At 44.5% G+C, this 288,358-nt stretch overlaps 2 protein-coding genes across 2 annotated transcripts in view; both read right to left on the reverse strand.

Moving 5' to 3' along the window:
- Positions 1 to 16,046: 16,046 nt before the first annotated feature.
- LOC136581748 (mucin-2-like) lies at positions 16,047 to 192,313 on the reverse strand. The gene is made up of 33 exons (XM_066582371.1): positions 192,047 to 192,313; positions 176,732 to 176,830; positions 173,948 to 174,036; positions 158,924 to 159,038; positions 156,605 to 156,692; positions 124,144 to 124,261; positions 121,850 to 121,988; positions 120,401 to 120,511; positions 118,890 to 118,959; positions 110,627 to 110,764; positions 109,853 to 110,088; positions 109,720 to 109,790; positions 94,538 to 94,676; positions 94,332 to 94,445; positions 92,782 to 92,961; positions 90,155 to 90,394; positions 89,290 to 89,446; positions 82,315 to 82,443; positions 78,397 to 78,541; positions 71,814 to 71,863; positions 67,386 to 67,532; positions 65,389 to 66,137; positions 56,327 to 56,501; positions 54,878 to 54,909; positions 43,471 to 43,666; positions 37,883 to 37,987; positions 35,788 to 35,828; positions 35,565 to 35,693; positions 24,006 to 24,104; positions 23,203 to 23,331; positions 21,186 to 21,231; positions 18,672 to 18,780; positions 16,047 to 16,472 (listed from the first exon to the last, which is right to left on the reverse strand). The coding sequence occupies exons 1-33, from the start codon at positions 192,311 to 192,313 to the stop codon at positions 16,310 to 16,312; spliced, it is 4,815 nt and encodes a 1,604-aa protein (XP_066438468.1). The 3' UTR covers positions 16,047 to 16,309.
- Positions 192,314 to 276,054: 83,741 nt separating this feature from the next.
- LOC136582199 (intestinal mucin-like protein) overlaps positions 276,055 to 288,358 on the reverse strand; it is a 13,169-nt gene continuing 865 nt past the window's right edge. The window contains exons 3-10 of the mRNA XM_066583048.1: positions 287,087 to 287,215; positions 286,905 to 287,003; positions 285,390 to 285,518; positions 284,400 to 284,498; positions 281,398 to 281,526; positions 279,125 to 279,170; positions 277,742 to 277,850; positions 276,055 to 276,635 (exon numbers count right to left, since the gene is read on the reverse strand). Of these exons, the coding sequence (XP_066439145.1) occupies positions 276,467 to 276,635; positions 277,742 to 277,850; positions 279,125 to 279,170; positions 281,398 to 281,526; positions 284,400 to 284,498; positions 285,390 to 285,518; positions 286,905 to 287,003; positions 287,087 to 287,215 (909 nt within the window). The 3' untranslated portion in view covers positions 276,055 to 276,466. The remainder of the gene's footprint in view (positions 276,636 to 277,741; positions 277,851 to 279,124; positions 279,171 to 281,397; positions 281,527 to 284,399; positions 284,499 to 285,389; positions 285,519 to 286,904; positions 287,004 to 287,086; positions 287,216 to 288,358) is intronic.

Here is a 288,358-nt window from a genome sequence, read left to right on the forward strand (position 1 = left end):
ATTGTGTAGGCAGGGCCAGAAGACATACATTATTCATTGAATACACGCAGTGTGGGTGTTCCTTGTAAAAAGCAGGGGAAAAATTCTATTTGGCCTGCCTCTGACAGTACTCAGGGCTCTGTGTACGTGTGTGCTGTGCGCTGAACGTTCAGAAAAAATCAGACGCAGTCAGCAACGTTTTACCGCAGGCGTGCGGCAATTTTTTTCCTGCATGGGAAATCCCTGATCTGCTGTAGGTAGCGAATTACTTTGCATCACTGCAGTTCTGGGACAAATTGGCAGGGCCACAACACAGTTATTAAACTTAGTATTCATTGAATACACGCAGTGTGGGTGTTCCTTGTAAAAAGCAGGGAAAAAATTCTATTTGGCCTGCCTCTGACAGTACTCAGGGCTCTGTGTACGTGTGTGCTGTGCGCTGAACGTTCAGAAAAAATCAGACGCTACCAGCTACGGTTGAGTGCAGCCTTGCGCCAATTTCTTTCCTGCCTGGGAAATACCTGCTCTGCCACAGTTAGTAACTCTGCAACAGTAAAGTTCTGTGACAGTTTTGCAGGGCCGCAACACAGTTATTAAAATTATTATTCAGTGAATAGACGCAGTGGGCCTATCCTTTTAAACAAAAGGGAAAAAGTATATTTGCCCTGCCTCTGACAGCCGTCAGGGCTCTGGGTACGTGTACGCTGCATGGAGAACGTAAAAAAATCTGACGCAACCAGCTACGGTTGAGTGCAGCCTTGCGCCAATTTCTTTCCTGCCTGGGAAATACCTGCTCTGCCACAGTTAGTAACTCTGCAACAGTAAAGTTCTGTGACAGTTTTGCAGGGCCGCAACACAGTTATTAAACTTAGTAGTATTCATTGAATACACGCAGTGTGGCTTGTCCTTTGAAAAACAAGGGAAAAAATTGTATTTTGGCTGCAGGCTTGCGCCACTTTCCTGCCTGGGAAATCAAATCACTGGTAATACACCATGCTGAGGGGTAGGGGTAGGCCTATAGGACGTGGACGCGGGCGAGGACGCGGAGGCCCAAGTCAGGGTGTGGGCACAGGCCGAGCCAGTGTGGTGGCCAGGGGTAGAGGCAGGGCCAGACCGAATAATCCACCAACTGTTTCCCAAAGCGCCCCCTCGCGCCATGCCACCCTGCACAGGTCAAGGTGCTCTACGGTGTGGCAGTTTTTCACAGAGACGCCTGAAGACCGACGAACAGTGGTGTGCAACCTTTGTTGCGCCAAGATCAGCTGGGGAGGCACCACCAACAGCATGCGCAGGCATATGATGGCCAAGCACCCCACAAGGTGGGACGATGCCCGTTCACCGCCTCCGGTTTGCACCACTGCCTCTCCCCCTGTGCCCCAACCTGCCACTGAGATCCAACCCCCCTCTGAGGACACAGGCACTACCGTCTCCTGGCCTGCACCCACACCCTCACCTCCGCTGTCCTCGGCCCCATCCAGCAATGTCTCTCAGCGTAGCGTCCAGACGTCGCTAGCGCCACAGTTTGAGCGCATGCGCAAGTACGACGCCACGCACCCGCACGCTCAAGCGTTAAACGTGCACATTGCAAAATTGATCAGCCTAGAGATGCTGCCGTATAGGCTTGTGGAAACGGAGGCTTTCAAAAGCATGATGGCGGCGGCGGCCCCGCGCTACTCGGTTTCCAGTCGCCACTACTTTTCCCGATGTGCCGTCCCAGGCCTGCACGACCACGTCTCCTGCAACATTGTACTCGCCCTCACCAACGCGGTTAATGCCAAGGTCCACTTAACAACAGACACGTGGACAAGCACAGGCGGGCAGGGCCACTATATCTCCCTGACGGCACATTGGGTGAATTTAGTGGAGGCTGGGACAGAGTCAGAGCCTGGGACCGCTCACGTCCTACCCACCCCCAGAGTTGCGGGCCACAGCTCGGTGGTGGTATCTGCGGCGGTGTATGCTTCCTCCACTAAAGCACCTTCCTCCTCCTCCTCCTCCAACGCAACCTCTGTCTCGCAATCAAGATGTGTCAGCAGCACGTCGCCAGCAGTCGGTGTAACGCGGCGTGGCAGCACAGCGGTGGGCAAGCGTCAGCAGGCCGTGCTGAAACTACTCAGCTTAGGAGAGAAGAGGCACACGGCCCACGAACTGCTGCAGGGTCTGACAGAGCAGACCGACCGCTGGCTTGCGCCGCTGAGCCTCCAACCGGGCATGGTCGTGTGTGACAACGGCCGTAAGCTGGTGGCGGCTCTGCAGCTCGGCAGCCTCACGCACGTGCCATGCCTGGCCCATGTGTTTAATTTGGTGGTTCAGCGCTTTCTGAAAAGCTACCCCCACTTGTCATACCTGCTCGGAAAGGTGCGCCAGCTCTGCGCACATTTCCGCAAATCCCACACGCACGCTGCCACCCTGCGGACACTGCAACATCGGTTTAATCTGCCAGTGCACCGACTGCTGTGCGACGTGCCCACACAGTGGAACTCTACGCTCCACATGTTGGCCAGACTCTATGAGCAGCGTAGAGCTATAGTGGAATACCAACTCCAACTTGCACGGCGCAGTGTGAGTCAGCCTCCTCAATTATTTACAGAAGAGTGGCCCTGGTTGGCAGCCATCTGCCAGGTCCTTGGAAAATTTGAGGAGTCTACCCAGGTGGTGAGCGGCGATGCTGCAATCATTAGCGTCACCATTCCTCTGCTATGCATCTTGAGAAGTTCCCTGCAAAGCATAAAGGCAGACGCTTTGCGCTCGGAAACAGAGCCGGGGGAAGACAGTATGTCGCTGGATAGTCAGAGCACCCTCCTGTCTATATCTCAGCGCGTTCAGGAGGAGGAGGAGGAGCATGAGGAGGATGAGGAGGAGGGGGAAGAGACAGCTTGGCCCACTGCTGACGGTACCCATGCTGCTTGCATGTCATCATTTCAGCGTGTATGGCCTGAGGAGGAGGAGGAGGAGGATCCTGAAAGTGATCTTCCTAGTGAGGACAGCCATGTGTTGCGTACAGGTACCCTGGCACACATGGCTGACTTCATGTTAGGATGCCTTTCTCGTGACCCTCGCGTTACACGCATTCTGGCCACTATGGATTACTGGGTGTACACACTGCTCGACCCACGGTATAAGGAGAGCCTTTGCACTCTCATTCCCGAAGAGGAAAGGGGTTCGAGAATGATGGAGTACGTAGCCGATCGCACGACCGTCCTCTGTGACGCCTCTGCCCCCTACAACTACTGGGTGTCGAAGCTGGACACGTGGCCTGAACTCGCGCTGTATGCCCTGGAGGTGCTTGCTTGTCCTGCGGCTAGCATCTTGTCAGAGAGTGTGTTTAGTGTGGCTGGGGGAATCATCACGGATAAGCGTACCCACCTGTCAACCGACAGTGCCGACAGGCTTACACTCATCAAGATGAACAAAGCCTGGATTTCCCCAGACTTCTCTTCTGCACCAGCGGACAGCAGCGATACCTAAGCAATACGTAGGCTGCACCCGCGGATGGAAGCATCGTTCTCTCTCACCATCCAAAACGGGGACATTTCTGCTTCATCAATCTGTGTATAATATTCCTCCTCCTCCTCCTGCTCCTCCTCCTGAAACCTCACGTAATCACGCCGAACGGGCAATTTTTCTTAGGGCCACAAGGCTCACTCATATAATTTTTCTAAACAATTTTTATACGTTTCAATGCTCTTAAAAGCGTTGAAACTTTAACTTGAACCAATTTTTCGTTAAACTGGGCTGCCTCCAGGCCTAGTTACCACTTAAGCCACATTAACCAAAGCGATTAATAGGTTTCACCTGCCATCTTGGTTGGGCATGGGCAATTTTTCTGAGGTACATTAGTACTGTTGGTACACCAATTTTTGTGGGCCCTCGCCTACAGTGTAATCCAATTAATTTTTTGCCCACCTGCATTACAGCTGACGTTACATCAGCTGTGTTGGGCACTGCAATGGGATATATTTATGTACCGCCGGTGGGTTCCAGGGAGCCACCCATGCCGTGGGTCCACACGGAGTTGTAACTACATGGGTCCACTTCTAAAGAGCCCCAGTCTGACTGGGGCATGCAGTGTGGGCCGAAGCCCACTTGCATTAAACATGACATTACCTCAGCTGTGATGGGCACTGCAATGGGATATATTTATGTACCGCCGGTCGGTTCCAGAGTCACCCATGCTGTGGGTCCACAGGGAATTATAAATGCATCTGTTTCCACTTGTAAAGAACCCCAGTCTGACTGGGGCAGGCAGTGTGGGCCGAAGCCCACCTGCATTAAGCACGACATTACTACCTCAGCTGTGTTGGGCACTGCAATGGGATATTTCTATGTACCGCCGGTGGTTTCCTGGCACCCACCCATGCTGTGGGTCCACAGGGAATTATAAATGCATCTGTTTCCACTTGTAAAGAACCCCAGTCTGACTGGGGCATGCAGTGTGGGCCGAAGCCCACCTGCATTAAGCACGACATTACTACCTCAGCTGTGTTGGGCAATGCAATGGGATATTTTTGTGTATCGCTGGTGGGTTCCAGGGAGCCACCCATGCTGTCGGTCGACAGGGACTTCACAATAGGGAGTTGTACCTGCCTGTGTCTATGAATTAAAAAGCCCGGTCTGACTGGGGCATGCAGAGAGACCTTGACAGAATGAATAGTGTGTGGCACATAGGTTCCCCATTGCTATGCCCACGTGTGCAGCTCCTGATGGCGGTGGCACAGGATTGGATTTCTCATTGCTTCTGTACAGCATTGTGGGCTATCGCCCCGCCCCTTTTAAAGAGGGTCGCTGCCTAGCCGTGCCAACCTCTGCAGTGTGTGCCTGCGGTTCCTCCTCATGGCAGACGCACTTCTAAATAGACATGAGGGTGGTGTGGCATTAGGGCAGCTGAAGGCTGCGCAGGGACAGTTTGGTGTGCGCTGTGGACGCAGGGTCGTGCAGGGGGGGGGTTGGGCAGCATGTAACCCAGGAGAAGTGGCAGTGGAGTGTCATGCAGGCAGTGATTGTGCTTTGTTGGAGGTAGTGTGGTGCTTAGCTAAGGTATGCCAAGCTAATGAGGGCTTTTCAGAAGTAAAAGTTTTTGGGAGGGGGGGGGGCCCACTCTTGCCGCTATTGTGGCTTAATAGTGGGACCTGTGAACTTGAGATGCAGCCCAACATGTAGCCCCTCGCCTGCCCTATCTGTTGCTGTGTCGTTCCCATCACTTTCTTGAATTGCCCAGATTTTCACACAAGGAAACCTTAGCGAGCATCGGCGAAATACAAAAATGCTCGGGTCGCCCATTGACTTCAATGGGGTTCGTTACTCGAAACGAACCCTCGAGCATCGCGAAAAGTTCGTCCCGAGTAACGAGCACCCGAGCATTTTGGTGCTCGCTCATCTCTATTATTTAATCATAGTTTTTTTTTATCTATTCTTACAGCGTTCACCATGTGGTATGAATATTATATTAACTTTATTCTATGGGTCATTATGATTATGACAGCACCTCATTTATTACTACATGAGTATGTTTTACTACTGTTGCACAATATAGACAATTTTTTTTTGGGACAAAAAAATTTTTATCTATTTTTTCAATATAATTCAGGCTGGGCTCACAAAAGGGTGTTGTTAAACGATGCGTGTATGAGGGCGAGCACCCACTGGCGTTTGCGTTTCCCGCGTTTTTTCCGCGCGTTTTTCGCGGCGTTTTCGCGGCATTTCCATTAATTTCCATGGAGAAAAATAAGGACACATATGCAACTGACAGTTCCTATGTTAAAAACGCAAACGCAACGCAAAAAAAACGCCAGTGGACAGGAACACATGTTATCTCTATGCCTGTGCAGGAAAAACGCAAAACGCAGGTAAAAAAACGCCAGTGGGTGCTCGCCCTAACGGAGTGTTTCTCTGTAGTGTGAGCCCGGCCTATTGCTGTGCATAGCAGGGATTTTTCACTACACTTCACAGCGTATCTCACTCATGCAATAGTGCGCAGTCTTGTTTCCATTTTTAAAAAATGTCCAACTCTGTCGCTTGGTAGTGTTGCATATAAACGCCAGACATACGCAATATAATTGCGCATGTACAGCGTTTATTACATGCCCACAAAGAGCAATAGGGCTCTATCGCATGTAATACGTGATAAAATAGAACATGCTGTGTTCTTTTTTACGTGCTTATTATACACAATCTATATATATATAAATGTCTGTCTGTCTGTCTGTCTGTCCTTTATGCACTACTACACCATTCATCCGATCGCCATGAAACTTTGGGAAGTTGTTGAGTACACTCCTGGGAAGATTATAGGCATAGTACATTTATCCTACGACAGGTGGCATGCGTGCGAGCGTCGTCGACAGTTATGCCCCCCAGACAAAGATCGTTTGATTTCCATCTCAAGCACGAAAGCAAAAGGCATTACGAGTAACGGGATGCGTGTTCAACTACAAAATGATGCATCCGCCGAACGTTTCGCAAGACAATTGCTGGATATCGAGAATGCTGAGGTAAAATGAAAGCTGCGATGTGATTGGTTGCTATTTCTTATACTGCTGAGGTAAAATGAAAGCTGCGCTGTGATTGGTTGCTATTTCTTATACTGCTGAGGTAAAATGAAAGCTGCGATGTGATTGGTTGCTATTTCTTATACTGCTGAGGTAAAATGAAAGCTGCGCTGTGATTGGTTGCTATTTCTTATACCGCTGAGGTAACATTAAAGCTGCGTTGTGATTGCTTGTTATTTATTATACTTCTGAGGTTAAATGAGAGCTGCGCTGTGATTGGTTGCTATTTCTTATACTGCTGAGGTAACATGAAAGCTGCGCTGTGATTGGTTGCTATTTCTTATACTGCTGAGGGAACATTAAAGCTGCGCTGTGATTGGTTGCTGTTTTTTATACTGCTGAGGTAACATGAAAGCTGCACTGTGATTGGTTGCTATTTCTTATACTGCTGAGGTTAAATGAGAGCTGCGCTGTGATTGGTTGCTATTCCTTAAACTGCTGAGGTTAAATGAAAGCTGCGCTGTGATTGGTTGCTATTCCTTAAACTGCTGAGGGAACATAAAAGCTACGCCGTGATTTTTTGCTATTTCTTATACTGCTGAGGTAACATGAAAGCTGCGCTGTGATTGGTTGCTATTTCTTATACTGCTGAGGTAACATGAAAGTTGCGCTGTGATTGGTTGTTATTTCTTATACTGCTGAGGTAACATTAAAGCTGCGCTGTGATTGGTTGCTATTTCCTATACTGCTGAGGTAACATTAAAGCTGTGCTGTGATTGGTTGCTATTCCTTATACTGCTGAGGTAACATAAAAGCTGCGCTGTGATTGGTTGCTATTTCTTATACCGCTGAGGTAACAGGAAACCTGCGCCGTGATTTTTTGCTATTTCTTATACTGCTGAGGTAAAATGAAAGCTGTGCTGTGATTGGTTGCTGTTTTTTATACTGCTGAGGTAACATGAAAGCTGCACTGTGATTGGTTGCTATTTCTTATACAGCTGAGGTTAAATGAAAGCTGCGCTGTGATTGGTTGCTATTCCTTAAACTGCTGAGGTTAAATGAAAGCTGCGCTGTGATTGGTTGCTATTCCTTAAACTGCTGAGGTTAAATGAAAGCTGCGCTGTGATTGGTTGCTAATTCTTATACCGCTGAGGTAACATGAAACCTGCGCCGTGATTTTTTGCTATTTCTTATACTGCTGAGGTAAAATGAAAGCTGCGCTGTGATTGGTTGCTATTTCTTATACTGCTGAGGTAACATGAAAGCTGCGCTGTGATTGGTTGCTAATTCTTATACCGCTGAGGTAACATGAAACCTGCGCCGTGATTTTTTGCTATTTCTTATACTGCTGAGGTAAAATGAAAGTTGCGCTGTGATTGGTTGCTATTTCTTACACCGCTGAGGTAACATGAAAGCTGCGCTGTGATTGGTTGCTATTTCTTAAACTGCTGAGGGAACATAAAAGCTGCACTGTGATTGGTTGCTATTTCTTATACTGCTGAGGTTAAATGAAAGCTGCGCTGTGATTGGTTGCTATTTCGTAAACTGCTGAGGGAACATTAAAGCTGCGCTGTGATTGGTTGCTATTTCTTACACCGCTGAGGTAACATGAAAGCTGCACTGTGATTGGTTGCTATTTCTTATACTGCTGATGTTAAACGAAAGCTGCGTTGTGATTGGTTGCTATTCCTTATACTGCTAAGGTAACATGAAAGCTGCGCTGTGATTGGTTGTTAATTCTTATACTGCTAAGATAACATGAAAGCTGCGCTGTGATTGGTTGTTATTTCTTATACTGCTAAGGTAACATGAAAGCTGCGCTGGGATTGGTTGTTATTTCTTATACCTCTGAGGTAACATTAAAGCTGCACTGTGATCGGTTGTTTTTTCTTATACTGCTGAGGTTAAATGAGAGCTACGCTGTGATTGGTTGCTATTCCTTATACCGCTGAGGTAACAGTAAAGCTGCGCTGTGATTGGTTGCTATTTCTTATACTGCTGAGGTAACATGAAAGCTGTGCTGTGATTGGTTGTTTTTCCTTATACTGCTGAGGTAACATTAAAGCTGTGCTGTCATTGGTTGCTATTTCTTATACTGCTGAGGTAACATGAAAGTTGCGCTGTGATTGGTTGCTATTCCTTATACTGCTAAGGTAACATAAAAGCTGCACTGTGATTGGTTGCTATTTCTTATACCGCTGAGGTAACAGGAAACCTGCGCCGTGATTTTTTGCTATTTCTTATACTGCTGAGGTAAAATGAAAGCTGCTCTGTGATTGGTTGCTATTTCTTAAACTGCTGAGGGAACATTAAAGCTATGCTGTGATTGTTTGCTATATTTTATACTGCTGAGGTAACATGAAAGCTGCACTGTGATTGGTTGCTATTTCTTATACTGCTGAGGTTAAATGAAAGTTGCGCTGTGATTGGTTGCTTTTTCTTATACTGCTGAGGTAAAATGAAAGCTGCGCTGTGATTGGTTGCTTTTTCTTATACTGCTGAGGTAAAATGAAAGCTGCTCTGTGATTGGTTGCTATTTCTTATACTGCTGAGGGAACATTAAAGCTGTGCTGTGATTGGTTGCTATATTTTATACTGCTGAGGTAACATGAAAGCTGCACTATGATTGGTTGCTATTTCTTATACTGCTGAGGTTAAATGAAAGTTGCGCTGTGATTGGTTGCTTTTTCTTATACTGCTGAGGTAAAATGAAAGCTGCGCTGTGATTGGTTGCTATTTCTTATAACGCTGAGGTAAAATGAAAGCTGCACTGTGATTGGTTGCTATTTCTTATACTGCTGAGGTTAAATGAAAGCTGCGCTGTGATTGGTTGCAATTCCTTAAACTGCTGAGGGAACATAAGAGCTGTGCCGTGATTAGTTGCTCTTTCTTATACCGCTCAGGTAACATGAAACCTGCGCTGTGATTGGTTGCTATTTCTTATACTGCTGAGGTAAAATAAAAGTTGCACTGTGATTGGTTGCTCTTTCTTATACTGCTGAGTTAACATAAAAGCTGTGCTGTGATTGGGTCCTATTTCCTTTATTGCTGATGTAAAATGAAAGCTGCACTGTGATTGGTTGTTATTTCTTATACTGCTGAGGTACCATGAAAGCTGTGCTGTGATTGGTTGCTATATATTATACCACTGAAGTAAAATGAATGCTGCTCTGTTATTGGTTACTATTTCTTATATTGCTGAGGCAGAATAAAATCTGCACTGTGATTGGTTGCTATTTCTTAGGCCTCATGTCCACGGGGAAAATCGGGCCCGCTACGGATTCTACATGTAGAATCTGCAGCGGGTCCCTCCTGCCCCGCGGACATGAGCGCTGAAAATAAGAATAAATGACAATAAACTCACCTCCCATCCGCTCCGTTTCTTCTCTTCGCGGCGGCGTCATCTTCTCCCGTTGCGGCCGGATCTTCATTCTTCGGCTCGGCGGATGTGCACGATGACGTCGGTGACGTGCCCCGCGCATGCGCCGGGCCGAAGCAAAATGATCCGGCCGCGGCTGAGAGAGGATGGCGCGGCGCCGAAGAGAAGAACCGGAGCGGGTAAGTAAAATGTGATTTTTGTGTCCCGCGGATCCGGACGGCTTCCATAGGCTTCAATAGAAGCCCGCGGGAGCCGTCCCCGCGGGAGACCCGCATGAAAATGGAGCATGGTCCAGATTTTTTCATGCTCCATTTTTTTTAAAATCACTTTTATTGACGATCCGCGGGTATTTATCTACCCGCGGGTGGTCAATGCATCCCTATGGGGTGCGGATCCGCGCGCGGGAGAAGAGTTAAAATCCGCAGCGGATTTTAATTCTTCTTTTCCCCGTGGACATGAGCCCTTATACTGCTGAGGAAACAGGAAAGCTGCGCTGTAATTAGTTGTTATATATTATACTGCTGAGGTAAAATTAACGCTGTGCTGTGATTGGTTGTTGTATATCATACTGCTGAGGTAAAATTAAAGCTGCGCTGTGATTGGTTGTTGTATATCATATCGCTGATTTAACATGAAAGCTGTGCTGTGATTGTTTTTTTATGTATTATGCTGCTGAGGTAACATGAAAGTTGCGCTGGGACTGGTTGTTATCTATCTATCTATCTTTCTATCTATATATATATATATATATATATATATATATATATATATATACGTATGCCTGTCTTCGCAGCAATACACGACGGGTGAGCTAATATATATATATATATATGCAGGGCAACCCGACGAATTATCATGGCATCATTAATAGGTTGCTTGTCTGCATGGTGAACTACATATATCAGAATGGTCTGGCACCCTGTATCCACTATGTGTGGGAGTGAACACCAAGCATCCACCCCCCTCATTATCAGGAGGCAGTGTGAGTGGGTGTTTTATCGGTGCCCTCACAGGTGTTATTGGCTCCTCCATTTGGTAGTCAGCTACCTGCATGGTGAGAGGAGGATGCATCTATATGCACTCCTCAGTCAGTAAGTAACGGCCATTTTCTGTGATTGTTTTTAATTCTTGATTTCCCCTTCTGTGATGCATTGTTCCATTATTGCATCTATGCAGTAAGCTTCATTAAAACTTTAGGTTAAGGGATTCACAGAGAGGATCTAAAACGTAACTTTTATATAATCACACAAAACTATGGATGGCATCAACTAATGTGATGGTATGCCACCATAGAGGGCTCGATGGCTTGGATCCTAAAAACCAGGAGGCAACCTTAGGTTCCTACCAAAACCTAGTGTAGATGGGCGTATCTGAAAAAATGGGGACCAGTGGGAGGTACACTGTCGCTGTCACCCCTCTCACTGAATATCCACCCGTTTTCCAAGGCAGTACCCCCACCCTACACAACATCTGCAACTGTGAAATTGGTCCTTGGATGCACACCATGCAAACAGAGAGCTGCAGATCTCCCCCCCCCCCTTCCCCCAGCAATGTTGTGGGACCAGCAGACATGCGGGAGGTACACAATAAAGGCGGTAAGTGCCTCCTCCCTACCACGCAGCATATGCTGTAAAACAGCCACGGTGACCCGAGGTTACTAAGCGGCATTTTGGGGGGGTCTAGGCTGGCAGCACCAAGGTAACTGACCCAAAAATAACCTGGTTATCCTGAACCCCATAAATTAAAAACAGTATTGCAAATCTGGGGTAGTGCAAATAAATAGGAAAATTAGTGTTCAAAGTAATTAGCACTCAGACTCAACACGTTTCTGATAGATATGTATCTGTCTCATCCTCAGGAGCCTAAAAGCCACAGAATACTTGCGAGTAAAATAATAAACCAGATGATCGGTGCCATCCCACCCAAATGGTATGTGGATGGTCTGAAGGATAATGCCAGTGCTCAGGGTTGAAGCCCGCTTTAAATATTCAAAGCTCCTCCCCTCATTCCTGAGGGCTCGGCTGTGACCACCAATCAGGCGCTAGAAACATGCCACATTGCCTCCTGCTGTCACCGGTTGATGACAGATCCCTGTGTGCAGAAAGTGAGGAGATCTGCCCAAACCTGACCTCACTTCCTCCGTGTCACAGAAAGTGATCATAGCCGCTTTACCCCTGTGACCATGGCAACACCAGGTCCTATTGCACCATGCATGTCAAACTATCCTGCATTTACCTATATGCCCACTTTACCATGGTAATGATGCACAATAACATTAAGGCCATAGTGGATTGACGGTTTCCCTAAAATCCACCATGGAGTAGTCCTTAGTTCTACATTCGTGTGATCGAGGCAATGCCAGGTCCTATTGCATGTTATTTACACTATTGCCTGGCTATATGTCAAACCCCTTGCATTGTCAAGTAAGTTAGGCGCAATGTTCATGGGCAGATTTGAATTGCCGCAATTCAAGCCACACATAGGAAAACATGGGCATCCACACTGGAATTAAAGCATGCAGATTTGTTTTGGGGACCTTTTGGTTTAAAAAACAAATCACAGCATGCTCTATTTAAGTGCGTTCCCACACAGACGGCTTCCATTGAGGCCAATGGAAGCCATCTGATCTGCGACCCACCCACAGCTGACATTGCAGACAGGCCGCGGATCCTGCGGGAAAGCAAATTTTAAAAAAAATCTGTACTGCGCATGTCTAACGGCACGCCATACGGACCATCCTCAGTGCAGATCTCCCGGAAGAAGACAGATCTGCGCGGATGGGTCGCAGGGTCCTCGGCTGTGGCCAGGGTTGGATTCTGCTACGGGCTCCCACACGCGGACATGAGGCCTTATAGACAAAGGCCAACGAGCGTAGCAGTACAAGCGATCGTGGAACACCCCACTAAGCAATTATAGGAAGCGCTGTTTTATAATATAATAGCTGTCCATCTGTAAATCTCCGGGGGAACTAGCTAGTATGTTTAACCATGGAGTGAGAGAAACTTCGCTTTAAAGGGCATATTTAAGGAAGCAAACAGGTAAGTATCCTAAGTGAGAGTATCAGATAAGAGTACACAAGTACTAGCCATCCCCTCTCCTGCAAACTAAACTATAAGATCCAATGACTGAAATAAATGCAGAGAGACGGCAACTCATTGAGACCATGAGGGTGACAGCAAAATAACCATTCCGCTTCTTTCTGAAGTACTCTCTTATTGAGGTCCCCTCCTCTACCGTCAGATTTTAATAGGTCCAACCCCTGGAATGAGATTACGGACGGGTCGCTGTGATGAACCTCCCGAACATGTTTGGCAATGGGGGTATCAGCCTCTCGTTTATCATTGCTCACTTGTTCCAAAATTTGTCTCCACTGTTCCCTAATGGTCTTCCCTACATAGTTGTATGGGCAGGTGCATGTACCCATATAAACCACAAAGACGCTACGACAGTTAATGAAGTCGTGATTAGTGTAGATGTTGCCCATTTTTGCGCTCCTGAATTCCGTACTTTTATTAATGAATTTTAATGCTTTACACCCCCCACACTTGTAGGTGTCTGGTTTAAGTGATATATCTAACCAAGTACGTGACCTACTGATGGTCCCGAGTGTTGCGTCCTCTCCTGAAGATAATTTGAGGTTGCAATGTAAGGCAATCACACAGATCTTTATCTGTCAACAACAGTAAGCTTGGTTCTGGTGTTGTATCTATGTTTTGATCTTGGTTCTGGTACTTATTTATTGGTAAAACTTTAGACTGGTGTGAGACCCACTATCTTCATACGGTGTTTATGGTAGCCTTATTCAGTCCTTGTTAGGAAGCATGTGATGTGGAAATCATATTAGGAGTCTGAGGAGGACACTGTTCCGCTGTGCCAGGGTGGGAGAAGCCACAGGAGCTGTCTGCCTGCTGTCTATTGAATTTGCAGGTACTTGCAGAGCAGCACAGGCTGGTATGGAGACTAGGATTTGGTAATTTTTTAAACTCAGTCTAGTTTGGCGTGGAGGCTGAGAACTGGGAAAAAACACGATGATATTTGTTTCAACTGTGCCAAGTAGACTGAACATGACTACTACACTATTTTGGAATTTGGGGTTCCACATTTATTTTTTTCCCAGGGCCAAACTTTGTCTAAAACTGTCATTGGCAAAAGCAAAGATTTTACGTTACCCTTAAAGGGATATTCCAATAATGAGGCATTTGTTTTCAGTTTTCACCCATCTACTGGATGATAACTGATAGATCAGTGGGATTCCAACTACTGGGACACCCACTGATCCCAATAATTGGAGACCTGTGTCCTCCTTATTTCCCAGTTTGAGATTAATGTTCCCATTTTTGTAGTGTAATGGGGAATGTAACCACTGGACATGCATGCGCAGCAGTGGCTCCATTCCTCTCAATAATGTGGACAGATAGCTGATGCGGTGCTCAAATATTTTTGTTAGTCGACTGAAATCAATGCAGTGGTGCCATTCCATTCATTTCAATGGGCTAACAGAAATAGTCAAGCACAGTGATCGACTATCTCTGTCTGCCCCATTGAAATTAATAGAGGTGCTGCATTATACCCCCTATCCTCTTCGGTCCCAGAACAGAATTTTGTCCTGAAACTGGAGAGTTGCTTTAACAAATTTGTTTTGCTCCAGAAAGCATTTGCCTGGTAACTACTTATTAGCTGCAAACTTGTATATTATTTGATGATTTAACCTTAAAAAATGGCTATTCAAATGGTTTTTGTGCTAATGTTTAAGTTAAAAACTATTCAATTATATAGATATGCTTGAATAAGTGGATGTTTTACACAAATAACTAAAAGTGTTCCTCTTTGAAAACCATAAAAGTTGTGAACTATGTAATTCTGCATTGCTCCTTATTTCTGTTTTAGTCTTCTCCAGAGGTGCAACAATCACAGTCGCAAGTGGAGAGCTTACAAACAGGCCCAGAAGAAAAATGGCCCCATTTGGATCCATGGGAGAGCATGGCTTTTAACTGGATCTGCATACTGAGGAAGAAGACTCAAATTAAGGCAGTGGGCAGCGCTATTGATTCCCTACCCCGCCACGTACTTTGGTCATGACTCAGGAGCACAAGAGATGCCTAGCTCCTGGGTGGCTTGAGCAGTGTGATCGCTGCATTGGGCCACCTGCACTGGGCAACAGGCAGTAAGAAGAGAATCCAGATGTTTATAAATTACTGTATGGGTGCACTGTTGGTTTACGGGGGCAAAAAAGGGGCACCATTACTGTGTGGGAGCATATTGGGGATTGGGGACAGTATTACTGTATGTAGGCAATAAGGAGGCATTATTACTGTATTGGAGCAGAAAATGGGAACTATTACTGTATGTGGGTACAAAGTGGGCAGTATTATTATGTGGGCGTACAAAGAAGGCACTATAACTGTATGCGGGATCAAGGAGGGCACTATTACTCTATGGGGACTCAAAGACGGCACTACGACCCTGAAGGGGCAAATAGAGACACTTACTGTGTGGGCCCATAAAGAGGGCACTATTAATGAGCGGAGGCACAAAGGACACTGTTATTATGTGGGAATACAAAAGGAGCACTCTTGCTGAGTAGAGGCATATAATATAATTTGACTATAGTTACTATTTTATAAAGATCGTTAAATGGCTAGCCAACCCATCTGGGTGGAGCTAGCATCTGGGAAGAAGGGGAATGACAGCAGCATGCATAGGCAAGTTGTGAAGCAGGCCAGGGAGTACAACACAGAGACAGTGAAGGACATAGCTGTAGAGAGCTGATATGAATGGCTGGGGTATTGTTACTGTGTTTTTACTGTTCTCCGTTTGAGTAATAAAAGGATATGGTTCTGTCCAGGTTTCTATCTGGCTGCTATTAGCAGTGAGCTAGAAGGAACTCTGTGGACCTGAGGATAGAGGCCTGAATGTAGTGTGAACAGACCCTTAGAATTCTAAATTTATAGACACAATTTTTGGCTGATGAACTCTCCCACATTGTTTACCTCCTTGTTTACAAGTGTCACTATAAAACTATGCTCTTGCAAAATAAGTGTACATTCTAAAATATTCACTCTTGAAGTACATTGTATCCCATAAATAATAGTGAAAACACACGATGTTCGAGGAGATGTTACGTTTTATTTCATGCAATAATTCAGATGGCATCCTTGAATATTATATTCTATGTCTTCAAGAATAATTTAAGATGCTCACATATACCTTATATTGTTAGCAGGAAGAAACATGTAATAGGTGTGCATAATTGAACAAACAGGAAGTGCAAGAACCATTTCACTTAATCTTTTCTATCTGAAATATATCAGTACAATAGAAAAACAAAGACAGGAGGAGTTACTGATAACTTTTGTAATAATGAACTACAAATAGTTCTATAGGAAGGTCGATATTTTAGAAAGCCATATATCTTGGTGACAAGGAGATTGTCTGAAAGTGTAAAAGGTTGAGGAAAAACCTATCATACGCAAGTTACGGGTGAGCAAGCACAGCTGGTGGGAGAATATACATCAATTAGAATGCTTTTGCCCCAGGGACACAACAATGTAACTTGTAATTTTGCAAGTTTTGTTTCCATACAACATTCACATTTTCCTGCCATTTGAAGTGACGTCTCAGAGAATCTGTACAGAAAAAAAACACAATTAGCATTTAACAAAAAGGGGAGTTTTGTCAACAAATTTACAGAACGTAGTGTATCGAGACATTTTTCTGCAGTCCATAACTTAGATACCAAACGTTTACGAGCCACTCAAACGCAACAAATACCAGTCTACACTCCAAATAGACCCTCGTGTGCCGCAGAGTGTTAAAGCAGCAGAATACAATCCTAAACTCTCGCTCACAGCCTGAAGGTTGCGGGTTCACCCCCTGCTGGTAGCTGGCTTGAATTAGGTAGCTGGCTCAAGCCTTCCATCCTTCCAAGCTCAGTAAAATGAGTACCCAGCTTTCTGGGGGGTAAAGATGACTGGAGAAGGCAACGGCAAACCACCCCGCAAAAAAACAGTGTGCAAAGAAAACATCACAAAGTGCAAGCACTGAGTCATGACCTAGGAGTCGGTCATGACTCAGTGCTTGCACCAGGGTACTTTACCTTATACTCCAAATAGATTCCGTAAATTACAGCAAAGGAAATTCTCTTGGATTAATAAAAGGAATGCACGGTTTCCTATTGGGCTAGATGAATTGGTTGAAACACTTTAGTCGTCATTTTTTTTAAACATTTTTTTCTTTTCTTTTTGTATCTATTTGGTCATTCTAGTGCTTTTATTCATTTTTGCATCTTATCTGTTTATCACTGTTTGATTAATAATTATTATTGAATTTATCTGTCCATTTTACCAGTTTATTTCATTATTTTAACTTATTTACTTTTTCATTAATTTATTTTACTTCTCTGCTATAATATCACTTTTTTCACTTTAGGAAAGTTTCTTTGTATTAATTAACATTTTTGTTCAGGGCTTGGCGGCTGCTACCATGACATAGGATTCCGGCTATCTCCTGCCTATATTTAAATGTCTTTGATTAGTTTGTATTTGTTAGTGGCCTGACGAAGAAGCCATTGTGGCTTCATAACGTGTATCCCAACAACAGTTATCCTGTATCCAGGTTACCAGCATCCCTTTTCCAGCAGTAGAAATAGGAGAGGGGAGAAAACCACTGCCAGAAACCTCTGTCAGTGGCTTATCTTCCTGGAGAAGTAATGGATCGGGCATGCTGAAACTCAATATGCCTGATAATTGTTTTCCCTGATACCTGCCATCACAGAAAATTCTGGACACCCTCATTCACATTAAATAGTCTGTACAATAACTTTGTATTGCTTTTCAGTACTGCCAGATCTGCCTGCTTTGCATCTCACTCTTAGGGCTCCCACCCACTAGTGTTTTTTTTCACTGCGAAATTCGCACGTTTTTTTTTTTCTACAGGGGGTCTATGGGACTTGTAAAGCTAAAATCGCGATTTTGCGCAATCGCGATTTTAGCTTTACAACTCCCATAGCCCAAAGACCCCTGCAGAAAAAAAAAAACGCTGCGAATTTCGCAGTAAAATAATGCTAGTGGGTGGGAGCCCTTAGATTTAAACTTCTTGTGAAATCTAAAAATGCCATTAGTTTTGTAATGTAACAGCTGTGGCAGAGAAGAATGATGTTTGCCCATTGAACTCAATGGAGCCGGCAATACAGCCGGCTCCATTGAAAGCAATGGGCTGCGGGCGATCTCACGATGAATTTTCAGGAAGGGCTTAAAAATATATGAATTCATGAATGGGTGAGTGAGTGCTGCCTCTGATTGGTGAGGGCTGTGACCAATCAGAGGCAGCTCATTCAGCAGGCGGGGATTTTAAATCCCCGGCTGCTGAATACTACTAAGAGCAGTTCAGGAGAACTGCCGGCCGGCCGCGGCTGAACTTCGTCTGCCGGGACAAGGTGAGTATATATTTTTTTTACTTTTTACACATTTCTGGATGATTTTCAGGGAAGGGCTTATATTTTTAAGCCCTTCCCAAAAATTCATCATGAGATCGCCCGCAGCCCATTGCTTTCAATGGAGCCGACTGTATTGCCGGCTCCATTGAATTCAATGCACTGGACAGCGCTGCACTGCTCCGGCCCATTTCTAATGAAACGCGGCTAGGAGCAGATTTTTCGGGCGATTTTTCGGCCACGGTCACGCGATTTGCGGATGCGCATCCGTCATGCGATCCGCAAATCGCGGGAAAAAACGCCCGTGTGACCGAGGCCTTATAGTGTAAATGACAATATTATACAGTGAAGAAAAATCTTTTACTTTCTATGAAACTTCTAAATTACTACTTACCTTCTGTAACTTAGACACCATCCTTCACAGTATGCTAAAGTGACCTTAGCTGAACAGCCTTTCTGAGAAATCTGAGTTGTAACTTTCTGTAACATACATTTTTTTGGAGCTGAAATATAGAAAGAAAATTGTGAATTTAACAATAACAAAATTCATATGACTTTGTGCACTGCAGAATAAATTTAAATAACTAAAGAGCTAAAACATGAATTATGTAAATTAAATTTGTCAATCAATGTATGTAGCAGTAAAGGCCATTTTACACACAACAATTATTACTCAAAATTTGTTAAAACAATGGCTTTTGAGTGATAATCGGTGTGTGTAAGTGCTACCATTGTGCCCTTTTCGTTTGAATGATGATTTTTAGTTCAGCATAAAAACCATTATTCAGACCGCACGCTGGGAGCATAAGATAACATTGTATCCTCTGTGCAGTTCATGGCTGAAAACAGCCCGCAGGCTGTTATCTACACCAGAGCCAGAGATTACATTGCTTTCTCTTAGCAGCCCATGGCTGAACAATAGAGATAATTACAGAGCTCAGACCTCCTGCTGACTTCTGCGACAGCTCTGGAGGCTCATTTGCATATGGAGCTGATAAAGTACTAATTGGCATTGTTGCCCATTAGTACTTTATGCAAAATGATTGCTTAAAACTGTCATTCTCCTTATCTTTTGAACAAATTTTGAGCGATCATCTTTGCGTGTAAATGGTGCTTAGCTCTAGAATGGAAAACATACTATATCTTGATTTAATATGAGACATTTAGCTATGAATTAAAAGGATAAAGTCATACACTTGAGACAACTGTTGGGTGGTAGTAGCTGTCATTACAAACATGAGACAATGGCATTGGTTGTAAAATCAAGCATGGCTGATCTAATTGCCCCCTGTAAGTTGATTCAAGCTGGAAACTTTGGTATTCATTGATGCACTCTCTTATGTATAGATTAATATATCCAATTTCTTTAGAGGTCTATTTACTTGTCATTGACCCATGCACAAGCCCTGTACTGTAGCATATGGAGTCCCTACAGGCATTGTCCTGCAAGTGCCTTGTATGTTGCCTGTTGCTTCTGCCTGATTTCATAGAAAATTGGAGGCATGCATAAGTATGTATGTGTGAGGACTCAAACCAGGGAACTCGTGTGCACGCGACGATGTCTCTCCCCAATGAGCTTTCAGTCCTATGGATAGCTCCCATGCTAAACCTTGCCCTAGTTCCATGCTCCTGTGTTTCCCTAACTGGCTCCACCCTGTTTTTTCCCTAATTAGTCTGCCTATAAAAGTCTGCCCCCCCACTCCATCCTTGCGTGTTTATTGTGCTCTAAGCCCTCAGCCTTTAAACTACCGTAGCTACTTCCTCTACGTCCTCTACCTAATCTTCTGTACTGCATTGCCCTTTCTGTGTACAGGACGCTGGCTTATTCCTGACTACGTCTCTGCTGAATTCTCTGTACTACATCACCCTCTCTGTGTACCGGACGCTGGCTTGTTCCTGACTACATCTCTGTAGAATCTTCTGTACTGCATTGCCCTCTCTGTGTACCGGACGCTGGCTTATTCCTGACTACGTCTCTGCTGAATTCTCTGTACTACATCACCCTCTCTGTGTACCGGACGCTGGCTTATTCCTGACTACGTCTCTGCTGAATTCTCTGTACTACATCGCCCTCTCTGTGTACCAACTGCTGGCTTGCCTGATCACATTGCCTGCTCTTGCAGGCTGCCACCCGAGACTCCAATCGTGTCACAGTATGATTACATAAGAGGCTATGGCAAATGTATTACAGATCTGTACCACATGGGTCCATAATAGGCTGCGTTCATAAATTGCAGTGGTAATAAACCTAACAAAAAGGGTACCTAGAGTTCTAATGCCACAGCAGCAGTGGTAAACATGAATGTTCTTTATGATTGCTCAGAAGATCATGGGCACAAAAAGATCATAAATACTGACATTGTTTTAAATGCAATGTAACATGCTGCATAGAGATTAGTTGGGGCATATCAAGTGATAAAGTTTGCTCTTTGTTCTACTAGTACACAGGGCTTAGGGTGCTTTTAGATAGAACTATTATGATTCAAAAACATTGTTCAAATGAGCAAAAGTGAATGATCGTTCAGTTGTTGGCTCGTGTTTAGACTGAATGATGAAGGAGAATCACTCGCCTTTCATTTTATGCAGGCATAAGAACCATTGTTGGCTTATTCACTTATCGTTCAGTTTAAACATCATTCAGTTTCTCACATTCACTTACACAGCAAATTTGAACGATTGAATGATATAAAACGATGCTCCTTTGAATGAGCCAACAATGTGTTTGGCTGTTTAAACAGGCTACACGAGAGCCAACGAGCTAGCGGTGACGCCACTTGTTCTTGAAACAAGAATCAGCCAGTCTAAAAGGACTAATAGACTAGCTTTCAGATATTTTTCCAGTGTGTTTGTTTAATTGATACCAATGTTTATTGAGCTTTGCAGTCGAGTAAACCTGGCAAATTCTTACCTGTACAGACAGTACAGCAACCATCAGGCGTTGTCTGAAGCAAATCCTGTAAAACATAACTTTTATATTAAGACTACATTCACATGCTTCCCGTTGAGCCATCCAATATGGAGATTCCATCTGACATGCCGAAAACCGCATGAAGACAAAACCCTGGAAGACTTTATAGGCAGTCATTGCTAAAAAGGTCCCTGTTTCATCAGGTTTCTGTTCATTTACAGCTTTTTGGCTGGACCGAATAGTTTAGTTGGCTATGCTCTTTTGTCCAGTCATAATGTCGGAAACGAAAGGAAACCTGATGAAACGGAGGCTAAAGCTTGAAGCCTTGATCTATAAAACCTTCCAGGATTCCATCTGAATGCTGTTTTTGGAGTCCCCAGATGGGAAAGCTGGACAGAGCCGAATGGCATATGAATGTAGCCTACTATTGGGACTTAGAATGTCTGATTGGAAAAGAACATTAAATGTCAAATATAACTTTATTTCTGTATTGTTAGGTAAATTATTTTATCTTTTTATTTCAGTTTTCAGACTCTTTAGGTATTTTGATAAGCATGCAGCAGATTTGTTTTTATTGCTGAATCTGCACAAAAATTTGCAAAAAAGCAAGGTACAATGAAAGTGAATGTTGTTTTAAACAACGTCAATTACTTTTAGCATGAGAAATCCACAGCGAATCCTATACATGCTGTGGATTTTCAACTTAACAGCATATCTTATAGGTTGCAGAAATTATGTGGATTTTTGCTACTGACCACATTTATCCCAACACAATGGATGAGATCTGTGACTAAATCTGCACCAAAATCCACAAGAAAATCTACATATAAGGGTCACTGCAGACTGGAACGTGCGCCAATACCCTTGCCGCTACGGAGTGTATTTGTGCATGAGCCAGCATTTTTTTGGGGGGGGGGGTTGACTATTCAAACGCTACCAGAGATGAGCGAGCATACTCGCTAAGCAAACTACTCAAGCGAGTAGTGCCTTATGCGAGTACCTGCCCGCTCGTCTCTAAAGATTCGGCTGCCGATGCGGGTGAGTTGCGGCGGTGAGCAGGGGGGAGCGGGGGAAAGAGAGGGAGAGAGAGATCTCCCCGCCGTTCCTCCCCGCTCTCCCCCGCCGCTCCCTGCCCCCCGCCGACAGCCGAAAGACTTCTTTCTTTGTTCCAGAAGTTGAGAAGGGGGTGGGCAGGAGAGACACCCAATGTGTAATTTCCACTTAAATGTAATTTAACTCTACAGAGACTGCATTCTCAACACATACGGAATCTACTGAACTCATGTTGGACTGATAATGTAGCACACATTCTTTCATCATGCCATTGTCTAGCAATTATCATATTGAATGATGCTGCTACCAGTCTCTGCAGAGTTAAATCACTATAGCTGTGTAATACATCTAGTTTATACAAATTAATAGACATTTTAGGCTAATTAATCATCATTTTCTACTACATTGTATATTGTAATATTTCGCTATGTGTGCACCTGGCTAAGTATAACACATGAGTTGTTTGATTGATTCTACCCCAAACGCTCTACCCCAAAACATCTGGACAGTCCTGGACGCACAGAACTTCAGACGTGCCTTAAAGACACACCTCTTCAAAGAAGCATACCAAGCCTCCTGATCTAGTCCCACACCCCCACAATATGCCCCCTGCCCCTCCCTGCAGTTTTCCAGTTTTGCCTAGTTTTCCAATTTCCAGCCCCGCACTTCCTGTTCTACCCACACTCCATTTATGTCCTAAAAACTGTATATCACATGTTATCGTCGCATTGCTGTGTTCCCCCTTGCTCCCCCGCCTGTCCCTGTACCTTCTGTATCACCCCCACCTGCTTTGTTTCCAAACAATTGAATACCACATGTAACTTTACTAATTTCACTAGTTTTTGTACTATTTGTGTTCCCTATATGCCTTGAAAGTGCTGCTAAATAAGTTGGCGTTATACAAATAAAGATTATTATATTCTCATTATCCTATATATAGAGATAAATTATAGACACAACTCACAGACGTACAGTCCTCCTCAGTTCTCGCAGGGCAAACTTTTTTTTGTGATGAAGTTATAAAGTTTTCTCCAATGCATTCACAAGTATACTGTGTACAGTTATCATTCGGTAGGAATTTCGACTGATTAGCCTGAAATTAGGAATGCAAATAATTATAAAGTAAAGCTTTTATAGGACACCAAACAGCAATGTTGGGGTAAGTTGAGTAGAATGAGCTGCGAAATATGTCCTCCTGCAGAATATTCGGCCCCATAATTTGCACTGCTAATTTGCAGAATTTGGTGCAGAATTGAAAACAACAGTATCCTGTCAGCAATTCTACATCACAATCCGCAGTTGGCAGTGCCAATTTTGCTGCGGAATTCAGGAGCGGCATATTCCACAACACTGTTACAGAATATTCTGTCCCATGTGAAAGGTCCCTCAGACGATAGCGCAGATAGCAATATAAGTTGCAAATGTTTATGCAAATTCCCACTTTCATAAAAATGTGCAACTTTTTTATGTTAGAAACTGGTGTAAAATATTTTATGAATGTCCCCAAATGTTCCATAAGTGATTGAGTCAAATGTGGAACTCTTCGAACAACACAGGTTGCAGGGTGCTAAATAATTAATCATTCAATGTAAAACTATCATGCAAACATCGAAGTGGTTGGAGGATAATGTAGGGATTGTCCAGAGTCTACGAAAATTTTCTCAGGTACAAATTCCTATTTGAGTAGAATTCTACTATAAAAAGTATTTAACCAGGAAAGCAGAAACAGTATTAATCAGTGTTTATTTATCTTTGATAACTTAATACCTTTAATAAAAGAGTGGATCCATCAGGAGCTGTAATGACACAAGCCACCTGAACACACTTTCCACAGCAGTCCTCTGTAGATTTTTTATAGATAAAGCCCTACAGGAGAAAGTACAACTTGGTTACACAGACGTGGAGTTTACAAATAAATAAATTATTGACGTTGCTGATACCTATGAGAAATACTGTAAGTGAGCATACAAGAAAATCAGACTTATGGCTAATATTCTGCAATAGAATCAGGAAAAATCCGAAGACTGGAACTGCATTAGCTAGAAATAAAATTAAAAAAAATGTGCATAAAATACATACATAATAGACATTAAATATAGAGCCTCGTTAAGGCAGCGGAAATGCAGTCCTAAGCTCTCACTCACGACCTGAAGGTTGCTCAAGGCTAACTCAACCTTCCATCCTTCTGAGGTTGGTAAAATGAGTACCCAGCTTGGTGGTGGTAATAAAATAAATTACCTGAAAGCGCTAAGGAATAAGTTGGCGCTATACAAATAGCAATATTTATTTATTTATATTGTGAAACGTATTTGGGCTGCATGTGGTTCATTCACAGACGTGTATTTTGTGTGCGCATTTCAGCTGCACAAAAAAAGAGAGAACCTGCTCTATCTCTCTGTGTATTTCAGCACTGAAGGTCCCCATAGAAGTCAATAGGGGTTCGCAAATAAACATGGAATACGCAAGGAAATGCGTTAAACACTGCGTAATTCAGCTAGAAGAAGAACGCATTTAGAACTAATTAGCGATTTCAATCAGTGCGTTCGTTTGCCGCTCACAAACGAACATGCACTGCAGGCAGAAAAAGTATAGGTAAAATACACTGATGCATGCACAAAAAGGCCTCATTCATAACGCAAAAAAGGGTGTGCTAAGACATGCGCAATTGCGCTAGCGCCAATGTGAAGCCACCGTTAATGATGACACAAATCCAAAATAGAATATGCTGCATTTTTTTCACGCGCGTCTGAAACTCCAATTCAAATCAATGAGGAGTTAGTACTCCGTATTACACTTGTAAAAACATATGCACATAATACGGAACGTAAATACACCCATGTGAATGGGCCTCAAATACAACTACATTACTCTTTAATTTATATGAGTTAAAAAACTCTGCGTTTGCATTTGCAAAATATGTGCACGCGTTCCGTAGAGAATAGAATCTATTGTTTTCAAAGCACAGGAAAACGGAGTAAGTCCAACATCCGGTAAAAAAACTTTCTCTTTATTGAAAAATCCAGACAGACATAGAGGAACAAGAAGCATGAGCCCTTAGGACTTCTTCACATGGGCGTGATTTCGTCTCATTGTAACTAGAGATGAGCGAACGTACTCGTCCGAGCTTGATATTCGTGCGAATATTAGGGTGTTCGGGATGCTCGTTACTCGTAACGAGTACCACGCGGTGTTCCGGTTACTTTCAGTTTCCTCTCTGAGACGTTAGCGCGCTTTTCTGGCCAATTGAAAGACAGGGAAGGCATTACAACTTCCCCCTGTGACGTTCAAGCCCTATACCACCCCCCTGCTGTGAGTGGCTGGGGCGATCAGATGTCACCCGAGTATAAAAGTCGGCCCCTCCCGCGGCTCGCCACACATGCCTTGTGAGTTAGCTGAGGGAAAGTACTATCGTGCTGGTGCTGCTGTAGGGAGAGCGTTAGGAGTCAGTGTAGGCTTCAAGAACCCCAAAGGTCCTTCTTAGGGCCACATCTACCTGTGTGCAGGCTGCTGCTAGCAGTGTTTTTTTTTTTTTTTTCTCAAAATCGGCAGTGCAGAGCATTGCACCCGGCATTAGGGACAGAAGTGGTGTATAGGCAGGGAGAGTGTTAGGAGTGAGTGTAGCCTTCAAGAACCTCAACGGTCCTTTCTAGGGCCAAATTTAACCGTGTGCAGTACTGTGCTGGCTGCTGTTAGCAGTGTTGCATTTTTTTTTTTCTAAAAATCGTCTGTGCAGAGCATTGCACCCTCCATTGATACTACAGGGACAGAATTATGTAGGCAGGGCCACAACACAGTTATTGTTCATTGAATATACGCAGTGGGTCCTTCCCTTTGCTAAAAAGGACCAAAAATTATATTTGGCCAGCCTGTGTCAGTCCTAAGGTCTCCGTGTACGTGTGTGCTGCGTGGACAACGTACAAAAATCAGACGCAACCAGCTACGGTTTACTGCAGGCTTGCGCCATTGTCTTTCCTGACTGGCAAATACCTGCTCTGTTAGAGTTAATAACTCTGCTACACTAAAGTTGTGTGTCACTTTTTCAGGGCCACACTACAGTTCTAAAAGTTATTGTTCATTGAATATACGCAGTGGGTCCTTCCCTTTGCTAAAAAGGACAAAAAATTATATTTGGCCTGCCTGTGTCAGTCCTAAGGTCTCCGTGTACATGTGTGCTGCGTGGACAACGTACAAAAATCAGACGCAACCAGCTACGGTTTACTGCAGGCTTGCGCCATTGTCTTTCCTGACTGGCAAATACCTGCTCTGCTAGAGTTAATAACTCTGCTACACTATAGTTGTGTGACACTTTTTGAGGGCCACACCACAGATATTAAACTTCTTGTTCATTGAATATACGCAGTGGGGTCTTCCCTTTGCTAAAAAGGAAAAGAAATTATATTTGGCCTACAGGCTTGCGCCAATTTATTTCCTGCCTGGGAAATCAAATCACTGGTAATACAGCATGCTGAGGGGTAGGGGTAAGCCTAGAGGACGTGGACGTGGACGTGGCTGAGGACGCGTAGGCCCAAGTGAGGGTGTGGGCACAGGCCGAGCTCCTGATCCAGGTGTGTCGCAGCCGACTGCTGCGCGATTAGGAGAGAGGCACGTTTCTGGCGTCCCCACATTCATCGCCCAATTAATGGGTCCACGCGGGAGACCTTTATTAGAAAATGAGCAGTGTGAGCAGGTCCTGTCCTGGATGGCAGAAAGTGCTTCGAGCAACCTATCGTCCAGCCACAGTTCTGCGCCGTCCACTGCTGCAAATCCGAATCCTCTGTCTGCTGCTCCTCCTTCCTCCCAGCCTCCTCACTCCACTACAATGACACATGCTCAGGAGCGGGAACACTCCCAGGAACTGTTCTCGGGCCCCTGCTTAGATTGGGCAGGAGTGGTTCCTCTCCCACCAGAGGAGTTTATCGTCACTGATGCCCAACCATTCGAAAGTTCCCGGGGTCCGGGGGATGAGGCTGGGGACTTCCGCCAACTGTCTCAAGAACTTTCTGTGGGTGAGGAGGACGATGACGATGAGACACAGTTGTCTTGCAGTGAGGTAGTAGTAAGGGCAGTAAGTCCGAGGGAGCAGCGCACAGAGGATTCGGAGGAAGAGCAGCAGGACGATGAGGTGACTGACCCCACCTGGTGTGCAACGCCTACTCAGGACAGGTCTTCAGAGGGGGAGGCAAGGGCATCAGCAGGGCAGGTTGCAAGAGGCAGTGCGGTGGCCAGGGGTAGAGGCAGGGCCAGACCGAATAATCCACCAAGTGTTTCCCAAAGCACACCCTCGCGCCATGCCACCCTGCAGAGGCCGAGGTGCTCTAAGGTCTGGCAGTTTTTCACAGAGACGCCTGACGACCGACGAACAGTGGTGTGCAACCTTTGTCGCGCCAAGATCAGCCGGGGGGCCACCACCAACAGCCTCACCACCACCAGCATGCGCAGACATATGATGGCCAAGCACCCCACAAGGTGGGACGAAGGCCGTTCACCGCCTCCAATTTGCACCCCTGCCTCTCCCCCTGTGCCCCAACCTGCCACTGAGATCCAACCTCCCTCTCTGGACACAGGCACAACCGTCTCATGGCCTGCACCCACACCCTCACCTCCGCTGTCCTCGGCCCCATCCAGCAATGTCTCGCACCGCACAGTCCAGCCGTCGCTAGCGCAAGTGTTGGAGCGCAAGCGCAAGTACGCCACCACGCACCCGCACGCTCAATCGTTAACCGTCCACATAGCCAAATTTATCAGCCTTGAGATGCTGCCGTATAGGGTTGTGGAAACGGAGTCCTTCAAAGCTATGATGGCGGCGGCGGCCCCGCGCTACTCAGTTCCCAGTCGCCACTACTTTTCCCGATGTGCCGTCCCAGCCCTGCACGACCACGTCTCCCGCAACATTGTACGCGCCCTCACCAATGCAGTTAGTGGCAAGGTCCACTTAACTACGGACACGTGGACAAGCACAGGCGGGCAGGGCCACTACATCTCCCTGACGGCACATTGGGTGAATTTAGTGGAGGCTGGGACAGAGTCAGAGCCTGGGACCGCTCACGTCCTACCCACCCCCAGAATTGCGGGCCACAGCTCGGTGGTGGTATCTGCGGCGGTGTATGCTTCTTCCACTAAAGCACCCTCCTCCTCCTCCTCCTCCTCCTCCTCAACCTCTGTCTCGCAATCTAGATGTGTCAGCAGCAGCAGGACGTCGCCAGCAGTCGGTGTCGCTCGGCGTGGCAGCACAGCGGTGGGCAAGCGTCAGCAGGCCGTGCTGAAACTACTCAGCTTAGGAGATAGGAGGCACACGGCCCACGAATTGGTGCAGGGTCTGACAGAGCAGACGGACCGTTGGCTTGCGCCGCTGAGCCTCCAACCGGGCATGGTCGTGTGTGACAACGGCCGTAACCTGGTGGCGGCTCTGCAGCTCGGCAGCCTCACGCACGTGCCATGCCTGGCCCACGTCTTTAATTTGGTGGTTCAGCGCTTTCTGAAAAGCTACCCACGCTTGTCAGACCTGCTCGTAAAGGTGCGTCGGCTCTGCGCACATTTCCGCAAGTCCCACACGGACGCTGCCACCCTGCGCACCCTGCAACATCGCTTTAATCTGCCAGTGCACCGACTGCTGTACGACGTGCCCACACGGTGGAACTCTACGCTCCACATGTTGGCTAGGCTCTATGAGCAGCGTAGAGCTATAGTGGAATACCAACTCCAACATGGGCGGCGCAGTGGGAGTCAGCCTCCTCAATTCTTTTCAGAAGAGTGGCCCTGGTTGGCAGACATCTGCCAGGTCCTTCGAAATTTTGATCAGTCTACCCAGGTGGTGAGCGGCGATGCTGCAATCATTAGCGTCACCATTCCTCTGCTATGCATCTTGAGAACTTCCCTGCAAACCATAAAGGCAGCCGCTTTGCGCTCGGAAACAGAGCCGGGGGAAGACAGTATGTCGCTGGATAGTCAGAGCACCCTCCTGTCTATATCTCAGCGCGTTCAGGAGGAGGAGGAGGAGGATGAGGAGGAGGGGGAAGAGACAGCTTGGCCCACTGCTGACGGTACCCATGCTGCTTGCCTGTCATCATTTCAGCGTGTATGGCCTGAGGAGGAGGAGGAGGAGGAGGAGGATCCTGAAAGTGATCTTCCTAGTGCGGACAGCCATGTGTTGCGTACAGGTACCCTGGCACACATGGCTGACTTCATGTTAGGATGCCTTTCTCGTGACCCTCGCATTCAACGCATTCTGGCCACTACGGATTACTGGGTGTACACACTGCTCGACCCACGCTATAAGGAGAACCTTCCCAATCTCATTCCCGAAGAGGAAAGGGGTTCGAGAGTGTTGTACACCCAGCGTTGAAACTTTAACTTGAACCAATTTTTCGTTAAACTGGGCTGCCTCCAGGCCTAGTTACCACTTAAGCCACATTAACCAAAGCGATTAATGGGTTTCACCTGCCATCTTGGTTGGGCATGGCCAATTTTTACTGAGGTACATTAGTACTGTTGGTACACCAATTTTTTGGGGCCCTCACCTACAGTGTAATCATAGCAATTTGTATGTTCTTCACCTGCACTCATGGTACAGAAGTGTGTGTGGGGTTGGCCTACACTTTAGCTGCATAAATGTAACTTGGGCCTTGGCTATACTGCAGCTACTGAAATGGAATGAAGACTGCGTTCCCACTATACTGCTGCTTCGGAATTGTTACTGGGGCCTGTCTTGAGTGCTACTATTGCTGACATGGAACGAAGACTGCGCTCCCGCTATAATGCTGCTAGTGATATGTTAGTGGGGCCTGTCCTAATGCTACGGCTGAAATGTTACGAATTCTGGGCTCTGCCTATACCGCTGCTAATGGTATGTCTCTGGGGTGTGGAAACAGAGGCTTCCCAAAGACATGATGGCGGCGAGGCCATTTCCCACCAACGCGGTTACTGTAAAGGTGCATATAACCATGGACACGTGTAGAGGACACGTAGTGCCTCAAAAACATCCCCCTCCTCCTCCAACAGGGAAAACAAACATTCTTGGCAAATGCCTTTGCATTGGTTCGTCTGGTGGCAGTCCAAGAATTTCACCTTTACCGACACTACAAGAGAGACCCCCCACCATCCCCCCGCCACGGCCCACTTAATCCTGGCCACATTCCGAAAACCAACAAAATAAAACCGCGCTACTAGGTCCGCAGTCACCACCACATTACCACCAACGCGGTTACTGTTAAGGTGCGTATAACCACTGACACATGTAGAGGACACGTAGTGCCTCAAAAACATCCCCCTCCTCCTCCAACAGGGAAAACAAACATTCTTGGCAAATGCCTTTGCATTGGTTCGTCTGGTGGCAGTCCAAGAATTTCACCTTTACCGACACTACAAGAGAGACCCCCCACCATCCCCCCGCCACGGCCCACTTAATCCTGGCCACATTCCGAAAACCAACAAAATAAAACCGCGCTACTAGGTCCGCAGTCACCACCACATTACCACCAACGCGGTTACTGTTAAGGTACATATTACCAGTCTGACTGGGGCATGCAGAGACACCTTGACAGAATGAATAGTGTGTGACACATAGGTTCCCCATTGCTATGCCCACGTGTGCAGCTCCTGATGGCGGTGGCACAGGATTCTATTTCTCATTGCTTCTGTACAGCATTGTGGGCTATCGCCCCGCCACTTTTAAAGAGGGTCGCTGCCTAGCCGTGCCAACCTCTGCAGTGTGTGCCTGCGGTTCCTCCTCATGGCAGACGCACTTCTAAATAGACATGAGGGTGGTGAGGCATTAGGGCAGCTGAAGGCTGCGCAGGGACACTTTGGTGTGCGCTGTGGGGGGGAGGGGGGACGGTTGGGCAGCATGTAACCCAGGAGAAGTGGCAGTGGAGTGTCATGCAGGCAGTGATTGTGCTTTGTTGGAGGTAGTGTGGTGCTTAGCAAAGGTATACCATGCTAATGAGGGCTTTTCAGAAGTAAAAGTTTTTGGGAGGGGGGGGGGCCCACTCTTGCCGCTATTGTGGCTTAATAGTGGGACCTGTGAACTTGAGATGCAGCCCAACATGTAGCCCCTCGCCTGCCCTATCCGTTGCTGTGTCGTTCCCATCACTTTCTTGAATTGCCCAGATTTTCACACAAGGAAACCTTAGCGAGCATCGGCGAAATACAAAAATGCTCGGGTCGCCCATTGACTTCAATGGGGTTCGTTACTCGAAACGAACCCTCGAGCATCGCGAAAAGTTCGTCCCGAGTAACGAGCACCCGAGCATTTTGGTGCTCGCTCATCTCTAATTGTAACAGGATGAAACTAAACTATTTCAATGGTTTCATTTTCATTAGCAGTATTCTTGCCAGGTAATACTATGTGCGGGTAAGATAGGCCACAACCTATCTTCCTGCTCTTTTGTACAAACTCATGCACTATAGCGCAGAGTTGAATACTCCAAGAAGAAAAGGGGAAAAAAACCCTTCATGAGCAACTTGCTCTGAAGTTGCGCATACGGCCGTCAATTTTTGCCCTTAGAGAGTTAATAATGCTAGTAGTGGTGAGTCACTTAGGCCAGATTCACACGAGCTTAAGGCTGGGTTAACACAGGGCGGATTTGCTTCGGTTTTGCCGTGGTTTTTCCGTTGTGGTTCTGCGGCAAAACCGATTCAAAGGTTAATTTTGGCCAGTGGATTTTCTTGCGGAAAAATCCGCAAGCTTTTTTTCCGCAGCGGTTTTTACTTTTTGACGCGTATTTTGTTGCGGATGTTGCTGCATCCATAGAGGTCTATGGACAAAAAAGTGCTGCAGAAAAGACAGCTGCATTTCTGCACTGCAGCTGTGCGGAAAAAATCCGCCCTTTGAGAACAGCTTTTTTGCAAAACTCATTTGTGCTGCATTGCACTGCAAACTCAGCGGTTTTGCCGCAGTGCGGATATGCAACGGCAATCCGAGGCAAAACTGCAGCAAATCCGCCCTGTGTGAACCCAGGCTTAGGCCTCGGTCAGACGGGCGTTTTTTGCCGCGATTTGCCGATCGCATGACGGATGTGCATCCGCAAATCGCGTGACCGGGGCCGAAAAATCACCAGAAAAATCTGCTCCTAGCCGCGTTTCCTTTGAAATGGGCCCGATCGCAGGAGCGCTGTCCAGCCCATTGAATTCAATGGAGCTGGCAATACAGCCGTCTCCATTGAAAGCAATGGGCTGCCGGCGAGCGCAGGATGAATTTTCGGGAAGGGCTTAAAAATATAAGCCCTTCCTTGAAAATCATCCAAAAATGTGTAAAAAGAAAAAAATATATATACTCACCTTGTCCGTGCAGCAGGAGTTCAGCCGCGGCCGGCCGGCAGTTCTCCTGAACTGCTCTGAGTAGTATTCAGCAAAGCTGCCTCTGATTGGTCACAGCCCTCACCAATCAGAGGCAGCTCTCATTCACACCCATTCATGAATTCATGAATGGGTGAGTGAGTGCTGCCTCTGATTGGCTCAGCGCAGGGACCAATCAGGGGCAGCTCTCAGCTGTCATTCAATAGCTGAGGGGCTTATTTACATCACAGCTAAGGTGAGGTAATACAATTATCTTGCTAAATGCAAACATCCAGCAGGGGCCTGAAAAATTACCAATGCTATATCTACCTGCACACAAGATGAATGACATACAGCCAGGCCTGAATGGGCTGATATAAAAGGCCTGCAAGTCTCTATAACACACCATTGAATTCAACTGTGCTGAGGAAAGGGCTTGTGAGAAAGAGACTGAAGTGCTCACCTGGACACATATGAAACTGGTTTTAAAAGAAGAGGCTATGTTTCAAGGGCTCACCAAGAAATTGAGCAAAAAGATGGAACACTGGGTGTCGATTAGTTGTGTTACTGAAAGGAAGGTTCAGAGACTAGAAAGGTCTAGGACCCTGTTCAGACAGCAAATAAAAGACAAAAAACCTTGTTGAAGAATCTTAAAAATGAGTTACAAGCAGCAAAGTCTGCCACGTTGTGCTTAGAAGGTAGGAAATCGCCTCTGTAGACCAGTGATTCCCAAACGGGGTGCCGCGGCTCTCTGGCTGGAAATCACATTGGTAGTGGGGAAATGCAAGGGCCTTCTAGAGGAGCTGGAGGTGCAGCCAATCAGGAGCTAGGGGTGTGTCAGGGGCGTTCCTACATCTCTGCACTGTCACACCCCTAGCTTTGTGGTGGCGTCAAGATACACCAGTACGAGGAGGAGGTAAGTATATGGGTTGGGGGGGGTTAATGTTGTTACTGGGGAGGGGGTTAATGTTATTACTGGGGGGGGGGTAATGTTGTTACTGGGTGGGTGAAATGTTATTACTGGGGGGGTTAATGTTTTTACTGGGGGAGGGTTAATGTTACTTGGGGGGTTAATGTTATTACTGGGGAGGGGGGTTAATGTTACTGAGGGGGTTAATGTTATTACTGGGGCAGGGGGGTTAATGTTACTACTGAAGGGGGGGTTAATGTTATTACTGGGGGGGGTAATGTTATTACAGGGGGGGGTTAATGTTACTGGGGGGTGGGGGGGTTAATGTTTTTACTGGGGGAGGGTTAGTGTTATTACTGGGGGGAGGGTTAATGTTATTACTGGGGGGAGGGTTAAAGTTATTACTGGGTTGGTTACTGTTGTTACGGGGGGTTAATGTTATTACGGGGGGGGGGGTAAATGTTACTGGGGGGATGGGGGGTGTTAATGTTTTTACTGTGGGAGGGGTAATGTTACTGGGGGGGGTTAATGTTATTACCGGGGGGTGGGGGGGGTGGAGGATGTTACTGGGGGGGTTAATATTTTTGTTGGGTCTACTGTGGGGTTAATATTACTACTTGGACAACAATAGGGGTCGCTGTTACTGCCAGGGCCGCAATAGGGGTCGCCTGTTACTGCCGGGGCCGCAGTAGGGGTTGCCTGTTACTGCCAGAGCCGCAATAGGGGTCGCTTGCTACTGCCAGGGCTGCAATGGGGGTCGCTTGCTACTGCCAGGGCTGCAATGGGGGTCGCTTGTTACTGCCGGGGCCACTGTGGGGGTCACCATTACTACCGGGGCCACAAATTTTGGGGGTTGCCATTACTACCGGGGCCACCAATATAGGGGGTTGCCATTACTAGTGGGGCCACTGACATGGGTGGGACACAATTACTACAGAGGGCGGATTAGTTGTGGAATTTATAGTAGCTGTAGCAGCAAAGTGGATGAGATATTGAAAATCATCCACACGGTGTGGAAATAATCTGTACAAAACCCATGCGGACACATACATGAGGTGCTGGATTTAATTCTGCAGCATGTTAATTTTAAATATAATGTATATCAATAGCCCATCCAGCGCTCTTCCCTGTGTGTTTTTAAAAAACAGCCCTGTCCTTTTTATAATGATGGAGGTAAAAATCATATGTCATAATAGGCCACACTCTAGCCATGCCCCTGAACACACCCCTAACCACACCCCTTTTGGTAGGGGTGCCGCGTCGTAAAAATTTTTTCCCAGGGGTGCCCCAAGGCTGAAAAGCGAAAAGGATGTGAAAAGAACTGGTATGGAGGCGCAACACTCTAAGCTACTAGAAGATGTAGATCAAAGTCCAATGTGTGATGGTGAAAGCACTTCTTTTTTATTATTTTTTCAGAAATTAAAAACCAGCAATGGAATACGCGTTTCGGGGAAGAACCCCTTCGTCAGTTCGGCTGGATAGGACAACAGGATGCCTAGGGGTGACACGATTCCAAAGATGTATAGAATGTGTCGGAGGTCCTGTGTGCAGGAGGACAGGGGAGAAAAAAAATGCTTTAACAACCTTGTTGTTGTTAAAGCATTTTTTTTCTCCCCTGTCCTCCTGCACACAGGACCTCCGACACATTCTATACATCTTTGGAATCGTGTCACCCCTAGGCATCCTGTTGTCCTATCCAGCCGAACTGACGAAGGGGTTCTTCCCCGAAACGCGTATTCCATTGCTGGTTTTTAATTTCTGAAAAAATAATAAAAAAGAAGTGCTTTCACCATCACACATTGGACTTTGATCTACATCTTCTAGTAGCTTAGAGTGTTGCGCCTCCATACCAGTTCTTTTCACATCCTTTTCGCTACACTTACGCCCACACTGGTGGAGCGTCATCTGGTTGGCAGCACCTCCACCATTCAAAATACTCAATCATTGAAAACTCTTTGTACTCCATAAATATTCCACTACCCTCACTGGGTCTTGCTCCACCCTCCTTTTTCATTTCTTTTACTCACCAAGGCTGAAAAGGTTGGGAAACACTGCTGTAGACAGTAGTGGAAAAAAAGACTGCATAGTTCTTAAAACATTTATTTTGGAAGCTTGAAAATGTATTTATCATATTTCTGACTCACCTGTGGGCAATGCTTCATGCACAGAATAGATTTACAGGAAATTGTATTAAAACCATTCGTGGCGTTCTTGACTCTTGAACATATACATGTCTTGCAGAGTGACTTGTTTACAGAAATCTCTTGTCCTATCTGTAATCATTTAATATAGACAGTGGTAACAAGTACAGTCATCCCCTTCATCTTCCATGATTGGCAGATATTAATTAACCATTATTTGTTTTACCTGGTATATTGCCCCATCTGCTATGCAAACATTCATGGGTCCTGTCACAGAGGCAAAATAAAAATTGTTATTTCCTTTTCTTACAACTTTTCTCAATGTAAATGTCATGTTCCTATTTTTCACATTCATTTATTACTATTAATCTGTTGTGGTATAGTTATAATTCCCAACTCAATGGATATATAGCTTGGTCTTCTGAGTAATGGTATTCATTGCTCCAACAACAAAACATTTTAACAAGAATGTCTTAAGGTAAGCTCGTCTGAGATATATCTGAGATGTGGCCTCAATGGAGCCGCTGTGTAGGGCGTAGGACCCTACTCCATACAGCACTCCTTATTTACGGTCCCTTCTCTACCAAAGCCTTCCCTTCCTCTCTTATAGCATATGATTTATCTTACATCTTGAGTAGATATCTAACCTTGAACATTAAAGGGGTTCTGTCACTAAAAAAGAAAAGTTCTATACTTATCTATTCCTCCCCCATCAGTCTACTTACCAGATCTTCACCTCCCCTATCTTCTTCTGTCTCCTGCAGTCCAGGGGGTCACTTCATCTCCAGCTGCCTGATTCTTCTCCTTCCTGTGAGGTTACGTAGATTTGGTTGGCAGTCTTCTGGCTGCCAACCAATGAACGTTACGTCACAGCTCACAGGTCAGCAGGGGGACTGCCTATCTTCTTCAGAGATTGTTCAAGAGAGCTATCTCTGAAATAGATTACAATTCCTTCCTAGGCAGTGAAGCTACAGCACAGGGATGTGACCTTCACTGACCCAGCAGGAAAGAATTTGAGATATTCTGCCCTCATAACAAGCTGGGCCCAGCCTGCAGTGAGCTGACCTGGGGCACTGGAGAAGCTCAACCAGGAGAAGATGTGATAAGGAGACAGACAGGGAAGGAATAGGTAAGTTTAGATATTTTTTTTTTTTTTATGACAAAGCCCCTTTAACTCAAAGACAAAAGGAATAGTTTCGAGTTCTGGAATCCTGAAATGGGATCTCAGTTTTGATTATATTCTTCAGTGTTTTAGGGTATCGGCTCTATTTGCCAACCACTACAGGTATTTCCCACAAAAGCTGATTCATGTTGTCATAGCTAGCACATGCACAGAGCTACGGCATAGAAGATGCTAACAGAGGATCTCTGAAACAGCATAATTTAGGTAAATGAAACTTTATATGTTCCCTAAATCTGTCCAAAAGTTGAATTTTTCGTTTTTGGCTGCAGCTACTTTTTAAGGTGTGTGCCCAATATACAGTCATCTTTGCTTCAAACCCAGCTTCCAGATTTAGCTTTCGGTACCATCTCTATGCCGATAACACCCAATGTGATTGTTTTCAGTAAGAGAAACCAAGTAATTCCGTAGATATGATACCTTTAAATGGCTAACAAAAATACATGATGTTATTGCCAGCTTTCGGACCTCAGATGGAGAAACCTTAAGCAGTTAAAGGCGTTGTGCCACAAAAATAAGTTATCTCTTATCCACAGGATAGCGAATAGCTATTTGATTGGTGTAGGTCCAACCATTGGGACCTCAGCCAACAATGGAAACATGGGTTCTGAGCCTTTCCAAATAAAAGGGGGGAGTGGTCACATGTTCGCACTTCTGCTCCATTTATTTCAATGGAACTGACATACATGGCCAATTCCAAGTGCTTGGCAATCTCCGTCAGTCACACTAAAATGAATGGAGTGGCACTGCACATGCTCGAAAGCTGCTTCATTCATTTAGGGAACTTCAAGAACTTTGTGAGCAGTAGGGTCTAAGTGGTCAGACCTCCACTGATTAGATAGTTATCCAGTATCCTGTGGATAGGGGATGACTTATTTTCATTGGACATCCCCTTTAAATCCGAATTCCCTGGGTATTTGGAGAATATATATATAGACTGTAGAGTGTAAAGGTAAGTCAAATGTAATTTAACTGTGATTATTTTAACCAGTATAAAATAAAACTTTTAGAAGACTGCAGCTTTTTTTTATTTGCTATGAAAATGTCAATCTATTCCACTCTCCACTCATACCCTGTCATTGAAGAAAAAATTTAATTTAGTTGATTGATGTTTTTGCAATATTTAATAGTTGGTACTTACTACAATAAAGTATGGCACAGCATTCTCCCTCCACAGCTTCAGCAACAGCCTCAAAGCCCAATGGGCAAGGTAGTTCTTCATACGTGCATTTGGATGGATCACATTCTGGAAAAGGATAAACAATGGATTTAGAAAAAATATACCGTATATACTCGAGTATTAGCCGACCCGAGTATAAGCCGAAACAATAAGTTTCACCACAAAAAAAATGGGAAAACTTATTAACTCGAGTATAAGTCAAGCTATACTCGAGTATATACTAGGTTAAAAAAAAAACCCTCCATACTCACCTCCCAGCCGGCATCTGTGCGACAAGCTGCTTGAATTCTTCCTGCTGTCATCCCCCCCCCCCCCCTGCTGTCCTCTCTGATTGGCTCTGTCAGTGCTGTGTAAGTAAGCGCTGGGATTGGATTGAGTGCCAGCCAATCACAGCTGGCGCTCGATCCAATCACAGCGCTTACTCACACAGCACTGGCGGCAGGAGATTTGAAAGTCGAGCAGGGAGATGACAGCGAGGAGAAATCTAAAGCAGCTTGATTGGCTGTGAATGATCGAGCAATGGTTGTGATTGGCTGACGCTTGATCCAATCACAGCTCTTACTTACACAGCGCTGACGGCAGGGGATGACAGCGCCGAGCAAAGAGGATGGCAGGGGATGACAACGGAGAGAATTCAAGCAGCCTACCGCACCGCCGCCGGGGACACAGACGCCGGCTGGGAGGTATGAAGGTTTTTTTAAGCCTTTCCTGACTCGAATATAAAACAATGTACTGAAAAACTAGGCTTATACTCGAGTATATACAGTAAGTCAAAATACAATGACCTACATGGGAAAAATTTGAATTTTCATATTAGGCTTTTTATATTATATCCAGAAAACATCTCCTGTTCATAAAGAGATTTAGCCTGTCTGAAAACTATATATTTTACGCTTTGTATTAACACATTGATTGAGGCCGAATGCAATCGGACGGGTCAGATTCCGCATGCGGGACCCTGCAGCTGAATCTGGTCTAGTGGCCCTGCGGACCCGTCCATATCTGTCTTTTGGATGTGCCGGCCGGGCCAGCTGGCACATGCGCAGTACAGGTGACGCCGTGCTGTCACTAGGCGACAACGCAAATTCCACAGCTCGTCCAGTGACAGCTGCAGACGGGCCGTGGATCAGATGGCTTCCATTTACTTCAATGGAAGCCGTCCACGCAGAATCTGCACCAAAATAGAACATGCTGCGATTTTGCCTCCGCGTGCTGCAATTGTTTTCTGCTCATAAACAGCAAAAAGCGATTTTCTATAGCTTGTCTATGGACAGTATTTGCTGCGGAATCCGGACATGGATATCCAGATAGCCTTTGGCATGGCTGGATAGAATGCCTGCCAGATCATGGTATAATGTAATGCTATAGCATTACATCATGCTCCAGGAGCGATCCAATGGGGACTAAAAAATAAGGTAAAAATAAGTTTCAAAAAGTTTTACTAATTATTTAAAAAAATAAAAGGCAATAAAAATTAAAAAGTCTGATCTATCAAAATAATGAGTTATTTACTTTGTCCGATGAACGTTGTCAGAAAAACAAAAAAACAACGCAAGAATTGCGTTCTTTTGGTCACCTCATTTCCCAGAAAAAATGTAATAAAAAGTGATCAAAAACATCTATATACTCCAGAATGTAAACTACGGGATGTCCTTCACAAAATGAGCCCTTGCACAGCTATGTCGAGGGAAAAAAATTAAAAGTTACAGCTGTCAGAAGATGGCGACAGAAAATAAATAAAAAAATATATTTTTGAAAAAAATAAAAGTAGTACAGCAACCCCCTCCCCCCACAAAACTATCGTAATTGTACTGAATCATAGAATAAAGTTATCAGGTCATTTTTCTTGCAGTGTGTGCGCCATAGAAACAAGATGCATCCAAAGATGACGGAATTTCATTTTTTTTCCATTTCACTCCACTTAGAATTTTTGAAAAATCTTTTAGTACATTATGTGGTACATTAAATAGTACCATTGTAAAATACAACTTGCCTTGCAAAAGTCAAGCCCCCATACAGCTACATCAATGTATAAATAAAAAAGTTACAATTTTTTAAAAGGGGGGAGAAAACCCCAAAAATGGAAAAAAAAGGGCAGCGTCCTTAGGGCGAAGTCAGATGAAAGTTTTTGTGTGCAGCTATGTGGTATTGGTTCCCTATGATGTGTTCACACGCCCGTCTTTTACAAGCGCAAAATCTTTGCACCTGCAAAAGATAGGACATGCGTGCAGTGGCAGGGTCCTTGCTGCGCGTATTGAATCCCCACGGGGAGTCCTCTCATCACTGAACACTCTGTAACAGCACTGTCACAGTGTTCAGTGATGATGGGACTACCTGCGATGACGAAAGAATCCCCTGCCACAGCTATGGCAAAGGATTACGATCTTCTCCCAATGGGGCTGGGTTGCAGCCAGCCCCATTGAAAGCAATGGGCTGCAGGCAACCCCTGCAGTGATTTTCGGGGAAGTTCTTGAAATATAAGCCCTTCCCTGAAAATCATCCTTAGCATGTGTAAAAAATAAAAAATATATATACGTACCTCTCTGCCAATGTTGAAGCTCCAGCGCGTCTTGTCACTTGGTTTCCTGGCAGTGTTCTATGGCAGCTCTCAGACATTCATTGAATTCAATGAATGGCAGAATTTCAGTGAATGGCTGAGCGCTGCCTCTAATTGGCTGAGTGCTGTGACCAAATCGGGTAGAGCTCAGTTCTCAGTCAATGAATGGCTGAGCGCTCAGCCAATCAGAAACAGCCCTTTCAGGAGGTGGGGTTTTTAAATCCCCGTCTGCTGAAAGAGCTTCAGAACACTGCTGGGATTGCAGAGACAAGTCGCGACGGAGCCCCAACAGCAGCAGACAGTTGATGTATATATTTTTATTATTTTTTACACCAGCTAGGGATAATTATCAGGGATGGGCTTATTTTTCAAACCCTTCCCCAAAAATCACAGCGGGGTCGCCTGCCCCCCATTGCTTTCAATGGGGCCGGCGGGTGTAGCACTGGGCCCATTGAAAGCAATGGTCACGCGCATTTTGCCAATGTGCAGAGCATTTTTTTTTTACGCACATAGGTGCACAAAAAAATAATGCTCATCTGATTGAGCCTTTAGGGGTAAATTGTCAGCATGTCAATTTTTTGCTGCAGAGTTCACTGCTTGCAATGCAAAGGGTGCAACTGTAACACATCCACACCATTTGGTGCAGATTTGACCAAAGTGTTTAGCTCCATATTTGCTGCAGAAAATATTCTAAGGGCCCTCAGCTCACATAACACACACAGTACATCTTACAAATGCACAAAGTTACACTTAGGGCTTCTTCACATAGGTGCGATTTTGTCATGGCCACATAACGATACAAAATGAAACCATTAGTTTCGTTCTTATTCTTGCTCGTTAATAATACAGCCAAAAAGGATAGGAATTGCCCTATCTTTCCCACACATAGTTAATGGACTCACTTCCCTGAGCCACCAATGGGCATGACACTCTGTGCAGAAACCAGTGCTGCACAGCCTATTCAGTGTGGCAAGGAGGAACTGTGGGTCCCCCTAGCTTAGGAGCCGGGTCGCAACAACGACCCCTGCGACCCCTATAAGATACACCACTGGGTTCCACAGTGTAGAATCAGATTTATCTTGGAACAATGTAGCCTTGCAGAATACTGTCATGGCTAAAAGTTTTGAGACTGACACAAATTTTGGGTTTCAAAAAGTTTGCTGCTTCAGTTTTTATAATGACAATTTACATTAACTCTAGAAGGTTATAAAGAGTGCTCAGACATTGCTGCTTGTAAGATTGCCCCTAAATCAACCATTTATAGGTTCATCTTCAAAGAGAGAAGTTTGATTGCTGTATAGAAAGCCTCAGAGCACCCAAGAAAGGCCATCAAGTGCGAGGACCGTCTCCTAAAGAAGATTCAGCTACAGGATAGGTGCAGTGCTTGCTCAGGAATGGTAACAGGTAGGTGTTAGTGTAACTGCATGTACAGTGAAGGTTTTTGAAGGCTGACTTGGTGTCGAGAAGGGCAGCAAAGAAGCCACTTCTCTGTAAGAAGAAAATCAAGGATAGACTGCCATTCTACAGTTAGTACAGGGATTAGACTACAGAGTCATAGTGTAAACTTATTTTCTTTGATGAAGTCCCCTTCATACTGTTTGGGACATCTAGAAGAATAAATGTCTGGACAAGAAAAAGTGAATGTTGCCATGAGTCCTGTGTCATGTCAACAGTAAAGCATCCCAAGACCATTCATGTGTGGGGTTGCTTTTCATCTAAGGGAGTGGGGTCACTAATAATTTTGCCTACAAACATTGTGATGAATAAAGAATGGTATCTAAACATCTACCAAGAGCAACTTTCCACAATGATCCAGAAGTAATTTGGTGATAAATTGTGCTTTTTTCAGGATGATGGAGTACAATTTCACAATAAAAAAGTGTTAACCAAGTGTTTTGGTGAACAAAACATTGAAATTTCCGGTTCTTGGCTGGACAACTCCCAAGATCTCAATCCCATTGAGAACCTGTGGTCAATCCTCAAAAAGGAAGTGGATAAACAAAAACACAGAAATTGTTGTAAACACCAAGTATTGATTATGCAAGAATGGGTTGCCATTAATCATAATTTCACCCAGAAGCTGATATCTAGCATGCAAGGGCAAAATTGTAGAAGTTTAAAAAAAAAAGGGTTAACACTGTTAAACTCTGTTGCTACTGTGGTCTCTAATTGGCTATTTAAACTTTGGAACTTCATTCAGGCCTTGTCTGAGTATCAGTGCAGTTTGGTACTAATTTTATTCCTTTAAACTGCCAAATCAGATAAACCTTGTTATACTTACCCTTGTCAAGCCAAAGCTTGTCCTGCTACATCATCGCCAGTACCTATTCTGATTGCGGGTGCTGTCAAGCTACCTCATGATTGCCAGTCAGGATCCGGCTTTAAAAGGGTTCTGTCTTTAAAAAAAAAAAATTCTATACTTACCTATTACTCCCCCGTCAGTCTACTTACAAGATATTCCGCTCACTGATCTTCTCCTGTCTCCTACAGTCCGGGGGAGTCACTTCACCTCCAGATGGCTGATTCCTGAGGTTACGTACATTGGCTGGCAGTCTTCTTCCTGCCAGCTAATATACATTACGTCAAAGTTCACAGGCCAGCAGGGGGATAAACTTCAGAGACTGCTCTTGTGAACTGTCTCAGCATCAGATCAGAATTCCTTCCTAGGCAGTAAACAGTATAGCACAGAGATGTGACCTTCAATGACCCGGCCGTAAGAGAATGCAAGTAATACAGCCTTCATAACAAGCTGGCCAGGATGTGGTGAAGTGACCAAGGGCACTGGAGAAGCTCAGCATGGAGAAGATGTAGTAAGTAGACTGATGGGGAAGAAATAGGTGAGTATAGTATTTCTTTTTTTATCACAAAACCGCTTTAAGGATTCACTCAGCAGCAGCTATGGTAGGTGCCTTCACACATAACATAGTAGATCAGTTTTCCCTTGAGTATTTCTTTTAAATATTTTGTGTTAGATAAATAAATGTGTACATACGACATTCAACCTTCGGGCAGCACCGATTCACATTCGTAAATGTAATGAAGAGCTTCTGAGTTCCTTCGTCACATGCTTTGAAATCTATGGGTGGACATCTGACAGGCTGGCAGGAAATTTTACTTGTGATGAATTGTTTCTCAAAATATGTTTCACATTTGCAGGAGCTACATTCGTCTATCCAGGTATCACCAGGCTGAAAGTCAAATAGGGAAATAGCACATTGTAATAAAGTAGTTAATAATTTATTTCTATCACACTAGTATGAACATATATCTGCTTTTTAGATTACAATTGCTTTTTAATTCTATAGGTAGGAACAAAAATAGGGGTGGAGCTACCTGAAAGAGTGAGTGATTTGGATAAATATAGGTAGAGGAACATGCAGAAGATGTGATTCTTCTCTCATTAAGATGGCGGGCCTCTCTTTGCCCTTTTACCTACTTTTAATGCACTATAATTACTATATTTTGGAATGTTTCCTTAACTTCATGAGTCAAATCTTACGAATTTGGGGGTGAGAAAAACAAATATGACAAAGAAAATTTTTTATTAGTTCTAGTTTCTGTGATATACAATAGGTGGAAGTATGTTATTTTAACGGATTAAGAGAAAATTATGCATTTTAATTACATATGTTAACATTAACAACATTGAAAGTGCATTTGAATTTTTTTTTACTGACATTTACATTCTAGGAGTTCTAAATTGATGGAAGAATTCCTGGCATGTGGTTCGGTGTGAAGAGAATCATGTGGTGACTTCATGAGATCGTTTTCTTTTGGCTTGCCTCTTGTAAGTGACTTCCGAAGCATCCCTACATACAGACTAGCAGTAATCCATAAGCATTGCTTCATTCCAACGGCCCTGATATCTTTGTTCTGTTACAGAAATATCCTGGTGGAATCTTTCTCCGTTTTCATCGCTGACAGCTTCACAACTAGGAGGGAAAAAGTCTAGGTGGGAGTGGAGAAAATGGATTTTAAGGAACATGTTGCATCCAAGTTGATGGTATTTTTCTAGAAGTACTGTCACCAACTGAGTGTAGTTATCATCTCTTTTGTAGCTTAAGAATCCATGAATAACTCCCTTTAAGGCTTGTCAAGCTTCCTTTTCCTTTCCCTTCAAAACTTGGTCAAACGCAGGATCCTTTACAAGTTGTCGAATTTGTGGCCAACAAAAATACCTTCCCTAACCTTTGCATCACTCAGTCTAGGAAATTTGTCTCTTAAGTACTTAAATGCCCATGCTTCCTGGTTCATTCCTTTGACAAAATTTTTCATTAAACCCAACTTTATATGAAGGGGTGGGAGAAGAACATATTTTGGGTCCACGAGAGGCTCGGCAACAACATTTTTCTCAGTAGAGTCAAGATTTCTTGCAGGCCAGTCCGCTTGATTTCCTATCCCTACTGTTTCACATACATTAAAAGCAACAGTATTTACTGTACGTCAGTGACATTCCTAAGAGTACATAGATGACTTTTAGATCGCCACAGATTTTCCACTTGTGTTCAGCATATTTGATTGAGTCGAGGAGGGCTGTCATGTTTGCATAAGTCTCCTTCATGTGAACTGCATGACCAACAGGAATAGAAGGAAGACGGTTGCCGTTGTGAAGTAATACAGCTTTCAAACTAAGCTTGGAGGAGTCTATGAATAGCCTCCTTTCAGTTGGATCATGGTTCAAATTCAAACATTTCATCAAGCCATTAACGTTGTAGCAAACAACCAGATTGTTTTTCTTCTCAAAAAAAGAAAGTAGATCCCTCTGAAGTTCTCTGTACTGTGAGACCCTGAAATCACGTTGGAGAAGATTCCATTGCTGTAGTCTTGACCCTAGAAGTTCTGCCTTCTCCTTTGACACGTCAAGGTCTCCAATGAGATCCCTCAATTCTGCTTGACTTAGTCTGTTCGGTGTATCATCTTTTACCTCAAAGTCAGGGTCATGGGATGTAGAAGGCTTGTTGGGTTCTTCTTTTTCCACACTTTCTTCATTTTCTACTTCAAGCTCATAATGGTGGGGTGGAGTAGGAAGTGGTAAACTATCTGAATGTGGAGTAGATCGAATAGCAGATAGAAGATTCGGGTATTGAACTGTTCCTGTTTTCTTCATTGACAATAGTCATCTGTATGGTTTGTAGGCTCCCACCAAACCATAGGCACAGCAAAAGCCATAGATAGTTTTTTTTATTTTTCAGCCATTCTTGTAGTGCAACTGAACAAGAGTTGCAACATACATGTGGAGCCCATGACTTATCCTGGTCCCCTACCTTCATACCAAAATAATGATGATAGACAGTCTTCACAAGAGGCATCAGATTGCGTTTCTATGGCGAAAATGTTATTTCACCACAAATGTAACAAAAATTATTCACTGAATTTACACATTTTGGGGCATTTTGATATAGCAAATTTTACACTTCAAAAGCCCTCCAAAACCAAAAAATTCTGAAAAAAAGAAAAAACAGAAACAATATGAAACTCAATCATAGCAACATTTATTATGTTTAGAACCTACAAACATATGGCGAACGTTGTGTTATGTCAGTTGAGAGGTGTGTCAAAATAAAAATGTAAACTCTAAAAAATGACATGTCAATGTATCTCCAAAGCAAGAGCTAATCGGTCATTTTTATGGTGATTTTTGAATGCAGCAGATGGAAGTGCATAAGAATACGCTAATTTTGAGTCCGAAACAAAATCATTGTTGGGCAGTGTTATTGTACACACGTCTTTCCTTTTTGAATCTGTTACCTGTAATAGTGTATCCCCAGCTATAACCGAGGAAGGGGCGTTGTCCTAAAACGCATCTTTTTATGCTGTTATATAGTAAAAAGCAGAAGCTGAGCTTATTTCTTGTATTGTTATTGAACTTTATATTTCGGTCAGTTGCGCCTTTACCCATCACATTTTCTCTTCACTTTTTAATTCTATGAACACTTGATTTGATAAGTGTATTTTTCTTATTTGTTTCTAACTGGCAGTTATTACTGATTTATGACCAGATGTTGTCTGTTGTCATTTCACAAACTAATTATGAATAGCAGACGTATATGATGTAGCATATTTCTAATTAGGGGAATTTACAGTTATACATTACTTTCTTCACATGAAATCAAACTACTAATGACCACTTGACCAAGTAGCAGCTTGGAAGAGAGTAGCAGAACGTGTACAATTTAAGATAGCATTAGAGGACAAGAAGAGAAAGTAAGAAGTACAGCTCAGAACATCATATCAGACTAAGATCGTTGGCCAGTGACAAGACAGAAACAGCTGAGCATGGACTCTGAGGTATCCACATCCCTACCAAGATAAAAACCCTTGTTAAGTTCGTCCTGGACTGCCAACAGGAACCTCGTACGAGGGCAGTCAGAACGAATGTGTAAACTAGTGTAGTGGCCCAGAGTTAGTGGTGCCCCTCCATAGTGTAGAATGTGTTTGTCTTGTGCAATTGTATTGTCAGTGTCTTCTGTGTATATGCATTTGATGTGTATTGCACCTTTGCAGCACTGAATGGGTTAATATCTGGGTTATGTCTGAAAAATGTATGGTGCTGTATGTCATGTGACCTTGTGATCTTGTGATATATATATATATATATATATATATATATATATATATACTGTATATATATATATATATATATATATATATTTATATGTATGTGTGTGTGTGTGTTTGCAAGGGGAATGCAAGTGGAATGTGTGCTCTCTGTGTGTCTGGAGGCAAGTCATCCTGCACACAGACACTGTCACAGTCTGTGTGTGGAAGCATGGAAGAGGCCAAGTGATACCCTGTTGTGCGACCCGGGATTACTCCACCTGGGATGTACCTGTGCTACCACTAAGTACCGAGTGAGGTGAGGGGTCGTTGTCTGGCCAGGAAGCTTGAGCGTGGTAGAGAGTTGGAGAGTGAGAGAGTAAGAGTCGCTGGGAGTGGGGTCTCACAGATAACTTGCCTGTGGATTGTCCGGATCACCCCGAGAAGTCCTCCATGTCGCACCACCTTCTAGAAGGGTATTTGTGTCAGTAACCTAGTGCTTGTTGGAACAGTTCTGAAGTTAAAGTAAACGGACACTACCAGAAACGGAACCCTGGCGTCATGAGTGATAAGAGAGACTCAAGGTATTATCCAGTTGCCTTTTATCCTGTGACCTACCCCAGCAGTAACTTGGACGGGTCCCGAGCTACCCCCAGGAAAGGAGACGGTAGAGCCCTATGACAAGGCCTTGATCTACCCAGCTATCTTCTTGGCTGTGGGCCTCTTCCTCGGATGCTGCACTAGCTATACGGGTATTAACCTAAGCTAGTAAACAAAGGAGATGTTAACCCTAACTAGTCAGGATAGAGCCCACAGAAACAAAGGTGTGCTGTCAAACACTTGACTGTGCTGACTATAATGTGACAACCCTACAATATTACTGGAAGTGCAGACAGGGATACGATGGCTGGTCAATGGACCGACAATATGACATATGTAAAGATACTAGACTAGGTATGAGGAAAAGTCGTGAGACTATGCAGAGAGTAGCAGCAGAGGCCTCTGCTCCACCTTCTGAATACTCAGAGGCAGATACTTCAATATTAATTTGTACCCTGTCCTTAGTCAGACCTGATGTATACCACAGGCAGATGGACCAGACCAACTTGACGTGACTGCCAGATGTCCAAGACCAGTCTATGTTTTTCCCTAGATATTTGAAAAGACTTCAGCAAGTTCATGGCATGATCTGGTTAGATTTGGAGGATGTGACTAAAGGCCCATTTACACCAGCAGATGATCGCTCAAATATCACTCAAACGACAGTTTGAGTGGCAGCTTTGAGCGATCATTTTGCATAAACTATTATGTAGCTACTTAAGTACCAATAAAGTGTGCAAATGAAGCCTTAGCAGAATGCAGTTAATAGCCCAAGGGCTATTATCTGTGCTCAGATCCTTTATTCTCCATGGGGAAACAATGCTATCAGCACTCCCCCTGGAGAACTTCTAATAAGACTGACCTATGATTTTTAGGTTGGACTGAATTTAACGATCAGCTAGCAGCGCTCGGAAAGTGCAAGATGGGCGCACATTAAGATGCTCCGATTATAGCTAAAACAATCGACGATTAGCGATTTTTAGCTATTATCAGCTAGTGTAAATGGGCCTTAAGACAGCCAGTGGTATAACTATACAGTGGGAAGTTACAAATACGAATATCCAGGACAACAACATCAACATATCAACAGAATGTGAGGCCCATAAGACACAGGCTTCAGGAGAACAGTGGATAAGATGATGTGAGGCATTTTGTCAGAACTTAGTAGCAAGCTCCCTAGCTAACAAGGAAAGAAAACAAGAGCCAGATGAGTCAGTGTAGACCCAGTATGACAATATTATTAGACAACACTTTGACCAAGGGTCTAATCTGACAGATGATAGCGGCAAGAGGCTTTGTAGAGTTACTTTTTTGAATAGAGTAGATTCTAACCTAAAGGACAAATTGCATAAGTCAGTAATTAGCAATGAAGTAGCAGCATCAATGGTGTAGTAAAATAGAAAAAAGATTTATTGCTCCATAAAAATGGTGACGTTTCGACTAGGTGAGTCTTTATCAAGCCATTAAAAATTGCAAAAGCATTATCCCGAAGCAGGCACCCTGACTTCAAAAAACTATACTTCCGATATTACGAGTCATAGCGCAAGAAAGAGAAAAAAATCCTATCTCAGGCAGATCTGCAAATGATTAGAGTCATAGCATGATTAGATGAATGTTCTTGCCACCTAAAGGCCCATTTACATTGGACGAGTGTCAGGCAAACGACTCTCATCCCTTCATATACTCGCTCCTAGGCTGTTACACAGCAGCGAGTATCGCTGGATCACTCACAGAGCGGCCAGCAGGGAAGTGGCTGGAGGAGATTTCTCTCCTCGCTCACCCCTCCCCTCTCCATTCACTGTAAGCAGTGGCTGTTCAGTACTGAACAGCTGCTATTTACAGTGAACAATCATCGTTCAGGATTTTAAGTAGCTTAAAATCCTGAATGATGATCGTCCGGTGTAAACAGCAGCTGCTCAATACTGAATGGCCGCTGCTTACAGTGAATGGAGAGGGGCGGGGGAAAGAGCGGGGAGAGAACTCTCCTCCAGCTGCCCGGCTTTCCTGCTGGCTGTTTGGTGAGCGATCCAGCAATACTCGCTCCTATGTGACAGCACAGGAGCGAGTATATGCAGGGACGAGCGTTGGGCATCATTTCCCTGACACTCGTCCAGTGTAAATGGGCCTTAAGACCCTAAAAGTTGTTGCACCCTACCACCAGTAGAAAGAATCATATGATCGTCCAACAGTTACGAGCAACTCTAACTGTTTTGTTGTCTGCCATCCAGAGCCAGATGACACTGTTGTTATGTCTGTCAAAGCTATTTCCAGGTGCTTTAATGAGGGACATTTGGTCCTCAGGTATCCATTACGTGTATTATCTTTGACACTCAACCACCATCACCTCCGTTTGCAGTGGTGTTGTGAACAATGAAACTGGACTGCTATAGAGTGTATCCTGGTTGTCTTCAGTGACAAATCCAGGTTTAATTTTGGCACTGATGACTACTGTATTCGTGTCTGGAGATGTATGGATGAATGCTTCAATCCTGCCTTTGATGTGGAGTGGTACATTGCCCTAACTGCTATGTGGTGGTCTGGGGGGACTTTGCATACGACTGTTGGTCAACCCTAGTAGTGGTGCAAGGGAGAATGACAGCTCAGCGATATGTTCAGGAAATCCTGCAGCCACATGTGTCACTTCTCATGGCAGGGTTTCCAAGAGGCGTTTTCCAGCAGGATAGTGCTCGGCTACACTTAGCAAGACTGTCACAGAAATGCCTCTAAAAAATTGACACACTTTCATGGCCCATCTGCTCGCCAGATTTATCACCAATAGAACATGTATGGGACCATCTGGAACGTCAACTTCAACAGCCTATGAGTTTGCAAGATCTAGAGGCTCAGTTGCAGCAAATGTGGACTGATATGCCTCAGGATATCATATGGAACCTGCATGCATCCATGCCCGCACATATCACATCTTGCATCCAAGGGAGAGGCGGCTCAACAAGTCAGTAGAGCCTCCCTTCAACTGTTCAGTTTTCTGCAATAAATTATTGTTTTGCTCTGATATTGTAATCACTTAGTTATTTCAATATTACAATCACACACACAAAGTTTCATTCCGTTCCGACAACATTTTTGAAAATTAGTATATTAAGATGGCCCACATGCCCATCCTAGTAGGCAGAAATGCATAGCAAGTCTAGGGGCCTTTATAAAGCCATCGACTGCCATGGCAGCCAAACGACACCTCGCGATTTAACCGCAGAATTGATAGCAACATTTAAAGAGTTAACAGCCGCAATCAGCGTTGCCAGCGGGTGTCAGCTGTCAGAAACAGCTGACACTCGCTCCATACAAATCCCAGCAGCGAAGGGCCTACATATAAGCCCAAAAGTGTCAAGGGATTAATAGTATTTTGTCCTTGAGATTTAAATGTACTTTTAAACAATTCCAGAGATGGGTCTGCAGTTAATGATGTTATGTGCACCTGATTTGATAAATGCATTCTTATTTGTTTCTGGCAATTGTTTCTGATTTATGACCCATTGTTGTCTGTTATTCCACGAACTAATTAAGACTAGCATATGTGTATGATGTAGTATATGTCTAATTAAAGGAATTTCCAGTTGTATATTACTTTTTTCACATGTAGTACTGTTTAGTAGTAAAGTAGCAACTGATAAGAAAGACATCCTATATAAAGTACCACTCAATAATAGAAACTTCTAGCTTGTTGGGTTAATTTGCATGTCCGCATGATTTACTCAGCTCTCCGGCAATCAACCAAGCCTCCATGGTGGACCCTCCTTGAACTAAGAACTCTAACGTTTGATGCTTTGAGTTTGTGAATTCAGAATAATACATGTAGAGTTAGGTCATTTTCACACAACAATAATATAGACTCATATCATGACTGCATGTCCTATCTCAATCACAGATCGCAACTGACGGCATCATAGATGTCCATGATGCCATCAGTTCAGGGCATTAGCTTGATGGCCAAGCCAGGTGTCTATATTTTATTCATATGAAACGGACCGTAAGTGGGTGCTTTTGGCCTTTTTTGTTACAACAGAACATTAAAGCACAAGTTCAAATATAGACAAAAAACAAGACAATATACAACTTGGTAATATTTTGATTCCTTAGTACTCTTTCACTCCAAGAAGTATTATCTATTGGTTGAAAGGATTTTATACCTTACTAAAATAGTAGAATTCAACTACAAGAAGCGGCCATTAGCACACAGACTACTCTATTGAACAACTGATAATGCAAGCTGCGTCCTCTCATAGAAATTACACAGTAGACTGCAGCGACTGAGAGGAACTATCTCTGCAGCATAGAGAAATGATGGGAATGAAATGCCACTAGCAATCAAGGAGCAAGAAGCATTGTTTCTGAAATCACTTTAAGAGGTGATTTCTATATTCATTCTCCCTATTAATGAACATTGTTCCCGTACACGCTCTCTTTGAGCTGTTTGAGATGATCATTCTCATCCCCACTTTCATCTGATTCTGTCTCCTTCTTCATACCTTCTCCTAGTTCCCAGATCCAGTCCTTCATCCTTCTCCTCTATGTCATTAGTGCCACTGGCAACCATCACACATTCACATAAAGGGAACCGTTGTAAACCTTTCCTTTATTTAAAAAACGTGCAATCACCACATCTTCCTCTACAACCCTTAGGCCTCATGCCCACGGGCGGGCTTGAATTCCGAGATTCGCGTGGGGCACCTACACGAATGATCCGGAGTTCAAGCTCCCCATAGGCAATTCATGCAGGTTTGTTTTCCATACCATTCGGTCCGTAAAACAAATCGCAGCATTTGCATTTTGTTGCGGGACCCGCATGGATGGCTTCCATTGAAGTCAATGGAAGACATCTGATCTGCGGCACACCCGGAACTGTCGCTCTGGGAGTGCTGTAGGTCCTGCAGGAAAGCAAGAGATTTAAAAAAAAAATCTCCACTGCACATTAGCGGGGGGCGTGCCGGCCGGCAGGCCTTCCCTCGTTCAGGCGCACCCGCCCACATACACAGAGGAGACACTGGACGACCAGCACGCATCCAGAATGTCCTTATGCCATGGGCAGGGTGGGATCCCGTGGCAGGGCTCCCACCCACAGAACCCAACCCGCCCGTGGACATGGTGGTCATGCACAGTAGATAGAAGTAGGTTGATGGCTGAGTGATCATTTGCAGATGCATTTGACACTGGACAATGGATGGACGTTCTTCGCGGAAACATTCAGTATCAGATGAAAATTTCAAACTCAGCTGACCTCTTTACAGGCAATGAGAGTGTAGCAGCTAAAATGCTCATTCATTTTAACAATTTTACGCAGTTGTTTTAGTTAAAAATGTCAATTTTCATCTATTTTTGTTTAATTTGTATGGGCACCACTGCTGCTGTCAACTATCTTTGTTGTAGCAGTCTCACTCGTACCTTACCCCTTTCGGTCCTTTTATCCTCCTTATCGTCATATTGAGATCTCTTTTTGTGAAAAATGCTACCTTCCATGTATAGGAAGTACCATGGGTAGCAAAATGAGGACACCGGTACTATAAAATGCATGAAGTGTTGGCTGGACCTTGGTTAAGATTTTGCATCAAGACCCAGGAAATTACAGTTACACCTTTTGAACGTAACCCATTTTGACTATATAATTTAGTAGCATCATACATGATGTCCTACTTGGATGGAAAACATATCTACCAAACTAGATTTTATGTCTTTCTTTTACCTTCAATTACAGTATATGAAAACATAGTGTCTACCAGAATAATTACCCCCTCATATAAAATTCCCTTCTTGTGGCTTAATCGAGTTATCATAAGTAGTGCCTAAAATCCTAATATGCGTAGAGTCGAATGGAAATGTACTGAAAGTGCATTCCTTTGTACGGAGAGTTCAGTACATACACTAGATTATCTAATGAGGATAACATAAATGGTTTTAAGACTTATTATAATTGTTTTATCACAATAAGGGTCAATTAATGAATATTTAGACCACAAACTTGCAAAGTTAAACATACTATAATTAAAAGATACCAAAGTTTTTTAATCCTACTAAGTCTGAATAGGAACTTGGTATGCTCTTACAACTGCAAACTGCAATCTGTCCTCTAGACTTCTACCTTCAGTTTCTGACCTTATCTAGCAGTCATCTGGCCCCTCATCTGCTGTCTATAAACTACCAAAAAGAGAAGGCAGATAGTAGGGCATAACCTACCTATCAAAAATCAACCTACCTGTAAAAATAGTTGTGAAAGCGAATACATCTTTTAATGCAAAAAACAATGCAATAGGCATAGATTGTGACTAAACAATGGCAAAAAGTCAAAACTGTGTAATTTGTAAGACTTTATAGTATTTCAACTTTTTTAAAAATTGAATTACAAAAATTTCTTTAAAATTTCAAATTTCTTTAGTCACATTTTCAATGTTCTGTTTACAGCAATAAAATTAGAATGTATTGAAATTTTGAAGTTTTTTTCTTCTTAATAACCACAATTCTAATTTCCCTTCACCTAAAGAAAACCTTTTATTTCTCGCTGTAAACATGACTGACAAATTTCCTATTATAGAGCTGTATTAGCCTTCTATAAGGCAGTGTTAGGTTGAAATAAAAGTCCCTATTCCAGCCTCTATAGAAGGGGAATACAGCTTCTTAAGGGGGTTGTACCAGAATTCACTTCTATGATCTATCCATGGGATAGGTGATAAAAGTCTGATCGGTGGAGGTCTCACTGCTGAGATCCCCACTGATCCAGATAACGGGGTCTCATGTTCCCCTTTCCTCCTCACTGTAGGCTTACTACCCCTTTCCCCTGCATTGAGGAGGAGATTTAATGGAGAGATAGTCACGCATGTTTGGTGCCTCTTCATTCATTTTCAGAGTTACTGCTGTAGATACTCAAGCGCTTGTACTCAACTACATCGATCAGTCCCTTTCCAGTTAATGGAGCAGTGGCCACGCATGCATGACCACCGCTCCATTCAATCTGACATCACTGCAGTTGGGTGCAGTGAGCCCACAGTGATGAGTAGAGGGAGATACAGGACCCTATGGATTGCTGAGGGTCTCAGCGGTGAGAATCAAATCGACTAGACTATTTTTATCTATCCTATGGATAGGTTTTAAAAGTGTATTCTGGTACAACCCCTTCAATAGGCCATTTGCCTATAAGTAAAAGAATGTTGATACAAATATTACAAATTTCAGAGTATGAGTTTTCAATATATCGAAAAGCATAGAAAAGCTAAGTCATGTCTCCTGATGCCTCACCACCTAAGAATACTCACATTTTTTAATACTCCTAGTGGCCCAATACAATCTGAAAACACAAAGGAAGACATATGAATATTTAATATCTCTGATTCAATGAAGTCCCTTTAAAGATAGGGCTACACGGTGACTTCTGTCTGCAACAGGGGTTCTGCAACTAAATATTCCTTTGTAGACTTGTGAACTCGCACTGTCATTGAGATCAATGGGGTTACTCTGCAGTTTGCAAGTTGTCGCTACTGCAACACGCAGCCCGAGAAAAGTCCAACCTCGGTGGATTTTCTGCAACGTGCATGTTGCAGCTATGGCAACTTTGGACTGCAACCCCACTAACCTCAATGATAGTGTGAGGTCACAGAGCTACATACTGATCTTTCGTTGTGCAACCCCTGCACAGCCAGACGTTGCCTTGAAGCCCTAGCTTTATAGTTAACATGCAGTATATTATTAATCTATAATTAAAAAGATATGTAACTTTGTAAACTCACTGCATTACTTATCGTATCCAGAGGTACAACATATATTAATGCTCACATCTAGATTCACAGTTCTGTAGGCTGCAGACCTGAAGTGTCCCAATGCCCCCTCATTGCCCATAAAAGATCTATGCTGATTATTTGCATTTTGAGCCGGTTTAGCTTTATACTAGGGGCCACAAAGCAAAATAGTGTTCATGGGTGAAGAGTTACTTGAACATAGATTAAAAATGAAATCTACTAATTGAATGGGAATGTGCTATTGTGGAAAACTAGGTCTGTCCATTAGTATAAAATATATGAAATTGGTTAAAGTTTGGCATACTTAATAAAACAAAGACTAGCTAACCTTCTGAAGAAAAAACATATAGTTGTCTGCAAAGTTTAAAACATGCCACCCTGAATGTGGGTGGGACTTCTGTACTGTGAATGCCAGAGCAAGACATTCAGGTTGACTCTGTGACTAGTATACAAAAGTTTCCCCACACTTTTCCAACCAAACATTTCTACACGCTCCGCCAGGTAAATCTGTCATAGTTCAGTAGCTGTGATGCAACTCTCAGTTTCTTGATTGGGATGCTTTAAACACATACTGGGATATTCTGTGCAGAACACATCCAACATGCATATTTAACATGTGGACTTTAAGCGGGATTTGTGGTGGAATCACTGCAAGTCCACATCAAAATCCACGTTAGACATATAGATTTTGATGCAGATATGTTCCGAATGCAATCTCCCAATGAGTGTGAAAGCACCCATACACATGCTGACATCAGATTGTGCCATAGGACAGGATGGCAAATACTGTCAAAGCTGATACTGGCACAACTGAAAGAAGCAGTGCAAAACAAAAAAACATGGAGGGAGCTCGACTCTAGGGTCCCCGAGGGTCGTGAACGACTAAATGGCCAACAACTACAACATAAGAAATCTATTAGTTTAACATTAAAGCTATGGAAGAACAGATAGTTATATATGGGTACTCACGTGGACAGTCATAGTAAAAGCAGCATCCTTCTTGGTCGTAAATCTTCCAAGGTGGATTTCCACCCTTACATGTAATATTCTCAAGATCTGGACAATCCAATCCTGACTCATCAATGGTCCCGTTTTCAGTACATGTGAAATTACAATTATGGTAATGAACTGGCCGTACCACAACCTGAAAGAAATCCTTATAATTAATAATGGGTCATTATTACTGTTCCTGTGATTTCACATAATTCATTACGGTATATTTCTACATGCATTTGACAGAAATCTAAACCGAATAATAACTTTACATGTCATCCAGACATAATTCATTTTTTCGATACTAATAAAGTACCGGTTGTCTTTTGCAAATAAATTGCTAATTCCTAAAGTAACAATTGCAGACAGCTTCAAGCACCTAGGCCTTATGCTCCAGTCAAACGAGACATACTGCATGACTTTATAGACCCACACTGTATTCCTCGCGCCACCTTCTAATGCCTTCATGATACATTGTATTCTTCCATAGAATCCTTATCCTAAAACAGCAAAGTTTAGACAAAATACTGAAAACATCACTCAACCATATTTGGCAAGGCAGAACCTTAGTCTCCAAGTGGTTGTCATATGTACAGATGTAGCATTTGACTAGTGTATTGTGGTAATTCAATTTACAGGATATTGCAGCTGAGTTATCCTAAAGCGCTAAATATCAAATCAACATTTGCTACATCTGTACGTCATTGAATGTGATATACATCTACTTACAGTAGCCCATACTAATGCCCTTGTAGAATGACCTTTACCAATGTGATGGAGACCTCTAGCCACCACAAAACAGAAAACCAGAATTACTCATATAAAGCGATCCTCTGGTTTTTGGACAAAATTCTGTCCCAGGGAAGGAGGGGGGTATATTGACTGCAGTTCTTTTCAAACATCCCTCTTATCGGCTTCTGGTTTTCAGTTGTCCAAGATGACTGCAAGAATCTTCTAGCTACCTGTACAATGTTCTCTGATTGGCCAACGCTGATCACATGAGCAACTCTAGCCAATAAGATAGCAGGTATAGTCCATTAGTAGTTTAACACTAACAATGCACTGTGCGTATTAGGTAACCTGAAGACTATGTTAGATGGCCTAAAACACAGCCCGGAACTGGTAGATCGAAGGGACGGAAGAGAACAACGACTGAAAATATTATATACCCCTCCTTCTCTGGCCCTGAGACAGAATTTTGTCTCATAACTGGAGGGTAGTTTTCATTGAATTCAGTCCACAGCATTGAACTAATCTTAAAAGGTTTCAATCTATGGGAAACCGTGTAGATACACAAATTTCTTTATGACATTTCCTACTGCTGCTTCACCGAACATGGATAAAGAGGGAATATGCTACTTATTATACAAGTCATAACCTCACCTACTTCAGCACCCCACATCAAACATGAAAGTTGATGCTGGTTGGGGCTCTCTGCTGACACTGTTAATAGGGGACTGCCCTGGTAGAACTGGTTGCCTACTAGTTCCTTAGATAAATCTCTACTGCACTCTTAAGAAATCACAGACGCAGGGAAGTAGAGAAAGATTTATAAAGTTTTCAGTCTAAACTCCTCAAAACATAACTTTTAATAATAGATTACTAAAATCTGACAATGTGCGGCTTATAACAACAGACAACATACTGGTCTACACTGGCAGGCCTAGGTAAACTGAATGGATAAATCGTTAAGATGAGTCTTTATTATGTCAAGACCATCATTCATGTGTGTTGATGAAAAAAACCTAGATAAAAACACACAGGACACAATAGTTCACGGAGGGACAAATGGGTGCAATTAAGGGCACCAATGTTTTCCAATTTTGTAAGAACCAATAGAAATAGTGCCTGCCCACTCGTATCCTAAATCATATAGGCTTGAGGAAGACCATGGGGTCGTCCTTATTGGGATGAGTGCTCCACTTATAAGCAGAGGTCTCTCTCTCCTTGTTATCAGTTCAGGGCAAGATACCTTCCCTAGTTTCAATCCATATACGGGGCTGTTCATCTGGTATCTTACCTCCCAAGCTGGGGTTGGCCGTCAGCCGTGCTGGATCAGATCTTCACCTACCCAGTAGGTTGACACTGTGGATCCCTATCCACAGTCCCTACATATGCTAACTTTATTCTATGAGGTACAATTATGATGTGGATTAAAATAGACAGAATAGCCATTAATTATATCACCGAGGACATACAGATGTATCAGTACCATCTTTGATAAATGACACACTACATTTCCTGCATAAACTGGCCAGCATTACTGCCATTAAGTTTAAACGGTGTCTGTGCTATGCTAATATCATAGTCACACCAACACATCATGGCGCCATGCTAACTGTATTTGTAAAATACTAAAATATAACTTAATAATTAAAAATATGTAATACTAGGCCAAAAATGTCCCAAAACCTACAGCATATGGTGAATATCGTATAGAACACAGAGTGGTGTAAAAAGGGGTCTCAGAATGGGTGAAAAAATGAAGAACAGCAAAGATATTTGCGATAAACTATGCCTAATATTGTTTCTACCAGTCCTATATTGTCAGAGAGACCCGTTTTGATAAGCAGTAGTACTTAAATAGGGGAATAATACAAATGTGATAATAGGGCAGCTCACTGCATCCACAGTTGGACAAAACAGGCACACAACCCAGCAACTGGGTTTTTCATTGCTCCATGGTCACAATGAGTCACCCTATTATGGACACAAGTAGTATTCCCCTTTTAACCCCTTCATGACATGGTCTATTTTGGCGTTGAGGACCAAGCGATTTTTTGGTATTTTTCCATCTCCATTTTTCAAAAGACATAACTTTTTAATTTTTCCGTGGACGCGGCCGTATAAGGGCTTGTTTTTTGCGTGGCGAACTGTAGTTTTTATCGATGCCAATTTTGGGTACATAGACTATATTGTAAAATTTTATTTTTTTTTTAATGATAGCAGAGAGAGAAAACGCATCAATTCTGCCATAGATTTTGTTGTTTTTTTTTTACACCGTATATCATGCAGCATAAATGAGACTTTCCATTTTTTCTGCAGAACGGTACGGTTACAACGATACCAAAATTCTAACATTTTTTTTAGGTTTTCCCACTTTTCTGCAATAAAAACCCTTTTTTTTGGAAATCTTTTTTCATTTCTAAATTGCTGCATTCAAAGTCATGTAACTTTTTTAATTTTTGATGTACAGAGCTCTATGAGGGCTTATTTTTTGCGAGACGAGCTGTAGATTTTATTGGTACCATTTTGGCGTACATACGACTTTTTTGATCACTTTTATTGCGTTTTTAGTGAGGCAAAATGCTAAAAATGAGCATTTTGCCTCAGTTTTTTAGCTTTTTTTTTAGCGTTTTTTTCGGTGCACAGTCAAAAGCATGTGCAACTTATTGTACGCATTGTTACGGACGCGACAATACCAAATATGTGGGGTTTTATATTTTTTTAACCTTTTTTTATGCTAATCTGAGAAAAAGCATAAAAAATGGTTTTTTTACTCTTTTTTTTTACATTTTTTTATTCATTTTTTAAATCTTTCTTTTTTTTTACACTGTTTGTGTCCCTCTGAGGGACTTTAACCACTGCCCTGATGATCGCTGTCATAAGGCGTGGCAGAGCTACTGCTCTCCCATGCCTTATCGCTCATACAGCGATATCAGGCATAGGCAATACAGGACGCCAGTGTCTGGCGTCCTGTTGCCATGGTGACAGGCCGGGCTCTCGCGATGACATCGCGAGTTCCGGCCCGGAGACACAGAGGGAGCCGCGCTCCCGCTGTGAACTCTTTCCCTGCCGCGATCTACTTAGATCGCGGCAGGGAAGGGGTTAACAGTGGCGGGCGCATCTCTGATGTCCCCCCGCTGCTGCAGCGAGACGCCGGCTGTGACTGACAGCCGGCTCCCGCTGCGGGATAGTGCTGGATCACATATGATCCAGCGCTATCTCCAGGACGTAAGTTTACGCCCTGTTGCGGGAAGTACCCCGCTCCCAGGACGTAAACTTACGCCCTGCAGCGGGAATGGGTTAAAGGGGTTGTCCCGAGAAAGCAAGTGGGGGTAAGCACTTCTGTATGGCCATATTAATGCACTTTGTAATGTACATCGTGCATTAAATATGAGCCATACAGAAGTTATTCACTTACCTGCTCCGTTGCTGGCGTCCCCGTCTCCATGGTGCAGTCTAATTTCAGCATCTAATCTCCCGATTAGACGCGCTTGCGCAGTAGGGTCTTCTCCCTTCTCTTGGGTCTCGGCACGAGCGGAGTTCTGGCTCCGCCCCTTCTACGTGTCATCGCGTAGCTCCGCCCCATCACGTGTGCCGATTCCAGCCAATCAGGAGGCTGGAATCGGCAATGGACCGCACAGAGCCCACGGTGCACCATGGGAGAAGATCCCGGCGGCCATCTTAGTAAGGTAAGTAAGAAGTCGCCGCAGGGATTCGGGTAAGTACTAAACTTTTTTTTTTTTAACACATGCATCGGGTTTGTCTCGCGCCGAACGAGGGGCCTATTGAATAAAAAAAAAAACGTTTCGGCGCGGGACAACCCCTTTAAGTTTTATTTCTCATGGACACCTTTGGATTTTGCATCAGTTTTTTTGTGCCATGAATTTTTAAATTTGTTTCTTGTGATGCCTACCTATTTATTATTGTTCATTATGTCACATTGATTTTGCATCCATTTTATTAATTTGGTCCCTTGATGAACCAATATCTAAGGGCAGGTGCTCTGTCTCAATCTAGAACCTGTAGGTACACCTTAGGAATAGTTTATCTTAAATATTCATGTTGCCCCTAATTATTCCAGCACCCAGGTACCCCTATCTGCACCACTGTATGTTCTATAGAATGTCTACCATATAGGTGTTTGGGCCATTTTTTGCATCTTATAATATATGTATTGTTAATATTAAAAGTTATATTTCAGGCTTTTACATGATCAGTGATATAATTTTGTGCATAACATAAGCCCTTTACATCATTTCATCTTTTCTAAATAAGTGATAGTTGTCTTAAGATGGAATTGTCATTAAAACCTCAGTTTTCTGAATGACAAGAATCATTATTTCCTTGAAAAAGCTTCAGTATATGTGATTGATTATTCTTACATATTTACAACCCAGAATACCATAGCATCTTTAAAAAAAAAAAGGTAAAAAACACTTAGCTGGACTTTTCAAAGGTTTGTCTATCCTTCCTGCAAGCTTAACTTTCAATGGGGTCTTCTGCATAAGAATTGCTAAGATATAATATCACTTCCTGATTGGTGGGCATTAATTGTTGGGACCTGCATCGATTCTTAGTATAAAAGAGCAGCAGCACTAGTATTTCACTGTGCAGCACTGTTCTGGTGAAGCAGTAAAAGGCAATGCTTCCATTAACTTCAATTGGTGCAAAGCCTTTCTATTGCACTGCTGGCTCAGACCACTGGCATGGACATCCAGCTCCGCTGCACTGACAGTGGGCCAGAAGATCAACTGATCAGTGAGGATCCTTATCAGCGAACTGTCACCGATCAACCTTTGATAACCTATCCTGAAGATAGGTCATCAACAGTAAATTCCTGGAATACCCCTTTAAATTAAGTATCCAAATACATGACTGCACCAGACTTCAGATGACAGTTGTCCTTACAAAAGCAGCCTTATTCTAGGTCTAGTAAAATGCATATAGTGGAGGTGAGGTTTTGACAATAGTGCAGTCTTTCTCAAACTTACTGAGGATATCATGTAGTCCAATACATATATATATACATCCGCAAATCCATGCAAATAGATGCTAGACACACCCCTTTGATATTATTTAGAAAACCATTAGATATTTTCTGATTATAAGATCACACAATACAAATCACTTTAAAAACATTAAAATTCATTGTGATTGAATAATGAACACATACATAAGAACAATACAAGAAAAAACAAAAATGGGCAGGTTTCAAGATCAGGGGGTGGGGAGCAACTTACACAAATCTCAGAAACTGTATGTACTAGGGTGTCGTCTCTCCTTGAGGAGAGCACCCAAAAAGTGAGTGGAGACACGTTGGGGGTGAGTGGGTCGAAGGGGGCCCCATCTCTCCTCAAGGAGAGCACTAAGAAGGGGTGTCAAAAGACAACTGAGGGGTGAGTGAGGAGACTTATAAGACCATGCATGCTTCTCTGGGTACTTTATGCAAATAAGGAAGATGGAACAATACCTCTGCAGCGCCACCTATTGGATGGCAGCATTTCTTCAAATCAATAATCAATGCCTGACTCTTTAACAAGTCTGTAAAACAATGATTGGGAATAGGAAACCAAGCCAGAATCCATACACAGACAGCTGTTTCGGGGTGTTTGCCCCTCATCAGTGCGCAATAGGTTTCTGGCTTGGCTGGTGAGAGGCCTGTGATGTGGGTCAAGAGGGGTATCCTCTCTCCTTAAAAAGAGCACCAAAAAGTTTGTGGATATACTCAGGAGGTGAGTGGGTCAGGGGGTTGTGTAATTGTCTCTCCCCAAGGAGAGCACCGAGAAGGGGTATGAGAAGACACTAGAGATGAACGAGCATGCCCGAATAAGGCCTTATCCGAGCGTGCTCGCTCATCTCTAGAAGACACCTGAGGGGTAAGTGAGGAGACTTAGGCCTCATGTCCACTAGCAAAATTGAATTGCGGATTCCGCATTCAATTTCGCCCATAGGGAATCATTGGCTGTCCACGGTCAATTAAATTGAATTTTGCACCCGCGGATGGCATTTTAATAGATTTGCGTTTTTTCACGCGCAGGAGAAAAAATGCTGCATGCTCTATTTTACTGTGGATTCCACGCGGATCTGCCACATTGCTAGCAATGGGTGAGGATATCTGCATGAAAAAAAATACCATTTAAAGCAAATCCGCACGGAATCTGCTGCGGAAATCTGCAGCAGATTCTGCGCGGATTGTATTTTTCTAGTGGACATGAGGCCTTATAAGGCCTAAAGAGAGAGTTTTCCCTCACTTTAAAAAAACATAATTTTTATTTATCTATCAACGCAGCTGTCTGACGGATTGTTTTTAGTGGGACGAGTTCTATTTTTCAATGGTACTCTTTAATGCAGCATATTATATACTGAAAAACTTCAAAAAAAAGTTAGAAGTGGAATAAAATGGGTAAAAAACAATTCTGCCATCTTTTGCAGGGTCTTGTTTCTAGGCTTAAGTAGATAAAAACATATTTCTTTTTTTCATCCTTACGCACTATGTTTCTATGTCCCCCTTTGTTTCTTTCTTCTAAGCATCCTACTTGCTTTCTTTGCTGCCTGATACACACTGTTGACTCATTTTGAGTCTGTTAGAAATCAGAACTAGAGTTGAGCGAACATACTCTGCCGAGGTTGATGCTCGTTCAAGTATTAGCGTACTCGATGGTGCTCGTTACTCGAGCGAGCATCAAGGAGAGAGAGAGAGAATAGAGAGAGAAGAGAGAAAGAGAGAGAGAGAGAACCTAGGGGAAAAAAAAAAGCTCTGCACCCAGCGTCCCACATACAAAAATTCTTGAGTCTCCCATTGTAGTCAATGGGGTTCGTTACTTGAGTAGAGCTCTCGAATTTTACGAAATGCTCGACTCGAATAACGCGGACTCCAGCATTTGGGTGCTCGCTCATCTCTAATCAGAACCCCTAAATCCTTCTCTTTTAAAAATCCTGAATAACACAGAACAGCAATATTCAGACAGGATTCCTACTTCTCTAGTGCATTATTTTACATTTTGAAACGTTGAACTGTAGTTTCCAAGATTTTGACCATTTTGCCAGTGAAGTTAGATATTACAGACACGACTGTCAACCCTATTACACACTCACTGGCAAACAGATATACCTTACCTACCAAACTTTCTCCTATGTCATGGACCACCAACTATAATCAGCAGCGTCTCCTCTCACCTTCCGCTGGTCATAGTCACTGATGTCCCAATATATTACGTGGCCAGCATCCCCTCATCCCTCCTGTCACTACCTGGACCTGTAAAGCATGCTTGTTCAGTTCATCTCTTAAATAGCAAGCGCGCACCTATCTTTCCTGTCCACAGCCAATCTCAGCCAGAGTTATTTAAATCCTTAAGGACCCAGTAAATTTATGGCCCTTAGTCCTGGGCTTTAATTCCAACCAATGGTAAAAATATGGCGCAACATTAAAGCTCCTGCAATGTAAGTAAAACTAAAAAATGGAAAAAAAATTCAGTGAAAAAATATATAAGAAAATAGCCTTATATGTCACGGGGGGAAAAAAAACTACAAAAATAACTTTAGTAGCTGAAGAAAAAAAAATAGGGCAATAAAACCACCACATGGGTAAAATCCCTTAAAAGTGTCTGGTCCTTTACGACCAAAACACTCTAGTACCCACTGGAGGGTACAAGACCAAAGTGTTCCTGGTGTTACAAGTGAAGGTGTTCCAGTACTCTGCCTTCTTATTTTGACCCTTGCCTATATACCCTGCTTTCCTGAATTCTTACTGTCCCAACTTCAGTTTGTTTCTGACTATGTGCTGCCTGATTGCTGCCTGCCTTGACCTCCAACCTGATTTACTGTCTTACATGACTTCACCTATCGTGATCTTGACCTATTATTCTGACTCCGTAATTGCCTATCTTTTTATTAGAACTCTCTGGCGCCTTTTGACCTGTCTAGATCAGCTGTTACTGCACTGAGACTAATCTTCTGGAAACAACCTGGGGGTTCCGTGCAGCATAGATCAGATCCCTCAAAATGGGGTTACAGAGTGAAAACCAGGGGAACCTATAGAGCAGCCCTCATGCATAGTCCAAAGCCAAATCAAACATTGACACAATGGGTCCACACCCGCAGCGTACATTCTATATAATATTTTTTCCTTGTCAAAGGTGCACATAGCCTTTTAACATGATTGTACTGAGTGCATATTCTTTGAAGAAAGGTAGTTGTAGTATAACAAAATTACAAGACAACAAATAGTTAAGACTGAATTGTTATACAAATATATACTTAGTCTATGATTTTAAAGACACGATTTATATTTAATACATAAATAGACTACATACCTGCTTTTGAGTAGTTTTAAAAACTGGTAGTGAGATATTGAATTTTTCTGTACTTTGAATTATTACATCATTCTCTGTTTGCCGTGAAAAACCTGAGGATGCTGGATGTGTTGTGGACGGTATAATTAATGCTGTGGACGGTGTAGTTAATGTGATTGGTGGGGGTAATGTTAGGGACTGTGTAGTTAATGTTGTAGATGGTGTAGTTAATATTGTGGATGATGTAGTTAATGTTGTGGACTGTGTAGTTAATGTTGTAGACGGTGTAGTTAATGTTGTAGACGGTGTAGTTAATGTTCTAGACGGTGTAGTTAATATTGTGGATGATGTAGTTAATGTTGTGGATGGTGTAGTTAATGTTGTGGACTGTGTAGATAATGTTGTGGATGGTGTAGTTAATGTTGTGGACGGTGTAGATAATATTGTGGATGATGTAGTTAATGTTGTGGACGGTGTAGATAATGTTGTGGATGGTGTAGATAATGTTGTGGACGGTGTAGTTAATGTTGTGGACTGTGTAGCTAATGTTGTGGACTGTGTAGTTAATGTTGTGGACTGTGTAGATAATGTTGTGGACGGTGTAGTCAAGGTTGTAGACGGTGTAGTCAAGGTTGTGGATGGTGTAGTTAAGGTTGTGGACGGTCTGGATAATGTTGTGGATGGTGTAGATAATGTTGTGGATGGTGTAGATAATGTTGTAGATGGTGTGGATTCTGTTGACATTTGCGTGGTGGAGGATTCTAGGCTTCCTGTTGAAATAAAATGATAATGTTATTATAATCTTTCTTAAGAGCCTGGGTTAAAGGGACACTCCAGTGATTTTTTTTCATTCATTATGTTCCTAATCCTCCAGTATATAGAAATCAGCTAGTATTAGCTTCTTTAGTTATTACTTACTGTGATCTCATGGTAACCTGCCCCTGGAAATCACATGTATTTCTGTTCTCTCAAAAGTCACTATAAGGGCTCTTTTACATGGGCGCTGTGGGCACGCATGAGAGTTGCTCACAGAAAGCGCCTCTAGAGGAACCAAGGGGGTTAGTATAGAAGCAGTCACATGGACAATTGTTAGACGTGCAGAATCCGCGCATCTAAGGGCTCAGTCAGACCAGCGAATTTTGCTCGAATTAATAGGCCCCTTTAAAAAACGGATATATTAGAACCAATGCTTTCCAATAAAAGCAGTCACATGTCCGTTTTTTTAGAAGCGCTTAAAATTCGCAACTGCAAAAGATAGAACAGTGTTTTTTAAAGCAGAGCCTTTCTCTCTGTTGCATTGCTTCGCACGAAAACACGGTTTTCATGGGATGCGATGCAACTTTGACAGTAGGAAATCCTACTGTGAAAGCCCTCAAATAAGCCCTAGCTGCAGGAAAAGAAAAAAAAAAAAACAATGCAATACAAATCCTCATAAAATGAAGTGAGATATAACAACTAGGAAATCCAGTGTTTATATAGTCAATAGCGTGTACACATGATAGCGTAATGGTTTTAAGCAGAAGCACTTTTTAAATGCCCTGCTGTAAGCAGTGGGGGAAGCTATTGCCAGCACAGGAGTTTACATAGACTCCTGCTCCCATAGGAGTCAATGGAAACTCTTGCCGGCGCGCACCACAGATAGCCAATGTTCTATCTTTTTTAGGTGCGGGCCATTTTGCGCTGCAAATTCCTCGCATATGAACGCTTCTATAGTAACCCATTGGTTCTTTTAGAAGCGTTCATTTGCCACGGACCTAAAACACGCTCGTCTGACTGCGCCTTGACTTGTATAGTGATGTGCTACATAAAAATTATTAGTATTAGACTGGATCTGATTTTCAATCAAAATAGTTTGTCCAACAAATTTGCTACATGTGATTGATTATCCCTATAATACTACAAAAAATGAAAATGTGCCTATTGCACTGTACCGTAACCTAAAAGATTAGAAGTGTGTGACCACAAATGAAGTTAAATCAAAATAATCTAAAGTTTTAGTAGTTAGGTTAAAGTGTTACCTGTGGTTGTTTCTATGGTTGTATAACATGGGAATTCAACGGTGCCATCTATTCCACAGTACACTTGTTTGCAGCCACCAAAGCCATTATCCACTTGGATTATTTCATCAATTTGCATCAACTGTCCTTCATACTCACAATTACAATCTTGCAACAACAAAAAAAAAAACAGGAAAAGTCATACGTCAAAGAAATCTGTTCAGTTGTTTGCAATTAAGTCATACAGTTGAAATTAATTACAGACAGGACATAAAGGGAGAGTACGATACTGTATAGTTTACCATTTTATGCAGCTCCCTGACATGTTTCCTACATAATTGATTCTGGGATATTCCTCTTAGAGGCAGATGGTGTGGTTGGAGACAACCTCATTGGAACTTCTAGACGTAGCAAAACCGTAGCTGCCTCTGATTAGTCACAGTGCGCAGCCAATCAGAGGCAGCGCTCAACCATTCATTGAATGACAGCTGAGCGCTACCTCTGATTGGTCACAGCGCTCAGCCAATCGGGCAGCACTTTTTGGAGGCTGGGATTTTTCAATACCCGGCCACCAGAATACAGATGAAGACTGATGGGGATGAAGAGAAAAGCAGGACAGCGCTTCTTGGTGAGTTAAGTTTTTTATTTATTTTTTTTAATAGCTAGGGATGATTTTCGGGGTAGGGCTTATATTTCAAGCCACCCCCGAAAAGCATCGCTGCAGGGGTTGCCTTTATCCCCCTGCTTTCAATGGGGCAGCAGCAGTGCCAGCCCAATTAAAAGCAATGGGATAGCATCATGGTCCTCTGCCACAGGTGTGACAGGGGAATTTTTTATGACCATGGGGAAACCCATCACCACTGAACTCTGTGACAGTGCTGTCACAGTGTTCAGTGATGAAGGGACCTTCGTGGAACCGCTGCGCTTCTACAAGCACAGCTGCTCCAGTGATCGGGCATCTGAAACTTTGCCTGTTGAAGGCCTGCACACACTATTTTGGGCACATATAAAATAAAGCACGGAGCTTCAGTCACGCACATTTTGCAGATCCGTGGAGCGCATTTTTTTGCACACGTAGGCGTGCAAAAAACCGCTTGTCTGACCGAGCCGTAAGGGAGGAAGTGCTGGGATTTTTTGTATAGTTTATCAGTTTGCTAAGTTTAATGTTTCTTGTTCAATATGATCCTAGCGTGGTCTACATTTAAACTGTGTATATTTGCTTCTATTGCACAGCTGGTAACATTGATTTGATGCTTGCTATATGATTAGGGATGGAAGAACATGTTGACTTTAGCAGTCAGAATATTATACACTTTTAATTTACTTGTATATATTGAAAGGGTTATTTCAAAACCTTAACGTTTTTGGTAGTTCTTTTGTATGCATTTAAGGGGCCACAGTTTATTTTTCCAGCAAATATTGCATTATTACTGCAATGTAATTGACACGTCCACCCAGGACGTGCTGGATCAGTAACCCGCAGATCTCGCACAATAAACACGCATGCTGCGTCAAGACAATAATAAACAAAAACAGGGGAACTTTTTCGCTATCTAAATAACCTCAGGGACAGGGACTTGCCTAAACACAGGCAATTAGCCCTGAAAAGGACGTACCTGACCTCATGCCTCAGTCCTTAGTTAACCCTATGTGGGACAGGGAAATAACATAAGAAACACAAAAGAAAAGAAACACAAACTTAGCTTAGATGCAGCAGGCAAATGAACAATCCAGAAGCGAGCTCTGACTGAGACCACAGTCAGAGTTAGACTGAAGATTTAACGGCAACGCTGTCCAGCATCAGCCAGACTAAATAGAGATGTCTCTCTTCTCCCATTCTACCAGAGGATTATTCAAACACAACCACAGTATAGGCCTAAGACTACCTGTGCTGGAAGGGATTCCATGACATATAGAGTGATGATCTCGGTATGGAAAAATCCGATCTTTAAACATATATCCGAAACACAAAACTTCTGTGATAATGGAGAGGTGTAAATGGTGGTCACAGGAATGAGTATATAAAAAGATTTTACCTCCAACCCCTAGTGTTTGACCGACTCATGATGGATTAGGTTAATACCTGCTCCACAATTAAGAAAAACTTAGGTTTGATCACTATCATCCCCAAGAAGGATCTCAGCGGGTAGAACCAGCCTGGAGGATGCCATCCAAGGAATCAGTGGCCCTTGATGGACTTTCCCTCCATCTTCAGGCCCCCTAATTCCTCCATCCAAGGCTGACGATGAGGACAATTCTGAAACAAACGGCCAGTATGATAGCATGCAAAGCACCACCCTTTAGACCGCCACTTCTCTCCCCTCCTGATGTTGCCAACTAATGAACCCAATTGCATGGGTTCCTTCCCACCAGTAGGCATGAAAGATGAAATAGCGGACGGCTCGCTTTGCCTTTCTCTAATCCGACAGTCAACTCTGATGGCAAAGGACATAGTATCATCAAGGCTGCGGGGCATTGGATAGACAACCAATAGATCTTTAATATTATTAGACAGGCCATAGTAAAACTGACTTCACAAAGCAGGGTCATTTCACAGAGTCTCTGTCGCCCAGCGGAAGAATTCAGTACAGAAATCCTCAACAGGAGAGTCTCCCTGATGTAAACGTCTGATCTTTCCCTCTGCCAGTGATACCCTCTCGGGATTGTCATAGATCGGTGATTGGCAAACTTTTCAGCTTGGTGTGTCAGCTTCCTGCTCCGCCGACCGGAAGTGAGGTCAGCAGCCTAACCGGAAGTCCCAGAACTAGACGCTCTGTTCCGGAGTTCTGTTGTTTTGGCCTACAGACCTCCGGCACAGAGTGTCTACAGCAATGCTTTATCGGCATGCGGCCCCATACTTCTCTGTATGGGGCCGCATGTCAGCGAAAATGGCTACGCGTGTCCTAGGTTCGCCATCACAGTCATAGATTAAACCTAGGGCACAGAAAAAACTATCCACAGAGGATAAGGCTTCAGAGGAAGTTGGCAAGGAAAAAGCCCACGACTGAAGAGCCCTCTGCAACCTGGAAATAATGATGTCTACCTTCTGTGACTCATCACCCAAGGAAACAGGACAAAACCTAAAAAAAAGCCTGCAAGAATCTCTAAAGGAAATAAATTCTGGCCTGTTTCCAGAGAGTCTGTCAGGTAAATCAATTTTAGGCTCCTTTCCTGGAGCTGCCAAAGTCAGATGCCGCTGTTTAAACTCAACAACTTCAATCGTCAGCGAGTTTAGCTGAGCTGACATTCCCCAATGGGATCCATCTCACATGTAAACAAAGATCCCACCAAGTAAGTATGGGCCGTTGAATATATCATGTTCATACACCTAGGAGGTGCTGGATCTGTAACCCGCAGATCTCGCACAATAGACAAACATGCTGCATCAAAACAATAATAAGCAAAAACCTAGAAACTCTTTCCCTATCTAAATAACCTAAGGGACAGGGACCTGCCTTAACGCAGGCAATTTGCCCTGACAAGGACGTACCTGACCTCGTACCTCGATCCTTAGTTAACCCTACATGGGACAGGGGAATAACATAAGAAACACAAAAGAAAAGAAACACAAACTTAGCTTAGATGCAGCAGGCAAGTGATGGGTCCAGAAGTGAACTCTGACTGCGATCACAGTCAGAGCTAGACTGAAGATTCAACGGCAATTCTATCCAGCATCAGACACACTGAATAGCTATGACAATTGCCCACAGGTGCGGCTTAAGGATGTCTCACCTAATACCACAGCCACCAGGGCTAGAAGACGCAGAACCACCTACAAAACCTGCCCCAGACTATCAGCCGAGCAGCAATCCCAAAATCGCTGCAACAGCAATTTTTTCTGTTTATTGTATGTGGATTATAATGTTATCGTTATATGCTAGATATAATGGTTTAGAACATAGATTTTTTTCATTTACTGTTATTTTATTTTATTGACAGATGTTTGAGAAAGGTTCAGGATTGCACCAAAACCTCACATTATATGGACTAAGAAATATATTTACCGTAGCATTTTATTTAGATGCTTTTTTGTCTTTTTACGGAGTGAGATCCTATCCATGCACCACTGAGGCAGCCCCAATTGTCTACAATTACAGCATCTTTTTAAAAGATTTTTTTATATTTTTACACTTCATATTCTGTTACATTCTTCAATTCTGATAAGAATTTTAAATTTTAATTAAGCATTATTACAATCATTATAATTATGATAATTTGTCAATGTATATTTATTAAAATAGAAAAATAACACTTTAAATTCTCCAAATGTTTGCAGATTAATAATTAATCATGCCCTTTACGTCCACAAAAAAATAAAATTATGTTTAGTGTATAGCAACAATTTACATATAACACCCAAAAGCAACACTATATTAGATTTTATATTTTCTAAATTTTAATTATTATTTTATATTACTTTCTATGATTAATTCAATTATAGCAACATACCGGTACCATCTATATCATAATGACACTCAATTCCTTGTGTTGTGCAATTACTGAAAAGAAATGCAAAGGTATTTTGAAAAAACATAAAATGTTAACAAGAAAAGAAACAGCAAACACGAGCATTTCAGTCTGAGCTATTTTATATATCAGCGTAAGTCAGCACCTTCATATACATACTATATATACTCGAGTATAAGTCTAGTTTTTCAGCACATTTTTTTATGCTGAAAAAGTTCCTCTCGGCTTATACTCGAGTGAGGTAAAAAAAAAAAAACACAACAAAACCCCCACAATGCTCACCTCCCTGCCTGCGTCTGTGTCCCTGGCGCGATTGTCTCCCCGGCGGTGCAGCAAGCTGCATGAGAATTCTCCCTGCTGTCATCTCCCTGCTCAGCTTTGAATTCCCCCACTGTCAGTACTGTGTAGGTAAGCGCGGTGATTGCACCGAGTGGCAGCCAATCACAGCCGGCGCTCGATCATTCACAGTGGATTCAGTGGATGACATCACTGAATGGCTGTGATTGGTTGATCAAGCGCTGGCTGTGATTGGCTGCCGCTCGATCCAATGACAGCGCTTACTTACACAGCACTTACGGCGGGGGAATTCAAAGACGAGCAGGGAGAAGACACTGGGGAGAATTCTAAAACAGCTTGCCGCACCAACGGGTAGACCATCGCGCCAGGGAAACAGACGCCGGCTGGGAGGTCAGTATTGCATTTTTCCTTTACCTAGTATATACTCGAGTATAGCTAGGCTTATACTCGAGTCTATAATTTTTACCAGTTTTTTTTCGTAAAACTTATTGACTCGGCTTATACTCAGGTTGGCTAATACTCAAGTATAAACGGTAATTTAAATTACGTATTATATTGTCATTATTAGTAAATTGGAAGTTATAGATAAATCCAAGGTTTAAATCCTAAGATTTTTTTTCCTTTATATTTTTTATGTCCATCTTCTATTTCTATATTTTACTTACAGAGAATTTCCTAGTCTTTTGCAGTGGCCATTTTTATATATATGCAACAATCAGCCATAACATTAAGATCATTGACAAGTAAAGTGAATAATATTGATAGTAGGTTTTTTATGCCTGAACAGTGGATGATTTTTAAATGTGCTCAATTAAAGACATGAATGGTACAAATGTTATGCATGTTATTTAGTTAGGGCTCAGTCACATGGGCATTTTTTCACATGTATTTTTGTGCACAAAACTGATGCGCACCAAAAATTGCATGACCAAAGCCAACGTCACGGCTGAAAAAATATCAGCTCAAAGGGCTCAGTCACACGGGCGTATTATGCTCAAAAAGAGCGCTGCCCGCTACTCCTCCACAGCTGTGGCAGAGGAGAACGATGTTCTCCCATTTAATTCAATGGAGCTGGCAATACAGTCGGCTCCATTGAAAGCAATGGGCTGCCGGCAAGCGCTGTAGTAATTTTCGGGGAAGGGCTTAAAATATGAGCCCTTCCTTGAAAACCATCCAAAAAAGTGTAAAAAAAATAAATATATATGTATACATATATACTCACCTTTTTGCAGCTGCCAGGGATCAGCCGCGTCCTGCCGGCTCTTCTCCTGAACTGCTTTTGCAGTACTCAGCAGGCGGGGATTTTAAATCCCCGCCTGGTGAATGGGCTGCCTCTGATTGGTCCCAGCCCTCAGCCAATCAGAGGCAGCACTCGCTCATCCATTCATGAATGAGTGAGTGCTGCCTCTGATTGGCTGAGCACTGTGACCAATCAGAGGGAGCTCTCAGCTGTCATTCAATAGCTGAGAGTTGCCTCTGATTGGTCACAGTGCTCAGCCAATCAGAGGCAGCACTCACTCACCCAATCATGAATTCATGTGACCGCTCCCATTGCAAAGCATATAGATGGTCTATATAGATGCGGATCGCAAACGCACCTGCAAATCGCGCAAAAAAACACCCATGTGACTAAGCCCATAGATTGTATTTATCTAGAATTGTGACATAGAATTAGGAATTAATGCAGAAAACTAGGCAATTTCAAAGAGTTCATTTATTTTTCTTGCATATGTAGCAATCAATGCAGAATTCCAGGTGATTTTAAAGGGTTTATTTACTTTTTATTGGAAATGTAGATAGAAGAGGTCAGAGAGCAGAGCAGTTCTAGTGATGTCAGATAAATGAAAGATGCAGATGGATGTTATGTGATGGAGCAGCAGTAACAGACAGAAGAGGAGGCAATTGCATTCTGTAAAGTAAAATTTACTAAACAGAAACAATTATAGTTCATCACTCCACAGGAGGGTTCAATACTTAAATATTGCATAAGATTCTGAGGGCTTAGTCACACGGGCGCATCAGCACCCGAGTTACTGCACTAAAAGACGGTAGCACTACAGATGCGGACGAATCTCCGCACCGCCGGAAGAAAGAACATGTGACCAGCTGCATTGCCGGTCATGTGTTCTTTCTTCAGCGCTGTGGGGAGTCGTCCGTCCTGAAGTGTGCTCGTCTTCTTCATGCAGTAAAGGCTCCGTCACACGGGCGCATCAGCACCCGAGTTACTGCACTAAAAGACGGTAGCACTACAGATGCGGACGAATCTCCGCACCGCCGGAAGAAAGAACATGTGACCAGCTGCATTGCCGGTCATGTGTTCTTTCTTCAGCGCTGTGGGGAGTCGTCCGTCCTGAAGTGTGCTCGTCTCCTTCATGCAGTAAAGGCTCCGTCACACGGGCGCATCAGCACCCGAGTTACTGCACTAAAAGACGGTAGCACTACAGATGCGGACGAATCTCCGCACCGCCGGAAGAAAGAACATGTGACCAGCTGCATTGCCGGTCATGTGTTCTTTCTTCAGCGCTGTGGGGAGTCGTCCGTCCTGAAGTGTGCTCGTCTTCTTCATGCAGTAAAGGCTCCGTCATACGGGCGCATCAGCACCCGAGTTACTGCACTAAAAGACGGTAGCACTACAGATGCGGACGAATCTCCGCACCGCCGGAAGAAAGAACATGTGACCAGCTGCATTGCCGGTCATGTGTTCTTTCTTCAGCGCTGTGGGGAGTCGTCCGTCCTGAAGTGCGCTCGTCTTCTTCATGCAGTAAAGGCTCCGTCACACGGGCGCATCTGCGCCCGTGTGACTAAGCCCTAAGATACCATCCACTATTTCGCTCCATAGGAAGACACAATATATAAATGTTACATTTAAAGAGTTATGTTTATCCACCTTTTTTTCAACACAGAGCAAATGGTAACTTAAGCAAGTGCCCTTTTAGCAATAAATCTTGCTTAATCATAATTGCCCAACCATTTCCCGCTGTCCCATCCCCGACCTGCGCCTCTGGAAGTCATGTGACAACGGCAGCCAATCAGAGGCAGCATAATCACCATCCTGAACTCTTGGCATCAGTGCTCACATCCTGGGTGCCATGATGCCAGGAGTTTAGGATGGTGATGTCGCAGTCTCTGATTGACCGTGGCAGTCACCTGACTTCTGGTGGTAGCGCTGATTGAGGACTTGATGTGAAGCAGCTGACAGTTCCATCTATCCCATCTGGTCCGTCCATTCATCAGGTCTGTTTTATGTCTATGGTTGCTTTTAATTTATGTAAGTTTATGTCGGGTGTCTGTATTGGTCAAGGGGAGTGGTTCATGTACATATAAGTTTGTGTCTGTGCACTGTGTTATTTGAACTTGACAAAGACCTTTATAAGGTTGAAACGTTGTTTTTTGCTGGATAATTAAAGTGTTGAGATAAAGATCCGTGGATGCTGCTTCTCTTCTATTATATTGACTTCTGGTGGTAGAGGATGGGGCAGCGGTAACTAGTAAAAGACAGGCAAGTACATTTTATTTTTTTAATTTTAACTCATGCCCAGCCCTTAACATTTTTTATCTTCAAACCACGCAACCTCTTCAAGTAATTAACCTTTTCTTATCTCTCTACCAACAAATTCTAACTACCAGTAACCTGGGTGTTAGGTCTAGCAGACGGAGGTGTCGTCCTGTCTCCTCAGTCTGCTTCTGTTTCTTCCAGCATTCACAGGATTACTGTGTCTGGCTCCTCCACCCAGCTTCTGAGGATTTGCAATCATCCTCCTATTTAAGCTCCCCAGACCTTTCCCAGAATGCTTGGTGTTGTTGTAATTTCCTGTGTGACTGCATAAAAGCTGCGGCTGCAGCTATCTTGTCTGTATTTAGTTCTTTGTGTATTCTTAGCTGGATTATTTCTGTGTCTTTGGATCTATCCAGCTTTCTGTGTGTTTGCTTCTGGGTTCTTGTTTTTCTATCTATTCCTTGTATCTGTGGTCTCTGCACAGGACTGCCTCCGGTTCCCACCTTACATCCACTCCTCCAAATCTGCGTGCCTCTGTGCAGCTGACTCTGGATTCCTATCCTCACCAGGTAGTTAGGGAAGTCTAGGAGTCAGGGATAGGAAAGGCTTCCTGGATTTCTCCACCTTCAGGAGTATCTCTATGTAATGGAAATTTTAGCCCATCTAAGTTTAGGGTAAGGCCCGTTCTCATCCTTTTGTACCGAGTCCACCCATTTGCTCAGTCTTTGCCTTAGTGTCAGCTATCTATGCTACCGTGTGGTTCCACACGGTAGGCCGATGCAGTGGATCGGCATCGGCCTACGTAACACTGGGTACTGTAAGTTTAACACTCCAAAGTAGTCTCTATAAGTGGGTCTGTGGCCCTAAAGCATATGTCTTTCATTAGTTTGTCGACTGGAGCATCACCAATTCAATGATCTCGTAGTTTTCTTTCCAGAGTCACTTATGTTTCAGACATACCTGCCTATGGATCTCTTGGACTCCTGACTGTTCAACATGGGGAATTCTCAGTTCTTCTCAGTCTGGCTGCAACAATTCTTTTGTCCCGGAGTACTGGTCAACTTGCATACAGTGGCCCCAAAATATTTCTCAATCTCTCTCTCTCTTCCTCTGCTTACACACACGAGTGCCCTGTTTACTCTTCTTGCTGTGACTCACTGTCTTGCGTCTTTTCTTCATCTGTACAGCACTCATTGTGCAGATTTTTAGGCAGGTCTCTCTCAGTTCTGAAGACTTCCAGCTACTTGGCCCATTTCTGTCTAGGTCCCTGGCCTCTCCCTAGCATGGGGATATGGCTGCCATTGCTGTTCTTTTCTTAAGAGGCCACTTTAGATGCTGCTTGTTGCTGCATCACTCTAAAGCAAGATGGTGCTCTATTGATATCTTTCTGGCCGCTGATTCACTTGGGGGGTGGGGGTGGGGGGGGGGGAATGAAACGTAGTCCCTTTTCATTCTGCCTAATAGGGCGTGATCTTCTGGGCTGTAACTCTCTAGCCACATCACATCCTGTGAACATTAAGAAGATGCATCTCTTCTGTCACACACTTCCCTAACAGGGATGTGATCTTCTTAGTGGTGATATGATAAAAGGGGGAAGGGCCTCCTTCCCCAATGCCTGGAGTGCCTCTTAATGTTTTATCCCATGGAAGTATCACTGGTTGAGTCTTCTTCATGATGCTCAGGGTGCCTATTCTCTTCTTCACAGTCTGCACCACTGATAAGTGCACAGGGCTTAACAACTGGAGCAGCTCTGCCACTCTGTCCATTCAGTGGATGGAGTGAGAAGCACTGCCTCCACCACTCTACATAGCGGTGGAGTTGAATACAAGTTAAGGGACTCTTTAGATCAAGTTGCCAATATGCTTATTGAAGGGTAACTTTTAAGAAAGAGTTTAAAGGTTTGTTCAGCTGGATAATGTTGAATAGAAAGAAAGGGTTCTAAAAGAGAGTGAAGACATGACAGAGCTGTATATGTTTAATGAGGTGATTAAAGTGGTAAAGATGAGGTTATTGTACATGTGATGTGCTATCTGTGAAATAGAATAGAAAGGAAGAATGGAGCAAAATACTGTAGGATAAAATTTTGAAGGTTATATTGAGGATTTAGAATTGGATTGTTTGTATAATGGGTTACCAGTAGAGTGACTGACAGAGAAGGACATAATTAAAGGAACACAAGGAGAGATAGTCTAGTCATGAAGCAGAGATAAAGGGGTTACGCCACCTACGACATTTATCCCCTATCCACAGACCCCCCAGCATTCAGACATTTATTATTCATGCTGTAGATAGGGGAAGCATGCCTTTCCTGGTAAAACGTCCTTAAAAACCGAATAAAGACAGTGTCTGGCAAACCAAAGAGGAGGATGTTGTAGTAATCTAGCAAGCATAATATCGTTATGCATACTATCTTGTATGAAAAAGGGACAGATACGGAAAATGTTCTTGTGTTGGACAGGGTATTAAAAGTATGGATGTGACGTTTAAATGTGAGGGCTGTGAGTCAAATTGTACTACTTAGTGCAGAAAAGGATATTGGGATAATGTTAACAGATAAATATATTTTAGATAAAGGTGCCAATTAAAATTCTTTCACACTTCATTCGGGATTCATTCACAATTCATTCACACTTTTCATCTTTCATTTTACCCAACACTATTGCCCTATAAAGCATTATAAGCCATTTTTGTGTTTTTCTCATATTGTCAAAGCATGAGTCTCACATTGTGAATTTGTCCTAGAGAATGCCACAGGAAGACAAAACATTTTACCAGATCTCACAGACATTGCAGGATTCAACCGTCTCTCCAACCATGTAGTAATTGTCTTCTTGGTCCATGCAGCCACACTGGGACACACACTTCATGTCATCTTCATCAAAGAAAGGTTTATCTGCAGTACACTTGGGGTAACATCCTACAAGACATAAAATTATATAGCTAATTGCAATAATAAAATTAAAACAAATTGACTTAAACAATATATACAGTAATGAGTAATATCTTGTGACCATCCATCTGCTTTTTTTTATTTCCTGTCAGAATCCCTGTTAAATTCAAGCTCTTCAACTATCACAAACATTGGATCAGTTTATCAGCATTTAAAAATCAACCTTTAGGGCGCCCACCCACTGGCGTTTTTTTACCTGCGTTTTGCGTTTTTCCTGCACAGGCATAGATATAACATGTGTTCCTGTCCACTGGCGTTTTTTTTCGCGTTGCGTTTGCGTTTTTAACATAGGAACTGTCAGTTGCATACGTGTCCTTATTTTTCTCCTAATGCACCCATGAATGTCAATGGAAATTAACGGAAAAATCGCGGAAAACGCCGCGAAAAACGCGCGGAAAAATCGCAGAAAACGCTGCGTTTTTTCCCCGCGGAAAACGCAAACGCCAGTGGGTGGGTGCCCTCATTGTCAAATCTCTATAAGGTCTTGTTCACATGAGAATGGTTTTAGTGCTGTATAGGTGCGTGAAAAAAATTGCGCCTATACCGTGCTGAAAATCGTGTGAACTGGCAATTTTTCATGCACAGAAGACCTGAGCCTTATGCGCATGAAAATTGCCCATCACTGCAGCAGCATGTTGCTTTAAAAGAGTGCAGCTGCTCCAGGAGGAGAGAGAAATGTAGTCCCACAGGGCTTCAGGATTTCCCCATAGCAGGTAGAGAGAGAGAGAGAGTTGGGCTATGGGGGATTAGCCCCTTGCTGTCTCTTCCTGCTATGCATTCATTTTCCATAGCCCCACTCTCTCTCTCCCTACTACGTGGTGTTTAACCCATAGCCCCACTCTCTCTTCCTGCTCTGGGCATCCCCAAGGGGAATCCTCATAGCGCAGAGAGAGGGGGTAGGGCTATAGGGCTTCTCACAGGGATTCGCCATAGCAAAGTGAGAGGGAACGGGGCTAGAGGGGTGGCGCCCCAAGTGAATTACAGCCCTCTGTAATAGTAGTTTTCTTTGCTCTCTGTCCTCCTAATCTCTTTTAGTTATAGATCCATCAACATCAGCCACCTCCATATGGTAATCACTATCCAGTGTACAGTTCCTTTTAGATCTTATCAATTCACCCATTGGTATTGCTTTCAATGTATAGGTAATTACTGTTAGCCATTAAAATAGGTTTTCTACACATAGGTTTCCAGTAGGTAAGTATACAGACAACCTGGCCTGGTGTACTGATGAGTTGCAAATCCAGAAATATTTTTTCAGGATGCAAAAATATGAAAATTGCAAGTTAAACTCATTGTTAATATACTCACAGAAATCTGAAATAATAGGTACAGGATGCCTCCAGATAAGGAGGTCATCTGCCATACCAGAGAACATGATTATCTAGAGTTCAAATATAAATATCTTCCCAAAATTACATAACAAAATTTGCAATAGATGGGGAATGTTTTGCCTCCATCAATGCTCCTTTTGTCTGTGAATAAACACCATCAAACAAAAAAAATGGTGTGACATAAGATAAATTGCAACCAATTAGATGAAATCCTGAAGATCCAAGGAATATTGGTTAGATTTTTGTAAGATAGTGTTCTAAGGCGATTAATGATCATGTGTGTTTTCTAATCTTGGTATACAATGAGCTCACATCACGTGATAGCCATGTTCTGTCTTGGAGGCTATACAGAACAACAATAGAATCTCACAAATTAACAGAGACTCTCTGAATGAGGGGCTGAAGAAGGGAATCAAGCCTCTCATTCAGAGAGCCAATGCCTGCAACTATTGGTGTCATAGGAGGAGGGCAAGTTCCCTTAAAGGGGTTGTCCCTCGAAAGCAAGTGGGTCTATACACTTCTGTATGGCCATATTAATGCACTTTGTAATGTACATTGTGCATTAATTATGAGCCATACAGAAGTTATCAGAAGTTATTCACTTACCTGTTCCGTTGCTAGCGTCCCCGTCTCCATGGTGCCGTCTAATTTTCAGCGTCTAATCGCCAGATTAGACGCGCTTGCGCAGTCCGGGTCTTCTTCTTTTCTCAATGGGGCCGCTCGTGCCTGAGAGCGGCTCCTGGTAGCTCCGCCCCGTCACGTGCCGATTCCAGCCAATCAGGAGGCTGGAATCGGCAATGGACCGCACAGAAGCCCTGCGGTCCACCGAGGGAGAAGATCCCGGTGGCCATCTTCAACCGGTAAGTAAGAAGTCACCGGAGTGCGGGGATTCAGGTAAGCGCTGTGCGGATTTTTTTTTAGGTGCCTGCATCGGGTTTGTCTCGCGCCGAATGGGGGGGCTGTTGAAATAAAAAAAAACCCGTTTCGGCGCGGGACAACCCCTTTAAGTATCTTGAGGAGAGCATGCATGGTGGTAATTACAGGATTCTCCACCAAAATATAATCCACCTGTTGCTTAGTACCCCGAAAGTAAGCCATCTCGCAACAATCTATCAAGCTCGTGCTTATATTCTCTAGTAGAATTAGGTGTTAACCTATGGTAAGTCTGGCTTTCAGACCACATGGCACGAATGTGAAAGGTATAAATATTAGTGTCAATGACTACAAGAGAACCCCTTAATTAGTAATTCTGATAACTATATCTTTGTCATTCTTTAATGACTGTATGGCTGATCTCTGGGCAGATCACAAATTAGAATGAGCAATGTTGTTAGGTAATGGATCATGTAACTTTTTTAATTCCTTTTCGACAAGCATTTAAAATTTTTCCATCGCATCTACTCTTGACTCCACAGGATAAAAATGCAGATTGTGGGTTTTGAAATTGGTGGCTTTAGAATTTATGCATGAATTTATTGACATCCAGAATTGTGGTTAAAAAAAGGTTGAAGTCATTGGTGAGAGAAAAATTGAGACCCACAGAAAGCACCTCAGGGAACCCACCAACCCTAAAGCCCCATTTACGCACACAGATGATTGCTCAAAATTCGTCAGTCACTGACAGTTTTGAGCGATCATATTGGATTAGCTACTAATGGGTTAATCAGACCATTAGTAGCTAACTAGCTTCATTTGCATGTATTTAAAGAACAGTTGGCGGTTCTCTAGTTCTCCAGTGGGACAGCAGCTGAAAGAATGTTATTAGCGCTGCCCACAGAGAACTCAGCGTGCGTTCCCTCTTATCAGGGACAGCGGAGTTTAAGTTGAGTTGAGCTCAGCGATGGACGGAAAGTGCATGGTAAGTGCACGATGGGCACACATTTACAAGCAACGATTATCGATTAAAAGATGGCTTTTGAGCGAATTTTGAGCAATAATCGTTGTGTAAAAGAGCCTTAACACTATCTTAATTAACATCTCACCTCCCTCTACATAGTAACATAGTTCGTAAGGCTAAATGAAGACAATGTCCATCTAGTCCAGCCTGTTAGCCTCCTGTTTTGTTGATCCAGAGGAAGGCAAAAAACCACAAGAGCAGAAGCCAATTAGCCCTTTTGGGGAAAAAATTCCTTCCCGACTCCCTTCTTCTCTATCATGCTGCTACTCCACCTCAGGTCTGCAGGCCATTTCCTTATGGCATCATCATCAAAGAAAAAACAGAAATTATGGCAAACAGAAAACTAAACAAAATATATAGAAACCTCAACACAAATATCTGAAAGCAGAACTTTGTATGTCCATCTCTCCCCTGCATTCCAGCCTCTATTCTCATGGTTATTGTGAGTATATACCAAATATACTATTGATCAAAGATATTTAAAAGTTACAAACAGATGTAATGGATCTTACCTTCTAAACCTTTCAGGTTAGACATACACAAGCCTTTTGGATTTCTGCAGGTTTTCATGCAATGACCCCCACAGGGCTTATAGTGCCAGTCGCACTGATCTTCATCATTGTAGAAATCGCAAAAAACAGCTGGTGTGTGCGAAAAAAGAAAACAGATTGTGGACAAAGTATAGCTTGCTTTATATACTAAGTAATTTTAACATGACTTATATCAGTCCCCTTAGTCACATAAAAAAAGCTTCTATTTTTTTGTAACATTGATAACATGCGACATAACACTTATTTTGTCCGCTTGTACTAGATTTTAATACTCCAAAAATATAGAACATACACTGGATTTATGACCAATAAAATGAAATGAAAGTGGAATTATTCACAACCGTTAAAGGACTATTCTGATTTTTTTTTTCATTCACTATGTAGCTATGTCCCCAGTATATATAAGTGAGCTATTGTACCTTGGTTAATTATTCCTTTCTGTCTGGCCTCTTTTTCCTATCTTAGTTCTAGTTGGGGTTATGTGTTCAGTTTCTATTCAGTTTCTCAGTCTATGTGCTTTTTTTTACATGTACCCTACCACAGAAACTGCCTAGAGGGGGATAAAGGCACTCCACTCATAGTTACAGATGATGATCACACAGTTATAATAGAGCAGATCACAGCTCATCCTCCTGACTGTACATGTATGGTCTTTAGCATATTTAGATGAATATAGAAGGTAATGATAACTGTCCACCCAAGAGGCAGAAATGGTATAACCTCTAGCTAGTGCTGATGTATCATATATGTGAAAGTGAAAAAAAATATTTTCATCATTAATACAGTGCCTGATAGGCATCAGACAGGAAACTGCACTGTATCAAAAAGTGACTGCAATATACATAGAAGACACCTAGAGCATGGCAAACAATCAGGTGAGAGGGGCAGCAATGAAAAAATGTGTTTTTGCCAGAGTGCCCCTTTAATGGGTTTGATAGTTCAGTCTTATTTTCTTGCTTAAAAAAGTCTATGTGGTGATAGAAATAAAGACAATGCCTAGGATGCCAGTGTCAAAAATAAACCTGCTGCATTATATTAAACGAATGGAAAAACAGCTTGCAACGAGCACATCAATCAAATATAGCTGATCCACTTCCATAGAAACATCAGCCACAGACGGTAACTTATAGAATTGGTGGAGGGAAGGCACTACTGGAACCGACACCAAGTCAGAATTCTAAGCTGAGACATAAATAATAATTAAAAAATCTACTACAAAGCTCAATTTATATGTACATCCAAAATATTTCTTATGAATAAAACCATATAGAACATTGTAGGTAGTTTCACCAATGGGGCCCTCGCGGTAAACACTAACCACCCAATTCAGTACGGCATATGCGGGCCCTTTAGCATTTGTAGTTATCCTGCTAAATGGTAGCATACAGATCATATGTTTAATCTCACCAGACGCATTGGTTACCAAGAAAGAAAGCAAGAAAGTTTTAAACCGTGTCTGGCCAACCATTGAATTAAGTTTAAATATTGCAAGAATTGGAGGATAAGACCTAGTGTATTCAAGACACACGTTGTGTATTCCGGCATAACTAATACCACAATTTGATTGAAGTACAGGGAGTATTATCCCTGTCAGCTAGGAGGTTTGCACGTTCTGCGCAAGATGGCTATGAATTTGTTCAACGATTGGACAACAGGTTTTAGCAGATGCTGCAGTGCAACTTTATTCATCTGACAGGTAACATGAAATAAGTTCCGGTGCACCGGGGCAAGATTTCAGTGTACATGCTAGGAGGAGCAAACAGGGGCGGAGAAGGAACGTCGATATCTATGTTGTGGTGGCGAGTGCTGGTAATCGGCTTCTGATATTTGAAGGTCATTTAATGGTGTTTTACCTTTGCTAATAAGGACTCGGTGCCTATGCATTTCGGAATTGAACCTTTTATTAGGTCATTTGCAATGAAGTTTCTTTATATATTGTTTGGACCATACATAAAGAATTTATTCATTTTGCGATTATAGTAGGTTGTATTGGTAGTGTATGATTTGAATAAGATACAGTTTTATATTCAGTAAGTACTTACATGCAGGCTTAGTGTTTACTGTAAGGGTCCCATTGGTGAAACCTCCCAAAATGTTGTGCAGTCATACCTCTACTTTCGTTGCCTCCTTCTTTCGACGGTTTCCAGTTTCGCCGATTCTTCAGCCTGGAATCTTGCCTCTTTCGTTGCTTGTTTCTTATTTTGGCCCATGTGACCTTGCTGCTGATTGCTCCAATCACAGCCATTCATTGATGAATAGCTGTAATTAGAGCATCCAGTGCTGGATGTGATTTGCTGAGCGGGCTGTCACTCAGTTGACTCAGCCAATCAGAGCTGGCGCTCTCTGATCTTAGCTCTCCCTCTGGCAGTCTCCCTGCCGCTCTCAGATATTTGCTCCCGTCCTCCACTGACAGCTGTCTCTGGTGCTCTGCAATATCCACTCCCATGCCTCACCGATGCCAGACCTACTGTCAGTCTCCATGCCGGCCTTGTCTCCGGTTTCTCTGGTGTCAGCGGCAATGCCCCATTGAAATGAATAGGAGCGTTGTACAGCATTTAGCGCAGCGCTGAAAAAGCAGTGCTAAACACTGTACAAAAATGTGATTTGGTATGTTTTTTGGAATGTCTAGAATGTATTAATTGGATTTACATTGATTCCTATGAAAATAATTGCCTCGAGTTTCATTGGTTTCAAGTTTAGCTGATTGCTTTCGGACGGATTACCAGCGGAACAAGAGGTTTGACTGTATTTTGTATGGTTTTTTTATAATTGATATTTTTAATATACATATAAATTGAGCTGCATAGTATCAAATTGAACACCTATAGCACCATTTCCTATTTGCGATTTATTGCATGTGTGGATATTGCATATATGTGCATTCAGTGATCTTTTTCTTTAAATCTTTTTATTTTGGGTTGAGCTGCCTCTGTTGTTCAGTTTATTACTAAGCAAAGAAATAAGACCGAACAATTGAACACATTAAAGTTCATTAGTTATTCCACCTTCAGTTCCAGTTTATTGGTTCTGAATCCAGCATACATGTTTAGTATATACTACTGTACATTTTTTTGAAATATGAAAGCTATTATGATTGGTGTCTACATGGTCTACTTGCAGTTTACCATGGCCTACTGTGTTATGCTAACTCTCTGTGTTACAGTTTGTTTAGCCTTTAATTAGCTTTATAATGTATTTAAGAGAACTAAAGTTTTTTAACTACTTAAGATAACTCATTTCAGGAAGTTATCACAATCATAGGCGTACCGGTAGGGGGTGCCGGGGTCGCAACGGCGACCCGGCCCTTGCGCTTGAGGGGGCCCAGAGGCCGCCCTGCAGCATATACTGGTGACTTTCACTTTGCACTGTCGGTTGCAGCTTGCTAAATTAGTGCGGTCCGGCCGACAGCACAAGCCAGGAGGAGAGTAGGAGAAGGGAGGGGGCAGGACTTGGAGAGAGGACAGGGGAAGACGAGGGGGAGGGGGAAGGAGTAGAGAGGACTTACCAGCACACAGGCACAGCACAGCAAGACATCGAGTGGCCAGGGAAGATGTCATCTCCCTGCTGCTTCCTTCCTGTTCCTGCTGACACTGCGTACACCTGCTCTCCTGAGCAGAGATGTAGTCTGGGCACCAGGGTATGTATGTATCTATCTGTCTGTCTATCTATCTTGCCTAGTCTCATATCTATCTATGTATCTATCTATGTATCTATCTATCTATCTCATATCTATCTCCATAGCTTTCTATCTATCTATCTCATATCTATCTAATATCTATCTATCTCCATATCTATCTATCTCCATATCTATCTATCTATATATCTATCTATCTATCTATCTATCTATCTATCTATCTCTCTATCTCTCTATCTCCTATCTATCTATCTATCTCCTATCTATCTCTCTATCTCCTATCTATCTATTTCCATATCTATCTATCTCCTTTCTATCTATCTATCTCCTATCTATCTATCTCTATATCTATCTATCTCTTTATCTATCTATCTATCTATCTATCTATCTATCTATCATCTATCTATCTATCTATCTATCTATCTATCTATCTATCTCCTATCTCATATCTATCTCCTATCTATCTATCTATCTATCTATCTATCTATCTATCTATCTATCTATCTATCTATCTATCTATCGATCTATCTATCTATCTATCTCCTATCTATCCATCTATCTATTTATCTATCCATCTATCTGTTTATCTATCCATCTATCTCCATCTCTCTCTTTCCTATCTCTCTCTCTCCTATCTCTCTTTCCTATCTCTCTCTTTCCTATCTCTCTCTTTCCTATCTCTCTCTTTCCTATCTCTCTCTTAGGCCTCATGCCCACTTGCACGCACGGATTTCACTGCTGAATCCCGCAGTGAAATATGTGCATGCCCGCGGACATGGAGAGGGAAAATACATTATACTTACCTCTCCGGACGCTGCGGGGCTCTTCTCTGTGCAGGCCGGATCTTCTTTCTTCCTTCGGGTCGGCGGACGTGCTCGGCACACCGGCAGCGTGCAACGTGCACTAATATTTAAAAAAATCTCCTGTTCTCCCACGTATCCACGGCACAGCACAAAAACAGCTGCAGCTGTGCCGCGGATACGAACGGCTTCCATAGGCTTCAATGGAAGCCGCGGGAGCCATCCGTGTGGCAGACCCGCGGGAAAATGGAGCATGCTGCGTTTTTTTCCTGTGCGTGTGACCCGCAAACCGGGAAGGAATCCCATCTGCATGCTTTTAGCTGCCCTACCGATGCTAATGCATCCCTATGGGCAGTAAGATGCACGGATCTCCCGTGCGGGTCCACGTGCAGATTTTATAAATAAAATCCGCACGTGGACATTGGCCCTCAGACATAGATATGGGGCGAGGGGGAAATAGGACCTGGGGGGGCCCCAGCTGAACTTTTGCACCTGGGCCCCTGAGCCTTTAGGTACGCCCCTGATCACAATCAAGTTAAACTTTGCTGCATCCGTACATTGCACTCAGGATTTAATATGTATATTTCATATGCAAATTATCTGACTATCAGAGACCTGTTGTTTTCATCTAGCTCTCTTATATGTTGTTTAACTATTATATAAAAGATATTTTCTACACATTAAAGATATGATTTTTTTTCTGTAACTAGCAGCAGTTCAGCTTTAGGCTGGGTTCACACAGGGCAGATTTGCCACGGAAATTCCGTCCGGAATTTTGCCGCTGCTAATTTCGGAATTAGCCAGCCATGTGGACGAGATTTCTCAGATATTTCATCCACACAGGACGGCCAATCCGCTGCGGTTAATCTGGCCGAAACCACGGCTGCGGTGCGGCTTTGCCGACCGCAGCCACGGCTTTGTCTACCGCAGCATGTCCATTCTTTTTTCTTTCCGCTGCGGCCGCGCTTTCCTCTATGGGAGCACCGGCTGTAGCGGAAGAGCGAGCGGCCGGGCCGCTTCAAAGCCGCCGCGGGGTTTCCCACGGCGGTTCTCCCGGCGGAAATCTTGTGGTTTTTGCTGCGGCCAAACCACGGGATTTCCGGCTGGAATCTGCCCCCCGTGTGACCCCAGCTTTAGCGTCCCCATAACAACACTTGATATCAAGGGTTTGGACAGTGTCGGCTTGCCATAGAGAACTTGCTGCATGCAATATTTATTAATGCTGATAATATACGGTACTGTCCAAATGTTTTAGGTAGGTGTGGAAAAAATGCGCAAAGTCTGAATTTTTTCAAAAAATAGAAGCCATTTGATTGGCTCCAAATTTATTCTGCAGCAGGACAACAACTAAAAATACAAAGCCAATGTCATAAAGAACTGCCTTCAACGGAAGGAAGAATAGGGAGTACTGGAAGTGATGGTATGGCCCCCGCAGAGCCCTAATCTCAACATTATCCCATCTGTCTGGGATTACATGAAGAGACAGAAGGATATGAGCGACCCGACATCCACAGAGGATCTGTGCTTAGTTCTCCAAGATGTCTGGAACAACCTCCCTGCCGAGTTTAAAAACTATGTGCAAATGTATCTAGAAGAATTGATGCTGTTTTGAAGGCAAAAGGAGCTCACACCAAATATTGATTTGATTTAGATTTCTTTCTTGTTCAGTCACTTTACATTTTATTTGCCAAAAATAAAAATTATAACTATTAAGTATTCTTACTTGGCAGCATTTTTCCACACCTGCCTAAGGGCTAATGCCCACGGCCATGACGGACTCCGCCAGCGGAATATCGCAGCGGAGTCTGTCATGGTGCCCCCTCAAAGACCCCATACACACCTCCTGGATCCGCTGTGCACGTCCCGTGTGACGTGCCGGCACACATGCGCAGTATAGCGCATGACGCTGCCGGCAGTGGGTGGGGACGCATAATAATGTGATACTTCCGCTGTGCTGCTAGCGGAAGTATAGCGTGACGGCCAGATTCCATTGACTACAATGGAAGCCGGCCACATATATTCCCGTGGCAAATAGAGCATGCTGCTGTTTATATATGCGGAATTCTACCACGGAATTCCGCAGTGTGAACATTGAGCTATTAGGTTCAATAGAACCTAATAGCTGCGGCGTAACACTGCAGATTTCCGGCGCTTTTCACACAGCGGAAATCCGTCCGTGGGCATTAGCCCAAAAACTTATGAACAGTACTGTATTTCTATGCTTTGTGTCCTGTATTGATAAATACATTGCAACTACTAACTTACAACAGATTTTCCTATCTCACAGTCCTACCTCTCATAGTTCACAGACATATGAGGAAAGGTAGTGAATCTTATTTTAGCTTTCTTTTCTTGTGCATCCCATATGAATTATGTATAACAAACATTAAACATTATTTCTAATTTATAAAGTGAAGGAAATGGAACAGATCCTTAAATACAGGCTTATTAGAGAATAGTAATCCACAGGCTGACAACCTATTTTCTTACAGCTCTACTTACGGCAAACCGTTGGTGATCTCCAATTAATGCAAACACAGGCTTCACTACAAGCTTGGGCATACGCTGCGACTGCAGTACAGTAGCATTCACAGTCGCCTCCCAGATCACAGGCACATGTATCTTTGATACAATTCTCATGGAATTTCTCTGGGGCAACCTGTAATAGATGAGTCAAAGAATTAGAATAAACGTAGAGGAAAGTATACTACCTTAGTGTATGAGCACGCTGTTTAGAAGAATAGAAACTGGCCCGAAAAATGTAGGAAGGGGTGAGGGAGTTGGTATAATTCTTCACAACATCAATGACCCCCAGTGGGCTTACGATCACTGCTGAATGTCTAACTTGAGCAGACAAGTAAGGTGCGGATGTATATCTGATAGTTCATTTATTTGTATTAGGGTGGTTTCCCATCTACGCCCATGGTTCTGCTTTCCTTTTCCGTTCGGGTAGGAAGGAGGGGGGCAGGAAAGGGGAATCCCCGAAGCCGAACAGCTCTGTCTCAGTATGGAACTGATCAGTGTTAAATGGACCCCACTGATAATAATGGGGTCCGTTTGGTTTCCAATCAGCCCGGCTTTCGGACTAAAGAAAAATAACTGTTCCTTCCGATATTTTGAGCCGATCTGTAGCAGAACCTCTGGAGGTTCCAATACAGATGTGAAGCCAGCCTTACCATGTGGGACATGCAGTATGTAATCACAAATATGTAAACTTTATTATACATGTGGCTATTTGCACGATTTTGTACTTATTTGTTTCACTCTATTTTAACAAACGTTTCCATTAACTGAGTTAAAAAAAAATTTTTTAAGTAAAGTAAACTAGTTTATATAAAAATAATACAATAACCCATTAGCATATTACCTCACTGTGGCATGGTGCAAATACATCACTGAAAATAATGTTACACAATTTCTGTGCCCAGGCTAATCTATATGGGTTGACGGCACAAGGATCCTTGGATATGTAGACTTCCGGGCATAAGTGAGACACCTTCCAGCTATCTCTAAACCGCTTCACATTTTCAACTACACATTGACTCCTTGTAGTAAAATCATTGTTGGCATTTCCATCAAAGTTTCCACAAAGACCACACACCTTCCCCTAGTAAAAAAAAATAACAAGTTTATTTCAGATTCAGATTGGGAATATATATTAATTTCTTACAGACAATATATCCTTGTTAAAACGTATATGTATAGAATGATAACATTGAGCAGCAAAATGTGGGTCATGGTATAATGGATGTGGTCCCCCTTCACTTCTATATATGCACCTTTGGGCACGTTGCAAAATGTTGGCTGATTGATTATATATGAAGACACTTCTTTACTCTTGTGCACACAGTCTTCCAAGCCTCACTGTCTGTTTTACGTTTCAAGTATGCTATGAAACTTAGTCTGGTATGGGCATAACTGCCTTTTTTGTACCTAAAGTCATTAAGTGGGTTAACAAGAAGTAAGGGGCAAATGGAAAATAATTAGAGATGAGTGAGCGTACTCGCTAAGGGCAACTACTCGAGCGAGTATTGCCTTTTGCGAGTACCTGCCCACTCATCTCGAAAGATTCGGGTGCCGACGGGATGGGGGGGCGGAGAGCGGCGGGGGAGAGCGGGGAGGAACGGGGGGGGAGATCTTTCTCTCCCCCCCCCCGCTCCCCCCTGCTCACTCCCGCAACTCACCGCTCACCCCCACCAGCACTCGAATCTTTTAAGACAAGCGGGCAGGTACTCGCAAAAGGCAATACTCGCTTGAGTAGTTGCCCTTAGCGAGTACGCTCGCTCATCTCTAAAAATAATATGACTGCCGGACCAGATTACACAGAGTTTACTTGGACCCTGGAATCATTGAGCTGCAAGACTCAAAACTGTAGATCTTTATCCAAAAACCTTCCAATGCAGCAATAACGGTGGTTGCGAATAGGCATATACCCTTTAGATGCCTTTTTATTCTATGCTAGGTTATAATTAGAGATGAGCGAGCATACTCGCTAAGGACAATTGCTGGATCGAGCATTGTCCTTAGCGAGTATCTCCCCGCTCAGGATAAAAGGTTCGGGTGCCGGCGCGGGTGACAGGTGAGTTGCGGCAGTCAGCAGGGGGGAGCGGGGGGGAGAGAGGGAGAGAGAGATCTCCCCTCCATTCCTCCCCTGCAGCTCCCTGCCCGCTGCCGGCAGCCGAATCTTTGCTCCCGAGCGGGCAGGTACTCGCTAAGGGCAATGCTCGAACGAGTAATTGCCCTTAGCGAGTATGCTCGCTCATCTCTAGTTATAATCTAAGGATTAATTAAAAGTCCTTGTATCCGCTTATGATTAAATATTTGTTTGTTCTACCCCTATTTTTTATTATCAATAAGGTTTTCAATTTTAGAAATGATGACAATCTATATTTAAACACCGCTTTAATACTTTTGGGGCTCTTCCACGCTGGTGATAATGCACAATTTTGAAACCAATGATTTTCAATTATTTCATTCTCATTTGCAATGTGTACACTCAAGCCTCGCAGCGATAAAAAAAACTGCAATATCACCCTCTAGCCCCGCCCTCTATCTCTCCAAATATAGGGAGATATGTTAGAGATCCCCTGTAGCTCCGCCCCCTCTCTCTCCTCAAAACATCGCAAACGACAATTAAACCATTGAAAATCATTGGTTTCAAAATCATCCGTTTTCACTCATTCTCGCATCGTAGGAAAATCTATCGCCAGTGTGGAAGAACCATAAAGGTGCTCTCCAAGTATAATCAATACACGTGTTTTACAATGTTTAGTGTGGCATTTACAATGCTGTAAAAAATATTGTGTTTGAGAGCAGCCTAAGCGTATTTCAGCACGTATTTGTGAAGCGTTTTTGCAGAATGTTCATTACGTTTTTTAATGTTTTTTAACGTACTTTTTGCTCACACAAGTTTGGTGCACTTGCACTCGCAAAAAAACGCGCATCGATGCGTCCAGCCATTGAAATTGCCAATTAGTTTAATGAGTTCAAGATGTGTTCTTTTCCTGTGCAAATGCGCTGGTAAGTAGAGTATGCTGCATATTATTTTGCTCGACCGAAATGTGCAGCCCAAATACACACTTGTGAACGAACCCACTGAAATTAATAGGTTCTTTTATCTGTGTACTATGTGTGCAAAATTTTCATGCGCAAATATACTCATCTCTCCCGACTCCCGCTGTGCCTTACCCCATCACTCTGCGTCTCCCCCCTAATGTCATGATCATAGACTGCAGCAGCCTGTTTATGGGACGTCACAGGCTGATGCAGCCAATGACAGAGCTCAGCTCTCGATTTTTGAGCCCTGTCATTGGCTGCAGCAGCCTGTAAACAAACACTGAGCAATGAGGACTGAGCAACAGTGCAGGAGATACAGGGACCCGGGAGAAGTGAGTATATGTCTGTTTGTTGTGTTCTTGCACAGCAAACATGTTTTTGGGATGAAAAAAAAACTTGGACAGCCCCTTTAAGTTTCAAGTTATGTTTAAATGTTACCTTAAAGTACGGGCTCAGGTAGATGTAAATGCTTGATTTTCGGTCCCACATTAAAACAAGACCAATGTTGGTCTCAATGATTATAAATAATCCCATGCTACGAATCTTGTAAGGAATATTAACATCATTTGATGTTTGCAAAACCTCGAAGACTTCATTTGCGAGAATAACTTTATGGGCCTAAATAGAAAAAAACAATTAAGAAAAATGTGAAAGGATTATTTACTTGTCAGAACACAGAGCTAACAGACTTACGTTTCCAAAAAAATGAAAGCATGACAAATTTGGGGTCTGGTAGTTTACTAATTAAAAGCCCTTATCCCTGAAGCGGATTACATGATCTATTACAAGCGTATTATGGTAAATCAACAGGGGTCTGAGCTCGCAGACTACCTAAATGTGATCTTCTGACATGTATCTATTATGTTTGGGTGGATTCCTCCAAAAATGACAAGAATGCAGGGGATTTTTAAAAATGAAATGTTCTTCTAAATGAACTTCTCCCAAAATGTTATAATAATTTAATCAGATTGTCTCTGGTGATCAGCACTGGAGGAATCTGAGTCTTGATGACCATGTAGTTCATGGATGTCCTGGGTGTTTATTACCGCTCCCCGTTCCTTCGTTGGTGGCCACTCTAATTCCTGTTCACCGCCTGCATCAGGATGCTATAGGAACTGGCCCCTCCAGCTGACATCAGGTGGGGTGGTCGAGCTTCTCAGCTGTCACATGATACATAATGATTGAGGTACATCCTTCTTGATTGTTATTGTTTGTATTGCCATTGACTATTGATCCTGATCTTGGTCTTGGCATGTTCCTAAGTATACCTCTGCTTTGCACATTACCTATCATGGCTAATAGTTGTAGTCCTATTTCTGGTCTTGCCTTCTGGCTATTTCTTGATTATGCTTCTGCCTTGTCCATCGGATACTCTGTTTAAACTTGTAATCCTCCCAACTTCACTGTACTATCTTGTCTTTGGCTTGTTCCATCCTGTCTGCTTTTCTGGTGACAAAACCCTGGCTTTGTTTTGGGAACAGGCCACAGCTCCAGCCATACAATCTGTGACTATTCTGGGGTCAAGACCTGGGAATCCTCCTGTTGAAAAATCCACACCTCCTTATGGGTAACAAGCATGAAAATCGGGGGATTTCTAAGACTTTGCACTCCAGTCTAGCACGTGTCAAGCGGACTGAGGCTTAGAGAATCCACATATCCGTAACACTGGATTCATCAGAGCAGAAGCTACTTTTGGAGAATGGCTCTCCATTCTAGTACATGAAACAGTGGCCCCAAGCAGAGAGCCCTTTAATGTTCATATGTCTTAATAGGGCATATGGAGACAGATACAGTCATCATGACGAGATAACTTCTTTAACAAGTTGCGCTACCAATTCTTTCCTATGCCTAATTTAGATGAGCCTGCAGAACAAACAAAAATGTATAATGTTTACAGAATAGCAAAGCTATATATTTATTTTTCTTCCATATATTTCAGCTGTGCACTTGTATCACTCATGAGATATTTTATTGGAGACAATGCTTACCCCTAGATAGAGTGTAATAGCCTTCGAGCAAGAAGTTCCTGTTGTCCCACATGGGATATTTTCTGAGATGACTTTAAATGTTCCATTCCATAAATGTTCAATATCGCAGTAATCCTATGAGACGTTACAATATAACATATAAGATAAATGCAAGAAGACTTTATATTTTTTGATTGGCTATTTTCATTGCACATCTCACACTGTACCTGAACCAAAGTATATTCACAATTTCCATTGGTCGTATAGTATTTATTGTCAAAGGTGATGTAGTGACCTTCTCCGTACAAAGTACATACTCCCTTTTCTGCTTTGCTGTCACACACCCAAGTCCCGTTTCCGCAGACACTGTTAAAAAAGGCAATATTCATCTTTATTAGGATTTTGCTAAAATGTTAATCAATACTGATTTAACCCTTTCTAATCCACTGTCTGACGTCTGAAGACATTCTAATTGAAGGCTGTACAGCTTCTATGTTGGAAGACGTCCGGCAGGGTATTCTTACTGTATATTATTGGCTGCTCTGTTGTCGAGGGGGCCTCTGTAGCATGTCCCATACCGCAGTACTGGCTCTAGCCATTGTATAATGGCAGAAAGAGATGCCCCTATGAAACCCTGAATCCAAAATTGGATTGCAAAGGGTTAAAACTATTAGTTTGTTCACACTTATGTTGACTGCTCTATTCAGAGCGAGTGATTCAGATTCTGCTTACTTTACCAGAAAAAATAGTGTGGCTTGGAGAGCTATTTTTCCAGTAAAATGACAGACACAATCATGGAGACCTGATGAACCTCCTTACAGTTAATGGAGTTCATTGTGCCCGTCATCTATTGGATCTGATACTCATCATTATCCTTGTTCTGCTCCTGTGTCAGAACAGAACAATGACAATAGATAACGCAGGTGTGAGCAAAGCCAAACAAGATGCAAACGTATAAAATACATATGAAGCATTAGTGGATGTCAACTACAACTACTGAAAGCCCCATAGAATGTCAACTACTTGAGCCCCATAGAAACTGCAAGGGCAGCCTTTATAGTATGTTCACTTTTGAATAAGGCTATCTAAGGTCAGATAAGTAAAAGTTACTCATTGAATTATTTACTTTCATTGAATTGTTTATGTATTATAGTTTCTGTATCTATCATGCTACGTATTAACCATTATTTACATATCCATATAGTTGTGAAAACTCTTGTTTCTATGTATAAGGGTGGTTTCACACTTACGCTGGAACCTCCGGTCGGAGGTTCCACTGCAGATCCGGCAAGTACCGGAAGAATAAGCGCAGCATGCAACGCTTTTTCTTCTGTCTAAAAGCCAGGCAGCTAGGGGGTCTGTTCTAGTCAATGAGGTCTGTCTGTTGCTGTTTGGTGCCATCCTGAGACAGAGCCATTCTGCCATGGGTATTTCCCTTTCCTGCTCCCTGAATGGAGCAGTAAAGCGGAACTCCAGGCACAAGTGTGAAAACACTCTAATGGCAGTAAATACAAACTCACTTATGAAACAAAAGAATGGTTACTTTTTACTGGCACTATATAATATGCAGTATATAATGTACATACCATTGATTGCAGTGTATTGTGGCTACCTCCCCAGGGTTGTAATTGTTACCACTGTGAACACAGGGACATTCCTCTGGCTTTATACAAGTTCCGTTTCCATTTAGAACTAATCCTTTTGGGCATAAGCAGCCTGATACACACGGTGAGCTGTACTGTCACGGCACAGGGGTCAGCAATATGGATATGAGGAAATGAATGCAATAATAGATTACACATATATTGCTAGTATAGAAAATGATACTTAGAAACTTAAGGCCATTTTACACACAACAATTATCGCTAAAACGGCCACATGACTGAATGAACTGACATCATTTTTACATAAAATTACACATATGGATAATGGCTTTTAATCATCTCCATTTCCTCATTAGCTAAAGTAAACACAGTAGGAATTGTTTGCTCAGGTGGGCGTGTTTATACCAGGGATTATCTGGCCTGCAGGATTTCATTGTCTTCTCCAGACATGATTAAACAATGTACTCATTATGTATGCAAAGCAAACAAAAACACCTCCCCTCAGTTCACCAAGCCTCTCAAAAAACTGCAGGATTTCCATTCAAATGAAAGGTCTCTTGAGCGGCCAACCAATAGTTTTTATGTGGGCTAAAAACCAGTGCCAAACAGCAATTGAGCAAATAGTGCACGGCTGCCCGCATTTACATGACTCATTTTCGGATGTTTGAACAAATTTTGAGTAATAATGGTTGCCTATAAAAGGGCCTTTAGCAAATTAGGATAAATGGTTTGAAGCATCAGTAGAGAATTTCATCAGTACTTAAAGGGGTTTTCCAGTGAAATTCTATTGATGACCTATCATCAGTATAAGACATCCATAATTGATCAACTGGGGTCCGTTGCTTGGGACCCCGATCAATCAGCTGAATGGTGCTGCAATAACACAGAGGTTGGAGCGAAAGCGCCGGCCATTATAAGGAAGTCAGTGGGGAGTCTTCCGCTCCAACCTCTGTGTATTTGGAGCGGAAGTCTTTGCACTGACCTCCCATGTAGTGGCTGGCACTTGTAACTGCAGGCAAAGCTTCCATTGTCTTCTCCGACATCTATGTAATTGTGGTGCTGACAGCATGCTCCTGCTCAGTTGATCGGTCAGGGTCCCAAGCAACGATAGGTTATCGGTAGCATTTCACTGGAAAACCCCTTTAATCATTGCTGTTTGGTTTAATTGCCTGACTTACTATATAAACATTGACCCTTGCAGTTTTTGTTTGACAAAATTAGTATTTCTTAAAAGGGGTACTAGCTTTTCAGACAACTTATGCTCATAGATCACACAAGCCAAGAAATTACAACCTTGTGGAAGGAAGATAATTTGTTGTACAGCAAATCAGGAGTCACAGAATTAACTGCTATACATTATCAGAGTAAAACATAACTTTTATTAAATAATTTATAAAGGTATCCAGAAGGAGGAAATCAGAGAAGACCTAGAAAAAAGTGTATGTAGAAAGGGGGATTCTATTGTTTTGGGTCCTCTATGTTCCTGAGTGTATCTCATCCTCAATAGACCCAGTATGCGTTTTTTCCAAATGCTTTTTTCAGTGTTTACTTTTAAGTTATTTACCTAGAATTTGTTTAGAATGTTTTATTGTATACATCTTATAGCAATATTGCCTATTGATCTATTTATCTATTAGGTCTTTAGTATCTAAAATTTGCTCCATATGTTATGGCAACATATATTTAAGGTGGTATTTGTCGCATCCAGCTTGGACGCACTGGATCTGTCGCCCACAGATCTCTAACAAATACAAAAGAACAACATGGCAAAACAGAAAATAGAACCAAAATATGGGAAACACTGTCCCTATATAAGCAAAACTCAGGGAAGGACCCTGCCTGAAAGCAGGGCGATCGTCCTGATAAGGATAGCCCTGACCGTGTGCCTCGGCCCTTAGTTGACCCTATGTGGGAAAGGGAAAGAACACAAGAATACTAAAACTGAAAAGTTAAAAGAAAACAAATGCAGCACTAAGTTTTGAGATGTGGTAGGTAACTAAGCAATCTAGGACCAAACTCTGACTGCAAGCTCAGCCAGAGAAAGACTAACAATCAACAGTGGTTTAGCTCAGTATCCAGCCAGGTTAAATAGCCATGCTAATTACCCATAGGTGCTACTCAGCACGTCACACCTAATACCATATGCATTAAGCCAGAAGATTTAGAACCATCTCCAAAACCCGCACCAGACTTGTCAGCATGACAGCAATTCCAGCACCACCACAACAGTATTATGATTTGTGGATTTACATTTTATGGTAATACCTTTATCTATGAGGACTTGAGAATTTAATATTTGTTCTCTTTGATAATATTAATAACATCTATTTGAGGTGGCATTATGATCTGAGTGTAAGTGACTGTACTTAGTTACTGTAACACTGGTTTATAGCTTGGGTCCCTGATGAGCCAAAGTAATTGTTTGGTGAAACGCGTAGGTAGTTTATGACAGTGTCATAGATTATCACATGAAGTGTATTCTGGTCATATGAGAATATTGTTCCTGCCTCATAACAAGGCCATCCTGAAATATTGGAAATATTCTGCGTATTGATTGATTCTACTCTTTGCATGCTTTAAGCTATCCTCTTATAGTATATCTAAAATGATCATTGATATTATTTCTTTACTTCTAGTCTTCTTTGGCTGTTTTTTTCTTTTCCCCCCCTTAATCTAGGGCTTACTATGGATATATAAGGCAAGGTTCCATCAAGGGGTCGCCCTTTTTGAGGATGGCACTCCGTATTGTCAGTGAACAACATAGGGCATTATAGGATGTTTTTACAGGGCCCTTTCCCTTTCTACATGTCCTTTTTTATGTCTTCTCTGGTCTCCCCCACTTGGATTTCTTTTTAAATTACTTAATAAAAGTTATGTTTTCCTCTGACAATGTATAGCAGTGACTTCAGTAACCCCCCAACTTATGTTCCTTTCTCTTCAATCTTGTAATATACTTTCATTAAAAAGTTTGTTTTTTAACCATTATAAATAAAGTTTAAAGTGGCCGCCACTAGGGATCTCTCTTCCACTTACTCTGCAATTCACTGCCTGTAGTTAGGTATTGAGCTTCTGTAGTTACTGGGATGTGTGGAGGGGCTATCATTACAAGTTGTTTCCTATACTTGCTCGCTGACAGCTCTTTTTACAGTGTCTGCAATCTTTACAGTCTTTGCCTGTCCTGCTGTTACAGCATATGTGTGTACATTACTTTAACTTTACTACTTGGCAAGAATGTCTCTGAATGCCGGAATCATGCGGGGATAGCAGAGGAGTAGGAATATATATACTGCCTTCCTGGTGATTGAATCAGACAGAACAATGCACCATGGGCAATAAGGAAAGGAAGTACAATACAGGGAACTACTGCCAGAGTGCTAGTTTTGCTACACACCCGATGTCTGAAAGCAGATTGCAAACAGCAGGGCAGCAGAGAAATACGGAAGACCACCTGAAAGTCAGAATTAAAGTGATTGCTGGCATTCCAGGTTTTCCCTTAAATGCCTTTCCCATGCAGTAAAATAACTAACAGGCATATACTCGCCTCTCCTCACTTCTGCTGTGTTTGTTTACATGCTGTAGTCACACCCAGTTTATGGGATGTCACATGCAATACCTGTGACATCCTATAAACAGGCTATGGCAGCCTGTAAACATGACATCACAGGGGATACCCGGAATAAGAAATAGGGTGGAAACAGCAGCAAATGAGTGGGTAAGGAGAACTTGTTATATTTTAGAAACATTGTTAAAAACCAGATACGGTTAAGGGAATAACTCTTATGGGATACCACTACAACTGTCCTATTCTTACTGAAAAGATGATGGCTCCAAACTCAACTACAAATAGGGTCATCTTATATTCGTCTTCAGGGGTCCATCATTGTATCAGACAGAATTTAGAGGGAGCCAAGAAAACCTGTCACCTCCCTACAATACCAAAAATGAAGTTAATGGTGTTGTTAGGGGAGGTGCTCTATCATAAAGTCATGGGAGAGCACACGCTGGGCAATCTGAAAAGAGTCAGATATTCATGCGCTGCACAATCTTGAGAGGGTGTCACATCGTAGGAAGCAGGGATATAAAAATACATTCCCTGGCTCCCTGTCACCTACCCTAACAGCACCATAACTTAGTTACGGTAGGGATGTGACATGTTCCCTTTAATGACCTATTTGTGTCACTGGAACTACAAAACATTGTACTTATTAGTATGAAATGGTATGCTAGCCTACTTTCTTATTACTATCTGGAGCTATGACAGTAGATATCTACAGGATAGGCATCACTGTTGCTAATGTAGCATATGAAAGTGCTGCCTGGAAGTATTAATATTTATACTCACACAGTTTGTAGTTAATGTACTGCAGCTCTTAGAACATTCTGTTCCTTTTCCTGTTTCGCCAGCTTCATCACAATCAAAGTAAACCATGGGATAAGGACACACTGAAAAGTACAGTACATTTATAACACATGACCTCTTGATTCATACCTGATTACAGTATAGTTTTTGGACTCAATTCATCAAAGAGAATTCTTAGTGCAGAAGATATACTGTATATTCATATCAGATAATGAACTATATATGATTTCATACACTGACTCTAAAAAGGGAAATAAACTGCATAGCTTTACAGCCACATCCCCGCTGATTCCATTGCTGTTTTTATTTTTCTACTAGACTCTCACCCGCCGTTTCTCCTGCAATAGCTCCCTCTACATATGAAACCTAAAAAATAGTCTAGTGTCAAGTGGGTGGTCTCTACCACTCAGTGTCATCGCTTTTAATTGTCAATGATTGGTGAAGACCAACCACTTGAAAGCAGACTTGTATTGCACTCAATATGTAACAGCAATAGAGATGAGCGAACGTACTCGGTAAGGCCGATTTCGCAATCGAGCACCGCGATTTTCGAGTACTTCACTACTCGGGTGAAAAGATTTGGGGGTCGCCGGGGGGCGGGGCGTGGCGTGGTGGAGCGGGGGTAGCAGCGCGGAACAGGTGGGAGCTCTCTCTCTCTCCCTCTCCCCCCCACTCCCCTCTGCAACCCCCCGCTCACCCACGGCGCCCCCCGAATCTTTTCACCCGAGTAGTGAAGTACTCGAAAAGCGCGGTGCTTGATTGCGAAATTGGCCTTACCAAGTACGTTCGCTCATCTCTAAACAGCAACCATTGCTGGCAGATGGGATTGGGGGTGGGGAGTTTAGAAGCAGGAAAGCAGCAATGTGTCATGAACAGTCTCTTTTACGTTCATGTATCACCCATGTGTCATCGGTCTTTTTTCATGTTCAAAATAACTGGAAGATGGCCCAATATTTTCTCTAGACTTGCTTAGCAATCATCAGTGACAAAATAGAGCGTACATGGATATTCTCCATGTGCGCTCCAGGTTATTTGTATGGGCATCTGTTGACTTAAATAGGTGACTGTTGTCTTTTGGCTGTATTATGGTGTTGATATGGTGCACTACATAGGAGTACTATGTGAATATTGTAGGGTAGTACAACTTGGATACTGTATGGAGGTATTTCTTAGACATTGTATACCAGTATTATTTTGGTATCAAATGCCTCTATTGTTTGGGTACTGTATAAGAGTATTATTTAGGGCAGAATTTCCACTGTGATTCAGCCAGTAGAAATTCTGCAGCATTTACTGCCCATGTGAAGGCAGCCTAAAGGTTTTACACAGCCAAGTAATCCTGACATTGTCATTTTGTCATGTATTGTACTTTATTTAAGTAGTAAAATTAGACTGATAAAGTTTGCATATATTTATTAAAAAGCACCAAAATTGTGGAAACATTTTAAAAAGTAACGTATTTTTTATTTGCAACTGCAGTATGTTAAATATGTACATACATAGTCGCCAGGCCCAGATGAAATATACCCAAAGGTTATAAGGGAATTAAGTAATGTGATCGATAGACTGCTATTTCTTATATTTAGGGACTCTATTGAGACCGAGGTTGTACCACTGGATTGCCAATGTGGTTCCAATATGCAAAAAGGGGTCTAAAAGAGAACCTGGTAACTACAGACCAGTAAGTCTCACTTAAATAATTGGAAAAATTATTATTTTTGCTTTTAGTTTAGATTTTATTTTGAATGTATATAAATGGTATTGATGATTTAAGTAGATTCATTTATCTAATAACTCGTTGATATAATAAATTAATGAAAGGGTACGTTCACACATAGCTGAATTGGTGTGGTTTTTGGCAGCGAAAAATCTGCACCAAAATCCACATCAGATTCCGCGTTAAACCATTGGTACGGATTTTGATACAGACTTTGACATAGATTCGCAACAGACTTCACCCCTTTATTTGAAGGATGAAATCAGCTGAGAATCAGAGTCAAAAAGTGAGTCAAAATTGGCATCAATGGTGTGGATTTTGATGCAGATTTTTGTGCAGATCCACACCAAAATCTACAGAGCAAAATATGCTATGAATGGAATGTACCCATATACATTTCGCAATAGCCTATTTCGAGTATTTCAACCACTCAAGGGTATATGATTGCCCACTGAGTGAAAATATGAAGTTACATTGCTGCTGCACAGAACCCCGCAAGCAGCAACATAAATTTGCAGTGTGCGGTTGTGACGTGGTTAACGGATTTAGTCAAAATGGATTACCTTGTTTGCCGCGGTCAGTACATTGTAATGTTCCATTTGTGCAGTTGCTATTAGGAGAAACAGAAAATATGTTTAACAACATTTAAAGGTAATAAGCATAACTTAAGCATTTAAGTTCCATTTTTTGCTGAGACACGATGCTCTTGATGAAGTGAAGCATAACTTTATTAGCGCACATTATAGCTTCCCGTACCTATATAGTACATATATTTTTATCACTTATTGAAACATCAGACTGTAGAAAGTAACATAGAGCAGTTATTTTGAGACGTATAATGTATGTATTTAATACCTCTGTGGGATTAAATAGTAGAACTGCCTATGAAGCTCTCCTACCATGTGTTCCAATTTGACCAGAAACCCCAAATCATGCATACCACTCAGGATAACAATGTTTTACATTTTTCAAAAGCCATAACTTTTTTATTTTTCCGTCAACGCGGCCATATAAGGGCTTGTTTTCTGTGTGGCGAACTGTAGTTTTTATCGGTGCCATTTTTGGGTACATAAACTATATTGTAAAACTTTTATTATTTTTTTATGATTGTAGGGAGAGAAAACGCATCAATTCTGCCATAGATTTTTTTTTTAAAGCATTAATTATGCAGAATAAATAACACACTACATTTTTTCTGCGGGTCGGTCTGATTACACCAATACTAAAATTCTTACTTTTTTTTAGGTTTTTCCACTTTTCTGTAATAAAACTCCTTTTTTGGAAAACTTTTTTTCCCTAAATCGCTGCATTCAAAGTCCTGTAACTTTTTTATTTTTCCATGGACGGAGCTGTGTGAGGGCTTATTTTTTGCGAGACGAGCTGTAGTTTTTATTGGTACCATTTTGGGGTACATACATTTTTTTTTATCACCTTTATTGCGTTTTTTGGGTGGCAAAATGCTAAAAATTAGCATTTTGGCTCAGTTTTTTAGCGTTTTTTTACACTTTTTGCCGTGCAGGATAAAACGTGTGTACGATTTATTGTATGGGCCTTTACGGACACGTCGATACCAAATATGCGTTTCTTTAGGGGGGGTGTTATGAATATGAGAAAGAGCTTAAAAAAGGGTGTTTTTTTTATAATTTTTTTTTTACATTTTTAATTTTTGTACATTATTTTGTTTTTTTTACACCATCTGTGTCCCTCTGAGGGACTTGCACTATACCACCGATGATCGCTACGATAAGGCATTGCAGAGTGCCCAGTAATCTACAGTAAGAATACCCTGCCAGACGTCTTCCGACATCGGGGCTGTACAGCCTTCAATCAGAATGTCTTTAGACGTCAGACAGTGGATTGGAAAGGGTTAAAACTCTTCTACTATTAGTGAAGACTGAGATGCAGGACTACTGGCAGTGTTGCCAACTGTCCATAAATTCATGTACAGTTCGCAAAAGCGGTATTTTCTGCTATCGTTTGTACTTTTCAGCAGAAAAAAATACCATCCGTGATTTTTTACTCCTAGAACTTTGTACAACACATACGCCAGAAGTACTGACATGCGTAGTGCAAACAGCAAAAATGAAGCCAGGGGACTGACAATCACACAGCCACCAATAGGAGTTGAAGAGGGAGAAGCTGAGAGGGGTAGGATTTTTCTCGTCTGGCCTCCACTCTTCAAATTTTTTCCCACTCAGCCAGCAGCCAGAATTGTAGGGATGGACTGTCACAGAGTTTGAAATGCCAGCAAGGGAGAAAGCCATACTGTTGAGTGTAGTTGCGCCTATGTCAATGTGTTTAAGCCCTAAGTGCACCAATCTTAGCCCTCAGAGATAGGGAGCCAGTTAAGGTGATAATATTGGTGTGTCCACAGTGTAAAGGTGGTGGGTGGGAATTTTATTTGTGAAAAGAACTGTATTTAAAGGCCTGTCCACACTGGTACTGTGCAATAGCATGCTCGGAGTGCAGAACACATTCCATTTCTGGAGCACATGCTCTGACTGTTCATCATTACTGGAGCACACTCCATGAAACGTTCTTAGAGTGTGCTGTCTGTGCTCCATCCAAAAACAGCGTTGAAAGCAGAGCATTAAAATATTGGCACCCATTGCAAAAGTATGCCGGATGGGCAGTTGTGTAGCATAAAAATGGATGGAGAAACATATTTGGGAAAATTTACTAAGCCTGGTATTTCCTGTGCCTGGTGTTCGCTGACACACCATGCACTGAATGCATGAAGAGGTGCAGGCCTTTTCATGTATTCAATGTATCCCGGCAGAGCGCCTTTTCAGTAATGTATGCCAGGTCTAACGCGGCATAGATTTCTGGTGTAATCTATAGCAGTTTATGGTGTAAATTATACATAAATCTCTTGGTCTGGGGTGACCACGCCCCCTTCCATCAAAAGCCCCACAATTTTTTAAAAATTGGCAGTGATGGTGCAGAATGAAGAAACCCCTGTTGTGCAAAAAATTGAGACTAGCGTAAAATAGTTTATAATTCTGCCCCATTGTCCTCAAAGCACGTAATTGTCTCTTCTAAGTACTTCAAAATGCATACATGTTTGTTTTTCTTTTGTCCAAAAGTATTTTAGTGCCAATAATACCATCATCACCACTGTCTTAACTACAGTTTATCCAGTTTTGGTCACATGACGTCTGATCTGGCTTCTACTCAGGCTGTTCCTCATTGCATCTGCTGGAGAATGAGTACTCTGTACTCCAGCAGGTCACATGATTCACTCTATGATGTCATGGGTTACTCTGGGAGTATTCCAAGAGTGTAATGATGAATAAACCTACTGTATAAAAAAAGCTTGTTGAGATGGCTGTATAGGTATCTAAACTTTCCAATAGTACTGATGATGAGCAAAATCTCAGATTAATTTTATTGACCCTAAAGATTTATAAATAAGCTTACATTACCATATTAGTCGGCCCACATAGAGTGGTTCATTGCTGAATACTGGAATTCCTTTATAGTAGCAAGGACAGTCTTCTCTATCCACGCAAACCCCTCTATCATCTAGATATGTTCCATTTGGACAGACACAGCCATCAACAGTATGAAACTTCGATTGGCATGCTGGGTCTGGTTCAGACAGAGAACGGCAGGTGGGAATGCAGGTAGTCACTACATAACTGTATACGAATGATGGGGGACAGAAGTATATGAAGTTCCCTTAAAAGAAAGAAAAATAATGGTTAGCTATAACCAACATACCCAAGTTAAAAGTATTAGTTCCACTGCTCTGCCCATAGTAGGATGTACCATAAATGAAACTATTTTGCTAAATGCATTGGGCAGTATGTTGCCCGCTTGAACAGTTCCTGCTGCCATAAACACTGGGAATATCTGATTACCTACTGTAACTGTAAACATTTGCTTTGTTAGCTTATAGTGGTTAAAGGGACATAATAAAGGTATAATAAAAACTTTTTAATTATTACAAAACATCTAAAAAATGTTACACGTTTAACCCCATCTTATCCAGTCATTGTATCAAAAAATGCAAAAAAAACCCCCAAATATATAAAAAATGTAAAAGTAGGTCACTGCATCTATAAAGGTCCAGTTTATTAAAATACCACATTATTTATCCTGCACAGTCAATGCTGTCAAAATACGCAATGCCAGAATAGCATTTTTTTTAGTTTACCCCCCACCCATTTTCAAGATAAAATTGAATAAAATATGATCCAAAAGTTGTATGTACCCAAAATGCTACCAACAAAGCTACAGGTCACCTAAAAAAATCAGCCCCACACAGCTGCATCGACAGAAAAGTAAAAATGTTATGGTGAGGGTCAAAAAATGTAGACAGCCAGCTATTAAAAAACACTTATTTTTTTTAAACTGGAACTCTATAAAAACTATATATATTTGGTATTGCTATAATCATACAAACCTACAGCATAACTGATCATGTCATTTTTACTCTACCATGAATGCCGTAAAAAAAAAGACCACCCCGAAAATGGCGCAATTTCCTTTTTCCCCCATTTTGCCCTAATTAAAAAAAAAATTAAATCTTTCCATATATTATATGATACCATTGAAAAATACAACTCTTCCTGCAAACAAGCACTCATGTAGATATGTCACCGGAAGGCCTTAGTCAGACGGGCGTTTTTTCGAGCGATTTGCAGATCGCATGACGGATGCGCATCCACAAATCGCGTGACCGGTGCGCGCAAGTCGCCCGCAAATCGCCTGAAAATCTGCTCCTAGCCGCGTTTCATTAGAAATGGGCCGGAGCTGTCCAGCGCATTGCATTCAATGGAGACGGCAATACAGCCGTCTCCATTGAAAGCAATGCGCTGCGGGCGAGCCCGGGATGAATTGTCGGTAAGGGCTTAAATATATAAGCCCTTACCTGCAATTCATCCTAAAATGTGTAAAAATAAAAAAAAATTGTATACTCACCTGCCGGCAGCCGGAGCTCCGAGCGGCCGTCCTGCAGTGGGTGTGAAGGGGGTGTGAGTCAGACCTGCCCCCTGATTGGCTCAGCACTGAGCCAATCAGAGGCATGCCTCACTCACACCCATTCATGAATGGATGTGAGTCAGACCTGCCCCAGATTGGCTCAGCGCTGAGAGGCAGCAGTCACTCACCCATTCATGAATTCATGAATGGGTGTGTGAGTGAAACCGGCCTCTGATTGGTCAGGCTGTGACCAATCAGAGGCAGATCATTCAGTAGGCGGGGATTTTAAAGCCCCGCCGGCTGAATAGTGCCGAGAAGCAGTTCAGGAGAACTGACAGCGGCCGCGGCTGGACTCCGGCTGCAGCGGAAAGGTGAGTATACAATTTTTTTTTATTTTAACACATTTTAGGATGAATTGCAGGGAAGGGTTTATATATTTAACCCCTTCCCGACAATTCACCCCGCGCACGCCGGCAGCCCATTGCTTTCAATGGAGCGGCTGTATTGCCGCTCCATTGAATTCAATGGGCAAACATCGTTCTTCTCTGCCACAGCTGTTACAGCTGTGGCAGAGAAGAATGATTTGTCTTCTATATGTTCTCAATGGGGTCGGCGCTGCTGCCGCCGGCCCCATTGAGCGCATATAGAGAAAAGAACAGGAATCGCAGATCGCAGATAGGTGCGATCTGCGATTTTTTGTTCTATAATTTATCGGACGAGCGCATAAAAAGCGCTCATGTGTCCGATACCATTGCAAAGCAATGGTTTTAAAAAATCGCCGGACGCATGCGCATGCGCAAATCGCGGCTAAAAACGCCCATCTGACTGAGCCCGAAAAATGTAAAAGTTGTAATATTTTTGAAAGTGGGAATCCCAAAACTGGACAGAAGAGCGTCAATAACTCTTGGTCATGAAAAGGTTAATTATGCTTGCTATGCATCGCTTATTGACAGCTAAGAAATATACTGTAGATTTACACTTACTGCAGATATTTTCTCTCCATCCAGGTAATTGGATACCGGCAGCTGCACAGGCCCATACATAGGCGGAAAGAGTAGCACATAGACAGTCCTCGGCTCTTTTACATGCACAAGTATCAAAGAGACAGTTCTAAGAGGAAAAATTATTATTGCTGAGGGATTGATTATATTCCTTGTATTCATTGTATTTACTATTGTAGCAGCTGGGCCGGGGACCTGAGGGTTATTCTGAATACGGTGGGTTATAGGAAGACTGTGACGGTAACAAGAGGGCATCCTCTATGTATAGAAGAAAGCAAGTTTCATCACCAGCACAGAAGGGGGTTCTTTACTGTAAGAGCGGTGAGACTGTGGAACTCTCTGCCTGAAGATGTGGTGATGGCAAAATTCATAGAGGAATTTAAGAGGGGACTAGATGTCTTTCTAGAACGCAATGATATTACAGGATATAAACATTAGGTGACTAGCGGGGTTGATGATCTCAAATGTTGATTCAGGGATTACTCTGGCTGCCATTATTGAGTCAGGAAGGATTTTTTTTTCCTCCAAATGAGTTAAATGGCTGCTTGGGTTTTTTTGCCTTTCTCTGAACCAACAAGCAAAACAGGCTGAACTAGATGGACATTGTCTTCATTCAGCCTAACATACTATGTTACTATGACAGGTAATTGTGGGACTTAAAATCCTATACATACATACAGTATATCCCGTAACCAAGGGTGCATGTATGGACAGCTAGTGTACATGACTCCACATATACCCTAAACCAGGGTTTCCCAAAACCGCTCCGGGCCCAAGACTCTAAGGGGGCCCACGGTTAGCCCAATCACCCCTATAGTAATCCGCACTGCTAAACCTCCAGCTTCAGGTAGAGGAAGGGGTTAGCAGTGCAGCAGAGACAGGGAAGGCTGTGTATAGTAAGTAATTTAACCCCTTCCACTCCCTCCATCTGAAGAGCATAGCGGCGATGGGAGACCCTATTACTACTGGGGAAGCAATGGGGGGGCTGCTATCACTACTGAGTCTGCAATGGGGGAGTCTATTACTACTGGGGTCACAATAGGAGTCACTATTACCACTAGTGCTAATATAGGAAGACACTACTAATTCTCGGGCCACCAATATAGGGGATCACTATTATTAAACGGGGCGGATTTGCTGTGGAATTTATAGTAGCTGTGGCATGAAGGTGGATGAGACATCAAACTCTTATCCATACGCTGTGGAAAAAATCTGCCCAAAACCTGTGCGGATATTGACATGTAGCACCATGTTAATTTTAAATATAATGTATATCAATAGCCCATCCAGCACTGCAGTGTTCCTCCATGTTTTTCTTTTAAATGGCCCTGTCCTTTTTATAATAAATCATATGTTGTGATAGGCCACACCCATAACCCCTCCCCTGACCACCTCCTCTGTCCCACTTTCTTTGAACTCCACCAGAAACTTTGGCTTCAAAAAGGGCTCCAAGGCTGAAAAAGTTTGGGAACCACTGCTCTAAACTGACGTACAGTATGCACCGATAAGCAGTTATGTTTTGATCTGTGTGAATGTCATCATGCGCATTGTGTGGTATAGCATTGAGAATTGTGAAAAATGTTATGTCATCTTCACATACATTAATTAGTATTGCCTGCTAACTAAATTCTTGTGCAAGCACTTATGGGACGAAAGTTTTCCTTAATCTAAATATGTGGCTACTTAATTTTGGAAAATGCATGCAGAGTCAGACACAAAAAAGGTTGTGTGTGAGTTATATATATATATCCATAATAATAAAGTTATATCACCAGACCTGTTGGTAAGTAGAAGGGCTCACTGAAGCATGACAAGCAGCGAAGGGCCCATCAGGATCAAGCAGCACATTGCACCAATAAGTGGCATATTTCTCTGTTGAGAAGGGAGAAAAAAATTTCCAATAAAGCACTTGTCCAGTTAAATGAGCAACTTACAAAAGTTGGCAATTTTTGATGGTCATCGATAGTTGATCGGCTGGGGTCAGAATAACCAAAACATATATTACCTACTTCCATGCCATAAATGCAGGGGTGATCGTAGGTAGGTTGTCTATTTTTGCATTTAAAATTGGCTTTCCACGTGTTGGCAAAATCAACAGCATTGCTTTCTATCTCTCCACGACTGGTCTGAAAATCATCTTTCTGGATGCCGTTGAAGTTTCCACAGAGACCTTTATAAAAACAGAAGACCCTTATTTAAAATTCACATACAACTCAGAGTACATACAATAAAATCACAATCTCAGACAAAACGAGACAGCTGGTAGAGCCGATTGCCTACGTCTCTCCCCCCTCCCCCCCACCCTACATTCCTTTGGCTCCCTCAGTTTTTGCACTAGTTTTGACATATGCCAAATTTAGAAAAAAAATTCCACCCACCATTTTTTAGTGCAAAATATTGGTGTTAAGTACATGAATCATAACTTCATGTGCAGGACACAATAGTGTCTAGAGTGCTTCGCCAAATAATCGTACTGCGTGCACCATTTTGATGAATTTTGTGCAATTTAGATTTTGCAACAATATTGATATTCCTCTGCCATTGTTCCATATATCAAATAGGCTTCACATTTGTCATTTAGAAGACCAGAATGCAAAATGTTGTGACATCATAATCCATAAAGCTCAGTATGTGCAATTATTTCTGGTCACACTTAGCCATAACTTAAATATAAAGATTTATATTTTCCAGTAAGTGCCGACGATTACCACACATTTTCTCCTTGTAAGACGGCTCTAGAACAACATACAATTGCATGATTGGCGTAAGTTGCACCTCTAAATATAGGCCTTTGTTGGTGTACACAATGATGTAGAACGATGATGGCCAAAAAATTGTGACCCCAGCTGCAATACAAGAAGAAAAGTTAGATCACATTTAGGTTATGCTTTAATGAATTAACAGAAATTCAACATCCTTCTATGAAGGGCTTAAACACATGGGCGTGTTCTTGTCTCACGCCCGCAAAACGGGACAAAACTATTGATATCAATGGTTTTGTTCTCAGTTTATAGGACTTTCCCTATGTTTCTTGCATGCAATTTTCCTACATGTGAGAAAGATAGGTCCTGCCCTATCTTCCTGCTTTTTTAAATTAAACTCACGCGCAATACAGTGGAGTTTGAATGGTCCTAAAAAACCCCGGGTCATGCACTAATACACTCTGTAGAATCAACGGGTTCTATTTTCATGTGAAGGAGCCCTAAGGGTACATCTACATGCAGAGTATATACTGTGGAGTTTCGCAACATTTTATGATACAATTTTATGATTCAAGAAATCTCATCCACATGCTGCAGAAAAAAAGCTGCAATGCCCGTTGACTTCTTGCTGATATTGAATCCACAACATGTCAATTGATGCTGTGGATTTTCACTAGAGATGAGCGAACGCGTTCGTCCGAGCTTGATATTCGTGCGAATATTAGGGTGTTCGGGATGTTCGTTATTCGTAACGAACACCATGCGGTGTTCTGGTTACTTTCACTTCCTTCCCTGAGACGTTAGCGCGCTTTTCTGGCCAATTGAAAGACAGGGAAGGCATTACAACTTCCCCCTGCAACGTTTAAGCCCTATACCACCCCCCTGCTGTGAGTGGCTGGCGAGATCAGGTGTTCGCCTAATATAAAAGTCGGCCCCTCCCGCGGCTCGCCTCAGATGCGGTGTGAGTTAGATGAGGGACAGTGCTGTTTATACCGGAGCTGCTGTAGGGAAAGAATTGGTAGTTAGTGTAGGCTTCAAGACCCCCCAAAGGTCCTTATTAGGGCCACTGATAGCTGTGTGTTGGCTGCTGTTAGCAGTGGCATTTTTTTTTTTCTCAAAATCGCCTCTGCAGACCGTTGCACCTGGCATTAGAGACAGAAGTGCTGCATAGGCAGGGAGAGTGTTAGGAGTGAGTGTAGCCTTCAAGAACCTCAACGGTCCTTTCTAGGGCCATATTTATCCGTGTGCAGTACTGTCCAGGCTGCTGTTAGCTGTGCTGCATTTTTTTTGGGCTTCTCAAAATCGCCTCTGCAGAGCATTCCACCCTCCATTGATACTGCAGGGAAAGAATTGTATAGGCAGGGCCACAACACAGTTATTATTCATAGAATATACGCAGTGCTGCCTTTTGGTGGAAAAACAAGTGAAAACAAATCTATTTGTCCAGCCTCTGTCCGTCCTTACGGGCGGTGGAGACGTGTGAGCTGCGTGAAGAACAGTGCTAAATCATACGCACCCAGCTACGCTTTACTGCTGGCTTCGCCATTTGCTTTCCTTAATTGGGAAAAAAAATACCTGCTCTGCCAGAGTTATAATAACTCTGCTACCCTCACGTTCTGTGACACATAAGCAGGGACACAGCACAGTTATTAAACTTCTCATGTTCATAGAATATACGCAGTGCTGCCTTTTGGTGGAAAAACAAGTGAAAACAAATCTATTTGTCCAGCCTCTGTCCGTCCTTACGGGCGGTGGAGACGTGTGAGCTGCGTGAAGAACAGTGCTAAATCATACGCACCCAGCTACGCTTTACTGCTGGCTTCGCCATTTGCTTTCCTTAATTGGGAAAAAAAATACCTGCTCTGCCAGAGTTATAATAACTCTGCTACCCTCACGTTCTGTGACACATAAGCAGGGACACAGCACAGTTATTAAACTTCTCATGTTCATAGAATATACGCAGTGCTGCCTTTTGGTGGAAAAACAAGTGAAAACAAATCTATTTGTCCAGCCTCTGTCCGTCCTTACGGGCGGTGGAGACGTGTGAGCTGCGTGAAGAACAGTGCTAAATCATACGCACCCAGCTACGCTTTACTGCTGGCTTCGCCATTTGCTTTCCTTAATTGGGAAAAAAAATACCTGCTCTGCCAGAGTTATAATAACTCTGCTACCCTCACGTTCTGTGACACATAAGCAGGGACACAGCACAGTTATTAAACTTAGATAATTCATTCACTAGAGGCAGTGGGGCCTTTCGTTTTCCAAAAAGGGCAAAAATTATATTTGGCCTGCAGTCTTGCGCCAATTTATTTCCTGCCTGTGAAATCAAATCACTGGTAATACAGCATGCTGAGGGGTAGGGGTAGGCCTAGAGGACGTGGACGCGGCCGAGGACGCGGAGGGCCAAGTCAGGGTGTGGGCACAGGCCAAGCTCCTGATCCAGGTGTGTCGCAGCCGACTGCTGCGCGATTAGGAGAGAGGCACGTTTCTGGCGTCCCCACATTCATCGCCCAATTAATGGGTCCACGCGGGAGACGGTTATTAGAAAATGAGCAGTGTGAGCAGGTCCTGTCCTGGATGGCAGAAAGTGCTTCGAGCAACCTATCGTCTACCCGCAGTTCTGCGCCGTCCACTGCTGCCAATCCGAATCCTCTGTCTGCTGCTCCTCCTTCCTCCCAGCCTCCTCACTCCACTACAATAACACCTGCTCAGGAGCGGGAGCACTCCCAGGAACTGTTCTCGGGCCCCTGCTTAGATTGGGCAGCAGCGGTTCCTCTCCCACCAGAGGAGTTTATCGTCACTGATGCCCAACCATTCGAAAGTTCCCGGGGTCCGGGGGAAGAGGCTGGGGACTTCCGCCAACTGTCTCAACAACTTTCTGTGGGTGAGGAGGACGATGACGATCAGACACAGTTGTCTTGCAGTGAGGTAGTAGTAAGGGCAGTAAGTCCCAGGGAGCAGCGCACAGAGGATTCGGAGGAAGAGCAGCAGGACGATGAGGTGACTGACCCCACCTGGTGTGCAACGCTTACTCAGGAGGACAGGTCTTCAGAGGGGGAGTCAAGGGCATCAGCAGGGCAGGTTGCAAGAGGCAGTGCAGTGGCCAGGGGTAGAGGCAGGGCCAGACCGAATAATCCACCAAGTGTTTCCCAAAGCGCCCCCTCGCGCCATGCCACCCTGCGGAGGCCGAGGTGCTCTAAGGTCTGGCAGTTTTTCACAGAGACGCCTGACGACCGACGAACAGTGGTGTGCAACCTTTGTCGCGCAAAGCTCAGCCGGGGAGCCAACACCAACAGCCTCACCACCACCACCATGCGCAGACATATGATGGCCAAGCACCCCGCAAGGTGGGACAAAGGCCGTTCACCGCCTCCGGTTTGCACCCCTGCCTCTCCCCCTGTGCCCCAACCTGCCACTGAGATGCAACCCCCCTCTCAGGACACAGGCACTACCGCCTCATGGCCTGCACCCACACCCTCATCTCCGCTGTCCTCGGCCCCATCCAGCAGTGTAGTTCAGCGCACCGTTCAGCCGTCGCTTGCGCAAGTGTTCGAGCGCAAGCGCAAGTACGCCGCCACGCACCCGCACGCTCAAACGTTAACCGTCCGCATAGCAAAATTCATCAGCCTTGAGATGCTGCCGTATAGGGTTGTGGAAACTGAGTCCTTCAAAAGTATCATGGAGGCGGCGGCCCCGCGCTACTCAGTTCCCAGTCGCCACTACTTTTCCCGATGTGCCGTCCCAGCCCTGCACGACCACGTCTCCCGCAACATTGTGCGCGCCCTCACCAACGCGGTTACTGCCACGGTCCACTTAACTACGGACACGTGGACAAGCACAGGCGGGCAGGGCCACTACATCTCCCTGACGGCACATTGGGTGAATTTAGTGGAGGCTGGGACAGAGTCAGAGCCTGGGACCGCTCACGTCCTACCCACCCCCAGAATTGCGGGCCCCAGCTCGGTGCTGGTATCTGCGGAGGTGTATGCTTCCTCCACTAAAGCACCCTCCTCCTCCTCCTCCTCCTCTGTCTCACAATCAAGATGTGTTAGCAGCAGCATGTCGCCAGCAGTCGGTGTCGCGCGGTGTGGCAGCACAGCGGTGGGCAAGCGTCAGCAGGCCGTGCTGAAACTACTCAGCTTAGGCGATAAGAGGCACACGGCCCACGAACTGCTGCAGGGTCTGACACAGCAGACCGACCGCTGGCTTGCGCCGCTGAGCCTCCAACCGGGCATGGTCGTGTGTGACAACGGCCGTAACCTGGTGGCGGCTCTGCAGCTCGGCAGCCTCACGCACGTGCCATGCCTGGCCCACGTCTTTAATTTGGTGGTTCAGCGGTTTCTGAAAAGCTACCCACGCTTGTCAGACCTGCTCGTAAAGGCGCGCCGGCTCTGTGCACATTTCCGCAAGTCCCACACGGACGCTGCCACCCTGCGCACCCTGCAACATCACTTTAAGCTGCCAGTGCACCGACTGCTGTGCGACGTGCCCACACGGTGGAACTCTACGCTCCACATGTTGGCCAGGCTCTATGAACAACGGAGAGCTATAGTCGAATACCAACTCCAACATGGGCGGCGCAGTGGGAGTCAGCCTCCTCAATTCCTTTCAGAAGAGTGGGCCTGGTTGGCAGACATCTGCCATGTCCTTGGTAATTTTGAGGAGTCTACCCAGGTGGTGAGCGGCGATGCTACAATCATTAGCGTCACCATTCCTCTGCTATGCATCTTGAGAAATTCCCTGCAAACCATAAAGGCAGCTGCTTTGCGCTCGGAAACGGGGGCGGGGGAAGACAGTATGCCGCTGGATAGTCAGGGCACCCTCCTGTCTATTTCTCAGCGCGTACAGGAGGAGGAGGAGGAGCATGAGGAGGATGAGGAGGAGGGGGAAGAGACAGCTTGGGCCGCTGCTGACGGTACACTGGCTGATTGCCTGTCATCCTTTCAGCGTGTATGGCCTGAGGAGGAGGAGGAGGAGGATCCTGAAAGTGATCTTCCTAGTGAGGACAGCCATGTGTTGCGTACTGGTACCCTGGCACACATGGCTGACTTCATGTTAGGATGCCTTTCTCGTGACCCTCGCGTTGCACGCATTCTGGCCACGACGGATTACTGGGTGTACACACTGCTCGATCCACGGTATAAGGAGAACCTGGCCACTCTGATTCCCGAAGAGGAAAGGGGTTCGAGAGTGTTGCTATACCACAGGACCCTTGCGGACAAGCTGATGGTAAAATTCCCAGCCGACAGCGCTAGTGGCAGAAGGCGCAGTACCGAGGGCAAGGTAGCAGGGGATGTGCGTAGATCGAGCAGCATGTACATCCCAGGCAGTGCAACAGTCTTTAAGGGCCTGGCCAGCTTTATGGCTCCCCACCAAGACTGTGTCACCGCTCCCCAGTCACGGCTGAGTCGGCGGGAGCACTGTAAAAGGATGGTGAGGGAGTACGTAGCGGATCGCACGACCATCCTTGGTGACGCCTCTGCCCCCTACAACTACTGGGTGTCGAAGCTGGACACGTGGCCTGAACTAGCCCTGTATGCCCTTGAGGTGCTTGCTTGTCCTGCGGCTAGCGTCTTGTCGGAAAGGGTGTTTAGTGCGGCTGGGGGAATCATCACAGATAAGCGTAGCCGCTTGTCAACCGACAGTGCCGACAGGCTAACACTCATCAAGATGAACAAAGGCTGGATTTCCCCAGACTTCTGTTCTCCACCAGCGGACAGCAGCGATACGTAAGCAATACGTAGGCTGCACCCACGGATGGAAGCTACGTTCTCTCTCACCATCCAAAACGGGGACATTTCTGCTTCATCAATCTGTGTCTAATATTCCTCCTCCTCCTCCTCCTGCTCCTCCTCCTGAAACCTCACGTAATCACGCTGAACGGGCAATTTTTCTTAGGGCCACAAGGCTCACTCAAATAATTTTTCAGAACAATTTTTATAAGTTTCAATGCGCTTAAAAGCATTGGAACTTTAACTTGAACCAATTTTTCGTTACACTGGGCTGCCTCCAGGCCTAGTTACCACTTAAGCCACATTAACCAAAGCGATTAATGGGTTTCACCTGCCCTCTTGGCTGGCCATGGCCAATTTTTGGGATGTACATTAGTACTGTTGATACAGCAATTTTTGTGGGCCCTCGCCTACAGTGTAATCAAATTAATTTTTAGCCCACCTGCATTACAGCTGACGTTACCTCAGCTGTGTTGGGCAATGCAATGGGATATTTTTATGTACCGCCGGTGGGTTCCAGGGAGCCACCCATGCTGTAGGTGCACACTGAGTTTTTAATACATCTGTACACTTCTAAAGAACCCGTCTGACTGGGCCATGCAGTGTGGGCCGAAGCCCACCTGTATTACGCACGACATTACTACCTCAGCTGTGTTGGGCAATGCAATGGGATATTTCTATGTACCGCCGGTGGCTTCCTGGCACCCACCTAGGCAGTGGGTCCACAGGGAGTTTAACCTACATGTGTCCACTTGTAAAGAACCCCAGTCTGACTGGGGCATGCAGTGTGGGCCGAAACCCACCTGCATTAACCCTTTCCAGTCCACTGTGTGACCTGTGAAGACATTAGGGTTTAAGGCTGTACAGCTCCGTTGTTGGTAGACGTCCGTCGGGGTTCTCTTACTGTATATTGCCAGCCTCTCTGCTGTCGGAGCCTATCCTACGTGTCAGCTCATGCAGTACTGGCTTTAGCCAGCATATAACGCCGTTGTATAACGGCAGAAAAAGAGTAAGCCCCCTAGGAAAACCATATACAAATTGGATTGGAAAGGGTTAAGCACAACATTACTACCTCAGCTGTGTTGGGCAATGCAATGGGATATTTCTGTGTACCGCCGGTGGGTTCCAGGGAGCCACCCATGCTGTGGGTCGACAGGGACTTCACAATAGGGAGTTGTACCTGCCTGTGTCTATGAATTAAAAAGCCCGGTCTGACTGGGGCATGCAGACACCTTGACAGAATGAATAGTGTGTGGCACATAGGTTCCCCATTGCTATGCCCACGTGTGCAGCTCCTGATGGCGGTGGCACAGGATTCTATTTCTCATTGCTTCTGTACAGCATTGTGGGCTATCGCTCCGCCACTTTTAAAGAGGGTCGCTGCCTAGCCGTGCCAACCTCTGCAGTGTGTGCCTGCGGTCCCTCGTCATGGCAGACGCAATTCTAAATAGACATGAGCGTGGTGTGGCATGAGGGCAGCTGAAGGCTGCCCAGGGACACTTTGGTGTGCACTGTGGGGGGGGAGGGGGGGCGGTTGGGCAGCATGTAACCCAGGAGAAGTGTCAGTGGAGTGTCATGCAGGCAGTGATTGTGCTTTGTTGGAGGTAGTGTGGTGCTTAGCAAAGGTATGCCATGCTAATGAGGGCTTTTCAGAAGTAAAAGTTGTTGGGAGGGGGGGGGGGGCCCACTCTTGCCGGTATTGTGGCTTAATAGTGGGACCTGTGAACTTGAGATGCAGCCCAACATGTAGCCCCTCGCCTGCCCTATCCGTTTCTGTGTGATTCCCATCACTTTCCTGAATTGCCCAGATTTTCACACATGAAAACCTTAGCGAGCATCGGCGAAATACAAAAATGTTCTGGTCGCCCATTGACTTCAATGGGGTTCGTTGTTCGAAACGAACCCTCGAGCAACACGGGAAGTTCGTTCCGAATAACGAACACCCGAACATTTTGGTGTTCGCTCATCTCTAATTTTCACCATTGATTTCTTCCCTTCAAAAGAGAGGGTGAAATCTGCTGTAAATCCACACCAAAGTCCATGGCAAGTTATGAGTGCTATATTATATATCTGTACTGCATCAGAGGCTGTACAGATCTGTAGTGTGGCCATGTGCATAAGACCTAAGATTTGGGGCAAAACGTATTATGTGCTAAATTATGCCAGTTTGCTGGCATATAAAAAAGTTTTTTTCTTTTGTTTTTTTGTTTCTGTGTGTTTTTAAATGGGCAAGGTTTAGTGAAAGGGGGCGGAGCTTCACAGGGCCCATCATGTATACTATAATTTACCCCCATTCATGGGTGTAAGGAGCTACTGCACTACTGCTGCAAAACCAATGCGAGGTCACACGGCAGTAAAATAGCTGTAAAATTGCAAGGGTAGTAGTAAGGATCTTGGACATGATACCAACTGACAGATTTTTAGATTTCTTATTAGTATATAACTATGATATATATATATATATAGATAGATATATATCTAAATATATATCTATATATATATATCTATATATATATGATATTTTTTAAGAGAAATACCTTTAGCCATTATTTTCTTGTCGAAGTGTACTTGAGGAAAATCATAGTTGTCATATGCTATCTCAACTTCCTAAGAAGACAAAAATAGGTTGCAATATAAATATGGTTTCAATTTTTTTCAATCACATACGTTTTATTGAATTTTGCATAAACAACGAAAGAAAAACTCTAAATTAAATCACTATGAATCTACAGTTTCATTAGAACTATGTTTTTTTCACACAAAGTAGTACAGTTATTCCCATCCTTCATGCAGTAATTATAGTCAGTGAGGTCCGTCCTCTGAAATCACTGCTGATACTAAGAACAAAGGAATGAGACCCCTACAACTGGGCTGCCAACCATCCAGCTCTGGACCTATCGTCCTGCTCTTTTTTTTTTAACATACGCACTATGGCGCAGAGTTTGAATGGCTTGGGAAAAAAACGGTTGATGAGCAACTATGCTCCGTAGTGGCGAGCGTAGTTGCGCATACACATGTGTGTTTTTGCACTCAAACGGAGAATACATGCAGGCTAAATCCACAGAAGATCTGTGGTTTGTGCATTAAGAGGTTTGAAAAAACTGCTTTGCCGAGTTCCTTCAAAACCTGTGTGCAAGTGGACCTATATTTGGTCACACCAAATATTGATTTATTTGATTTAGGGCTTATTTAGATGACCGTATATCGGCTCTGTTTTCACGCCGAGCCGATATACGGTGTCCTTGTCTGCAGGGTGGGAGGATGGAAGAGCCAGGAGCAGGAACTGAGCTCCCGCCGCTTCCCTGCCCCTCACCACTATTTGCAATGGGAGGGGGGCGGGAGCTCAGTTCCTACTCCTGGCTCTTCCATCCTCCTCCCCCTGAAGACAAGGACACCGTATATCGGCTCGGCGTGAAAACCGAGCCGATATACGGTCGTCTGAAATAGCCCTTAGATATCTCTTTTGATCATTCACTTAGCTTCAATTTTTGAAAGCATTCTTACTTACTAAATTTTTACACAGCACCGTAGCACACTTTAACTTGACTTTTAATGCATTATAATAACTTTCTGTGCCACCGTTTGTTTGCCCATTCAGTTGCTCTATAATGGGCTTCAGGCTATGATAATAGTAAAACTAGCCTTTCAATGACTTAAGAAAACTCATTGCAGAAAGTTGTCCCAGTCAAGTTACACTTCGCTACATCTGTAAGAGATGAGACATACTGATTAGAGTAGAGCAAACATACTCTGCCGAGCTTGATGGTTACTCGAACGAGCATCAAGCCGAATGAACCTAGAAAAAAAAAAAAGCTCGACACCCGGCATCCCACATACAAAAATGCTCGAGTCTCCCATTGTAGTCAATGGGGTTCGTTACTCAAGTAGAGCTCTCGAATTTTACGAAAAGCTTGACTCAAATAACGCGGACCCGAGCATTTGGGTGCTCGCTCATCTCTAATACTGATCTAAATATTTCATATCAGAATAACCAATATTACACAGCCTTCCCACCTATAGTATAAACCATATTATGAGATATCCTTACATATAATCCTCCATCCAGATACAAAAAGACCTTTGTTAAACACGTGGCACTTGCGCTATATGCACATTTCTTCATCTCAATGTTCACTGCGAATGTGCTGTTTGCACAAGGCTGAAAGAATAATAAGAAAGGTTATTATCTGGTATACAGTACTCCATTCTTCAATTTCCATGTATAATTCAAATCCATTAAAAGAGGGCCCATGAGCCAGGTCCTGGCACTTATGCTGGGATTTATGGCTGATTTACATGTAACAGTTATTGCCCAAACAAATTTGAGTGATAATCATTCATTGTAAGGGCTCCTTCACACAGATTTTTGGGCAAACGTGGATAAAAATCGCATAAACGGGAGGCAGCTGCGACCAGGTCGCAACTGCATCTCCCATTTAAATGCCCATTCAGACGGGCTGGCTGCTAAACTCCCTCCCCCTCTCCACCCCCTATCGGCCCCATGCCAGCTGCCAGCAAATGGAGAAGGCAAGATGGGGTGGGAGCTAGTGTACTAATCTTCCGCCCGTCCTGTCCCTTCCCTTTGCGGGCAGTCGGCAAGGGGCGGAGAGGGGGAGGAAAGGGAGAGACAGTTAGAGAGAGTTAAGCAGAGCCACTGCTAAACTCTCTCCCACCTCCCTTTTCCGGCGGCTCCCATAGGCTCCCATGGGAGTCTATGGGACCGATTAATGTATTCCGGCCAAAACATAGGTCCAGACCTATCTCTTCCAGCCGGCGTAAAATTCGCTGGCCAGAATGCGCAATGTTTTCTGGTCGGCCGATTTTACGCCTACAAAAATCACGCATCTGAACAAATGCATTGGAATCCAATGCATCGGATAGTCGTGATTTTTGGCCGGCGTATCATTTATCACTTATCATTCAGTTGTCGTTATCGCTGACTTCCATTCAGCACAAAAATTCTCAGTGGATCTCTGGCTTCTCGTGACGTGTAAATTCTCCCAACTTCACATAGAAGGTAAAGCACTGAGCAATATTGCCCATGATCCAGTTAGAAGTCTTCCAGGGTAAACGTTCTGCATGAGCGCTGATGACCATAGCGGTGACGTCAGCGCTGGTGCAGTCGTTTAAACGTCTGTCCGTGTAAAAGGGCCATTGTTCGCAACGGTGCTGCACGCCATTACAACTTTATGTTGCTCTGTTATACCATTATAGAAGCAGAACAAGGAAATTAATGGCAGTTACGGTTCCAGCATATGCCGGACACCAGCAGTCCCTGACAGACCCCATTGACTGGGATTCATCAGGTTTCCATCATGGTGTATGGCAGCATTTCGCAGCATATTGGATGGAATTTGCAATGGAGGCTCCTAAATGAACCTCTGAAAGAAGTGTAAATGTGCCCTTACCCTGGTCTGACATGCCAAGATGTAAATAAACAAAAGAATAGAGCAAATATTTTCTTTGATGTATACAAACAAACATCTTTCAATGTTACCTTTGCTAACACATATACACATTTGCCATTAAATATATATTCGGCCTTATCAAACGTGGTGATATGTGATCCACCTTCCACCGCACATGTACTTGGGCAGGGGATTTCTTTACAGTTCCAGTGACCACCAGAGCATAAACTGCAAAACAACATTATAGTATATATTAATGTGATGCTTACAGCATAGATATCTCTACAAAACAATATATGTACACGGATACAGTACCAGAACCAAGTTTACTGCATGGATATAGTTCCAGAACCAAGCTGCATAAATATATATAGATACTGTAAAACAGCTGCCAATAGTAAAAAAAATAGGCATGCACATTGTGGTGTGTCTGGGCACAGCAGGATCACTATGTATACATGTCTTTGGTGCTGAGGAAAGTCACCACATTGTCTAGGTGTAAGAAAGACATTTATGGTGGACTTGGCAGATTTCAGTACAGTGACAAAAGATCACCTCTTTGCGAAAATCATGCTTTTATCCAAACAGCATTTCCCCATATTGTCAGTTCCATCATATACTATATATATTGTTCAAAACTGCAATTTTGGGTGGTTTCACTGCCATTGCTCCATATTCTTGAACAAACTCACTCAGTCTTGCAGAATGCAGTGAGCAGTGTATTGTAACTACATTCTGGCTTACCACAAGGCATATACACCAGTAATATGGAATGTGTCTAGTTGTGCCTATTCTGGTGAATAGATATATTTACCAATATGTGTTCCATCTGTATATGGAGAGTAAAGTAGAGAACAACACACAGAGACACTGCTGTAGCATCCAACTAGGCTAGGCATACTTGAATCCCACAAGAGAAAGGCACCAGAGTTCTGGTCAGAGTGGTCAGTCCAGACAGGAAGGAAAAATAAATAGTAGTGGTAGTCAGTGATAGTGATCTGGACATTCAGAGCCAGAGCTAGAACCGTAACCACAGGAGAAGATATAGCCTTTAGTATCATCGGCAAATATCAGAACCGGACTGATACCAGAAGAACTGGCTACAAATGAAAAACAAGGAAGTTCAGGCAAAGGCAGTCAACAGTGCCACCATTGGAAAATGCATACAAGTTGCAGCCTCAGAGCAAACATTCAAAGAAAAGAGCACCTGGTGTATGCAAGAGCTACCATAAATGAGAAAAGGAGGACTGTTCTTATTGCTGTTTTAAAGCCAGAGAGACTGATTCAGTGTTCGACTTGTATTTATAAATTGGATGTAGACCCTGTTACAATTGCCAGTTGGAGATATATGGTAAATGTTTTTTTCAGTAAAGCAAGAATAAATTCAATCTGAGTCAGTCTGTCACCATCAACCTATACTTTACAGTTGGACATTTATCTATAGAAGCAAACGGGTATCATAGCTTAGATGTGGCTATTACACGCTAAATAATCTGTGCTTTATTTGCAGTTAAAATAAAAAAAATAAGGATTGAGGGGCTAAAGCCCTGTTGTTGTTATCAGCTTAATGGGACGAAGCTAAAATAACAGCACAGCCGCAACTAAATCTACGTCATGCAGTTATACTGACAAATGGACAGTAAATAAGAAACTGCAGCATTCATCCATCCAGACATAAATATTATGATCCAGGAAAACCCTTGAAAAGACTCTCTGCAGGATGTAAGCAGACTCGGCGAGAAGAATGGTGGATGTGGTACTGGAGCTATCATTTTTACTCCCCACACACACACACACCTCTCCAAAAAAATAATTTCTCCCTATTTAAATTTTTTCTATAATTTTTCAGTACATTATCCTGTTATGTTATGTTTTACTATCATAAAATACAATTCATTCTGCCAAAAATAAGCCCTCCTAAGACTGTATCAATGGAAAAATAAAAAAGTTATTGTTCCTATAAGTCAGGGCCGAAAAAAAGATAATACAAAATCTCTGATTCTAAAGGGTTGAAGGAGTTTAGGTTGCTTTCACACCTGCATATGATTCTCCGTTTGGAGACTCCGTTGCAGATTCGGCACAAAACACCGGAAGAAAAAGTCCGGCATGCAGGGTGTTTTCGTCCGGTGAAATAGTGTCAGTTCGGTGCTGTTCAGATCTGTTATAAGATGGATCCTATTGGCCAGGGAATTACCCTTTCCTGCTCCCATAACAGAGGAGGAAAACGAATCTCCCGACGCAGACGTGAAAGCAGTTTTAGAAAGACAAACAATGTATTGATACAAACATACAGAAATGTTTGTAAATGATGTAAATGGAAGCATAATCAAATATTCCAAATGTTATATTCCTCTATACTGTACTTTTACTAACATACACTCACCATGTACTGCAAGTGCTGTTGTGAACTGATCCTGGTGGGTAAATCTCCTTGTCATATGTACAAGAACAATCTTCAATGGGGATACATCCCAACCCAGTGATATCATCGAAGACTAATCCTAGAAGCAAAAATACAGAATTTCTCGTCATGTGTTGTGTTTTCAGGTTCTTTCAAACTGGTATTCTCAGGGGTGCTGCGTTCCCTTCATTGTTGTGAATGGAAATCTAGATTTTTCCGTTTTGGATCTGTAATTCGTGTTGCTTAACCCCTTAGTGACGAAGCCTGTTTGCGCCTTAGTGACGGAGCCAAATTTTGGAAATCTGACATGCGTCGTTCAACGTAGCATAACTCCGTAAAGGCTTTACATATCCAAGTGATTCTGAGGCCTTAGTCAGACGGGCATTTTTTTACGCGATTTGCGGATCGCATGACGCATGCGCATCCGCAAATAGCGTGACTGGGGCCCGAAAATCGCCCGAAAATCTGCTCCTAGCCGCATTTCATTAGAAACGGGCCGGAGCTGTCCAGCGCATTGCATTCAATGGAGCCGGCAATACAGCCGGCTCCATTGAAAGCAATGCGCTGCGGGCGAGTGTGGGATGAATTGTCGGGAAGGGCTTAAATATATAAGCCCTTCCCTGCAATTCATCCAGAAATGTGTTAAAATAAAAAAAATATATATACTCACCTTGTCCTGGCACAGCCAATCAGAGGCTAGTCTGACTTACACCCCCTTCACACCCACTGCAGGCCGGACGCGCTGAGCTCCGGCTGCCGGAACAAGGTGAGTATATATATATTTTTTTATTTTAACACATTTCTGGATGAATTGCAGGGAAGGGCTTATATATTTAAGCCCTTCCCGACAATTCATCCCGCGCACGCCAGCAGCCCATTGCTTTCAATGGAGCCGGCTGTATTGCCGTCTCCATTGAATTCAATGGGCAAACATCGTTCTTCTCTGCCACAGCTGTTACAGCTGTGGCAGAGAAGAATTATTTGTCTTCTATATGTTCTCAATGAGGTCGGCGCTGCTGCCGCCGGCCCCATTGACCGCGTATAGAGAAGAGAACAGGAATCGCAGATAGGTGCGATCTGCGATTTCTGTTCTATAATTTATCGGACGAGCGCATAAAAAGCGCTCATGTGTCCGATACTATTGCAAAGCAATGGTTTTAAAAAATCGCCGGACGCATGCGCATGCGCAAATCGGGCGATAAAACGCCCGTCTGACTAAGGCCTGACACTGTTTTTTCGCCACATGTTGTACTTCATTTAGGTGGTGAAAATAGTCCGATATAATTTGTGTATATTTATTAAAAGTACCAATATTGGAAAAAGTTTGAAAAAATTGTCATTTTTTCAAATTTTCAACTGTAATATCTCAAATATGTCCAAACATACTGTACAAAGTTTTGATAAGATATATATTTCCATCTGTTTTCTTCATTCTGAATGCACACTTGAAAAACGTTTGTGTTTTTTTTAACCATTTATAGGACGTACAAATTTAACATTACTTTTCAGCATTTTGAGGAACACTTTGTTTTCCTGCACCAAGCCAAGTTTGCAAAGGCTCATGAGTGTCAGAATAATAGACACCCCCCCAAATGACCCCATTTTAAAACTACACCCCTTAATGTATTCACGGAGGGGTGTCATGAGTATTTTGACCCTACCAGTTTTTTTCAGGAATTAATTCAATTTAGATGAGAAAAAATAAAATTTCATAGTTTTGCAAATATGTAATTTTAAAGACATATTTTTTTCCTATATTGCCCATGAAAATGAGGATTTACACCCCAAAATGGATACCCCCATTTCTTCCGTGTTCAAAAACATACCCATTGTGGCCCTAATCTTATGTCTGGATGCACAACGAGACCCAAAATGAAAGGAGTAGTTGGTGTCTTTCAGAACATAAATTTTGCTTGAAGGCGTTTTAGGCCCATAGCACTTTTGTAGAGCTCTTGAGCGGCCAAAACCAAAGAGAAACCCCACAAGTGACCCCATTTTGAAAACTAGACCCCTTAAGGAATTTATCTAGGGGTGTACTGCCCATTTTGACCCCACAGTTTTTGAATGAATTCAAGCAAAGCAAAAGGAAAAAAATGTGATTTTCGTTTTTTTGGCAATTCTGTTGTTTTAAAAACTGCTTTTTTGGTACAGCACACATATGAATGAAGACTTGCACCCCAAAATGGATACCCCTGTTTGTCCCATGTTCAGAGACATACCCATTGTGGCCCTAATCTTATGTGTGGATGCATAACGGGGCCCAAAATGAAAGGAGTAGTCGCTGGCTTTCAGAACAGAAATTTAGCATGAAGGTGATTTAGGCCCCATTGCCCACTTGTAGAGCCCTTGAGTGGCCAAAACGACAGAGAACCCCAACAAATGACCCTATTTTGAAAACTAGACCCCTTAACGAATTAATCTAGGGGTGTACTGTGTATTTTTACCCTACAATTTTTGAATAAATCTAAGTAAAGCAGTAGGAAAAAAATTAAAATTTTCATTTTTTTGGCATTTGTATCAATTTAAAAACAGTTTTTTTTGTACAGCACACATAGGAATGCAGACTTTCACCCCAAAATGGATACCCCTGTTTGTCTCGTATTCAGGAGCATACCCCTAGTGACCCTAATCTACTTAAAGGACACATGGCTAGGCCTATAATGGAAGGAGCACCCGTTTGATTTTAGAGTACAACGGGATAAATTCCAGGCCCCATTGCCCACTTGTAGAGCCATTGAGCGTCCAAAACGGTAAAGAACCCCCTCAAATGACCCAATTTTAAACACTAGACCCCTTAATGAATTCATCTAGGGGTGTATTGCGTATTTTGACCCCACAGTATTTGAATAAATCTAAGCAAAGCAGAAGGAAAAAATTACGATTTTCATTTTTTTGGCAATTTTGTCAATTTAAAAACAGGTTTTTTTGTACAGTTTACATAGGAATGAAGACATTCACCCCAAAATGGATGCCCCCGTGTGTCCCGTGTTCAAAAACATACCCATTGTGGCCCTAATCTACTTATAGGACACATGGCAAGGCCTGTAATGCAGGGAACACCCGTTGGATTGCAGGGCACAACTGAATAAATCCCAGGCCCCATTGTTCATTTGTACGGAATAAAAATTGACTCCCTAAAAATCCCCCCCCCCCTCCGTGCCCTTTTTGGCGTTCCCCAAATCTTAGATAAAAGTAATAATGTGAACTGTGTGGTATTTCCGAAGACAGGGGTAATTACGGAGGCTGGTTGGGATGGGTACATGGGGCAATAAAACCGTGTATCCCCCCTCCTCTCTTGCTTATTGGGGGTCATTTCTTGACCTCAGTGGTGGGTATAGGGTGTAAAAAGTGGCACTCTGTGAGTCTCCGTAAGCTTGATGAGGTGCGGCGGTCTCGCACAGAAGACGCTCAACAAGCTGCTCCTGGAACTGCAGGAAGGCGAGCGTTCCCGGGGCTTTTTGTAAATTGCGTATTACAGGTAGCAGTCTGAATAACGCCGGGCTCACGCAGCAGTAGGTGGAATCCGCTTGCGGAGGCCCGCAGCGGATCCCAGCTGTGACCCTGCGTACGGCCGCCTATTGTACTGCGCATAACTGCCTACTCACACGGGCGGTCATTCGCAGTACTTTTTTTAAATTTGTATTTCCCGCACAGTCGCTTAGCGATGACACGGGTACCCGCAGCCCGTATACAATGTAGTTGCGTATGGGCTGTGGGTATATCTGCGACCATGGAGCACAATGGGGTCTATGTTGCGGATATCCGCGGTAAAAAAGAACCTGCTGCGTTCTCTTTTCTGCGAGTGGATTACGCAATTCCGATCTGCTAATGTGAGCGGAATTGTGTAATCCAATGCGATTGATCTGCGTATTACCGCGGATCAGACGCATGCGGAATCCGTAATTCCTATCCGGTCATGTGAGACCGGCCTAAGTTAGATCGCTACCTTTTTATCACGTGATCGGGGACCGCTCAACGAGGCCACCCGTCACTGCTCCAGGCTCTCGGTGACCATTGGTCGCTGGGAGCAAGGAGATTTTAAATTTCCTGTGCTCCCCGACCCCTGCGCATGTGTTCGCTGTTTTGCCGGCGGTCGCATGCGCAGGATCCGGGAAAGTTCACAGAGGAAGATCGCGTCGGGGTGCAAATACGGAGGCCTCTGGATTGCATCGGTGAGGGGAGATGAAGCTTCACCTTTTTTTTACTTTTACGTGATCGCCATTATCCATTGGATAACGGCGAACACGTGATGAGGAACCGCTCACCGCAGCTCCCCGTGAAATCTCCAGGCTCTCGACTAAGTTTTGTAGCCAGGAGCAGGGAGATTTTAAATTATCCTGGCAATCCACGGCTTTTGCGCATGCGTCCGCCATTTTGGCGACGGGCGCGCGCGCAGAAGCTGGGGGAAGGTCCGTGGATAAAACTGCGGGCCTTAGATACGTCATTTCATCCTCCCTCACGGATATTATCCGTGGGGGGAGATAAAACACAAGCTTTTTTAACTTTTTTTTTTACTTTTTAAAACTTTTTTAAAATTCTTTTTTTTACTTTTACACTTTTTTTTCACTTTTTACACTTTTTTTTAAACTTTGCATGATCACTGTTATCCATTGGATAACAGTGATCATGTCCCCGGTATAATCTCTCTGTTCCTGGCTACACATGGCAGCCTGGAGCAGAGGGATTTTAAATTTCCCGGGGCTCGAGCCCGTCTGTGCACGCGCCCGATGATTGACATCGGGCGCGCATGCGCAGATGGGGATTCGGGTCCCGGGACATCGGGGAGGACTTAGGTGAGTATTTTCACCTCCCCTCATGGATCCGATCCATGAGGGGAGGTGAAACTGACTTTTTTAAAAAGCTTTTTTTAACTTTATCGCAATCGCCGCTATCCAATGGATAGCGGCGATCGCGTGCCCGGGGACCCGGTAACACCTCCCCGGGAGCCAGGAGATTTCAAATTTGCCGGGGACTCCGGGGCTTCTGCGCATGCGCCTGACGTCATCGTCTGGCGCGCATGCGCAGAAGACCGCCGGCGGGTCCGGGAGGACCCGATCTCCGGGGGACACCGCCGACAACCAGGTGAGAATTTCCAGCTGCTCTGATGGATCCGATCCATCAGGGCAGCTGAATATCTAACTTTTTACTCACTTTTCTTTACTTTTTTGCGATCGGCGCTATCCATTGGATAGCGCCGATCGCAATGCCGGGGGGGACTGCCCGCATCCTAGGATGACAGCTCCATGCTGTCGGCTACCTGCGGGCACCGACAGCATGAAGCTGTCACGTCCTCAGGGAAGTGGGCATCAATCCAAAGAGGATGCATAAAACTACGTCCTCTAGGATTAAAGCCCACTTACTGAGGACGTAGTTTCCCGATGGGGCAGTCGTTAAGGGGTTAAAAAAAAGAAGTAGCGTGTCACTTCTTAGTGCGGATCCATGCGAGATCTCATTGAAAATTTCACATGCAGGTTCTGCCGATTTCCGAGGCTAAATCCGCATGCGGATCCACAGCAAAATGCGTAGAAGAAAAACACGGCTTTGCCTCAAATTTATGCCACAGTTTTAAAGGCGATATCCATGTGGAAAAATCTGCATTGTAATCCACCATATGCATATACCCTAAGTATTTTAAAGAGATCATAAAGTTACCAGCTGCATGCAAAAATACTATTTTGGGTGGTCTGACATCAGCGTCAGAACCTCCGGTCGGAGGTTCTATCATAGATGTGGCTGACAATACTGGAAGAAAATACACTACATGTCGCTCTTTTTCTTCCATCCAAAAGCTGGCCAGCTGGGTGGAAAGCGGGCAGACCTCATTATAGTCAATGGAGTCTGCCCGGCACTGATCGGTTCTCACCAGTGACAGAACCATTTGGCCACTGGTATTCCCCTTTCCTGCTCCCCGAATAGAGCAGGAAAGCGGAATCGCAGCACAGATGTGAAACCACCCTTTGTCAGTGTCCCCAAGACAACATTCTGACTAAATGTTCTCATAGCCACGTTTTAACATAGTTTAATCGCATCATAGCAACCAATCAGATTACATTTTTTGTTTATGAATTATGTTCTGTCCAAGAAAAATCAAAGCTGAACTATTTTCACTTGCTTTACCTGCAATGACATTAAAAACACTAGAGCTCAGGAGTTGGAAGTGTTTCCATGAAGTTCTCCCAAGCAGACTGAAACTTTAAAGGGGTGTTCCCAGGGGCGTAACTATAGAGGATGCAGAGGATGCGGTTGCACCCGGGCCCAGGATCCTTTGGGGGCCCATAAGGCCTCTCTTCTCCATATAGGGAATCCAGTACTATGAGTAAAGCATTATTATAGTTGGGGGCCCTGTTACAAGTTTTGCATCGGGGCCCAGGAGCTTTAAGTTACGCCTCTGGGTGTTCCCATTTTGATTTTTCATGGCCGAGATGGGAAATCCCAAAAGCTTTGTTCTAACCACCTGTCGGAAAAAGCCAACCGCTTAGCACAGAGTTGTTTCTATAGATCTCACTGAAATGAATTCAATTCCACAAGAGCTACGGAAACAGTGCTGTGCTAAGCCCTCAGGTCTTTCCATAGGCTCCAGCTGGGTGGCAGGTAGCAATGAAAGTGGTTTCCATCTTGGCTATGAAAAGCTAAGATGGGAATATTCCTTCAACTACTAATAACACAGGAAAAACACATTAAAGAGACTTCAATATAAAACTTAGAGTATCCACAGTAGTTTTAGCAATGAATATATTATCTGAAAAAAACTTTTATGCTTTTTTTTAAACTTCAGGTTCTTTAATTTGCAGGCAAAGTGGATTAATATTATGCACAGCAAGTCCTAGAAGCATGGCAATAGTTGCTATTAGATAGTGAACCATTTAACTTGCCGTTTTTACAGGTACACCCAGCCACACAAGGTCCGTCACAAAAGTATTGTACCCCTGGATTGGAGCAGGTAGCTGTGCAGGGTGGGCTGCATTCTTTATAGACCAAATTAGCTGGACAAGGTTTATCTAGAGTAAGAACAAATGTATTTTATTCAAGGTACTTTAACACTTAACATTACTCACCCAAACAATATACTTTCTTATGTTACAAATTCAGTACATTATAATGACATACTAGAAAAGACTCATCAGGCTGCAATACACATGGCAACCACTGTATGACCATATACAAACGCATAAGGACTATTTTATTTGAGCGTATTTTTGTTCCGTGTTAGCTCCGTGTTGAGGGGACCATAATATGGAACTAATGTAAATCTATAGGGCTAACCCCATGGATGCAATTTTAATGGGCATTTTTTTCAAAAACGCAGTGTGAGCTAATTATTATGTATTTGTCTCCATATATGTTTTCTTTTCTATTAGACAAATACAGTTAAAAATTACCTAATAGAAAATAATTAAAATCTAGCAGCAAATCTGGATGAAAAGTTTATGACGTACCTATGTAATGTCTTTTGAAACATGTCTATGATATGGATCCATATTATGGACCTGTTTTTATACTCTCATCTGAAACCAGCCTGAGGGCTCAGTCACACGGGCGCATTGGCACCCGTACACAGGCGCCGATGCGCCCATGTGACTGAGCTCTCTCTGCGGCGCTGAAGAAAGAACACATGACCGGCAATGAAGCCGGTCACATGTTCTTTCTCCCCGTGCTGCAGAGAGACGTCCATCTTGAGGTACGGCCGTCCCCTTTTGGCAGTAACACGGGCGCTGATACGCCCGTGTGACTGAGCCCTTAAGCATAAATAACTCCTGGTAGAGTATCAGGAAATTATGTTTTCTTTTGTTGTTGTAAAGCAGATCATCTCGTGCCACTGACCCTAGGATACTGTTCGTCAAACCAAAAGAGTAAATTTAAGGAAGGGCACATCAGTCTCCAGCCATGTAGGAGTCATCCCTATATGCGATTTCCAAGCCCGGGTAAATGAGGAGGGTTAGGGAAAGACCTGGTGACCTTCACTGTAAAAACTTTGCCTTGGAAACCCTATAAAAGAGCTCTCAATTGATTCAGATATGGTATCCGAAGGTAGGCCCCTCCAGACCAAAGGATTCTCTAAATGCTACTGGGGAAGAGCAAGGGCTAAGTAAAAGCAGGCAGGGTTTTCCTCATGACTCAACTGGGGGAAAGCCCTCAGGAAGCCCAGCTGCTCATGTGCCTTATGATGAAAGGAAAAGACTGCGCTGTACCAAAGTTCACAAAATAGGAACATGGAATATGAGTGGCATGAGTCTAGGGAAACTGGACAGTGTGAAACACGAAATGACAAGACTTAACCTTGTTATTCTTAGAATTAGGAAATTGCACTGGACAGGTAATAGATATTTTCAGTCCGATGACTTCACATTGCACTATGCTGGACACAAGGTAATCAAGAGGACTAGAGTAGCCTTTATTATGAACAAGCGTTGTTCTAAGGCAGTAGAAAGATTTAGAACAATCAGCAACAGTTTTTTGGTTATTATTCCATTTTATTTTTAGTTACCAATCCTAATGGTTCCTTTCGAACCATATTTAATTTCAAGTCCACTAATAGGTACATTTCTGAGTTTATATTGAGAATGGAGACTATCAGATCCTCGATTCCTCTGATTAGTCGAGGCAGCATCATATACACAATTGATCTGAAAGACGCATACTACCATATCACCATCCATCCGACATACCAAAATATCTTAGGTTTGCAGTTAAAATCAAATACAAAATTGTCCATTTTCAGTTTTTCTACCTAACCTTTGGCATATCCGCTGCACCTAGATGACCCTCTGATTATCTCAGATAGTTCAGGTTCTATCGGAAGTCACCTGGGTCAGACAGGTAATCTTTAGAGATGAGCGAACGTGTTCTTCCGAGCTTGATATTCGTGCGAATATTAGGGTGTTCGGGATGTTCGTTATTCGTAACGAACACCATGCGGTGTTCTGGTTACTTTCACTTCCTTCCCTGAGACGTTAGCGCGCTTTTCTGGCCAATTGAAAGACAGGGAAGGCATTACAACTTCCCCCTGTGACGTTCAAGCCCTATACCACCCCCCTGCAGTGAGTGGCTGGGAAGATCAGGTGTCACCCGAACATAAAAGTCGGCCCCTCCCGCGGTTCGCCTCAGATGCGGTGTGAGTTAGATGAGGGACAGTGCTGTTTGTACCGGAGCTGCTGTAGGGAAAGAATTGGTAGTTAGTGTAGGCTTCAAGACCCCCCAAAGGTCCTTATTAGGGCCACTGATAGCTGTGTGTTGGCTGCTGTTAGCAGTGGCAAATTTTTTTTTCTCAAAATCGCCTCTGCAGACCGTTGCACCTGGCATTAGGGACAGAAGTGCTGCATAGGCAGGGAGAGTGTTAGGAGTGAGTGTAGCCTTCAAGAACCTCAACGGTCCTTTCTAGGGCCATATTTATCCGTGTGCAGTACTGTCCAGGCTGCTGTTAGCTGTGCTGCATTTTTTTTTGCTTCTCAAAATCGCCTCTGCAGACCATTGCACCCTCCATTGATACTGCAGGGAAAGAATTGTATAGGCAGGGCGACAACACAGTTGTTATTCATTGAATATACGCAGTGCTGCCTTTTGGTGCCAAAAAACTGAAAACAAATCTATTTGTCCAGCCTCTGTCCGTCCTAAGGGCTGTGGACACGTGTGAGCTGCGTAAACAACATTGCTAAATCAGACGCACCCAGCTACGCTTTACTGCTGGCTTCGCCATTTGCTTTCCTTAATTGGGAAAAAAATACCTGCTCTCCAAGAGTTATAATAACTCTGCTACCCTCACGTTCTGTGACACATAAGCAGGGACACAGCACAGTTATTAAACTTCTCATGTTCATTGAATATACGCAGTGCTGCCTTTTGGTGGAAAAAAACTGAAAACAAATCTATTTGTCCAGCCTCTGTCCGTCCTAAGGGCGGTGGACACGTGTGAGCTGCGTGAACAACATTGCTAAATCAGACGCACCCAGCTACGCTTTACTGCTGGCTTCGCCATTTGCTTTCCTTAATTGGGAAAAAAATACCTGCTCTCCAAGAGTTATAATAACTCTGCTACCCTCACGTTCTGTGACACATAAGCAGGGACACAGCACAGTTATTAAACTTCTCATGTTCATTGAATATACGCAGTGCTGCCTTTTGGTGGAAAAAAACTGAAAACAAATCTATTTGTCCAGCCTCTGTCCGTCCTAAGGGCGGTGGACACGTGTGAGCTGCGTGAACAACATTGCTAAATCAGACGCACCCAGCTACGCTTTACTGCTGGCTTCGCCATTTGCTTTCCTTAATTGGGAAAAAAATACCTGCTCTCCAAGAGTTATAATAACTCTGCTACCCTCACGTTCTGTGACACATAAGCAGGGACACAGCACAGTTATTAAACTTCTCATGTTCATTGAATATACGCAGTGCTGCCTTTTGGTGCCAAAAAACTGAAAACAAATCTATTTGTCCAGCCTCTGTCCGTCCTAAGGGCGGTGGACACGTGTGAGCTGCGTGAACAACATTGCTAAATCAGACGCACCCAGCTACGCTTTACTGCTGGCTTCGCCATTTGCTTTCCTTAATTGGGAAAAAAATACCTGCTCTCCAAGAGTTATAATAACTCTGCTACCCTCACGTTCTGTGACACATAAGCAGGGACACAGCACAGTTATTAAACTTCTCATGTTCATTGAATATACGCAGTGCTGCCTTTTGGTGCCAAAAAACTGAAAACAAATCTATTTGTCCAGCCTCTGTCCGTCCTAAGGGCGGTGGACACGTGTGAGCTGCGTGAACAACATTGCTAAATCAGACGCACCCAGCTACGCTTTACTGCTGGCTTCGCCATTTGCTTTCCTTAATTGGGAAAAAAATACCTGCTCTCCAAGAGTTATAATAACTCTGCTACCTTCACGTTCTGTGACACATTAGCAGGGACACAGCACAGTTATTAAACTTAGATAATTCATTCACTAGAGGCAGTGGGGCCTTTCGTTTTCCAAAAAGGGCAAAAATTATATTTGGCCTGCAGTCTTGCGCCAATTTATTTCCTGCCTGTGAAATCAAATCACTGGTAATACAGCATGCTGAGGGGTAGGGGTAGGCCTAGAGGACGTGGACGCGGCCGAGGACGCGGAGGGCCAAGTCAGGGTGTGGGCACAGCCCGAGCTCCTGATCCCGGTGTGTCGCAGCCGACTGCTGCGCGATTAGGAGAGAGGCACGTTTCTGGCGTCCCCACATTCATCGCCCAATTAATGGGTCCACGCGGGAGACGGTTATTAGAAAATGAGCAGTGTGAGCAGGTCCTGTCCTGGATGGCAGAAAGTGCTTCGAGCAACCTATCGTCTACCCGCAGTTCTGCGCCGTCCACTGCTGCCAATCCGAATCCTCTGTCTGCTGCTCCTCCTTCCTCCCAGCCTCCTCACTCCACTACAATAACACCTGCTCAGGAGCGGGAACACTCCCAGGAACTGTTCTCGGGCCCCTGCTTAGATTGGGCAGCAGCGGTTCCTCTCCCACCAGAGGAGTTTATCGTCACTGATGCCCAACCATTCGAAAGTTCCCGGGGTCCGGGGGAAGAGGCTGGGGACTTCCGCCAACTGTCTCAACAACTTTCTGTGGGTGAGGAGGACGATGACGATCAGACACAGTTGTCTTGCAGTGAGGTAGTAGTAAGGGCAGTAAGTCCGAGGGAGGAGCGCACAGAGGATTCGGAGGAAGAGCAGCAGGACGATGAGGTGACTGACCCCACCTGGTGTGCAACGCTTACTCAGGAGGACAGGTCTTCAGAGGGGGAGTCAAGGGCATCAGCAGGGCAGGTTGCAAGAGGCAGTGCGGTGGCCAGGGGTAGAGGCAGGGCCAGACCGAATAATCCACCAAGTGTTTCCCAAAGCGCCCCCTCGCGCCATGCCACCCTGCAGAGGCCGAGGTGCTCTAAGGTCTGGCAGTTTTTCACAGAGACGCCTGACGACCGACGAACAGTGGTGTGCAACCTTTGTTGCGCAAAGCTCAGCCGGGGAGCCAACACCAACAGCCTCACCACCACCACCATGCGCAGACATATGATGGCCAAGCACCCCACAAGGTGGGACGAAGGCCGTTCACCGCCTCCGGTTTGCACCCCTGCCTCTCCCCCTGTGCCCCAACCTGCCACTGAGATGCAACCCCCTCTCAGGACACAGGCACTACCGCCTCATGGCCTGCACCCACACCCTCATCTCCGCTGTCCTCGGCCCCATCCAGCAGTGTAGTTCAGCGCAGCGTTCAGCCGTCGCTTGCGCAAGTGTTCGAGCGCAAGCGCAAGTACGCCGCCACGCACCCGCACGCTCAAACGTTAACCGTCCGCATAGCAAAATTCATCAGCCTTGAGATGCTGCCGTATAGGGTTGTGGAAACTGAGTCCTTCAAAAGTATCATGGAGGCGGCAGCCCCGCGCTACTCAGTTCCCAGTCGCCACTACTTTTCCCGATGTGCCGTCCCAGCCCTGCACGACCACGTCTCCCGCAACATTGTGCGCGCCCTCACCAACGCGGTTACTGCCACGGTCCACTTAACTACGGACACGTGGACAAGCACAGGCGGGCAGGGCCACTACATCTCCCTGACGGCACATTGGGTGAATTTAGTGGAGGCTGGGACAGAGTCAGAGCCTGGGACCGCTCACGTCCTACCCACCCCCAGAATTGCGGGCCCCAGCTCGGTGCTGGTATCTGCGGAGGTGTATGCTTCCTCCACTAAAGCACCCTCCTCCTCCTCTGTCTCGCAATCAAGATGTGTTAGCAGCAGCATGTCGCCAGCAGTCGGTGTCGCGCGGTGTGGCAGCACAGCGGTGGGCAAGCGTCAGCAGGCCGTGCTGAAACTACTCAGCTTAGGCGATAAGAGGCACACGGCCCACGAACTGCTGCAGGGTCTGACAGAGCAGACCGACCGCTGGCTTGCGCCGCTGAGCCTCCAACCGGGCATGGTCGTGTGTGACAACGGGCGTAACCTGGTGGCGGCTCTGCAGCTCGGCAGCCTCACGCACGTGCCATGCCTGGCCCACGTCTTTAATTTGGTGGTTCAGCGCTTTCTGAAAAGCTACCCACGCTTGTCAGACCTGCTCGTAAAGGCGCGCCGGCTCTGCGCACATTTCCGCAAGTCCCACACGGACGCTGCCACCCTGCGCACCCTGCAACATCACTTTAAGCTGCCAGTGCACCGACTGCTGTGCGACGTGCCCACACGGTGGAACTCTACGCTCCACATGTTGGCCAGGCTCTATGAACAACGTAGAGCTATAGTCGAATACCAACTCCAACATGGGCGGCGCAGTGGGAGTCAGCCTCCTCAATTCCTTTCAGAAGAGTGGGCCTGGTTGGCAGACATCTGCCATGTCCTTGGTAATTTTGAGGAGTCTACCCAGGTGGTGAGCGGCGATGCTACAATCATTAGCGTCACCATTCCTCTGCTATGCATCTTGAGAAATTCCCTGCAAACCATAAAGGCAGCTGCTTTGCGCTCGGAAACGGGGGCGGGGGAAGACAGTATGCCGCTGGATAGTCAGGGCACCCTCCTGTCTATTTCTCAGCGCGTACAGGAGGAGGAGGAGGAGCATGAGGAGGATGAGGAGGAGGGGGAAGAGACAGCTTGGCCCGCTGCTGACGGTACACCGGCTGATTGCCTGTCATCCTTTCAGCGTGTATGGCCTGAGGAGGAGGAGGAGGAGGAGGAGGAGGAGGATCCTGATAGTGATCTTCCTAGTGAAGACAGCCATGTGTTGCGTACAGGTACCCTGGCACACATGGCTGACTTCATGTTAGGATGCCTTTCTCGTGACCCTCGCGTTGCACGCATTCTGGCCACGACGGATTACTGGGTGTACACACTGCTCGATCCACGGTATAAGGAGAACCTGCCCACTCTGATTCCCGAAGAGGAAAAGGGTTCGAGAGTGTTGCTATACCACAGGACCCTTGCGGACAAGCTTATGGTAAAATTCCCAGCCGACAGCGCTAGTGGCAGAAGGCGCAGTACCGAGGGCAAGGTAGCAGGGGATGTGCGTAGATCGAGCAGCATGTACATCCCAGGCAGTGCAACAGTCTTTAAGGGCCTGGCCAGCTTTATGGCTCCCCACCAAGACTGTGTCACCGCTCCCCAGTCACGGCTGAGTCGGCGGGAGCACTGTAAAAGGATGGTGAGGGAGTACGTAGCGGATCGCACGACCATCCTTGGTGACGCCTCTGCCCCCTACAACTACTGGGTGTCGAAGCTGGACATGTGGCCTGAACTAGCGCTGTATGCCCTGGAGGTGCTTGATTGTCCTGCGGCTAGCGTCTTGTCGGAGAGGGTGTTTAGTGCGGCTGGGGGAATCATCACAGATAAGCGTAGCCGCTTGTCAACCGACAGTGCCGACAGGCTAACACTCATCAAGATGAACAAAGGCTGGATTTCCCCAGACTTCTGTTCTCCACCAGCGGACAGCAGCGATACGTAAGCAATACGTAGGCTGCACCCGCGGATGGAAGCTACGTTCTCTCTCACCATCCAAAACGGGGACATTTCTGCTTCATCAATCTGTGTCTAATATTCCTCCTCCTCCTCCTCCTGCTCCTCCTCCTGAAACCTCACGTAATCACGCTGAACGGGCAATTTTTCTTAGGGCCACAAGGCTCACTCAAATAATTTTTCTGAACAATTTTTATAAGTTTCAATGCGCTTAAAAGCATTGGAACTTTAACTTGAACCAATTTTTCGTTACACTGGGCTGCCTCCAGGCCTAGTTACCACTTAAGCCACATTAACCAAAGCGATTAATGGGTTTCACCTGCCCTCTTGGCTGGCCATGGCCAATTTTTGGGATGTACATTAGTACTGTTGATACAGCAATTTTTGTGGGCCCTCGCCTACAGTGTAATCAAATTAATTTTTAGCCCACCTGCATTACAGCTGACGTTACCTCAGCTGTGTTGGGCAATGCAATGGGATATTTTTATGTACCGCCGGTGGGTTCCAGGGAGCCACCCATGCTGTAGGTGCACACTGAGTTTTTAATACATCTGTACACTTCTAAAGAACCCGTCTGACTTGGCATGCAGTGTGGGCCGAAGCCCACCTGTATTACGCACGACATTACTACCTCAGCTGTGTTGGGCAATGCAATGGGATATTTCTATGTACCGCCGGTGGCTTCCTGGCACCCACCCAGGCAGTGGGTCCACAGGGAGTTTAACCTACATGTGTCCACTTGTAAAGAACCCCAGTCTGACTGGGGCATGCAGTGTGGGCCGAAGCCCACCTGCATTAACCCTTTCCAGTCCACTGTGTGACCTGTGAAGACATTACGGTTTAAGGCTGTACAGCTCCGTTGTTGGTAGACGTCCGTCGGGGTTCTCTTACTGTATATTGCCAGCCTCTCTGCTGTCGGAGCCTATCCTACGTGTCAGCTCATGCAGTACTGGCTTTAGCCAGCATATAGCGCCGTTGTATAACAGCATAAAAAGAGTAAGCCCCCTAGGAAAACCATATACAAATTGGATTGGAAAGGGTTAAGCACAACATTACTACCTCAGCTGTGTTGGGCAATGCAATGGGATATTTCTATGTACCGCCGGTGGCTTCCTGGCACCCACCCATGCTGTAGGTGCACACGGAGTTTTTACTACATCTGTACACTTATAAAGAACCCCAGTCAGACTGGGGCATGCAGTGTGGGCCGAAGCCCACCTGCATTAAGCACGACATTACTACCTCAGCTGTGTTGGGCAATGCAATGGGATATTTCTGTGTACCGCCGGTGGGTTCCAGGGAGCCACCCATGCTGTGGGTCGACAGGGACTTCACAATAGGGAGTTGTACCTGCCTGTGTCTATGAATTAAAAAGCCCGGTCTGACTGGGGCATGCAGACACCTTGACAGAATGAATAGTGTGTGGTACATAGGTTCCCCATTGCTATGCCCACGTGTGCAGCTCCTGATGGCGGTGGCACAGGATTCTATTTCTCATTGCTTCTGTACAGCATTGTGGGCTATCGCTCCGCCACTTTTAAAGAGGGTCGCTGCCTAGCCGTGCCAACCTCTGCAGTGTGTGCCTGCGGTCCCTCGTCATGGCAGACGCAATTCTAAATAGACATGAGCGTGGTGTGGCATGAGGGCAGCTGAAGGCTGCCCAGGGACACTTTGGTGTGCGCTGTGGGGGGGGGGAGGGGGGGCGGTTGGGCAGCATGTAACCCAGGAGAAGTGTCAGTGGAGTGTCATGCAGGCAGTGATTGTGCTTTGTTGGAGGTAGTGTGGTGCTTAGCAAAGGTATGCCATGCTAATGAGGGCTTTTCAGAAGTAAAAGTTGTTGGGAGGGGGGGGGGCCCACTCTTGCCGGTATTGTGGCTTAATAGTGGGACCTGGGAACTTGAGATGCAGCCCAACATGTAGCCCCTCGCCTGCCCTATCCGTTTCTGTGTCGTTCCCATCACTTTGTTGAATTGCCCAGATTTTCACACATGAAAACCTTAGCGAGCATCGGCGAAATACAAAAATGCTCTGGTCGCCCATTGACTTCAATGGGGTTCGTTGTTCGAAACGAACCCTCGAGCATCCCGGGAAGTTCGTTCCGAATAACGAACACCCGAACATTTTGGTGTTCGCTCATCTCTAGTAATCTTCTATCTGAGCTGGGTTGGTTTATCAATTTTGAAAAATCTAGCCTAAAAGCAATAGGCTTTTCTTTCCTGCCACAAGCAAAAAGGGAGGATATTGTCCAAACCATTAGGAGATTGAAGGGTAAAAACTTTTTCTCTATAAGACAAGCCATGAGAGTATTAGGCCAGATGACTGCATGTCTGCAGATGGTCAAATGGGCACATTTCCACTCCAGGCCCCTCCAGCAGGAAATCCTGTTGGCATGGGATAGAAGGCAATTGTCATTAGACAAAAAGCTTAAATTGTCCACCCAAGTGAAAAGATCTTTAGAATGGTGACTGTCACCCCAACAACATAAAAAAGAGGTTCAATGGTCCCTATCACCATTCATTTTGATAACCAAAGATGCAAGCAAGTCTGGTTGGGGTCACAGGGGGCAAACAAAAAACTGCGGGGTTCCTGGCCATCCCACGTCCCCACTCAATCCTCGAATACTCAAGAACTTAGAGCAGTATGGGAGATACTTATACAAACAGAAGAAATAATACGGGGAAAATATGGAAAAATACTTTCTGATAATAATACAACAGTGTCTTTTATTCGCTATCAGGGCAGCACCAGACATCCATGTCTCCAAGAGCTGTCCCAATGAATATTCTCCTGGGTAGAGGACAAAGTAAAGTCCTTATTGGCCATTTATTTAAAAGACTCCCACAATGTCATAGCAAACTCTCTGAGAAAAAGAAACGAAACCTATGAGAATGGTCGCTGAACACAGAAGTCTTCATCCAGTTAACATCTCAGTTGAGGCAGCCCTAGATAGGCCTCTTTGCCACAAGGAGGAACTTAAAGTGCCCAAGAGTCTTCTCCCTAAACCCAGCGGACAATCCCATGGCACTGGACATATTCTCCCAAGATTGAGAGATGGACTTGGTCTATGCTTTCCCCCCTCTCCCTCTGGTCTCTGAAGCCCTACAAAAAGTCAAAAACAGCTAGACCAGGGTGATCTTCATGACCCCTACATGGATAAAAAGACCCTGGTTCGCTCTTTTTTCCCTAAAGTGGTATCAATATTCCACATGGAGCAAGAAATAATCCTGCCTTCCTATTGCTAGGACCATAAAAATGACAAAGAGAGACACCTACGCAATCTACATGGACAGTTTTAACGTACTTACAGTTCTCACAGACCTTTAGACTACCTGTTCACGGGCTTTGCGATATCCCGTGGCGGGTGCCGCCACCGGGCAGCAGGAGGCAGCTCACAGATCTCAGCGGTGAGCCTATCTGAGAGATAGGCTCACAGCGGAGAATCATGTCAAATCGCAGCATGCTGCGATTTGCTAGCCGTGAGTGGAGAATCGCTATTATTCTCCGCTCGTGGACAGGGGGGCTGCGCTTTCCATAGCAACGCTATGGAAAGCGTTCACTGTGCTTCCCATGGCTGAATTATCGCTGCCGGGAATGCAGAGAAAATTTGCCCATGGACAGGAGCCCTTAGGAAATCTAATAACCTGTTTCTTCAGTCCCAGGGTCAAAATAAAAAGGTGACTTTGAAGGACTCCATCGTTAGATGGATCAAAATGTCAATCCAGGAGGTATATAAGGCCAGAGACCTGCCTCCCCCTGAGGGGATAATAGCCCACTCCAGAAGGACTCTGCTCTTGGACTAAACGCAGCGAAGATTCAACGGAGCAAATTTGCAAAGCCGCTACATGATCTAGTGTTCACACCTTTTCTAAGCATTACAGTTTGGACCTCTAATCAGGTAGGGAACTGGCCTTTGGATGGAAGGTTCTCAAGGCCGTGGTATCCTTGTAATAGTACCATTATAATTTGATATTGCCTCCATGTATGCTGTCAGCATTGACGAAATGGTAAAACAAAGATTAATCTTACCGTTAATTCCTTGTTGCATGAGTCCATCATGAGAGAGCATACTTACCCACCATTACAGATTACTATACATGTGACATAACAATATGTTGTATTTCCAGGAGTAATAAAAGATTGGGTCACATATCTGTTGTGATAATTTAAAGCCACTGGAGAATGGTGGTGGGAGGTGCCTTTTTTGAACTCCCCTCTTTCTGTCCAAGTGGAGTCAGAGGGCAACCTCCCTGGATGTTGTCATGATGGACTCATGGAAAAAGAAATTAATGGTAAGATTAACCCTCGTTTTTCCAGTCCTGCTTATTTCTACTAAGGGATGCAAACTACTTTGTTTTTGCAACAATTTTTTATTGTTCCAATGTGTTATATGTTGCACTTGGGACCTGTAGTTCTATGGGTTACCATGAGCACACTTCCACATGTGTGTGATGATTGAGCTAGCTGGGTGTGTGGACTGCTTCCACCAGCCAATCACCAACAGTCTGTACAGATAGGTTCTTGCCCCTTATGTTAGAGGGTGCTGGACATTTATTGATTTTCATAATTCCCTCTCAGAACTTTGGTGTTTTGTGTCATGCATGCTGCTTGTTTGAGTTGCTGCCCTTACCTACACTGAAAATGGTCTAGTTACCTGAATCCCTGTCTGCCTGTTCTGTAGGCCCCTTCTCCCTTCCCTTTTATCAGGTTCTGCCTCTACACATCTGATGTCTTGTATTTTGTCAGGTGGCTGATGCCTGATACTATGTTCCCTGCTTCCGTCAGATGGGTTATGTCTGATGCTCTTGTCCCTTTTTTGGTGTGTGAACACTTGAACTAGCTCCTCTTTATCTATGCATGCTAAAGCTTCTGAGTGGGTTTTCCTTTTGTCTGTAAGGTGAGCAGATTTAGGTGTGAACAATGACTTATTCAGTGTGTTCTGAAGGTGTGGACTACACTATGTATAAACAAGGTCCTGTTCAGTCTATGTCTGAAGATGTGGACTGCATTAGGCTTGAACAATATCTTATTCTGTGTGGTGTTCCTTTTATGTTTCAGTCACTATGTGTGAATAGGGCCATGTTCTGTGTATATCTGTAGGTGCTGACTACACTAGGTGTGAACTGTCCTGTTCAGTGTGTATTACTTTGTATTTCCCTTGTCTGGTGCTCCTACTCATTACCATCTAGTGCGAGTCAACTGGCCCCTATGATCCAGCGTGGGGCCATCCCTACCGGGACGATTGCCCTGCTTGTATGCAGGGTCCACATTTTCTTTGTTGTATTTGTCTTGTTAGTGTACAGACTCACAAGGACCCTTGATGTGGGCTTGTGAGCTTACCTGTTTTGGCCGAAATGCAAACCAATACCTCATACCTACTTATAGATATTTCTATCTGTCTAGTTGTTTAATATAGTAATACATATTTGGCCTCCCAGGGTGTTGTTGGGTCTGATGTTGCTGTTTTCACTTGGGTTTTGTATGCACATCTGGTTTATGCTTGTTTCTTGTTGGTGTCCAGTCGTGTATACACGTCCCTACTCCCCTTTCTAATTACTAGTCATAAAGTTTGGTTGCGTTCATGTAGGTTGTTGTTCCCATGGTTTGCATGGATGTAACACAATGCTTCTAAAATAAAAAGCAGCACCAAAGTATCAACTACAAATATCATACTGTTTTGTATCTGTAGCTCCGCTGCAAATATAAACTGATGTGTAGTCTGTATTTCAGTAATGAAGGAGAAGCAGTAGTAGAGTAATACTCGGTCGGTATAGAAACTGTATACACAAAATGCTAGTACCTAAAATGGTATTCCGAGAAATAATATTTATCACCTATCCATAGGATAGGTTTCAAACGTTTGTTTGCTGGGGATACCACTGCTAGCACCCCTATCCATCACGAGAATGGAAGTCCCACATCCCCCCTTTCCTTCTCACCCCCACCCCCAGTGAAAAGCTTAAATGGAATACTGGCTAAGGAGGCGCACTGCTGCTTCATTCAGCTTTATGGGACTGGAGATAGCTGTTCGCTTTTTTTTTCCTTCTATTTGGCAGTTCCATAGCATTATTTTAACCTCTTGAGACTATTTGATGTAAATGTATGGCACTAGAAGCTTGTATTCAGCATTAATGACACTATGAGTACAGGGGCACAGCATACATAAGTATTCTAATGTAGCAGAAAGAAAATAAAATAAGTAAAAAGTCTCCTTATGGAACAAGAAAAAATACAAATAATGTCTAATAAAGTACTATATTAGGCTCATTGTGTACAGATGAAGATAATATTAAGACTATTGTATGAAATGCTGGTCTTAATAAATCTTTACCGAAATGTCCTTTTTAGGGTGGATTCACATGAGCGTGTTTATGTGTGTACAATTGTGCTCACAAAAACACGTGCCTATTAGAACCATTGGTTCCTAATGGTGTGTTCACATGTCCATGTTTTACAGTTGTGCAAACGCACGTACCTGCAAAACATAGGACATGCGTGCACCATAGGTCACTGGTGTGCGTCAATATTCCCCAGTGGGGAGTCCCGTTGTCACTGAACACTATGACAACAAGGTCACAGTGTTCAGTGATAAGGGCACTCCCCGCGGGGAGTAAAGAATCCCCTGCCACAGCTGTCACAGCTGTAGCAGAGGATTTCTTTATCCCTGCGGGGAGTAAAGCATCCCCTGCCACAGCTGTCACAGCTGTGATAGCTATGGCAGAGGATTGCGATGATCTCCCATTACTTTCAATGGGACCGGCACTTCTGCAGTGCCATTGAAAGCAATGGGCTGCTGGCAAGCCCTGCAGGGACTTTCAGGGAAGGGCTTTAAATATAAACCCTTCCCTGAAAATCACCCCTAGAATGTGTTAAAAATAAAAAAAATTATACTCACCTCTCCTCAGCTGCCGGGGCTCAGGCGTCTAGCCTGTCTTCTCCCTGCCCTGCGCCCTGCTCTGAAGTTCTTTAAGCAGGCGAGGATGTAAAATCCCTGCCTGCTGAAAGGGTTGTATCTGACTGGCTGAGCGCTCAGCCAATCACAGACAGCTCTCAGACTGCAGAAGTGCAGGTCCTATTGAAATCAATGGCAGAACATTGCGATTCTCTGCCACAGCTGTCACAGCTGTGGCAGGGGATTCTTTTTTCCTTGCGGGGACTCCCCTTGGCACTGATTACGGTGACAGTGCTGTCACAGTGTTTAGTGACAAGGGAACTCCCGTTGCGGGAATATTTGAATGGCAGCAGCAGAGAAGTGACTATATATGTATTTTTTATTTTATTTTTATTTTTTTTACACAAACAGGGATGATTTTCAGGGAAGTGCTTATATTTAAAGTCCTTCCCCGAAAATCACTGCATGGGTTGCCAGCAGAACATTGCTTTCAATGGGCACAAACCTGCATTCACACGATTTTGTGCATGTACGTGGGTGTGTGGTTTTGTGCGCACCTATGTATGGCACACGCACATGCTTGTGTGAATCCACCCTAAGTGATATTTGGAAATTTGATAAATAATACTCACAGCACATGGAAATGCTTCTCCAATCTGGTGGGGTTCCTCCAGCAAGTGCACACTGGCGGGAGTATTCTGTAAGAGTGCTGCATAAGCAGAAAGCTCTGTAGTTTAATGTGGCATTACAGAGGCACATATCCAGCATATAAGCCTCCACATAGGGCTCTACTTTCACCAGTGCGTTACATTTCAGCCATTTATAGTTTCTTAAGTGCTTCAAGCATGTAGCTCTCTAGAAAGGGGAAATCAAAGAATATTACAAATGGAGTTTGATAAAAGGAAAGTATACAGTAATATTTAGTATAATAAAGGATATGCACCAGAAGAAATGAAGGCTGTACAACTAGCTATGAAATTGTTAGTGTGTAAGGACATACATTATTTGACAAGGCCAGTGGTAATGCCCAATTGTCAACTTATTTACATATTTCAGGGAGGAATAACACAGGAATGGCTCCAGATTTTCCACCTTTCTTTTCGATTATTCAATTCTATGCACAAAAGAATTAGCGTCCACATTTTACGTACGGAATGCATTTTTCTCACTTTACGGTGTCATAGAAACCTGAAATTTGGCACGAGCATTGATTATGTCATAAATAGGAAAAGCTAATGGGTCCCAACTCGATTATTCAATTCTATGCGCAAAAAAATGAGCGTCCAAATTTTACGTACGGAATCTAATTCTCTCACTTTACGGTGTCATAGAAACTCGAAATTTGGCAGGAGCATTGATTATGTCATAAATAGGAAAAGCTAATGGGTCCCAACTCCATTATTCAATTCTATGTGCAAAAACATTAACGTCCAAATTTTACGTACGGAATGCATTTTTCTCACTTTACGGTGTCATAGAAACGTGAAATTTGGCACAGGCATTGAATATGTCATGAATAGGAAAAGTTAATAGGTCCCAACTTGATTATTCAATTCTATGCGCAAAAAAATGAGCATCCAAATTTTACGTACGGAATCTAATTCTCTCACTTTACGGTGTCATAGAAACTCGAAATTTGGCACGAGCATTGATTATGTCATAAATAGGAAAAGCTAATGGGTCCCAACTCCATTATTCAATTCTATGTTGAAAAAAATTAACGTCCAAATTTTACGTACGGAATGCATTTTTCTCACTTTACGGTGTCATAGAAACGTGAAATTTGGCACGAGCATTGATTATGTCATAAATAGGAAAAGCTAATGGGTCCCAACTCAATTATTCAATTCTATGCGCAAAAGAATTAGCGTCGAAATTTTACATACATAATCTAAATCTTTCACTTCCCAAAGTCATAGAAACATGAAATTTGCCATAAGCATTAAATATGTCATAAATAGGAAAAGCTAATGGGTCCCAACTCGATTATTCAATTCTAGCGCAAAAGAACTAGCGTTCAAATTTTACTTACAGAATCTAATTCTCTCACTTCCTGGTGTCATAGAAACATGAAATTTGGACCGGGCATTGATTATGTCATAAATAGGAAAAGTTAATGGGTCCCACCTCGATTGTTCAATTCTAAGCGCAAAAGAATTAGCGTCCAAATTTTACGTACGTAATCTAATTCTCTCACTTTCCGATATCATTTTATATAAAGGAAACATCACATGGTTACCTTCTGTGGTGTTTCCTGGGTAACGCAGAGAACTATGCAAAATGGTGAACATATGTTTTTCCGGTATCTCTAAATTAACCATGACTTCATAAGATTTTCCGTGTGAACACCAGATAAACACCAGTACCAAATTAACTAGGGCGAAGCCAGGTATATCAGCTAGTATGTACATATAGATGAGACCTGTCAATCAAGTCAAGTTGGGAAGGAAAGAGGGGGAAGTTGTAGGGGATCCACTTAACAGACACTTCTCCCTGTTGCCAGCTCTTTTGTTCCATTAACCATTTATTGGAAATTTTTAAGACATACAAAGAAGATGCCGCTACATAAGGCACCAAGATAAGCTTGCGGTACAGAGAGCGGCTAGTGAAATATAAATGACAAAATATGTGTGGTTCACAATGTTGTGGAAAATTACTACTAGATATTGTAGAGTAACAGGGATAAAAAGAAGTAGAAGAGAATATGAAAGTAGGCAGAGTTTTGAAGGAAAATGTTGAAGTCAAGGATTCCACATTAGATAGTATTTCGATAGGTTGTTATTTCGAAAGGCAAAGAGTATTTTGTATACACTGTGTTCAGAGACCAACTAATTAAAGCCTTAATAGAAGGAGATATGTGAGACTTCAAATTTCTGGTCAGTAAACGCTTGGAGGACAAGAGAATATGACAAGTCAATTTTCTTTGAGAAGGAGAGATTAAGTTCATGTCAAGTAACAATAAAGCTTTGCCAGGGTTCATAGGGATGTTTTCATCACTTATTTTCCTAATTAGAGAGAACACTTCTCTCCAAAAGGAAGAGAGAATAGGATACTTGAAAAAAAAAGATATGGTAAATGGAGCCAATATTGAAACAGTTCTTTCAACACAAGTTGCTGGAACCAGGGAAACATTTAGCAAGTTTAAGAGGGGTAAAGTACCATCTATTCAGCAGCGTATAGTGGACTTCTAATAGAGGGGCACAATGTATAGCTTGATTAGCTCATTTAAAAGCCGAGAGCCACTGGTCCCAAGAAAATGTATCCCCAAGTTTCTCTTCCAATTTCAAAGATGCTGCTCTTTGAAGACTGACATATTTGCTGAGAAAATATTATAAAACAAGTGTACAGCTGATTGAAGAGATGGTTGGATAGAAGTCAGTCTTGGAGATAGTTAAGACGAGATGGGTAACTCATGGATAAGGGCTGTTTTAATGAAGGAGCATATTTGAGTGTACTTGTAAAAATCTTTTAATGAGATTGCATATTCCTCCACTAGAAAAAGTTTAAAAAATTGTAATTTCTTCATTAATTGTGAGATCTGGAATATAAGTAATACTTATTTTTTAAAATCAGGTATTTAAATATAAGTCTGGGATAAAGTATATAAGAATCTCCAGAGGGAGTTTCGTTGAAGAATCCTCGGGGAGGTTTCGTCTTTGTGTGAGTGAAGGGTCCAGGATTGAAAAAAGCAATCATGGGAGGAGAAATCGACTGAAAATTTTAATTGGGAGTTAAGTTAGGGTTTAAAGCAGTTAAAGTGGAGGCGAATAAAAGTGATCATCAGGATCTTGACTCTTTCACTTGAAATTGTATGACAGGCCAGGTGAGGTTGATGAGCAAGTTTGTGTTTGGTTAAGAATAATAGAGTGGTAATAAGACAACAAGTTTGGCACCCCCAAACCTCACTGTTTATGATGGAGAAGCAAGATAGAAGAAGCAACCCTGAATTTTTTATGATTCCAAATAAAAACTGACTTTGAAATCTAGCTATAATGGAATGAGAAATGGGAATTGTCAAGGTGCAAAAGTAGTACAAAATGTTTGGCAATACTAGCATTTTATACAATACTATGCGACCAATGCATGAAAATGTATTGGTGTTGCCACTTTGAATGGACTCTTTCAGAGAGTCATTAATATTAATTCCAAGAAGTTGGAACTTGCTTACATTCAGCTTATAATAGGACGCTTGGCTAAATTGGAGTAAAGTATCAGAGTATAAAGTAAAATATTGGAGTATAATGCTGCTCTTAGCGAAGGCAGTGGATCCGAGAGTTTGAATAAAATATCATCAGCAAATAAACTGATTTAATGCTGTCTTAGTCCTGCTGCGATACCTTTAATGTAGGCGCTTGTCCTGATTAATTCTGCCCGCAGGTTCGATCACTAAAATGAATAGTAGCGGGGAAAGGGGGCATCCCTGATGAGCTCCATTTGTAATCTAGAATGAATCAGAAAAGACACCATCAAGAAGAACCCTAAGAGAAGGAGAGCTGTATGGGGCCCGTATTGAATTAAGACTACTCCCATGAAAGCCCCATTTATGAAGGATTGTGAATGCAAAATCCAAGTGCATTCTTTCAAATACCTTTTCCATGCCCAAGGCCAGGAGCAGAGAAGGCATTTGAGAGAGTCAGCTCCTTGTGCTATCAGGAGCTTCTCTCCCTTTTGAAAAGCCATCTTGATTGTGTGTATAATAACACCAAGAACTGTAAGGAGTCCTTAGGCTAAGAGTTTAGAGTAGATCTTAATGTTGCAATAAAGACAGTAGATTTGCCTGAAGTTGGCTGGTGTATTTGGATCTGTCCCTAGTTTGGATATCGTAACAATCATGACCTGGAGCATCTCCTCTGGGAGGCGGCCACAAGAAATTGCATTGTTAAATGGCCTAGTTAAATGAGGGGATAAGCAATCTGAGCCCTGGGCATTATGGGTGTTAGGATAATTTATTACTCAAATGACTTCAGGAATAAGTACAAGGGCATTGAGGGAGTTGAGATTGAGATAAGAAAGTGATATTAATTCACTGACGGAAATTATTTATCAAAGGAAGACTGGGCTAACGTGTAGATAAATGATCAGTTAGGTTGTAAAGGTTAGGATAGAAGGAGCTAAATTTATCAGCTATAATTTTAGGGTATAAATTTTGAATCCTGAGCATTGTAATTTTATTAAAAAGGGGATTTGTATTTTGCCCTGACACTTTTTTTTTACTAGATTAGCTATTAATTTTGAAGGTTTATTAAAGGAGGAGTAAAATGACATACAAGAAATTTTTTATTTTTTTGTCATAGTCTTCCAAAAGTGTAAGCTTTAAGTTATGTTGTAGCTTGAATAGCTCATCATAGAGAAAGTCCAAAGGAGAAAATTGTAATATTTGCTTTTAGGTTAGTGATTTGTATGAGAAGGTCGTTAATGTGTTTTGTTGTGTTGTGTACTTAATTTTATGAGGACCCCCTTGAATAAATGCTCTGTGCGCGTTACATAACGGATATATATGTTTCAGGTATCTAAGTAAGACATATTTCCTCAATGATTCTGTGATGAGATTTTTGTAGTGAGTTTTCATGAGAAATATGTTGTCTCTCCAGGATCTGGCATAACTCAAAGGAGAATCTAAAGAGAGCATTAATGTAATGGGAGACTGGTCACACCACGTGGTGGTGCCTATTTGGGAAGACCTAATATAGAGTGTCCATCTGTAAAGTAAAAATAGGCCATTACGAGAAAAGGATCTATGTCATGGAGAATAGAAGCATATTCCCTAGAAGAGGAATTTAATTGGGGGGGGGGGGGGTTGTGAGAGAATTTGGGACATGAAGATGCTTCAAAGTGGGTTTCTTGTAAGCACAAGATATCAACCTTATTATGTAAAGCATCCTTCCAGACTAAGAATATCATAAACAGAAAGTTAAGCCCTTTCGTGTTCAGAGAAGAAAATTTAAGTGACAGTATTTATGATAGAAAATATAAGAATAGGAGAACCTTAGAAGTCTGCCTGCAAGAGAAAGGTAAGAGAAATATGTGAACTATAGAAAACAGTGCAGGTTTCCCTGTGTCGATGGGAGGCAAGAACTTGGCGGAGGAGCCCCGTTGATGTTCAGGTAAATGGATGCCCTAGGACTCTAACAATTTGGGGCCAGCTTCAGGCTTGGATAAGATGTGAGAGAGTTTATACTTTTGGATAAGGAGCTTCATTGGAAAACATAATTTATAAGTGATTTTAGCTTGTTGTAAAGCAGAGTTGATATTAATAAAGGCTCTTCTTACTTGGATTGTTACAAGTAAAAGATCAATGAAGACATTGGTGTCCATGAGAGGGCTTAGGAGGAAAATAGCTTTGTGGGAAACAAAAATTAAGGCTTTTTTGATATGAAAAATATATATTCTGGCTATAACGTCCTGGGATACATTCTCAGAAGAACTTCGGTCTTGGGAGTCTGTGAGCTCTGCCAATAATAAGCTCATGAGGAGGACTAAAAAAAAAGCAGTGTTTTCATCATGTGAAGAAAGTAGTCTTTCAGTTCTGGCGCTGTTATCTTTTCTGAAATGCTACAGAATGTCACATTGTTCTTTCTGCTCCTGTCTTCAAGGTCCACCATTTTTTATTTTTGATGAAATTACTATCTTCAACTAATGAATAGTGAGCGTCAATTAAATCATAAATGGATTTTGTCAGTTCACCAATTTTACTTTCAGCATGACTAACTCTGTCTCCCAACTCATCTATAGAAGAGTTAAAGGTAGTAGATAGACGCAAGAAATCATTTTGAATTGACCCTCTCATAAAAAGTGTAAACAACAATAAAAGTTTTATTGTAAAAATAACAATAAAAAAGAAGTGTAATTGGTGTCACCACATCCATAAAAGTCTGATCTATTAAAGCATGACAATATGGACAGTGAACCATTTAAAAAATGCAATTCCAGAATTACTGTTTTATGGTCACCTCCCCAAAATGAAAATATGAACCAATTAAAATACCAACTCTTCCTGCAAAAAACAAAGACTCACACAGCGCCATAAATGGAAAAATCAAAAAGTTATGAATTGAACAACACAGGGTAGTTTTAGTTTTTTTTTTCAAAAAGGGGTTCTATTTTGCAAAAGTATATAAGTTTTGTATTGCTGTAATCAGATTAACCCACAGAAAAAGCTAATATGTCATTTATACCGCATTGTCTGATTTAAAAAAAGTGCGCCAGAAGTGAAGCACGGTGTTATCTGGAGTGGTTGTGCAGAAGCACAACACACTGATGACCCTTTCTGTAAGTAGCAGCCTCCTCCATGGATAAGCAGTGACCTTTGTGAACAAGTTAGCAAGAACGTATAAAACTGGAGAATCTGCTGAGTTGAGGGTAGGGGACACGGGGCTGAAGTTAACACTTTATTAGCAACATTTTTCTACACCAGACTGCTATCTTTATCCAGCTCTTACCAAAGAACATTTGACAGTATTTAAAATACCACAGGCAGCACAGTGATGACATTACTGTGGTCATGTGACATATCACATGACCGCAAGCACATGCAATTGGACTGCAGTGATGTCACCACTGGGCTGCCTATGGTCTATTAAATACTATGCTTGCCAAATGTTGTATAGTAAGGACCAGATGAAGACGCCAGTTCTGCATAGAAACACGTTGCTCTAAAGTTTTAACTTCAGCCCCAGGTCTCCTGTAATCAGTGTGCTGGATTTTCCACATCTGCATGGTAAAAAGGAAGCCCAAAAAACATTGGGCAGGGAAAGTGTTACACTATATGACATTGAGTCAATCATGAAATTCATCACACCATAGCCTCATGTCCTACATATACTCTTACATAAACATTGCATTGTTTCAATGTCTCTGGTTTAGGATCTTGGCAGGTTTGTCCTGGTTTCCTCAATTTGTACAGCTTTCCGAACGTTAGTGGGTCAAGCAGATGTCCTATTTAAATGATAAATAAATTACCAGTTAATAGTCAATGTAGTAAATCAATATCATCTACTAAACAATGGCAAACATTCTCAAAATTGAACTTGACTTTTGCCCTTTCTTTAACATTGTGCTAAAAAAAGTTAATAACTTCTTCTTAAAATTAGCCACTCATTTCTCCTACCGTGGCCGCTGCAGGGGAAATGCAATGACTCTCCGCTCTACTTCTTTTAGAGAGCCACAGATAGAATAGCCCTCTTCTATGACATCTTGAGAGGCTGCACCCTTTTATTTCTCCTCCGTAGTCATGGTCAATGCTTTTGGTTAAACTATTGTAATTGTTACGCAACTACAAGACCCTTATAATATTTATATTTGCAAATAAACACTGTTGTGTCTTAACACAGACAACCCCATTCATATAGAAGACCCCTGGAAAAAAGCTGATTTTGTTGGGGTAAGCCTCAGCAATCCAGGTATTTTCCCTAGAGCCTAGTATTAGATGGCATCCAACATGCAATAATAAAGCTTATGTACAGCAGTGGACTTGTAGTGACAACCCCTTTAAGCATATAGCTAGAGATAAACAAGCCAAACCTGAAGAACCTGAATTAATGTAGAATGCAGCTAAAAGTTTGGTCCTGTGAGCCCAGATAATTAGCTTCTATTGGCCCAGAAGTTCATTTAGAAAAATCCCTAAAACATATACTGGACATTTTCTAAGAGTCCTAAAGAAGAAAGTGTTGGTGGTTTGCAGTGCTAGAGTTCTAGTTTCAAATTTGACCACCGACAACATCTGCATGTACATGAAACTTTATATGTCTGATTGTAATGTTGATAAAAGTAAGTGAGTACAATGTAAAAGCAAAGGAGAATTGATTGTGAAAAACTGAACTCCGAAAGGGAGGCTCTAGTATTCTGTTGGACTACCTCTAGCTTGGATGCAAGACGTGATATTGGCAGGCATGGATGCGTACAGGTTCCATATAATATTTTGTGGCATATTGGTCCACATTTTCTGTAACAGAGCCTCTAGATTTTGCAAACTCATAGGTTGTAGCAGTTGGTGTCCCGGATGGTCCCATACATGTTCTACTAGAGATAAATCTGGTGACTGGGCAGGTCAGGGAAGTGTGACAATGTTTTGAAGGCATTCCTGTAACATCCTTACTGCATGTGGCCAAGTATTATCCTGCTGTAAAATGCCTCTTGGAAGCCCTGCCATGAAAGGAAACATATTTGGCTGCGGGATGTCCTGAACATATCACTTAGCTGTCATTGTCCCTCATACCACTACTAAGGACCCCAGACCATCACACCAGCAGTGGGGGCAGTGTGCTACTACACAAAAAAGCATAATTTAGGTACTTATCCCTAGGTCTGCAGACAAACACGGCCATCATCAGTGCCTAAACTAAACCTGGTTTAATTCCTAATGACAACCCGATTCCACTATGCTGCAGTCCAGTTTCATCATTCATGATGCTACTGCAAACAGAGGCAACAATGGCTGGATCTCAAAATCAGTACATGTAATTAGCGCCCTAAGACCAAATGTCCTTCAGTGAAGTGCCTGAAAATGGTTCTGACAGACACAGGGGCTTTTAATGATGATGCCATCTGTTTCTGGATGGAGGGCAATGAAACAGTAGGAGCTACTCATTCTTGTCAGATGATCAGGCAATCCTCTCTACTAGAGCAGCTAGACTGTGGAACTCTCTGCCTGAGGACGCAGTGATGGCAAAATCCATAGAGGAGTTTAAAAGGGGACTTGATGTCTTTCTGGAGAGGAAGGATATTATAGGCTATAAATCTAAGGTTATTTGTTAATCCGGGTATACAGGCAGGTAGGAACTATTAGGGGTTGATCCAGGGAACAGTCTGATTGCCATTAGGGAGTCGGGAAGGAATTTTTTCCCCAAAAGGGCTGATTGGCTTCTGCTCTTGGGGTTTTTTGCCTTCCTCTGGATCAACAAAACAGGAGGCTAGACAGGCTGGACTAGATGGCCTAGATGGACATTGTCTTCATTCAGCCTTACGAACTATGTTATTATGTTACTATGGTGGTCTGTCCTAAGCCAGGCCACGTTGTGTGCATGTAGTGGTTAAAAACCTCTACACAAACGGAAAAAGAGGTCCATTACACACAAGTAGCCTCTGAGAACTTTTTGGAGGCCAAGAGTGGAACCACTTTTAGAGCCTCATGTGACAAAACCAATAATTTAATAATGCCACAACTCTAACTATTTGTAACTGCATGTCGAATTTTGCAGCAAAACAACAACATCTAAGTGCCTGATTTTTTTTTACAGGGAGTGTAATTGGAATGCTACATGCAGATGCTGTATTTAGTCAGATTTAGTCACATTTGAAGCTATGACAAAGGTAACAGAGCTAACCACTGAGCCCCCATGTTTCTTCCTTGTCTGGAGGAGAAGAATTAGAAGAAAAGACCCAAAGACAACATTTAAACTCCACACAGATGTTGTCCATGGTCATATTTGAACCTAGAACTTCAGCATTGCAAGGTAACAGTGCTAACTGGTAAACTATGCTCATTCTTCCTTCTCAAGAGTTGGAAATGAACAAGAATACAAATAAAGAGAACATACAAGCTCCATTCAGGTGTTGTCCTTCTACAGTTTTGAACCTAGGAGTCCATCAATACAAGATAACAGGGCTAACCCTTGAGCCACTATACTTATTATTCTAGAGGAGGAGAAGAAGGACAACACAAAGAAGAAACACAAATAAACATATGGTAGAAACTCCATGCAAATGTTTTCCTTGGTCCTATTTTAACCTAGGGCCGCAGCACTGTAAGGGCTCCTACACACTTGCGATTGCGTTTTTTGTTAACGCGATTGTCAATGGGACTTTCTATTGCAAAAAAAAGCCACGCAATGCACGCAACTGCGTTTTTGGTGCATTGCGTTGAGTTTTTAACATTAGAAAGTCCCATTGACAATCGCGTTAACAAAAAATGCAATTGCAAGTGTGTGGGAGCCCTAAGACATCAATACCAAACACTGAACTACATTCATTCAACAGAAGGTACCACCACTACTTTCTTCTTCCACAAACTGGCTAAACCAAACTTTTGAAAAGTTGCTCATCTCTACATATAGCATTATAAGAACCTATTGTGATTCTAAACTTGAATGTAGGTTTGGTCTTTGCTCTTACCACCATAAACCAGATCATCAGTACTATTTCCATTATAATTCCCACAAAGACCACATGTTTCTCCCATGTATTTCTTGTTGAGGGTCAACTGTAACAAGAGACAATGTTAGAGATGCTTGAAAATGTTCATTCAATGCTACCAATCTATGGCTCTAAATCAAAATGATAGCCATTGTACGGTGTATATTTATTTTTGTTCCATTGTGCGAGAACTTTAGGAATTTTAAAGTGAAGAAAAGCTACAGAGCTTAGTTTTCCTTCCCTTTCTAAACCCAATACAAAAGTTAGATTGTGGTTTGCTTCTATGAGGAATGTGACTACATTTTACTCACTTTAATAATTCCATTAAATGTGCACTTGCCTATTGTCAGAAATGTGATCGGTGATGTTACTGCAACAAATTCTAGTTAGAGGGGATGTCCAGTCTATTTAATGTCACCAAAGACTTTAATAGTGTGACATCAATGCTCGTAATTATTGACTGCTAAAGTGAAGATCAATAACACTATTGCTGCATTCCAGGTTTGTTGTAAATTAATCCGTGTTTATACTGTAAATATTGAAAGATAGCAGTAGCTTGTTAGGGCGAATGCACATGGCCAGGTCAGATTCCGCATGCGGGATCTTGCAGCGGAATCCGGTGCCCCGCCAGAGACCCCTGCCTACCTGTCCGGATCTGTGCTGTGAATGTGCTGGCCGGCGCACTGGGCACATACGCAGTACAGATTGTGACACGCCGACGCTAGGCGATGACGTGGATTCCTCGGCCCGTCTGTAGTGTCAGATGGGCGGCTTCCACTGACTTCAATGGAAGCCATCCGTGCGGACTCCACACTCAAATAGAGCATGCTGCGATTTTCCATTGCATGTCTGTGGGCAGTATTTGCTGTGGAATCTGGAGGCGGATGCCTGCTCCGGATTCCGCAATGCAAATACGCCCGTGTGCATTAGGCCTTAGACCTCGATCATATGACCGTTTTTTGCCGCGATTTGCGGATGCACATGCGATCTGCGCATATATAGAACCATTGCTTCCCAATGGGATCTTTTTATGCGGATGTCCGATCGCGCCTATCTGCGTTCTGCGATTCCTTGTGTTCTATATATGCGCTCAATGGAGCCGGCGGCAGCAGCACCGACCCCATTGAGAACATATACTATAAAGATCATTCTCCTCTGCCACAACTGTAACAGCTGTGGCAGAGAAGAACGATGTTCGCCCATTGAATTCAATGGAGCCGGCAATACAGCCGGCTCCATTGAAAGCAATGGGCTGCCGGCAAGCGCAGGATGAATTTTCGGGAAGGGCTTAAACATATAAGCCCTTCCCTGAAAACCATCGAAAAATGTGTAAAAAAAAAAAATATATATATATATATATACTCACCTTGTCCCCGCAGCCGGAGTTCAGCCGCGGCCGGCCGGCAGTTCTCCTGAATTGCTGTTTGTAGTATTCAGCAGGTGGGGATTTAAAATCCCTGCCTGCTGAATGGGCTGCCTCTGATTGGTCACAGCCCTCACCAATCAGAGGCAGCTCTTACTCACCCATTCATGAATTCATGAATGGGTGAGTGATTGCTGCCTCTGATTGGCTCAGCGCAAGGACCAATCAGGGGCAGCTCTCAGCTATTGAGTGACAGCTGAGAGCTGCCCCTGATTGGTCCTTGCGCTGAGCCAATCAGAGGCAGCAATCACTCACCCATTCATGAATTCATGAATGGGTGAGTGAGAGCTGCCTCTGATTGGTGAGGGCTGTGACCAATCAGAGGCAGCCCATTCAGCAATCCCCGCCTGCTGAACACTACAAAGAGCAGTTCAGGAGAACTGCCGGCCGCGGCTGAAAATTCATCCTGCGCTCGCCAGCAGCCCATTGCTTTCAATGGAGCCGGCTGTATTGCCAGCTCCATTGAATTTCAATGGGCGGACAGCTCTCCTTTGATCGGGCCCGTTTCGCCGAAAACGCTACTAGCTGCAGATTTTTCGGCGAATCGTCGTCCCCGGTCACGCGATTTGCGGATGCGCCTCCGTCATGCAATCCGCAAATCACGGCAAAAAACGGTCGTCTGACCGAGGCCTTAGTCAGTGATTCAACACAAGGTCTCTAGCGCAACTTTTTATATGGAAGTGCACAGTGATTCACTGTCTTTCTTGTATTTTGCTGTTCTTGAAGGTATAATGTATTTCTGCTGTAATTCTTCATGACCTTTTTATACGAAACATCATAGAAAAACATGACCAAATGGCTATATGAATATTGAGTGTGTGAGTTGGTGATGCTTTGTATATGTCACATATATATTTTTCATCCTTTATACTTACGTGGATAATGTTACTGTCTTCCCAAGTAATTTCTAGCTTAAGTTTTACAGTGATGTGGAGCACAGAATTAATATTGTCTATCCAGATATCATTATTACTGTATGGAAGATCTAGGCTGCAAAATGGAACACAAATTAAGAGTATCCATTAACATAAGTTCTTTCAGACAAACTTGGATTAAAATTGCTCCAAAACATTATTGTCCTGAATTGAAATTGACTCAAAGTTAAGGTTGTCAAGTGTAAAAATCCAATTGGACAATTACCAATTAACATTTTAGTGGTAAGTATTGCCCTTCCCACCTAACCATCAACCACAGCCCTTGAGAACTTGGACATGACTGTATGGTTTCCAGGGGTTACTCAGGTTTAAACTATTGCTAACCTATCCTTAGGATAGGACATCAATAGTAGATTGGCAGGGTTTCACCACTTGGTATCCCCATCAATCAGGTTGCAGGGCTCCTGTGCTCAATCATGGAGCTGTTTTCTGCAGTGGGCAGGCTTGGTATTACAAGCAAAGTTCCCATTCAGTTCAATGTGAACTTTACCTGTAAAACCAAGCCAGGCCACTGTAGGGGCCCAGCAAACAGCTGATCAGTAGGGGTCCCATCAGCAAACCTCCAGCCAATCTACTATTGATGATCTTTCCTTAGGATAGGCCATCAATATTTTAAATCTGGACAACTCTTTTACATTTCTCAATCTCTATGCACATATAAACCTTTATAAAAGTTATAATGGCTTCAATTTACTGTATGCGACACGTGTTTTAGCTATTAATGCCCCTCTCCTTGTTATGTAATATATTACGGCAACATAGTGTACGTAACAAGAGTATGGCAAATAGAAAATAAATCATTGGGGCTTAAGGCCACCTGTTCACGGGCGTTTGGAAGTCCCGTGGCAGATCTCCGCCCCAGGAGCCGCCGCCCGGGAGCAGGAGCCGCACAAGAATCTCTGCCGGTCAGCCTAATCTAATAGATAGGCTGACCGCGGAGAATCGGGGCAGTTTGCAGCATGCTGCAAATTGCCTGCTGCGAGTGGAGAATTGCAATGATTCTCCGCTCATGGTCACGGGGCCGGTGCTTTCCATAGCAACGCTATGGAAAGCCTCGGCCAGCGTGATTCGCCGGCGGTTTACTGCCGGCGAAATCACACCCATGGACAGGCACCCTAAACCACAAGGAAAATTCGATATCATAAAGCAAATATCAACATAGAATCAAAACTGTTGGCCTGAGGGCAGTCATGTAGACACACCAGTAGGATCAAGCTAATGATTCATTGACTAGTGGGTTTAAGAACAATAAAGCCTTGAAACAGTTCAATGAATATGTGACATTAGAAAATAGAACATAGATTAGATGATAGAGAAAAGGGTGAAAACACCGAACACAGTAGATGAAAACTGTAGTACACTAAAACTAGCAAAGAATGTATGCATAGCAACTAATAAGAAACTAGATGGCAAGGAAAAGACTAATACCAATAATGTTCAAGTCAAAGTGACGTTAATAATTCAAAGGAAAAGAGATATCTCCATTTCTTAAGTCTGCAACAAAATATTCAGCTTCACGGTTACAGATTGCCTTTAAAGAGACAGTAAATTAAAAAAAAAATTCTAGAGACAATTTGAAGCAGTATATAAAGGCATATGGTATCAGCGAATGATAGCAAAATCACATTCAGAGACACAAATATACAAACTGAATGTGTGGGGATAAATTTAGGGAGACATAGTCTCCTCTTAGTGACGACCATTGCGCCTTTTTACTGACCTCACTAATCGGCTTTAAACCTGCACATGTTTTTTTAAGGCAGTCGCCTGGCTCACTACTGACATCCAGGCTCCTGCTCTAAGTAAAATGGCAAATAAAGTCAAATATTGATAAATGTAGGGTTATGAACATGGGCAGAAAAAACAAATGTCACCAACATATGCTAAATGTGGTACTGCTAGGGAAAAGTGAGACGAAGAAAGACCCTGGGGGTACCAGTTGATTGTAGACTTAGCAGGAGCAATCAATGCCAGTCAGCTGCTGCAAAAACAAATAAAGTCTTGGGGTGCATTAAAAGAGGTGTAGGGGCGAGACGAGAACATTATTCTTCTGCTATATAAGACACTTGTCAGGCCCCACATGGAATACTGTATACAGTTTTCAGAAAAGTTGCAGTGCTTGAGGGGGTTCAAAGAATGGCAACTAAATTAATAAATTAATTAGAGGACTGGAATACCCAGAGAGGCTATCAAAATTGGGATTATTCATCCTGGAATAAAGACGATTAAGGGACGACCAAATAACTATGTATAAATACATTAGGAGACAATACAAGGATCTCTCCCGTGATCTGTTTTATATCCAGGACCACGATGATAACAAGAGGGCATCCGCTACATCTAGAAGAATGCACCTTTCATCAAGAACACAGAAGGGGTTCTTTACTGCGAGAGCAGTGAGACTGTGGAACTGTCTGCCTGAGGACATGGTGATGGCAAAATTGATAAAGGAGTTTAAGAGGGGACTAGATGTCTTTTTAGAGCGCTATGATATTACAGGATATAGACATTAGGTGACCAGTGGAGTTGTTTATCTGGGTCTTGGCGTCAGGTATGAACTCAAACAATGATCCAGGGATCATTCTGACTGCCATTATGGGGTCGGGAAGGAACTTTTTTCTCCAAATAAAATAAATTGGCTTTTGGATTTTTTTTAATTCCTCTGGACCCAAAAAGGGGTTGTGGGGGTTGGGGGGTGTTGAAATAGACTGAACTAGATGGACGTTGACTTCATTCAGCCTTACATACTATGTTACTATGTAGAGACAAAAGCAAAAAAATAACCAAGTGAACTGTATATGACTAGAGATAAGCGAGCACCAAAATGCTCGGGTGCTCGTTACTCGGGACGAAATTATCGCGATGCTCGAGGGTTCGTTTCGAGTAACGAACCCCATTGAAGTCAATGGGCGACCCGAGCATTTTTGTATATCGCCGATGCTCGCTAAGGTTTTCATTTGTGAAAATCTGGGCAATTCAAGAAAGTGATGGGAACGACACAGCAACGGATAGGGCAGGCGAGGGGCTACATGTTGGGCTGCATCTCAAGTTCCCAGGTCCCACTATTAAGCCACAATAGCGGCAAGAGTGCCCCCCCCCCCCCTCCCAACAACTTTTACTTCTGAAAAGCCCTCATTAGCAATGCATACCTTAACTAAGCACCACACTACGTCCAACAAAGCACAATCACTGCCTGCATGACACTCCACTGCCACTTCTCCTGGGTTACATGCTGCCCAACCCCCCCGCATGACCCAGTATCCACAGCGCACACCAAAGTGTCCCTGCGCAGCCTTCAGCTGCACTCATGCCACACCACCCTCATGTCTATTTATAAGTGCGTCTGCCATGAGGAGGAACCGCAGGCACACACTGCAGAGGGTTGGCACGGCTAGGCAGCGACCCTCTTTAAAAGGGGCGGGGCGATAGCCCACAATGCTGTACAGAAGCAATGAGAAATATAATCCTGTGCCACCGCCATCAGAAGCTGCACACGTGGGCATAGCAATGGGGAACCTATGTGCCACACACTATTCATTCTGTCAAGGTGTCTGCATGCCCCAGTCAGACCGCGTTTTTTCATAAATAGTCACAGGCAGGTACAACTCCGCAATGGGAATTCCGTGTGCACCCACAGCATGGGTGGCTCCCTGGAACCCACCCGCTGTACATAAATGTATCCCATTGCAGTGCCCATCACAGCTGAGGTAACGTCCGATTAAATGCAGGTGGGCTTCGGCCCACACTGCATGCCCCAGTTCTTTAGAAGTGGACACATGCAGTTACAACTCCCTGTGGACCCACAGCATGGGTGGGTGCCAGGAAGCCACCGGCGGTACATAAATATATCCCATTGCATTGCCCATCACAGCTGATGTAACGTCAGCTTTAATGCAGGTGGGCAAAAAATTAATTAGATTACACTGTAGGCGAGGGCCCCAAAAAATTGGTCTACCAACAGTACTAATGTACCTCAGAAAAATTGCCCATGCCCAACCAAGAGGGCAGGTGAAACCCATTAATCGCTTTGGTTAATGTGGCTTAATTGGTAACTAGGCCTGGAGGCAGCCCAGTTAAAATAAAAATTGGTTCAGGTGAAAGTTTCAACGCTTTAATGAGCATTGAAACGTATAAAAATTGTTTACAAAAATTATATGACTGAGCCTTGTGGGCCTAAGAAAAATTGCCCGTTCGGCGTGATTACGTCAGGTTTCAGGAGGAGGAGCAGGAGGAGGAGGATGAATAGAATACACAGATTGATGTAGCAAAAAGGTCCCCGTTTTTGATGGTGATAGAGAACGATGCTTCCATCCGCGGGTGCAGCCTACGTATTGCTTAGGTATCGCTGCTGTCCGCTGGTGGAGAAGAGAAGTCTGGGGAAATCCAGGCTTTGTTCATCTTGATGAGTGTAAGCCTGTCGGCACTGTCGGTTGACAGGCGGGTACGCTTATCTGTGATGATTCCCCCAGCCGCACTAAACACCCTCTCTGACAAGACGCTAGCCGCAGGACAAGCAAGCACCTCCAGGGCATACAGCGCGAGTTCAGGCCACGTGTCCAGCTTCAACACCCAGTAGTTGTAGGGGGCAGAGGCGTCACCGAGGACGGTCGTGCGATCGGCTACGTACTCCCTCACCATCCTTTTACAGTGCTCCCGCCAACTCAGCCTTGACTGGGGAGCGGTGACACAGTCTTGCTGGGGAGCCATAAAGCTGGCAAAGGCCTTGGAGAATGTTCCCCTACCTGCGCTGTACATGCTACCTGATCTCTGCGCCTCCCCTGCTACCTGGCCCTCGGAACTGCACCTTCTGCCACTAGCACTGTCGGATGGGAATGTTACCATCAGTTTGTCCACCAGGGTCCTGTGGTATAGCATCACTCTCGAACCCCTTTCCTCTTCGGGTATGAGAGTGGAAAGGTTCTCCTTATACCGTGGGTCGAGCAGTGTGCACACCCAGTAATCCGTAGTGGCCAGAATGCGTGTAACGCGAGGGTCTCGAGAAAGGCATCCTAACATGAAGTCAGCCATGTGTGCCAGGGTACCTGTACGCAACACATGGCTGTCCTCACTAGGAAGATCACTTTCAGGATCCTCCTCCTCCTCCGGCCATACACGCTGAAAGGATGACAGGCAAGCAGCATGGGTACCCTCAGCAGTGGGCCAAGCTGTCTCTTCCCCCTCCTCCTCATGCTCCTCCCCTTCCTCCTCAACGCGCTGAGATATAGACATGAGGGTGCTCTGACTATCCAGCGACATACTGTCTTCCCCCGCCTCCGTTTCCAAGCGCAAAGCATCTGCCTTTATGCTTTGCAGGGAACTTCTCAAGAGGCATAGCAGAGGAATGGTGACGCTAATGATTGCAGCATCCCCGCTCACCATCTGGATAGACTCCTCAAAGTTTCCAAGGACCTGGCAGATGTCTGCCAACCAGGCCCACTCTTCTGTAAAGAATTGAGGAGGCTGACTCCCACTACGCCGCCCATGTTGGAGTTGGTATTCCACTATAGCTCTACGCTGCTCATAGAGTCTGGCCAACATGTGGAGCGTAGAGTTCCACCATGTGGGCGCGTCGCACAGCAGTCGGTGCACTGGCAGATTAAACCGATGTTGCAGGGTGCGCAGGGTGGCAGCGTCCGTCTTGGACTTGCGGAAATGTGCGCTGACCCGGCGCACCTTTCTGAGCAGGTATGACAAGTTTGGGTAGCTTTTCAGAAAGCACTGAACCACCAAATTAAAGACATGGGCCAGGCATGGCACGTGCATGAGGCTGCCGAGCTGCAGAGCCGCCACCAGGTTACGGCCGTTGTCACACACGACCATGCCCGGTTGGAGGCTCAGCGGCGAAAGCCAGTGGTCGGTCTTCTCTGTCAGACCCTGCAGCAGTTCGTGGGCCGTGTGCCTCTTCTCTCCTAAGCTGAGTAGTTTCAGCACGGCCTGCTGACGCTTGCCCACCGCTGTGCTGCCACGCCACGCGACACCGACTGCTGGTGACGTGCTGCTGACACATCTTGATTACGAGACAAAGGGTTGCGTTGGAGGAGGAGGAGGAGGAGGGTGGTTTAGTGGAGGAAGCATACACCGCCGCAGATACCACCACCGAGCTGGGGCCCGCAATTCTGGGGGTGGGTAGGACGTGAGCGGTCCCAGGCTCTGACTCTGTCCCAGCCTCCACTAAATTCACCCAATGTGCCGTCAGGGAGATATAGTGGCCCTGCCCGCCTGTGCTTGTCCACGTGTCCGTTGTTAAGTGGACCTTGGCAGTAACCGCGTTGGTGAGGGCGCGTACAATGTTGTGGGAGACGTGGTCGTGCAGGGCTGGGACGGCACATCGGGAAAAGTAGTGGCGACTGAGAACCGAGTAGCGCGGGGCCGCCGCCACCATCATTCTTTTGAACGCCTCCGTTTCCACAACCCTATACGGCAGCATCTCCAGGCTGATCAATTTGGCTATGTGCACGTTTAACGCTTGAGCGTGCGGGTGTGTGGTGGCGTACTTGCGCTTGCGCTCAAACAGTTGCGCTAGCGACGTCTGGAGGCTGCGCTGAGAGACATTGCTGGATGGGGCCGAGGACAGCGGAGGTGAGGGTGTGGGTGCAGGCCGGTAGGCACTCATGCCTGTGTCCTCAGAGGGGGGTTGGATCTCAGTGGCAGGTTGGGGCACAGGGGGAGAGGCAGCGGTGCAAACCGGAGGTGGTGAACGGCCTTCGTCCCACCTTGTGCGGTGCTTGGCTATCATATGCCTGCGCATGCTGGTGGTGGTGGCTCCCCAGCTGATCTTGGCGCGACAAAGGTTGCACACCACTGTTCGTCGGTCGTCAGGCGTCTCTGTGAAAAACTGCCACACCTTAGAGCACCTTGGCCTCTGCAGGGTGGCATGGCGCGAGGGGTCGCTTTGGGAAACAGTTGGTGGATTATTTGGTCTGGCCCTGCCTCTACCCCTGGCCACCGCACTGGCTCGGCCTGTGCCCACACCCTGACTTGGGCCTCCGCGTCCTCGCCCGCGTCCACGTCCTCTAGGCCTACCCCTACCCCTCAGCATGCTGTATTACCAGTAGTGCAGAAACAGAACGCTGTAATTAAATGTGCCGCTTATTGGCCTGTGGTTGGAGGCTGACTTCGCTTACAGAACGCACAGCAGAGGCAAGAAAGAATTTTGCGCAAGCCTGCTGTAACACTTAGCTGGCTGCGTATGAATTAGCACAACTACCCCAGCAGAGACCCAGTACACTTGTGGACAGGAATACAGCGGTGATGTAAGAGGCAACACAGAGGCAGGAAAGAATTTTGCGCAAACCTGCTGTAACACTTAGCTGGCTGCGTATGAATTAGGACAACTACCCCCAACAGAGACCCAGTACACTTGTGGACAGGAATACAGCGGTGATGTAAGAGGCAACACAGAGGCAGGAAAGCATTTTGCGCAAGCCTGCTGTAACACTTAGCTGGCTGCGTATAAATTAGGACAACTACCCCCAGCAGAGACCCAGTACACTTGTGGACAGGAATACAGCGGTGATGTAAGAGGCAACACAGAGGCAGGAAAGAATTTTGCGCAAGCCTGCTGTAACACTTAGCTGGCTGCGTATAAATTAGGACAACTACCCCCAGCAGAGACCCAGTACACTTGTGGACAGGAATACAGCGGTGATGTAAGAGGCAACACAGAGGCAGGAAAGAATTTTGCGCAAGCCTGCTGTAACACTTAGCTGGCTGCGTATGAATTAGGACAACTACCCCCAGCAGAGACCCAGTACACTTGTGGACGGGAATACAGCGGTGATGTAAGATGCAACACAGAGGCAGGAAAGAATTTTGCGCAAGCCTGCTGTAACACTTAGCTGGCTGCGTATGAATTAGGACAACTACTCCAGCAGAGACCCAGTACACTTGTGGACAGGAATACAGCGGTGATGTAAGAGGCAACACAGAGGCAGGAAAGAATTTTGCGCAAGCCTGCTGTAAGACTTAGCTGGCTGCGTATAAATTAGGACAACTACCCCCAGCAGAGACCCAGTACACTTGTGGACAGGAATACAGCGGTGATGTAAGAGGCAACACAGAGGCAGGAAAGAATTTTGCGCAAGCCTGCTGTAAGACTTAGCTGGCTGCGTATAAATTAGGACAACTACCCCCAGCAGAGACCCAGTACACTTGTGGACAGGAATACAGCGGTGATGTAAGAGGCAACACAGAGACAGGAAAGAATTTTGCGCAAGCCTGCTGTAACACTTAGCTGGCTGCGTATGAATTAGGACAACTACCCCCAGCAGAGACCCAGTACACTTGTGGACAGGAATACAGCGGTGATGTAAGAGGCAACACAGAGGCAGGAAAGAATTTTGCACAAGCCTGCTGTAACACTTAGCTGGCTGCGTATGAATTAGGACAACTACCCCCAGCAGAGACCCATTACACTTGTGGACAGGAATACAGCGGTGATGTAAGAGGCAACACAGAGACAGGAAAGAATTTTGTGCAAGCCTGCTGTAACACTTAGCTGGCTGCGTATGAATTAGGACAACAACCCCCAGCAGAGACCCAGTACACTTGTGGACAGGAATACAGCGGTGATGTAAGAGGCAACACAGAGGCAGGAAAGAATTTTGCGCAAGCCTGCTGTAACACTTAGCTGGCTGCGTATGAATTAGGACAACTACCCCCAGCAGAGACCCAGTACACTTGTGGACAGGAATACAGCGGTGATGTAAGAGGCAACACAGAGGCAGGAAAGAATTTTGCGCAAGCCTGCTGTAACACTTAGCTGGCTGCGTATGAATTAGGACAACTACCCCCAGCAGAGATCCAGTACACTGAGGATGGTCACAGGCAGCCCAAATAGATTTTTTTCCCCAAATGTTTTTGGAAAGGCCCACTGCCTATATACACTAAATATGTCTTCTGTCCCTGCCTCACCACTACTGGCCCTGGACCATGTAAAATTACAGCAGGGCGCAATGCTCTGCACGGCCGATATACAAAAAAAAAAAAATTGCAACACTGCAAAAAGCAGCCTCCACACTACTGCACACGGTTAGTTGTGGCCCTAAGAAGGACCGTTGGGGTTCTTGAAGCCTAAAATAACTCCTAACGCTCTCCCTATAGCAGCTCCGGCACCAGCAGCACTGTCCCTGATCTCTGTCAGAATGCATCTGTGGCGAGCCGCGGGAGGGGCCGATTTATATACTCGGGTGACACCTGATCTCGCCAGCCACTCACTGCAGGGGGGTGGTATAGGGCTTGAACGTTGCAGGGGGGAGTTGTAATGCCTTCCCTGTCTTTCTATTGGCCAGAAAAGCGCGCTAACATCTCAGAGATGAAAGTGAAAGTAACTCGAACATCGCGTGGTACTCGTCTCGAGTAACGAGCATCTCGAACATGCTAATACTCGGACGAGTATCAAGCTCGGACGAGTACGTTCGCTCATCTCTATATATGACTGTGCACAAGTTAGTAAGCAAAAAAAACAAGATTATACAGTCTGGTTGAGGATCAAAGACTGGAATATGAATAGATAGAAAGTTAACGAAAAGGCAATTCTTAAGGGGAAAGTGGAATGACACTTGAGGGGAAATTATCAAATTCAGAGCTGCTCCTCCACTTTTACAGCTAACAGTATAGCATACAGCACATTTAAACTTATGCAATGAGATTACTGCAATTGCCAAACTTAATAAAGATGATCCGCCACCATGAAAAATGTCCCTTAACTTATGTGTGGCTAGCTGACGAGACATAGGTTCCAATTTTTAAATTATCTCTGAACTCACTTTCACTCTCCCATAGTAAGCGGGCAAACAGTCTGTGCTCTGTATTGTAATGTATCCCATTCATTGCTAAATTCTGATAAACAGAACAGCAGGACTCCTAAATGCTTCATTAGCAAATAGAGCACAAAATGTTTTATGGCTTACTGTGAAAGAGTGAATGAGATAATACTTATGTCCTTGGAATCTGTGTGTCTTCACCTATCCATACAGTATAGTATTTCAGGGCCATTTTCCATAGTGACAGATTTGATGGGAGTAGACAATCTCGCTAATAGATTTATGCTTCATCAATTTTGTTGAACACATTTTTGTTTGAATGAAACCAGAAATAGACAATTTTCCTGATAAACGATATTTCCAATATCTAGCGTTTAACATATCACCTATTACGTCAGAACCTAGTCTATTGATTGGATACCAGAGGTGATAAATTCCCCTCTTTAGACTGCTAAGTCTCAATTAATCTCAACTTCCATTGAATGAACCGAGAATTGTACTTCTCTAAACCCAACTCTGAGCTTTCCTGTATCCTAGCTCCTAGTACAACTACCAAAATTGAAATATCCTAATAGGGAGAGGGAGGGGGGGGGGGGGGAGAAACTTCCACACACCTTGCACACGTCAGTGGGATATGAGAGATACTTAATATAAGAATAGATAGAGGGGGAGATATTAGTCCACGACCATGCAGAGTTATCCCTCCTCAGTCACCATCGCTAATAGATTTATAACAGGAAATATAGTTCCTGTAGAAACGTTGCTAACCTAATTATCCAGTGTGTAAGAATGAGGAAGTTATGAGATCCAAAAATATAGAAAGTCAACCAATTGTTGAAATAATGGAATCCAGGGCTATGAATATAAGTAATATCACATAAAACTCTCCGTAATATATCCAGAAAATGCTTTGGAAAGCTATATACTAGGTTATTTAAATAATAGGGCAAAAAGTAGAAATTCTAAAGGCGCAATAGGTAATTCCAATATATTAGTAAGACATCACAAGATACATTGCAAAAATTATCAAACTGTCCATAAAGGATATCGCATACATGGCTGAGATACAAAAAAAGTAACTTAAAACTTTGCAGTGAACACAGATTAAAACAGGGCCATACAGTTCTGGAAAATATATATAGACATGTTGAGGAAAATACTGCTACTATAATCAATTAATAATGTCCATATGATCTAATAGAGCATATGAAGAAGAGATGTTCTGATGGGGCAACCTATTTAAACATAATATGGACAAAGATAAAGCTCTGCTGCAAACCCATAGAGGTGCAGTAAACAGCGATTATGTAGATATTTAAGATTTAAGATTCTTGCATCTGACTATTAAAAAAACAGCTATTTGATCAATGTAAATAACGATTAAATTACTCAATTAATGTACAGTGAAGAAGAATCGTAGCTAAAAGTAGCAAATTCCAGTCTACTTTCTCTGCTAGAGAATAAACTACACAAAGCACTCATAAGGCTGGTCTTGACTTCATGGTTGACAAAATGACAAAAAGTTTCTAAACTTCAAAGAGAATCCTCTGAGAAGAGACCATGGAGCAGTGAATATTAGTGGCATGTAGGGTAATAGGAATAATGAACAAGTATGCAAGAAACACAATGTTGAGAGAGAGGAACACAAAGACTCGATTGGCCTGGCCATGTACAAGGGATTGATCAAATCAAAGCTCCCAAACAAGTCTTACATGGCGATATATAAAACCAACACTTAAAACAAAATTACTGTTTTTAACAAAATTTCACAGTTGAAATGTAAATAAAAAGTTGAGCCACCATTGTAAATTGCTTTACTCCTCTTCAAATGAACTCATATTGCATTCCCCATTAAAGTGGTTGTTTCATAAAGAAAAAAACATTTCAAAAAGAAGTTTGGTCTATGCAAGTCTAGCTTCTCCCCCCCTCCCCCCCCCCCCCTATTCCCCTCAGCCTCCCAGTGATTATCAAGCGATACATTTCCCCCGCAATGCTGGACTACATGCTGGCCATTCACATGTAATCCATTGGGTAGTCAAGAAAGCACTGTGGCCATCTTGGAAGACAGAAAAGGAACCCTGGAGCCATCAGATCACAAATGTAGGGCAGAAAGGTGCTATTACTACCCCCAGTCTGACTTCACATTTCGCCCTCGGAACCAGAGGGTCGCTTTAAAGGGGTTGTCCCGCGAAAGCAAGTGGGGGTATACACTTCTGTATGGCCATATTAATGCACTTTGTAATGTACATTGTGCATTAATTATGAGCCATACAGAAGTTATTCACTTACCTGTTCCGTTGCTAGCGTCCTCGTCTCCATGGTGCCGTCTAATTTTCAGCGTCTAATCGCCGGATTAGACGCGCTTGCGCAGTCCGGTCTTCTTCCTTTCTGAATGGGGCCGCTCGTGCCAGAGAGCGGCTCCTTGTAGCTCCGCCCCGTCACGTGCCGATTTCAGCCAATCAGGAGGCTGGAATCGGCAATGGACCGCACAGAAGCCCTGCGGTCCACCGAGGGTGAAGATCCCAAGATCCCGGCGGCCATCTTCACCAGGTAAGTAAGAAGTCACCGGAGCGCGGGGATTCAGGTAAGCACTCTCCGGTTTTCTTTTTTAACCCGTGCATCGGGTTTGTCTCGCGCCGAACGGGGGGGCTATTGAAAAAAAAAAAACCCCGTTTCGGCGCGGGACAACCCCTTTAAGACATCATGGGAGGGAATTCATAAGCAACCGTAAGCAAATTTATACCAGAATTCTGGCATTAAAACGTAGGAAATGTTTGTGCAAGTCCGACTTGTGCAATCATTTGCAATTTGTCTGCCTTTTCTGCTGCTCTTGCCAATTTTGAAAAAAGTGGGTAGTGCCTGCTGCAGCCCCTCAAATTCATTATAATTGAAAGTGGCATAAGCTATAATCCAATTCTGTGATAGGCTTTACCTGCCATAGATTTCGGAAGGTGGTGTACAACAGGCCAAAGATGTGCCAACTGTACTAAGAGGCTAGTGCCTCTTATTACTTTTGGCGCATCTTTCTCTGTCCTCACTTATCTAAGACTGGTGTGTAAAACACTGGTCTTATATAAATGCGCCTCTATATGATAAAAAAGTGCTACAAGATAAGTAAAGCAATTATTTATAGATACTCAACTTTTTAAATAGACAAACTGTGAAATATTGTTCACAGTTTTTCCTCAAGAATGGAGTTTTCCTTCAAAGGAAAATCTAGAACACAATGGAAAGATATGCAGTGATACATAGCAAATGTACAAGGCACAATAGTAAAAGAATTGAGAAAAGAATGATAGAGAAGGAAAATACTTGGCCATCAGAGAGAGAGGGAGTAAAGACATATTTACAATGATATGTTTAGACAGATTAGTTCATTCTACAAAACTTCTGTTTTTATATACAGGAAAACTAAAGAAAAAATTAGAGGATACTGATTTTTAGTTTGGAGTAAAATAGCATAAAAGAAAGATATTGTGAAAGGTATTAGATTTGCAAGTATGGTGCCATGCTGTGTTATATAAGAGTTATGCTCACTTTTCCCCATTAATCGAAGGCTTGTGGTCAATGACTTCTATAAGTAGTTCATTTATCTTTATGGATAATTGAGAGACGGTCGGCAGTGACTTTTCCCATGATTGATCAATTTGAATATTAAAGTCTTCATAATGTTTCCCACAGTGTGAAGCAAAGAGATAGTTACATATCCCTGGAAAACGGTAGATGTTTCCATCAAAAGTCCTGAAATGAAAGTTTCCCCAGGTGCTGCAGACTCCATTTTGTTTGTGTTTTAAAGCTGTGAAAAGCATAAAACACTTATTTAGTGTATAGATATACTGCTGAAGAGTTATAGAACAAAATGTAGAATAAATACAAAACTTGCAAAACTATTATATCTGTGAGGGTCAATAAAATAGGATCAATTGATAGCCTTGTCCATGTACCTGTAAAGAAATGGAGAAGCGCTGCCCCTCAAGAAGATTTGACCAGTGGTGCCTCTCTGAAGAGCAATGGAGAAAGAATCTGTCCCCTGGATAACATAGGCAGGCATGCGATTAGCACATTACCCACTCATAGGATGAAAACTCTGGCCCCAATGTAATGTGCAATTAACACAGCTAGTGATGACTGTGTAAGTAGGGACCTTATAAAAGCACCAGCAAACGCCACATTAGTGGACCAGTGTGGGGTGAGCTGTGGGTGGCGGTCTGACAATCCTAAATGTGGCAGCAGAGACCATAGTTAATGCCGCTATGCCTGAAGAAGAGCCAACGCCTTGACCTTTGTGTAAGTCCCTAGGATTACTGATCAGTTAGTAGAGAGTTTGCCCCAGTTTAGCTTGGTCTAGTGAGTCAGGCTGCAGACCACTAGCTGAAAACACTAAAGGCTGGAGAGGCCTGTACACCAAAGTTCTTGTATCAGGGAGCTCTCTTTTGGGACTACAGACTAAAGTCAGTGACTATTTGTGAAGAGAGAGATGGCTGTGTATTAGGGTGGTCCATAAAGATATAGCAAAAAATAAAGTGGCAGATATACAGCAAGACACCTTCCCAATTTGTTACATCTGCTTATAGTAATGTTATGGTAAAGTTTTAGCTTTAAACTCCAACTGCAAGATGGTGCTCAAAATGGATGTATATTATGAGAAAAGATTTCCGATTCCACAAGCTACAGCATTAATATTAACAATTTGCTTTAGCAAAAGAACCACTATACTTTAACATTAATTATTGACAATGGTATTTGTCCTGACAATCTACACATTTGTGCTGTTCCTACAAAAATACCTCCACATTAGAGATGAGCAAGCATACTCGCTAAAGACAATTACTCGATCGAGCATTGTCCTTAGCGAGTACCTGCCCGCTCGGAAGAAAAGTTTTGGCTGCTGGCGTGGGTGAGAGGTGGGTTGCGGCAGTGAGCCCCTGAGCAGGGGGGAGAGAGGAAGAAAGATCTCCCCTCAGTTCCACCCCGCTCTCCCTCGCCGCTTCCCACCCGCTGCCGGCAGCCGAACCTTTTCTTCTGAGCGGGAAGGTATTCGCTAAGGACAATGCTCAATCGAGTAATTGCCCTTAGCGAGTATGCTCGCTCATCTCTACTCCACATATATGAAAATAGTCAAAAATTACAACACGAATACTTGTAGGTCAGTGCTTAAGGACCAGACAGCAGACTTCTCGGTAATCTGCGTTGGAACAACCTTACGATTTGCTTCCACAACTTGACGCAACAGTTGTTTTTCTTTATCATTAGTATAAAGTCTGAAAATTCACAGTCTTCAAGCTCAACCTTGTCATAGACATAAGAACCTTAAAATCTGCTCCAAATAAAGGTTTGTTAAAAGGAAAAAACTTAGTGGGTGTTTAGCTTTGTAGTTGAAAGTTGAGTTTTTTGGGCCACCTGTATCCGAGCAATAATCCAACTGAAAGGCTAGCCTTGTTACCAGAGTTTCATCAATGATAAGAGATTTGCAACACCCAAGTTGTATTATTTAGAAACTATTACCCACCCATGTGGCCATAAGGCTTGTTCGAGACCATCTACAAGTAACATTTGAATATATGTGGCTCTCTATGGAGTAGAAACGTGTAAAATATTTGTACAGTAAAGCTGTTGTGTGCTGCAAATCATCTTTGTCTCCGCTTACAGTACCTTACTGCTATGCCATTTACCATTTTTAGCATAGGCAGCAGGATGGCATAACCAAGAAGCAGCCTTCCTTAAGGACAATGGGCTGTTGTATGTTGCGTAGGATGGCAAAACAGCAAAAACAGAATAAAATGGGTAGGAGAAGTGTAAGGGAGTGAAGGAGTGCTGCCCTAATCACGTCCTCATCCATGTCATTCAGGATGTAGAGCTTCCTCTTCCAGAGCTCATCAGAGCAGCAGAGAAAGAAGCTCCATCCAGGGATGTGATTTGTGCATAGCCAGCCCATAGGATGAGAATGTCAGCCCCTTGAATGATGTGCAAGTGGCTTAATGCATTACCTGCTGATAAGTGTAAAAGAAGGGACTGTATAAAAGCACCATTGGGCATCATTTTGGCAGTGTACTGTAGTGTGTGGAGTAAGCTTTGTGACTGCAGCCTCATACTTGAGATATGGGTCTTACACCTCCTACACATATCAGGGGTGAACCTATGTAAAGCTCTGCAGTTGTGGATACTACAGTATGGGGAGCATTAAAAGTGGGCCAAGTAGATGGCAATAAGACTGAAGTGAGAGTCAGCAGTGCCTGGCTGGAGACATAGGCCCAGAGTCCCTGGCTAGGGATGAGGTACAGGGGCAAAGAGAGTTTCCCACCAAATGATGTACTGTGTGGGTCCTGAATGAGATCCCTAGCTGGGAAGGAGAGCATCACCATAGCTGTGTTGAGATGTAGGTGGCCTCAGATATTCATCTGGCCCAAGTGCTGGTGTTGCTCTCCTTTCCACTCACCTGATGACAATGACCGCGACTTAAAGGGGTTGTCCCGCGGCAGCAAGTGGGTCTATACACTTCTGTATGGCCATAATAATGCACTTTGTAATGTACATTGTGCATTAATTATGAGCCATACAGAAGTTATAAAAAGTTTTATACTTACCTGCTCCGTTGCTGGCGTCCTTGTTCCCATGGAGCCGACTAATTTTCGCCCTCCGATGGCCAAATTAGCCGCGCTTGCGCAGTCCGGGTCTTCTGCAGTCTTCTATGGGGCCGCTCGTGTAGAATGCCGGCTCCGTGTAGCTCCGCCCCGTCACGTGCCGATTCCAGCCAATCAGGAGGCTGGAATCGGCAATGGACCGCACAGAAGCCCTGCGGTCCACGGAGACAGAGGATCCCGGCGGCCATCTTCAGCAGGTAAGTATGAAGACGCCGGACCGCCGGGATTCAGGTAAGCGCTGTGCGGGTTGTTTTTTTAACCCCTGCATCGGGGTTGTCTCGCGCCGAACGGGGGGGTTAAAAAAAAAAAACCCGTTTCGGTGCGGGACAACCCCTTTAAGTAATAACTAAGCTGCACACCAAGACCATGGCCAGAGAGTGCTCAGGGAGAGCAGATTGAAAAGACAGAAGAGAGATGGGTTAGTGTCATTGGGCCTGAAGAGGATCCAATGCCACAATTTGTGCATCAGTCCCTGAGAGCATGGAGCAGCAAGAGTAGAGAGTTTTCCTTGGGCTACAGAGTAATTCTGAAAAAGACTCCAAGCTGAAGGCATATGAGGCTGGAGAGGGATGTGTACCAATGTCTGTGTATAACAGAGGTCGTCATCAGGACTAGCGATTAAAGTCAGTGACTGTGAGACAGAGATGACAGTGTATCAGAGGCTGATCCAGTTGAAAAGTAAGCCCTGCTATCTGAGTGTTGTCAATGATAAGAGAATTGCTATATGTTAGTTGCAGTATTTAGAGACTGTTCCCCACCCTTGTGGCCATAATGCCTGGTTGAGACAATTTACAAGTAACAATTAAGTATATGTGCCATTCTATGGAAGGAAAGCATGTAAAATATCATTGTAAAGTAAAGATATATTAAAGGGGTTTTCCAGGCTTTTATATATGATGAAGATCCCTCCTCTGGATAGGTCATTACTAGTAGATTGGCGGGTATCAATCAGCTGATTGTCCGGCCAACTGCACTGAAATCAATGGGAGCACTCAACTTCTATTACACTTCCTGCTCCTCATTACAGTCAGGACCAGTCATCCAATCCTGTCCATAATGAGGAGCAGGAAGTGCAATAGGAGGATAGACTCCCATTGATTTCAATGGGAGTGAAGCCAGTGCTTACACGTCCTTTCTTGACCATTGGTGATGGCGACCAATCCACTGAACTAACAGCAGGCCAAATGATCAGCTAATAGGCAAAGATTGCAAGTGGCGGATCCCCACCAATCAACTAGTGACGACCTATAGAGAGTGTAGGTTATCACTTGTTATTGCCCGGATTACCCCTTTAATGTTAGCTATTATACTTAGAGTTATGTCTTTAAATACTTTTTTCTTACCTTGACCATGTCTAGGTAAACTTCTCTTGCCTCTGATTTTTCCATGATTTTCGATTTCTGTGTTTCCTTTTTCTGCTTGGTAGCAATCTTTCTTTGAGTCTACAACAGGAATTTAAAAAAAAAAATGTTACGTTCACAGTAATAAAATATAGTAACTACAAAATAGAGAGAAACTAGATCGGAGTGAAAATTCATTTGATAAAAAATGTGAAACATAATACCCTCAGAATTGTTTAATGATTTATAGACTATGTGGTTTATTCATCAAGCCATGTCCTGTAATGTCTAGAGTGATGTGGTTTGGCTAGCCACATTATATGATCAGGAACAATAGGTGATATTGTTTGATGTAGCAGATGAAAGAGTAGAAATGGAGGTGACCCATAATGCTAACATCGGGAAAATATCCCGCTAGAAGCAAAAAAAATTAATATCTCTATCTTGAATGAAAGATCAACTGGAAGGTAATAGAAATGATCACTGAACGCAAGCTTCATGAAAAACAGCTAAAAAGTTTTATTTGTTGGCACCCAGTGTTTTAGTTATTTTCAGATTGCTATATGAAATCAAATAACCTTTTAAAAACAAGCTGTAGAATATATCTGTTCACTATAAAGTGAAAGCACACGTGTCCAGCCTTGAGGTCCGTGAATGCAGGTCATTGGGGTCTCTTTCCAACAATACCTTACTTGATGAACTGTTGACAGGCAATCTACAATGTAACTCTTTGAATTCACAGCTGATATTTTAAATAGAGGTTCTACACCAAAATTCAAAAGCAACGTACAGTAACAGCATAAAGACGGAATGATATGTGTCGACAAGACAAGCTAAGGATTTCCAAATTTTGACTTTTAGTGATGAGAGTAGTCAGTCACTTGAGCAAAGATTACCTAGAGACTCTCCGTTTTCGAATAACTTCTATACAATAATAAGGTCCAGAAAAATACTAGGTGGGAATGCTGATTTATCTCATGCAATAATGAATATAGTAAACCAAACAGAACATGAATTCTGGGTGCTTCACAAAAACATTTTTTCCTGTGTGGCTATTCCTTGACATTGTTTTAGTCAACCATAAATGCTTAATATATCATCCAAGAATTAATGAATAAAAAATGCAAGATTTTATATAAAATACCAATGATATCCCTAATTATTTTTGCCTCAGGCTCATCTTTTCGAACATCCCTATTTTATAATGTGCTACTTCAGCCAAGTTTCACTATATCATTTATTTCTAGTTATTGATAGTTCAGCCTAATAGGAAAAAAATAACTGAAATTTGATATTAGCCTACTGAATAATGGACCGGTGAGTCTTCTAATGATGTTATTGAGCAGATATCTAAAGCGCTCTGTATTTCCTTTTAAAACTTTTTCAATCAATCATTTAAATGAGCCTTGAGTTGGCTTTCCCTTATTAATATCAGACTTCAAATAGGCCCACACGAAAATATGCTTTTATGTTTTATATTACAAGAACTTTAAGAAAAACTATAAAATGAGAATAAGATTCAATAAACAATTAATAAGAAGTGTTGGATATAAGAAAGCAAAAAATAATTGTTTTATGTATCAAGACGGCAGAAAAAATTGACAAAATGATTGTTCCAAAACATTTAAATGGCGGCGTATTTGTGTTAGTTTGTGAATATAACACTAAATGAAGCTCAGTAATGGGTACATTTATCATTCCAGAATATTATCAGGGTCTATTTGTGATCATTTCAACACAAAATGACCGTGTTTTACATTGTGAAATGATGGGCAAACCATTTTGCAGAGTTTTTTCTTATGCCTTGTGAAACAACTTAATTGCTGAACAACTTAAATGCTTTGCTTTAAATATGAGCTGACACTCCATGACAAGACTTAGGACTAATGGTTGCAGCTAGAGATGAGCGAGCATGCTCGGATAAGTCAGTTACTCGAGCTTCTCGAGTAACTGCATTCTTGTCCAAGCAGGCTCGGGGGTGAGCGGGTGGCGACGGGGGTTAGCGGGGGCAAGAGAAAGAGAGCGATATCTCTCTCACTCTCACCCCCGCTACCTCACACTATACTCCACCGACCCCGAGCCTGCTCGGACAAGAATGCAGTTACTTGAGAAGAGTGATGCTCACTCGAGTAACTGACTTATCCGAACGTGCTCGCTTATCTCTAGTAGCAGCAAAAGGTTGTCAGCAGTGCAAAGCCAAGTGAGCTTATCAAAACTTCTTAAGACATAGTTCTTTTAGGCCTTGTTCAGACAAGCGCTGTTTTCGGACATTAGAGGAGCATGTAAAAATTGCGGCTCTACTGCACTAAAAATCGCGTGAATGGGTGAATTTCTGCTTTTTTAATTAGCCCATTCACACGATCAGAGCTCCCTTGGGAGTCTACGGAAAGCATACACCAAAGATAGGTCAGGTCTAGAGATGAGCGAACGTACTCGGTAAGGGCGATTTCGCAATCGAGCACCGCGATTTTCGAGTACTTCACTACTCGGGTGAAAAGTACTCGGGTGCGCTGTGGGTGAGCGGGGGGTTGCAGCGGGGAGTGGGGGGGGAGAGGGAGAGAGAGAGGGCTCCCCCCTCTTCCCCGCTGCTACCCCCCACTCCCCTCTGCAACCCCCCGCCCCACAGCGCACCCGAGTACTTTTCACCCGAGTAGTAAAGTACTCGAAAATCGCAGTGCTCGATTGCGAAATCGCCCTTACCGAGTACGTTCGCTCATCTCTAGTCAGGTCCTATCTTTTCACGCACCTTGGACCTTAGATGTGAGTTAGCAGTCCATGGCCTATCTTTGATTTGTGCGAGTATTTAGCACGTCTAAAATTCCTTACTGTGAACAGTTCTATAGGAAACCATGAGCTCTGTTAAGACGCAATCTTTTCGCATGCATAATGTGCGAAAACAGCGCCCGTCTGAACGAGGCCTTACGAAAATGCTGCATTTTTGCTACATTTTTCCTGCTTTTTTAACACAGCAGCCAAGTTTTGAGTTGTGAGTCATAAAGCAAATATGAAACACATTTGACAGAACGTCTTTTTGTTGATGTTTTTTCATCACTTTTTGTGCATTTGTGGGTACGTGGCACGTTTTTTTTTCCCCCCAAAATGCAGTATGTTCCAGACATTGTTTGCAGATGTTTTTCCAACGCCTTTTTTATAGAAAAGGTAACACTTGAAAAAACGTGTGTATGTATAAAAAACAAAAAACAACTAAAAATGTCTTGTAAAAAACACATAAAATTCATGCCTTTTTTTTAAAGAAAAAACATTTGGTATTATTGAAGCCAGTTGAAAAAAGTATTATTATCAGATGATACTAATTGTAAGATAAATAAAAAAAGAATACTTTCACTCTTGCAATTATAAACTCAAACAACACCCTGAAAAACAGAAGGAACCATGCTCTCACAAAGCACTTTTTGAAAAAAAGGTTGCAATTTTTTTTGGCAGTATTTTGAGAAAAGGTCAGAAGTGGATTCAAAGGATAAGGCAAATATAATAGAAAATCTTATACTGTTCCTTTTTTGTTGGGTCCAGTTCTGCTATGGCTCAATAAACTGCATAAAAACTAATGTTTTCGAACTCACCCTTAAAGACTACAATCAGATGATCAGTTCTCTTACATGATGTCGGTTGTATATTTTTAAGTAATACTTTCTCATGCAGCAAATCTTTCTTTATCACCATTTAAAGAAAACATAGTCATTTAAGCTGTATAATACTTCAAAAACGGCAGTATTGGATATTATTGCACCTCTCACAGGACATGATCAAGCATGTAGAAAACAAAGATCCAGACCAAGATCCTTTATTAACCCTCCAAACGTTTCAGCTCAATAGAAGCCTCATTGCTTAAGCAAAGCTCCTTGAAAGCTGAAATGTTACCCGGGTTAATAAAGAATCTCAGAGTCCGAACCGCATCTAAAATTCTTCTTCATTTAGGCTGTTTACTTTAAAACTTCAACCAAAAACTAAAAATAATAATTTTGTCCAGGCCAGGGTTAGGGTTCTCTGACTTTTCTATGAAAATCCTCAGCAATTGTAAGGGGTAGATCCGTAAAATAAAATACTACTATTTGCAGGTGATTGTGACAACACTCTCCGCAGACACTAAGTACTAATCTAAGGAAGCATAAAAATCATAGTAGATCAGCGATTAGAGCTACTATTCCCTATCTTTGGCTAAATTCACAATGTCTTTGTGTTAAGTCTATAAAAGTTATAAAAAAAATTCATACTTGATAATATGTTGATGCCTCATACTAATTTAATTGACATTTACACCCGTAATTAAGATTAACAATGATGGGTTAATTGTCTATGTTGAGTCTAAAACTGTATGTGATCTACAGAAAAAATAGCATTTTTATTTACCTTGATTTAATGAAAAGTTGATTCCCATAATGAAAATCCATAGTGCGATCTGAAGCTGCATTGTGGATAGAGGCTACTGTGTGCACCTGGGGATATCCACATAGGAATCTCCCACCTTCTGTCCTCAAGCTAAGGCTTTATAAGAAGAAAACTGGCTTGCATCCATCTGAAGTTCATGCAAGAGGTGGAGATTAACACCTGAGCTGTTACTTTTAATAATTTATGAAATATAAATATGCATAGCAGTATAACTGTAACTTTTGAATTACTGCAGAAATATACTCATGACCTATCCAAATTCCGAAGATATTACCTCCAATCTCCTACCTCCTTCTTTCATAGATCGTCTGACCTGGCGCCTCTTCTAGTTAATATATAACTTTTTTAGTATTATAAATAGCATTGCTTGACAACTCCTGACTAGAGATGAGCGAGCGTACTCCTTAAGGCAAAGTACTCGAGCGAGTATAGCCATTTTCGAGTACATGCCTGCTTGCCCAAAAAGATTCGGAGGCCGGAGGGGGGCGGTGGGGAAGAGCGGGGTTTAACAGGGGGAGATCTCTCTCTCCCCCTGCTACCCTCTGCTCACTCCCGGAACTCATCACTCACCTCCGCCGCCCCCGAATCTTTTCGGGCAAGCAGGCATGTACTCGAAAATGGCGATACTCGCTCGAGTAATTTGCCTTAACGAATATGCTCGCTCATCTCTATTCCTGACCTACAAGTGTTAATTTACCTTTTTTTGACAGCATTAATATCTACCTTTTAACTCCTTAGTGACAAAGCCTGTTTGTGCCTTAGTGACGGAGCCAAATTTTGGAAATCTGATATATATTCATCGAGGGGTGTCAGGAGTATTTTGACCCCACAGTTTTTTTCAAGAGTTATTGCAATTTAGAGTAGAAAAAAATTCATATTTTTGCAAAGAAATATTTTTTTGTATAGTGCATATGAAAATGAGGATTTACACCCCAAAATGGATACCCCTGTTTGTCCTGTGTTCGGAAACATACCTATTGTGGTCCTAATATTATGTCCGTATGCACAAAGGGGCCCAAAACAAAAGGAGCAGATGGTGGCTTTTAGAACAGATATTTTACTTGAAGGCGTTTTAGGCCCCATTGCTCACTTGTAGAGCCCTTGAGTGGCCAAAACAAGTGAGAAACCCCATAAATGGTGCCATTTTAAAAACTAGACCCCTTAACCAATTTATCTAGGGTGGTACTGCGTATTTTGACCACACAGTTTTCAATCTAAACAAAGCAGAAGAAAAAGAAAGACAATTTTCATTTTTTTTGGCAATTGTGTCATTTTAAAAACAGGTTTTCTTGTACAGTACAAATGTGAATGAAGGCTTTTACCCCCAAATGGATCCCCCCGTTTGTCCCTTGTTCATAAACATACCCATTGTGGCTCTAACCTTATGTCTGTATACACAACGGGACACAAACTGAAAGGAGCAGCCGGTGGTTTTCAGAACAGACATTTTGCTTAAAGGTGTTTTAGGCCCCATTGCACACTGGTAGAGCCCTTGAGTGGCCAAAACGATGGCGAACCTCCACAAATGACCCCATTTTGAAAACTAGACCCCTTAACCAATCAATATAGGGGTGTACTGCATATTTTGACCCCACAGTTTTTCAATGAATCTAAGCAAAGCAGAAGGAAAAAATTACGATTTTCATTTTTTGGCAATTGTGTTATTTTAAAAACAGGTTTTTTTGTACAGTACGCACACAAATAAAAACTTTCACCCCAAAATGGATAACCACATTTGTCCCGTGTTCAAAAACATCCCCATTGTCGCCCTAATCTTCTATCTGTATACACAACAGGGCCCAAACCAAAAGGAGCATTCAACTTTAACTGTGTTTTAACTTTTACGTGATCGCCATTATCCATTGTTTAACGGTGATCACATGACCCAAGACCGCTCACTGCGATGCTCGGTCACTGCTCCAGGCTCTCAGCTATCTTTAGTAGACAGGAGCAATATTTTTAATATCCCAGGCTCTCCCCAGCCTCTACACTTGTGCCCACCATTTTGGCGACGGGCGCTTGCACCAAAGCTGGGCAGAGGTCCACGGATAAGGATCCCATCAGTGTACATTGCCAGAGGCCTTAGGTAAGCAATTTCATCTCCCTCCATGGATCTGATACATGACGGATTTTAAATTACCTTGGCAATCCACGGCTTCTGCACATGCGTCCGTCATCTCGGCGACAGGCGCGTGTGCAGAAGACGGAGTAAGATATTAATCTGGGGGCCTTAGGGCTCCTGCACACTTTTTTTCTTGCACTTTTTTTACATGCGATATCGCTGCGTTTTTTTCACACGATTGTCAAAGGGACTTTCTAATGTTAAACACGCATTGCAACTTGGTGCTTTGCAATTTTTGTGCGATGCATTTTTAACATTAGAAAGTCCCATTGATAATCGCGTGAAAAAAACGCGCAAGAAAAACGCAAGTGTGCAGGAGCCCTTAAGTACATAAAAGAGTTAGAACTTTATCTAGTAGCACATGGCATTGAGGGCTTAAAAAGATGACTGTGATGTCGGCATGTTCTGCAGGTGGGATTTCAATGGTTTCATTTTCATGGCCATGTTTCTCGTGTGATACTACTATGCACAAGAAAAAATAGAGCTTGCCTTATCTTTCTTGCACGTAGTTTTTCTATGTGCGAGAAAAGATAGGGCAGGACCAATATTTCTGCTTTTTTTTTGCGCACGTGCAATAGCGCAAAGTTTGAACTATAAAAAAAAACAAAAAAAACTTTTTACAGGTTCAGGCGCTAATACGCTCCATAGCAGCAAGCAAACTTGTGTATGCGCCCATCAGAAGAAGCCCTGAGGGTTATAATAAATCTAGGAATAAAAGGTTGACCTGTGTAATGCTTAACCTATGTCACTGTAACAGAACCACAAAACTCAAGAAGATTACATAAAACAAGTATTTTTGGATGTCAGAATGTGAATATTTAACCCCTTCACCCTAAAGTGCCTACATGTATGCTCTCCGGATGCGCGGTTGGTATGGAACAGGATTGGGAGTGAATCCTGCTCGAAACTCAGTGGGTGCCGGCGGTCTTTAAGGCTGAGCTCTCACAGGGCATTTTTCCTGCGGAAATCTCGTGGTTTGGCCACAGCCAAACACCACAAGATTTCCACCGGGAAAGCGCTGCTTCAAAACCCGCGCACTTAGCTGTGGGTTTTGGAGTGGTTTGGCCGCATGCTTTTCTGTTGCGGACTGCGCTCCCATAAAGGAGAGCGCGGCCACAATGGAAAAAAAAAGAATGGACATTCTGCCATCTTTACCACAACAGATTCGCCGTCCTGGATGGACCAGATTTCTGAGAAATCTCGTCCATTTTTTCTTTTATGCTTACATTCTGCTGAGCCCATTGAAAAGTCTGGGCTCGGACTCAGCGTGCACGGCATCATTGCTTCTGCATCTCCACCCCTGACAACGGCTTTTTGAGGGGTGCTGCTGCAAATTCTGATTTTTGTGATACATTATGGACTTTTCGCAGCGCGCACCCGGTGGGACATTAGATCTATCTGTACATATGGAGGATGATCACCCAGATATGTCTAGGGTGTTTACCTACACCGAGGCAGATGCTTGCCGCATCCTGTCGAGTACGGACTCTGATGACATCTTTTTTAGTGCTGATAATATTTACATGGCAACAGCAGAGAGGTGAGTAAATAAATATATACTTTTTTTACACACACCAGGGATGATTTTCAGGGAAGGGCTTATATTTCAATCCCTTCCCGGAAAATCACTGCAGGGCTTGCCGGCATCCTACTGCTTTCAATGTGGCTGCCGGCAGCAGCAGCGGCCCCGTTGAAAGCAACGCTGCACGGACCTGCATTCACGCGTACGTGGGTGCGTGGTTTTGTGTGCACCTATGTACGCACACGCTCATGTGAATGCACCCTAAATAATCACCTAACCAAGCACATTTAGAAGTCTTCTCAAGCCTTTTTCCATTCTAAACAAACACTGGATAAAGATCTTAGTGGATGAAAGATCTTTCTGGATTTTTCTCTGGATGCCATCCTCAGAGTAGAGGTCAGAAAGAATAGCTCAATTGGGTCCCCGAGCAATATCTTTGAATTTATATTAATGCACAGCAGGATAATCGGTCCGAGCTGTTATTTTCAGCTGCATTTTCCAACAACCTACAAATCCTACGGTAAATCTCCATTCAAGATCATCTATGGTCAATATTAGAGATGAGCAGGCACCAAAATGCTCGGGTGCTCGTTACTCGAGTCGAACTTTTCGTAATGCTCGAGAGCTCCTTTCAAGTAACGAACCCATTGTAGTCAATGGGAGACTCAAGCATTTTTCAAGGTGACCGATGCTCCGCATAGGGGAGGTTGTGCGAATCCCCTGAAAACATCAGAAAGTCACAGAAACACCACAGAAATGGATGGGTAACGGCAGGGGCAGCATGCATGGATAGAACTGAGGCTTTCAGGTCACACTGTTAAGCCAAATTGTGGGCAAGAGCCTGGTGGTCACCCCCCTAACAATTCACTTGGGGCAGACCATAATCAGCAATGCACACGCGCTGGCACATCTTAGCTATACACCACACAAGGTGCAACAAAGACCAATCACCGCCTGCAGGTGACACCACTGCCTCTTCTCCCTTGTTACATGCTGGCTTTGCTGTCCAATCCCCTGCATGAGCTTGCGTACACAGCGTACTCAAATTTTTCCCTGCGCAGTGTTCAGCTGCCCTCATGCCACACAGTCACTTGATAGCCACACCACCCACATGTCTAATTATAAGTGCGCCTTGGATGAGGAGGAATCGGAGACAAACACTGCAAAGGGTTGGCAGGGCCTGGCAGCGGCCCTCTCTGAAAGTGTGGGCGATAGCCCACAATGCTGATGAGAATTGCTGATAAATTAACGTATGATCATAATTCTAATCCCGTGCCACCTCTGTCACAAAATTGTCAGGAGCCACAAATGTGGGCATAAAGAGGACTCAGATGTGGGTACTTCTACACATCTCCACAATACAGCAACGCATTCTTAAACCAAAGATTTGTTTGAAGCAGGAGGTGTTGCCAAAGTAGCCACTACCGGTATACAGTGACCCTGTGAAAGTCTCATGAAATCAGTCACGCTTCCTGTGACCGCTCCAAATGAGTATCTCGGATAACTGTGGTAACACGAGAGATAATACATAGCGACCAGCGCTGACCCCCAGGGATGCGTGCGTTTATCAGACCCAAACCAACGCAGCTGTTTACTACTCAGGGCATTATACGTCAGCAGACATTCAAAAACAGGCACTGCACAATGAGTTGTCCTGTTATACAGCCAAGATGCTTGCAAATGCCTTGTGCGCACTACTGATCCCAGGCAGCCAAACTGCTGATACACACAATGAGAGGAATAGTAGTCCTAAAAAGGACTGTTGGCTTACAATTATTCCAATTCCGTGCCACCTTCGTCACAAACTTGTCAGGGGCCACAAACGTGGGCATAAAGCAGATGCTAGCACTTTTAACCATCAGCACAATTCATCAACCCATTCTTAAACAAAATAGTGTCTTGAAGCAGGAGGTGTCGCAAAAGTTGCCACCACAGGTATACAGTGACCCTGTGAAAGTCTCATAAAATCAGTTATGGTTCCTTTGATCGCTCAAAGGACAGCATGAACCATGAAGAAATTGTAGAGGCCAAGATGGCAGAGTTGCACCCCGCCCAAGACCTTGGGCTCTGCCCACACCCTCAACTACCGCCGGCATAAGGTAGACTCGGATGCTGGTACATCTGAGCACCAGCACAATTCAAGAACCCATTCTTAAACAAAAGATTGCCTTGAAGCAGGAGGTGTTGCAAAAGTTGCCACCACAGGTATACAGTGACCCTGTGAAAGTCTCATTAAGTCAGTTACAGTTCCTTTGATCGCTCCATTGACAGCTTAAAGTATGAAGAAATTAGAGTGGCCAAACATGGCAGAGTTGCACCCCGCCCAGGACCTTAGACTCTGCCCAAACCCTCAACAAACGTGGGCACAAAGTGGACTTGTATGCTGGTTCATCTAAGCACCAGCACAATTCAACAACCCTTTCTGAATAAAAAGATTGCCTTGAAGCAGGGGGTGTTGGAAAAGTTGCCACCACAGGTATACATTGACCCTGTGAAAGTCTCATTAAATCAGTTACTGTTCCTTTGATCGCTCCATTGACAGCATGAAGTATGAAGAAATTCGAGTGGCCAAACATGGCAGAGTTGCACCTTGCCCAGGATCTTGGCCTCTGCCCGCACCCTCAACAAACGGGGGCATAAAGTGGACTCGGATTCTGGTACATCTGAGCACCAGCACAATTCAACAACCCATTCTTAAACAAAAGAGTGCCTTGCAGCAGGAGGTGTCGCAAAAGTTGCCACCACAGGTATACAGTGACCCTGTGAAAGTCTCATTAAGTCAGTTACAATTCCTTTGATCGCTCCATTGACAGCTTAAAGTATGAAGAAATTAGAGTGGCCAAACATGGCAGAGTTGCACCTTGCCCAGGATCTTGGCCTCTGCCCACACCCTCAACAAACGGGGGCATAAAGTGGACTTGTATGCTGGTTCATCTAAGCACCAGCACAATTCAACAACCCATTCTTAAACAAAAGAGTGCCTTGCAGCAGGAGGTGTCGCAAAAGTTGCCACCACAGGTATACAGTGACCCTGTGAAAGTCTCATTAAGTCAGTTACAGTTCCTTTGATCGCTCCATTGACAGCATGAATTATGAAGAAATTCGAGTGGCCAAACATGGCAGAGTTGCACCCTGCCCAGGACCTTGGCCTCTGCCCACACCCTCAACAAACGTGGGCACAAAGTGGACTTGTATGCTGGTTCATCTAAGCACCAGCACAATTCAACAACCCATTCTTAAACAAAAGAGTGCCTTGCAGCAGGAGGTGTGGCAAAAGTTGCCACCACAGGTATACAGTGACCCTGTGAAAGTCTCATTAAGTCAGTTACAGTTCCTTTGATCGCTCCATTGACAGCTTAAAGTATGAAGAAATTAGAGTGGCCAAACATGGCAGAGTTGCACCCCACCCAGGACCTTAGACTCTGCCCAAACCCTCAACAAACGTGGGCACAAAGTGGACTTGTATGCTGGTTCATCTAAGCACCAGCAAAATTCAACAACCCATTCTTAAACAAAAGAGTGCCTTGCAGCAGGAGGTGTTGCAAAATTTGCCACCACAGGTATACAGTGACCCTGTGAAAGTCTCATTAAATCAGTTACAGTTCCTATGATCGCTCCATTTACAGCATAAAGTATGAAGAAATTAGAGTCGCCAAACATGGCAGAGTTGCATCCTGCCCAGGACCTTAGCCTCTGCCTACACCCTCAACAAACGTGGGCACAAAGTGGACTCAGATGCTGGTACATCTAAGCACCAGCACAATTCAACCACCCCCCCCTTCTGAATCAAAAGATTGCCTTGAAGCAGGAGGTGTCGCAAAAGTTGCCACCACAGGTATACAGTGACCCTGTGAAAGTCTCAATAAGTCAGTTACCGTTCCTTTGATCGCTCAAAGGACAGCATGAACCATGAAGAAATTGGAGTGGCCAAGATGGCAGAGTTGCACCCCGCCCAGGACCTTGGGCTCTGCCCACACCCTCAACTACCGCCGGCATAAAGCACACTCAGATGTTAGTACTTCCAAGCATCAGCAAAATTTAGCAACCCTTTCTAAAATGAAAGATTTCTTTTAAGCAGGAGGTGCTCCCAAAGTTGCCACCACAGCAATACAGTGACCCTGTGAAAGTCTCATTAAATCAGTTACAGTTCCTTTGATCGCTCCATTGACAGCAGGAAGTATGAAGAAATTAGAGTGGCCAAACATGGCAGAGTTGCACCCCGCCCAGAACCTTGGCCTCTGCCCACACCCTCAACTAACACGGGCATTAAGTGTACCAAGAGTATAGCCTAACACCTGAAAAATGTATTTACTAAGAGTATAGGCGAAGCCTGGAAAAATTGGTTTGCTGTGAGTGTAGGAGAAGGCCTGAAAAAATGGTTTGCTGTGAGTATAGACGAAGCCCAGAAAAATTTGTTTTTGCTTTGAGTTTGGACGAAGCCCAGAAAAATTTGTTTGCTCTGAGTATAGGCGAAGCACGGAAAAATGTGTGTACCGAGAGTACAGGTGTACCCCTGAAAAATTGGTTTACCCACGGTGCAAGTGAAACCCAGAAACATTTTTTAAAGATAGACTCCCCTGCTACTTGTCCCACTGAAGTACGTCCTCTACCACTAGCATTTTCAGATAGGAACCTTAGCATCAGCTTTTCCACCAGAGCTTTTTGGTATTGCATCACTCTCGTACTCCTTTCCTCTTCGGGAATGAGAGTGGAAAGGTTCTCATTATACCGTGGGTCGAGAAGGGTGAACACCCAGCAATCCTGGTTGGCCAGAATGCGTCTAACACGAGGATCATGGGAAAGGCTTAACATGAAGTCAGCCTTGGAGCAAATTACACCACGTAACCATTAGTTAGTAAGAAAAGAAATGTTTTATATATTTAAATTCAACACATTACACCCTATAGGACTAAACGAAACACTGGAGAAATTTTATTAATATTTTTATTAATATATAAGAGAAATTTAATTGATTTTAAGACTGATATTTATTTATCATATTATATATTTTTATCTTTATTAATTATTGTTTGACATGTGGTCTTATTTTAGAATTATGCAATGTATATAATCCTGTGATTTCTACTCCCCCCCCCCCTTTTTTTCCCATCCCTCTTTATATCTCGAAACCTCCAAAGGAATACATTAGATAATAATATGCAATGTCGGATTGTTCCCATATAGTCATTTGGCATGTTGCTGTCCTTAGCGATATGTTCTCTTCATTTAATTTTGGTCCAAAGGGGCCACCATAGTTAGTCACATGAGAAATTATATAAACAAATTTTTTCCTACGGCACTCTGATAGTGCAATCATGTGACACAACGTCTTCGAACGTTGGACGTCATTACGCACTACGTAAACCCCATGTGACCAAGCTACGGGAAGATCATCGTACTATTGCGAGGTGTAACGCCCACACGAGTGAACGTCATCACGTCCAGCGTAACATCACGTGACCTCCCGAATGACGTGGTAAAAGATCTCCTGGAAGAGACGTGATGGGAACCCGCCCCTTTCCTGTATCCAAGGATACCCAACGCCAGTCTGATCTGTTTAAAGGAACGTCCCATCCTGTAGTGCAACATCATATTACTTCCCCCTTCCCGTTTTCGAGTTCCGATCACGTGACTGAATAGCGTTGTGTTCCTCTATGGGTACCGTTTGATAATTTTAGTTTGTATACACTATATAAACAACTATAATAGTATGCCACCAAAAATGAGGATATGATACCACTTATAGAATTATACCTATTATTTAGAGATTGCACATAGCGACTGTCCACACCACAGCCCCTCCCCTTCCCCTTCCCCTCAGTGTATGTTTGCTATAAATAGGAACCACTTGTCAATTGTTCCTTATGCTTGAAAAAGGCTTGACAAAAGCCGAAACGCGTTGCGACATTTACCTATTTGTTCTTATATGCAATAAATTGTTTTATGAAGAATATCCCTGCTTCGTTGGAATTTCCCTGCTCCTTTGGATATTGGGGTGCCAGGAGTCCAGGCACCCCTCAACAAGTAAGATTTCCTTACCTTTATACAGTTTGACGGAGCGCATTAAGTGAGTCTTTTTCCTATCTTGAATACATGAAGTCAGCCATGTGTGCCAGAGTCCCAGTACACAACACATGGCTGTCCTCACTAGGAGGATGACTTTCATGATCCTCCTCCTCCTCCTCTTCAGCCTATACACACTGAACAGATGTGAGGGAAGTAATATAGGTACCCTCTGCAGTGTGGGCAGCTTTCTCTTCCCCCTCCTCCTCCTCCTGTCCCCCCTCCCCCTCCTCCTCCTTCTCCAATATGCACTGAGAAACAGGTGTGAGGGTGATCTGGCTATCAAGCAACATACTGTTATCCTCCATCTCCTGTTCTAACTGCAAAGCATCGGCCTTTATGCTTAGCAGTGAATTTCTCAGCAGGCAAAGCAGCAGGATGGTTACGCTGATAATGGCTGCGTCACCGCTCACCATATGTGTAGACTCCTCAAAGTTTCCTATGACCTGAAGATGTCTGCTATCCATGCCCACACCTCTGTGAAGAACTGCGGAGGCTGACTACCACTCCGCTGGCCATGTTGCAGCTGGTATTCTACAATGGCTCTATGCTTCTTGTGCAGCTTGGCCAACATGTGCAACGTAGAATTCCAGCGGGTGGGCATGTTACACAGCAGTCGGTGCACTGGCAGCTGGAAGCTCTGTTGCAGTGTCCTGAGGGCGGCTGCATCTGTGGTGGTCTTCCTGAAATCGGTTCACACGCGACACACATTGCTGAGTAGGTCAGAAAACTGGGGGTAGTTTTTCAGAAAGCGCTGAACCACCAGATTGAACATTTGGGCCTCGCATTGCATGTGTGTTAGTCTGCCAAGCTGCAGAGCCGCCACCAGGTTACGCCCATTATCACACACGACCATGCCTGGTTGGAGGTTCAGCGGCGAAAGCCACTGGTCAGTCTGCTCTGTCAAACCCTGCAACAGCTCTTGGGTTGTTGTTCCACCTTGTGTGGTGCTTTGCCATTATATGACTGCGCATTCTGGTGGTGGTCAGGCTGGTGGTGGTGGCTCCCCGGCTAATCTTGGTGCCACACAGGTTGCACACCACTGTTCGTGGGTCGTCCGCACTCCCACTAAAAAACCTCCAGACCTTCGAACACCTAGCTCTCTGCATGGTGGCTTGCTGCGAGAGGGGGCTATGGTGAACAGTTGGTGGATTATTTGCTGTGGCCATGCTTCTCCCCCTGGCCACCCCATGCCTCTTCCAACCTGTTCTGCTGCAGCACTTGCCTCCCCCTCTGAAGCCCTGTCTTCAGTAGGTTTTGCAAGCCAGGTGGGGTCAGTCACATCATCGTCCATCAGCTCTGACTCCTCAGTCTGCTCCTCCCTCAGGCTTAGTGCCCTTACAACCACCTCGCTTGCAGACAACTGTGTCTCATCCTCATCATCCACAAATAGCTCATGAGACAGTAATTCTAAGTCCCCACCCTCATCACCCTGAGTCTGTGAAAGTTCCACATTTTCCGCATTGGTCATGACAAACTCCTCACGTGGCACCTGATCGCACTGCTGTGCTTTTAATAATGGTCTACCACGCGGACCTACAAAATATGACATGAAGCTGGGGAGTGGAGATATGTGGCGCTCTACCAATCCCTCAGATAGAGGAGAGCCAGACAAAATTACTCACTGTATAGTGCTGAGAACTGGGGCTAATTCACTGCACACAGAGACGTGTAGATATGAGAGGCTCTATGCAGTGCCAGAAAAAATTAAACCACTGTATAGAGCTGATATCTAGGGGTAATTTACCGCTCACAAAGACTTGTAGATAAGAGAGGCTGAATGCAGTGCCAGAAAATATTAACACTGTATAGTGCTGAGAACTGGGCTAATTCACCGCCCACAGAGACTTGTAGATACGAAAGGCTTTGAGGAGGGCCAGAAAATATAAAGCCACTGTATACCGCTGATACCTAGGCCTAATTCACCACCCAGAAAATATTAAACCACTGTATACCGCTGATACCTAAGGATAATTTACCACCCACAGACACTTGTAGATACGAGAGGCTATATGCAGTGCCAGAAAAAATTAACCCACTGTATAGCGCTGAGAACTGGGGCTAATTTACCGCACACAGAGACTGGTAGATATGATAGACTCTGGGCAGGGCCAGAAAAATTAACTCACTGTATAGTGCTGGGAACTGGGGCTAATTTACCCCATACAGAGGCTGGTAGATATGATAGACTTTGGGCAGGGGCAGAAACAATTAACTCACTGTATAGTGCTGAGAACTAGAGCTAATTCACCACCCATAGAGACTTGTAGATATCAGAGGCTTTGAGCAGGGCCAGAAAATATTAACCCACTGTAAACCGCTGATTCCTCGGCCTAATTCACCACCCAGAAAAAATTAAACCACTGTATACCACTGATACCTAGGGGTAATTTACCGCCCACATATACTTGTAGATACGAGAGGCTATATGTAATGCCAGAAAAAAATTAACCCACTGTATAGCGCTGAGAACTGGGGCTAATTCGACGCACACAGAGACTGCTAGATGTGAGAGACTCTGAGCTAGGCCAGAAAAAATTTAACCAGTGTATTGCGCTGAGAACTAGGGCTCATTCACTGCACACAGAGACTTTTAGACTTGAGAGACTCTGAGAAAGGCTAGAAAAAATTTAACCAGTGTGTAGCACTGAGAACTAGGACTAATTCACCGCACACAGAGACTTTTAGACTTGAGAAACTGTAAGCAAGGCCAGAAAAAATTCAACCAGTGTATTGTGCTGAGTACTAGGGCTCCTTCACTGCACACAGAGACTGGTAGATTTGAGACACTCTGAGCTGCCCAGGAAAAATTAACCCACCATATAGTACTGGTAGATACAGTACGCTGCAAAATAGCACCCAAACATGGGTATATAGTGTACACCAACACACGTGGGCAGAATACAGCCGGGATGCCTGAAAAAAAAATTGGTGCACTACTGGTCCCAGACAGCCAAAATGCTAATGCACACAATGAAAGGAATAGCCCTAAGAAGAACTGTTGGGTTCTTGTCGTCAGGATCCCTGCCTGACCGCAACCTAATCCCTACACTAACACTTTCCCTACCTCAGGAGCTCTATCCCTAACCTCTGCCAGCATGCGTCTGAGGAGAGCCGCAGGCAGCAACAGTTTAAGTACTCGGCGGTCCCCTGATGCCCCCAAGCCACTCACTACTGTAGACGTGCAGAGGGTTGGCACGTCTCAGCACACAGTGGTAATGCCTTCCCTGCAAGTTTATTGGCTAAAAAATGGAAATGAAATTTACTCGAGCTTCGCGTGGTGCTCTACTCGAGTAGCGAGCAACTAATGTAGTCTAATTCTTGATCGAGCATCAATCTCGGACGAGTGTGCTCGCGCATCTCTAGTCAAGATATTCACTGTTGTGGATGTAATAATAATAAAAATCTTTATTTGTATAGCGCCAACTTATTCTGCAGCACTTTCAAGCAGGGAGAACACAGACAATACAACAATTACATGTAATATACAATCAGTTTGAAACAAACGTGGTGGGGGTGATACAGGAGGTACAAGGGGTGGGAGATAAGGCATGGGGGAACACAGGCAGTACAGGAATTACATGTGGAAATCAGTTATTAGGAAGTAAACAGGGTGGGGCGGTAAGGAGGTGCAGGAGTAGAGGTCTTATGCAATAAGCAGGGTGGAAGATGTGGGGAGCCATAAGGAGGGGCGGGGGACTAGGTCAGGAGATTTGGTATGCTTTTCTGAAGAGGTTCGTTTTAAGGCGCTTCTGAAGCTTTGTGAATCAGAAATTGTCCAGATGCCTTGGGGTATAGCGTTCCAGAGGATGGCTGCTCTGGAGAGGTCCTGGAGGTGAGCATGCAAGGTTCGGATTACAGAGTGTTTAGTCTGAGTGTGTTAGCGGATCGTAGTGTGCAGAATGGGGGGGTTTAAGGACAGGAGGGAAGCAATGTATGGTGGCTCGGCGCTATGGAGAGCTTTGTGGGTGAGGAGTTTAAATTAAGTTCTGCAGTGAATGGGCAGCCAATGCAGGGACTGGCAGAGTGCAGAGGCGCCTGAGAAGCGGCTGGATAGAAAAATGAGCCTAGCTGCCGCATTTAGTATGGATTGTAGAGGGGAGATTCTGGTGCAGGCAAGGTCAATGAATAGCGAGTTGCAGTAGTCGAGTTGCGAGTATATGAGGGCGACAATGAGTGCTTCCGTGCGATGTGATGCAACAAAGAGATAGGGAAGAAGGGATACAAAACCTCACAGGTCACGTGCATATCACAAAACCCATGATGTTTTTTGTCTCGCGATATAGCATACTACAAAACATTGCTTATTTGAAGGAACCTATTGGAAAGTATGGGCTTCCCTTACATGCATTATATAGCTTTGTCGCATCGCGATAAAATCGCATGACTTCGTCGCCTGTGTAAAGAAGCCCTTAGGCCTCTTTAACATGGTCTACAAAATCTAGCTAAAAAATCATCGCTGCAAAACATCATGTATGTGAAGCTCATGGTTTCCAAAGGGTTGTTTCACATGAGCAATGTTTTGTAGCCTGAAAGAACCCATTGGTAACCATAGGCTTTTCATAAATGTGTTTTGTAGTGATGACTTTGTAGCCCATGTGAAAGAGGCCTTATAGACGAATGGCTGCTTTTTGTTTAAGAAAACACAAAAGGAAGCCAGATCAGTGCTTGGGTTAATTAAATCCTTAATACATCTCGGGTCTCCAGTACAAATCACAGACCTGCACAGCTCAAGGTGTATAAATGAAGAATTTAAGTGATGTTGCCAATAGTTTCCTTCTCTGATCTGAAAGAAGATATATATGTTAAAACATTTTGTGTAACGCAGGTCACATTTGATAATTGCCATTACACCAGTCCCTAGCTTTGTTAGTCCACGCCTGTTGCTGAAAAAAGAATAAAGATACCAGTGTCAGATAGGGAGTATATGTGAACCCTTTTAGATGTATAATTTAGGAATATTGCATAGAGATGAGCGAGCATACTCGTCCGAGCTTGATACTCGTTCGAGTATTAGGGTGTTCGAGATGCTCGTTACTCGTAACGAGCACCACGTGATGTTCGAGTTACTTTCACTTTCTTCCCTGAGAAATTTGCGCGCTTTTCTGGCCAATAGAAAGACAGGGAAGGCATTACAACTTCCCCCTGCAACGTTCAAGCCCTATACCACACCCCTGCAGTGAGTGGCTGGCGAGATCAGGTGTCACCCGAGTATTGAAATCTGCCCCTCCCGCGGCTCGCCTCAGATGCGTTCTGACATTAGTTCAGGGAAAGTGGTATCGTGTTGGAGCTGCTATAGGGAGAGTGTTAGGAGTATTTTAGGTTTCAAGAACCCCAACGGTCCTCCTTAAGGCCATAAATCTTCTCTATATGCGCTCAATGGGGTCGGCGGCAGCAGCGCCGACCCCATTGAGAACATATAGAAGACAAATCCTTCTCCTCTGCCACAGCTGTAACAGCTGTGGCAGAGAAGAACGATGTTTGCCCATTGAATTCAATGGAGCCAGCAATACAGCAGGTTCCACTGAAAGCAATGGGCTGCCGGCGTGCGCGGGGATGAATTGTCGGGAAGGGGTTAAATATATAAGCCCTTCCCTGCAATTCATCCAGAAATGTGTTACAATAAAAATATATACCGGCGTATAAGACGACCCCCCAACTGTCACCTTATACGCCGGCAATATAGTGGAGCAAAGAATAAAAATCATTACTCACTTCTTCTGCGGCGTTCTGCGGCGCTCCTGCAGGCTGTTGCTCCCTCCTGGTTCCCGGCAGAGCATTGATTTCTCTACGAAGGGCTTTAAATCCCCGCCTCCAGAAACACACGTGCCTTCAGCCAATCACAGCCAATGACAATGATGTGATTGAATGGCTGTGATTGGCTGTGTTTCTGGAGGCGGGGATTTCAAGCCCTGCGTCCAGACAGCAATACTCTGCCGTGGACCAGGAGGGAGCAACAGCCTGCAGGAGCGCCGCAGAACGTCAGAAGAAGTAAGTAATGATTTTTATTCTTTGCTCCACTGTATTCCCGGCGTATAAGGTGACAGTTGGGAGGTCGTCTTATACGCCCCGTCGCCTTATACGCCGGTATATATTTTTATTGTAACACATTTCTGGATGAATTGCAGGGAACGGCTTATATATTTAAGCCCTTCCCGACAATTCATCCTGCGATCGCCGGCAGCCCATTGCTTTCAGTGGAACCTGCTGTATTGCTGGCTCCATTGAATTCAATAGGCAAACATCGTTCTTCTCTGCCACAGCTGTTACAGCTATGGCAGAGGAGAACGATCTTTACGCTGACAGTGCGGGGGGGGGGGGCACTCTTGCCGCTATTGTGGCTTAATAGTGGGACCTGGGAACTTGAGATGCAGCCCACCATGTAGCCCCTCGCCTGCCCTATCCGTTGCTGTGTCGTTCCCATCACTTTGTTGAATTGCCCAGATTTTCACAAACGAAAACCTTAGCGAGCATCGGCAATATACAAAAATGCTCGGGTCGCCCATTGACTTCAATGGGGTTCGTTACTCGAAACGAACCCTCGAGCATTGCGAAAATTTCGTCCCGAGTAACGAGCACCCGAGCATTTTGGTGCTCGCTCATCTCTAATATTGCATCCTAGAAGTCTGAATATCAATATGAAATTAGAAATAATGTCTGGAGTAATTCCTATGCAAGCTTTTCAAATCCCATTGTTCTTAGTTTAGTTTTCAGCACGTTTCAATTTTTGTGTTTTTTTTTTTTTACATATTTGCTTCCTCTTTGTATGACTATTAATTAGTTCATTTCACCTCATTGCAGAAGTTTTAAACTTTACCACTTCCTTCTTATCAAAGCTAATATCTACCCTGTACAGTAAATTGAGCTTTTGGGCAAAAACACATGGGCGTATGCGCAACTATGCTCGCCAATATAATAAACTTTTTTTTCTTCCACTGAGTATTCAAAGTCCGCACTATAGCGCACAAGTTTGAATAAAAAAGCAGGAAGATAGGTCCTGCCCTATCTTTCCCATATGTAGTATTAACTATGTGCAAGAAAGATATGGCAAGTCCTGTTTTTTCTTGCCTGTACTAATAACAGGTGAAAATACCCTAATGAAAGTGAAACCATTGCAATCAATGGTTTAGTTTCATCTCGTTATGTGGCCGTTATCATCAAGGCCACATTACAGGGCTACATCATGTCTATGTGAAAAAGCCCTTAAAGTGGATATATGGCATTGCAGACCATCTGATTGCTCATTGATCAATATATACCTTCCAGAGGTATTGAACAATGCTTTCCCATTGGGTTATTTGATCAAGTGATCAGTAACTTTGTCCAATAATGTTTGATTAATTCACATTAGTAGGACACGTGACCTGTTGATTAATAAAGATACAGCTCTCTATAAAATACTGCAGTTCTTAAATTTAGTTACAGTATTTGGATCATCTATATGGTTCCTAACACTTTCACAATAAAATAGGCTGTTTCAGCAACATAACTTGGTTTTTATGGCACAAAGCGGCCAATAAGTAAGAAGAATTATTAAGATCATGTTTTTAATTGCAAAATCTCTACTATTGATAGTTTGCAGAATTTCATATTACCTTTATGGTCATAATTGATGCAATGCATCATTTTATTTTTGTGTTTCTATTTATTGATGAGTGAACTTTTCAAAAGTTTGGTTCAGCCAGTTTACCGACTTTTGGCAAAAAGTTTGGTTCGATCTGAATTAGTGCTATCCAAACCAGAACTTCAGCTGCACCCCTAAAAACTGGTGTATAACACTGCATAAGAGCCATAAAAGCCCTGTATGACAGTCTTAGGTCACCTAGGAGTGTACATAAGTATCTTTTTGCTGATTTTAGGGTAAAGTTAATAAAAATCAAGAAACATGGAAGAAGAGGAAGAAAAATAAGAGTAGGAAGAGGAAATAATAAAACAAAGAATAAAAGGAGAAGGAAGAGGAGGAGGAAGAAGTCATTTTAGTGGGTTTGGCTGAGATGAACCGCCTGAGGTTCTGGTTTGCACCAAACTGACCTTTTATCAAAGTCAATAGTGTTGACTGTTTCAGTTCAGTCTACACTAGTTGTAATTCCTCATCACAGTGCTTTTGCATAGTGGGCAGACTGAAGAGAATGATATAGTACCTCAACATACAATATTACCGGGTTACAGGAAAAGCATTATATGTTGAAAATATTGTATGTTGAAACTATGGAAAAATGGTAATTGGTTTCAGTATCCTTCAAAATATCAACCAAACGTAATACAAAATGAAGATGAAAGAAAACTAAGCAGACACCTAATACAGACAACTCATGTACTTTTATATAAAAGTCAGAAATAGCTGCTGTAATCTGTCAATTATTTTCTATATAAAGGATAAGAGCTTCCTTAAGATCCGGCACAGTGTAAAAGGTATAATGAATATAGCTATGGTTAAGAACGTTTCATTCAAAAAGATTTTCTTGTGACAAATGTATCAAATTTTATCATAAAACCATAGAGTTGGAAAGGACCTCCAGAGTGATCAGATCCAACCTGCTGCTCAGTGCAGGATCACTAAATCATTCCAGACAGATGTCTGTCCAGTCTCTGTTTGAAGACTTCCATCGAAGGAGAACTCACCACCTCCTGTGGTAACCTGTTCCACTCAATGATCCCTTTCATTTTCTAATATCTAATTTGTGTCTCCTCCCTTTCAGTTTCATTCCATTGCTTCTAGTCTTTCCTTATACAAATGAGAATAGGGCTGATCCCTCTGCACTGTGACAGCCCTTCAGATATTTGTAGACAACTATTAAGTCTCCTCTCAGCCTTCTTTTTTGCAAGCTAAACATTCTCAGATCCTTTAACTGTTCCTCATAGGACATGATTTGCAGACCACTCACCATCCTGGTAACTCTTCTCTGAACTTGCTCCAGTTTGTCTATGTCTTTTTTGAAGTGGGGTGCCCAGAACTGGACACAGTATTCCAGATAAGGTCTGACTAAGGAAGAGTAGAGGGGGATAATTACCTCACGGGATCTAGACTCTATGCTTCTCTTAACACATCTCAGAAGTGTGTTTGCCTTTTTGGCTGCTGCATCACATTGTTGAGTCATGTTCAGTCTATTATCTATTAGTACATCAAAGTCTTTTCTACATGTGCTGCTGCTTAGCCCAAGTGCTTTTTTCATTTTTCTTGCCCAGATGTAGGACTTTACATTTCGGCTTGTTAAATACCATTCTGTTAGTCGTTGCCCACTGTTCAAGCTTTACTAGATCTTTTTAAATACTCTCTCTCTTCCCTAGTGTTAGTTATCCCTCCTAGCTTTGTGCTGTAGGCAAATTTGATCAGTTTCCCATCAATTCACGTTTCGACCACTATACCAACGGTCTTTGTCAGCAAGTTCAGAGAGTGAGAAGTCCTCTTACATTCCCCGAGGCTCCCCTGAATTTATGGGCCCAGGAGCTTATTTATCAAAGTAATCACCTATCTCATCCTCTCCGGTCTCTCTGGCTGTCATATTCGACTGTTTAATGTTGTAGAGGTTATTGCAGCAAGTGTGGAATTCTTTCAGAATCTCTGATGTTGAATGGAGTACACCTCCCATATGAGATTGGATCTTAGGAATGTGTGTCAAAGGAGCTCTGGGATGGAGAATCCTGGCTAGCCGTCTCCAACACTTGTCTCACAATTCAAAGGCGCTTCTGCACATTCTTTTTCTGAATTCCATAGATTTTTGGTCTAAGATTGATAGAATTTGTTGGCAAAGTGTGGATATTTCAGCCTTTGATGTATCTCAGGTAAGATTTTGTTAGACGTTTCCTTTCTATGGAGTTCACTAAGGAAGCCATTCAATTTAGCTGATCTAGTTTTTTTTTAGGTAAGCATCATGAGATATAAAGATGCCCCTAAAGACACACTTCAGGGCTTCCCATTTCACAGGAAGGATGGAATCGTCATACCTATGGATATCCTCAAACTCAAATATCGCCTTTTTAATGTCATCAATACATAGGGAAAAAAGGAAGAAGTGGCAGCATCAATTGGTGCAAAAGTTTCTTCAAGACTTTATTCTCCCATAACAAGAAATTACAGCAACGTTTCAACCTGCAATTAGGTCTTTGTCAAGCTTTCTCAAGCTTGACCAAGACCTAATTGCAGGTCGAAACATTGCTTTAATTTCTTGTTATGGGAGAATAAAGTCTTGAAGAAACTTTTGCACCAATTGATGGTGCCACTTCTTCCTCTTTTGGCTGTACCTTTGAACATGGTCCATGTCTTGGTGGCTGCTGCATCTTTAGCAAGTCCTACCCATGTGGGGATTATCATGTGCTGCTGGTGACATCTTTGCTTACTAATTAATACAAAGGGAGTCATTGATTCTCATTCAATCTCGAAAGGTTTGCTCTAGACATCCTTTCTGAAATCCTTAGTTCCCCAAATTGCAGCATAGTTGGACCATATAAATGGGCCTATGGAGCATTTTGGATTATGGTCCAGGAGTTTATGTGATATTAGCAGATAAGCTATATAGCTGTAGCTGTTATGTGCTGCAGATTGGAAACTGGAGTCTCTGACACCCGGATGCAAAACTCTCCTTAAGTTTACCAACTGTAGCCTCAGTAACTCTTTTTTCAGTGTGTGTAGTGCTGTGAGAGAGATGGACTTACCCAGTGATGTGTCTACCTCAGGCTCCATCACCAGTACTATTGGCTCGAAAGTGGGTCTTTGTAACATTGCCACCATGTTTCCCTTCTTGTGTAGATGGTAGAGGATCTGATTCCTCTCTTTTGAGATATTCAGACCTTTTGTGTTGAACGTACCTACGGTTAAATTGACCATTGCAAAGGGGGTATGCTGCTGGTATGTGAGGACCCCAAATCTAAATCCCTACTTGGAAAGGAAAGAAATAAAACGACAGGGAAAGGAGGGGGGAGGGAAAACTGAGAGATAACGAGGCATTGAGCCCCCAAAAGCTAACATATACAATAATAGATTTCAAAGCAGCACACGTGCGGCTGCTCCTAAGGGAGGGCAAGGAGAACCCCAAAAAATGGATGCGGAGTCCCAGCCCCCACGACCCCAGCCGCAAAAAGTAAAAGTTATTGAAAATGTCATAATACTGACACAGAGAACTCTCCTTCCAAATGGGAATCAGAAAAAGAAGCCCTTAGAAAGATGTGACAAACAAAAATGCAAGTACTCAACAACAAAACAAGCATTTGATGTAGCATAGGAAGAAAATAATCTGCTGCACGCATTTTTAGCACTTTGATTTTTTTCCCGTCTTCCGCTAGAACTATCGGGAAGGAGGAATCAGCAAATTCCAGAACTTGGCCAATGCGGTAGGGCAATCATTGGGAGTTCAAAGGAGTCAAGGAAACTTGGTAAGTCTTTGATGGACCTAAATGTGGCCATTCTCTTTTCTTTTCTGGCCTCTAGTTGGACCAGGTACCTCCATTGGTATTGGATGTCTTTTGTCCTTAAGGTGGCCAACAGGGGCTTTAGGCCTCTCCTGAGTTGAAGCGTGTGAAGGGACAAATCTGATAGAATAAGGATGGGTGATCCTTTATTGGATAGGTTTCCAGATTCTCTGACTCTGCGCATAATCATTTCTTTTTCTTTGTAGAAGTGGATCCGACACACAATGTCCTGGGACCTTGTGGGATCTAATAATTTAGGCCCCATGGTAGGATGAATCCTATTTCAATTGGATTATCAGGAGACCTCTGCAGGATGCTATTAAAGAATTTACGGGCCTAAGTTGCTCATTGAGAAGTGTTAACGTCCCCTCCTAGGCCTCTGATACATAAATTATTCCTTCTGTGACTATTCTCCAAATCGTCAGGATGCAGAAACAGTTCTGATATTTGTGAAGCCTGTGTCTAGATGGCTTTTCTATGAGATTCCATGGTGTCCAAGAGCGTTTCATGAGTTTCCTCCACTTCAGCAACTCTTAGCCCCACATGAAGTATATAAGTTTAAAAGGTTAGAATGTCTTCCCTGTGTGAAGCTTCCAGCTTTTGGAGAGCACAGTCCATCTCACTTTTAGTGGACAAAGCACGTAAGTGTGCTTTCCAATCCCATTCTCCCTCTCTGTCTGGGGACTGTGTGTAGTAAGTTGGAATCTGACTGCCTATGGGTGATGAATTGATGTGACTAAGTAACATGTTAGGGGAGTTGTGGGACTCACCAGAGTTTTCCCCTCTCGTGAGGGTAATGGGAGCAGTCTCCTCTCCTGCTGCTGTGGTCTCATAATGCAGTGCCTGCTGTCTGTCTGCAAAAGATGGCGGCGGCCAAAGGCTGAGCACCAACCGAATACTCTACTGAGCGACTGATAAGGCATGAGTGCCGGCTTCTACCTCCTGTAACTCCTGTGCTCTTCTCCAAGTGGGGTCGGGACATATCTCCCTTGCCCCCTGCAAATACTCCTTACCCACACTGCTGCTGCTAGCTCTGTCTTCCCCAACCCGAGCCATCTTAGCCTCTACGTGGCCCAGGCTGCTCTGGAGAAGGACGTAGGAACTGTTCTAGACTTCCTCTATCTGTGGGGTGTCCAGGGCTGCTCTGGCCTCTCCTGCATCCCATGCTTATGATCAGCCGCTGATGAGAGTGCCGGTATCTGAATTATTAGCTGCGGCTGCTGGAGCTCACACAGATCCCGTTTTTTTTTTTTTTTAAAGGAATTTTATTTAGCCAGAAATTAACAAGCATATAAACACGGGTAACTGGCACCGCCGGTGTCAGGTTCAGCAAACAGTACATTGCATGAAAAGCAGGGTAGAGATAGTCTTTACCTGCGTACGTACACATATTTCTTCTTGACACATAATACCTGGCTAGTGCTTTTTGTTTTTTTGTCCCCCCCCCCCCCATTTTAACTCTAACTTTATCGGTTATTACTAAACAGCAGTTTAACCTTTGAATAGATCAACTGTGATCAATCAGGAGAGAAAACAAAAACTTAAACTTAGACCCCCCCCCCAACCCCCGGCGCGACTCTTTTAAGGAGAATTGTGAGAATAGAGGAGAAAAAATTGTTTTCTGAGCATGGGGTTTTAACGTAGAGAACAAATTGAACAGGTGTCCCTCTTTTTATCCTTCCCTCTCCCTCACTCCCCCACTACCACCTAGCTTGGCTCTTCCGACGCCGTCGCGGGGCAACTCACCCAGCCACCCCAGATCTTATCGAATTTTTCAGGGCACCCCCTGGCCATGTACGTCAGTTTGTACATTGGGATTTCGGCGTTGACCACCCGGACCCATGCACTCCTAGTCGGCCTCCCGGGGTATTTCCAATTCAGTAGAATCACTTTTTTTGCATAAAAATGTAGCAGCTTGTTCAGTAAACGTGTTGCTGTGGCCACCGGCAGGTCTCCCACAAGCCCAAAGAGGCACATTCCAGGATGCATGATCCTCGGTGCCCCTAGATGCGTTTCCATGAAGACAAGCACATCTCTCCAGTAGTCCTGTAGGACTGCGCACTCCCAAAACATGTGCATGACCATCCCATCCGCCGCCAAACATCGCGGGCACGTTGCAGTAGAGAGCAGGCCCATAGTGCACAACCTGGAAGGGATATAATATATGCGGTGCAGGAACTTAACTTGGATGAGCTTGTCTCTAGCGCTAACCAGGGGGGGACCAGATCCACACAATATATCCTCATCCTCCCCTGAGGTCAGGTCAGGGATGTCCCCCTCCCATCTCTGCACGGTCCTCTCGCCTAGCAGGGCCAGGTGTTGCGCTATATGGGCATAGAAACTCGGCAGCGGTTTGACAAGATTGCACATCTGCGCCAGGCTCTCCAGCGATGTTCTGGATAGTGGGATAGATAGACCTCCAAACTGAGCCCTGGCCACATCTCGCAATTGGTAGTACCTAAACTAAAGTAGGAGTTTCCGGGCAGGCCGTGGGCTATCCGCAGCTGCAGAAAGGTGCAAAACGTGCCTTCGCTGACTATGTCAGAGAGGACATTGACGCCCCAACGTCTCCAGAAGGCAGACTCTGGGACACAGATCCCGTCTTACTCGGCCATTGGCCAGCTCCACCCACCCTGTTAAGAACTATTTATACAGTTTAAAATGCGTAAGCATTCAGATTCTTTGTTCCTTTTTTAATATTTATCAATAAAGCGATGCTTTTGTGATCAGTATATTGAGTATTGGACTTCATTTTAAATTATGTCTTGAAGTAAATTGCCTGTGATCGATGAAACCTCCATGGATTATCCTGACTGTAAGAACTGATCCAGAGTTAAAATATATTGGTGAGCTGTCATACTGAACTTTTTTGAGCTGACAGTCGACAGGGTACTAGAAAAGTAAAATAGAGACACATTCACCCCGTGTCAATCAGTACATGAACTTCAATAATTCTGTCGTTTTACCAGTGAAATGCCACTGCTGCTTGGCTCAATTTTCGTGCAAAATGCAAATGTCACAGATCGAGACAATGTGTGACATTGTATGTTGAGTCTTTTATTCAAGTTACAATGGCATTGGATAGACCATTGTATGTTAGAAATACTGTAACCTTAAAGGGGTGGTCTCGCGAAACCAAGTGGGGTTATACACTTCCGTATGGCCATATTAATGCACTTTGTAATGTACATTGTGCATTAAATATGAGCCATACAGAAGTTATTCCACTTACCTGCTCCGTTGCTAGCGTCCTCGTCTCCATGGTTCCGTCTAAATTCGCTGGCAGCTTGCTTTTTTAGACGCGCTTGCGCAGTCCGGTCTTCTCCATTCAGCACGAGCCGCTTCAGTGTGCTCCCCGCTACAGCTCTTCTGCGCATGCGCAGACGAGCTGTCACTGCTCGGGAGCGCGCTGAAGCGGCCATTCTGCACCATCCTCTGTTAGAGGAAGGTGCAGAAACTGGAGCTGCCCAGCGGAGAAGACCAGCCCAGCCCAGCAGCCCCGAGAAGCCTCCCAGGTAAGTGATGGGTCGGGGGGGGGGGCTGCCGCTGCGCCGGGCTGCGCCGGGGGGGCTGTCGCTAGGCCGGGGGGGGCTGCCGCTGCGCCGGGGGAGCTAGCGCTAGGCCGGGGGGGCTGTCGCTAGGCCGGGGGGGCTGTCGCTAGGCCGGGGGGGCTGCCGCTGCGCCGGGGGAGCTAGCGCTAGGCCGGGGGGGCTGTCGCTGCGATGGGGGGGGCTGTCGCTAGGCCGGGGGAGCTAGCGCTAGGCCGGGGGGGCTGTCGCTGCGATGGGGGAGCTAGCGCTAGGCCGGGGGGGCTGTCGCTGCGCCGGGGGAGCTAGCGCTAGGCCGGGGGGGCTGTCGCTAGGCCGGGGGGGCTGTCGCTGCGCCGGGGGAACTAGCGCTGGGGAGCCGGGGGCTAGCGCCGGTTACCTGCTGTCTGGTCGGCGGCTGCGATGCGTCCGGTTGCCATGGTGACACAGCTGGCGGCGTCTCGGGAGCGCGCACGTCGGGCTGCAGCGAGCGACTGGGAAAGAGCCGGCGGCCATCTTGAGGAAACTTTTATAACTTGCTGAAACGCTGGAACGGTAAGTACGAACCAGCTAGAAATGTCATTTACAGGGGGGCTTAGTAATGTGTGTTTAATGGGGGGGACTGGGCAAAAAAAAAAATTAACTGCTTCCTCGAGACATCTCCTTTAAGTCATTGTAACTTTAGGGATCACTTTAAGATGATTGATAGGGGTGTAAGAAACATGCCCCAGAAGAAGCCAAAATAAGCAAAACTTAAGTCAAGCTTTGCCAAAAGATGAAGTGTCCGGTGTGATTGTGTTAGTTTTATACCAGCAAATTATTTTTTATTTTGTGACTACAATAAATTAGCATGCAGAGAAATAATGTTGTAAAACAATCTTCACTATTGGAAGTTGCTATGTTAATTAATCTTTCAATAAGAGAGGTGTGGAGGTACAAGGCTAATTACTACCAGCAACCATGATTCACATTGCACAAAGAGTTTCAAGAGAAATATTTTTATTGAGATCAGAAGAGGAGAGTTTTACTAACCTCACCTAAATTCCTCATTCACCTTGAGCTGCACAGTTCTGTACTTGATTTGTACTGTTTCCATTTACGTGTTTTTACTGCAAAATTGACCAATATTACATATATTTTTGTATTCCTAAGCCCATAGTTTATAATCATTTAAAGTTTATTCTGAGTTTATAGGTCCAGTGGGCGGTCCTATCGGTGATTGACAGCTATCTGTGACAGCTATCATTTACTGTGCATGCAGAGATAATTCTCAATTACTGATAAGACCGCCCACTGGACCTCTAAACTCAGACAATTAACGTAGATTAAACAGAATTAAAATGCAAATCATACTGTATCTTTTCCAAGAAAACCATGGGACCTTTCACACAGGATGGAATATTCCACTTACAATAAGATAACTTTGGCTACATCATATGATTACTTCGCACTGATTTTTTACAAGGAACATGATGACATATTACAAAAAGAAAATATTAAGGGTTAAGTAGTAGATGTTTGCAAGTAAGTCACAGTGACCAAACGAAAAAAAGACTTGCAGTACACTTAACATATATCTTTCAACTCCCTGAAGATTGTTTAATAATTATGACTATTGTGTCTTAACAATAGAAATAGTCACCAATATTGACATACCGCAGAGACTGTGACGGCCTGCAAGAACATGGCCCTTCAGAATGGTGCCAGTAGTGGCAGTGTCTAATGAAGCCATATATTGTATTCACAGCATATAATGGAACAACTTAGACTAGACAATCTGAAAATGAACTATATGTGTCACAGTTGATCATGCTGTGTAACAGATTTTTAGACATTTTTGTCTAACTTTATTCAACCACTCAGTTAGCTTAGTCCATGCAAGACATTTTGCCAAAATTTGGAGACTGTTGTCACATTTTAAGCCACATACTTTCCCACTAAGCCATGTCACACTAAGGCCAGGTTCATACAGGCATAAGTGTATTATATAGCACTTTTGTGGAATGAACAATGCTTTTTTTGTGCATGGATCAATGTATTTCACTGTACTTTTTTTGCCTGCAAGGTATGTTCTTTGGTGCGTGGGAAACGAATACGCACCAATTGAAATAGCTAATAATTTACAGATGTGTTTTTTTTCAGCTAATTTACGCAGTGTTTCATGCATCTCCTTGCATAATGTGCATGGATTTACGCAACCACCATTGACTTCTATGGAGACCTTTAGTGTTCAAATTCGCAGAAAAAGAGAGCATGTTCTAGTTTTTTGTGTGACCGAAAAGCACCTGCAAAATACAGAAATGTTAATGAACCCATGGAAATCAATGTGTTCTATTCTCTGCATATTGTGATAGCAAATTTTGCATGTGCTAATACGCCTGTCTGAAGCCAGCCTAAGACTTCCATTTGTGAAGCGAGATACAAAACATGTCTTAACTACAGATGAGCGAGTATACTCGGTAAAGGCAATTGCTCGAGCGAGCATTGCCTTTATCGAGTACCTGCCCGCTCGAGATGAAAGGTGCGCGGGGAAGCGGTGAGTAGCGGCTGTCAGCAGGAGGGATCGGGGGGGAGAGAGGGAGAGGGAGATCTCCCCTCCGTTCCACTCCGCTCTCCCCCGCAGCTCCCTGCCCGCCGCTGGCACCCGAACCTTTCATCTCGAGCGGGCAGGTACTCGCTAAAGGCAATGCTCGCTCGAGCAATTGCCTTTAGCGAGTATACTCGCTCATCTCTAGTCTTAACACATAATAAATGTTGTGTATTGCAAGTATGCCAATTTTTAATATAAATTAAGCCTAATTGTAATGCACTTAGTTTAGAAACTCTTCAATATTTTCTCAATAGAATTTTGTATTGTATCAGTTTTGTTGAGTGTGAGGTATTTAGGTTGACAATGCAACTCTTTTTGCAGACGTACTAAGTTATTCATTTATCTTTTTGATGAAGTTCACTGGTTACAAGATCAGGACAAATACCATTTTTTCTATATCCAAGGGACAGATTTGAAAAGCAAAATATAAATGGATTCTGTCTAGAGATGAGCAAGCATACTCGTCCGAACTTGATGCTCGTTCGAGTATTAGGTTGCTTGAGATGCTCGTTACTCAAGACGAGCACCACGCGGTAGTCCAGTCAATTCCATTTCCTTTCCTGCATGTTTAGCGCCATTTTCCGGCCAATAGACATGGAGGGAAGACATTACAACATCCTCCTGTGACGTTCCAGCCCTACAGTGAGTGGCTGGTGAGATCAAGTGACTGCCAAGTACTTAAAGCGGTCCCGCCCGCGGCTCGCCTCAGACACATGCTGGCAGAGATTAGGGAGAGTGGTGCTGCTGCTATAGGGAGAGTGTTAGCGTCTTCAAGAACCCCAATGGTCCTTCTTAGGGCCACATCTGACCGTGTGCATTACTGTTGTGGCTGCTGGGAGCAGTTTTGCACCAACATTTTTTTTTTTCATTTTGGGCTCTGCAGGCTATTACAGCTATAGCGTTCTCAGTCTGCAGTCAATTATACAGAGTATAGGGGCAGTACTGGTGAGGCAGGGACAGTGGTAGTGTAGAATCCTGTCTACAAGAACCCCAACGGTCCTTCTTAGGGCTACCTGTGACCGTCTGCATTTTACTGCGTGGCTGCTGGGAGTTGCAGTGCATCAGTATTGCACAGCTAGGCCTCTTTGCAGCCTTCCGTATTCTTTGCTTCTGCCTGAAGTTAGCGTTACAATACCGCTGTCAGCCTCCAACTGTACGTAAATAATTCCATAATTATTTACACCGCTCTGTGTCTGCCGTCAACTTGACGCACAATGTGCGGCGACAGCCATTGATAGAGGGAAAGTCATATACAGGCTATATAGCCTGTATTCTTTTTCAAAAAAATTACAAGAAAAGCTCCTTCGTTGGGCTACCCCTGACCGTGTGCATTTTACAGGTTGTCTGGTGGGAGTTGTAGTGCATCACTATTGCAGAGTCAGACCTTTTTCCAGCCTCCCATATATTTTTTTTCTGGCTGCAGTTTACGTTACATAACTGCTGTCAGCCTCCAACTGTACACCAATAATTCCATAATTATTTACAGCGCTCTGTGCCTGCCGTCAACTTCACGCACAGCGTACGGCGACAGCCCCTGATAGAGGGAAAGTCATATATACGCTATATAGCCTGCATTCTTGTTCAAAAAAATTACAAGAAAAACTCCTTTGTTGGGCTACCCCTGACCATCTAAAATTTACTGGGTGTCTGGTGGGAGTTGCAGTGCATCAGTATTGCACAGCTAGGCCTCTTTGCAGCCTTCCATATTCTTTGCTTCTGCCTGGAGTAAGCGTTACATAACCGCTGTCAGCCTCCAACTGTACGCCAATAATTCCATAATTATTTACAGCGCTCTGTGCCTGCCGTCAACTTCACGCACAGCGTATGGCCACTGCTACTGATAGAGGGAAAGTCATATACACGCTATAAAGCCTGCAGTCTTGTTAAAAAAAATTACAAGAAAAGCTCCTTCGTTGGGCTACCCCTGACCGTCTGAAATTGACTGTCTGTCTGGTGGGAGTTGTAGTGAATCACTATTGTGCCGCTAGGCCTGTTAGCAGCCTTCTGTATTCTTTGTTTCCGCCTGGAGTTTGCGTTACAATACCGCTGTCAGCCTCCAACTGTACGCCAATAATTCCATAATTATTTACACCGCTCTGTGTCTGCTCTATTCATAATCCACCATGCTGAGGGGTAGGGCTAGAGGACGGGGGCGAGGACGCGGATGTCTAAGTGAGGGTGTGGGCACAGGCCAAGTTCCTGGTCCAGGTGAATCGCAGCCAGCTGCTGCGGGATTAGGAGAGAGACAAGTTTCTGAGGTCCCCAGCTTCATATCACAATTTTTGGGTCCACGTGGTAGACCTTTATTACAAACAGAGCAGTGTGAGCAGGTCCTCAATGTATCCATCCAGCAATGTATCGACCACCCAGTCTTCTACGCCGTCCACTGCTGCAACTCTGAATCCTCTCGCTGCTGCTCCTCCTTCCTCCCAGCCTCCTCACACCATGAAAATGACACATTCTGATGAGCAGACAGACTCCCAGGAACTGTTCTCGGGCCCCTGCCTTGATTGGAAAAAATGGTTCCTCTCTCACCTGAGGAGTTTGTCGTGACCGATGCCCAACCTTTGGAAAGTTCCCGGGGTCCGGGTGATGAGGCTGGGGACTTCCGGCAACTGTCTCAAGAGCTTTCAGTGGGTGAGGAGGACGATGATGATGAGACACAGTTGTCCCTCAGTGAAGTAGTAGTAAGGGCAGTAAGTCCGAGAGAGGAGCGCACAGAGGATTCGGAGGAAGAGCCGCTGGACGATGAGGTGACTGACCCCACCTGGTTTGCTAAGCCAATTGAGGACAGGTCTTCAAAAGGGGAGGCAAGTGCAGCAGCAGGACAGGTTGGAAGAGGCAGTGGGGTGGCCACGAGTAGAGGCAGGGCCAGAGCGAAGAATCCCACAACTGTTTCCCAAAGCACCCCCTTGTGCCAAGCCACCGTGCAGACGCCAAGGTGTTCAAAGGTGTGGATGTTTTTCAGTGAGAGCGCGGACGACCGACGAACAGTGGTGTGCAGCCTGTGTCACGCTAAGATCAGCCGGGGAGCCACCACTACCAGCCTCACCAGCACCAGCATGCGCAGGCATATGATGGCCAAGCACCCCACAAGGTGGGACAAAGGCCGTTCACCGCCTCCGGGTTGCACCACTGCCTCTTTCCCTGTGCCCCAACCTGCCACTCAGATCCAACACCACTCTCAGAACATAGGCACGAGTGCCTCCCGGCCTGCACCCACACCCTCACCTCCGTTGTCCTCGCCCCCATCCAGCAATGTCTCTCAGCGCAGCGTCCAGCTGTCGCTAGCACAAGCGTTCGAGCACAAGCGCAAATACGCCGCCACGCACCCGCACGCTCAAGCTTTAAACGTGCACATTGCCAAATTGATCAGCCTGGAGATGCTGCCGTACAGGCTTGTGGAAATGGAGGCTTTAAAACACATGATGGCGGCGGCGGTTCCACGCTACTCGGTCCCGAGTCGCCACTATTTTTCCCGGTGTGCCGTCCCAGCCCTACACCAGCATGTCTCACGCAACATCAATCGTGCCCTCACCAACATGGTTACTGGGAAGGTCCACTTAACCATGAACACGTGGACAAGTACTGGCGGACAGGGCTACTATATCTTCCTGACGGCACACTGGGTGAATTTGGTGGAGGCTGGGACCGAGTCAGAGCCTGGGACCGCACATGTCCTACCCACACCCAGAATAGTGGGTCCTTCCTCAGTTCGGGTATCTGTGGTGGTCTATGCCACCTCCTCCAAACCCTTCCCCCCTCCTCCTCCTATGCAACCTCTACCTCTCAATTAAGAAATGTGAGCAGCACGTCGCCAGCAGTCGGTGTGGCGCGGCGCAGCAGCACAGCGGTGGGCAAGCGTCAGCAGGCCGTGCTGAAACTACTCAGCCTAGGTGACAAGAGGCACATGGCCCCCGAACTGTTGCAGGGTCTGACAGAGCAGACCGACCTCTGGCTTTCGCCGCTGAGCCTCCAACCGGGCATGGTCGTGTGTGACAACGGCCGTAACCTAGTGGCGGCTCTGCAGCTCGCCAGCCTCACACATGTGTCATGCCTGTCTCACATCTTCAATTTGGTGGTTCAGCAGTTTCTGAAAATCTACTCGCACTTTTCTGACCTTCTGGGCAAGGTGCGCCGCGTCTGCGCACATTTCCTCAAGTCCACCACGGACGCTGCCACCCTGAGGACCCTGCAACATCAGTTTAATCTGCCAGAGCACCGACTGCTGTGCAACGTGCCCACATGGTGGAATTCTACGCTCCACATGTTGGCCAGGCTGTATGAACAGCGTAGACCAATAGTGGAATACCAACTCCAACATGGGCAGTGTAGTGGGAGTCAGCCTCCTCAATTCTTTACTGAGGAGTGGGCCTGGATGGCAGATATCTGCCAGGTCCTTGGAAATTTTGAGGAGTCTACCCAGATGGTGAGCGGCGATGCTGCAATCATTAGCGTCACCATTCCTCTGCTATGCCTGCTGAGAAGTTTGCTGCAAAGCATAAAGGCAGACGCTTTGCGGTCGGAACAGGAGACGGGGGAAAAGAGTATGTCGCTTGATAGTCAGAGCACCATCATGTCTATATCTCAGCGCGTTTGGAGGAGGAGGAGGAAGGGGAGGAGCAGGAGGGGGAACAGACAGCTGGGTCCACTGCAGAGGGTACCCATGCTGCTTGCCTCTCATCTGTTCAGCGTGTATGGCCTGTGGAGGAGGAGGAGGAGGAAGAGGATCCTGAAAGTGATCTTCCTAGTGAGGACAGCGATGTGTTGGGTACTGGTACACTGGCACACATGGCTGACTTCATGTTAGGCTGCCTTTCTCATGACCCTCGCGTTAGACGCATTCTGGCCACTACGGATTACTGGGTGTACACCCTTCTCGACCCACGGTATAAGGAGAACCTTTCCACTCTCATTCCCGAAGAGGAATGGAGTACAAGAGTGATGCAATACCACAAGGCCCTGGTGGACAAACTGATGGTAAACTTCACATCTGACAGCGCTAGCGGCAGTTCCGAGGGCCAAGTAGAAGGGGAGGCGCGGGGATCAGGCAGAATGTCCAGCGCAGACAGGGGAACACTCTCCAAGGCCTTTGCCAGTTTTATGGCTCCCCAGCAAGACTGTGTCACCACTCCCCAGTCAAGGCTGAGTCAGAGGGAGCACTGTAAAAAGATGGTGAGGGAGTACATAGCCAATCGTACCACCATCCTCCCTGATGCCTCTATATAACTGTTAGGTGTCAAAGCTGGACACGTGACACGAACTTGCGCTGTACGCCCTGTTGTGCTGGCCTGCCCTGCTGCTAGCGTCTTGTCAGAGAGCGTGTTTAGTGCAGCTGGGGGGATCATCATGGATAAGCGTTCCCGCCTGTCAACTGCCAGCGCCGGCATGCTTACACTCATAAAGATGAACAAAGGCTGGAATTCCCCAGACTTCTCTTCTCCACCGGTGGAAGGCAGCGGATCCTAAAGAATTTTTTAGCTGCAACAGTAGAAATATGCATCCTTTATCACCCCAAAAAGGGGAGAAGTAGCTTGGTTTATGCCTCTCGGATATTTCTCCTCCTCCTCAAATAGCATGTCATCACGTTAAACCACAAATTTTTCTGCAGGCCAAAAGGCTCTGTTAAAACCAGTGTTTTTGGAGGGCTGCCTCTAGGCTCTGTTACAAATTAAGCAACAATGAGCTGTATCTTTAAAAAACTTTTTATGGGTTTCACCTGCCCTCGGGGTTAAGCAATTTTTCAGGGGTACACTTATACTCTTGGTACACCAATTTTTCAGGCCTTCTCCTATAGTCTTAGCCAACTAATTTTTCCGAGCTTCACCTATAATCCTGGTAAACAAATTTATTCGGGTGTTCACCTATATTCTTGGTACACCAATGTTTAAGGGTTTTCGCCTATACTCTTGCTACAGAAATGTTTGAGGGGTCCGCCTATACACTTGCTACTAAAAGGTTTGAGGGGTCCTCCTATACACTTGCTACAGAAATGTTTCAGGGGTCCGCCCATACTCTTGCTACTGAAAGGTTTCAGGGGTCCGCCCATATTCTTGCTACTGAAAAGTTTGAGGGGTTCACTTATACTTTTGCTACAGAAAAGTTTCAGGCGTTCGTCTATACTCTTGCTACAGAAATGTTTCAGGGGTCCGCCTATACATTTGCTACTAAAAAGATTTGAGGGGTCCGCCTATACTCTTTCTACAGAAATGTTTCAGGGGACGCTATACACTTGCTACTGAAAGGTTTGAGGGGTCCGCCTATACTCTTGCTACAGAAATGTTTCAGGGGTCCGCCTATACACTTACTACTGAAAGTTTTGAGGGGTCCGCCTATACTCTTGCTACAGATATGTTTCAGGGGTCCGCCTATACTCTTGCTTCAGAAATGTTTCAGGGGTCCGCCTATACACTTACTACTGAAAGTTTTGAGGGGTCCGCCTATACTCTTGCTACAGAAATGTTTCAGGGGTCTGTCTATATACTTACTACTGAAAGTTTTGAGGGGTTCGCCTATACTCTTGCTACAGAAATGTTTGAGGGGTCCACCTATACACTTACTACTGAAAGGTTTGAAGGTTTCGCCTATACTCTTGCTACTGAAAATTTTGAGGGGTCCGTCTATACTCTTGCTACAGAAATATTTCAGGGGGTCGCCTATGTACTTGCTACTGAAAAGTTTGAGGGGTCCGTCTATACTCTTGCTACTGAAATGCTTCAGGGGTCCACCCGTACTCTTGCAACTAAAAGGTTTGAGGAGTTTGCCTATACTCTTGCTACAGAGAAGTTTCACGGGTTCGCCTATACACTTGCTACTGAAAGGTTTGAGGGGTCTGCCTATACTCTTGCTACAGAAAAGTTTCAGGGGACACTATACACTTGCTACTGAATGGTTTGAGGGGTCCACCTATACTCATGCTACAGAAATGTTTCAGGGGTCCGCCTATACACTTACTACTGAATGTTTTGAGGGGTCCGCCTATACTCTTGCTACAGAAATGTTTCAGGGGTCCACCTATACACTTACTACTGAAAGGTTTGAGGGTTTCGCCTATACTCTTGCTACTGAAAAGTTTGAGGGGTCCGTCTATACTCTTGCTACAGAAATATTTCAGGGGGTCGCCTATGTACTTGCTACTGAAAAGTTTGAGGGGTCCGTCTATACTCTTGCTACTGAAATGCTTCAAGGGTCCACCCGTACTCTTGCAACTGAAAGGTTTGAGGGGTTCGCCTATACTCTTGCTACAGAAAAGTTTCAGGGGTTCGCCTATACACTTGCTACTGAAAGGTTTGAGGGGTCCGCCTATAATCTTGCTACAAAAATATATTTCAGGGGTCCGCCCATACTCTTGCTACTGAAACATTTGAGGGGTTCGCCTATACTGTGGGTGCACAAAGGTTTCCTATAGCAGTGTTCAGCTGTCTGGCACAAATACACTGAATGACTTGGGCAGGAGTGGGGGCCGAGGCCGAGTTCCTGGGTGGGGCGAAACTCTGCCATCTGTAATACTGTCTTTGGGTTTCATGGGCTCGCCTATGCTGTGGGTGCACAAAGGTTTCCCAGCGCGGTGATCAGCTATCTGACACATACACAAAATGAATTGTGGGGGGACACATGGATTTCTTATTGCTATGTAACTCATTGCACCTTGGGTCACACAGGGTGGAGGCTGGGACCGAGCCTGACCCTGGGCCCACTCACATGCTTCCCACACAGAGTATTGCAGGTCCTACCTCGGTCATCGTTTCCCGGGCTTATTATGTCACCTCCTCCTCCTGCTTGGGGTCTGGGGATCTGCGCTGGGCAACATGTATTTGCTCTTGTGTTACCACAGTTATCTGAGACACTGGTTTGGACCAATCATAAGAAGCATTACTGAATTAATGAGATGTTCACAGCAGTGCTAGCATCCGAGTCTGCTTTAGGCCCATGATTGCTGAGGGTGTGGACAGAGGCCGAGGTCCTTGGAGGGGTGAAACTCTTTCATGTGTGGGCACTCTGATTTCTTCATATTTAATACTGTCCCTGGGATGCAGGGGCTCGCCTATGCTGTGGGTGCACAAAGATTTCCCATTGTGGTGTTTTAGCTATCTGGCACAAATAAACTGAATGATTGGGTTGGGCGCAGAGTGCAGACGGCTTTCCCGTTGCATTGTTCAGCTATCTGACACATGCATAGAATGAATTGTGTGGGGACACATGGATTTCACATTGCTATGTAACTCACGGCACATTGGGTAAACCAGGGGAAGGCTGGGACTGACCCTGACCCTGAGCCCGCTCACGTGCTTCCCACACAGAGTATTGCGGGTCCTACCTCGGTCACGGTTTCTCGAGCATATTATGCCCCCTCCTCCTGCTTGGGGTCTGCGTTGGTTGGCATGTATTATCTCTCGTGCTACAAATTACCATAGTTATCCGAGATACTGGATTGGAGCGTTCACAGGAAGCGAAGCGGATTTCATGAGACTTTCACAAGGTCACTGTATACCTGTGGTGGCTACTTTTGTGACACCTCCTGCTTCAAACTAATCTTTGGTATTAGTATGCGCTGCTGCATTGTGGAGATGTATAGAAGTGCTGGCATCTGAGTCCCCTTTATGCCCACGTTTGCGGCTCCTGACAATTTTGTGACGGAGATGGCAACAGATTGGAATTATGATCAGACGTCAATTTATCATTAATTCTCATCAGCATTGTCGGCTATCGCCCACACTTTCAAAGAGGGTCGCTGCCAGGCCCTGCCAACCTTCTGCAGTGTGTGTCTCTGGTTCCTCCTCATCTCAGACACACTTATAAATAGACATGAGGGTGGTATGGCTATGAAGCGAGCTTGTGGCATGAGGCCAGCTGAACACTACGCAGGGAAAATTTAGTGTGCGCTGTGGACGCATGCTCGTGCGGGGGATTGGACAGCAATGCCAGCATGTAACACAGGAGAAGAGGCAGTGGTGTCACCCGCAGGCGGTGATTGGCCTTGGTTGCAGCTAGTGTAGTGCTTAGCTAAGATATGCCAGCGCGTGTGCATTGCTGCTTATAGTTTGTCCCAAGTAAATTATTAGGGGGGTGACTGTCAAGCTCTTGCCCCCAATTTGGCTTAATAATGGGATCGTGGTGCCTCAGATGCACCCATGTATGCTGTCCCTGCCATTCCACATCCGTTTCTGTGGTGTTTCCATGACCTTCTGATGTTTTCAGGTGTTTCACACAGCCTCCCCCATGCGGAGCATCAGTCAGCTTGAAAAATGCTCGAGTCCCCCATTGACTTCGTTACTCGAAACGAGCTCTCGAACATTACGAAAAGTTCAATTTGAGTGACAAGCACCTGAGCATTTTGGTACTCGCTAATCTCTAATCAGCACTACAGAGCCGGGGACAGTAGAGAGAAGATGCGGCTGAGCCCCGGCAGCTGAAGGGAGGTGAGTATGTATTTTTTTTTTTTTACACTACTTTTACTGGTTTTTCAGGGAAGGGCTTATATTTAAAGCCCTTCCCTGAAATCCTATGACAGGAAGCCGGCAGCAGGATCCTTTACCGCAACTGTGATGTGTGACAGCTGTGGTAGGAAATTTAGGAATTCCTCTGCTGCATCTGTCACAGATATGGCAGGTGCAGCAGCAGGGAATTCTTTTTACTAGCGGGGATGAAGAAAACATCTGATGTGTTCTGCATCTCCGCAGGGGACACGGCAGCGACAGAAAGGTAAGGTTTTTTGTTGTTTTTTTTTTACACTAAAATTATTGTTTTTCAGGAAAGGGCTTATATGTAAAGCTCTTCCATGAAAAACAATTCAGGGGTGCCAGCAGACCATTGTCTTCAGTGGAGCCACCGGCAGCAGCCACGGCTCCATTGAAAACAATTGTGTGTGTCCTGTCCATCCACACTATATAACAAGACTGTATTCATTTTACATTGTCTATTTCGAGTATGCTAATGCTAATGCTCAAACGAGCATCAAGCTCGGACAAACATGCTCTCTCATCTCTAGAAGGCAACTTTCCTTTAAGTCAATGTTGGACTTTTTAAACCAGCCGTGTAACCATGATCAGGAATTGTGAGCCAAAGCCAAAACGACCATCCACAGACAGCTGTTTCAGGGTGTTTGTCCCTCATCAGTGTGCAGTAGTTTTCTGGCTTGGCTGAATGAATAGCTAAGCACTAGCTGTTATTGGCTGAGCACTCAGCCAATCAGCACAGCCCTTTTTAGGAGGCAGGGATTTTTAAATCCCCGCCTGCTGAAAGTGCTGAATAGCAGTGTCGGGGAGCCAGCCGGAGGACGCGTGTGAGCGGCGGACAGGTGAGTACTTTTTTTTTTCATTTTTTTACCACTTATTGATGATTTTCAGGGAAGAGCTTATATTTCAATCCCTTCCCCGAAAATCATACTGCAGGGTTTGCCAAAAATCACTGCTTTCAATGGGACCGGTAGCAGTGCCAATCCCATTGAAAGCAATGGGATAGCATGCTGCACTTCTGCCACAGCTGTCACAGCTGTGGCAGAAGTCCGCGGTAGTCTCCATATCTTTTCAATGGGGCTAGCGTTGCTGCCGCTGGCCCCATTGAAAAGACTGGCGGTATCCCGGTCTCATTCTGGCGTCTTTCTTGCGCTGTGAGGTGGGTGTGTTCACTTGCTCTCGCAGTGCAAGGTAGAAAAAATCGCCAGTGGATGTACAACCTAACAAGACATTTTTCATGTCTTGTCACAACTGGGTACATGTTAGACCCACTTTTAAGTACATAGTTATAATGGAAATATTCATTCAATGTTTACCAATATCGTGGACAGATATGCACATCTGTACGTATCAGAATTAGAGATGAGCGAGCGTACTCGGAAAAGCACTACTCGCTTGAGTAATTTGCTTTATCCGAGTATCGCTGTGCTCGTCCCTGAAGATTCGGGTGCCGGCACGGAGCGGGGAGCTGCGGGGGAGAGCGGGGAGGAACGGAGGGGAGATCTTTCTCTCCCTCTCTCCTGCCCGCTCTCCCCTGCTCCCCGCTGCGACTCACCTGTCAGCCGCAGCGGCACCCGAATCTTCAGACCCGAGCACAGCGATACTCGGATAAAACAAATTACTCGAGCGAGTAGTGCTTTTCCGAGTACGCTCGCTCATCTCTAATCAGGATCTCTAAGCTTGTATATATTGTACTTTATTTCCACTGTGAAAATTAATAAAATATTTGTTTAAAAATAATCTGTCATAGCTCTATTATTTTGAACTGAAGAAACAGTGCTGCACACTGCGCTATTTTCTTCATCCAAAAAATGGAACCATGACAGAATGGATGCATAATAAAGTGAATGGATTTTTCCCCCATTGAAATCAATAGGACTTTTAATTGATCTATTTATTTCAAGTCCGAGCACATAGCTGAAGAACGGAAAACATAACGCTGTTGTGAATTGAGCCAAAACTAAAAGAAAAAGGCAGTCCAAACATTTCAATGTATGGAAAAAGCTATATGAGCCTTGTGAGGCGCAGAGTGTAAGCTCTCACTCGCAACCTGAATGTTGCAAGTTCAATCCCTGAATGGTTCAGGTAGCCGGCTCAAGGTTGACTCAGCCTTCCATCCTTCTGAGGTCGATAAAATGAATACCCAACTTGGTGGGGGGTAGAGATGAGCGAACGTACTCGTCCGAGCTTGATGTTCGTTCGAGTATTAGGGTACTCGAGAGGCTCGTTACTCGAGACGAGCACCACGCGTTACTCGAGTCAATTCCATTTCCTTCCCTCTGGCCAATAGACATGCAAGGAAGGCATTACAACTTCCTCCTGTGACGTGCCAGCCCTATCCCACCCCCCTGCAGTGAGTGGCTGGTGAGATCAAGTGACAGCCGAGTACTTAAAGCGGTCCTGCCCGCTGCTCGCCTCAGACACACGCTGTCAGAGCTTAGGGAAGGTGCTGTTGCTCATTCAGGCATAGTGTTAGCGTCTTCAAGAACCCCAGCGGTCCTTCTTAGGGCCACATCTGACAGTGTGCATTACTGTTATGGCTGCTGGGAGCAGTTTTGCACATTTTTTTTGTTTTCATCTTGGGCTCTGCAGACTATAGCGTTGTCAGTCTGCAGCCAATTATACAGAGTATAGGGGCAGTACTGGTCAGGCAGGGACAGTGGTAGTGTAGAATCCTGTCAACAAGTACCCCAAAAAAGCTCCTCCTTAGGGCTACCTGTGAGCGTGTGCATTACTGTGGTAGTGGCTCACTATTAGCCAGCTAGGCCTTTCTGCAGCCCAGCGTATAATTTTTTCGGCCTACAGTGTGTGTTACATAACCGCTGTGACCCTCCAAGTGCAGGCCAATAATTGCCTAATTATTTACACCGCTCTGTGCGTCCCGTCAACTTCACGCACAGCGTACGCCCACAACCGCTGATAGCGGGAAAGACATATATGCGCTATCTAGGCGGCTGTTTTTTTTTTTTTAAAACTGAACAAAACACTCCTCCTTAGGGCTACCTGTGAGCGTGTGCATTACTGTTGTAGTGGCTCACTATTACCCAGCTAGGCCTTTTTTCAGCCTAGCGTATAATTTTTTGCAGACTGCAGTGTGCTAACATAACCGCTGTCAGCCTCCAACTGCACGCCACTAATTGTATAATTATTCAGACCGCTCTGGTCTGCTCTATTGGTAATACACCATGCTGAGGGGTAGGGGTAAGCCTAGAGGACATGGCCGTGGACGGGGGCGAGGACACGGAGGTCCAAGTTAGGGTGTGGGCACAGGCCGAGTTCCTGGTCCAGGTGAATCGCAGTGGGCTGATGCGGGATTAGGAGAGAGGCAAGTTTCTGGGGTCCCCAGCTTCATATCACAATTTATGGGTCCACGTGGTAGACCTTTATTACAAAATGAGCAGTATGAGCAGGTCCTGTCGTGGATGGCAGAAAATCGACCACCCAGTCTTCTACGGCGTTCACTGCTGCAACTCTGAATCCTCTCACTGCTGCTCCTCCTTGCTCCCAGCCTCCTCACACCATGAAAATGACACATTCTGATGAGCAGACAGACTCCCAGGAACTGTTCTCGGGCCCCGGCCTTGATTGGAAAAAAATGGTTCCTCTCTCACCTGAGGAGTTTGTCGTGACCAATGCCCAACCTTTGGAAACTTCCCAGGGTCCGGGTGATGAGGCTGGGGAGTTCCGGCAACTGTCTCAAGAGCTTTCAGTAGGTGAGGAGGTCGATGATGATGATGAGACACAGTTGTCTATCAGTGAGGTAGTAGTAAGGGCAGTAAGTCCGAGGGAGGAGAGCACAGATGATACGGAGGAAGAGCCGCTGGACGATGAGGTGACTGACCCCACATGGTTCGCTAAACCAACTGAGGAGAGGTCTTCAGAGGGGTAGGCAAGTGCAGCAGCAGGACAGGTTGGAAGAGGCAGTGGGGTGGCCACGGGTAGAGGCAAGGTCAGAGCGAAGACTCCCCCAACTGTTTTCCAAAGCACCCCCTCGTGCCAAGCCACCCTGCAGAGGCCTAGGTCTTCAAAGGTGTGGATGTTTTTCAGTGCGAGCACGGACAACTGATGAACAGTGGTGTGCAACCTGTGTCGCGCGAAGATCAGCCGGGGAGCCACCACTGCCAGCCTCACCACCACCAGCATGCGCAGGCATATGATGGCCAAGCACCCCACAAGGTGGGACGAAGGCCGTTCACCGCCTCCGGGTCGCACCACTGCCTCTTTCCCTGTGACCCAACCTGCCACTCAGATCCAACCCCCCTCTCAGGACACAGGCACGAGCGCCTCCCGGCCTGCACCCACACCCTCACCTCCGTTGTCCTCAGCCCCATCCAGCAATGTCTCTCAGCGCAGCGTCCAGCTGTCACTAGCGCAAGCCTTGGAGCGCAAGCACAAATACGCCGCCATGCACCCGCACACTCAAGCTTTAAACGTGCACATTGATCAGCCTGGAGATGCTGCTGTACAGGCTTGTGGAAACGGAGGCTTTCAAAAACATGATGGCGGCGGCGGTCCCACGCTACTTGGTTCCCAGTCGCCACTATTTTTCCTGGTGTGCCGTCCCAGCCATACACCAGCACGTCTCCCGCAACATCAATCATGCCTTCACCAACGCGGTTACTGGGAAGGTCCACTTAACCACGGACACGTGGACAAGTACTGGCGGGCAGGGCCACTATATTTCCCTGACGACACACTGGGTGAATTTGGTGGAGGCTGGGACCGAGTCAGAGCCTGGGACCGCACACATCCTATCCGCAGCCAGAATAGCGGGTCCTTCCTCGGTTCAGGTATCTGCGGCGGTCTTTGCCACCTTCTCTAAACCCTCCCCCTCCTCCTCCTACGCAACCTCTAAATCTCAATTAAGAAATGTGAGCAGCACGTCGCCAGCAGTCGGTGTGGCGCGGGGCAGCAGTACAGCGGTGGGCAAGCATCAGCAGGCCGTGCTGAAACTACTCAGCCTAAGTGACAAGAGGCACACAGCCCCCAAGCTGTTGCAGGGTCTGACTGAGCAGACCGACCCCTGGCTTTCACCGCTGAGCCTCCAACCGGGCATGATCGTGTGTGACAACAGCCGTAACCTGGTGGCGGCTCTGCAGCTCGGAAGCCTCACACACGTGCCATGCCTGGCCCACGTCTTCAATCTGGTGGTTCAGCGGTTTCTGAAAAACGACCCGCACTTGTCAGACCTGCTCGGCAAGGTGCGCCGCGTCTGCGCACATTTCCGCAAGTCCATCACGGACGCTGCCACCCTGCGGACCCTGCAACATCGGTTTAATCTGCCAGAGCATCGGCTGCTGTGCGATGTGCCCACACAGTGGAATTCTACGCTCCACATGTTGGCCAGGCTCTATGAGCAGCGTAGAGCTATAGTGGAATACCAACTCCAACATGGGCGGCGTAGTGGGAGTCAGCCTCCCTAATTCTTTACAGAGGAGTGAGCCTGGATGGCAGACATCTGCACCATCCTCGGAAACTTTGAGGAGTCTACCCAGATGGTGAGCAGAGATGCTGCAATCATTAGCGTCACCATTTCTCTGCTATGTCTGCTGAGAAGTTCGCTGCAAAGCATGAAGGCTGATGCTTTGCGGTCGGAACAGGAGACGGGGGAAGAGAGTATGTTGCTTGATAGTCAGAGCACCCTCATGTCTATATCTCAGCGCATTTTGGAGGAGAAGGAGAAGGAGGGGGAGGAGCAGGAGGAGGAGGGGGAAGAGACAGCTGGGCCCACTGCAGAGGGTACCCATGCTGCTTGCCTCCCATCTGTTCAGCGTGTATGGCCTGTGGACGAGGAGGAGGAGGATCCTAAAAGTGATCTTCCTAGTGAGGACAGCCAAGTCTTGCATACTGGCACCCTGGCACACATGGCTGACTTCATGTTAGGCTGTCTTTCTCGTGACCCTCGCGTTAGACGCATTCTGGCCACTACAGATTACTGGGTGTACACCCTTCTCAACCCACGGTATAAGGAGAACCTTTCCACTCTCATTCCCGAAGAGGAAAGGGGTTCGAGAGTGATGCAATACCACAGGGCCCTGGTGGACAAACTGATGGTAAACTTCCCATCTGAGACCGCTAGCGGCAGAAGGTGCAGTTCCAAGGGCGAAGTAGCAGGGGAGGCACGGAGATCAGGCAGCATGTTCAGCGCAGGCAGGTGAACACTCTCCAAGGCCTTTGCCAGATTTATGGCTCCCCAGCAAGACTGTGTCACCACTCCCCAGTCAAGGCTGAGTCGGAGGGAGCACTGTAAAAAGATGGTGAGGGAATACGTAGCCAATCGTACCACTGTCCTCCGTGATGCCTCAGCTCCATACAACTATTGGGTGTCAAAGCTGGACACGTGGCACGAACTTGCGCTGTATGCCCTGGAGGTGCTGGCTTGCCCTGCCGCTAGCGTCTTGTCAGAGAGGGTGTTTAGTGCAGCTGGGGGAATCATCACGGACAAGCGTACCCACCTGTCAACTGCCAGTGCCGACATGCTTACACTCATAAAGATGAACAAAGCCTGGATTTCCCCAGACTTCTCTTCTCCACCAGCGGACAGCAGCGAAACGTAAAGATTCTTTTCGCTGCAACCGCAGATAAAAGCACTCTTCTGTATCACTGGGAAAACGGCGCATTTATCTTTGTCAATCTGTCTCTGACATTAGTCCTCCTGCTACTCCTCCTCCAGAAACAACATGTCATCGCGCTGAACGGCCAATTTTTCTGCGGCCCAAAAGGCTCATCTACATCTACCAATGTTTTTACAATTTTTCTAAGTTTCAAAAGTATTGAGACTGTAACATGAACCAATTTTTTCAACAGGGCTGCCTCCAGGCTCTGTTACAAATTAAGCAACAGTGAGCTATATCTTTAAAAAAATGTTTATGGGTTTCACCTGCCCTCTCGGTTGATAAATTTTTCAGAGGTACACTTGCACTCTTGGTACACTAATTTTCTGGGCCCATGCCTACACTCTTATCCAACTAATTTTTCCAGCCTTCGCCTACGCTCATGGTATACCAATGTTTCAGAGGTTGGCCTATACTATTACTACAGAAATTTTACTGGGATCTGCCTGCCTGCCTATACTTGTGCTACAAGAAAGTTACAGGGGTCTGCCTATACTGCTGCCCCTTACATGTTACAGGGGTCTGCCTATACTGCTGCCACTTGAATGTTACAGGGGTCTGACTATACTTCTGCTACAGAAATGTTACTGGGATCTGTCTATAGTGTTACTACTGAAATGATACAGGGGTCTGTGTATATTTCTGCTACATAAATGTTACTGGGGTCTGCCTGTACTTCAACAACAGAAATGGTGGTGGGGTCTGCCTATACTGTTACTACAGATATGTTACTCAGCTCTGTCTATACTGTTACTACAGAAATGTTACTGGGGTCTGTCTATACTGTTACTACTGAAATGTTACAAATACTGGGCTCTGCCTATGCTGCTGCTACTGAAATGTTACAGGGGTCTGCATATACTGCTGCTACACAAAAGTTACTAGGGGGTCTGCGTATACTTCTGCTACTAAAATGTTACAGGGGTCTGCCTATACTTCTGGCACGTAAATGTTACAGGGGTCTGCCTATACTTCTGCTAATGAAATGTTACTGGGGTCTGTCTATACTGTTACTACAGAAATGTTACTGGGGTCTCCCTAGACTTCTGCAACCTAACTGTTACTGGGGTCAGCTTATACCTTTGCTACAGGAATATTACAGGGGTCTCTGTATACTATGGGTGCACTAAGTCTTCCCATCGCAGTGTTCTACCTATCTGGCCCCCAAAAATAACCCAGAATGTCTAGGGGATGGCGCGTGGGCCGCAGCCAACATGTATTTCCTCTTACGTAACCTCAGCTATCCGGGGCACTGCAATGGGATTTCTTTCTGTACCATCTGTGTGTACCTCCTAGCCACCCATGCCGCGGGTGCACACAGACTTGCCATAGCGGAGTTGTACCTGCCTGTCACTTTTAAAAATAACCCAGAATGTCTAGGGCATGGCGTGTGGGCCGCAGCCAACATGTATTTCCTCTCACATAACCTCAGCTATCCGGGGCACTGCAATGGGATTTCTTTCTGTACCGTCTGTGTGTACCTGCTAGCCACCCATGCTGTGGGTGCACACAGACTTACCATAGCGGAGTTGTACCTGCCTGGCCCCAAAACACTAAAAGACTTGGGTAGGGTGCAGAGTGCAGATGGTTTACCCCTTGCGTTGTCGATGAGGTATCCGACACCTAAACAGAATGAGTAGTGTGTGGATACATGGAGTCCCCATTGCTATGTCACTCGCAGCACCTTGGGCCACACAAGGTGTTTGCTGGGACAGAGGCTGACCCAGGGCCCGCTCACATACTTCCCACACCGAGTATTGCTGCATTGTGGAGATGTGTAGAAGTGTTGGGCTGGCAGCGGACTCCCCTTTATGCCCACATTTGCAGCTCCTGACGGAGGTGGCAAGGGATTGGAATGAAGATGGAATGTCAATCTATTATCAATTCTCAACAGCATTGTGGGCTATCCCCCCCCCCCCCCCTTTCGAAGAGGGTCGCTGCCTGGCCCTGCCAACCCTCTGCAGTGTGTGCCTCCGGTTCCTCCTCATGGCAGACGCACTTATAAATAGACATGAGGGTGGTGTGGCTATGAGGCCAGCGTGTGGCATGAGGGCAGCTGAAGGCTGCGGAGGGGCACCTTTGTGTGTGCTGTGGATGCAGGGTCATGGGGGGGGGGCAGCATGTAACCCAGGAGAAGAGGCAGTGGTGTGTCCCGCAGCAGTGATTGTGCTTGGTTGGATGTAGTGTGGTGCTTAGCTAAGGTGTGCCTTGCTGATGAGGGTTTGTCCGAAGTAAAAATTGTTAGGGGGGGGGGGCACTCTTGCCGCTATTGTGGCTTAGTAGTGAGACCTGGGAACCTGATTTGGAGCCCTGCATGTTGCCCCTCGCCTGCCCTATTCGTTTCTGCGTTGTTTCCATCACTTTCGTAGGTTTTGCAGATTTACCCAAATGAAAACCTTAGCAAGCATCGGTCATATACAAAAATGCTCGAGTCGCCCATTGACTTCAATGGGGTTCGTTACTCGAAACGAACCCTCGAGCATCGCGGAAAGCTCGACTCGAGCAACGAGCACCCGAGCATTTTGGTGCTCGCTCATCTCTAGTGGGGGGTCATAAATAAATAAATTACCTGAAAGCGCTGCGGAATAAGCTGGCGCTATACAAATAACATGATTTATTTTGTTGATTACAAAATAATGCACCAATATTTAATACATAAATCTTATATGAAAGCAAACATTTCATTTTAAAATGCCCGATACTAAAATGAAATATGATTTTAAAAAAACACACTAATAAAGGTCAAGTTTGAGAAACATGCAATCTTCACTGCTCAGCCATGCCTTCATTCCTTCTTTTTTTCCCATCAGGATGTCAGTAAATATAACATGCTCGTACGAGCTTGATGCTCGTTCGAGTATTAGGGTGCTCGAGATGCTCATTACTCGAGACGAGCACCACGCGGTACTCGTCTCGATTAAACGAGCACTGACCATTGAATTCAATGGAGCCGGCAATACAGTCGGCTCCATTGAAAGCAATGGGCTGCCGGCAATCGCGGGATGAATTGTCGGGAAGGGCTTAAATATATAAGCCCTTCCCTGCAATTCATCCAGAAATGTGTAAAAATAAAAAATATATATATATACTCACCTTGTCCCGGCAGACGGAGTTCAGCGCGGCTGGCCTGCAGAGGGTGTGAAGGGGGTGTGAGTCAGACATGCCCCTGATTGGCTCAGCGCTGAGCCAATCAGAGGCAGATCTCACTCACACCCATTCATGAATGGGTGAGTGAGTGTTGCCTCTGATTGGCTCAGCGCAGCTCTCAGCTGAATGACAGCAGTTCAGAACCACAGTGCAGGGGACAGCAGGAGAACACGCGGCTGTGCAGCGACAGCTGAAGGGAGGTGAGTATCTATTTTTTTTAGTTTTTTAAATCACTTTTAATTCATTTCCAGGGAATGGCTTATATGTAAAGTCCTTCCCTGAAAAAGAATTCAGGTGTGCCAGCGGACCATTGTCTTCCATTGAAGAGAATGCCTGCATTTTTATTCTTTTTTACACTAAAATCTTTCTTTTTCAGGTAAGGGCTTATATTTTTAAGCCCTTCCCGAAAATTCATCCCGCCGGCTGTATTGCCGGCTCCATTGAATTCAATGGGCTAACATCGTTCTGCTCTGCCACAGCTGTTACAGCTGTGGCAGAGGAGAACGATCGTTAAGCTGACAGTGCGGGGGGGGGGGGGGTCTCACTCTTGCCACTATTGTGGCTTAATAGTGAGACCTCATAGTAACATAGTAGCATAGTATGTAAGGCCGAATGAAGACATTGTCCATCTAGTCCAGCCTGTCTATCCTACTGTGTTGATCCAGAGGAAGGCAAAAAAAACCAAGGCCAGAAGCCAATTAGCCCTTTTGGGGGAAAAATTCCTTCTCGACTCCCTAATGGCAATCAGACTGTTCCCTGGATCAACCCCTAATAGTTCCTACCTGCCTGTATACCCGGATTGACACTTAACCTAATATTTATATCCTGTAATATCCTTCTTCTCCAGAAAGACATTAAGTCCCCTTTTAAACTCCTCTATGGATTTTGCCATCACCGCTTCCCCCGGCAGAGAGTTCCACAGTCTAACTGCTCTTACAGTAAAGAACCCCTTTCTGTGTTGGTGATAAAACCTACTTTCCTCTAATCGTAGCGGATGTCCTCTTGTTACCGTCGTGGTCCTGGGTGTAAACAGATCGCGGGAGAGATCCATGTGTTGTCCCCTCATGTACTTATACATGGTTATTTGGTCGCCTCTTAACCTTCTTTTTTCTAGAGTAAATAGTCCCAATTTGGATAGCCTCTCTGGGTATTCCAGTCCCGTCATTCCATGTATTAGTTTAGTTGCCCTTCTTTGAACCCCCTCAAGCACTGTGACATCTTTCCTGAGCACCGGTGTCCAGAATTGTACGCAGTATTCCATGTGAGGCCTGACAAGTGCCTTATATAATGGAAGGATAATGTTCTCGTCCTTCGCCCCTATACCTCTTTTAATGCACCCCAAGACTTTATTTGCCTTTGCAGCAGCTGACTGGCATTGGTTACTCCAGTTTAGTCTATTATCCACTAATACCCCCAGATCCTTTTCCATATCACTTTTCCCTAGTGGTATCCTAGTAAGTGAATATTTGTGACATCCGTTTCTCCTGCCCATGTGCATAGTCTTACATTTTTCAACATTGAACTTCATTTGCCATTTTTCTGCCCAAGCCCCCATCTTATCCAGGTCCGTTTGTAGACGTACATTGTCCTCCGTTGCATTAATTATATTGTATAATTTTGTGTCATCTGCAAATATTGATATTTTGCTGTGCAGCCCCTCTATCAGGTCATTGATAAATATGTTGAACAGAGTGGGGCCTAATACTGAACCCTGTGGCACCCCGCTAGCGACTGTGGTCCAATCAGAGTACGAACCCTTTATTACCACCCTCTGCTTTCTATCGTTGAGCCAATTTTTTACCCACTTACACACGTTTTCGCCCAGTCCGAGCTGCCTCATTTTGTATATTAGCCTATTATGTGGCACGGTGTCAAAGGCTTTAGAGAAGTCCAGATATACAAGATCAATAGATTCTCCCTGGTCCAGCTTAGAGCTTACTTCATCGTAGAAACTGATCAGATTTGTCTGACATGAGCGACCCTTCATGAATCCATGCTGGTAAGGAGATATTCCCTTAATTTCCTTGAGGTACTCATCGATGGCGTCTCTCAGAATCCCCTCGAAAATTTTTCCCGTTACTGAAGTGAGACTGGCTTGTAGTTACCAGGCTCACTTTTGCTCCCTTTTTTGTAAATTGGAACCACGTTGGCAATGCGCCAGTCCAATGGTACTACACCGGTCTTGATAGTGTCTAGAAATATTAGGTATAGCGGCCTAGCTATCTCGTCACTTAGTTCCTTTAGTATCCTTGGGTGTATTCCATCTGGGCCTGGCGATTTATCAATTTTAGTTTTCTTTAGACGCTTCCGCACCTCCTCCTGCGTTAGGTATGAGATATTTTGTGAGGGGTTCGTTTTATTCCCCTGCATCTCGTGTGGCATTTCCTTTTCTTGGTGAACACACTTGAGAAGAAACTGTTTAGTAGATTTGCTTTCCCTTCGTCATCATCAATGATTTCTCCTGCATTGTTTTTTAAAGGGCCAGCGCTCTCCCTGCAAATCCTTTTGCTGTTTATGTAGTTGAAAAATAGCTTCGGGTTGTTTCTGCTCTCTTTTGCAATCCGTCTTTCTGCTTCCTCCTTGGCAGTTTTGATCATATCTTTGCATATTTTGTTTTTTTCCCTGTATGATTTTAGCGCTTCTTCGCTGCCTTGTTGCTTTAGTAGTTTGAACGCTTTCTTCTTTTCGTTTATTGCCCCTCGTACCGTCTTGTCGAGCCACATTGGTTTCCTTTTAGCTGAGTTTCTTTTATTTTTAAAGGGAATGAACTGCTCACATGAGGCGATTAGGATCCTTTTGAACTTTTCCCATTTTTCCTCTGTACTGATATTTTTGAGGATGTTGTCCCAATTAATGTTACCGATAGTAGTTCTAAGCTCATCAAATTTTGCTTTACTAAAGTTTAGTTTCTTTGCCACTCCCTGATAAGGCTTCCTATTGATTGACAGCTGGAAGTTGATTATATTGTGGTCGCTGACCTCGGAGCCCGAAATGCAGCCCTGCATGTTGCTCCTCGCCTGCCCTATCCATTTCTGTGTTTTTTACATGACTTTGGTGATTTGCTAAGATTTTCACAAACGAAAACCTTAGCGGAGCACCAGTCATATACAAAAATGCTCGAGTCGCCCATTGACTTCAATGGGGTTCGTTACTCGAAACGAACTCTCGAGCATCACTGAAAGTTCGACTCGAGTAACGAGCATCCGAGCATTTTGGTGCTCGCTCATCTCTATCCTATATCTAAATTAGGGCTACAATCAAAATTATTCAACCTCCATTGCAAAGTATGTTTATTTGCCAAATCTAAAAAATTACAGTTGTTTGAAAAAAAAACAATGAAACAAGAACAATTTAAATAGCTAGCGAAAACTAATATAAGAAGTGTTACTCCAAATTCAACGCAAAATGACAACTTTCATGACCATGGCCATTTCAGAATTATTCCAACCCTATGAAAAGAATCCATCATAATTCACATTTGCAAACCAGGTGTTTTCTGAAGCACACCTGATGCAACTAATTAAGGGCTTCATTAGTTGCATCATGTGTGATTAAGATAAAACACATCCCTGGCAAGGGCTATGTTGACGGTTACGTTTGATTGTGTGTTAGAAATATGGCTAAATCAAAAAAGTGGTCCAAAAAGTTAAGAGAAGAGAAAGTGGCAAAAAGAAGAAGTTATCACTAGTAGCTACCAGATTCCTGAAGAGGCAGGTGGTCAAAAACCCTTGAGGGACTACAAAACACCTGCTGCAAGTTTTGATAGCAGGAGGCACTGAGGTTTCATTTGCTTATTAAGGAGCATACTAAATGCTGAAGGTCTTCATGCCCGAAGTCCAAGACAAACACCTCTACTGACCCAAAAGTACTAGAAAAGTTGTGTCCAATATGCTCAAAACTATATAAATAAGCTACAGACGGTTTGAGATTCTGTTCTATGAAACAATAAATAAAGCTGGAACTTTTCGGGCCTATGAAACAGCAGTATGTGTGAAGGGTGAAGAATGAAGCATACACTGAAAAGAACATCATGCCTATGGGGAAGCATGACAGTAACTTTCTGGCACTGACAACCTGCAGTATGTGGAGGACAAGAAGATCAATTGAATCAAGTATCAGGAAATCCTAGGTGAAAAAATATGCCTTCTGAAGGAAGCTAAAGCTTGGGCATCATTGGAGTTTCCAACAGGACAGTGATCTTAGGCATACCTCAAAGTTGAGCAAGGCTTGGTTTCAGAACATTCTGGAAGATTTTGGAGTGGCCACTTGTCTTGAACCTCATAGAAAATCTTTGGTGGAATTTGAAGAAGGCTGTTGCAATACACAAATTCAAGAATACTAGTAAACTGGAAGCCACTATTGAGACTGGGGTTCTACTACTGCACAGTAAAATATCAATATTTGCAGACAATGCAAAAATATACAAGATAATTAATACAAAGGAGGACAATATGTGCTTACAAGCAGACCTATATACGTTGGGGGCTTGGGCAGAAAAATGTCAAATGAAGTTCAATATTGATAAATGTAAGGTTATGCACATGGGCAGGAGAAACGGATGTCACCAATATATACTAAATGGGGTATTGCTAGGGAAAAGTGACATGGAAAAAGACCTGGGGGTACTAGTGGACTGTAGATTTAACTGGAGCAATCAATGCCAGTCAGCTGCTGCAGAAGCAAAAAAAATCTTGGGGTGCATTAAAAGAGGTATAGGGGCGAGGGAGGAGAACATTATTCTTCCACTATATAGGCACTTAGCAGGCCCCACATGGAATACTGCGTACAGTTCTGGACACCGGTGCTCAGGAAAGATGTTACAGTGCTTGAGGGGGTTCAAAGAAGGGTAACTAAATTAATAAACTGAATGAGAGGACTGGAATACCCAGAGAGGCTATCCAAATTGGGATTATTTACCCTGGAAAAAAGACAGATAAGGGGCGACCAAATAACTATGTATAAATACATTAGGGGTCAATACAAGGATCTCTCCCATGATCTGTTTATTCCCAGGACTGAGACAGTAAAAAAGGGCATCCTCTAAGTTTAGAAGAAAGCAAGTTTCATCATCAACACAGAAGGGGGTTCTTTACTGTAAGAGCAGTGAGACTGTGGAACTCTCTGCCATAGAGGAATTTAAGAGGAGACTAGATGTCTTTCTAGAGCGCTATGATATTACAGGACATAGACGTTAGGTGACCAGTGGGGTTGTTGATCCGGGTCTTGAAGTCAGGTTGGACCTCAAACGTTGATCCAGGGATTATTCTGACTGCCATTATGGAGTCAAAAGGATTTTATTCCAGCAAATGAGTTAAATTGGCTTGTTGTTTTTTTTCCCCTTTCCTCTAGATCAACAAGTTGGGGGTTGAAACAGGCCGCCCTAGGTGGACATTTTCTTCTTTCAGCCTAACTATGTTACTACCGTATGTAAGATTACTCAGGAATGCTGACACAAGCTGATGTTAGGCTACGCATCAAACGTGCAGCTTGTTATAACAGCAAACGGGTGTTTTACAAAGTACTAAAGACGCTTGTCATGATAGAATTGAATAATTCTGGAACTGCAGTAGCCATTAAGAGTGTCTGCGTTAAGCCATTTATATTGTTCTTGTTTGTAAATTTGGCAAATAAACCTAATTTGCACTGCAGGGCTTAGGCCTCATGCACACAGGGACGCACATGATTCTGCTGCTAAATCCCACAGCGAAATTCACCCGTGCCCACAGTCATGAGCATAAAAACACAGGTTCTTACCTCTCTGGATCCAACGCAGGTCTCTTCCATCGCGGCTGGATTTTCTTTCTTCAGCACGGTGGATGCGTCTGGGTTCGTCGACCATCGCGCCCGGCGCTTGCGGAGTTTTCTTTTTAATATTTTGAATCTCCTGCTTTCTCATGTATCCGTGGCTTGTCTGCATTGACTTTAATGGAAGCTGTACCTGCGGGATCCGCAGGAAGATAGAGCATGCTGCGATTTCTTCCTGCGTATGCGATCTGCACGCCGGGAAAAAATCATATCCGCATGCTGTCTGCTGCTCTGCGGGCGCCCATGCACCCCTATGGGCAGCTTGAACCAGCGCCGCGGGTTCCTCAGATCAAATCTGCCCGTGTGAATTGGGTCTGAATAATTTTGATCGTAACTGAATACGTTCACATATGTCTTCTTGTTTCCAATGTCACCATCCGGCCATACAAAAGGAAGTGCCTTTAGTTTCTTCCAAACATTGTTACATTATCACCTGATGACATCTGCTGGTAGTTTTGTGTTTGCCTTTCTTCTTTTGTTTTAGATATTAGGGCTCCTTCAGACGAATGTACTTGCATGCACAATACGCTGAGAATAGAACTCATTGCTTTCAATGGGTTTGGTCTCACCCTCTTTTTTTTCACGCGCACTTCGAGCGCATTTTGTTGAAGATTTCAACCCCACGACATAAAAGGCATGCTGTAGATTTGAACGCCATTGAATTCACAGCAGACAATGTGAATGAAATTTTGAAAATGTATTTGTACCTACTGTACTCACAATCTTTTTAATGATTAAAGGGGTTATCCCACTAATTAAGTTCATATAAACAATCACCAATTACTGTAGAAAAAGTGCCCCATAAAAATTGTACTTAACTGATGATGTTTACCCGTTCAGTTGCATCCAACCTTGCAGGGTCACGTTATCGGTCAACGTTCTCCACACATTCCTGTCTTTCACAGCTTCTTTCAGTTTCGCGATTGACATGTTCGTTGTGGCATTGATTGTATTCAGCTATCTTGTTCTTTATTGTCCTGATCTTCTCTTCCCACTGACCTTGACAAGCATCAGTACTGTTTCCAGTGAGTTAGCGCATATCACATGGCCAAAAAATGAGAGCCACTGTTTGATGCTTTTGCCCTCTAGTGATATTTTCGGTTTAAAGCGATTTAACACTACCTTGTTCGTTCTCATGGCAGTCCAAGGTATCTGTAGCATTCTCATCCAACACCATAGTTCTCCAGCCTCGTCAATTTTTGAGCCAAGGAAGATGAAGTCTCGCACACATTCTATGACTTTATTGTCGATTTTGATTTGAATTTGACCATTTTTTAAAGTAGTCATAATTTTAGTCTTCTTTAAATTCCAGTAGAGCCCCCTTTTTATACTTTCTGTTTTAATCTTACATATCAGCTGCTTCAGACCGGCTTCTGTTTCTGCAAGCAGACTTGTGTCATCCGCATAGCAGAGATTGTTGATGTTTCTTCCACCTATTTTCACGACGACTTCCAATTCTTCTAGGACCATTTTCCACATGATCACTTCCTCATATAGGTTAAACAAGAAGGGTGAGAGATTGCAGCCCTGTTGGACACCTTTGCCGATCTCAAGCCAATCTCTGTCCCTATACTATGTTGTCACAGTGGCTTATTGATTGGTATAAAGTGACTAGAGAGGAGAAACCAGTGATGACGTCACTGTCATGTACCACCCCTGATCACATGACGGTGACACTCATCCCAAGTAAATGACTTACATGCTCTGCCCCTGATCACATGACGCGATGCTCATCCTGAGTAAATGACTTACATGCTCCACCACTGTTCACATGACAGTGACGTCATCAAAGGTCCTGCATTGTTGTGCAGATTACAGGCAGACTACAAACCCCCTGTGGCCTCAGTTGTTATGGAATACTAACAAACACCTAGCTGGACAGCAGCCGTGTGCGTACAGGACCTGTGATGACATCCCCATCAAGTGTTCAGGGGTGGAACATGTAACTCCTTCACTGGTGATGAAGGACCTTTGATAACATCACCATCATGTGATCAAGGGCAGAATATGTAAGTCACTCGCAAACCCACTCAATCACACTCGGACGGCCATGGTCGTCATTAGTAGCTTGATTTTATGGCACAAAACCATGAACACGCATGAATGCAGGTCCATGCAGCATTGCTTTCAATGGGGTGCATTGCTTTCAATGGCAATAGGATGCCGGCAACCCCAGCAGTGCTTTTCAGGGAAGGGCTTGAAATATAAGCTCTTTCCTGAAAAATCATCACTGGTTTGTGTAAATAATATACTCACCTCTCCGCTGCTGCCGTGTAAATATTCCCCGCGAGGAGTCCCCTTGTCACTGAACACTGTGACAGCACTGTGACAGCTGTAGCAGAGGATCACGATGTTCTCCCATTGCTTTCAATGGGACAGGCACTTCTGCAGCCCCATTGAAAGCAACAAGCTGTCGGCAAGCCCTGCAGGGATTTTCGGGGAAGGGCTTTAAATATAAGACCTTCCCTGAAAATCATCACTAGAATGTGTTAAAAATAAAAAATATATATATTCACCTCTCTGCAGCTGCCGGGGCTCAGGCGCATCCAGCCGCATCTTCTCCCTGCACTGCTCTGAAGCTCTTTCAGCAGGCAGGCATTTAAAATCCCTGGCTGCTGAAAGGGCTGCATCTGATTGATTGAGCGATCCGCCAATCACAGGCAGCGATCAGCCATTCATTGCCAGCTGTTCAAACTCCACACCAGAAGGCAGGAGTTTGAAAATTATTGCAGAAAGGCAGGTGCTGCCGCATCTTTATCAATTTATCAAAATAATGGAAACTCCTGGGATTTATAATGCTCTTGGTAATGCATGTAGTAATAATACACACGTGGACTTTGACACCTCCCATTTGTTGTCAATGAGTGACATCTATGCAAATCAAAAGTAAAACAAAAGTAGTTCATTGGAATATGGCATTCTGTTTTTATAGATCAAGAAGTCCGACCTTACAGACTTTCAGAGAGAGCAGATTATTGGTGCTCCTCTAGATGAAGTCTGTCAGAAAAACTGCCAGTTCTCTTGGTGTATCCAGAGATATGGTATCAAAAGTCATGCAAGCATGAAAGTGTAAATACAATGACAGAAGTGTAATTGAAGTGTATTGTGACCTGTTATAGGAAGACAATTGCAGCCACAGTGCGTGGCTGCTAAACTGCCTCCCTCTGTTCTCCTCCCCTTCCCAGTGTAGGTTTACCTGCTCGGTCTCGCCTCTTCCCATTGATGGCTATAGACAAGGGGTGGGACATGGGCGGAGCTTAGCACCCACCCTCTTCCCACCCCTTGCCCATAGCCATCAATGGGAGGAGGCAGGAGCGGACCGGTGCTTAGCTCCACCCCCTCACATTGCACAGACCGAGCTGGGAGGAGGACTGGTAAGCCTGCAATGGGGACGGAGGGGAAATGGGTGATGGCCTGGTGAGGTCGGCGCATTTGCGCTGACCTCACTAGGCCAAACGTTTGATTTGTGTGCCTGTTCACCAGGTTTTTCGCCCCCAACGTAGTGTATATAGGCCGGCCGAGAAAACAGCCGGCCGATATGCGCTCGTGTGAAAGAAGCCTCAGTTTGTAGGAACATTTCCCTGCTCAAACGGTGCAGCTTGTCCATTTATTAACAAAAGTACATCATTCACTAGCGCATCAACATCTATCACTTACATGAACCGCGAGTTTATAAACTGCAGAACTGCAAATGTTATATATGTGCCAACATCCTCATGCCCACTAAATTATATAGGTAAGACCACGCAGCAGCTTCGGAGAAGGATTTTGGCACATGTGGACAATATAAGGGGAAAAGAGAATACACCCATCTCTAACTACAGGTGGCAAAAACATGATGGGGACTTAAGCCAAATGAAATTTCAGAGGACATAAGCAATCCGGACATAAGGCCGAAGGGGAAATGTCGACCTGAGGCTACTTCAAAAAGAATCTTCATTGATTTACAGATTTAATTCTGTAAACCCTGCAGGCCTCAATAAGAATTTATCATTTAAATGTTTTATATAAGAAGCCATAAATTGGATAGTGGCGAACTCAGGACAAAGTGATGTGATCAGAACAATGGAGATTAAAGGGGTTGTCCCGCGAAAGAAAGTGGGGGTATACACTTCTGTATGGCCATATTAATGCACTTTGTAATGCACATTGTGCATTAATTATGAGCCATACAGAAGTTATTCACTTACCTGTTCTGTTGCTGGCGTCCCCGTCTCCATGGTGCCGTCTAATCTTCAGCGTCTAATCGCTGTCTTCTGAATGGGGCCGCTCGTGCCAGAGAGCGGCTCCTCGTAGCTCCGCCCCGTCACGTGTGTCGATTCCAGCCAATCAGGAGGCTGGAATCGGCAATGGACCGCACAGAAGACCTGCGGTCCACCGAGGGTGAAGATCCCGGCGGCCATCTTCACAAGGTAAGTAAGAAGTCACCGGAGCGCGGGGATTCGGGTAAGTACTACCCGTTTTTGTTTTTTTTTATCCCTGCATCGGGTTTGTCTCGCGCCGAACGGGGGGCTATTGAAAAAAAAAAAAAAGAGACCTTTTGGGATATATATTAAGTTACATTACTATGGAATAAGCACCTTGCACAAATCCTGTGATTTATTAAGTAATAACGGGAATGTACTTTCTAGTAAGTCACTGGTCCCTCATATATGACATATCTGATCAGAATAAGAAGAAACTGGAGAGAGAAAAAAAGATGCCTTAAGGGATTATGTGAAATTATTAAAATATCAAAAATAAAACAATGTTATTTAAGTACCTACTTTTGGGCTCTCTCATGTGAGAGCAATACTTATTTACAAAATGATTGATGTATTACATACTCTATTATAGAAAAGGCTGACTCCACCAGTACAAATCTACCAATCCTTGTCCTGATGAATCGAACAGGATGATAAGAATGCCAGGCCATATAACTGCCCTATAGCAGGTGCTGTTTTCTCTATGAGAGAATACTGCGTGCTGTTGGTGATCCTGGTGATTCCACTCACACACCCATTCATGAATTTATGAATGGGTGTGTGACTGCTGCCTCTGATTGGCTCAGCGGGACCAATCAGATGAGAGGCAGCAGTCACTCACCCATTCATAAATTCATGAATGGGTGTGTGAGTGGAATCTGCCTCTGATTGGTCAGGCTGTGACCAATTAGAGGCAGCTCATTCAGCAGGCGGGGATTTTAAATCCCCGGCTGCTGAATACTACTCATAGCTGTTCAGAGCAGTTCAGGAGGACTGCCGCTGGCCGCGCTGAACTCCGTCTGCCGGGACCAAGTGAGTATATATATATTTTTTATTTTTACACATTTCTGGATGAATTGCAGGGAAGGGCTTATATATTTAAGCCCTTCCCGACAATTCATCCCGCAATCGCTGGCAGCCCATTGCTTTCAATGGAGCCAGCTGTATTGCGGCTCCATTGAATTCAATGGGCTAACATCGTTCTTTTCTGCCACAGCTGTTACAGCTGTGGCAGAGGAGAACGATCTTTATGCTGACAGTGCGGGGGAGGTCTCACTCTTGCCACTATTGTGGCTTAATAGTGGGACCTGGGAACTTGAGATGCAGCCCAACATGTAGCCCCTCGCCTGCCCTATCCGTTTCTGTGTCGTTCCCATCACTTTCTTGAATTTCCCAGGTTTTCACAAACGAAAACCTTAGCGAGCATCGGCGATATACAAAAATGCTCGGGTCGCCCATTGACTTCAATGGGGTTCGTTACTCGAAACGAACTCTCGAGCATCACTGAAAGTTCGACTCGAGTAACGAGCACCCGAGCATTTTGGTGCTCGCACATCTCTACTTGAGACGGTATCATCTAAAAATACACCACAATACTCCTCTATGCGACTGGAAGGGGTCTTGTGGTTAGAATTTTTCGATAGGTCCTTTTTAGCAGTTATTCGCCCCACCTGGGACAAATTTGAACTTTAGCTCTATAGTGTACAATTTAGGTGTTTGTCTAGGTAGAACTTTCCCTGTATATGGTTTTAATAGATCTATAATAAAAGTTATATTTTAAATAGTCTAGTCAGTAAAAGGGTCCAATATTTTTTAGACTATTTCTGCCTCAGTGAATTAGTTCAGGAGTTCATTCCAAACCGAATTCAGGCTCTATTAACTGCCAAACGCTGCCAAACACATTATTATTAAAAAATCTCATAAAGCATCTAGGTGTTTCAATTATTTTGAAAAACACCAGGATGTGCCCAGTGTATTCAAATAGTGTAAAATCATATGACTTCATGTAATGAATGTCACTATACAGCCACACAAAGGGGAGTGCCTCTAGTTTTTCCCAAGACTTAAATTATCACCTGGCGACATCTGCTGGCAGTTTTGGGTTTGCTTTATTTGGGTTTGAATATTAGAGTTCATACAGGGCGGATATTTTCATCAGGGATATTGCTGCAGATTTATAACAATACTGCAGCAAATCTCCAGCAACATCTGCATGTCTGGCATGCATATTTTGCGAAGATTTGTGGAAAGGGGGCGGGGCTAATTCTTCCCACTTAGCCCCACCCCCGGCCCGCCTCTCCCCATTGCAAATAGTGCAGAGGGGCGGAGAGGAGGCAGAGAGGGGGCGGGAGCTCAGTTCCTGCTCCTCGCTCTTCCATCCTCCTCCCCCTGCACACAAGGAGATCGTATATCGGTCCCGGCTGCAGAGAGAAGAACTGCGCATGCGCGGATGAGAAGAGGCTCGTTCCCATGCCGACAAGACCTGCTGCGGCCCGACAAGAAGAAGAGAAGATTCCTATCATAACCAGGGACGACAGAGAAGCAACACAGGGGTAGGGGGCACCCCTTCAGGTAAGTCCAAAACTTCTGTTTGCTTCATTTTCATGCACAATGTATATTACAAAGTGCATGGAAATGGGCAAACAGAAGTTATGACATGCAATATTTCTGGCCGGACAACCACTTTAACCCTTTCCAATCCACTGTCTGACGTCTAAAGATATTCTGATTGGAGGATGTACAGCTCCGATGTTGGAAAACGTCTGGCAAGGTATTCTTACTGTATATTACTGGCCACTCGGTTGTCGGGGGCCTCTCCAGCATGTTCCATACCGCAGTACTGGCTCTAGCCAGCAAACGGCGCTATTGTATAAACGCAGAAAGAGAAAACCCTCAAGGTAATCCTGAATTCAAAATTGGATTGCAGAGGGTTAATTGTTAATCTTTAAGATGCAGATGCAATTAACAGTGGCAGTTCTGGCAGCGGAAGCCACAATGGTCTGCTTGCACCACCGGCAGGCACACTCTATGTGATGCAGGTGGCACAATAATGCCATCTAGAGATGAGCGAGCACCAAAATGCTCAGGTGCTCGTTGCTTGAGTCGAACTTTTCGTAATGCTCAAGAGCTCGTTTCAAGTTACGAACCACATTGAAGTCAATGGGGGACTCGAGCATTTTTCAAGCTGACTGATGCTTCGCATGGGGGAGGTTGAGTGAAACACCTAAAAATATCAGAAAGTCATGGAAAGAACACAGAAACAGATAGGGAATGGCAGTGGCAGCATGCATGGCTGGATCTGAGGCACCGCAGTCCCACTATTAAGCCAAATTGGGGTCAAGAGCCTGGCGGTCACCCCCTAACAATTTACTTGGGACAGACCATCATTAGCAAGGCACATGCCCTCTCACATCTTAGATAAGCACCACACTACCTGCAACCAAGGGCAATCACCGCCTGCGGGTGACACCGCTGCCTCTTTTCCTGGGTTACATGCTGAGATTGCTGTCCAATCATCCGCATGAGTCAGCGTCCATAGCGTACTCAAATTTTTCCCTGCGCAGCGTTCAGCTGCCCTGATACCAAACGCTCGCTTCATAGCCACACCACCCTCATGTCTATTTATAAGTGCGTCTTGGATGAGGAGGATCTGGAGACACACACTGCAGAGGGTTGGCAGGGCCAGGCAGCGACCCTCTTTGAAAGCCCACAATGCTGTTGAGAATTAATGATAAATTGTCATACGATCATCATTCCAATCCCGTGCCACCTCCGTCACAAAATTGTCAGGAGCCGCAAACGTGGGCATAAAGGGGACTCAGGTGCCAGCAATTCTACACATCTCCACAATGCATCAGCGCATACTAATACCAAAGATTGATTTTAAGCAGGAGGTGTCACAAAAGTAGCCACAACAGGTATACAGTGACCCTGTGAAAGTCTCATGAATTCCACTTCGCTTCCTGTGAACGCTCCAATCCATGCTCGCGGATAACTGTGGTAACTTGTAGATATAATATATGCCGACCGACGCTGATCCCCAGACCCTGAGGAGGAGGTGGCATAATGACCAAGGTAGGACCCGCAATACTCTGTGTGGGAAGCATGTAAGCGGGCCCAGGGTCAGGCTCTGTCCCAGCCTCTACCTGGTTGACCCAATGTGCCGTGAGTTTCATAGCTATGGAAAATCCATGTGCCCCCACACAATTCATTCGATGTATGTGTCAGATAGCTAAACACCGCGCTGGGAAACCTTTGTGCACCCACAGTATAGGCAGACTCCTGAATCATTTCTGTAGCAAGAGTATAGCCGGACCCCTGAAACATTTCTGTAGCAACAGTATAGGTGAACCCCTCAAACCTTTCAGTACAAGTGTATAGGTGGACCCCTGTAACATTTACGTAGCAAGAGTATAGGGGGACTCCAGAAACATTTCTGTAGCAAGAGTATAGGCGGACCCCTGAAATACTTCTGTAGCAAGAGTATAGGCGAACCCTTCAAACCTTTCAGTAGCAAGTGTATAGGCGGACCCCAGTAATATTTCAGTAGCAAGTGTATAGGCAGACCCCTGAAACATTTCTGTAGCAAAAGTATAGGCAGACCCCTGAAACATTTCTGTAGCAAGAGTATAGGTGGACCCCTGAAACATTTCTGTAGCAAGAGTATAGGTGAACCCCTCAAACCTTTCAGTAGCAAGTGTATAGGCGGACCCCTGAAACATTTCTGTAGCAAGAATAAAGGCGAACTCCTCAAACCTTCCTGTAGCAAGTGTATAGACGGACCCCTGTAACATTTCTGTAGCAAGAGTATAGGTGAACCCCTCAAGCCTTTCAGTAGCAAGTGTATGGCAGAACCCTGAAACATTTCAGTAGCAAGAGTATAGGTGGACCCCTGAAACATTGGTGTACCAATAGTATAGACACCTGAAAAAATGTGGTTACCCAGAGTATAGGCGAAGTCAGGAAAAATTTGTTTGATAACAGTATAGGCATGGGCCTGAAAAATTGGTGTACCAAGAGTACAAGTGTACCCCTGATAAATTGCTGAACCCCGAGGGCAGGTGAAACCCCTAAATATTTTTTAAAGTTACAGCTCGTTGTTGCCTAATTTGTAACAGAGCCTGGAGGCAGCCCTCCGAAAAAATGGTTTAAGTTAAACTTTTAAAACGTGTAAAAATTGTAAAACTATAAAGCAGAGCCTTTTGGGCCACAGAAAAATTGGCAGTTCAGGGTGATGACATGATGTTTTATGAGGAGGAGTAATAATATCCAAGAGAGATAGACGAAGCTAATTCTCCCCTTTTTGGGGGTGATTGAGGATGCATTTTTCTCCTGTTGCAGCGAAAAGAATCTTTAGGATTTGCTGCTTTCCACCGGTGGAGGAAAAAAAATCCAGCCTTTGTTCATCTTTATGAGTGGAAGCATGTCGGCGCTGTCAGTTGATAGGCGGGTACGCTTATCCGTGATGATACCCCCAGCTGCACTAAACACCCTCTCTGACAAGACGTTAGCGGCAGGGCAGGCCAGCACCTCCAGGGCGTACAGTGCAAGTTCGTGCTACGTGTCCAGCTTTGACACCCAATAGTTGTATGGCTCAACCGTCATGGTGGATGGTGTTACAGTCGGCTATGTATTCTCTCACCATCTGTTTTCAGTGCTCCCACCAACTCCGTCTTGCCTGGGGAGTGGTGACACAGACTTGCTGGGGAGCCATAAAACTGGCAAAGGCCTTTGGAAGTGTTCCACTGTCTGCGCTAAACATGCTGCCTGATCCCCGCACCTCCCCTGCTAGTTGTCCCTCTGAACTGCATCTTCTACCACTAGCACTGTCAGATGGGAACTTTAGCATCCCTTTTTCCACCAGGGCCCTGTGGTATTGCATCACTCTTTCCTCTTCGGGAATGAGAGTGGAAAGGTTCTCCTTATACCGTGGGTTGAGAATGGTGTACACCCAGTAATCCGTAGTGTCCAGAATGCGTGTAACGCGAGGGTCACGAGAAAGGCAGCCTAACATGAAGTCAGCCATGTGTGCCAGGGTGCCAGTACGCAAGACATGGCTGTCCTCGCTAGGAAGATCACTTTCAGGATCCTCCTCCTCGTCCACAGGCCATACACACTGAACAGATGGGAGGCAAGCAGCATGGGTACCCTCTGTAGTGTGACCAGCTGTCTCTTTCCCCTCCTCCTCCTCCCCCTCCCTCTCCTCCTCTAAAACACGCTGATATAAACGCGAGGGTGGTCTGGCTATCAAGTGACATACTGTCATCCCCCATCTCCTGTTCTAACCGCAAAGCGTTAGCCTTTATGCTTAGCAGCAAAGTTCTCAGCAGGCAAAGCAGCATGATGGTAACACTAATGATGGCCGCATCGCCGCTCACCATTTGGATAGACTCCTCAAAGTTTCCGACGACCTGGCAGATGTCTGCCATCCATGCCCACTCCTCTGCAAAGAACTGCGGAGACTGACTACCACTCTGCTGCCCGTGTTGCAGCTGGTATTCCACAATTGCTCTACGCTACTCGTACAGCCTGGCCAACATGTGCAGCATAGAATTCCTGCGCGTGGGCACGTCGCACAGCAGTTGGTGCTCTGGCAGCTGAAACTGATGTTCTAGTGTCCTGAGGGTGGCAGCATCCATAGTGGACTTGCAGTAATGTGCGCAGACGCGGCACACCTTACCGAGCAGGTCAGACAAGTCAGGGCAGTTTTCCAGAAACCACTGAACCACCAGATTGAAGACATGGGCCAGGCATGGCACATGTGTGAGGCTGCCAAGCTGCAGAGCCGCCAACAGGTTACGGCCATTGTCACACACAACCATGCCCAGTTGAAGGCTCAGTGGCGAAAGCCAGAGGTCGGTCTGCTCTGTCAGACCCTGCAACAGCTCGGGGGCCGTAAGCTGATTAGTTTCAGCACAGCTTGCTGACGCTTGCCCACTGCTGTGCTGCCATGCCGCGTGCTACCAACTGCTGGCGATGTGCTCACACTTCTTAAGTGAGAGGTGGAGGTGGCAGAGGAAGGAGGATTTTGGAGGAGGTGGCATAATATGCCACAGCTACCAGCACCAAGGTAGGACCCGCTATTCTTGGTGTGGGTAGCACGTGAGCGGTCCCAGGCTCTGACTTGGTGCCAGCCTCCACCAAGTTCACCCAAGGTGCCGTCAGGGAGATATAGTGGCCCTGCCAGCCAGTACTTGTCCACGTGTCCGTTGTTAAGTGGACCTTCCCAGTAACTGTGTTGGTGAGGGCACAGATAATGTTGCGGGAGACGTGCTGGTGTAGGGCGGGGACGGCACACTGGGAAAAATATTGGCGACTGGGGACCGAGTAGTGCGGGACCGCCGCTGCCATCATGTTTTTGAAAGCCTCCGTTTCCACAAGCCTGTACGGCAGCATCTCCAGGCTGGTTAATTTGGCAATGTGCTCGTTTAAAGCTTGTGCATGCGGGTGGGTGGCAGCGTATTTCTGCTTTTGCTCCAACGCTTTTGTTAGCGACAGCTGAACGCTGCGCTGAGAGACATTGCTGGATGGAGTGGAGGACCGTGAAGGTGTGGATGTGGGTGCAGGCTGGGAGGCGCTTGTGCCAGCGTCCAGTGAGGGGGATTGGATCTGTGTGGCAGGTTGTGCCATAGGGAAGAAGCAGTGGTGTGACCCGTAGGTGGTGAATGGCCTTCGCCCCACCTTGTGGGGTGCTTGGCCATAATATGCCTGTGCATGCTGGTGGGGGTGAGGCTGGTAGTGGTGGCTCCCCGGCTGATCTTGATGCGGCACAGGTTGCACACCACTGTTCGTCGGTCATCTGCGCTCTCACTAAAAAACATCCACACCTTTGAACACCTAGCCCTCTGCATTGAGGCTTACCGCGAGGGTGTACTGTGGGAAACAGTTGGGGGATTCTTGGCTCTGTGCCTGCCTCTCCCCTACCCCCCCCCCCCACGCCTCTTCCAACCTGTCCTGCGGCTACACTTGCCTCCCCCTCTGAAGCCCTGTCTGCAGTAGGCTTAGCAAGCCAGGTGGGGTCAGTCACCTCATTATCCAGCAGCTCTTCTTCCGAATCCTCTGTGCGCTCCTCCCTTGGACTTACTGCCCTTACTCTTACCTCACTGACAGACAACTGTGTCTTATCACCCTCATCCACAAAAAGCTGTTAAAACAGTTGCCGGAAGTCCCCAGCCTCATCACCCGGAACTTTCCAAAGGTTGGGTCCCAAAACAAGATTGTGGCACTTTTTCAAAATTTGACAGAAAGTATTTAACCCTTCGTGTCTCAAAACACGATTGTGGCACTTTCTCTCTCTCTCTTTCTCTTGAGTTTTCAACTCAATGAACCTGTCATATCGTATGGCATAACTCATACAATTGCTCCTGATGAACTACCAACAATCCTAGTAGGGAAACGCGTTGAGCAGTAATTATTCCTGAGCAAGTAATCATATTTCTACGAGCAGTAATTATTCTTGAGCAGTAATCACCCTTTCACATAAAGAGAGTTCATCCATTCTTCTCTCTTGAGTTATATGAGTTGCATATTGAGCTATACTTATACTAAAGAGAGCTTACCGTTCTTTCCAAATGATATGGACTGATACTACTCTGAGCCAAATACTCGAGGTACTTTTATGGTTTCCTCAAATCATATTATTGCCTAAGTAACTATCAAATCCTGTGATCATCTACCTATCCGAATGTGACCACTTTGTTACAGACGGCCCCGTGGATAGTGCTGATAACTGCGGCTACTTCACCACACCCAAGGACAGGGTATTGTGAGACACTCTGCACAGGGGCAGAAAACACTAAAGCCAGTGGATAGTGCTGATAACTGCGGCTACTTCACCGCAACCAAGGAAAGGGTATTGTGAGATGCTCTGCACAGGGGCAGAAAGCTATATAGCCAGTGGACAGCGCTAATAACTGCGGCTACTTTACCCAACACAGAGAATGGTATCTGTGAAATTCTGTTCTGCCGTGGCCCAGGAAATATTAGAGTACTGTTTAACAATGAGACCTCTGCCTAATGCACTGCACACATAAAACGGTATAGGTGAAATGGTCTGCAGTAGTCCAGGGAATATTAGAGTACTGTTTAGTGATGAGACCTCTGCTTAATGCACTGCACACTTAGAACGGTATAGCTGAAATGGTCTGCGCAGGCCTAGATGCTTTTAAAAAAAAAAAAAAAAAAAAGGTGCACTACTGCTCCCAGCCAGCCACAACAGTAATGAGGAGTAGCCCTAAGAAGGACTGTTGGGGTTCTTGAAGAGAGGATCCTACTCTAACACTTTCCCTATATCAGCAGCAGCACTTTCCCTAACCTCTGCCAGCATGCGTTTGAGGCGAGCCGCCGGCGGGACCAGTTTAAGTACTCTGCGGTCACCTGATCCCGCCAGCCACTCACTGCTCTTGGTGGGCAGAGGGCTGGCACGTCACAGCAGGAAGTGGTAATGCCTTCCCTGCATGTTTATTGGCTAAAAAATGGCGCTAAACATGTGGGGAAGGGAAATTAAATTTTCTCGAGTACCGCGTGTTGCTCGACTCGAGTACGGAGCATCTTGAGTAGCCTAATACTTGAACGAGTATCAAGCTCGGACGAGTGTGCTCGCTCATCTCCAATGCCATTGTATCACCTCCATCTCTCCTCAGGATTTCTGTCGGAAGAGCCTGAGCAGTGGACAGAGGGCACCGTGGGACCATGGGGGAAGTGAGTGACTTCATTATTTTACTATAGGGGAGAGTATGGCTACTACTAAAGGGGACATTATGGATACTACAGGAAACAGTATGGCTACTACAGGGGACAGTATGGCTATTACTAAAGGGGACATTATGGCTACTTCAGGGGACAGAATGGCTAATACTTAAGGGGACATTATGACTACTATGGTGCTATGGTGGCAGTATGGCTAATATTAAAAGGTACATGGCTACTACAGGGGAAAATACAGCTATAACTCAACTGGTCATTATGGCTATTGTTAAAGGGGACATTATCACTATTTACTATTACAAGAGACATTATAGCTCTTTATTACTGCAGGGGCCAGTACAGCTATACATTACTACAGGGGATAGTATAGTCATTTATTACTACAGAGGTCAGTATGACTATTTATTACTACAGGGGGAATTGTGGCTACTCATGACTACAGGAAATATTGTGCCTACTCATTACAGTATGGGTACTTATTACTACAGGAAACATAATGGCTTTAATTACTACAGGGGACATTGTAGCTATTTATTACTAAAAAGGACATTATGGCTATTTATTACTACAGGAGACAATACAGGTGTTAATTGCTACAGGGGACAGTTCAGCTATTTATTACTAAATGAAAAAGTACAGCTGTTTATTACTACAGGGGACAGTATGGTATGTATTACTACAGGGGACAATATGGTTATTTATTACTACTAGGGACATTATAGCTATTTATTACTGCAGGGGATATGGCTCTTTATTACAACAGTGGTATTATTACAGTGGGACAGTACGGCTAATTTTTACTGCAAGGGCATTGTGGCTATTTATTATTACAGGTGACATTATGGCTACTTATTATTACAAGAGACATTATGGCTATTCACTTATAAAGGGGGCATTGTGTCTATTTATTACTACTGGGAATGTTGTCACTATTTATTAATAAAGGGGACATTATGGCTATTTATTACCCACTGTAGGGGGGTTGTTTCTATTTGAAATAATATATTAACTGCTGAACAATAAACATAAGAAATCAAATTCTGAACACATCTCATTTTTTACATGTGTTGATTCCATGAGATTATACTAACCACACCCAATTTGGCACTCATGTTATATCTAATAGCAGGCATACTAACAAAAACTTGGCACCTGAACAGGGACTTGGATATCCCCTGTATCTCCATGGGACCTAGGCAAGGACCTCTACTGTGCGATAGACAGAATAAAGCAACTGCATAGGTAAAAAGCTTATTCTTACAATTTAATTCTGTCCTTCTCTGAGGTGATCATTTCCACATCTGGATGAGTTATATGTAGAGATGAGCGAGCGTACTCGTCCGAGCTTGATGCTCGTTCGAGTATTAGGGTGTTCGAGATGCTCGTTACTCGAGACGAGCACCACGCGATGTTCGTGTTACTTTCACTTTCATCTCTGAGACATTAGCGTGCTTTTCTGGCCAATAGAAAGACAGGGAAGGCATTACAACTTCCCCCTGCGACGTTCAAGCCATATACCACCCCCTGCAGTGAGTGGCTGGGGAGATCAGGTGACACCCGAGTATTAAAATCTGCCCCGCCCGCGGCTCGCCACCCATGCATTCTGACAGAGATCAGGGACAGTGCTGCTGCTGCTGCTATAGGGAGAGTGTTAGGAGTTATATTAGGCTTGAAGAGCCCCAACGGTCCTTCTTAGGGCCACATCTGACCGTGTGCAATACTGTTGAGGCTGCTTTTAGCAGTGTTGCACAATTTATTTTTTTTTGTATATCGGGTGTGCAGAGCATTGCGTCCTCAGTCTGCAGTCATTGCACAGAGTATAGGGCCAGTACTGGTGAGGCAGGGAAAGAGATATACAGGCTATATAGACAGTGGGCTTTTTCAAAAAAATTGGGGAAAAATACTATCTTTGGGCTGCCTGTGACCGTGTACAGTTTACTGCGTGTCTGCTGGGGGTAGTAGTCCTAATTAATACGCAGCTAAGCGTTACAGCAGGCTTGCGCAAAATTGTTTCCTGCCTCTGCTGTCTCCGTTACATCACCGCCGTCATCCCGGCAGAGGGAAACAGTATATATAATATTATACGCTGCCTATAGTATCTGTCTGCTGGGGGTAGTAGTCCTAATTAATACGCAGCTAAGCGTTACAGCAGCCTTACGCAAAATTGTTTCCTGCCTCTGCTGTCTCCATTACTTCACCGCCGTCATCCCAGCAGAGGGAATCAGTATACATAATATTATACGCTGCCTACAGTATCAGTCTGCTGTATCAGCTCAGCATTTAAAAAAAATAGCAGCAAAATACTTAAGGCCTACGAGTGGCCTTTGGCCACTTGACTGCTTTTGAGCTGTGAATTCCACTAGCTCAGTGATACGCACCTACGGCTCACTGCAGGCGTGCGCAAAATTGTTTCCTGGCTCTGCTGTGCGTTCCGTAAGCGAAGTCAGCCTCCAACCACAGGCCAATAAGCGGTACATTTAATTACAGCGTTCTGTTTCTGCTCTACTCGTAATACACCATGCTGAGGGGTAGGGGTAGGCCTAGAGGACGTGGACGCGGGCGAGGACGTGGAGGCCCAAGTCAGGGTGTGGGCACAGGCCGAGCTCCTGATCCAGGTGTATCGCAGCCGACTGCTGCGGGATTAGGAGAGAGGCAAGTTTCAGATTCATCTCACAATTAATGGGTCCACGCGGTAGACCTTTATTACATAATGAGCAGTGTGAGCAGGTCCTGTCGTGGATGGCAGAAAGTGCATCCAGCAATCTATCGACCACCCAGACTTCTACGCCGTCCACTGCTGCAACTCTGAATCCTCTGGCTGCTGCTCCTCCTTCCTCCCAGCCTCCTCACTCCATTACAATGACACATTCTGAGGAGCAGGCAGACTCCCAGGAACTGTTCTCGGGCCCCTGCCCAGAATGGGCAGCAATGGTTCCTCTCCCACCGGAGGAGTTTGTCGTGACCGATGCCCAACCTTTGGAAAGTTCCCGGTGTCCGGGGGATGAGGCTGGGGACTTTCGGCAACTGTCTAAAGAGCTTTCAGTGGGTGAGGAGGACGATGACGATGAGACACAGTTGTCTATCAGTGAGGTAGTAGTAAGGGCAGAAAGTGCGAGGGAGGAGCACACAGAGGATTCGGAGGAAGAGCAGCTGGACGATGAGGTGACTGAACCCACCTGGTTTGCTAAGCCTACTGAGGACAGGTCTTCAAAGGGGCAGGCAAGTGCAGCAGCAGGGCAGGTTGGAAGAGGCAGTGTGGTGGCCAGGGGTAGAGGCAGGGCCAGACCGAATAATCCACCAACTGTTTCCCAAAGCGCCCCCTCGCGCCATGCCACCCTGCAGAGGCTGAGGAGCTCAAAGCTGTGGCAGTTTTTCACTGAGAGTGCAGACGACCGACGAACTGTGGTGTGCAAGGTTTGTCGCGCCAAGATCAGCCGTGGAGCCACCACCACCAGCCTCACCACCACCAGCATGCGCAGACATATGATGGCCAAGCACCCCACAAGGTGGGACGAAGGCCGTTCACCGCCTCCGGTTTGCACCACTGCTTCTCCCCCTGTGCCCCAACCTGCCACTGAGATCCAGCCCCCCTCTCAGGACACAGGCACTACTGTCTCCCGGCCTGCACCCACACCCTCACCTCCGCTGTCCTCGGCCCCATCCAGCAATGTCTCTCAGCGCAACGTCCAGCCGTCGCTAGCGCAAGTGTTCGAGTGCAAGCGCAAGTACGCAGCCACGCACCCGCACGCTCAAGCGTTAAACGTGCACATAGACAAATTGATCAGCCTGGAGATGCTGCCATAAAGGTTTGTGGAAACGGAGGATTTCAAAAACATGTTGACGGCGGCGGCCCCTTGCTACTCGGTTCCCAGTCGCCACTACTTTTCCCGATGTGCCTGTACGACCACGTCTCCTGCAACATTGTACGCGCCCTCACCAACGCGGTTACTGTCAAGGTCCACTTAACAAAAGACACGTGGACAAGAACAGGCGGGCAGGGCCACTATATCTCCCTGACGGCACATTGGGTGAATTTAGTGGAGGCTGGGACCGAGTCAGAGCCTGGGACCGCTCACGTCCTACCCACCCCCAAAATTGCGGGCCCCAGCTCGGTGCTGGTATCTGCGGTGGTGTATGCTCCCTCCACTAAACCACCCTCCTCCTCCTACGCAACCTCTGTCTCGCAATCAAGATGTGTCAGCAGCAGCACGTCGCCACCAGTCGGTGTCGCGCGGGGTGGCAGCACAGCGGTGGGCAAGCGCCAGCAGGCCGTGCTGAAACTACTCAGCTTAGGAGAGAAGAGGCACACGGCCCACGAACTGCTGCAGGGTCTGACAGAGCAGACCGACCGCTGGCTTTCGCCGCTCAGCCTCCAACCGGGCATGGTCGAGTGTGACAACGGCCGTAACCTGGTGGCGGCTCTGCAGCTCGGCAGCCTCACGCACGTGCCATGTCTGGCCCACGTCTTTAATTTGGTGGTTCAGTGCTTTCTGAAAAGCTACCCACGCTTCTCAGACCTGCTCAGAAAGGTGCGCCGGCTCAGCGCACATTTCCGCAAGTCCCACACGGACGCTGCCACCCTGCGGACCCTGCAACATCGGTTTAATCTGCCAGTGCACTGACTGCTGTGCGACGTGCCCACACAGTGGAACTCTACGCTCCACATGTTGGCCAGGCTCTATGAGCAGCATAGAGCTATAGTGGAATACCAACTCCAACATGGGTGGCGTAGTGGGAGTCAGCCTCCTCAATTCTTTACAGAAGAGTGGGCCTGGTTGGCAGACATCTGCCAGGTCCTTGGAAACTTTGAGGAGTCTACCCAGATGGTAAGCGGCGATGCTGCAATCATTAGCGTCACCATTCCTCTGCTATGCCTCTTGAGAAGTTCCCTGCAAAGCATAAAGGCAGACGCTTTGCTCTCCGAAACGGAGGTGGGGGAAGACAGTATGTCGCTGGCTAGTCAGAGCACCCTCATGTCTATATCTCAGCGCGTTGAGGAGGAGGAGGAGGAGGGGGAGGAGCATGAGGAGGAGGGGGAAGAGACAGCTTTGCCCACTGCTGAGGGTACCCATGCTGCTTGCCTGTCATCCTTTCAGCGTGTATAGCCGGAGGAGGAGGAGGAGGATCCTGAAAGTGATCTTCCTAGTGAGGACAGCCATGTGTTGCATACAGGTACCCTGGCACACATGGCTGACTTCATGTTAGGATGCCTTTCTCGTGACTCTCGCGTTACACGCATTCTGGACACTACGGATTACTGGGTGTACACACTGCTCGACCCACGGTATAAGAAGAACCTTTCCACTTTCATACCCGAAGAGGAAAGGGGTTCGAGAGTGATGCTATACCACAGGAACCTGGCGGACAAACTGATGGTAAAATTCTCATCCGAGAGCGCTAGTGGCAGAAGGCACAGTTCCGAGGGCCAGGTAGCAGGGGAGGCGCGGAGATCAGGCAGCATGTACAGCACAGGCAGGGGAACACTATCCAAGGCCTTTGCCAGCTTTATGGCTCCCCAGCAAGACTGTGTCACCGCTCCCCAGTCAAGGCTGAGTCGGTGGGAGCACTGTAAAAGGATGGTGAGGGAGTACGTAGTCGATCGCACGACCGTCCTCCGTGACGTCACTGCCCCCTACAACTACTGGGTGTCGAAGCTGGACACGTGGCCTGAACTCGCGCTGTATGCCCTGGAGGTGCTTGCTTGTCCTGCGGCTAGCGTCTTGTCAGAGAGGGTGTTTAGTGCGGCTGGGGGAATAATCACGGATAAGCGTACCCGCCTGTCAACCGACAGTGCCGAGAGGCTTACAATCATAAAGATGAACAAAGCCTGGATTTCCCCAGAGTTCTCTTCTCCACCAGCGGACAGCAGCGATACCTAAACAATGCGTAGGCTGCACCCGCGGATGGAAGCATCGTTCTCTATCACTATAAAAAACGGGGACCTTTTAGCTTCATCAATCTGTGTATTATATTCATCCTCCTCCTCCTGCTCCTCCGTCTGAAACCTTACGTAATCACGCCGAACGGGCAATTTTTCTTAGGATCACAAGGCTCAGTCATATAACTTTTGTAAACAATGTTTATACGTTGCAATTCTCAATTCAATAAAGCGTTGAAACTTGCACCTGAACCAATTTTTATTTTAACTGGGCTGCCTACAGGCCTAGTTACAAATTAAGCCACATTAACCAAAGCGATTAATGGCTTTCACCTGCCCTCTTGGTTGGACATGGGCAATTTTTCTGAGGTACATTTGCACTCTTGGTACACCAATTTATTTGGGCCCTCGCCTACATTGTAATCCTAGTAATTTTTAGCCCACCTGCATTAAAGCTGACGTTACCTCAGCTGTGCTGGGCACTGCAATGGGATATATTTATGTACCGCCGGTGGGTTCCAAGGAGCCACCCATGCTGTCGGTCCACACGGAGTTGTAACTGCATGTGTCCACTTCTAAAGAACCCCAGTCTGACTGGGGCATGCAGTGTGGGCCGAAGCCCACCTGCATCAAACCTGACGTTACCTCAGCTGTGATGGGCAATGCAATGGGATATATTTATGTACCGCCGGTGTGTTCCAGGGAGCCACCCATGCTGTCGGACCACACGGAGTTGTAACTGCATGTGTCCACTTCTAAAGAACCCCAGTCTGACTGGGGCATGCAGTGTGGGCCGAAGCCCACCTGCATCAAACCTGACGTTACCTCAGCTGTGATGGGCAATGCAATGGGATATATTTATGTACCGCCGGTGGGTTCCTGGGACCTACACATGCTGTCGGTCGACACGGAGTTGTAACTGCATGTGTCCACTTCTAAAGACCCCAGTCTGACTGGGGCATGCAGTGTGGGCCAAGGCCCACCTGCATCAAACCTGACGTTACCTCAGCTGTGATGGGCAATGCAATGGGATTTATTTATGTACCGCCGGTGGCTTCCTGGGACCCACCCATGCTGTCGGTCCACACGGAATTGTAACTGCATGTGCCCACTTCTAAAGAAACCCAGTCTGACTGGGGCATGCAGTGTGGGCCGAAGCCCACCTGCATCAAACCTGACGTTACCTCAGCTGTGATGGGCAATGCAATGGGTTATATTTATGTACCGCCGGTGGGTTCCAGGGTGCCACCCATGCTGTCGGACCACACGGAGTTGTAACTGCATGTGTCCACTTCTAAAGAACCCCAGTCTGACTGGGGCATGCAGTGTGGGCCGAAGCCCACCTGCATCAAACCTGACGTTACCTCAGCTGTGATGGGCAATGCAATTGGATATATTTATGTACCGCCGGTGGGTTCCTGGGAACCACCTATGCTGTGGGTCCACAGGGACTTCACATTAGGGATTTGTACCTGCCAGTTTCTATGTATTAAAAACCCCGGTCAGACTGGGGCATGCAGTGTGGGCCGAAGCCCACCTGCATTAAACCTGACGTTACCTCAGCTGTGCTGGGCACTGCAATGGGATACATTTATGTACAGCCGGTGGGTTCCAGGGAGCCACCCATGCTGTGGGTGCACACGGAATTCCCATTGCGCAGTTGTACCTGCCTGTGACTATTTATAAAAAACCACGGTCTGACTGGGGCATGCAGACACCTTGACAGAATGAATAGTGTGTGGCACATGGGTTCCCCATTGCTATGCCCACGTTTGCAGCTCCTGATGGAGGTGGCACAGGATTGGATTTCTCATTGCTTCTGTACAGCATTATGGGCTATCGCCCCGCCCCTTTAAAAGAGGGTCGCTGCCTGGCCGTACCAACCCTCTGCAGTGTGTGCCTGCGGTTCCTCCTCATGGCAGACGCACTTATAAATAGACATGAGGGTGGTGTGGCTATGAGGCCAGCGTGTGGCATGAGGGCAGCTGAAGGCTGCGCAGGGACACTTTGGTGTGCGCTGTGGACACTGGGTCGTGAGGGGGGGGATGGGGTTGGGTAGCATGTAACCCAGGAGAAGTGGCAGCGGAGTGTCATGCAGGCAGTGATTGTGCTTTGTTGGAGGTAGTGTGGTGCTTAGCTAAGGTATGCCTTGCTAATGAGGGTTTTTCAGAAGTAAAAATTGTTGGGAGGGGGGTGCCCCACTCTTGCCGCTATTGTGGCTTAATAGTGGGACCTGGGAACCTGAAATGCAGCCCAACATGTAGCCCCTCGCCTGCCCTATCCGTTGCTGTGTCGTTCCTATCACTTTCTTGAATTGCCCAGATTTTCACAAATGAAAACCTTAGCGAGCATCGACAATATACAAAAATGCTCGGGTCGCCCATTGACTTCAATGGGGTTCGTTAGTGGAAACGAACCCTCGAGCATCGCAAAAAGTTCGTCTCGAGTAACAAGCACCCGAGCATTTTGGTGCTCACTCATCTCTAGTTATATATGTTTCTAAATCCGAGTCAAAGAACTTGTTAAACAGATATAATGTGTGGTTCTCTCTCTGAATAGAAGAATGAATCTTCCTTGCTGGTTTGCATTAGAAGTTGGATTGTTAGTCATATTAGGTCTACTGTTTTGTCTTCTCTTCTTGTGGCTATTAACCCTTTCCAATCCAATATCGGTCCTGCCCCGACATCATAATTTCCCTCCACAGCTCCAATGTCGGGGCAGGCCGACACTGCAGTGCAGGAGTGCATCTGCACCCGATCATCAGACACATCGGGTGCAGATGCACTCCTGCACTGGTCCTCATCGAGGACCCCCGAGGAGAAGGCAAAAAGGGTTTTTAACCCTTTCTGCCTTTTCCTTTACACATTACATAGCGCTCAATTAGCGCTATGTAATGCATGGAGATTCCGGCCGGTAATCATGTGACTGCTGGTGTCACCTGACCCCCAGCGGTCACATGAACGCTGAGCCGGAAGCCTGCACCGTGGGGGGGCTGCTTACCTGTCCGGCGTCTTCCGCATTCTCCCTTCTGTCTCCTGGCTTGGCGATCATGTGACCGCTGGGTGCCACCTGACCCCAGTGAGCACCTGCACCCTCCTGAACTCTGTCAGTTCAGGAGGGTGCAGGGAAATGTATTTTTTCTCATCCGTTCTCACCAGCTCTAATTTATTTGGAGCTGGGGAGAATGGATGAGAAAAAATAATTGGATTGGAAAGGGTTAAAGAAATTTGTTATAGATCAAAGAAAGGGATATCCAACTGCTCCGTTCCCATAGAAGACATTACCAGTGATGTGTAGGGTGTTAAGTGGCAAGAGTTCCAGACCTACCCGAGGGACATAAGTAGGGAACTTTGATTAAAGTGTGTTGGCGCTGTTTGAGAGTCTTGTTGATTGTATGTATGATATTCATAGGTTGTTACAGAAGCCACTGAGCCAGACCTGTTAGATACATAGCAAAATAGTACAAGACTGGTAGTGAATCATCGGGAACTCACTCAGGAGTGACAGATCAAATTTTCAGAGGAAAACAGACAGACAGATAGTAGAAGAGAGTGAAAGCAAGGATGCAATAAAAGGGTGACAGAGAATGTTGAAAAAAACTGGAATGACTCCCAAGGGCTGTTTAAATGTTGAAAGATGGTAAAGGTATAACAGTGAACAGAGAGGATGGCTTAGGGATAATGTTTATATTGAATGGTAAATAGTTGGAGGAGAGATTCAAATGAAGTGAAGTGTGGTAGATATAAGGAGTATGTAAGTGGAAATTGGGAAGGAGAAGTTAAAGGGCAGCACTCTGAATAAAAATATGAATATAAAAAAGGGCTAATAATAGTATTTATAGTTATGGGTTAAAAAACATCCAAGGTATGGAGACCAGAGGTGGAAACAATGTCAACCCAAAACCAATATCATGCATAAATCACGCTATGGGGCTTTTACATAACTCTTCTCCCCAAAACCTGAAATGAAGAACATGCACACAGATTCTAATACGTATAAAGAAAAGGGTGTCCTGATAGGGTATAGGTAGAAATGGCATTAACTTTACTTCTGCCCTTGACTCGGAAGATGGCACATAGATTGTCTATGAATATCCAGATGAGACTAAATACAAATACAATTTAAGGAAATATAAAATGGGGATGTGCATGGAGAAGATGTCATCGAAATTGCAAAATCAGACACTGGTATCAAGATAGTAGGATTTTTTCCCAGCTACTAAGGTACCTCCTGGACTCTCCCCTCCTACACTACACTACCTGTAAGGATGTTTGAACAATTTCTACATACAGTTTCACACATAACAGTGTTATTATGCTTCATCTCCTGCAAATTTTACTTAAACAAGTTTCAACAAATATAACCATCAAAAGTTTAAGGCATGCAATAATCATTTTAGATATTGTTAACTTTATCATGCTATCAATTCAACAATTATATAAGGTGCAATTAATTAACAACATTCTTAATTAAGTTATTGTCCTGCAAAATAGTTTCTTTAGAGCAAGATGCACGCCATTTGCGCACATCACCAGCCATACATACACCTCCATCATTTTAAAAGTTAGTCTCTGGGTGCAGATAAAAGTCAAATAGCATCATTGTATCCGCACTGGCTGGGAATAACATTTGCTGGTAAGAGGAACCACCCTGACGAAACAAGAAAATTGGTGTCCCTCTTTTCCAAGCAAACAGATAAAAGGATGGCTCACAAAACACGGGAGTCTTTAAAGTCTTTTTAAACAACAACGTGCTCAACCTCGGAGGGAGTCCATGATTTGTACACACACGTAAAAGACAATCATATTTACACTAAACAGTCTCAACCATGTACGGAGTCTATATATTCTCTGGCAAACTGTACCAATACTCCCCTCTACTGGGACGTTCCCAAGGGATTTCGGGCTCCTCTCTCTCAGACTCTGTGGTGAATTCAGTGGGAGTCCCGTTGCTGCCAAAGGAGCTAATTCCCATAGAGGAACACAAAGAGGGTCTCTGGCACCACAAGTCTCTTGAGCCTGTGTCTCTTTCCTGCAACAGCTCTCTGTCCCCTTTAGGAATGCGATCTGATGGGCCTTCCACCTAAATGGATTCCTCATGGGGTTGGGAAAAAAAACTAAATTGTAGTCGGGATGTCCACCCACTCTGACTCCGACTCTTCTTCCAACTCTACAACCACACCCATACTCTGACTTTTTCTAGTTTCACCTACAGTATGGGGTGATCTGCCTAGCCAATCACAGGGCTGCTTAGGATGACTGACAAGACACACGGAGTTAGGATGAGTTCTGCACAGTCACTCAGGGTTAGGCTACACAGGCACAAACATTGAATTAACATTGACCCAGACAAAGCTAATACACATAAAAACACACAGTCTACTCCATTTAACACTACAAACACATATAAACACCGTAAGAGGTTGGTATCAAAGTGCTTAAGGGTCCCTACTCTGGGACACTTCATCTTTTTAAAGATCTTGGTTCTGGTACTATAGTTATGTAAGGAACTGTTTTAGTAATAATGATTACAATAATATGTAATTGGAGTATTGTAATTATTGTATTAGATTATTAGTTTAGCATTAATTTTATATAAAACTATTTAATTTGTTGTCAGTAAAGTAATGCTTTCTTTTGGGGAGCGAGGGGAAGCATTGCTATTCACTTCAGGCAGCAAAAAGGTTAGGGAACCCCTGACTATGGAGCAATAGACGTTTGTTAGGAATTTATCCTTATCAGCATCATTATTATTCTATACTGTTGCCAATGGGCTGTTAGGTTGTTTCACAGTTTCACATTGCTAATTTTTTGGTTTTCTGCTTACAACTCCTTTAATTCCCTATATGTTTTCCCCTCACCTCCGAGGCTTTTTAATGCTCAAAGAACACTTAAGGTTTATTGTGTAAAAGACTTTGTAAGCATTTCAGGCAACTTGTTGGAGCCACAGATGTGGTAGTTGCAGATCTAGAGAGTAGTCAGGGAAGAGTCAGGAGTAAGTAAGGGTAGGTCTCATTTCACAGTACAAGTAAGGGGGTGGGTAGCGTTGTCAGGAGGAATGCCAGAGCTCGGATAACAAGTGGTCTCAGTTCATGGTACAAGGGAGGAGGCGGGTAGCATTATTAGGAGGAATGCCAGAGGTCGGATAACAGGAGGTCTCAGTTGTTTGCAGAAGAATAGGCTGGTAGTAGAGCTTGACTAAAGCTGTGGAGCACAATAATCACACTCTGTGAGAGTCGCAGGGCCAGGCTTTTATAGTGTGCCTAATCAAAAGCAGAGGCGGGATCAGGACAGGGGAACAGACCAGGAAACACAGTATCATTGCTAGGCTTTAGCAGGGGAGCTGTCCAGATGGCTTGGTGGCTAAGCAGGGAGAGCTGCTGACTGGAGCACAGGAGGTTCTGGGTTTGATCCTTGACAGACTTTTTCATATGTTTTCATTGTTTTAAAAGGTTTTTCATTCACAAATTAGCATAAAAATCTAAATATAAATATTTTGTATGGCTCAAATGGAAACAAATTTTAATTCTTTGAGAAAAAGTAGTTTGGACTTCAGAATCCCAGAACTCAGTGCTTATACAGTGGTAGATAACAATACTGCACAGGCACTCTGCAAACCATATAAGTGAATACAGTACTGTTAAATCCAGTTGTTCACTTTTCCTGTCTTTTTCATCTGGCCCAAACCACCACAATGACTTCCTCACAGCTTGACTTGTGTCTGCAGTGTTTGCTGCAGAGACATATTTGGCTCTTCACTTTTCCCCCACCATCTCAACCTTTTCTCTACCAAAATGAGCTGCCCATACTTCTGCTCCCCCAGTTTTATGCATTTTGCTTTTCCATTTGTACTTATATCCGTACTTGCAATGTGGTGTAGTTTGCCTAAAAACTGTATTTCAGAAATGATGGAGTCAAGAGCTTCACTGTAAAAGTGCTATACAGACTGCACCCCTGAAAGCAATATTACCAGATAGTGACCACAAAACTTATAGCGCCAAACTAATAGTGCACCACCCCCCAATATTGTGCTCCAGACATTACAGATGTGGCAAATTTTAGCTTGATTGTGGTAATATGTCACAGAAGGTTATTGTCATGGCTTGTCGGTCACAATAGTGTCATGATATGTTAACCACGATGCAAAGTAGAATAATTGCTCTGCTCCTATATAGGTTGCTGGTTGACACACTTTGTGTAGGGGGTTGCCTGCTACTATCTGTATTCGTACTGTTGCATGTTGGCATTTCCTTCAGAGTCCCACACCTAACCTATTCCAACCCCTCCCTTCCTTGGATCATTGCTGTTTGTTGCAGTTCATCTGTGCCCAAGTCCTCCTGGAGTTAGCTGTGCATCTTTCAGTTAAGTTTTGGCTTATTTCCCTCACTGTTGATTATGCGTAGTGTGGTTTGGTCTTCTGCCTTGCCTCCCTGTTAGGGCCAGGTAGTAGGCCGAGAGGTGTTCAGCAGATTCACACTTATCAGAGAGGTCAATCTGCTTTTAAGTAGGGACCTTTCCCAGTTGGTGGCAGGATCAGTTTTCCCTCCTATTTTGTGGTTTACTTTGTTGAATAGGGGTTTTAGTGCAGTGTTGCATTTCCCATTTGTTCAGTGTCGACACAGTCTTGCATTGGTCCTGGGCGAGATGTGCATTGCGCGCAGGTCAAACATGACATAATAAATAGCCTTTCGCTTTTCTCGGTCAGGTTTGTTTTGCCTTTTCTTTCCTATGGATCTTATTGAGGTATTATCTCACCAGCTTAGGTCTCTGCCTATTGAAGTTGCAGAGGTAAAATCACTACACATTTTTTATGCCTTGAAAAGGTGTTTTGCAGCAGCTCCTATTTTTATATAGCTGGATTCGTCCAAACTTTTTGTGGTGGAGGTGGAAACCTCAGAGGTCGGGGTGGGAGTAGTTCTGTCTCAGGGCACTAGTGAGTTGAAGAATCTTTGCTCTTGTGTTCTCTTTTCATGGAAGTTTACCTTGACTGAACAAAATTATGACATAGGTGACAGAGAGTTCTTGGCTATTAAAGAGGCCTTCCAAAAGTGGTGGCATCAACTTAAAGGGGCTCAACATAAGGTGACAGTTTCTATGGATCTAAAAAATCTGATATATTTAGAATCAGCTAAACTTAACCCTAGACAGGTGTGCTGGTTGTTCTTTTCTCGTTTTGACTTTGTGGTCACATACCATCCTGGTAGTTGAAATGTCAATGCTCTCTCTAGGACTTTTGTCCCGGTGGTCTCTGATGAAACCCCTGTGCCCATTCTGTTGCCTGCTACAATCCGTATCCATACAGTTGCAGGTTGATATTTCCCTTAGAAACCGACAACCTCTGAGAGCGGTCCGAAGGAGTGATGGTGTCAGCAGTGTCCTTGACTCCTTCGGGCCTGCCAGAGGGCATGAGCTTTTTGTTTTGCTACATTTGAGGCTTCATAAAATAATACTAAAAGGTTGGTAACGAGAATCTTTTGGTCTTTAAGACGGGGTGTTCTTAGTTATGTTTCTTTTTGTGAAGTTTGTGCTAGAACCAAATCACCTCAGAGTCTCCCTTCCGAGAAGTTGTTGCTGCTCTCATTTTATAAGATACCATGGATCCATCTGTCTAAGGATTTAATCACTGACTTGCCTTCATCTGAGTGAAACAATGTTATCTAGATGGTGGTTGATTGTCATTTTATTGCTCTGCCTAGTCTTCCCAATGTGAAAACATTGGCTAAAGTGTTCATGGCTCATATTGTTAGGTTACACAGGGTATCATCTAATATTGTCTCTGACTGAGGTCTGCAGTTTGTATCTAGGTTCTGGCACTTTGTGTGTCACTAGCTAGAAATACAGTTTGTTACGTGTGCTGCTGGGATCTGTAGTTCTAAACTTCCTAGCAGCACAGCTACAGGTTGTTGAGGGTTAATTGAGCTGGCTGGGTGTGGTACTTCCTGCTAGCCAATCTCCTGGGTCTGTGCTCACATATAAACCCAGCTCCTGGTCAGTTGCTGGCTGGGTCCTAGGGTGAGCAGTCATGTTACTTCTGTGTTCTGTAATTTGTTATCAGTCATGTTCAGCTTGTTCCCACTCTGATCTGTGTTTGCAAGTAAGTCTGTTGTGCTTCTCTGCTTCCAGTGTGTCAGTTGGTGGATCCCTGACACAGTCCCCTATGTCAGCTCTGTGGCTGACTGTCTATCCCCCCTGGTATGAGGACATATAGACTTGCTGTGAGATTCATCTGTGTTCATGTGAGCTCTGGGTAGAGTCCGTGTCGGTAGAGTCCGTGCCCTGGTTGTCTGTTCTGTTGCAAGCTTGCTGTATCATCTGTGACCTGCTGGTTCATGTCCGTTTGTACGTTTATTTCCTGTCAGTTTTCTGTCAGCTTGCTGTGTGCCCTGTGCTCTGTCCTGTTCCTTACGCAAGCTTGCTGTGTGATCTGTGTTTTGCTGGTTCATGTCCGTTTGTATGTTTAAATTCTGTCAGCTTGGTGTTAGCTTGCTGTATGACCTGCGATCTGTATCCTGTTCTGTTTCAGCGTTCTGTGTGAATCTCTCCAGTTCTGCTGGACTCCTGGTTAATGTAGGGACTAGCGGTATAACCAAGAGCTGTGAAGTGGCCCGCTAGCTTCTACGTTTTGTACAAAATGTCAACTAATACCTGGTATTTATATTACAGCTTATCACTTGTTACTAGTGGTTGCATTCTGGCTGCTGTATGCTGTGTTCTCTGCTCCGTGTGTCCTGCTGTTCTGTCCCTGTCAGTTGGCATGTGTATGTCTCCTGTTCTGTGGCGTGGTTCCTAGGAACATCTAGGGCCCAGTTCCGAAGACTGCTGGGCTGCCCTCTTATTGGGGCTATGTCCCCGCTTAGCTACGGCCACTGTTATCCTCCCGTGTAGAACAGGGTCAGTTGCCTGAAACCCGTGGGACCCTGGTGCAACCTGCGTGCATCCCATCCCCAGTCCTCTTTGGTCACAATCGTGTGGGCCCTGTGCTTAGTTTGCCCACACGATTGTAACACAGCTGTCTTTTTCTTCTGCTTATCATCCGGAAACAAATGGTCAGATAGAGAGGTGTAACCAGAGTCTTGAACACTACCTGCAGTGTTTTGTTTCTGGTAATCCGGAGGTCTGGTCGGGGTATTTACCTTTTACAGAATTTGCTCTAAACAATAGATCATTACAATAGAGTCGACACGCATCTCCTGTTTTTTTGTAATTATGGTTTCCATCCGTGCTTAGATTCATTTTCTAAATCTATATCTGAGGTACCTCAGGAAAAGGAATTTACATCCAGCCTAGAGGCGGTTTGGGAGGAAGTTCAGAGAAATCTTAAAAAATCTGTACAGACTTACAAAAGGGCTGTGGATAATAGTCAATTGGAGGGGGTTAGTTTTCAAGTGGGAGATTTGGTCTGGTTGTCTACTAAAAACATCAAGCTAAAGAAACCATCTTCCAAAATGGGTCCGCCTTTCATTGGTCCTTTTAAAATCAAGGAAAGCATTAACCCTGTGTCGCTCAGGTTGGAGATTCCCAGCTCATTAAAAATCACCAATGTGTTTCCCAAATCCTTATTTAGGAAGTTTGTTAATCCGGTGCATTGGTTGCCTCCTCCTTCTCCAGTGATGGTGAATGGGAGTTTTCAATTCGAGATCAGTCGCATCGTTGATTTTCGTTGAGTCTGGAACTCATTACAGTACCTGGTGCATTGGCAAGGGTACGGTCCTGAAGAGAACATGTGGATTCCAGCCGCTGATGTCAACCTGGATCGGTTAGTTAAAAGCTTTCATACAGAATCATAGTAGACCAGGTCATAAAGGTCCTGAGGTCCCTGCTCGAAGGGGAGATACTGTCACAGCTTGCTGGTTGACACATTTTGTGTGGGGTTTGCCTGCTACTATCTGTATCTGAATAGTTGCATGTTAGTATTTCTCTCAGAGTCCCCCATCTCTGAGAGAAGTTTTATTAGGTTTGGTCTATTCTCTGGTCTACCTATAAGCAGGTAGGGAGGGCTTTATATTCCTACCCCTCCTTTGCTGCACTCAAAGAAAGTGTCGAGGCTCCTCCTGAACTATTTTGCTGAGTGTGCCATCACCACGTCCTCAGACAGAGAGTTCTACAGTCTCACTATTACAGCGAAAGATCCCCTTCTATGTTGATGTAGAAACCTTCTTTCCTCTAGATGTAGAGGGCACCCCCTTGTTGCAGTCACAGTCCTGGGTATAAATACATCACGGGTTTCAGTTTCCCAGTTTATATCCTGATAAAGTTCCCCATAATAATTACCTCATTGTGATTTGTCGCTTGACCTATTTGCCTTAGTAATAGATTTTCAGTGGATTCGGGTAAATTTGGTGGCCTATAAAAAACCACTATGAAGACTTGATTATTGTTTTTCCCTCCTCCAGGTATCTCTTCCAATAGAGACTCTATTTCTGCGTTTCCCTTAATGTATATCTTCATGTTATTTGTGCTTTAAACAGGACTTTACATTAACAGAACCCCCTTTCTGGATTTTATGATCCCTTCTGAACAAACTGTAAGCCTGTAAGTCAACCACCCAGTCACGGCTTTCATCCAATCAGGTCTAAGTTATTCTATGTCGTAGTGTTCCTCAGACTGTTCCCCTGATACGCAGAACTTCAGACGCATCTTAAAAACACAGCTCTTCAAGGAAGCATACCAAATCTCCTGATCTAGTCCCCCACTGCACAACATGCCTACTGCTCCTCCCTATGCTTTTCCATGCTTTGCCTATCATGTACCTCTCCTGCCCCTGTATGTCTTGTATTACCCTGATCCCGCTTGCTCCTAAAAACTGAATACCACATGTTATCGCCGCATTGTTGTGTTCCCCCTTGCTTCATCTCATGCCCCTGTACCTCCTGTATCACACCCCCCCCCTTTTGTTTCCAAATAATTGAATACCACATGTCATTATCATATTGTTTGTCTTCTCCTGTGCTTCAAAAGTGCTGCAGAAAAGTTGGCGCTATACAAAAATTACTATCATTATTAGAATCATAGAGTTGGAAGGGACCTCGATGGTCATCTGGTCCAACTCCCTGCTAAATGCAGGATTCACTAAATCATCCCAGACAGATGTGTTGTGGATTTATTTTGGTCCATGGTGTAATCAATAGGAATTTTTGCACCCTTCCTGATTAATCCTCAGAGATTGTGCATGCACAGAAGAACTTGACATTGAGACAGACTGTCAGTGTAAAAAGTCTTCCTCGACTCTGTTTATTAGTAGGCATATAGCATGTTATAAAGCATTATGAGTTAATTACCCTTTATGGGTATGTCGGGAGCAATACGTGATTGGAAATCAAAGCATGGGATTGGGTGGTCCAATTAAGGTCTTTTTCCATCCGGTCCTGCGTGAGCTTCTGTCGTCATTGACGTCCGACATCATGTGGTTTCAGATGAAAAGCGGCGACATCTTGGGTGTTTGATGGAGGAGGCAGGGGGGGAGTGAGCAGCGTGTCGTCAAATGATGCCTGAGGGTTATGTGTGGGTAAAAAATTTCCCCTGAGATTATGTGCGTGTATTTCTATCAAGCTGCATATTCTGATAATGGTTAGCAGAACAGGATGTGGCCGCCACATTCCATTCTGCTGGCTTTTTTAAGGTAAACACTCCCAGGTCCTTTAACTGTTCCTCATAGGACATTCTTTGCAGACCACTCACCATCTTGGTACCTCTTCTCTGACCTTGCTCCAGTTTGTCGATGTCTTTTTTTAATTGGGGTGCCCATATCTGGACACAGTATTCCAGTTAAGGTCTGACCAAGGAAGATTAGGAATACACTTATCTTATTGACTTATTGGTCAATCTTCTAGCATTATTCACCATGCTGTTTAGAGGTTCTTGTTATTTAAATTTTACGTGTATCCCTATTAACTGTTCTAACTGTGCTGCGCTAACCTCTTCCAGCGCTCCTCCACCATTTTTATTATGTCACAGCACATAAACTGTTAAGTTTCAGAATGCAATTAGTGTATGTATTTCTTATCTGATTGGACTATTGGCCCTTATATAGAAGACTGAACCTAGAAGATAAGAGAAGTCAACAGGAAAAATAGCAATACTAAATTGTGTTAACATAAAGACTAGAGATGAGCGAACGTGTTCGTCCGAACTTGATATCCGTGCGGATATTAGGGTGTTCGGGATGTTCGTTATTCGTAACGAACACCATGCGGTGTTCGGGTTACTTTCACTTCCTTCCCTGAGACGTTAGCGCGCTTTTCTGGCCAATTGAAAGACAGGGAAGGCATTACAACTTCCTCCTGTGTTGTTCCAGCCCTATACCACCCCCTGCTGTGAGTGGCTGGCGAGATCAGGTGTCCGCCGAATATAAAAGTCGGCCCCTCCCGCGGCTCGCCTCAGATGCCTTGTGAGTTAGATGAGGGACAGTGCTGTTTGTACCGGAGCTGCTGTAGGGAAAGAATTTGTAGTTAGTGTAGGCTTCAAGACCCCCAAAGGTCCTTATTAGGGCCACTGATAGCTGTGTGTTGGCTGCTGTTAGCAGTGGCAATTTTTTTTTCTTCTCAAAATCGGCTCTGCAGAGCGTTGCACCCGGCATTAGGGACAGAAGTGTTGCATAGGCAGGGAGAGTGTTAGGAGTGAGTGTAGCCTTCAAGAACCTCAACGGTCCTTTTTAGGGCCATATTTAACCGTGTGCAGTACTGTGCTGGCTGCTGTTAGCTGTGCTGCATTTTTTTTTTTTTTCTCAAAATCGCCTCTGCAGAGCATTGCACCCTCCATTGATACTACAGGGAAAGAATTGTGTAGGCAGGGCCACAACACAGTTATTATTCATTGAATATACGCAGTGCGGCCTTTTGCTTGTAAAACAAGTGAAAAAAATTCTATTTGACCTGCCTCTGTCCGTCCTGTGGAGTGTGGACACGTGTGAGCTGCGTGTACAACGTTAAAAAATCAGACGCACCCAGCTACGTTTTACTGCTGGCTTCGCCATTTGCTTTCCTTAATTGGGAAAAAAATACCTGCTCTGCCAGAGTTATAATAACTCTGCTACCCTCACGTTCTGTGCCACATTAGCAGGGCCACAGCACAGTTATTAAACTTCTCATGTTCATAGAATATACGCAGTGCTGCCTTTTGGTGGAAAAAAACTGAAAAAAAATCTATTTGTCCTGCCTCTGTCCGTCCTAAGGGCTGTGTGTACGTGTCGGCTGCGTGTGCAACGTTTAAAAATCAGACGCACCCAGCTACGGTTTACTGCTGGCTTCGCCATTTGCTTTCCTTAATTGGGAAAAAAATACCTGCTCTGCCAGAGTTATAATAACTCTGCTACCCTCACGTTCTGTGACACATTAGCAGGGCCACAGCACAGTTATTAAACTTAGATTATTCATTCACTAGAGGCAGTGGGGCCTTTCGTTTTCAAAAAAGGGAAAAAATTATATTTGGCCTGCAGTCTTGCGCCAATTTATTTCCTGCCTGTGAAATCAAATCACTGGTAATACAGCATGCTGAGGGGTAGGGGTAGGCCTAGAGGACGTGGACGCGGCCGAGGACGCGGAGGGCCAAGTCAGGGTGTGGGCACAGGCCGAGCTCCTGATCCAGGTGTGTCGCAGCCGACTGCTGCGCGATTAGGAGAGAGGCACGTTTCTGGCGTCCCCACATTCATCGCCCAATTAATGGGTCCACGCGGGAGACGGTTATTAGAAAATGAGCAGTGTGAGCAGGTCCTGTCCGGGTTGGCAGAAAGTGCTTCGAGCAACCTATCGTCAACCCGCAGTTCTGCACCGTCCACTGCTGCAAATCCGAATCCTCTGTCCTCTCCCACCAGAGGAGTTTATCGTCACTGATGCCCAACCATTCGAAAGTTCCCGGGGTCTGGGGGAAGAGGCTGGGGACTTCCGCCAACTGTCTCAACAACTTTCTGTGGGTGAGGAGGACGATGACGATCAGACACAGTTGTCTTGCAGTGAGGTAGTAGTAAGGGCAGTAAGTCCAAGGGAGCAGCGCACAGAGTATTCGGAGGAAGAGCAGCAGGACGATGAGGTGACTGACCCCACCTGGTGTGCAACGCTTACTCAGGAGGACAGGTCTTCAGAGGGGGAGTCAAGGGCATCAGCAGGGCAGGTTGCAAGAGGCAGTGCGGTGGCCAGGGGTAGAGGCAGGGCCAGACCGAATAATCCACCAACTGTTTCCCAAAGCGCCCCCTCGCGCCATGCCACCCTGCAGAGGCCGAGGTGCTCTAAGGTCTGGCAGTTTTTCACAGAGACGCCTGACGACCGACGAACAGTGGTGTGCAACCTTTGTCGCGCAAAGCTCAGCCGGGGAGCCAACACCAACAGCCTCACCACCACCACCATGCGCAGACATATGATGGCCAAGCACCCCACAAGGTGGGACGAAGGCCGTTCAGCGCCTCCGGTTTGCACCCCTGCCTCTCCCCCTGTGCCCCAACCTGCCACTGAGATGCAACCCCCCTCTCAGGACACAGACACTACCGCCTCATGGCCTGCACCCACACCCTCATCTCCGCTGTCCTCGGCCCCATCCAGCAGTGTAGTTCAGCGCACCGTCCAGCCGTCGCTTGCGCAACTGTTGGAGCGCAAGCGCAAGTACGCCGCCACGCACCCGCATGCTCAAACGTTAACCGTCCGCATAGCAAAATTCATCAGCCTTGAGATGCTGCCGTATAGGGTTGTGGAAACTGAGTCCTTCAAAAGTATCATGGAGGCGGCGGCCCCGCGCTACTCAGTTCCCAGTCGCCACTACTTTTCCCGATGTGCCGTCCCAGCCCTGCACGACCTCGTCTCCCGCAACATTGTACGCGCCCTCACCAACGCGGTTACTGCCACGGTCCACTTAACAACGGACACGTGGACAAGCACAGGCGGGCAGGGCCACTACATCTCCCTGACGGCACATTGGGTGAATTTAGTGGAGGCTGGGACAGAGTCAGAGCCTGGGACCGCTCACGTCCTACCCACCCCCAGAATTGCGGGCCCCAGCTCGGTGGTGGTATCTGCGGAGGTGTATGCTTCCTCCACTAAAGCACCCTCCTCCTCCTCCTCTGTCTCGCAATCAAGATGTGTTAGCAGCAGCATGTCGCCAGCAGTCGGTGTCGCGCGGTGTGGCAGCACAGCGGTGGGCAAGCGTCAGCAGGCCGTGCTGAAACTACTCAGCTTAGGCGATAAGAGGCACACGGCCCACGAACTGCTGCAGGGTCTGACACAGCAGACCGACCGCTGGCTTGCGCCGCTGAGCCTCCAACCGGGCATGGTCGTGTGTGACAACGGCCGTAACCTGGTGGCGGCTCTGCAGCTCGGCAGCCTCACGCACGTGCCATGCCTGGCCCACGTCTTTAATTTGGTGGTTCAGCGCTTTCTGAAAAGCTACCCACGCTTGTCAGACCTGCTCGTAAAGGCGCGCCGGCTCTGCGCAAATTTCCGCAAGTCCCACACGGACGCTGCCACCCTGCGCACCCTGCAACATCACTTTAAGCTGCCAGTGCACCGACTGCTGTGCGACGTGCCCACACGGTGGAACTCTACGCTCCACATGTTGGCCAGGCTCTATGAACAGCGTAGAGCTATAGTCGAATACCAACTCCAACATGGGCGGCGCAGTGGGAGTCAGCCTCCTCAATTCCTTTCAGAAGAGTGGGCCTGGTTGGCAGACATCTGCCATGTCCTTGGTAATTTTGAGCAGTCTACCCAGGTGGTGAGCGGCGATGCTACAATCATTAGCGTCACCATTCCTCTGCTATGCATCTTGAGAAATTCCCTGCAAAGCATAAAGGCAGCTGCTTTGCGCTCGGAAACGGGGGTGGGGGAAGACAGTATGCCGCTGGATAGTCAGGGCACCCTCCTGTCTATTTCTCAGTGCGTACAGGAGGAGGAGGAGGAGCATGAGGAGGATGAGGAGGAGGGGGAAAAGACAGCTTGGCCCGCTGCTGACGGTACACCGGCTGATTGCCTGTCATCCTTTCAGCGTGTATGGCCTGAGGAGGAGGAGGAGGAGGAGGATCCTGAAAGTGATCTTCCTAGTGAAGACAGCCATGTGTTGCGTACTGGTACCCTGGCACACATGGCTGACTTCATGTTAGGATGCCTTTCTCGTGACCCTCACGTTGCACGCATTCTGGCCACAATGGAATACTGGGTGTACACACTGCTCGACCCACGCTATAAGGAGAACCTGCCCACTCTCATTCCCGAAGAGGAAAGGGGTTCGAGAGTGTTCCTATACCACAGGACCCTTGCGGACAAGCTGATGGTAAAATTCCCAGCCGACAGCGCTAGTGGCAGAAGGCGCAGTACCGAGGGCAAGGTAGCAGGGGAGGTGCGGAGATCGAGCAGCATGTACATCCCAGGCAGTGCAACAGTCTTTAAGGGCCTGGACAGCTTTATGGCTCCCCACCAAGACTGTGTCACCGCTCCCCAGTCAAGGCTGAGTCGGCGGGAGCACTGTAAAAGGATGGTGAGGGAGTACGTAGCCGATCGCACGACCGTCCTCCGTGACGCCTCTGCCACCTACAACTACTGGGTGTCGAAGCTGGACACATGGCCTGAACTAGCGCTGTATGCCCTGGAGGTGCTTGCTTGTCCTGCGGCTAGCGTCTTGTCGGAGAGGGTGTTTAGTGCGGCTGGGGGAATCATCACAGATAAGCGTACCCGCCTGTCAACCGACAGTGCCGACAGGCTAACACTCATCAAGATGAACAAAGGCTGGATTTCGCCAGACTTCTCTTCTCCACCAGCGGACAGCAGCGATACGTAAGCAATACGTAGGCTGCACCCGCGGATGGAAGCTACGTTCTCTCTCACCATCCAAAACGGGGACATTTCTGCTTCATCAATCTGTGTCTAATATTCCTCCTCCTCCTGCTCCTCCTCCTGAAACCTCACGTAATCACGCTGAACGGGCAATTTTTCTTAGGGCCACAAGGCTCACTCAAATAATTTTTCTAAACAATTTTTAAAAGTTTCAATGCGCTTAAAAGCGTTGGAACTGTAACTTGAACCAATTTTTCGTTACATTGGGCTGCCTCCAGGCCTAGTTACCACTTAAGCCACATTAACCAAAGCGATTAATGGGTTTCACCTGCCCTCTTGGCTGGCCATGGCCAATTTTTGGGATGTACATTAGTACTGTTGATACAGCAATTTTTGTGGGCCCTCGCCTACAGTGTAATCAAATAAATTTTTAGCCCACCTGCATTAAGCACGACATTACTACCTCAGCTGTGTTGGGCAATGCAATGGGATATTTCTATGTACCGCCGGTGGCTTCCTGGCACCCACCCATGCTGTCGGTCCACAGGGAGTTGTAAATGCATCTGTGTCCACTTCTAAAGAACCCCAGTCAGACTGGGGCATGCAGTGTGGGCCGAAGCCCACCTGTATTACGCACAACATTACTACCTCAGCTGTGTTGGGCAATGCAATGGGATATTTCTATGTACCGCCGGTGGCTTCCTGGCACCCACCCATGCTGTGGGTCCACAGGGAGTTTAACCTACATGTGTCCACTTCTAAAGAACCCCAGTCAGACTGGGGCATGCAGTGTGGGCTGAAGCCCACCTGTATTACGCACGACATTACTACCTCAGCTGTGTTGGGCAATGCAATGGGATATTTTTGTGTACCGCCGGTGGGTTCCAGGGAGCCACCCATGCTGTAGGTGCACACGGAGTGTAACCTACATGTGTCCACTTGTAAAGAACCCGAGTCTGACTGGGGCATGCAGTGTGGGCCGAAGCCCACCTGTATTACGCACGACATTACTACCTCAGCTGTGTTGGGCAATGCAATGGGATATTTCTATGTACCGCCGGTGGCTTCCTGGCACCCACCCATGCTGTGGGTCCACAGGGAGTTTAACCTACATGTGTCCACTTCTAAAGAACCCCAGTCAGACTGAGGCATGCAGTGTGGGCCGAAGCCCACTTGTATTACGCACGACATTACTACCTCAGCTGTGTTGGGCAATGCAATAGGATATTTTTGTGTACCGCCGGTGGGTTCCAGGGAGCCACCCATGCTGTCGGTCGACAGGGACTTCACAATAGGGAGTTGTACCTGCCTGTGTCTATGAATTAAAAAGCCCGGTCTAACTGGGGCATGCAGACACCTTGACAGAATGAATAGTGTGTGGCACATAGGTTCCCCATTGCTATGCCCACGTGTGCAGCTCCTGATGGCGGTGGCACAGGATTCTATTTCTCATTGCTTCTGTACAGCATTGTGGGCTATCGCCCCGCCCCTTTTAAAGAGGGTCGCTGCCTAGCCGTGCCACCCCTGTGCAGTGTGTGCCTGCGGTCCCTCGTCATGGCAGACGCACTTCTAAATAGACATGAGGGTGGTGTGGCATGAGGGCAGCTGAAGGCTGCGCAGGGACACTTTGGTGTGCGCTGTGGGGGGGAGGGGGGGCGGTTGGGCAGCATGTAACCCAGTAGAAGTGGCAGTGGAGTGTCATGCAGGCGGTGATTGTGCTTTGTTGGAGGTAGTGTGGTGCTTAGCAAAGGTATGCCATGCTAATGAGGGCTTTTCAGAAGTAAAAGTTGTTGGGAGGGGTGGGGCCCCACTCTTGTCGCTATTGTGGCTTAATAGTGGGACCTGTGAACTTGAGATGCAGCCCAACATGTAGCCCCTCGCCTGCCCTATCCTTTGCTGTGTCGTTCCCATTACTTTCTTGAATTGCCCAGATTTTCACACATGAAAACCTTAGCGAGCATCAGCGAAATACAAAAATGTTCTGGTCGCCCATTGACTTCAATGGGGTTCGTTATTCGAAACGAACCCTCGAACATCGCGGGAATTTCGTTTCGAATAACGAACACCCGAACATTTTGGTGTTCGCTCATCTCTAATAAAGACATAGTCAACAGAAATAGACTATAACGATATAACAATGATCCCGCTCTTTGTAGCAGATTGAATTTACTACAGGTGGACTCCAACCAAGCTGTAGAAACTCTCTCAAATCTCAAACATGATCAAGAAAAATAGAGACACCAGAGCTAAATTTGAAGTGCCATACCAAAGTGTCTGAATACTTATGTCAATACAAAATTTTAGTTTTTCATTTTTAAACAAATTACAAAGATTTCTTAATTTTGTTTTGACTTTGTCATCATAAAGTATTGAGTGCAGAGTGGGGAAAACATTTTTTTTCACTTTGGACAAGTCTATAACATAACAAAATGTAAAAAAAGTGAAAGGGTCTGAAGACTTTCTGGACCCACTGTATGTATAAGTACCCTATTTCCCCCAAAATAGGACCTACCCCGAAAATAGGCCCCAGCATTTAGGTGTGTGAAAAGGGCTGTAAAAACGCAATTGTTGCATTTTACAGCACTTTTTACGCAGATCAGCCGAGTTAATTACCCAGCAGACTTGGTCTAGGTCCTTCCGCTGGTCTCCAGAGCCCCAGCGCAGTTCCCACAGTCCGTGGCTCAGCCGATCAATACAGCTCTCAAAGAACCAATTACAATCATTGCTTTGTGGAAGCCGGATTTATGACTTCTGTAATCAGTAAGTGATCCTGTGTGGACGGCCGAGGGCTTTATCGGCGTTTTTACTGCTCAGAATACGCAGTAAAACCGCTGATAACAACAAAGGTCTGGGCACTCATGTGAGCAACCTTAAAGGGGTTGTCTCGAGGCAAGGGTGGAATTTTTTTATTGCCCAGTCCCCCATCTTAAGCATACATTACTATGCACACGTGTAAAAGGGTTTTAAAGCAGGTTTCTACTCACAGTTCTTGTGTTTCAGCAACTTATAAAACGTTTCCCAAAGATGGCCGCCAGTTCTTTTCCCAAGGTGCACCGCGGGTTTCTCCCATGGTGCACCGCGCTTGCTGTAGCCCGACGTGCGCGCTCCCGAGACGCTACCAGCTGTGTCTCCCTGACAACCAGACGCCCCGCAGCCGCCGACCAGACCCACCGCGGCCACCGACCGGACCCCACAGCCACCGATCGGGCCTCGGGATTGAACGCGGCCGACCACGACACACGCTCTTGGGCCACAGTCACCCACCGCCAGGCAGCAGGTAACCGGCGCTAGGCCCCGGCTCCCCCGCGCTAGGCCCCGGCTCCCCCGCGACAGTCCCCTGACAACAGACGAAGGCTCCGGGGCCACAGCGGCAGTCCCCTCGCTACAGATGTAGGCCCCGGGCCACAGCGATAGGCCCCGCGGCCCAGCGGCAGTCCCCTCGCTACAGATGTAGGCTCCGGGGCCCAGCACTAGGCTCCGGGGCCCAGGCCAGTTAGTCGCACATCACCCCCGACCCATCACTTACCTGGGCGGCTGGGCGGCTTCTCGGCACGGCTGGGCGGCTTCTCGGCACGGCTGGGCGGCTCAAGTTTCTGCACCTTCCTCTAAGAGAGGATGGTAGCAGAATGGCCGCTCCAGCGCGCTCCCGAGAAGTTACAGCTCGTCTGCGCATGCGCAGAAGAGCTGTAGCGGCGAGCACGCTGAAGCGGCTCGTGCTCAGAGCAGAAGAACGGACTGCGCAAGCGCGTCTAAAAAAGCAAGCCGCCAGCGAAATTAGACGGAACCATGGAGACGTGAACGCTAGCAACGGAGCAGGTAAGTGAATAACTTCTGTATGGCTCATATTTAATGCACGATGTATATTACAAAGTGCATTAATATGGCCATACAGAAGTGTATAACCCCACTTGCTGCCGCGAGACAACCCCTTTAAGGGTTGGAAGTGCCGGGTTGCCACACACAGATCGGGTAGTCCCGCTGTAGTCAGAATAAGACATTTCCTGAAAATAAGCCGTAGTGCATCCTTTGAAGCAAAAATTAATATAAGACCCTGTTTTATTTGGGGGGAAATGGGGTACTAAACTAAGCAGTCACTTCTCCCAATATATAGTAGGCGTATGAGTGGTTTGCTCATCAGTATTTTGCACTTGTGCAGCGCTGCTCCGTATAGCAATCTGCCTGTCTGTATTCCAATGGGAACCTGCCCTTGTGTATCTTTGTATTGCAGTGATATTTAAGTTGATTTTTCCCTTTGCAGTGATAATCCTAAAGGTTCACATACTTTTGCCACCCACAAACATGTGATATTTTAATCACTTTCCTCAATAAATAAATGACCAAGTCTAATAGTTTTGACTCGTTTGCTTGATTTGGTTCTCTTTACCTGCTTTAAGGATTTCTGTGAAAATCTGATGTAGTTTGAGTCAGATATAAGCAGAAATATAGAAAATTCTGAAAGGTTGACAAACTTTCAAACAACTGTAGAGGCATTAGATAAGTACAATAGGATTACTACATTGCATATAAATTGATAGACTGTTTAAAGTTTAGCAGCAGCAGTCAGTTTTATTGAGTACTGTAGAAGCAACGTTGGAGAGTGAACATCTTATCACAGAAAGTACCAATCACATGAGCATCAGTTTTATTACTGTCAAATTATACTCAAGTTTGTTTTTGATTTATTATGCTAATTAAAATGTAAGCAAAGTGAAAATTCTTAAAATACAGCTGTTTCAGATTTTTTTTTTCATGTAGAGAATTGCACAAATTTACAAACAAGGATAATGTGAATTAGAATTGATAATGACATGGCTCACATAAGAAAGGAGAATAAATCTGAACCTTGCCTGATGTAGTAAATTTATAGCTCTAATCTGATGATCTATTTGGATATGTTTTGAGCTCCTAGTGTGTGTTGGCCTTCACAAATAATCCAGAGATTATACTGATGCCAGAACATAATTTTTGCTTGTTAACTGGGTGACCTTATATATAAGGAAATATGTCCAGTTTTTTTGTATAATGTAAATATTGTTTACTCGGTTATTTTACATACTGCATCTAATGTATATATAAATCCAAATTCATAATTCTGTAATTTGTAACACTTAAGACCATCTTTGTTACCATAACCACCAATTTTCATATTTCTAAAACCCTGATCAGTATTTCTTTATTAGATACGTCGTATTCAGTGATGACAATTACTACGCACTTACTACTACTCATATGTTTTTAGTAAGTCTGGTTCGGAACAGAGTACTAGAACTTGGTGGAATGTTTTCATTTTTCTATATTTGCTAATTGGTCTGTACAAATTATAATATTGTTTAAGGTCGTAAACAAAATATGTATAATGCTAATGGATGGATGATCATCTAAAAGATTAAATTGTGAAAATAGACAAAATTGTATGCCAGACAGTTTGAGCACAGAATGAGAATGTTACAAATACAGTACACATGGGGATTCAGTAAGGAAAAACATACTAAGTAATGCAGGGATTAGCGAGGAGTGGTAGAATAAGCACATGGCGGATCGTGACAGCCACACTTCTCAATTAAGTCATATTCATAAATTATAGTTGTTCCGTTTTTACATGCTACTGGCTCTGATGCTTTGCTTGATTGAAGAATTTGGCAGCACTTGCATACTGGTTCCATTGCATTAGGCCTAATGGAAAAAAAACAATGCTAGCTGAAAAGAAGTTGAGTAAGTTTAAATAATTTCCTTTGGCACTTCCCATCAAGACTGAGTCTCTTTCCTTCTTTAACCCTTCCATGACCAAGGGTCATTGATACACCTGTGTCCAGGTCACATTCTGCAGTTCTAGTATCCTCACTTTAAAAAAATCCTAACTTTTAGATTTTTCAGGTGACATATTTACACAAGGATTTTTTTTTTTTTTAGAAAGAGTTGTATTTTTCAATGGTACAATTTAACATATTATTTATTTAAAAAAAAATCTTAGTGGGGCTAAGAGCTCAGTCACACAGGCGCATCGGCATCTGTACACCGGCGCCGATGCGCCCGTGTGACTGCAGGAAGGAGACGGACGTACCAGAAAACGGCCGTCTCACTGCAGCGCTGGAGGAAAGAACACATGACAGGCAATGAAGCCGGTCACATGTTCTTTCCTCCGGCGCTGCAGAGAGACGGCCTTCTTTAGGTACGTCTGTCTGCTGGTGTCACTCACATGGGCGCATCGGCGCGGGTGTACGGATGCCGATGCGCCCGTGTGACTGAGCCCTTAGTAGGCAAAACCTCACAATTGAAACATTTTTTTACAACATTTATGGTGCAACAAAAGTGACATTGTATTTTTATTCTGTGGGTTAGTACGAGTACAGGGATACCAAATTTTGTGTCTTGTATGACATAGTAGCTAGTTTTCTGTCCCCTCTTCTGCTCTCCTTAGGCTTCCTTGAGCAACTGTAGCCTACTGTAGCTACCTGTGTTTTGTGTGTGTGTGTGGGGGGGGGGGGGGTTGTATGTATTCAATTTATTTTTTTAAGTCCAACTTTTTCTGGCCCTGTTAAGTTTTCCTTTTACTATCTTGACTGGTTGTGTGTCTAATGTATTATCTCTCTAACTACTCATATATATTGTTATTTTCACTGCTAACATATTTTTTTTAAATTGGGAAATGTAATTTGAAAGATTAGAAGAATAAAAAGAATAGATTTTTTTTTGTATTTACAGTGTTGTTTTATTTGAGGGAAAATACTAGCCAATTTTTATGTAACTGATTTGTGAACATGTTTCTTTGAAATACTTACATTGTAGGATTCATACAGACTCCACTACAGAATGGAATTGTTAAAGTCAGTGGACACTCTCCAGTCAGAAGAACTACAGGGCCAACATCAACTCCGCAAGGCTTTGGAGCTAAGGAGAAACATATAAATAAGTTATCTCGTCATCTACATCAAAGAAGCCAGTTAAAAGAAAAAATTAAACTTTACCCAGGACCAGTTTTAGACTGTGTGGTCCTAGACAATCACATACAGCTGCTTCTGATTGGCTGAGCACCTCAGCCAATCACAGGCAGCTCTCGCTAAATGAATGACAAGCGAGAGCTGCCTGTGATTGGCTGAGCGCCTCGCCAATCAGAAGCAGTTCTTTCAGCAGGCAGGGATTTTAAATACCCACCTGCTAAAAGAACTGCTTTGAAGAGTCGAGGACAGCGCAGAGAAGACGCGGCAGCTAAAGGAAGGTGAGTATGATTTTTTTTTTCAACACCACTTTTCCTTGTTTTTCAGTGAAGGGCTTATATTTAAAGCCCTTCCCTGAGAAACAAGTACAGGATGCCGGCAGCTGGATCCCCTACCGCAGCTGTCATGTGTGACAGCTGTGGTAGGGAATTCTTTATTCCTCACAGGGATGAAGAATTCCTTTGTATATGTTTTTTTTAGACTCAAATTCTTGTATTTCAAGGAAGGGCTTCTATGTAAAGCCCTTTCCTGAAAAACAATTCAGGGGTGCCAGCAGACCATTGTCTTCATTGCCGTGGCTCCATTGAAGGCAATGTACGAACGTTAATACCTGCGTGTTTTTGCACGTACAGAGGTGCACAACTATGTACGCACAAAAACACGCTCGTGTGAAGCCATCCTAAAGACTAGAATTCAGCCCACAAAAAACAAGCCCCTGTAGAGATCTGTCGATTGAAAAATAAAAATGATACAGATCTTTAAATGCAGCAACACAAAAGCAAATATTTAAACAAAAAAAATTGCAAAAGATAAAAAACCTGTATAAACTTGGTGTTGCTAGAATGGTACTGACCCAGAGAATAATGTTAATACATTATGAATTTTGCCTGTTGAAAGCTGTAAAAATGAAATCCAATAAACAAATAGTAGAATTTCTTTTTTTTTCGCCAATCCACCTAAAAAATGTAGGCTTCAGAAGAGAAGACAAAAACAGTTATAAACCACCTGCTGTCTTCTCAGGCTCCCTTGATGTTTGCAACAGCTGCAAATCCGACCTGTTCCTGCTAGATGCAGGAACCTTAAACCTGTGCTGTATTTACAGTGGTGTGGGTTTAAAGCCCAGGACCATGGTTAATTGACCTATTACTATTATGTCTATAATGATTGGAGAAGTGACATAAAATTATTCTAATCTTAAATATTTTTCATTCCTAAAAATGATTTTACCTTTGCATTTTGAACAACAGCCATCATCACTAACTTCAATAGTGCCCTGTTCAAAAGAAAAACAATTAAATTACTACGCAATTGAAATAATTACAGATGAAGACAAATTTAAAGACTCATAAATGGGAAAAAAAACGAACATGAGATGCTTGGCCTTTGGTACAATCACTGCCAAAGGTAATGTAGAACAAAATATAAATAAAACTCTACAATCCTTAAAGTGACCCTCCAGTATCGGGACAGAATTCTGTCCCACGGCCGGAGGGGGGAATAACACCTGCAGTTGTTCTCTGTTGCCCCGCCAATCTGCTGGTTTCAGGACCTGTTTTCGGCCTTCCAAGATGTCTGCAGAAATTTTCTATCTACCTAATGCACACTGCTCTTTGGCCAATCAGAGAGGAGGTACAGTACATTAGTAGTCTAACACTACCTGGGGATAAGGTAGTCTGAAGATTGCATTAGCCATCTTGGATAGCCTAAAACAGAACCCAAAATTAATGGATCAGAGAGACAGCAGAGAAGAACAACTGAAAGTAGTATACCCACATCCCTCCCCTTACAGAATTTGTCCCAAAGCTGGAGCATCTTTTTAAATGCGACTATAAATAACTTTTCTATATACTCATCTTTGGAAACCTTCCTTCTCCCACTTACCTTTTGATCCTTGTCAAGGATTGTGGGCAGTGGTGTGGTGAAACAAACAAAGCGAGTTATGAAACCATAGACATACATTTAATTTTCTAGGAAAATGGCAGTTCCACGTAAACACATGTTTACAGCATACATGTGGATACCATTTCCATACAGTAAACGGTTCAGCCTGCATTGTAGTCCAGAGCTGCATTCATAATTCTTTTGCTTGCTACTGTAATCGGTCCTCAGCTTTTCAGCACACATGCTAATAATTTAGCTGAGCATCTACAATGCAATATGTGCCAAATTGCATCCTGGGAAAATAAATACTTAAAAAGTATTGGTCCTTTATGTGGATATCTACCATATTCTTTGCTCTATAAGACGCCCTTTTTTTCGCTCCACAGTGGGTGGAAAAAGTCAGTGAGTCCTATAGAGCAAACATGCTAAAATCTGACCTGAGCGGCAGCTGAAACAGATAGTAAATCCTTCTCACTGAGCTGCGGGCCCTTTGTATACAAACAGGAGAGCAGAGTGTCCGACAACGGCTGATTGCTGCGGGCGGGGAGTAGCGGGGAGCTGTTGTATGGGCGGACAGTTCGTGATGAAGATTAAAGAACCCTGCGCACCCCATAGCATCCCAGGGGAGAGTACAGGAGGGAGAGACAAAGTAAAATAGAAGGAGGAAGCCAGGAAGGTAGGACACCATGAGATCTGAGCAATTGGACAACACTTATCTGCTGGATACACAACAGAGGGGGGAGAGAGCTGCATGTATGGTGTATATACTTGTGCCTAGTTATGCACAAATGTATACACCATACATAACCATAATGAGACATGCCATGCAGGATTCTGGAAAGTTGAGCGAAAACTAATGGAATCATCATTACATTGTCACTCAGCTCTTCCAGAATCCTGAATGCCAACTGCAGTGTTATGCAAGCATGTATACAACATACATTGCTATAACTAGCCAAACATGGCATTCAGGGCTCCTGGAAAGCTGGGTGATCAATTATAAGATCACCATTACATTTACACTCAGCTTTCCTGGATCCTGACTGGTAGGTTGACAAGTTGTATATACTTCATTCTGAGTTGGTACTACTTCTCTTTATTCCTCCTGTAATACCTCCCTAACAGCCTGGTCTGGGGGAGTTCCAAATATTTTTTTCCTATTTTCCTCCTCTAAAACCTAGGTGCGTCTTACCATGAGGTGTGTCTTATAACGTGAAAAATACGGTAGTTGGTTTAGAGAGCCTTACAGGCAATACTCCCTGGGAAAGAGTATGCGAATTAGAAGGAAGAAAACTATTGAGTAATATCAACTACATCAGAATAGAGTACGCTCCATGGTGTAAGAACTGCACTTCGCAAACGTACATGATCAGAAAAAGGTTAAAGAGCCATTGTGGAATGGAAAAATTCATCTCCGATAACCTTGGAATTAGGAATGCAGCTCTTTATGAGAACAGACTAGAATACATGTTGAAACTCAGTACAAGGGAATTAACGAGTAATATTCAGTATTTTGTCATACTCAGCCAACTACCGTTCCCCCAGAACCACTAGGTGCGCTATAATGTAAGTGCTCTGATCATTTCGAATGTTTCATTGCTTTAGGACCGATGACTTACTGTTTCACAGTCTTCTATTGTTACGTTATCACAAGACTTATTGTGTAACATGGTATAAAGCGCTCCACCAACTTCTATACATTCATAAGTTACACACTTGTCTTTCGCTGAAGATGATGATTCCCCTGGCTTTTAAAGAATAGACAAAAACAAGCATAAATAACGCATACATTTGAAAGTTTTTATATAAAATAATAATAATAATGAACACGTGTTTGAAATCCAGTGATTGCTCAAGTTACAATGGCCTCAGGATACAAAGTACAATGGCCTTTTCAGGTTGACTATAATATGAAACCAGATTCAACATACAATTCCACAGACACTGACGATTTGTGGCGTTTATGATTGATAGTCAATCAATATGGGCATTCTACTGCAAAAACCTCTCTATTGCTGAATTACATTCCCTGACTGGCTGTCTAGTAGTGCCTCTGTATAGTAAGGTGCAGTGCTACATGCTGTACTGTTCTTTACCCATGCCAGGATGAGCTCTGCCTTTGGACACCAGATGAGAGTATCTAATTTTTCTGGAACCCTATACAAAAGTATTGGTCTCCGCCAATCAACTATTATTCTTCTGACCTGCAGTGTGGCTATAAGAGAATCCTCATTTACATCCTGTGCTTTCTACAGCCATATCTGAAGAAGGGGCTGTGTCTCCGAAACGCATTATAGTATTGGCTGTCTTTTAATCATTCAATATAGAAGAACCGGATTAATTACTCATTAGAATATTGTTTTATAAGAGTTGCACCTTCTTATGTCCACCATTTTTATACTTTCCTGCAGTCTAAACAGTCTAAAGAAGTTTAATCTCTCTACACAGTCATAGCAGGAGCTCAACCCCTCTCTCTTCTTGTCAACTATTGATGACCTATCCTGATGATAGGTCAGCAGTTGGAAATTCCCAGAAAATTCCTTTACGGTATGTTCACACGGTAAGGGCTCAGTCACACGGCGTTTTTACGCGCTTAAAAAAACCGTGTGACCATGTCCATTGCCACCCATATGTTTTATCTTTTGTAGATGCGTTTTGTTTTGTTTTTTACGAACGCAGCACAAACCTTTTTACGCGCATATAAACGCCCGTGTGACTGAGCCCTTAATGTCACTTTTTGATGTGGAAACACTTATTTTGTGTCGGAATTCCACACGCAGATTTTGCCCCTTGACAGTGGTAAATTAACATGCAGATCTGTGCCAAAAACCACAGCAGAAAGATGTTTTTTTGAGAGTTTTTAGAGATGGAAGGTGCTCTGGATAATTCTGCAGCAAATTCGCCAAGTGAACATTCTCTTAATTTCTATTTTTTCTCACTTTGGGATGACACTTTGTGGGCTACAGAACCACTTACTAATTCTCCATAGGCTTATGATTCCGAATTACAATATTTTCAGTTTACAATGATCATCCTAGAACCAATTAATATTGTAACTTGAAGGACCACTGTGAAAAAAGAGCTGATTACCTCCAATAATATTACAACTTGTAACCAGTAGTAATATTCTGTGACAATGTCTTCGTAAATAACACATTTATTCTATGGAGTTTGATGAGCATTTTTATGTAACATCAAGATTAAATATAAGAACTGGAAGTTGTTTTCACAGGGCTCCCTATACAGATGAAAATGATTACCAGGTTATCATGTATTAAAACCTATATATGAACGTGTTACTCATATTACAAGGGTTGTCCCATTAGGACAACCCCCGCTCATATACGGTGTGTAATAAAGACCCCATTTCTCCTGCAGTCGCCACTTCAGGAGGTATTTGTGGCCACCTGTAGTTCCGCTGACTATATCAGTAAATCACTAGGGGTTTCAACGGTTGAACCTGCAGCACGTAGCCGATCACCATGGTGGTTTGCTATGGTGAAATAATATTATGTGGTTGGGACAGACCTTTAAACCCTTTCACTCGCAAGGGCACACACAGTTCATCATGGCAACATAGAATTCAATGGCCATTTCCTTACCATAATAATAATACTTTTCACAGTAACCTGAAAATCACAGCTACAAACATGATTTAGTACTTAATTTAACCCTTTCCAATTCAATGTGTATTCTGGTTTTCCTAGGGGGCTTACTCTTTTTCTGCTGTTATACAACGGCGTTATATGCTGGCTAAAGCCAGTAATGCATGAGGTGACATGTTGGATAGTATCCGACAGCAGAGAGGCTGGCAATATATAGTAAGAGAACCCAGACGGACGTCTTTTAACATCGAAGCTGTACAGCCTTAAATCATAATGTCTTTAGACGTCAGACAGTGGATTGGAAAGGGTTAACCCCTTAGGGACCACTTTTTAGGGATTTTACCCATGTGGTGGTTTTACTGCCCTATTTTTTTTCTTCAGCTGCCAACATAATTTTTGATGCATTTTTTTTCCTGTGACATATAGGGCTGTTTTTTAATAACTTTTTTCACTGACTTTTTAAAACTTTTTTGGAGGTAAAAAGCTAAAAAAATTTTAAAACAATGTATAGTTTATTTTTTAAATTAGTATATTTACGCTAAAATAAAGTTTCAGACATTTTAATATATAATTTGTATAGTTTTGGATTACAGGGCGTTTGTGGTGACGGGTTCGGTTGGCGTTGGTGGCGAATTATTTTCTTTTTTATGCATATATTTTTATTTTGTTCTGTAATTTTTTTTACTTATTTTTGTAACAATTTTTTTTACCATATATGTCCCCCATGATGTCATAAGAGTCCTCTGGCGGTCATTCACATTATCTTTTTTCTTTATTTTACACTCTTCCACTGTAGCTGGGCCGTCCATAGAAGTCCCAGTTACAGGGGAAAATATCCCCCTATTGTGACAACAGTCACTAACAGAACTGATCGGGGTCTCCTAGGACCCTGCAACTCTGCTGTGTCAGGGGGCACCGAATGGTCATGTGATCACCGGGTCACATAGTGGAAGTAATATTTCCACTTTCCCTCTCTAATACATAGCGCTCATTGACTATGTAAGCTTTTTTTATACCTTCAAAACAGCAATTTCTCCACTTGGCATCGTAATGATACATTCATTCTGGACACATTTTCCACAGCATGCATCAACAGGAGCAGTATAATTCTCACCCTGGAGTTAACACAAATTAAACACTATTTGCATAAAAACAGAAAACACCTTAATTTTACAGTCAGCAATCAAATTCTAGCTTTCATAAATGAGGTTACAACTAGAGATGAGCGAGCACGCTCGGATAAGGCAGTTACTCGAGCGAGCATCGCTCTTCTCAAGTAACCGCATTCTTGTCCAGCGCCTCCTGCTCACCCCCGCACCCGAGCCTGCTCAGACAAGAATGCAGTTACTCGAGAAGAGCAATGCTCGCTCGAGTAACTGCTTTATCTGAGCGTGCTCGCTCATCTCTAGTTACAACCCAAATAAATGTTCGTACAATATAAAAAAATACAAATTCTTACATAGTTTTCTATTGGTCACATGTATATCAGTATTGTGTCCTTATAGCATATGTATGACATTTTAAACCAGGATACTGACTTTTGCCACAATTCAGTACCGAAAACAGGATTCAAAGAGTTTTTTTTTTTGTTTGTTGTATAATAGAAGTCAATATGGATGTATGTTCCGATAGTTGCTGGAGCTGGCATGTGGGATGTCCATAAGTCCTTGGGAGTCCAGGACCACCCACATGACTCTTCTCAGGTAATTTACATACAGAGTGTGCTGTATAATATGTTCTCAATATATAAGTGCTAAAAATGGATACCGACATATTTAAAAAGCTATTCTCTCCCAGCCAGGAGAGTCAGGAGCATAGACAAGCACAATGTGCTCATCAGCTCAACACCTCTGCTTATGGGGAATGTCTGTAATATGACAACCACTTTAGCGTCATTTCCATTTACCTTAGTAAACACTACCCCTTTCATTATAAAATGATATATTAAATGCAATATACTATTAACTGTGACATTAAAGTGAATCTTATTACTTCATTTAACTCACCGGTTGACAATCAGCAGCACTCTGGATTTTACATTTCTGTTTTTCTATTTCAGGTATCAATTGACCATTTACTTCTTTACAGGTATAGTTAGTACAAATATCATGGGTATCAGTCGTCGTCTCTCCAGGCTTTCCAAACAAAACAAAAAAATCATTACTAAATCAATCCGTATCATGCTTTTTGAATTCATATCTGTGTGTTTTTGTACTGTAAGGATGTGCTGAATTATCAGATACATACTGATTGCTAATTTTCTGTTGACTATACTATAGAAATCACACGTAAGAATCCTCTGCATTGCACTCTGAAGGCTCTTTCACATGCACTAAGGCGTTTGTATGTGCAGCGGCCGACGTATTCCGGCCGGAAAGATAGTTCCAGGACTTTCTTTCCGGCCTGGCATAAAAGCGCCCAGCGCTGTATTTGCCCGGCCGGGCGTTTTTACGACACGGGAATACGGCCATGTGATCTGATGTATTGGAATCCAATACATCAGATCATAGCATATATCATCCGGCCGTGAAAACGGCGGCCGATATACGCTCGTGGGAAAGAGCACTGAATGCTTGTGAAAGTGCTCCATAGACTCTCGGTAGTCCTGCTACCCAGAAAACCATTCATTGGGATGTTCACATTCTATTTACATCTTCCTAAGCCCTCCCTGTTTCTGAGCCCTAGGCACATGCTTAGTTTACCTAATGGTTAAAGCGGCCCTAATTTTATAGGGAAAGCCAAACTAGGGACTCCAGTACAGACTTTCCTACAGTGGTCCCCTATACAAACACTGCACAGTGCATCTTTGAACCTCTATTACGTTTTATATGCTGTTTGATTCTATGCTTTCACACAGGAGCGATGATCGCTCAGTGAATGGAGGAGGAGCTGGCTGCAGACGGCTCCCGCTGCCCACCTCTATTCACAGTAAACAGGCAGCCATTTATAAATGAACGACTGCCTGTTCACACAGGCCAATCGCAGTTTGGTTTTTATGCCTGCCTAAGGTGAATGACGAATGACATGTGACCGAATTATCATTTGTTGTTCACCTGCTGATAGTGTTTACACTGAACAATTATCATTCAGATTCCTATGATCCAGCAAGAATCTAAAAGATCGTTCTGTGCAAAAAGGCCGTTACTGTCAGGTTTCCCCACAGATTACAGTTGATCACTGGAAGTCCTAGCAGGGAATAAATGTGTTTTCAGTGTGAAAAGGGGAATAAGCAGGTGCCAGACATCACTGGTGGTGGCTTGTCTTTCTTGAAAACAAAGGATCAGGAATATTGAAATTCAGCATTGCATATATCAAATAAATACACGCTGAGAAAAATTGACATCCGATGCAGTTTAATTATTTTGCGCATGCTAATGCATCCCTATAAACGTCTTGATTTGCGGATCTCCTGCGCAGTTCCACGCGGGTTCCGCAAATCAGATCCGCCTGTGGACATTGGGTTTTATTCATATGACCAACCTTATACTTCAACTAATGAAACAACAGAGATGTTAACATACGTTCAGAAGTAGAAGATCTCCATTCGGCATCACAAAACCACAAGATTTTTTGACACATTCTCCACAGCAATGGTTAGCAGGTCGGAAATACTCTTCATCCTAAATATAAAAGTTATAACTAATTATATTATTATATCAGTGAACTGAAGTATTTTCACAGAACAGGTCCAGTAATTACTTACAACTTTACAGTCTGCGGAGCTGTTAACTTGACAGGTCACTTTTTGCTCCACTGTAACGAGTTGTTCCCCAGACATCACACATTTATAAGACGTACAGTTGTCATTCGGGGAAGAAACAGATTCTCCTTCCTGAAAACCAGAAAGAGTAGAATATTAAGACCAACTCAATATATTCTACAGACGTTACTGTTCTTCATACTTCATATAGTCTAACTGCAGTAGGGTATAAAGCAATGGTAGGAAATTTGTGGGCTGTATGCTCCTTTTCTATTGCCCTGCTTTGCCCAGTACTTGAATTGGCAAGTAGTGTTGAGTGAACTAAACCAGTAGAACTCTGCTTCAGGTCAAACTTTGCTAAAAGTTCACTTAGGCACGAACCCGAACCAAGCACTTGGGGCTCATTCACACGAGCGTTGAATTCATGCAGTTATTAGCTGTGCAAACGAAACGCAGTTAGTGCTGCAGAAAATTGACTGAGCGGATGATCATCTGATCAAAAAGATGCACTGCTAGAGAGAAAAAGATGGGGGGAATCCCTGGGGAACCCCTTCATCTCTCTCTAGTGAAGGGAAGCCCCTCCGCGGAGATGAAGGGGGTTCCCCCAGGGTTTCCCTTCATTGCTGGGACTCCCTTCATCTCAGGGTGATCCTGGGATTCCCTTGCAGGGGAGATTAAGGGATTCCCCAGCAGTGCGATGCCAGGGTTCCCCTGCAGGGACGATGGAGGGATTCCCCTGCTGCTGGGGAATCCCTCCATCAACCCTGCCGGGGAACCCCAGAATTGTGCTGCTGGGGAATCCATTATTTTCCCCTGCAGGAGAATCCCAGCATCATCCTGAGATGAAGGGAGTCTATGGAGGCTTCTGCGATTTGTGCACCAAATATATGTTAGATCCTATCTTTTCACGCAGCAGGGAATTTCAGTTGCGGAATTTCAGTGGCTAATGTCCTATCTTTTTAGATGTGATTTCTTTGTGTGGCTAAAATTCTTTCGTTTTAATGTATCCATAGGAAACCATTGGGTCTAATGGTCACTGTTGTTTTGCGCATGTAAATCGATTTCCCATAGCATGCTATGTACGGTATTTGATACGGATCCTTGGTGCGGACGCCTGCCACAGATTCCGCAGCAAAAATTCACCTGTGTGCAGGCGGCCTTAAACAGTGTTATACACCAGTTTTAGGGATTTTGGTGAACCTCTGGTTGAGTTCAAACTAATTCAGACCGAACCAAACTTTTTGCAAAGGTTTGGTGAATCAGTAGGTTCCTAAT

Source organism: Eleutherodactylus coqui, chromosome 11, assembly GCF_035609145.1.
Source record: "Eleutherodactylus coqui strain aEleCoq1 chromosome 11, aEleCoq1.hap1, whole genome shotgun sequence".
NCBI classification, from domain to species: domain Eukaryota; kingdom Metazoa; phylum Chordata; class Amphibia; order Anura; family Eleutherodactylidae; genus Eleutherodactylus; species Eleutherodactylus coqui.

Coding starts and splice junctions, on each gene's coding strand:
- LOC136581748 (XM_066582371.1), bottom strand. CDS start 192,313: ATGACCAATGCGGAAAATGTGGAACTTTCACAGACTCAGGGTGATGAG. Junction 174,037..176,731: donor TTTACCTAGACATGGTCAAG/GTAAGAAAAAAG, acceptor GTCTATGACAAG/GTTGAGCTTGAAGACTGTGA. Junction 67,533..71,813: donor TTATGATATAGATGGTACCG/GTATGTTGCTAT, acceptor TGTTGTTGCAAG/ATTGTAATTGTGAGTATGAA.